This window comes from Amblyomma maculatum, chromosome 4 (assembly GCF_055883805.1).
Source record: "Amblyomma maculatum isolate TAMU_Amacu chromosome 4, ASM5588380v1, whole genome shotgun sequence".
NCBI lineage: Eukaryota > Metazoa > Arthropoda > Arachnida > Ixodida > Ixodidae > Amblyomma > Amblyomma maculatum.
The window spans coordinates 144392914-144681271 of record NC_139347.1 but is presented as its reverse complement, the minus strand read 5'-3'; the positions used below and the strand labels follow the sequence as shown (position 1 = coordinate 144681271).

At 47.2% G+C, this 288358-nt stretch overlaps 1 pseudogene; it reads right to left on the bottom strand.

Moving 5' to 3' along the window:
* Nucleotides 1–275772: 275772 nt before the first annotated feature.
* Nucleotides 275773–282998, bottom strand: LOC146193249 (uncharacterized; annotated as a pseudogene).
* Nucleotides 282999–288358: the final 5360 nt, after the last annotated feature.

Here is a 288358-nt window from a genome sequence, read left to right as displayed (position 1 = left end):
GGTGGCCGAGATGCCCATTGCCATAACAGCCTCATTGGATGCATGAATTGGTAATCCGAGCGCTAGTTTATAAGCTTTCCGAAACTGCGCATCAATTTTTTGTGATTCCGTTCTGGTGACGTTGTGGTACGGGAGGCTATAGGTCCAGCGGGGGACTATCATCGCTGTTACTATTCTGATCGCGTCCTTTTCCTTTAACCCTCCGTTCCTGTTTGCTATTCTTCGAATCATGCCGCAGACCTGACTGGTTGCCCGAGTTAGTAGCTTGATTGTGTGCGTTCTTTCCCCGTGGCTCTGTAGCCACATACCTAGTATCCTCAACGTTTTTACTTCTCTGATTTCTTGGTTTTGAAGTCGGATTTGAAACGGCTCTGCCTGAAGTTTTTCTTATGGATTCTAATGAACTCGGTTTTTTTTTCAGGGGCGCATAGCATGCCGTTTCTTCTTGCAATTTATTCAATGCCATCCAGGGCTCTTTGCAATTTGTCTTCCTTTTCTACCGCTGATCCTGTCGTCGTCCACACCGTAATGTCGTCGGCGTAGAGTGCGTGACGAATTCCAGGTACGCTTTCCAATTTCCTCGCTATTGGCGCCATGGCCAGGTTAAAAAGAAGGGGCGGGATGATAGATCCCTGCGGGGTTCCTTTCCCGGCAGTTTCGCTTTCGTTGGTCCTGATACCGCCGATACTTATCGTTGCTGTCCGGATTCTGAGAAAGTCCCGGACGTAATTGTACGTTCTGCCCCCGCACCCGGTTTCCGATATACTATCGAGAATTGCTTTGTGGCTGATGTTGTCAAAGGCACCTTTTAGGTACACCGCGAGGAGGATACCTTCGTTTTTGGCTGATATTCTGTCCAAGATTGCCTGCTTGATTTGCAGCATTACGTCCTGTATTGACAGATTCTTCCTGAAGCCGAACATCGAGTTTGGCAGTAGTTTTTCGTCTTCCAGGTAGTCTGTGAGTCGGCTATTGATAATTTTTTCGAGCCATTTTCCTATGCAAGAAGGAAGCGAGATAGGGCTTAAGTTGTCCAGGCCTAGCTTGTTCCCAGGTTTGGGAATAGTTATAATTTCTGCATGTTTCAATTCTTTCGATAGATTTCCGCTAAACCAGATTTCATTGAAGAACTTCGTTATTTCCTCCATTTTCTGCTCGCTAAGGTTTCTAATGACTGCGTTGCTAGCTTGGTCTTTGCCGGGTGCAGTGTTTTTGACGAAGGATCTAGCCGCTGCGTATACTTCTACTGTAATGTCCGCGTCCAGCTTTGGGTTGGGTATTCCTGCGTATTTCTGATCGATATTGACTGTTCCGTCTGGCTCTCCGATGTACTACCTATTCCAGATCTGATCCGCGATTTCAGAGTCTGTCGATTGGTTCAGGTGAAGCATCCCCTCTATTTCCTTGCCATTTTCATCCCTGCTTTGACTTGGGTCAATTAGGTGTCTAATTAGTTTCCAGCTCTTAGCATTGCTTACATTTCCGTTGAGGTCATTGCATATTTGGTTCCAGTTGTTGCTGGCCACCGTCTGCGCGTAGCTCTGAATTTTGTCGTTGAGCTTTGCGATCCGAATTTTGAGTTTCCTATAGTTTTTGGTTTTTCCATCGTTTGGTCAGCCCTCTTCTCGCGTCCCATAGGTTGAGTAGGTGTCAGTCTACTTCCTGTACGTGGTCCTGGGCCGATATCGTTTTAGTGTGTCTTTTATGTTTGGCTAGAATATGATCTGTCCATTGGGTTAGGTTTTCTGCACTTTGTTCTTCCAGGTCTTTCCTGAACTCGTGCCAGTCTGTTACTTTGGATTTCCTTAGTGCACTGTGCAGCCTTCCTGCGTTCACCAGTGTCTCGCATATGACGTGGTCCCTCCCGAAGTTGAGGTTCGTGTTGGTTCACTCCACTTCTATTTCTTCGGTTACGTATGCGAGGTCTGGGCACGTATCTCTGTTTACGCTGTTGCCCTGTAGCGTCGGGGTGCCGCATGTCGGTTAGCAACTTCAGGTTGGCCCTTTCCGTTGCTTTTAGTAGGAGAGTTCTTTTCACGGTATTTTGTCGCTATCCCCATGTCTGATGTGGCAACAGTATACGCTACGTCTGAGCGATTTCGCGGAGCCTCGGAGAGCCCCAACTGCGCAAGAACGAGGAGCAATTGATGTCACTCGGAGCACAGCTGGAGAGCCGCATCGGAGCCGCCACCAATAGGAGGGAGCGTTGGGTGTCCCCAATGTACCTCTTTATAATCTTATCCATTAACTCTGCGTCGTTTCCCTTGAACGCGTGCCTGGCTTTGGATAGACTAATCCCCGATTGCGTTTTCAATTTTGTTGGGTCTAACAAATGCCGGAGCATGCCCCACGTCCTGGAGAGATTCATGCCTGCTTCCATTTCGTCTCACCTATTTCCCCAATTATGTTTGCATAGTTTGAATGCGTATTCCTCAATTTCTTCGTTTTTGTTTCACTATCCTTTTCTAAGATTGCGGTTCCATATTTTTACTTCTTTAATCTTCTTTCCATACTCAGCTTGGCCTCCCACATGTGAAGCAGCCGACGTTCGGCTATCTCAGGAGGATTCTCCCTTTCTAAAGTCTTTCTCGCGTTCTTGACGTGTTTATTGAGCGTCCCGGACCACTCCCCTATGTTTTCAGTCCGCCCCAGCTCCGAGGTTCCTCTAAGCGTTCGAAAACGATCATAGCTATTCAATCACAGTCGGCGGACGCGCTTTCCGCTTCCTGATGCCCTCTTTCAGTGCCGAGACGATAACGAAGTGATCGCTACTTAAGTTTTGCTCCGAATTATACCAATCGAGGTATCTCGTGTTTTTGTAAAATGTCAGGACTGGAGATCGCGCAGACGCTGCTCCCTTTCCTCGTCGGCTGATCGGGATCCGTGGGGAGAGTGAGCCCTAGATCGTGTGTGTCTTCCCACAGCTTCCTGTCCTTTGGGCATTGGTGCGAGTACCTTATTCTGTGTGATTTGTATTGAAGTCCCACAATCACTAACGGCTGTTCCTTTGCCAATTTAAGGGCCTTACGTATGAGTGCCCTGAGTCTAACCTTATTTTGTCTGGGTGAGCTGTACACGCTTAGTAGAAATAGACTGGGTTCCTTTTACGTCCCTGCTAAAATTTCTAGAAATACATTCTCAACTTCCCGCGACTCTCGGTCGTGCTCTATGGCCGCAATGTTGCGTAAGCTCGGACCCGGAGCTCGAGCGGAACATCGTCCGCCTGGCGGAGAAGGCTGCCAGGGGCTAAGGCCTGTCAGCCAGCCTTTACCGCGGCGGCTATCGTCCCCAGGCCTACGTGCCTGGGGCGGGGGGGATCGTCTTCTTCTGGTGGAAAATAAAGTTTTTCAACCGCCGCCGACTGCTCCGCTGTGCGGGTGACTCAGAGGTGCCGCCGCCGTCGCACCAGCTGCGCATGCGCTGTTGTTGTTGTGGCTGTAGGAAGAAGGAAAAGAAAATGCACGGGCCTGCTACTGGCTCTGTAGCTGAGCTACCCTATTAACACTCCCTAGCCAAATTTACACTTCAATCTATGTCAAACCATTACCGCGGAACATGCACCCCCACTATGACCAAGGTCGCAGGAAGGCGCGCGCGGCAGCGCTCCACAAATGGTACGGGAATGAGCCCGATGCCGTTTGGGTAGATGCCGCCTGCGATGAGAGCGGAGCCACTGCAGTTGTCCACAACCCCCACATTTCCCCCTTAACTATTGAGCTTCCTTCAGGCACGACCCCTGAAGAAGCCGAGGAGACCGCTATAGCTATTGCTCTGGCATACACCGATGCCAGTTACATACTCAGTGATTCAAAAACTGCCATTCTAAATTATGCCAGGGGCCGGGTTCATCCTCCGGCGCACCGCTTGCTGCACATACCCACCTCCCACCTCCCCCGACGGATTGAGCTCATCTGGGTGCCTGCGCACTCGGGAAATCCCGGCAACGAGGCTGCCGACTCCTTAGCCCGAGGGTCTAGAAACCGGGCACAGGCGGACCTCATGGGGGATTTCTCGAAGGATCGTATGCACTCGTTTGCTGAGTTCACCGCAAACTCCCGCGCTGAGCGCCTCATCTATCCGTCACCCCACCCATCCCTCACTATCAGAGAACAGTCAATCTGGCGTCGTCTGCAGACACGAACTCTACCGACACCAGCTCTACTTTCGAAATTTCAGCCGGTATCCCCCCTATGCACTTTATGCTCCCACCCCAAGGCCACTCTTACCCACATTCTTTTATCCTGCCCGGCGTCTCCTCCCCCCGCCGGGCCGGTGCCTCTCCGAACCTGGGAGGACTGGGAGACCTCACTGCGATCAGCGGACCCGGCTAGGCAGAAGATCGTCGTCAGCCGGGCCGCGTACGTCATGGATAAACATAATATGAACGTTTAGATCGTGAGTGGGGTCGTGCGGAGACCCAGGAGGCCTGCGTGCCTCGAATTCTTCTGCAAATAAAGTTTTTTCCTCCTCCTCCTCCTCCGCTGCCTCGTGCGGACAGAAGAGAGAAAGTAGAGAATAAAATGAAAGATGGCTTAGCTCTGCTATGCCGGGATATACGTTTAAGCAATAACAGCGGGGAGACGCAGAAAAAGGAAGAAAACACCTGCGCTGACTATCAACTGTTGATGTCAGCGCAGATGCTTTCTTTCTTGTCCTTCGTCTCCGCGCTGTTATTCCTTAAACATGTACCAACTAGCTCATCTCTCCGTTTCATTGAACTGGATACACGTAGCGAAAAGCAGTGACTACCTCGGGATCACAAGAAGTTAATTTCTCCAGTCTTAATTCTGCGTCGTAAGCCAGCACCTAAACACTCTTTGTCTTGCATGTTGAGCGCGTCTAGGTTCACCGGCGTTCTGTAATTCGTTTACAGGAAAGGAAAGGCGCCGCATTTGTCTCGGATGGATGGATGGAATATTAGGAGCGTCCTCTAAGAACGGGGTGGTAGCAGTAGCTATCATGCTCATTTTTCTCCCTATATCTTAATTATTGATTTAGATTGGTTAACTAAACCATCATTCTTTTTATTAAATTTTTGTTTCTACATTACTAACATTATGTCACTTCTCTGCTTTTAAGCCACCAATCTTCCAGGTGTTTTTTGCTAGTTTCCACCGCCGGTTTATTTACCAGGCTACAGTTATAGAGGCTAGCCTCTATACTACATTGGGCACTGTAAGCAGGCCACCCGCGGAAGGCAAGAAGCGCCGCCTGGCGGCATTGTAGCGCACTCGTTCCCGCTTGGTCCTCATAGCTGACGGCATATGGGTGATGTCACATTCTTGACATCACCCTAATTGAGTGACCCTACTCTTTTTTGAAGTCTTTCTATATATGCTCTGTGGTGCGGCGTTCAAGGAAGCGCCAAATGAAAGGCGCCGCACACAGCTCCGCCGGTGTGGCGCAGTGGTAAGACGCCCGACTACTGTGCCGGAGTTCCCGGGTTCGAACCCGACCTCGGCGGCTGCGCTTCGATGGAGGCGAAACGAAGTGGCGTCCGTGTGCTGTGCGTTGTCAGCGCACGTTAAAGATACCCGGGTGGTCGAAATTACTCCGTAGCCCTCCACTACGGCTCCCCTTTCTCTCTTTCCATTTTCACTCCCACCTTCCTCCCTTCCCTTACGGTGTGGTTCAGGTGTCCACAGAGCAAGTGTGACAGATACTGCACCTTTTCCTTCCCGTGAACCAACCAACCGCACAGACGCAGGGATCGAACGCCCGGCGGGGTCAGATTGATTGATTTATTGAATAAAATTAATTTCCATCGATTTAGGAGGCCCCCTACTCCCCGCTACTGGCACGCAGGCCTCAGGTACGGGGCCTGGAACCTTCGCGACTAAGGACTGGCGAATATACATTGGTTATTCGCGGCCTCAGCCGCCAGGCGGACAGCTTTTTGCTGGTCAGCGGGGACGTCGCTTCGCAGCAGGGTTACCCAGGCTTCTCTAATTTTATAGTCGCCCCTAGTGCCCGGAGACTTAGGGCATTCCCAAAGTATACGGTCGAGGGTCCCCCTCGCTTCGCAGGCTCTTCATTTATTATTTTTTTCTCTCATCTATCTGGGTGTGAAACAACCAGACAAGGTTTAGGAAATTTCCGGCTTGTAATCGCCGCCAGGCTATGGCCTCTTTATTATTTAAGCTAGGATCCGGTTGCGACATCAGACGTCTTCCTAATCTACAATTTTCGATTATTTCTTTATAGGTTTGCAAACGTTCGTCCATCGCCTGGCAGTCGGGCGGCTCCGCGTTTGCCCGGAAGTAGAGATCCCGAGCTAAATCATGGGTCACCTCGTTGCCGGGGAAGGACGTGTAGTCTGGGACCCAAATTAGGATGATTTTGCGATCGATTTTAGCTACAGCTGTTGGAATTCGGGCGGCTTCTTGCGAGACCCTGCCTTTTCCGATATTCCAGAGAGCAGTTTTACTGTCGCTAAAGATCAATCTAGCCGTCTTTCCGACGCAAGCGAGTGCTATTGCGACCTCTGCAGCCGTGTCTATGTTTCTGCTTCGGATTGTGGCGGAGACGACTTGTGCGCCGCTACCATCGACGCGCGGCGACTGCCGCCCTTGATCGGCCGCTTGTAGCGTCTACGTAGGCAACTTATTTTACTCTGAATTCTTTTGCTCTTTTAACCAGTGCTTCTGCTCGCTTCTCCCGTCTCTCCTTGTGGTATTAAGGGTGTGTTTGGAAGAGAAGACGGACAATGATGTTCTCGCGACATTGTGGCGGCAAGGAGCTTCTCTTGGTGACGTCACCACCAGTCATGACCGGATGTGACGTCATTACCAATTCCGGTTATTATACATGATCAGATGTGACGACATGATGAAGTCACGGCCAATGACGTCTTGTGACGGCTATATCCCAGTCGAAAAAAACTACAGCACCGTGTCAAAAATACGACAAAATATCGTGTAGGTCTGTCGTAACCATCAGATATTTCTGTAGTATATTTCTGTTGTCTGTAGTTCTGTAGCCATTTTCTGCTGTAACTACAGATATTTCTGATGTTACGACAGAATGTTCTGTTGTCACAACAGGTTTCCCGTCAAAAACCGCACAGAAATTCTGTCGTAACATCAGAAAATTTTCTGTAGTTTTTTTCCTTACTGGGGGGCGTCTCGAAACGTCTAACCATTACTATTGATTAATGATAACCATGACTTGCACTTTCTTAGTAATGGTTAATGTCTTATAAGTGTTAGTTCAACACCCGCGGGTGTTGAACTAACACATTAACGCGTTAACTAGTTTGGTTAGTTAGGATGGTTAGTTTGGTTTGGCTTGTGGGGTTTAACGTCACAAAACGACTCAGGCTATGAGAGATGCCATAGTGGAGGACTCCGTAAATTTCGACCACCTGGGGTTATTTAACGTGCACTGACAATGCACAGCACCCGGGCGCCTAGCTTTGCGTCTCCATCGAAAAGCGGCCGCCGAGGCCGGGATTCGATCTCGCATCCTTGTGAACAGTAGTCGAGCGCCGTAACCACTGCGCCACCCCGGCGGGATAAGTGATAGTTTGATGACCTCCAAATGCATGGGTTCCTGTGGGCATCTGCAACGCCGGAGGAGCTTTTACTATTGGTTAGTGATAGTTAACCATGGCTTGCACTTTCTGAGTACTGGTTAATGTCTGATTAGTGTTAGTTAAACATCCCTTAACTAGTAAGTGATGATTAGTGATAGTTACGATGACCTCCAAATGCATGGGTTCCTATAGAAATCTGCAATGCCGGCGGAGCTTGCGAGGGGACTGCGCAGCTGGCCTTGGCTGTGACGTCACTCAGTCGCGGCATACCGCATACGACTAACGGCACACGGCATATGCAAAGCTCGACTCTGACCCTTGTTGTTGTGGCTGTAGAGAGAAAGAAAAGAAAATGCACGGGCGTGCTACTGGCTCTGTAGCTGAGCCACCTTCGCTGCCTCGTGCGGACAGAAGAGAAAAATAGACAAGAAAGAAAAAAGAAGAGGGAGAGAAAGACCCGCGCCGCAGAAACAGCCGTCGTCCACCTCCACCGAAGTGGTGACGGGTGCAATGACGGCCTACAATAGATAAAAAATCAGTGGCTGGCTAGCCCCCGCCGCAAGCGGCATTGACATACTGTCCCAGCACCGTAGGGCCAGGAACTGCCACCCTTCACCACCTCCCCTCTGACCCTCGTAGTGAAGCTTTTCGCTTCAAAAGAAGAGGGAGAGAAAGACGCGCGCCGCAACAGCCGTCGTCCGCCACCTAAGCGGCGGCGGGTGCAATGACGGCCTACAACAGATAAAATTCAGTGTGAGGCTAGCCCCCGCCGCAAGCGGCGTTGAACTACCAGTCCCAGCCGCGTACGGCCCGGAACAGCTACCCTGCGCATGTGCCAGGACAGAGTGATGTCACAAGGTGCACAGCTTGCGCGCCGAGGGCACCGCCGACTCCTCAGACGCATCACGTCTACCTCCCTCCGCATTCTCCAAAGCACCCCTGCTTCGATTAAAGAAATTGAACTAATCAGAGTCCCGGCCCACTCGTCTAAACCGGGGAACGAGGCGGCTCACGCGCAAGCCCGAGCTTTCGTCGAAAGGCAAGGCGCCCGTGTGCTGTGCGATGTCAGTGCACGTTAAAGAACCCCAGGTGGTCGAAATTACCGGAGTCCTCCACTACGGCGTCTCTCATAGCCTGAGTTGCTTTGGGATGTTAAACCCCACAAACCCACCAACCAACCATTTCATGAGAGTCTAATTGATTTATAGGAAGGGAAAGACGCGGTAACTGTCTCACTTGTTTTCTGTGGACACCTCAACCGCGTGGTGAGGGAAGGGAGGAAGGTGGGAGTGAAAGTGGAAAGAGAGAAAGAGGAACCGTAGTGGTGGGCTACAGAGTAATTTCGACCACCTGGGGTTTGCGCTGACATCGCACAGCACACGGACGCCTCTTCGTTTCGCCCAGCCGCCGAGGTCGGGTTCGAACCCGGGTACTCCGGCACAGCAGTCGGGCGTCTTTGCCGGAGTGATATTACACACTACTTCAGGCTAGGAAGGCGCACATATCCGCCTCCCCACACATCCTTAACAAGGTGCCGACTACAAACGCGCTCTCTCCTAAATCCAGCGGTGCTTGCCAGGGGAGCTAAAGTATGGGAAACCGCCCAGACCCTGGGACTTACACTACTCACCGACCCCGACAGACCCACCCGCATAGGTAACAGCATCACACGGGACAGCTGTCGTGACCTCACTTTTGCTCGAAACATCACAGATGCGCGATGGGAAAATCTCGGCATGAACATAGGCAGCGACGACTACTGTTCCCAAAGACGCGGAATCGAATCCCGGCCTCGGTGGCAACTTTTCGATGGAGGCGAAAGGCAAGGCGCCCGTGTGCTGTGCGACGTCAGTGCACGTTAAAGAACCCCAGGTGGTCGAAATTACCGGAGTCCTCCACTACGGCGTCTCTGATAGCCTGAGTTGCTTTGGGACATTAAACCCCACAAACCAATCAACCATTATGTTCTCAGCACGACATTCACAGCCCCACACAGCAAAGCCCCTCGCCGCACAGTCAAGCGCACCAACTGGGACGCGTTCAGATACGTGCGTACTAAACGTGCACCGATCCCCAACGAGGACCTGGACACCTGGACAGCCTCACTACTCCAGGATGCCAAAAATGCCACCTCCACGACTACACAAGAGGAGGATGGCCCCAACCCTCATGCCAAACTCATCCACATGTGGGAAGCACAGCGTAGCTTTCATGCTCGCTGGCTCCGACGCAAACATAACCGCCCTCTCAAACTTCGCCTCGCACGACTTGAGCGAGAAATCGAATCTTACGCCACCAAGCTTAGCCGGAAACAATGGCATCAAACATGCGACTGCCTAAACGGACAGCTAGGCTGTAAAAACTCATGGTATCTGCTTAAACATCTCCTTGATCCGACCCACACTAAGGCCACATCCCGCAAGAACCTCGCCCGAGTAATACACGCTTTTCAGGGCACAAATGAGGAACTGCTCGACACTCTGACAGACAAGTACATTAACACCTCGACCGAAATCCCCATCCCCGCGGCATACACGGGACTTCCAAACACCGACATGGACAGGGACATCACAACAGCCGAAGTTCATGCAGCCCTCAATCACATCAAGACCACTACCGCCGCAGGTAACGATCATATAACTAACAAAATGCTCCGTAACCTCGTTGACCAGTCCATCGAAGCACTCACGGAACTTTTCAACACCCATTGGCACGATGGTCGCCTTCCGGATACCTGGAAGCATGCCAAAGTGATCTTTATACCTAAACCGGGCAAAAAACTTGAGCTGGGCAATCTCCGACCTATTTCCCTTACATCTTGTCTCGGTAAGGTGATGGAACACGTTATCCTTAACAGGCTTAAAAACCACACAGACAAAGAAGATCTCCTTCCGCCCACTATGATTGTGTTCAGAGCCGGACTCTCCACTCAAGACATCATGTGGCAAATACAACATGACATATTCGACCCAGGTCCCATCCGGGCCACACGGACGATTCTCGGCCTCGATATTAGCAAGGCGTTTGACAACGTATCACACGCCTCCATTTTGACAAATCTCGCTCAAATGAATGTAGGCACCCGTACCTACAATTACATCGCAAACTTCCTACACAACCGCACCGCAGAACTCCACATTGGTGAACTCATCAGTGATAAGATTACCTTGGGCACCAGAGGAACCACACAAGGTGCGGTCCTCTCCCCGTTCCTCTTTAATGTCACCATGCGGGGCCTTCCCCCAATTTTAAACGCCATACTTCACGTAAAACACTCCCTATACGCCGACGATATCACCCTCTGGACCTACTCTGGTTCAGACGGAGACATCCAGAGTTCCCTCCAGACAGCCGTTGACACTGTCCACACCTATGTACAGGAGAATGGCCTCACATGCTCCCCAACAAAATCGGAGCTGCTTGTCATCCGCGACAGGAGAGTGCGCAGACCGGCTCCCGCAGCGCTTGAGCTCATCACGCTCCACATCGACACAAACCCTATACCTTCCGTCCAGACCATTCGTGTCCTGGGCAAGCTAATACAGAACAATACACAGAACTCCGAAGCAATACAGCGCCTCCGCACCACAGCTCACCAAATAATCGGCCTTATTCGCCGCATCTCCACACGTCGTAGAGGCATGATGGAGGATGACCTCTGCCGGCTAACACAGGCATTCCTCGTTAGCAGGATAGTATACTCCTATCCCTATTATCACCTTCGCCGAAAAGATGAGGAGGCAGTTAACAGCATCATCCGCTCGGTGTACTAGGCTGCCCTAGAGTTGCCACAATACGTTAGCACACGACACCTCCTCCAACTGGGGATTTACAACTCTTTCCGAACTTATAGAGGCACACAAGACAGCCCAAATTCATCGCCTCTCCAGGACAAATCACGGCCGTCTCATCCTTGATCGGTTAAACGTCAACCCAATAGGCGATCCCCATCCCACAGCCCCCCTTCCGACATGTGTACACAGCCGCCTGGTTGTCAAACCACTACCAAAAAACATGCTCCCTGGCCGACACGACGCGCGCCGTCAACACAAAGCCTGGGCACTCGATGAAACCTACCATACCGATGAACACGCGACATACGTGGACGCGGCAAGACAAGATGCAACAACATATGTAGCCTGTGCTACCACGCCGCTATCTACACTTATCTCTGCCGCCACGGTGCGTGCCTCCTCCCCCACCGCAGCGGAAGAAACAGCTATAGCGCTGGCCATGGCTGACCCGCGTACGCGTACAGTCCTTAGTGACTCAAAAAGAGCAATTCTAAATTTCTCGGTAGGCTACATCTGCCTTCCTGCTTCACGCATCCTGCGCGGCTGCACTTCCGACCACAAAATTAACCTAGTCTGGGTACCCGCCCACGCGGGGAACTCTGGAAACGATGGGGCCGACCAACTTGCCCGAGGATTAACAATCCGGGCGGTCGGTCTCACGCATCTAGACGCACTCGCTGAAGCCCCCCAGACTTTCGCCGGAATTACCAATTTACACAAAGAGACGCGACGCCTTTTCCCGCCTCCCCACCCCGACCTCGACCGAGCACAAGCCACCCTGCTGCGCAGATTACAGACACACTCATTTCTTATTTACTCCAGGCTATCACTAATTACTAACGGGGAATACGACCCCGCACGTCCAAATTGTAACAACGGAGAACCCGCCACTCAGGCGCACATCCTCTGGGGATGCCGCCCCCAAGGGCCCTCCTGCCAGCTCCTGCGGAAAGCTGGCACCAACTCCTTACCAAGCCAGACAGGAACACACAACTTTCACTCATTTCGTGGGCCCAGGATGTCGCCCCCACCTGGGGCCACACAGGACCCATCTGCCCTAATTCACGACATCTGGGGCAAATAAAGTTGTCTCTCGCTCTCTCTGATTTGCCCAGGCTACTACAACCCAAACTGCAATAAATGTGGCGAAAGAGCGACATACGACCACATTCTGTGGAACTGCGCAAATGAGTCGCCACAGGCGAAACTAATACAACTCCCTTCTCCCGAGCAGTGGGAAGCCGTGCTGGTCAGCTCGGACCCGAAGATTCAACCACGGGCCATCGAGCGGGCTGATGAGGTCGCTGCTAGCCATCGGACCCAGCGCCCAACGCAACACTAATCCGGACCTTTCCATCTGCAAAAATGTCTTGGACGCAGCGTGGACGAACACCTGGGTCTTTCTCGGCAGCGACCACTATATCCTGTTGTCACGAAATCGGCGCCCATTTTCATCAAGCCGGTACGGCGCGAGGCCGGCACGGCGTCGCGTGGAAGGCATGGAGAGAAAAGCCCCCTTCCCCGCGCGGGAGAGCGCGTAGCTTTGTACGCGTTGCCGTGACCCTCTTTCCCATTGCCCGGGGAGGACGGTGGTTCATCGGCCTGGAATGTGCCAGGCCTTTCGAGAATGTTCTATGGGGCCTGGCCAATGACGACGCGCGGTTCAACGGGAGGAGAAGAGCGCGCTATAACCAGCGAAGCTAAGTGTGTGTGCGCGCTAGCTTTGGCGCATGTTAACAAACAGACGCGGCGCGCCCTATTTAAAGCGACCGCGCCGCTTGTTGAGTCAGTCAGCCAGTCAGTCAGTTCGTCAAGTGTTTTGCGGCGTGCACGCCTGTGCTTCGGCTGGACTCCCGGGGATCACCTGCTGCTGGCAAGCCCACGGACTTTCAAGGGAGCGGCGCTCGTCTCGTATGGCGGCCACATCGTGACTCTTGAGGCGTCGGACTGCAACAGTGCCCGGTGAACAATTTGGTGTTTGTTTATGTACTCTCTCGTGTTTCATCTGTTGTAAAGCCTCTACGTTATTGGATACCTGTGTAATTGCATGCTTAGCGTTTGTTATTCTGTGAGCCTCTCGTCTGTGCATTACAAGTGATCTTGTGTATTCCTTTGTATCGCCTCTTGCTGTGCATAAATTGTGTTTTGTTTGTTACTTCTGACTCCGATCCTTTCTCTGGTTTGAACCGGCGACCGCTGGGCACCAAACGACCACCCCCTTCTGTCACTACAAGGTAGTTGGATTCCGGCTGAGTTTGCCACGCAGGTCGAGGGCATCTCCTTTGCGACCGAAACAGCTACCCCCACTCACTCTAAGGGTGTCTGGGAGTGTGCGCACCGTTGAGGGCGCATCGTTAATAATACCCCCTTAATTATTAACGGGTGACAATTATTCTGGCGTCCGCGACAGGACGTTTGGTGCATTCAAGCTCAGAGGACGGAGAACGAGTTAGAAGAGTTTACGTAGTGCTCGTAAACTGTGTAGCAGCAGAGCGATAGCGGGAGGTAGTGCCGCGCGGAAGCGTTTAGACGAAGTTCGCTAAGCAGTGTTTAGGCTACATCCAGACGGTTCGCGCTTCAGATATGAATCTGAAAGAGTTGGTGGAGACTGGCACCCAGCTGGGGTTGTCCGGTGCCGAACTGCGCAAATGGGTTAGCCAGAGAGAAAAAGAGGAAAAAGAGAGGGAAAATGAAGAAAGAGAGAGAGCAGAAAAGGAGCGAGAGAGGACTCGAAAGGAAGCCGAGGAGGAACGAGAGAGGGCTCGAAAGGAAGGCGAGAAAGAACGAGAGAGGGCTCGAAAGGAAGCCGAGGAAGAAAGAGAGAAGGCTTGAAAGGAGCGTGAAGAGGAATTTCAGCGAGAAAAGGAATTACTTACTATGAAACTTCAGCTCCAAAACTCAGGGAACAACAACGGTTTAACTGAAGTGCATAGTTCCAGGGAAGGACATAGCAGCTTGCGGATAGACGCAAGTAAATTGATCCCGAAGTACGACGAGAGAAGAGACGATCTCGACGCGTTCCTCTTGCGTTTCGAAAGGATCGCCATAAATGCAAATTGGACAGACAATGAATGTGCTACCATCTTGAGCACTTGCCTTAGCGGAGAAGCATTAAGTGTGTTTGGAAGACTTCCCCCTGAGGATGCAGGCAGCTATAACAAAGTGAAAGCTGCATTACTTAAAAGGTTTAGATTTACGACAGATGGGTTTCGTGAGAAGTTCAGGACTGGAAAACCTATGGACGGTGAAACGGCAACACAGTATGTTGCGCGACTGAGTCATTATTTCGACCGCTGGACTGAACTCTCAAAAATTAAACTAGAGTCTGGCGCACTTCGCAAACTCCTAATTAAGGAACAATTTCTGGGTAGCTGTCACCCTGGTTTGTCGCTTTATTTAAAAGAAAGAAAGGCACATACATTGGATCAAATGATGGAGCTCGCAGACCAGTATTTGGAAGCCCAGGGAGGCGAAAATCTGAGCACAATTGTAAATTTGGAAACCTCTCGAAAGCCCGAATTCCGACAGACACAACCTATTGTAAAGTCACTCCCGAGGTGCTATCTCTGCGGACAACTAGGCCATTATGCACCTAACTGCCGCAAACTGGGACAGAAGGGCCACAAAGCAATGTCGTGTCCCGACGCTGACAAGGCAGCACCGCAGGCGGCATGCGCGAGGACTCCGTCAGAGTCAGAATATCGCCAGGAGGAAGAAGATGCCGATGGCTTTGTTGAGCTTAAGAACGGCAGGAAAGTCCGCGTGGTGCACGGCCAAGAGGAGGAGGAAGCAGAGAGAGTTGTTAATCGGAAGGACAAGAAAATCCGGGTGGTGAACGCCGTAGTACATGCACAACCTGGATCTGCGGTGAATCGGATGCCGGTTTCGAGGGGAAAGATAAAAAGAAAGTCAGTTTCTGTGGTACGAGATACAGGTAGCAGTGCCGTAATCGTTAGACGCAGTTTGATTCATGAGAATGATCTAACTGGCGAGAAATGCCCTGTAAGGCTAATTGACGGCTCAATGCAATTACTCCCTGAGGCAAAATTGGAAGTGCAGACGCCATACTATTCTGGAAAACTGACAGCCCTGTGCATGGAGCGCCCTATTTATGATTTGGTGTTGGGAAATATCAAGGGCGCAACATTTCCCGAGGATCCTGATCAAAGTCCCGCGCCTGTGCGCTGCAAGGAATCGAAAAAGAAAAAGGCAAGGCGAGGAAAGCAAGGCCATGAGAAGCCGGAAGAAAAGCCTCGAGATATGAAGAAACAAAAGGAAGCCTCTCAGGAGGAAACCGAAAAGAAAGGGACGGCTCAGAAAATTAAGTCAGGGATGACTAGGCTGTCGTTGATGCAGGTGGCCCAAGGGTTCGTCCTACTTATGGGGGCGTTACTTGGGATATTTCACCTTCAGCGGAAGGAATACCGGTGCCCAGGAAAGAACACTATTACAGTGATTCTTTTTGTTGGTCTGTGCGCATTGGCACAGGTTCCCGTGTATCCGTCGGCGCTACTGGTTGTAGGGGCAATTATCGGCACACATTGGTTGTGTGATTTGCAAGAGGATAAGTCATGCCTCTGGGAATTTTCAGTAGCCCGATCGGGGAACATAGAAGTGTCTCAAATGCGAGAGCCTAGAGCGAAGGCAGAATCTCTGGCGGACAGAAGCGTGTCACGCACTGATCGCGGGCTGTAATTACGCTCAGAATTTAGGTTCGTGCGCTTCGCATTTGAAAAGCGGTGTGTTGTTGATTCTTATGTGTATCTGACGACAGTGTGGTGCTATGTTTGTGAACATCATGGCATTGATGTGTGAATTTTGTAATGTGCTATGGCAGTTGTGAAATTTGTGCAATGTGTGGACATTTGCCCCATATATTTGTGAGCGCATGCATGTGCGCGCGATGTTCGTGGTTGTTGTGAATATTGTGGGACAATATTCTTTAAGGGAGGGGCAGTGTCACGAAATCGGCGCCCATTTTCATCAAGCCGGTACGGCGCGAGGCCCGCACGGCGTCGCGTGGAAGGCATGGAGAGAAAAGCCCCCTTCCCCGCGCGGGAGAGCGCGTAGCTTTGTACGCGTTGCCGTGACCCTCTTTCCCATTGCCCGGGGAGGACGGTGGTTCATCGGCCTGGAATGTGCCAGGCCTTTCGAGAACGTTCTATGGGGCCTGGCCAATGACGACGCGCGGTTCAACGGGAGGAGAAGAGCGCGCTATAACCAGCGAAGCTAAGTGTGTGTGCGCGCTAGCTTTGGCGCATGTTAACAAACAGACGCGGCGCGCCCTATTTAAAGCGACCGCGCCGCTTGTTGAGTCAGTCAGCCAGTCAGTCAGTTCGTCAAGTGTTTTGCGGCGTGCACGCCTGTGCTTCGGCTGGACTCCCGGGGATCACCCGCTGCTGGCAAGCCCACGGACTTTCAAGGGAGCGGCGCTCGTCTCGTATGGCGGCCACATCGTGACTCTTGAGGCGTCGGACTGCAACAGTGCCCGGTGAACAATTTGGTGTTTGTTTATGTACTCTCTCGTGTTTCAACTGTTGTAAAGCCTCTACGTTATTGGATACCTGTGTAATTGCATGCTTAGCGTTTGTTATTCTGTGAGCCTCTCGTCTGTGCATTACAAGTGATCTTGTGTATTCCTTTGTATCGCCTCTTGCTGTGCATAAATTGTGTTTTGTTTGTTACTTCTGACTCCGATCCTTTCTCTGGTTTGAACCGGCGACCGCTGGGCACCAAACGACCACCCCCTTCTGTCACTACAAGGTAGTTGGATTCCGGCTGAGTTTGCCACGCAGGTCGAGGGCATCTCCTTTGCGACCGGAACAGCTACCCCCACTCACTCTAAGGGTGTCTGGGAGTGTGCGCACCGTTGAGGGCGCATCGTTAATAATACCCCCTTAATTATTAACGGGTGACACCTGTCCATCATTTTCTCTCTTCCTACTCTATCCTCCCGCCAGCATCTGAGCCAGGTAGTTGACTGGGATCGGTTCCGCAACTCACGGCAACATGCCCCCCCCCCCCCCCTCCATCTCAGACCTTTCTCAATGGAGTGCCACCTTGCTCAAAGATGTTTCATCCGCCACCTCTACCATCCCTACCCCTCCTCACTCCTCCATGGCTGACAGCCGCTTCCTTCACCTATGGGAGGCGCATCATTCCCTGCATCGCCGCTGGCTTTCACAAAAACACAACCGCTCACTACGCCTCCACCTTGCCCGCCTGGGTATGGAAATTGAGGAGCACTGCTCATATCTCACCAGGCAGCAGTGGGGCCAGACCTGCGACCGCATGGCCGGTAACCTCGGGTGGTGGTGGTGAACTCTTTTATTGCGCCCCAAAACAGGGGACTAGTCAAAGGACCGGTTGCGCTGACTTAGAGGAGGTCGGCGGGGATCCTTTGGGATGCCGCGGCCTCCACCGCGCGCTCGATAAGCCAGCGTTGGTCTGCTGGCTCAGAAGTACACAGGAGATACTCCCATGTCTCTGGGGTGTTTGAGTTGTCTGTGTTGTAATGTGTACAAGTCCCCACCATGTGTTAGTGTGGCCGCAGTTGAGCAGTATTTACACATGGGGGCTATCTGATCCGGAAAGATTCTGCTGTATAAGAGGGGGTGTGGGAAGCTGCCAGTTTGTAGTTCGCGCCAATGGACGGCCTCGCGTCTTGTTAGATCGCGGTGTGCGGGAGGATATGTGCACCTTTGGAGTCGGTAGTGCTGGAGTGTGTCCGTGTAAGTGGTGAGTAGAGAAGCGCGTGATATATTAGTGTCAGCGGAAGCAGGGTGGCTGATCATACTCTCTGCTCGGCAGCTGAGATCTCGAGCGAGAGTGCGTGCCTGGGCGTTTCCGCTGAGCGACTCATGGGCTGGAGCCCGAAGAAGTATAAGCGAGATGTGGAAGAGGGTGCTGTAGAACGTAGATTGTGTAACGCCTGGCAAGATATATGGCCAGCATCGTAATTGCGAATAGCGTGTTGAGAGTCACTGATGCCGACTTTGGTATTAGGGTCGGCTAGCGCTAGCGCAATGGCAACCTCCTCAGCTGCGGTGACTGCTTCTGCATTGCGAATGCTGCAAGCTGTGTACCAGCTGCGGTGAGGGGCGAGAGCTACCGCCACCATCGCTGGTCTCGATGGATGGTAAGAGGCATCCGTATACATGACGTCCGGACGCGCGCTGAAGCGTTTCTCGAATTGACGAACCCGGTCGGCCCGTCTCTCGGCGTGGTGTTCCGGGTGCATCCGCTTGGGAATGGGAGGAATGTGGAGATTTAGGCGATATTTCGGTGTAAGTTCAGCGTAACTTGGGGCCGATCTCGGTGGGGAGATCCCAACTTGCTGCAGTACCGCTGGGCCAGCGTGTGTGAGTGAGAGCCGCTCATACTGGGCGGTGATGGTTGCCTCGATCAGTTCGCTCGCGGTATTGGAGATTCCCAGAGCCATGAGCTTATGGGTAGCTGTGGACATGGGAAGACCTAGGGCCGTCTTGTATGCTTTTCGAAGTGACACCTCTAGCCGTTCGCTTTCGGAACGAGTGAGACGTAAGTAGGGTCCAGAGTAGGTGATGCGGGAGCAGATGAAAGCTTGAACGAGGCGCAGGAGATTGGACTCTTGCATGCCATGATGCTTGTTGGAGATTCGCTTAAGGAGGCGTTCGATCTGTACAACCGACTGGTCGATGCGTTGGATCGTTATGTTGTTGCTGCCGTTGGCCTGTAGATGCAAGCCTAAGATCCTGATGTTGTCTGTTCGAGGAATCGGGTTTCCTTGCACCTGGAGGTTGATGTCAGGAAGTATCTTTGAAGTGCGTCGTCCCGGGGAAGGGATGATGATATACTCGGACTTCGTCGCCGAGCAAGTGAGGCCAACTGTACAGAGGGCAAAATGCATGTCTAGAACGACCGAACTGCGTGCTCAGGGCCACTCGGAGCTACATGCGTGACACCTAGCGATAACGCCTGGTTAGAGACGGGCAGAGTGTGGGCATGCACGGCCAAGCTGATAGCACTGCCTGTCTTTTCGGGGCTCGCAGGCCGCCGCGGCTTTACCTTCTGCTTCAGTCGTCAGAAGCGCTGATGTGCGCTGCCAGTCTGCGAAAGCGCATACGCGGCGGAGCGCACGCCACTGGCTTCTCTTTTTTTTTACTTTCTTTTTGTGCACTATCAAAGCTCTGGCAGGGAGCATTTCACCGCATCATTCACGTGCCGGTGTACTGCATCGTCACCCTAGCCGCGAGCCTTATATCAGTGATCGACGTTTGGCAGTTTTCGTTCTTCGGCAATTGCAGGAAGGCAAATTAATATTAAAGGTGCCGCGAAGTAAGTGTAAGCGGCGGGTTTGTCTTCATTTAACTGTTCTTCTTTGGTCATTAAAGAAAACAGATTGCTAGCTTCTCATTTCACGTTCTTTTATTTTTTTCCACAAGTTTACTGTTTATTAGGGGATGGAGAGGACAAACTAATAGCGAATAGGGGCTCCCCCAGATTTCTTCAGGATCTCAATCCTCTTCGGCAGTGACTCGCAGAGGGAGTCGACGAGAGCGCGGTCATTGCGGAGGTGTCCCCACTCATTTTCAATGGCTTCCCATAGCCCGTCCGGATTACAATTGGAGAGTCCAGATTTCTTGGATAGGCTTTTCTTCATCAGTCCCCACACGTTTTCTATAATGTTAAGGTCAGGGCTTCTTGCAGGCCATGGAAGGGTCATAACGCCAAGCCTTTCAAAAAGGTCTCGGACAGTCTTGGCTGAGTGCACAGAAGCTCCATCTTGTTGAAAGTGATAGAGCCTATCCGGAAACGGCCCATCAAGCACATAAGGCAAGAGGACCGTTTCTGCCACCTCCGCGTAGACTTCTGCCGTCATACGCCCAGGAATGCGGTACAGGGGTCCTAGTCCATCGTAGCTGCTGGCTCCCCACGCGCTGACTGAAACACCGCCGCTGCTGCGCATTTTATTTGTCGGAGTCGACGAGAGCGCGGTCATTGCGGAGGTGTCCCCACTCATTTTCAATGGCTTCCCATAGCCCGTCCGGATTGCAATTGGAGAGTCCAGATTTCTTGGATAGGCTTTTCTTCATCAGTCCGCACACGTTTTCTATAATGTTAAGGTCAGGGCTTCTTGCAGGCCATGGAAGGGTCATAACGCCAAGCCTTTCAAAAAGGTCTCGGACAGTCTTGGCTGAGTGCACATAAGCTCCATCTTGTTGAAAGTGATAGAGCCTATCCGGAAACGGCCCATCAAGCACATAAGGCAAGAGGACCGTTTCTGCCACCTCCGCGTAGACTTCTGCCGTCATACGGCCAGGAATGCGGTACAGGGGTCCTAGTCCATCGTAGCTGATGGCTCCCCACGCGCTGACTGAAACACCGCCGCTGCTGCGCACACTCCAAATGTATTTTTCTTCGTCCCTGCATGGTGGTAGGGAAATCCGGTTTTATTAGAGGAATCAAATTGTCATCAGAGCTAATGATACCTGATGTGGTAGCAGTGAAGGACTGGAAACGACGAGAGTGCAACGCATCAAAGAGATTGAAGCCCATTATGGTTCAAAATATGGAGCGTCAAAATGTCCGTTCGCGAGCTCGTTAAGCTGGCTTTCCAGCATTGTAGATTTTTAATATGGCGTCGCAGCACACAGTATAATACCCGAAATCAATCACACATCTTTTATATGATAAAATACACACGCTGTTTTAAAATTCGCCACATCTTAGCTTAAGGAAACAATTTTGTGGGTGTGCCATGCAGAAAAGGTAACCTAACGAACATATAAAAGTGTGATTTTGATGTTCTATACTTCAAAAAACATTGCCGATTTCGAAAACGTAAGAACTGAGCTCGCATTATGCATTCACGGCCTTTAATTCTGCGATTTATTGTTTCGCCCTGAAGCCGAAAATAAAATATGCTAATTTAAGTTCTTTATGCGTGTTTCATCTCTATTGCCTACATAATGCCCACCGTGCTATACAGTTTAACAACTCAGACTGCACTCACCTACGTTTCACTGGTTTCAAAATATAAATTTAGCCTAAAAAAAAAACTCCGGGTATATTCTCAGACGTGCGAGCACATTGAAACAGACTACAGTCCTACCGTGCTTTTTCCGGCCGCCACACCCGCTTCTGCTGGTCCCAGCGTGTGCAAAAAGTGGCTTCGTCGCTGAAGACGACTGCTCTCCAATTGTCTGGGGTTCAGTCTTCCACCACAGACGCGAATTCCAGGCGCGTGTCCCGATCCGCTTGTCTCAGTTGTGTTTTCTGCGCAGCTATTCTACTTTTCACACCTGCTACATGAAGCCTGCTCCTGATTATCTGAGTGGATGCGTTCAAAGCGAACATGTCACGAAGCTCCCTGGCGCTGAGGTACGAATCATCTGCTGCTCCTGCGACAACAAGCCTGTCTTCTTCCGTCGTCGCTCTTGGTGGCCGGCCGCGCGCAGCATCCTTAAGTCGGCCTTCTTTGTGGGATGCCTGCAGTACTCTGTTGACTGTGGCTAAAGGGCGCCCAGTAGCTTGAGTTATAGCTCTTTGGGTCATTGTCCGGCCCATCTCTGTGATGGCTTTCCTTTGGTCTACTGTGAGTCGCGGCGCCATCGTCGATGCCTTTACGCATCTCGTCTGTTCACTTGTAGGGATGAAAACTTTATTCAGGTTATCGCATATCTGATCTTGTGTATACGCCACACTTAAGGTCCAAGTATGCTTTCAGTAATGGCATGCCGATTTTGGCATTTGCCGGCAAATGCAGCCTGCCAAACCTCGATCACTGATATAAGGCTCGCGGCTAGGATGACGATGTAGTACACCGGCGCGTGAATGATGCGGTGAAATGCTCCCTGCCAGAGCTTTGATAGTGCACAAAAAGAAAGTAAAAAAAAACGAGAAGCCAGGGGTGTGCGCTCCGCCGCGTATGCGCTTTCGCAGACTGGCAGCGCACATCAGCGGTTCTGACGACTGAAAGCCTGCGAGTCCCGAAAAGACAGGCAGTGCTATCAGCTTGGCCGCGCATGCCGACACTGCGCCCGTCTCGAACAAGGCGTTATCGCTAGATGTCGCGCACGTAGCTCCGAGCGGCCCGGAGCACGCAATTCGGTCGTTCTAGACATGCATTTTGCCCTCTGTACTTAGATAATCTCCAATCCGTTCGATCGCGGTCTGTAAAGTCTCTTCAATCTGGCCGTCACTGCCGCGCGTGATCCAAAGTGTGAGGTCGTCAGCATAAATGCTTTGATGCAGGGGGGGGGATGACGGCCAGTAACCTCGGCAAGCCTATCAGTGCGACGTTAAAAAAGCATCGGCGAAAGTAAGGCGCCTTGCGGCGTGCCACGGTTTTCTGGAGAGATGATGGAAGGATCTCCAGTGCCGGCTTTAAGTTGCACTGTGCGGTCGGTGAGAAAGTTTCGGATGTACGCATACATGCGATGTCCAACACCGAGAGCTTGAAGTTGTTGAAGAATCGCTTCATGGAGGATGTTGTCGAATGCCTTGGCAACATCGAGGCCGACGATGACTTTCGTGTCTAGTGTACGTCTCATGACTACCTGATGATGGAGAAGAAGCATAATGTCCGGGGTCGCTAAATGAGGGTGGAAGCCGAACATTGTGTCTGGTAGAAGATGGTTGTCTTCAAGGTATCATGAGAGTCTGGTCTGGATAACGTGTTCCATCAGCTTCCCAACGCAGGAGGTGAGAGAGATGGGACAGAGGTTGGCCAAGGTTGGTGGTTTGCCCGGCTTGGGGATGAGGACTAGATTGGCGCATTTCCACTCTTGAGGGATGGTACCGCTGGCCCAATATTCTTGAAAATAGTCGGTATGAGCATGAATGGATGCGTCGTCTAGATTCCTAAGCATTTTATTTGAAATGCGGTCAGGGCCGGCCGCCGAAGTCGTCTTGAGGCGATTGAGTTCTGCTCGGACCTCCGCAAAAGTGATTGGAGCGTCTAGACAGAGATTGTCCGCGCCCTGATAGAAGGGGAGGTTGGCTGTTGGTTCAGGGCGGATGTAAATATAACCTCTTGTTTGAGCTCGTCAGACGTGCCAGGATACTGGTGGAAGATTCGCTCGAGCTGTTGGCGTGTCTGGAGCCTGCTTCCTGCTGGGTCGAGTAAATGCCGAAGGAGGTTCCACGTCTTACGAGCGTTTGGAGTCTTGTTCATCTGGTCACATATGTTGTGCCAGCTCTGTCGAGTGAGTTCTATTGCATAGTTCTCGATATTCGTATGTGCGCGCACCAGTCTACGCCGGATATCGCGGTCCCATTTCCGAGTGGCAAGTAGAGCTTCGAGCAACTTCTTGCGCTCCCACAGATGGGCGTAGTAGCTGTAGCAGTGTGGGATACTGTCCTCTAACTCGACGGTTTGAGTGGCGTCGGCCACTTGTTTGACAATTTTGATTGTCCACGCCTTGATATCAGTAATAGCGGGAGGTTTGTCATGCTGTTTCCTGTGCGTCCGGAAGGAGTCCCAGTCAATCACCTGAGCCGGCCGCGTACATTGCCTGGTGGGCTCGTGTATTACGATTTCGAATACGAAGTGATCACTCCCAAAGTTTTCGAGAGTGTGACACCAAGTCGCTTTAACTCCGGAGGTCGTAAAGGCAAGATCCGGCGTTGTATCACGGTGTAGGCCCGTACCGTGTCTAGTGGGGTAGGACACGTCCGTTATAAGGGTCAGCTGGTGCGTATGCCAGTCATTCCAAAGGCGTCGACCTTTAGCAGAGTCATAGTGGTAGCCCCAAGAGCGGTGTTGTGCATTAAAGTCACCGAGAATGAGGAGGGGTTGCCCCTGCGCCAGCTGCTGGGCTTTGAGGAAAAGCGGACCGAAAATATCCTTATGAGCTCGGGGAGGGCCGTAGACATTAATTATAAACAGACTAGTGCAACGTTTACGCGAGGGTCGAGGTAATATTTCTAAGAAGACGTATTCGGGGAAAGTTGGATCTAAATTGTGTTGGAGGACAGTGAGATTACGTTTGACGAGAGTAGCTATTCGAGGTTTTACTCGTCCCGATAGGTATGTACTGTAACCGGCAAGTTTCGCGTTCGTGTCGCATTCCTGGATAGCTATTAGTTCGGGGTGATCACTCGCGGCGAGGAACTGCTGGAGGACCGGACGCTTACGCGCGAACCCACGACAGTTCCACTGCCAGATGGTGGTGTTACCCGAGCTGCTCCCCATGATTAGGCTGGGATAGTTATGGGGTTTGAACGGGTGTCGGCGCAGCGGCCGCGGGGACCACGGCAGCGAGGAGTTTGCCCTGTGCTTCTATAGCTTTGCTCAGCATCTCAAATTGTTGTGTGACTTGTGAGCCGATTGCGTGGAGTGAGCGTTCGATGTGTGCTTCTAAAGCCTTGATGCGAGTTTGAGGTTGCAGCTGTCCTCAACTTTGGCAAAACGCGCCTGCCAACCCTCCGCGGGTGAGTCGGTGTCAGACGTTCCTTTGCGTTTTTGTGCGAATCGGTTGGGAGGAGCGATATCCATAGGTACTGATTCATTAGATCCCTGCGGATACGGGGGAGATGGAGTGAGTTTGGCCGTTGGCTTTTCGAGAGCCTCTACTCTGAGTATAAGTTGTTGGATGACTGCTGTCAGTTCCATAATCGCTTTGTGTGTGTCTAGAGTAGTGGGAGTCCCTTCCTGCGTACTCACCGGTTCTTTACGTTCTCGTAGGTCGGGTAGAGATGGTGGTAGCCCAGGTGGCTGCTGCAAAGGATGAGGAGAGTCCCCTGTCTGCTGGACGACTGCAGACTGCAGGTGGCCCGGGATTGGCCCGGGAGGTCCCCTGAGAACCCATCCGTGGAGCGGGAGACTTGAGCGGTGGAAAAGAGCTCGAGCGGTGTCGGAGCTGCCGCTGCTGGCTATCGGAGTGTTGCCGGTCCCATCGGCTGGTGCGCTGGAGTGTAATCCGCTTGGCGGTCTCTTCGGTCTTGAGTTTCTCTTCCGCAGCATTTCGAATTTTCTCCCACTTCCTGCGCTTGACTTCGTAAGGAATCCTGAAGATTTCCCTGCAGCGACTATCGCCCGTGAGATGTTCTTTGAAGCACAGGCGGCAGATTGGTTTGCACGTGTGGTCGTTGGTAGGATTGGATAGTCCGCAACCTCTGCAATTGGTAGTTGTGCTTGCACAAACATCGGCTCAATGACCGAGCTCGCCACAGCGATAGCACACCTCGTACTTCTTTTTGAATAAGTTGCATCTGTGGCGACTATTGCAAAAGTAGACCCGGGTAGGCACTTGGCACTGAGCGAATGTGATGAGTACTGCGGTAGTGTTCCCGAGCCACCGAAAGTCCACAATGGGTGGGTTACGATGATCTTGTAACTCTGCTTGGATTGTATTTCGATCCAGTCGGAGGTCGATGCCACGAATCACACCACGGCTCGAACTATCATCTGGAGCGCAGTAGACGGATATCTCATGCGCCTTGTTGACAACAGCGATCGCTTTGAGTTGCATCACCCGCTCAGCTCTTTCGACGACTGGGGTGCAGCACGCGAAAGTATTCTGGATCAGGTTAGCTTGTATTAGGTCTTTGTGACGAACAGCGCCCCTGGTGAAGCGAGCAGCAGTGCAAATCGCTTCCAGTAGTTGGTAGGTTGTAATATTGGAAAGTAGCAGTCCAGCCCATGGGCGCACAATAAGCTTGAAAGCGTTGCTGGGTAAGCGAGGCTGGTTCGAGGCTACAGATTTTTTGGCTAGTAAGCGTCCTCGCTGCCGAGGCGTGAGTTCAGCTTCCGTCTTCGCACGTAGCCCATTGTCGATTTGGGACGCTTGGCTCGGTCCCGCTTTGTCTCCAGGGAAATCTGGCACGGCAGGCCCTGATGTTGTTCGCGCTTCCCGGAGCTTGTTTACTTTAGTCAACCAATCACTGGCTGCTAATTCCTCTCGAGAAATTGGGATGTCTTCTACGGTGACCCTCACGGCGAACTACGGCGTGCGGGCACGGCGCAGCCCAGCTGGCGAACGCTGCTGCGACGCAAGCGGCGAACGCCACTGCGACGCAGAGCTCCGTATTCTTCGGCGCGGCGCAGTAGGCCTAGCGAGGCATCTGGCTTGGTCACGGGAAAAAGTTGACCTAAAATGGTAAAAACTCGCACGTACTTCTAGTTGGTGTCCATGGATTCCGCTCGTCTTCAGGAAACCGGTGATATCAACGAAAGTATTGTAGGGTCTCACTGTCTAGGGTAAAAACAGAAAATCAGCGGAGCTCATGTGGAGTTCGTCCGTTGTTCTCTGCCGCTCGCGAGGATCCCCCGGTAACCTCGTGCTGAGGGATACGTGGACGCTCTTACATGTGCTCCTTGATCAGTCGCATACCAAGGCCACGCAACGCAGGGATGTGACGCGCCTCCTGCAATCCTCACCACTATCCGATTCCGATTTCCTTCTTGCACTCCGAGATGCTATCTCTGCACTTCCCCTCCATCCCCCCTCCCTTCCTACATCGGCACCCTTAATTTTGCGCTTGACGCAGATATCACTTTGGGGGAGGATTGTGCGGCGCTGCATAAGTTCCGCGCCACTTCCGCACCAGGAACAGACCAAAATTCTAACAAGGCCCTCTGTAACCTAGACACATCATCCCTAGACGCCATGACGGACCTCTTTAACAAACATTGGCATAAAGGCACTCTGCCTTCTGAGTGGACCTTCGCTAAGGTAACCTTCATCCCCAAGCCCGGCAAACCTATAGACATTCAAAATGTCCGTCCTATTTCCCTCACCTCTTGCTTCGGTAGCTCTTTGAGCACGTCGTTCTAGACCGCTTGCAGAGCTTCCTCGAAGACAACCATCTTTTCCCCGATTCGATGTTCGGCTTTCGCCCATCCCTCTCTACACAGAATGTCATGCTCCAGCTCTCCGAAGAGGCCCTTCACCCTCTTCACGCCAAGCGCACTCGCGCGATCATGGCACTGGGCTTGACAAAAGCATTTGACAATGTCTTCCATACCGCCATCCTAGACGCCCTTTCTACCCTTAACGTGGGTTCCCGGATCCATGGTTACATCAAGGCTTTTCTTGCCCATCGCACGGCTGAGATCTCATTCGGCACCCTCTCATCTCCCGCTTTCCCTCTTGGAATTCGAGGTACCCCTCAAGGTTCTGTTCTTTCTCCCCTTCTCTTCAACATCACCCTTTTCCCTATGGCACGTGATCTAGCTACCATTTCTAACCTCTCCCATGCTTTCTACGCTGATGATACCGCCCTTTGGGTGAATACCGGCAATCTTGGAGAGATTGAAGCCGCTCACCAGGCGGGCGCTAAAACGGTCGCCGATTATGCTCGCACGGTAGGGCTAGCTTGTTCCCCGTCCAAGTCGGAGCTCCTGCTCCTCCTGGCTCGAGGCATAGTTCCAACCACATCCAACCTTAACGTCACTATCGACGGACATCCCATCCCTTCTGTCTATTGCATCCGTATTCTCGGTCTCTTACTCCAATCCAATGACAAACACACTACTGTCCTTTCCCGCCTTGCTACCACCGTCCAGCAGACGGTACGGCTGATCCGGCGGGTCGCTAACCGACACTACGGCATGCGCGAGCACGACATCCGTCATCTTGTTCAGGCCTTTGTGCTAAGCCGCCTTGTATGCTCCCTCCCCTACCTCTTTCTGTCTCGTGCCGCAGAAGACGAGGTCGACTGTCTCATCCGTCAAACCTATAAGGCCTCATTCTCACAGCCGGTGCTCCTCTCCGTCGCGGCGGCATCGGCGGGGTACACCGCACGACGGATGGAGCGGCGCGATGTTCAAACAGAAAGGGCCGCCGGACGCCGTCAAACTTGATTGGGCGGGGCCTCGCCGCTCACACGCGAGCGGTTTTTTTTTCTCCTGCAAGAAAAAAAAATGCGGAGGGCGGCTGCCCTCCCTGCAGCGGCGGTGGAAGCCGTGTGTTCCACGTCTGTACAGAAAAAAAAAAGAAGAAGCGTGCTGTCTCACGTGCTCTAACAGCAGTTTGAAGCTAGAACGCGTTTTCATCTCAGCTTCGGTAACGGTACAAACACCACGCGTACTGCGCCAAAGCAAATGAGTATAATTATAGCAACCATGTATTAAACCGCAGAAAATTATGCTCACTCCAATAACATTATTCTTCACAATCAGCGAAATTATTCTTCTCAATCAGCACAATCACAGAAAGCATAATGAACTATTCTATCAATAAAATAATTGTTCGCGACAGCATGGCAATATGGTATTGATACAAGCATTAAAAATCAAGTTAGAATGGCACCGACTGAAATAATATTTCACGCAAATATGTTGGAAGTCGAGGTTAGCTGTGCTGTCCTGTATATTGCAAAATTAAATAAAATCGGCATTTTTTGTTTGCCTCTTGGGCTTTGGGGCTGGAAGGCATTGCTATCTTAGCTTCAGTAGCTGTACGCAACTCCACAGTTTACTGCAAAGTGCCGCACGAACAGCACGGAAGCAAATGGGTACGAATATAAGCAGCGAGTACTAAAACGTAGTGTAAATGCACACTAGTTATATTACTTTTGATAAGCAGTTTCGTCACAACTTTCATAAAAGGGGTTCTCTGCCTGGCAGGTAGACTGCGGCCTTTTCTTGAATTTTTTTCCCCCATTGGTATGCTTTTTCTTTATTTCTTTCCTTAGACCTCCTCCCATTCATGATGTTTCCTTGCCGCGCCATTCACCCACTGTTTGATTTTTTTTTCTCTTTTCTCTGTTCCGTTTTCTCCTCTGCTCCTTTCCTCACCTCACCCATTACCTCTTTCTTTTCCTTCACCTGTGCTGTGCGGCAGTCATTTTGACCTCTTCGCCTGCCTAGCCAATAGATTTTCCGCCCGTCCGAATCTTTACTGTCCCGAACCTTGTTTGCTACGCCGTACTTGTTTTTGTTTCTGGTTTGTCTATGTAATGGATGTTAGCTCAAATTATGAGCCACATGCCAAGCACTTGTTATGCGTTTGGATCGGCTTAGGTTTGCGAGAAAAACTACCCGCTTAACTGCTTGCAACGAGGTATCGTTTGCGTAGCTCCGGAATGGAAGGGAGTGAAATTCCAAATCTACTACTTGAAAATAGTACTGTTACTTCAAAAAAAAAAAAAAAAAAATCCCCGTCTCTTATATTCCACATTTAGTGTCGCGACTTCTCGCAGCAGTTCGGAGTTGGAACGCCTTCTTATCTTAGCCTCAGTGCAAACACCGCGCGTACTACGAAACAACAAATGGGTACGAATATATATCAAGGCAGTATCCAAGCTCAGCATAAATGCGCACTCCTATAATATTTATAATATTATTCATGGCAGTCAGCGAAATCGAAGAAATCTATAGGTACATATAAATAACTCTGTCATCAATAAAGGAATGGGTCGCCAGAACTTGCAAGATTTCTTTTGATAAACCCATTCAAATATATAACTGAAACATCGTAAAGTTTTGCAGGTCATGTTTAGCTGCGACACCCGATGCATTGAGAAATGAAAAAAAAAAAACGAAACAGCATTTGTTGTCTCTTGTCAGAGCGCGCTTCGCGGGGCACCAGACAGGAGGGCAACCCCCGCTTTTTTTTTCTCTCTCTGTGCTCGCGCACCGCCGTCTGTATGCGAGCCCGCGATGGCCGCGCGGCCGCTCCGCCGGCGCTCGCTTGGTCGCGACACGCAAGCCGTGACGTAGAGTCACGTGAGAGAAGCGAGCGCGCTGACTGGACCGTCTTTCGTGGGGCGGAGTCCGACGTACGCCGGACCGGCGGCGCCTTGGAGCAAAACCCCAGACCACAGAGTTTCTTACCCTTAGGTGTAAGAAACTCTATGGTGGTGACATCTCCTAACAGGGTTGCTTATTTTGGCCCAAAACGGCCGTCAAGCTTGGTGGGCCGCCGTTTTGATCTCCAGCTTACGAGTGACACGCTTTCGATTTGTAGAACTAAGGCGTGGTAAAAGGAAACATTGATCGAATTAACTGGTAAGGAACATTACGTGGATTTGTTGTGGGGATCGCAGCTTTGTAATTAAACCAAAATGGTATTACTTAGTGGAAAATATCGTTCGCCGGTGCATTGTTTCAATGCGTGCATTAGTTGGTCAATGACCGGTGTACCGAATACGCAAAGAAAGTGTCCGCGGTCGCTTTGTAGTTTTTATTTTAACTACAATACCATAAATGGTACATATATGGAAAGCTTATGTCGAGTATAATTGCACTAAAGTTATCGCAGGTACTAACTGTTCAAAACATATTAGTTGATTGTGAATAAAAATGAACTTTACACTCCAAAATGAAGTCATATATTGTTGGATACCCTACGGTGACTAATTGCGCTTCACTATTCGCAATGCTGAATTAGTTGCCATTATGTACTTAACTGTGATTAAAATTTTAGCTTCAGGCTTTAGAATCAAGTCATATAGCTTACAGAGAGTACGACTGCTAGACCAATTGCTGTTTTTAGTTATAACTGTTAACTAGATAATTTCGACTAATGCTTTAAAGTTAGTGTTAAGTGCGCGTTTGCGTCGCCCTGATTGCTGGCAGAAAGAATGCTTGAAAAGACTGCCATATGTGTGTGTATTTTCGCTTGCGTTTGTGTGTTTGTAAGCAAACAGGGCGGCCGTGGCAGACGCGTCCTCCCTCTGAACTGTCCGAACTTGTGAGGCAGCTTGCGGGCTGGCGCTGCACGGACGGCCAGTTGAAGAAGAGCGTCACCCCCGAGAGGACACCTGATCTTTCTTCAACCACCCCCCAGCCGTGCCAGCGAGTGGTTTTCAGGAATTCAATGGGAGCTTGCGGCTGGTAACGCCGGAAAGGCGGCGGAAGAGGAGGACCCGCAGTGGGAGGGAGAAGCTCCAAGGACTCAGCGACGCGGCAAAGGAGGAGACTGGTTTCGGGTGCCGTGACGAAAGGCCGCACCCTGACAGAAGTGAAGTTGTGCTGCAACGTGTATATAGCTGTAAATAAATTATGTATTCTGCAATTAGAGTGAATGGCCCATGTAATCGGGAGAGGAGTGAAATTTGAAGAAAACAAGAAGAAAAGAACCCAATATTTACTGGCGCAGTCGGCAAGAATCTCCCTATTTGAAGCGCACCGGCCATCGGACTCAACGGAATCGAGACAACGAAGGAGCCAGGGCTAAGCCATGAACCTCGGGCGCTGACCTCCGAAGATGGCGGGCCAAGCCATCTTCGGAGTACGACACAGACTGGTGTCTTGTAGGCACCTCTTCCGCGGCGCACTATGACAACTGTGGGGAATACCAATACACTATAGCGCAGCAAAAGACGAGGACACAAGAGCGAGAGACGAACACCACGAGCGCTAACTTCCAACAAATTTTATTCTCCTGAAGCATCATATATAAACGCCAGAAAAACATGAATCACATGTGCCAACAGTATCAATTCCTTAGAAAGACAAGCTCTTTATCTGAGAGGAAAATGGAAGGTGTGCTTACACACGCGCATCCTGAACTATTTATCTTTTCGGCTTCAATGATTTCGCGCGTTACTCTTTCTCTGCTTTTCCTATTACCACACTTTTATCAAAGAAAGGCTTACAGGTTTTTGAGTTGCATTCGAGAATGTGGTCAACTAGCGATCCGCCTTGCCGGCCGTTTTTGACGTTGCGAGCGTGTTCCATTAGGCGCTCGTTCAGACATCTCCCCGTCTGGCCGATATAGTGTTTCCCGCATGACAAGGGAAATTTATATACAACACCTTCATCGCACGAGACGTACGGCTTCTGGTGCTTAATTGCGCATCCGCCCGCTTTTTTGGTGTTGGTTTCTTTCAGCTTGCACAACGTAGAAAGTTTGTTCGGCGCCGAGAACACTACGGTCGCATTTGCTCGTTGACCAATTCTTTTCAAATTGTGAGAAATCTTGTGCAGATATGGTAAAACAACAAGGTTTTTCCGTTCCCGAGGAACCGGATTTGGGTGGCATTGATTTTCTGGTTTCATTTTTTTTAAGAAGTTTTTCGGCAACAGAAACTTGAACATGGGCGGGATATCCAGCATTAGTCAGCCTCCTGGACTGCTCTTGAAAACTATCGCTCATCATGTGTGGACAAGATTTCCGGAGAGCATTTTGAAAACATAAATTGATGATACCTCTTTTCACAAGTTTAGAATGAGCGGAGTGATATGGCAGCATCGGCTTGTCGCTACGCGGCTGATAGGCCCAGCATATGTGATGAGCGTGAAAGGTGAAGTTAATATCTAAAAATCTAATGGAGTTATTAATGGGCTATTCGCATGTTAGAACAAGCGCTTTAAAATGCTCTTTCATGATAGTTACAATGCTTTGAGCCTTTGGCTCAGATGTCTGGGAGAGTCTGGTGAATAGAAGCTCTGAGAACTTGAGGGACCCTTCAACGCTATCGCGTCCTTTGGCTCAAGACAGCCATGGTCACACTTAACAAGAATAAAAAAAAATCATCAACAAATCTAAAGTCTTTGATTACGTCCAAGCTGTCAAGGTGGCTGGAAACAGCCTTGTCAAGTTTGGATAAAAACAGATTGCTCAGAATCGGCGCTATTCACGACCCGATGCATATCCCTTCTTTCTGAAGGTAGGGTTTTTCTTCCCAGTTAATAAACGTTGACTGCAAGTAAATAGCTAAAATTTCTAAAAAACTGCTCGCCGACCCACCCGCCGAGTTCTGGAAAGCAACACATCCGAACTCATCTATGTACTCCTCTACACAGCACAGCACCTTGTCGTTCGTCAGCGAGTAATAAAGATCCTTAACATCCACAGAAAATGCAACAATGCTGTCATCAGAGCGCGACCGAACGAAGTCTAAAATCTCGTCAGATTTCTTAACCATAAAAGGATCGTCAAGCGGCAAAAGGTTAAGTTTGCTTTGTAAGTACATTGAAACAGTTTTTTGCCATGTGCCAGTTTCAAAAATGATCACTCTGAATGGTTTTTCCTGTTTATGGGTTTTTGCACTAAAAATACGTCTAAAAAATCTTTCCGTGCATCGCCTATTTCTTTAGCCAGCTTGGTAAGGTTTAACTTGTTGCATAGCTTCTTCGCTTTAGTTTTAACTTTTGACATGATTATTTCGTTGCGGCAGTTAAATACAGAAGACACGGCTTCGCCCGCCTTGGGCTTGTAAAGTTCACAGGATAGAATCGCAAAACCACCTTCTTTGTCAGCCGGCAGCACGACCAGGTCTTGTTCCTTGATGTAGGACTCGACGCGCTTGAGGGGTAGCTTGGAAGATCCTGGCTTTGAGCATTGCAAAACGTCGACTCCTTCTTAAATGCAGCGGTCGTGTTACAGTTGCTTTGCACGCTGTGATACTCGGCGTACCATCGCAAGTAGTTGTGCAGCTGACGGCTTGGAACGTTCCACAGCAAACTTTGGTCCCAACGATAGAACTCTTGACACGTAATCTGGAAGATCCAGGGCCTCCAGGGTGTGGACTGTGCTCCGGGCTGCCTTCGTCTTGCTCGAAAGGTCGGCCCGTAGTTGTAGCAGGTGTTGAGCCCACAAGCATTCTGTAGCTTGAGCAGTGATACGCTGGTATTTACGAAGAGTTCGCCAGGCTGTCTGACTTCCGCCTATCGAGATAAGTTTAGCCTCGAGGCACTGCCTGTAAAGCCGGGCTATAGTGTATTGCTGCGCTATAGTGCTGCGTTATAGTGTATTGGAATCATGTACCAACAAGCCCAAAAAATCATGCCACTGTGGGGAATAGTTTGCGGGGCTGCAGCGAGGAAAGATGCGACCGGGGTGCAAGGAGATCGGCAGATGGGGCATGGTGGAGGGCGCAAAGGTTGGGGGCGTCAGCGGAGGCTCAGGGTTGTCATTTGCCGACGAGACGGCGTGGTCGAAATTAAAACAAAAAATTTCAGAATTGGAATTGCTAGCAGCGATTTCGCAGTACGAGGAAGCTGTCAGCGTAGCGGCGGCCGGCCAGAAATAAGCGGTGAGTCCAGACAAAGAGACGGGCATCGCGGAGAATTTCGAAGAAGACCAGAGAGCGGAAAGTTTAGACCGCAGACTGGTAGATTCAAAAGGCGCCAATGAGGCCGAGGTTGAGAAGGAGAAGGAGAAGGCAGTTGTTGAGGTGTTTGAGCTACGTTCTGACGCAACAGCGGAAACAGACGTAGACACTGTTGACATTGCGCTTGTCGGTGCTCCGAAGAGCACGCCGGCATCCGAGGGAGATGAGATTGTTGAGAATGTCACATGTCCGGAGCGGGTAGAAGCGACACCCGTAGTGCGCATAGGAATGACGGCACTTAATGAGAATTGTGACAAAGGTGAGGAGGGCGCTGAGGCAGACGCAGCTGTAACGGTAATCACAGCACAGCAGAGCGGTAGCGACGGCGCTGAAAGAGAGAAGCGCCTGCATGAAAGGGCTACAGATTGCAAGGAACTCATGCATGAGCCAACTGTTAGCGATACGTTGAAGGAGGGCTACGCGAGTACGTGCGTTGACTATGAGGCAACCGGAGGAATTTTCCTTGACCAGTGAGACTGAAGCGCAGGTCTTCCGCGTGAGCCGCGGGCACCATGGCAGTCGCGCCGGGAAAAATGGGGCGGGCCTCAAATGAATGCGTGTGAACCGGTCACAAGGGTGACACAGGTTCTTGTCACGGGAAGAAGCGAAAATTCCGCTCTGGAAAGCAACGAATGCGAAAGGAGCTTCGATCAGAGTTTTTGTAAGCGACGCATGAAATCTGGCGTGTGGACAAAAAGCAGGACGCAAAAACAGCAAATTGTCAAAAGGAACGCAACTTTGGAGATTATTCGTACGGGCCACACTGAACCGACTGACCGCCCTCCGCCGCAGGGGGTCAGAGGCATCCCGCGCCTGGTCTGGCGTGCAGTCGACACTTGTGCACCATCTCCACTGCTCAGGGGGAGCGAGGACCCTTTTGTTTCCATTTTTGTGTTTGTTTTTGTTGTCATGGTTAGTTGGAGGGGGATCAAGGACATCAGCCGCGCACTGGTGTTGTGTGAGATGTGACGCGTTCCAAGAAGTCACGCATCACAGTGGCAGTGGAAGTGTTAAGTGCGCGTTTGCGTCGCCCTGATCGCTGACAGAAAGAACACTTGAAAAGACTACCATATGTGCGTATTTTTGCTTGCATTTGTGTGTGTTTGTAAGCAAACGGAGAGGCCATGGCAGACGCCTCCTCCCTCTGAACTGTCCGAACTTGTGAGGCGGCTTGCGGGCTGGCGCCGCACCGACGGCCAGCGGAAGAAGAGCGTCGCTCCCGAGAGGACAACCGATCTTTCCTCAACCACCCCCAGCCGTGCCATCGAGTGGTTTCCAGGAATTCGACGGGAGCTTGCGGCTGGTGACGCCGGAAAGGCGGCGGTAGAGGAAGACCCGGAGGGGGAGGGAGAAGCTCCAAGGACTCTGAGCGACGCGGCAAAGGAGGAGACTGGTTTCGGGTGCCGTGATGAAAGGCCGCACCCTGACAGAAGGGAAGTTGTGCTGCAATGTGTATATAGCTGTAAATAAATTATGTATTCTGCAATTAGAGTGAATTATCGGAGAGGAGTGAAATTTGAAGGAAAAAGAAGAAAAGAACCTGATATTTAACTGTTTAGTTACTTCCGTAAATAACTTTTAATTAGATAATTGTGATTACTTGAACGTCAATTCATACATTAACCGATATGCTATATTTAGTTTGATTGCATTGCACTAATTTCCGGTCTTTATTAATTGCCGCTGATTAAATAAGTGTGATTGACACTTGAACTTTATGCTACAATGTCAAGTCATATCCCAGGATAGCTTATATGTGGTACGATTGCAATACACTTATTGCGGGTATTCTTTCATATCCGTTATTTATGAAACTCGCTGCTACCTCCGCAACGTGATTCATCGCAAGTCTCTCTTTCCATGCTGTCGAAGACAATCAATCCGAACCTCATGCCACACCAACGTCAAGAATTGCTGCAATTGCTTCAAGCCCACCAAGCCATTTTTGATGCCACTTCCCCACCACTGGGACGGACTAGTGTTGCATATCACCGCATCCTTACCGAAGGGAACTCAATTGTACGCCGATGACCTTATCGGGTTTCTCTCTCGGAACGAAAAGTATTTGAAGAAAATGTTAATGTCATGCTCCGTCGCGATATTATTCGTCCATCAACAAGCCCATGGTCCTCCCCAGTAGTATTAGTTAAAAAAAAGGACAGATCGGTACGATTTTGTGTTGATTATCGCGCACTCAACAAAATTACCCGCAAAGACGTCTACCCGATGCCGCGTATTGATCACGCCCTTGACTCTCTCCAAGGTGCCGAATATTTCTCGACCTTGGACCTCCGCTCAGGTTATTGGCAAATACCTATGCATGAGGACGACAAAGAAAATACCGCTTTCGCAACTCCCGACGGACTTCACGAGTTTAATGTTATGCCCTTCGGCCTTTGTAACGCACCCGCAACCTTTGAAAGAATGATCGATACTGTACTTCGTGGCCTCAAATGGAGAACCTGTTTATGTTACTTGGATGACATTGTTATCTTTTCGTCAAGTTTAACCGACCATCTCACGCGCCTGAATGAAGTGCTCACGTGTCTTGCTTCAGCGGGCCTTCTGCTCAACACCAAGAAGTGCCACTTTGCAGAGAAGGAAATTAAAATATTAGGACATCTGGTTGGCCATGACGGCGTTCGTCCAGACCCCGAAAAAATAACTGCGGTCTTGAACTTTCCTCGTCCGCAACGGACTACAGATTTGCGCTGTTTCCTCGGCCTGGCGTGCTATTTCCGGCGATGTATAAGACGTTTTGCAACTATTGCTGCGCCACTTCATGAACTACTTAAAGCGCGCAGCTCTTTCGTGTGGAATGAACAGTGCAACACTGCTTTTAACGACCTAAAGCACGCCCTCACATCAGATCCAGTTCTTGGCCACTTCAGCGACAGCGCTCCTACCATCCTGCACACTGATGCCAGTGGCCACGGTCTTGGCGCTGTACTTCTGCAGCGCGATGCAGCTTCACGTGAGAAAGCGATTGTCTTCGCCAGTCGGACCATGACTCCAGCTGAGAAAAACTACACCATTAGCGAGCAGGAATGTCTCGCCGTCGTCTGGGCTGTTCAAAAGTTTCGCCGGTCGGAATTTCACAGTTGTGACCGATCACCATGCTCTTTGCTGGTTATCTTCACTGAAAAATTTGACAGGTAGACTTGGCCGTTGGATTCTACGCCTGCAAGAATACCATTTCGTAATCGTTTATAAATCGGGCCGCCAACACCAAGACGCCGACGCTCTTTCTCGCTGCCCGGTTTCGAAATCAGCCTGCTGTTATTCTTCACAATGCATTTCCACCTCTGACCACAGCCGATCATCGCTTCCACCGACGCATATCACTGCAGTTTCTTTTGACGACACTGAGAACAAGCACGCTCCCCGCTCACAGCAATTAGCTGATGCCTAGTGTCGGCCCATCATCGACCGCCTTATCGGCGATTCGAGCCCACCCAACGCTAGGCTTCGCCGACAGCTTCGCAATTTCAAGCCTGAAGATGGCATACTACGCCGCTACGTGTATTATACTGATGGGACTCGCTGGCTCCCAGTCGTAACGCGTGTGCTTCGCCCACGTATACTAGCGGCTTTCCACGATGGCGCTACTGCAGGTCACCTTGGTTTTAACAAAACATACGACCGCGTGAAAAGACGATTCTTTTGGCCTGGCCTGTCTACCACCGTAGCTAAATACGTTGGTTCCTGCCACCTGTGCCAACGTCGCAAGCGACCGACTTCTTCCCCTGCTGGTCTCCTACAGCCCCTTCCCTGTCCCGCCACACCATTCGACGTAGTCGGCATCGACTTATATGGTCCCCTACCTCTCTCCAATAGGGGTAACCATTGGATTATAACAGCTGTCGAACACCTTACATGCTATGCTGAGACGGCCCCTGTAGCGACTGGTTCCGCTGAAGAGGTAGTTAATGTCTTTTTGCGGTCAATTGCATTGCGTCATGGCGCTCCTCGGGTGCTTCTAAGTGACCGCGGGACGGCCTTCTTATCGACAGTCGTATCCGAAGTTCTTCGTGCGTCATCCACCCTCCATAAGACAACCTAATGGTCTGACTGAGTGATTTCACCGCACCCTATCGGATATCCTATCCATGTTCACCACACCGGATCATCGAAATTGGGATACTGTTCTACCATTCGTCACATTCGCCTATAATACTGCAGTACAGTGGACTACCGGTTACTCCCCATTTTTCCTCGTTTTCGGCCGCCCTCCCACTACAATCCTCGACACTTACTTCTTCTCTACGCCCGACTACTCCTCATCATTACCAGCCCAGTTCTTATCCCGTGTGGCCAGATGCCGTCATCTTGCCCGCCTCAACACAGAAGCGTGCCAGCAAGACCGCAAGAGTCGCTACGATCCGAAGCATCGCGTGGTCTCTTTTCGTCCTGGTGGCGAAGTACTGCTCTATATACCACTGCGCACCCCTGGCCTTAGTGATAAATTTCAGCACCGCTATCTTGGTCCCTACAAGGTAATCAACCAAACTTCCCCAGTAAACTACCAAGTCACACCTGTTGATCCCCCAGCTGACCGACGCCACCGTGGAACTGAAATTGTTCATGTATCTCGCTTGAAGCCGTTTGTGCGCCGCGGTACATCGGTTGGTTAGGAGCGGCCAGGCTGGCCGCTTCCGACCCCCCGGGCAGATTGTGTGAGCCCTCCACGAATCTTCTTTCATTTGTACATACCATGATCTTCTTCTTCTTCTTGTACATACCATCATCGTCGTCCCGCGGCGCCGGCTCCGGCGCGCGCTTGGGTTTTCTCCATCAGATTAAATGCTGACACGGCATACCTTGCCTTGCCTTTACGACCTTGCCGTCTGGACCTGGCCTTCTTTCACATGATTAAGAATTGAACTTCAGGCTATGAAGTCAGATATCATTGGATAGCTTATACTGTGTACATTTGCGCTACACTAATTGCTGGTTTTAGTTAATATCTGTTAACTAGTTAATTTTGACTAACGCTCGAACTTAAGCTATGTCAAATCATATATCACATGAGAGCTTATATGTGGTAATATTCCAGTACACTAATTGCGGATCTTAGTCAATAGCTGTCAATTTGTTAATTGCGAATAACATTTTAAATTTAGGCTACACCAAGTGATATCACGGGATGCCTTATATCGAGTATGATTGCATATACACTCATGCCGGCTCTTGTCTGTAACCCCAATCAGGTAATTGTAACTAATAAAAATTGTCATAGTTGTGACTATGAGTAATTATTACACATAATATTTCAGATTCCACTCGTTACAGTATGTTACTTTAAGGGCTGAGTAATGCTGTGTTGCATGTGACTGAGTCATGAATCATGATTACGACTATCAGTCATGATTACAGGTAATATATTTGCAGACTCTACACCTTACAGTATGCTTTGTAAAATGCTTAGCCATGATATCTTGCATTATGACTCTGAATCATGAATATAATGTTTATACATGTTTAACACTGCAGCATGCTACACTGTAGTGCTGGTTCATGTTATGTTGCATTATTATGCGGGCCATGTCATGATTATGAATATGAGTCGTGACTAGGTAATGTTTTACAGACTCAACCCTTTACAGAAAGTGCTCTGTCATGCTTTGACAGCTTTGAAACTCATTTATCAATATTTATTTTTAAATTATTTATATTTTCTAATTTTTCAATTACATGCTCTAAATTATTATAATTAGCCTCATCAAGCACTGCATATTTATTTGAAGATTCCCACACCTTTGCCCACCCTTTTTCCAATTTTTCAATAAATTCAATTACTTAAATGATCAGTTAGAAACTCTAAATTTTTATATTTAGCCTCATAATGCATTGGCTTTTTATTCTGAGCATTTTCCCACCTTTGAACCCCTTTTCAGTGATTTTAGTTACCTGAAATAATTGAATACTTACACACTCTAAATTTTCTTATTTAGCATCATCAAGCATTGGCTTTATATATTGAGCATTTCGACACCTTTGAACCCCCTTTTTCTGTTTGCCACTTGCTCTCAATTATTGCAATTGATTAATTGATCAACTCCGCATTTTATATTTTTAATTGGCATAATCAAGCATCGGCTTTACATTATGAGCATTGTGACACTCTTGAAACCCGGCCCCTGATTCAATTTTTCTCATTTTACTGTCTTTTAATTCAATAAATTATTACACTTCTTTAACTCGTCCTCGCCTATCACACACCAGTCAATCATCAGTCGCTACGATCACGAATTATCATGATAAGGTTTTTTACGCAGCCCCCAATTATTTCCAACACGCGGTTCAGACTACTACCACTACTAGTAGTACTACTACGAGAACGGCTTTACTATTGAACGAGCTGTATAAGCATCACTCGCTTATTGCCGCAGTGTGCGAATAATGCCACAGGATTGAAATTTGGGTCAGTTGGTACATGTTCTTGAGGAAACAGTCAAAAGACCAAGGACAACGAAGTCGATGGGGAACTACCTCGATGGAGCTACCTCTCTAGATAAAACTATTAACCAAGGTGTTCCTCAGAGATCTATTTTAGGACCTTTACGGTTCATACTATATATTAACCACCTTCCTACTTCTATTAGTCCAACTCACTGTGTTTTATACGCGGACGATACTACCGTGTCATTATCTAACAGGTTCATTGATGATCTTAATGTTGATTTGAATACCGTTTTGAGTAACATAAAAAAATGGTGTCTTAATAACCACCTGGTTATTAACCCCACTGAAACAGTTTTTAATTACTAAAAAGATTTGCAGCGCTAAAGACGACACAGAGACAAAAAGATGCACAGGACGGCGCTTCGTTTTAGTAACTATGAACCAACAAGCCCAGCTTTAAGTCTTGCTAAAAAGTTTTTAATCTTCAAAAGTAGCCAGAAAATCCTTCCTTGCATTCCTACATTAACCCTCTATTCTTACACTATTCCAGCTTCCGATAACACTAGCTTTCTGGGCGTTATTCTTGATTCTGCACTTAAATTCTCAGCCCACATCACTCATCTAAAAAAAAATATCTGTGTTTGGCACCCGAGCTCTCATTAAAGTACGCCATATTTTCCTTGTTACATTCTCTTAGCTCTGTATTATGCTTTCATTCACAGTCGCCTCACTTACGAGATTGTCGTTTGGGGAAATACAACTGCCATTTATCGTCTGCACAGCATATACAAAATCAGGCCATCCGCATTATCATCTGCAGCACTATTTCCACTAGCGCTCGTCCCTTATTATGTGAACATCATATCTTATCAGTCCACCAGCTCTTTCAGTATCACCTTGTCATCGCGTTCTTTAAAGGGACAGAACACTGACCAAAATATGTCATGAGATTATGGGGGAAATGAAAAGATCTTGCCTCATATAGTACAGATCGAGCACTACAATATCAAAGAAAAGAGGCTTTACAATTTTATTTTGTCATTGAAAATTGCATAAACACAACCGAGGCGCTATCTAGCGGAGAAACTATAGTACTTTCAGTGTAGCCCCCCACGTGACTACAAGTCAGCAACATATCGCTGATTTTCGTAACTGCACATTGTTCTTTTTTTCTTCTAGGAGCGCTTGCCACAATTTATTATATTTTGCGCTCTCTCTAGTGCGTCCTTAATTAAAAACCACCCCTGCTTTCGCACCGAGAGAGATATGATTTCAGGTTCTGCCACTAGATGGCGCCACAGTGTTTGCAATTTCGTGAATGAAGCAATTACAGTGCCCACTAAAACTTTCGTCGACGAGGGCGTGCGTTATTGTGCCGTAACAGCATTGAGTGAGAAACCGAAAATGACGTTACTCTACACAAAAAATGTCTGATTACTGCCTGGCGAGTGAAAGTTATAATTGTTTTTGGTACGTCTTTTTTGTCGACCACCAGTCGTAATCGCAGTCGTTGCTCATGGTTTCCAGCATCAGACTACATAAAAACGGACGCACTCATTGATCGAAAAATTACCGGTAAAATTTTTCTACAGCGTTTCTAACAAAACCGTTATGGAATCGAACATTTTAGACATCAATCTTTTCACTGCGGCGAAAACAAATCGAGACCTAAATTCCAGTGTTATATCCCTTTAAGCCATTGAATGGGAGCTTGCATTTCCAGTTGGTTAATCCGTTACTACTTCCGAACTATAACTCTACAAGATTTGCAGCGAATAAGAATTTACTACTCCCGAAAGTTCGTACTAATTATGGAAAAATGACATTTTTTGCAGCCATTTCATTCTGGAACTCATTGCCTTTAACATTGCAAACTTATATGTCCTTGCCCACATTTAAGAATAACTTGAAGGAATATTTGTTGAATTGCTGATGTTTTTGTATTTTTTATGTCTAATGCCTGTGTTAGTGCCTTTGTTTTTGTGTAAAAATACTGATTCGCCTAATTTTTGTGTTAGTGCCTTTGTTTCTATGTAAAAATACTGATTTGCCATGTTTTGCATATTATAACCGTTCGCCAACTTTGCTGTTATTATTTATTTTGTTGTAGTGATCTATCGAGGGTCCCGGTGCAGTCTTGTGACTATGGGACCCTCGTCTGTATTTCTATGCACTTTGTAAGTATGTTCAATCTAATAAACTTTCACTTTCACTTTCAAAAAAAAAATGAAGTCGATGTGTGTGCTTCGTCTTCTTTGTCCTTCGTTTTTTGACTGGTTTTTTCAAGAAGTGCAAATAATACTTTATGTAGTTAGCAGCGAAGAAAAAAATTACCGACGATTACGTTACTTCCTAATGCGAAATTTGAGCGCAGCAAATAAGCTGTTTCACCTTTTCGATAGATTGAGGCAAAGAAATCGAGCAACACATGTATGCGCTATCACAGCATTTTTTTTTATTTTTCACACGTATTCCTTTAACAAAGAACGGCAGCGGCAATTTCGGCTCGGGCGGTGCACATATACAGATCCGCCGCCACCGATCTGGCTCTCTGATTGCCACCGCACAGGGGTTGCATTGGAGGAGGAGCGAAGAAAGGAATTAAGTTCGAGCCGGCGCTTTGACAACCGGAGACTCGCAGGAAGAGGGGGGAGGGGGGCGGCGTGTACACCCAGCGGCAAACGATGGGGGCAGAAGCGCGCGCAGCAAGCGGACAACGCGATAAAGGGAGGAGGGAAGAGATAGCAGCGACTGACTGATGCTGCTGACGCCGATAGTGAGTCAACCGCAGCTGCGGAGTTGGTTTCAGGGACAACGCCGCCGATGCCGACGCAAACAATATGATACCCTCGCTTCCGCAGCGCCAAGAACCAGGTCTAGCCGCGGGAAGGTGGTCACGTATTCGTCGGCGTGCCGGGGCCTACGTGAAATAACCGGCGCGTCGGCAACTGAAGAGCACCCTATCCGCCACACAGGAACAGGGGGGGGGGGGGGGGGGGACCCTCCCCTCCTCTTTCTGCATGGCGGCGACAGTGTTCTATGCAGTCACGTTATCTTGACTCTCTAGCGGCGTCAGCGGCATCCAGCGGTGTCAGTCGGTCGCTGATAGCGCTGGGGGGATGAAAGGGGGGCGAAGCTGGTTACGAGGCCGACGACGACGCCGACGCGAAACCCAGGAACGGAAGCCAAAGAGCTGCGCTCTAAAAAATGGCAGTGGATTAGCTCGGCTATGACTGGATATACGTAGCGTAAAGCACGCGCAGTAGCGCGTGGCGCAACTGTCGTAAACACGGCTCCGGCCAAAGGTCACGCGTCGGAGAGGAGCGCACGCCGGCGGCGGCGGCTATGGCGAGGAGCGCGCACCGGCTATGGCGAGGAGGGGACGCACCTAGCACGCGCGCACTTAGGCATCCGAAGAGATGGTAGAGTTACTATATAGGCTTTGCCAAAACTTATATAGCAATTCTAGGAGATGGGTATATCTAGCGCTCTCTTGAGGCAACGCCTGATTAGCGCGTCTACCTTACTTTTTTCGTTGGTTCCGTTGTTGAGGAACTGTGTGGCGTAGCATATTCGGCTTATTGCGTACGTCTGCATCAGTCTCAGGAGGCTTCTCTCTTTGAGGCCTATGCATTGTAGTGCTAGCCTCCCAAACATAGATGTTACTTGTGCCACGTATTTACTGAGGACTGCTAAAATAGAAGCCTGGGCGAGTTGGTATGTATACATTCTAAAACAACGCAAAAGAACAGGGACGAGAGAACGAAACGTACAGCGCTCGTGTTGTACGTTTCGTTCTCTCGTTTCTGTTCTTTTGCGCTGTTTTAGAATGAAAATATTTACTGAGGCTCTTATACTTCTGTGGCTATATCCGTCCGCTTGAATTAAAGAGTCCGAAGATTCTGACTTGCTGTATTTTTGGCACGGTCTTGCTATCGACCTTAATTTCGGAGCAAAAATCACGCTTGCACCTTATCGCTTTCGGGTTATATACGAAAAGTTCAGATTTTTGCAGGGAGCACACTGACTCCCTTCAGTTTCCTTCATGGTTCATTACGTTGTCTGCCGCCGCCTGTAGGCGTTCCTCCAAGTTGCCGTCACTGCCATTGTTCATCCAGAGAATAACGTTGTCTGCATACGATGCTGAATTTGAGATATTTTATTACCCTAAGAGCGGCAGGAAGGCCTACCATTGCCATGCTAAAAAGAGGAGGGGACGGAGCCTTGCGGAGCGTTCTTACTTCGCAGTTGGACCGTGACGGGTTCTAGGTCCTGAAAGTTAAATTATGTAATTATGTGCCCTCTCGCCGACTCCTAATTTCTGCAGTCCCACGAGAATCGTCTTGTGTTTTACGTTAATAAATGCTTTTGTTAGGTTCACGCGTGACGTCATCACTTACCTATACGTCGCACTGCACATGCGCGTTGCTCTTTAGCTGCTGCGCCGCAGCGAGGGATACAAGCTGTGGAGCAGCTGCTCGCTTACGAAAGCATATATATACGCTGAGAACTGCAGCGAGTCTATAGTGATATATGCCACAGATGAGGTAACAACGCTTAATGCGAGCTCTCGCCACGCTCTCATACAATCCGAATCTACTCCACTTGCCGACATCGCTCTCTGTGAAGCGGCACGTAGGAAAACAAGCTGATAGAGCTAAACGAGCAATGGAAATTCACAAAGACCGAAATGAGAGACTTGCGAAGCGACGACACAAGGCTGCAAAGAAGTAAGTGCGACAAGAACAACGGAAAACCATTCGATCTCATCCACGAGTACTAATGTTTTCGCTTTGTGTATCCTGGCTTAGCTCGACTAAGCCGCAGCCAATTATTTAACACAGGTTTTACCTCCCATCGATGAAGTAGCTCTGGCTTTCCATCGATGAAGGATGTCCCGTAATAATCTGATAGCTGAAGAATGTGAAAATTGTTGACGCATAACTCACATAAGTAGAGAACAGCGCGCCGAAATCCCTCGCCAGTAGTCGAGACGGACACGGAAAGATAAGAAATGTAGCGGAACAGCTAGGCGCTGTCCTGCGTCGTTTCTGATCGTTGTGTGTTCGTCCTTGTTCTCGCCTTTGTTTACTAGGAAGCTCCACAAGTCATGCAGGCATCGCGAAATCAGTGCGTATATGAGCCGGATGTACAATTACTGATAGACATCTATAGTTGCTGATGACATTGCCTTGCTAAGTAACTCGGGGGATGAACTGCAAATGATGATTGATGATCTAGACAGGAAAAGTAGAAAGGTAGGCTTAAAAATCAATATGCAGAAGATTAAGGTAATGTTCAACAGCCTCGGGAAGGAACAGCAGTTTACGTTAGGTATCGAAGCACTGGAAGTAGTAGGCGAATATGTCTACTTAGGACAAGTAGTAACCGCAGATCCGGACCATGAAAAGGAAATAAGAAGAATAAGATTGGGATGGGGCACATTTGACAAGCACTCGCAGATTATGACTAGCAGCTTACCGGTATCGCTCAAGAGGAAAGTATACAACAGTTGCATCTTACCTGTACTCACGTATGGGGCTGAAACGTGGAGGCTAAGCAAGATAGTTCTACTTAAGTTGAGGACAACTCAGAGGGCTATGGAACGAACAATGGTAGGGGTAACATTAAGAGATATAGGAAACGTGTAAAGTGGGTCACAGAAATAACTCAAGTTACTGGCATTCCAGTGAAAATTAAGAGGAACAAATAGGCATGGACAGGACATGTAGTGCGAAGAGAGGATAACCGATGGTTGCTTAGGGTAACAAACTGGATTTCAAGGGAAGGAAAGCGTAGCAGGGGGCGGCAGTAAGTTAGGTGGGCGGGTGAGGTTAAAAGGTTCGCAGGGGTCAAGTGGATGCAGCTAGCACAGAACAGGGCGAATTGGAGAAATATTTGAGAGGCCTTCGCCCTGCAGTGGGTATAGTCAGGCTGATGATGATGATGATCTATAGTTACCGTACAGCAACTATAATTGTCTATAAAGGAAGTAATAAAATTTGCATAGAGAAGGTGCGTTGTTCCCAGTACTATTCACCGCTTGCTTAGAAGTATTCAGAGAGCTTGATTGGGAACACTTAGAGATAAGGGTTGACTGAGAATAGCTTAGTGGTCTGATATTCATTGATAACATTGTATTGTTGAGTAGCTCAGGTGACAAGTTAGAAAAAATGATTAAGGTTATAGATAGGCAAAGCAGAATGGCAGACATGAAAATTGGTTAGCAGAAAAGTATGATTCAACAGGCTCGCAAAAAAACCGCAGTTTGCGATGGGCTTAAAGGCACTCGAATTGGCTAGGAAATTCGTCTACTTAGGGAAGTTAAACCACAGATCCAGAGCATGGAAGAGAAATAACTAGGAGAATCATATTAGAGTTTAGCGCATTCGAAAAGTACTATCAGATCATCAATGGCTAGGCTACCAATATACTTAAAAAGGAAGGTATATCACGACTCTATCTTCCCGGTAATCGCCTGTGGGACGGAAACGCGGACGCTAACGAAAAATTGGGGAGCACGCATGGAGATAACTATGGAACGAAAAATGATTCGGTTTGGTTGGTGGGTCTAATGTCCTAAAGTGACTCAGGCTATCAGAAACGCCGTAGTTGAGGACTCCGGAAATTTCGACCACCTGAGGTTCTTTACCGTGAGCTGACATCGCACAGCACACGATCATCTTGCTTTTGAGGCCGGGATTCAATCCAGTGTTTTTGGTCACAGTAGTCGAGTGCCCTAACCACTGCGTCACCCTGGCGGGGCGGAACGAAAAATGCTAGGTGCAATGTTTAAGATAAGAAAATTGCCACATGGGCCAGGAACAAACAACACGAGGAAATCGCGTTCTAGTAGAACTGAAGAAGGAATAGGCATGGGAAAGTCATGTAATGAGAAGGAAAGATACCCGGTTGACTCTCAGGGTGACAGGCTATATTCAAAAGGAAGGCAGGTGTACCTGGGGAAGCAGAAGGCTAATTTGACGGATGCAATTATGACGTTCTCGGTAATGAATGAATGCAGCTGGTACACAACCGGGTAATTGGAGGGATATAGAAGAGGCCCTGCCGTGCTGTAGATGTAGTCAGAATATTGATAAAGGCAATGGCGGCATGTACGCAACCTACGCGGTTGACATCATGCTGTCATGCTGAAACGAAGAGGACAACCTCGACGCTGCAGCCTACCTTCAGTGTGGAGAAGATGGCTTTCATGGCTACGTATTTATGACCAGCAGTGCAGCGACGCCCGATGATACAATCTACGATGACGCCGCACACAGTACAAACCATATGACAGCATATATGTGCGGTCACCTAATAATGGTCGAGGATTTAGGTAAAAGCTGCCGCGTCATTATTTTAAAACTTGCAAACTACTTTGACGAATGGATGTAGTCCAAACCAATGGATCCTGCATGTTGCGACTTGCAGGTTTGCGCTAAACCTCACGTATATACGAGCAGTCTCGCACTTGCGCTTAAATTTGGGGGCCCAGAATTTTTGTCCTCATAGCCGCTGGTTCACAGTCTACACCGATAAAACGCTGAGAAAACGGCTTAGATGGCTTCTTGGATATCCCGTTGGGGTAGTGTCAGCCTATTTCTAAACGAAGGGAGCTTGAGTTTGAGTGAACGGAGCACCCACAGCGACTGCTGTCACTTTGTAAATGCTAAGCACACGGCAAAGCTCACACCATGGTTTGCATGAGATGAAAATAGCTTCCTAACAAATATGCTCCCATATATTAAAATCAAATGTTAGCTATATTGGACCCGATCAGAGGCTCGCATGTTTCATATTCATTGTGCATGATTTCCATGAACCAACCTATATGCTCAGTGCCATGACAAATTCGGGACCAGTGCTCCACCAAAGGAACACGCTAGACACAGAAGTTTGGCTTTATCCACTTTATTTAACCAATTGTTTTCATTCTCTACCTTAGAGAAGTATTTGTCTGCACGTAAAACAAGCAGCACATTTTTTTTTGTTCCTGTGACAATGCAATACGCTAGTTGCCTGGAAGATCTTGTCATTGTTCAAAGAAAATTGGTGTTATGCGCCCGAATCGAGAAGTGCTCATCTGTTCCCCGTGTGACGTAAGCAGCGCTGTCACTGAAAGGCTTGATGTCGGAGTGTTCTTGACTATGGCAACTAAGTTTTGTGTCAGATTTGGTCGTCCCGCTCTATGTTCGTTCATGGTACCTGGTTGTCCCCAGTACCACTCGTCCATGCCAGTTGGTCGCTAAGGGTAATTCTCATTCATGACAGCCGGTAGCCCCGGGCCCTCCTCATCCAGGGCGCTTGCTGGTGGCACATACTCCTCACCGAGGTCACTGGCTGGTGCTACCTTGTCCTTATCTAAAACTCTTGCTGGTCCTACCCGTTCCTCGTCCAAGACACCTGCTGGTCCCACCCTTGCCTCGTCCAAGACACTTGCTGGTCCCATCCGTTCCTCGTCGAAAACTTGCCGGTCCCACCCATTCCTCGCCCAAGACTCTTGCCGGTCTCACCTGTTCCTCGTCCAAGATTCTTGCTGGTCCCACACTTGCCTCGCCCAAGCCGCTTGCTGGTCCCACCCATTCCTCGTCCAAGACGACTGCTGGTCCCACCTGCTTCTCCTCTAAGATGCTTGCTGGTCCTACCTCTTCCTCGTCCAAGGCGCTTGATGGTCTCACTCTTTCCTCGTCCAAGACGCTTGTTAGTCCCACCTGTTTTTCGTCCAAGACGCTTGCTCGTACCACTTGTCCCTCGTCCAAGACACTTGCTGGTTTCACCTGTTTGTCATCCATAAATATCGGTGGTTCCATGTTTATATCTTCCAGGAAGCTCGATGAGGCCGCTTCTTCCTCCTCCAGGGCGGCTGGTCTTTCGACATGCTTGCTCTCCATAGCGCTCTGTGCTTTTACATTTTCGTCATGCAGGACTGTGCAAGATTCCTCTTCCCTGACGAGGGTTGTTGGCAATTTGTTTTCCTCATTCTGTATGCTGGGAAATCTCAAATTGTTCTCTACCAGAACGCTATGGAAAATCTCATCATCTTCCCCCGGGACACTAGCCAAAACATCGTCTGTTTCATCCGAGACACTCAGTTCTTCAGTGCTGCCTTCTTCATAGAAAATAGGGTCTTCAACTTTTTCGTCCGAGGTCATCTCTTCGCCATGCTCGTCGCCTGAAGTACTGAACACTACACTGTCTTCATCGTCTGAGGTTAGTAGCTCTCCGTCGGTTTCATCCTCTGAGGTTGGTAGCTCTCCACTGGCTTCATCCTCCGAGGTTAGTAGCTCTCCACTGGCCTCATCCTCCGAGGTTAGCTGCTCTCCACTGGCTTCATCTTCCGAGGTTAGCTGCTCTCCACTGGCTTCATCCTCCGAGGTTAGCTGCTCTCCACTGGCTTCATCCTCCGAGGTTAGCTGCGCTCCACTGGATTCATCCTCCGAGGTTAGCTGCTCTCCACTGGCTTCATCCTCCGAGGTTAGCTGCTCTCCACTGGATTCATCCTCCGATGTTAGCTGCTCTCCACTGGCTTCATCCTCCGAGGTTAGCTGCTCTCCACTGGATTCATCCTCCGAAGTTAGCTGCTCTCCACTGGCTTCGTCGTCAGATGTTGGCAGCTCCCCATTGTCCTCGTCGTCCAGGTCGCTCAAGGCATCTTCCTCGTCCAAGATATCACTAATCTTGAGGAACGAGCGTATATATGCGAGCGGGTAGGTACCAAGTTGATCAAGTTGTATATACCTACTGCCACTACCATCATGATCGTCCGTCGGTAGCTCGTTGCACACCAGTTGATGCTTTACAATTCCCGTAAGTTGCCAGAACTGCGTCAGAATAATGAAAGTTAGCGGAACGTACGTGAACGTGAACGCAATGGCATCGAAATAATGCCGGCGAGAAAGGAGAGCAAAGTTTTCGCGCTGCTAAGGTACGCACGTAACGTACGCAACCGAAGCAACGCGGCAGTTGTAACAGAAGCATGCACTCACAATGAGATTTGCTCAAAAAAGGGTGTCTATCGAATAGCCATCCGCGCGCACAAAAAGAAACATTTATCGCATCTTTTGGCAGCCCACTGAGTAAAGAAGTAAAAATAATCGTGCCGCTCTTCTATAGAGAACTGCCCAAATTAGAACCCGCTTTGGCAAGGAAACGAAAATGCACATTGTAAAAGGTCGCGAGTTAAATAGCCACGTGTTTCTAGTGGGATAAACAAGGATATAATCTACTAAATGTGATTATATTGCTATGTTGGGTTTCATGGCGCATTTGCAACTAAGGCCATCATGTGGCGCATACGAGGTCTAAATGTAAACGTGATTTGGGTATAAATGCCCGATATAACGGTTTTGATGGTTTTGAGCCACTCGGCGAAGTTAATTCATTTTCTTGAGGTCGTTTTTGCTATGTTAGTTTAAGTGAAGCTAAAATACAGCTGAACTTCAAACGCACTGTTATCACGGAGAACAGGAGTTACCCAGTATGTGCAGTTTATAATAGCCAAAGAAACATCAGCATGACCTTTTGTAGTTTGCACGGATAATACAAAACGCTTCCTGCAGATTTGGTGTTTTGCATATATCTAAATACGCTGCTCGAAGAGTGGCTGCACGCAAGTACGCTCTGAAAAGAGTCATCTGCGCATACTGTGCCTGTGACTCCACTCTTAAATCATATAGAGGAACATTGCGCAATAGTAACAAGGACGAGAAAGACGGACGTAAACACAGGCGCTGACAAGCAATTGCATTGTATTACTCTGAATACTAAAAGCTTGTTAGTTCGAACTTTACGGTACCGGGAAACAGGTTCTAAATGCCTCGAAAAAACAAAAATTAAAAACCATTCGCATCATGGCAAAGTTACTGTATCACTAACGTAATGACCCCCCTCCCCCATTTTCGCCGCTCAGAACTTAAAAAAAAAGATGCATTAGTTGTTAGGGCTCCCTGGGTATTGCGCAGTAAGCCACAATATCCAGCCCATTTCTTGGTAGCGCGCGAAGATGCTGCGCAGCGATAACATCGCGGCGTGCTTATCTTTTGAGGATAGCGTTAGAGGGGAAAGGGGGGCGGGGGAGGGTAGGTACCTGCCAGAGCGCCAGCGGTCATGACAGGAGCATAAAAAAAGATTACAGGAGTGCTGGCGCGCCTTGGTCGCATGCTTGCTGGGCCCGTCCCGTTGTGTAAAACCTACGTTTCAGTATCCGTTCGCTTTATGACGTCGTGAATGCGCGCTGAAGCTCACTGCGCACAGATGCTTTAGAAGCTTGACGCGAACGATGCTAAATGCCAGCGTCATGCTCGCGGCTGACCACATACCATAGTTGATGATTGGTGAAAGAATGGACGACTCTACCAAAAAAAAAAAAGAGGATCTGATGAACGCTCCTCTCCCCCTCACAAGCTGACGTCAATTTTTATGAAAGAAACTAGATCCATTACTCCAGCAAAATTGGGCAATGATCGCCTGCGTTTTAGACCAGAAATACGCAAAAATAACTATTTCAATGTTTCATTACGTGCACACTGTCCGGAGCGTCAAAACAGAGATGCTCGAAAATCATAAGCGCCTCGCTAGCAGCCTTCACGGTGCAACGCGGTAGCGGGCAGTAACCATATTTCGAAGTAGTCTGCGTCGGGCGCGAGTCTTCGTTGCATGAAGAGCTGAGTGGCATTTGACGACCGCTCGTTTTGTTAGCAGTGAAAGAACCCCAATGAAAGTGCGTGTACCGCAGTGCGAAAGCCGTGCAGTAGCGGTTGGTTAGATGGCGGATGCGCGGCCACCAACCGCGGTTGCCACGGACGGCGCGAAGCTGACAAACACGAAACCGAAACTAGGTATCTGAGATGAGGCCATTTGTTGGTTGGTCGGTTGGCTTGTTGATTTGTAGGGTTGTAGGACTCTGGAAATTTCGACCACCTGGGAGGCTGTGTTTCGTCAGACTTGCTGTCGCGGGCATGTCAGAGGTGCGCGGTAAACTGCACAAAATCTAGTTTAGGTTTGAAAAGTTCTATTTTGCCAGTCGCTTACAGTGCCATTCAATCGTACCCAGACGCGGCCAAACCGGGCGAGACACGTAGCGCCCGTCAGACGCTACAGCCTCTCACGGATGCGGGCAGGAGCCGCATCGACTAGAAATACTTATTCATATTTCCGAATTAACGGGTACCGAATTAACGAGCATTTAATTGCAAGCCTCGGAGGTCGTTCGGGACAAGTAGCCGCTACTACCATACCTTCTGTAGGCGCCAGCCGCCGCGCCGATCATGGCGACAGTTTTATCTTTGCCCATCATTCCGTGGATTTATCTGGTTTTGTCGTCTGTCTCCGTTTTGAACCTGCGCAGCTTTGTAGCTATATGTCCCCCTTTTCGGGAGGCATTCTTTGGATATATGATGGACGCAAGGTCACCCAGATAAGGCGGTACGTAGTTCAAATCATCAGTAGTGGAACCGACTCACGTTCGAATTTTTTGTACATAGGCCTTGACGGAGCTGGGAAGGATCAAACAGTGTAGTTCAAATTATCCAAAAGTTCAATATGTTGAGGTTCGTATTAACGAGCTTTCACTGTATCATTATCCCACTACGTAATAAACTTAGAAATATTTTGACAAAATCTTTTTCGTAATGCTATGTGATTATTAACGGGCTATGTTAGGATGACACCTATTCATCTCTGCTCGAGCATCATTTTCACATTCCATCACAACAACGATAGTTTCCGCCTATACAACCGCGCAGGTTCATTATTACGTTCTGAAAACTATGTGCACCTTCGAAGAATATGTTTGAATGCTCTTTCATAATCATAACATCGATGTTCGGCATGCTTGAGCGTTGCCTCATTGCAAAATGCCCGCACAAAATCATTCTTCACAAATAGCACTTAGGGAGTTTGTAACGAATAGAGGAAAAGCAGATATAGTTTCCTTGCAGCATTCCGAAAACAATTCTTGATATTTATTACTCTAGCCTCTGTCCTATTCGCGAAATAGAGGTTATTCCAAGGGTAGATTAGCGGTTGAAGTGAATTATGAAAAAATAACCAAGGCTAACCATGTTACCACACGATAATTCGTTATTTGGTACAAGCTAAAGTGCCAATTATTTTAGTCGTAAAGCTTCTGGTATTCAACTTTGGGCAGATAATGTTTTCTCTGCATAAAAAAAAGATGTCTGCGCAAAATTTCAGTTGTCCCTTTATAATGTACTATTAAAAGCCTTTTAGTCACCTGGGACTTGACAATTGATATCTAGAATTGTTGAAAAAACAGTTCAGAAGGCGGCGGAAAAGATGTTATCGAACGACCTTGCGGAATACCAAGAACAATCACGAAGCATTCGGTTTTGAAGCGCACGCAATAGTATGAGCTACGCTCCCGCAACCCAAGATTAACTGCAATGATAATGAAGAGCCATTTGTTCTACAATGATAGTTAAAGCAATGATCAGGATGTTAAAGAGGAGGGCTATTTACCGGTCTGGTTATCCAAAATATTCATGCCGATGCCCCGCTGCCTGTTTTTTTACAGATGATGTGACATAAAAGTGCGTACTTGGCATGAATCACTTATTATATGTTATATGGGATGGGTACAAAGGTGTTTCCTACAGTAATCGTTAATAGAATCGGGTCAGTCTAACAGTTCAGTCACCCAATGGAAACGGCGGGCTTTCGTGAAGGCACTCTACAATAAATCTGAATATCGATCAGGTGACAGAAACATGGTGGTAATATAACCGAGTTTTATGGATACATATACAGCCTAGCCTCCACTGACACAGAGCAACAAGCAAAGCAGAATGACAGCCTATGTCCTTTCTTGAGGAGATTCTCAGTGCTGAGAAAAAATTGAAGAAATTCAACTAACGTGAACTAAGTTTAACGAGCATTATTCACAGAGATGATATATTAGTTCAAACAAGGATATTGCAGAGACCTTTGCACTGCGATAGTCATAGTCATGCTGGTGATTATGATAACTAGATGGAGTGGACGGATTGTGGAAAATGAATAAGAGGCATAGTTTGAAAACGCTGGAAAAACTCCAGGCGGATAGAGTATCCCACTGTTAGGTGTATCAGTACATGTGGAGCATTTGCGAAGTTGTGAAGTGGTTTGCTAAGAACTCCTCGTGTTCTATTCGCTGATGCTCCTTTCCTTTTGTGGTTATTTTTCCCTATTGTGATTTGATGACTGGCATACAATTACACCATGCAGTTTTGAATACCCTCGTTGCCCACGGGCGGGGCATGGCAGTCTAGCTTTAGGCGAAGTAACTGGCCATTTAAAGAAGGTGATAAGAGTGATTCGGAATCTCCCTGATGAAGCAACCCTCACATTGTCCCGAATGAGGAGCAAGGCTTCGGCAATCTTCTTTTCGGCTTCTACTGTGCTCAAGGACCCGATGCGCTTGACTGTCGCCGGAAGCTGCGGATGCCACGAGACCAACTCGAAGGCTGCCGCCATGCGCTTGTTTTCGGCTCCGAGAACGAACCCAGCGGCGCAGTGCACAAGGCTGTAGTTACGGCGAACCTGCAAAGTGTGGCGCGATTAGGAGCATAAGGCGGAGAGCCAAAACAGTTTTTTTATTCTGGAGACTCATTTTCTTCTGATAGTTGAGGCTGCCATACGGTTCGGGTTAGTCGGTGAATGATCACGTTGACGGCGCGTCTCACAATGGAGTGACATAAGAGAACGACGATATGAACTTTCCCCTTCTAGCAAATCATTGGCAGTAGCTGTAATGAATAGTGGTGGAGTTTCAAGCCTCACGAGACCGCTATTCTGTATCGCTGTGGCGCGCCTCGAAATCGATATGGCATCACTTGTCCCCCTCCACCTTTCAAAAAAAAAATTGTTGCCATTTATGGCACCAAGCGATGATAAGTTTTAGCTACACGGAGACATTTCGTAATCTGTAAAGTGAAGAGGTCATAAAAATAACGCATTTTCCTTATCAAACAATGCGGAAAAGTGATATACAAGTCATACGACCTACTGAAAAGCAATATGAGGGATTGCCATAAAAATAACGTGCAGTGCGTATAGTAAATGTGACGCCCCTAAATTTGCAAAAATGCCTTTATATAATTTTTTGTGCCTTATCGCCCGCCTTTGGCAGAGCGTGAGGCTACATCATGACACTGGGAGCATTTTGCATTAAGCAACAAGTATACCATTGTTCCTTCCTTGCTGTGATGATAGTGATTTCAGTTTTTCCGCTTATTACGTAGTTTCTCTCATCTGTATGAACCATGTTTAGTCCATGATGATCAGACCAGCGGTGACTGCCAAATATTCAGTTATTTTTGTTTAATGATGAGAGCACTGGCCGCTCAAATTATGAATAGACTTTTAGCAGGTTATGATATAATACGTAAGGTGAGAATGAAAATGCTATGCCTCCTTGTTTTCGAGCTCTGTATATTTTACAGCCGCACATCTGCCGATCCTGCCGTAAATTTTAATTAAATCTGTTTCGTTTGGCTTTCCGTCATCGATAAACAATGGCAGGCTATTCTTTCTTTGTAGCCTAATTTTTCTTTATGGGGGCTAGCATGGGTGACAATGCCCCTCTTCACAGCATTCCCGAAACAAAAATTGCAAAGGGAATATTTTACTGCAGTGTACTTTCTCACCCTTCTCACTGTTCTGGCTGATTTTCATCTTTCGCACCGACGAGGAAGTCGTGCTCGCCGTGAGGGATAAGTGCTCTCTACTACAGAGAGGGCACGCATGCCCCTGTTCACCATTACAGCAAAGCTGTACAAGTGCCAACCGGTGTTGCATCGAAAGTTGGTATTGATTCCGCAAATAAATTTCGATTAGACAGCGTTAGAGAAACCACAACAGAGGCCTTAATTTTCATACCCTCGTATTAGTTTCAGCCTCATATTAAGTTCTGCCTTGCTTCTCCAACTTGTAAATGTTGACAATATAGCAGAGGGCAAATGCTGACATGAGTGGAACATTGGACCGTGACCTACCAAATATGGCGGACTTCATTGTTTCTTGCTCTGAAGCGTCAACTGGGACCGTTACATGCTATCCAATATAACGTTCGCATCAACGTATCCACGCTGTTTAATGTCTCACATTAGAAATGCAGAACTAGTACGAAGTAAATATGGTCGAATAATGCAGTTTCCGCTTCGTGGCACATATTCCGCTGAATTAGGGACGCACCTACTGCAAAAGTACGAATATGTTTTACAGTTATATGCAGTTGGGTGAGCATAGAGATTTGCGCGTAGAAAAATTATGGGGAACATTTAAGAGCATGATCCGATAGCGTAGGCTGCTAGCTCACACATAAAGACTTGCTTTAGCCAAGCCATATGAACGTGCCTGCGTGGTCTAGGGGTAATGTGAATGCAAGGGGTCCTGGCAGGCTGATTCTGATATCATCCCTCCACGTGACATGAAAGACCCGCGTTGGCCGGTAATGCCAAGCGCGACGTCAGTCAACCCTACGCCCAGACAGTGCGCGGCCATCGCCAACGCCGGCAGCGACACCAGATTTTCGGTGAGCGTGGCCTTTAACGCGACAGCGTTAAATAGGTAGCAATTGCTGGCTCTTTCACGCTATGAGTTCCGTGACAGACATGACCCTGAAAGCACAGGCGTCCGTGACTAGGGCGTGATGAAATACGTGGCTGCAGGATGGCGTGTGGAGGATCGCATAGACCGGAACACATCGTTTGAGTCCACCCGCTGTGAAGGATCGGTCACCAGTACCTCGTCATTTTCATCATCAGCCCGTCTATCTGCCTCCAACTGTTTCCCCGTTGGACTTTCCCAAATTTGTAACAGAGGCGTTCACAATTCATCGCTACCTTCGCTCAACTGATGCCGATATAAAACAAAAAATCCGCGAAACATGTGCCTTTTTCATCACATAAAATGTGTAGAGCTCGAAAGCGTACCCATGAGGTATTTTCGTACAAGTAAATAACTGCGCCACTACCAAGGCCTTAAGGCAGAGGATGGCAGTGTTCATGAAAAGCTGACCAGCGTTTACGTGATAAGATCGGCTAATTGTTGCTAATATTCATGGTAGACGAGCGTGAAACAAGACGAAGACGGCAGGGAAGAAGAAGACAACACGAGACAAGCTTACCAGTGCCAGAAGGGGCAGTTCAAATTCCATCGGGCACGAAGAGTTGGTCTGCTTGAAACGCGTTAACGCGTAAGATGTTTGCAGTGCCAAGGCCAAGTTCTTCATCGCTTCTTGGTGCGCGCCCATTTCCAACCGTATACGGAACTGGTACGTCCGACGGCTACCGGCAACCCAGTTGAAAAGCAGCGTCACGTCTTCCTCTTTCGCCTCAAGATCTGCGAGCAAGTGAAAAGAATGAACCTCGTGCGACAGGCAGGAAATGCTTTCACGACAAATAGGTTTTTGTTGCTAATAACTGATACGTAAGATTTTCCGCAGAGTAGCGGAAAGCTGTGCAAATTTGGATATCACATTAATCAAGTTTACTTAGCGTAATTTCTTCAAGTAATTTCTGGTATGCTGTTGAATTTCTCAGCCAAATAAAAAATTTAGCAATCTAGTTTCAGACGCGAAACCTATGGCCACAAGCACATGCCAACTGCACTTGAAGTCTTTAAATCAGTACTTAATGGAAGGAGAGGTGATGGTTCAGTTACACACTCGGCATTTAATCATTCTCGTATTGTGTCTTGTTTCTTCCTTCTAATTGTAAATTGTTACTCCTTACTAATGGTTAGTCTATTACAATGAGTTGGGTTTTCTTTTCCTTTTTTTTCGTTTTTTTTTTCTTTTGTGCAATACAATTTATTGTGTCCATTTTTTATTGCTAGAGCAATACTACTCTAGGTTTCGAGCCTTCAGCGTGGCACGGCCGCACCCACGTGACACTGACGTCAGACCCCACGAGACACTAGGCTGAGAGCGGGCTACCAACTCAAGCGGTCGGCGTAGCGCGATCGTAGCCATGGCTCAGCGCGTGACGTCCCACCCCACGGGATACAAAAGCGGTCGGCGTGACGCGCTAGAGGCGCAGCTGGTGCTTACGTGATACGTGACGTCAGGCACGTTCATACGGCTTGGTTAAAGCCGGGCTTTATATGTGGACTGGCAGGAGCTGCCAACTTGGGTCTCTCTTTTCACATGGAACGGTTATGTCAGAATCAGCCTGCTAGGACCCTGGCATTCACGTTACCCCTATAGGCCACTAAGGCACGTTCATACGGGTTAATTAAAGCGGGAATTTATACGTGGGCTGAGGAAGAAGAAAAAGAGAAGAAGAACGTTCGGTCACCCGCAGCTAATGCGTTCGCTCAATATTTGGTTCAGCAGCGCTGAACCCTTGTAATTTTTACATTGGTTTAAATCCGTTGTGCTTTTCGTGGTGCAAGCTGGGTAGCGTTATTTTTATCCCAGGAACGGTATTTTTATTTCTTTTTTAATTGTCCACGCTAATTTCATTTGTAACTCAGATTTTTTCAAGCGCGCCATTCTTTCAGTGCACGAAAACCTTTAGCCATGTATGCCCTCAAGAGATTGATTCATTATTACTCTGCGAGAGGAAAGTACGTTCTCATCTTTCTCGCCGCGATGTTTCTGAATAAGGTAAACTAAAATCATGCTGTCATAGACAACATTGCAGGCAGCGGGAAGCACCGTTTAGAACTTGTTCATGTAGCTATGAACAAGTTGCCAAAACCTTGCCGCGGTGGCATCAGGAAGAGGATGTGGAGGTTATGTATATAAGTAAAAGAGATGCAGGTGTTGCGACAAAGAAGTGAGTTTTGAAGACACCTTGAGCGCGCTAACTTCTCAAAAAAATGCGCTCCATAAGGCTGCCATCGAGGCCCGGATAAAAAAAAAATAGTCCCATAGTGATTGGCTGCTCTATAAGCAGCACGATGTGGTCCCCCGTACACATGTACGTGAGCGGTGTTATGATTATGGAAGGAAGTGGAATCGAAGCCCACTTGGACGAAGTAAAATGTACGGTAATTGAGGCCCGTTTCGTCCATTTGCTCTCCAGTGCCATTGTATTCTATTATCTGCTTCTTTGAGTAAACGGAACGTTATATAAAACGAGTGGCAGAGCTAAGCTTCACGGCCAAACGCATGAGCAAACGTGAGATGACTGGCACCTGCTGTCGAAAGGCCGCGCGTTGACTGAACAAAAGAGCACACCTTTTTTCGGAGCAAAACGAGAAAGACTGGGATGTAACGGTACAAAAGCAAAGAATTCGCGCTGTATACTGTCCTTAATGCTATGGTATGTTTTGGAAGCAAAAGCATAATCTCTTCCTAAATAATATTTATTTTATGTAAATAGCAGTGAAAGGAGGGAGTGAACTGCAGCACCATAGGTTAAGATGCTATTGATTTGACGTCACATCATTTAATATAATCGTAATTGTGAGAACTTGGCATGTTTTCAAGCGAGAATTGGCTTTCGTATTTCCAGTGATGAAAATCCGCCGCAGGGCTCTGGCAGCATTCCCTGACTTTATTAGGGAGTGCACAAGATAACAAGCCAGTCCCTTTTTACTCCCCTTATAGGCTTATTCGTGTTTAGAGTGCATTGCTGATAATTACTCAGTATCTAGTAGGTACTGATGGCTGATGGCATCACCAAGGTCAATGATTACGTCGGGTTCATTCACCGATGAGTGATTTAATGGCTTCGCATTAAAAGGCACACACCAAACTTTGCAAATTGATACTGAAATTGCTTTTTGAAAATCGGAAGGGCTTACTTCAGGTTCCAGTGGCGTTCGTGTGTATTGTTTTAATCACTGGTCATGTGAGGGTCCAACAGCAAATGAACCTTTTACACTCTTCTCCTTAGCTGATTGCAAGGGCAGTGTTTAGGCTGTTAATAATTCTAGCTTGTAAAGCGGAACCAATTATTTTGATGACATGGACATTGTTCGCTATACATAAACTTCAAACTGATAATTTGAAATAAAGAGGTCAGGAGAACTTCGGCCAAAGCATGTCATGCAAATGAGGATTAGCAAGCGTCAAAGGCACCCTTTTTTAAGAATTTCGCTTTGAACAAGTTAAGTATGATATGCCAGGATAAAGTTTATGCCGACTGAAATCCCCTAGGGTACTCTGCAGAAATGGGGATCTAGTCCGCACTTTCGGCTTATGGGGAAAAAGGAACCTAAAAACACAGTTTGGGAGCGCGAACAGTCGCTGTATCTTTAAGAAGGCATATAAAGAGAAACATTTGATTGATACCTGTTTCAACCATTGTTCTCATGAGGTAACGCTCCTTTGCCATAAACAGGGAAAATAATGTCGAAAAACTAATGCCATTTAGGCCTACGGCAAACTAACCCAGTGCCTTTGATATATGGCCTTTATAAGTGTTTTCTACGCTCTATTCTCGGCTCGGCTTTAGTGGGCCTACAGATGCACTGAAGGTGTACAATTCTAAAGGTAGGCATATTCGCTATGCCTGGAACTGATCAGGCATAGCGAGAGTCGCTATAAGAGGGCCTTGTTCTGTCGCCGTCATACTTTGGCTTAGATCACATCAAATCCAACAACGGCACTTAGATAAAAGCTGACGTACACTCCAAGCAGAGGACCTCGATGCTGTTGTTGTCAATGATTCCACCGATGATCACCTGCGATGCCGAGGATGGTATAACGAAGTTCAAGCGCAGGTGTCTGAGGCTGCGAGTTGAACGCAGGTAGCCGGCGAGGGCTTCCGCAGACTGTAGGTCCATGGTGCACGTGAAATTATGTATCCTGAGCGAGGTTAGGCGGTCTTCGCCGTTGCCGACAAGATACTCGCACAAACCGCGAATGCTGGCATCACCTATGGCTCTGTAATGCAGATCGTCGTACATGTACAAGTGCTGGTCTGCGGGAAGCAACTCGCTCCACGTGCGGAATGCCAAGGCTTTCATGCTGTCATCATCGGCGCTCCATCTGCAAGAAAAACGCTGCTATCTTGCGCACACCAGTCTGAAGGGAAACTACAAACCCACGACGTAATATGGCCTTGCCCTCCTCGTGGCTCCTTTCCTTCAGGTGTGCAGCTCTCGAACGCAGACAAGTGGGAGGGAGTATTGCTCGGCTCCGACTAGGACACACAGATCCAGGCCATGACAGTAGCCTTAGAGGCCACCGAGCTTCACTGGTTCATGACCACGGGATCGGGATATACACCCGCACGAGTAATGTACCTTTTATTGACGGCATTAAAGTTTATCGTCCCCTTCCTTCTGATGAGAAGACATCTGTAAGGCGCCATGCGCAAGTTCTAAAAGCGTCACAAATTATGCCAATTTTCGGAGCTTCGTGTGTCCGCAAAGCACTCTACCTGCAAGGACGACGACCTGCTGCTACTGCATCTGCCCTATCAGCAGTGGGAGTGGACAACGTTTTTTCTATAGCGTGAATGTCGTTCAAGCATTTCAGGCACAATACTTTTAATATGTATTGGATCTACACCGAAAAAACGGACACCTGGACGTTTACCACTAACTATACCGAAATTAAGCGGTAGCTGGTAAGATATCCTAATTGTCCCAAACACCGACGTTAATAATTTGACAGCGTCATGCATGCATGTGCAGTTAGATATTCATTTTTATATTCCTATGCATAAGAAGCTGCTACTTGGTGCCCTGAAGAAAATAATGAAGACACGTGCACTCCACGTTACAGCATGGAACGAGCCTGTCCTTCGGTCCTCTGCGACGATGCTTCCGCAAAAACAAATGAAACGATGACGCGCAGTTTACATCTCGAAAGCCGCTTCTGAACGGTAAGCGCTGTTATCGTAAAGCGGTCCTCCTCGACGCCGTTTCCGTAGTGAAAAAACATACTGCTAGAGTGCCATCTTTTTGGGAGGTTTCGGATTGCGGAGGTTTCCCTGTGGCCACCGCAAGCTAGCACCATTACTCCATGACAAGCAGTGGGGATATGAAACGTCAACATGCACTTTCTTACTTAACTTTATACTCTTTTAGTAATGAGAACTTCGCTACTTGTGCACGTATTAATCAGCGTGAACTAGTAAGACCCCCTTATAAGTGAAGGTGTCCATGATATACATATATATCGCCGCTTTGTCAAGCCGGAGTTTGTGGCGATAGCCGGTAGCGAGCTTGATTGACAACCGAAAGCTCGTACATTCACTCGAATTTAATAGAAATGTTTATTACGGTAATACCACTTACTTTGACAAGTTAGGCTCTTGGAGAGATTAGCCGATCTTGAATTCAAAGTACAAGCCCACTTTTCAGTTATTTTCACTCGAGAGATATATGCGTACCGTGGGTTTTGCGATACGACGCCGAGAAGACGTGGCTTACGCAACCTTTCCCTGAACGGGCTCTCGTTTAAACTGTCATCGGAGCGCAGAAGGTGGCGGAAGTATAGCCAGGCGTGTAGAGTGCCTTTATTCTCTAGACCAGAGGATGCCAAATGTTTTGCCCGAAGGAACCCCAAGAGACTTCGATATGTGCCAGGTACTACCTGCCCCATACGCGCTCACTAAAAATGAACCGAATATGTGGTCAGGCTGTGTGGGAGTTCGTGGAACTCAGGTTGAGAACCCCTGAAATGAAATAGAGATAGATGGCCGACGGCGGCCGAGGTATCTGGGCGTTGGTGGATGCCGCAGCGGGAAGGTGCCAGGCGCCAAACGGCTGAAGAGCAGGTCTTAAACAGTTTAGCCGTCCTCTCCCGCTTTTTCTGCTTCCACCAAGATCACGTTACAAAGCGCTTATCTCATTGTTTAAAAGTGGCAGACTAAAAGCGACAAATGGAACGTGTTTCGCATGGGTGATGAGCGTCAAACGAACGCGAGACAAACGAGAAATATAGATCTCTAGAGGGCAGATACCCAATGACATCCGGAACTGCGGACACCACACACGTCTTTGTTGTATTGATTGATTGTGCCTTTTATTATGAGCGGAAAGCCCAAGGTCGCGGCGGACGGAAATGAGGAATGAACGAGCTTTAGTCGACCCCCCCTAAACAGCCCTGATGAGGCCGCTTTGGCTATGTATGGCGAACAGGTGCTTTGTATCGACATCCTCGAACAGCAGGTACGCGCCCTGCATGCTGGAGGGACTGTGTGGCCACTCTCCCGGTTTTAAATGCAGCCCATTGGCAGAACGCAGAGGGCTATATGAAACGAAAAACGCTAGGGGTAACGTTGAGATAGGAAGCATGCAGAGTAGGTAAGAGAAATGAGTTAACTCAAGTTACTGACATGAGAGCGGAAATCAAGAAGAAGAAATTGGCATGAGCAGGACATGTAGTGCCAAGAGAGGATAACTGATGGTCTTTTAGGGTAACAAATTGGATTTCAAGGGAACGAAAGCGTTGCAGGGGGAGGCAGAAAGTTAGGTGGGTAGATGAGATTAGGAAGTTCGCAGGTGTCAAGTGGATGCAGCTATAGCAGAGAACCGGGTAATTGGAGGAATATGGGTGAGGCCTACGCCCTTCAGTGGGTATAGTACGGCTGATGATGATTACATTGGCAGAACAAACGAGTAAGATCCGGGAGGTAGTAGAACCCGCAGTTACGGACACTTTACCGCGGGTATATCGGCCCGTTCTCGTTTCGACAGAGGATATGGGCATATGCCGAGCCAGTATGAATCTCACTAATAAAGGCCTCTTGAAACCGTGCCAGTCGGGCCTTGCACGAAGAGAGGACCCGCCGAATAAAGTTCTTTGATGCGGGAACGACTTGAAGTATGCGGATATGCACGGACGAAGTAATCATTATCATCAGAAGCAGCAGGAATAAACGCAATGCCGGTCAAATGCCTGTCCCATATTCTTACAGTTAAACCCGGTCCTTTGTTAGCTGCATCCACTTCATTCCCGGAAACTCCTTAATCTCATCCGCCAACCTAATTTTCTATCGCCCATCTGTTGCGCTTGCCTTCCTTTTGAATCCAATTTGTAACCTTTAGTGACGATCGGTTGTCCCCTCTCATATTACATTTTTCCACGCCCATGTCGTTTTCGTGATTTCTACTAGAATGGCATTAATTCGAGTTTGTTCCTTTGCCCAGTCTGCATGCTTCCTATTTTTTACCGTTATACCTTCTATATTCCGTTCCATAGTTCTACGCGTTGCCAGCAACTTTAAGTTAAGCTCTTCTCGTTAGCCTCCGTGTTTGTGCCCCATATTAGAGCAGGGGCTAAATACTTTCCTGTTGAGGGATATAGGTATGCCGCTAGTCACAACTTCCGATTGCCTACCAAATACGCTCCATCGCAATCTGATTTTCGAGTTATTTCCCCTTCCATGTTCAGAATCTACGACGATCCCCTGTCCTATGTAGACGTATTTTTATACCACTTCCAGAGCCTCAGGGCCTGGAAATTTACGGGTAAAGAGGATGACAGCTACTGAGGAGGTTAGCTCATGCTTAGCTTAGGAGCTCGTACAGGTTTCCCCCGAGCATTCGTCCCACACGAGTACCCTGGTGTGCACATTATTTCGATCTGACTAACTGTCTGTGTATTCCTGCGAATAATGCGCTGGATCCTTATTGTGTGAATAAAAATTCTTCCATTCGGCTCATCCCTCTCGAAGTCTTTCACGCCCAGCCGCCTCCCTTCCCTCGCTGCGCGGTCAAGGCGTTCACCGCAAAGCATTGTCTACTCATGCGGCTGGTTTCAGCAGCGCAGATCTCACCCTGCATGCTTCCTCGCCAAAGCAGCCATCTACTTAATTTTTGGTTTATATGGTTGCTAAAACGGTGCTGCCGATGAGGATAGTTGGCGTCCTGTTTCAGGAAAATATTTAAATGACCGAGGGAGTCATAACATCCATACCGCTTTACCAGCAAACCATTTACACAATGTAGCAAAATTTGAAAATGGGCAAGAAACCCCCGAAATTCCCCATATTTAAGTCGGTTAACCTCAAAATTTTGGTTGGAACATCAAAACATTTGGGGATTGAGACAAATTAGTGAAAATGATTAAGATAGGTTAAAGGGTCGTAATAATATAATCGGTTCAAGTTATTCCAATTGCAGGTACTAGAACGTCCTAACAGGGTAACACATGCCTTGCTAAATGATATAGCGATATTAAAAAAAGGCTGCGGTCGTCCCAAATTTTACTTTTAGTATTTGTTTATTTTTATTGTTTCAATTTTCGGCCGTTTTCTGAATCTCGCGCTGTCCCGCTTTGCCTCCTCAATTGAATTGCTCATTAAATAGTCAACTCATTCTAAAGGTCAGCTCGATTCTTTTTTTCATCATTCATGCTTCAAAACTGAGCGATTAAAACAAGGACAGAGCGAGAAACAAAAGAAAACACAAGAAGCGCAGTGTGTGTGTTCCTGTGTTTCTCGTTCTGCCCTTGTTTTATTCGCGTAGTTTTAAAAATGATTGATTTTCAATAACTAACCCGAAAGAAGTGACTTCTGAATCCTTTTTTATAACGAGTTTCTCTGGCATATGAAAGCCTGTCTTTTGAGGACAGACTTAACAGTGACCGTGCAATGGACTGCTACTCGCTCGATATTAGCATTGAGGCGGAGATCACTTACAGTCCGACTTTGACCTTCTGACCTGCGCCCGTCTTGACCAGGGCCTCGTGGAAAGGCCGCAGCTTGGAGAACTCAAGGCGGGGAAAGTACAGCTCAGAGAGTGGCGCGCTGTCTCGAGCTGCCTCCAGGAGACGGAGAATCTCTCCGGGGACGAAGTTGTACTGGACAGATAGACGACGGAGGGACGTCGCCCTGGCTAGGCCATGGACCAGGTGCTCGACGTGCCATCGGGACCACTGAGGTTCTTCCTGCAAAGTGGGCCGGAGGACTCGAATTCGTACATGGCAACGCTAGCGAGAATAAAGGGGCTGCACTAGACACGCCTCTGGAACATTTTGTTTGGGAAAGTCTCGAACTGAACGCCAATTGCTGTCGGTGCCTGATGATATAACCCACAGCCACAATCGGTAGCCGTAAAGCATGTTCCGGAGATCACCTTTTCTAGTTTAATTCGTAAAATTAATTTTGCTTTGTAGTTTCGCTTCGTGTTCTTGCTCTTTTTATCTGTTCAAATTTTTGTACGTTTCTTCACTTGGCACTCGCGATTATTCCAGTCTTTCTACGGCAACTGTAAAAGCTCGGAATACTGAGGCTTCACGATCTGGCGTTGTTACACAATTAATATGGTGTCGACTTTTAGATTTTATGTTTCGTTAAATGAGTGGAATGATGCTTTTGTTGCTGGAACGTTGTACGACTGAAATTTTGTTTAGAACTAATCCGCGTTTATATGACAAACGCAAAAAAAAAAAACAATCGGTGCGCATTTTATCAAGCTGTTGCCATTGCTTAGCGGGAGATTCTTCAACTGGCTGCGCTCGCACTGTCGTTTTGTTGTCGCTGCAAATACGAAACTAGTGCTCTAAATAATCTGCGTACAAAAGTAAATCCTAAAAAGCAAAGCGCTTCCAATAAAAAATTGCACCAGGGCGGTGCATTGGGAATGTAAGACAGTGTTAAAATAATTGTATATATTCTTCCACCATAATGTCAGCGATGAACTTGATAGCACTACTAAATGGCCATATCAAAGGGCCTCGAACCAACAGCCAATCGACACAAAGAGCTTCGGGCACTGCTACGGAGAGCTGTTTCAAAACAGACTGAGTAAGTAGCCTATTAGATCCACGGTACAGCGCGTAACGCGGTGTTGAGAATTCGAGGAACTGCGAGCAGCGAATCCGCACACAGTCGGCTGTGGAGTATAAGACTAGAACATTATAATGTCTGGCAAACAGGAAGCTTGAAAATATAAAGATGATTTTAATATAAACAAAAAATAGGTCAGTTGGGAAAACGCTGCAGGAAGCATATTAGTGTTGCTGGCAGTGTTACGAACACAGCTTTCCTCAGGAGTGCATGAATGTAACTACAGCTTTCAGAAGACAATGCAGGTTATTTGAATAGTGAATAATCTTGTTTTGGCGAATAAGCATTTTGTAATCTTTCATGTTTATCATCATGGAGCTAAATCGTTTGTAGAAGAATATGCACATCCTAACATACGCATACAATTTCGCTAAATATTGAACATCTTTTCTGCCGTGTTACATATGCTTCTGATGTTTTATACAAAAGCACAGATGGGCATGCATGCCTACAACCGCGGAGACAAGAACAACAATTCAATTACAGCCCTCCTGAGGTGACAAGGAACATGAAAACAAAAAGAAACAGTCGCGAAAAACAGACGAAAAAATGAAAAACAAATTGCCAAGACCAAAATGACAACGACAAACACAGCAAAGACGATAAGAAGGCGGGAAAAAAACTGCATGAAACACAGCGAGTGGTAAAAGAAGACATAAGCTAGGCAATAATTATGATGACAGGAATTCCTGAAGTGCTAAAAAGAGGCATACGGATGAGATACGTGGGCCAACAGATAACAAGAGCCAAAAATCACGAAGCTCTAATATGAGGTCAAAGAATAAACTATGTGATAACAACATATGACGAGGTCAGAAAAGAAAAGCGGGTCACATGACAACTAAAGGAAATTTTGCAAAATAGCTGAATATCGCTTAGAAAGCATAAGAAGGGGAAGCTAGTACAAAAGGAACCTATGCCTGAATTTGACATGAAAAAGTCCTAACGGAGAGACTAAAATGAAATTGACTTCATACTGTTCAACCCCCGCCATTATGCAAGACGTAGAGGTAATCGGGAAAGTGCGATGCAGTGACCACAAGATGGTGCGGTCTCGAATTAGTCTAAATCTGAAGAAGGAACGCAACAGATTAGTAAGAAAGAAATCCGACAACGAATTAGCGATGAGGGGGAGAGCAGAAGAGTTCTGGATTTCGCTACAGAATAGACATTAAGCTCTAACTGAGGATGGCAACATTACATTAGAGGAATTAGACAATAACTTCAGAGATATCATTACTGAGTGCGCTGTACAAGTAGGCGGTCGGATAGTAAAAGAGGATACCGATAAGCTGCCGAAGGAAACGAAAGATTTGATTAAGAATCGCCAGAGTATGGAAGCTTCCAATCCAACAGACCAGATGGAATGGGCAGAGATATCAAAACTAATCATTAAGCGCAAAGTGGCCTATATGAGGAAGCATAACATGGAAAAAATTGAGCATGCTGTAAAGAAGGGGGGAAGCCTTAAAGCAGTGAAGAAGAAATTGGGTATAGGCAAAAATCAGATGTATGCGCTAATGGACAAGGGGGGCTACGCCATCACGAATATGAACAACATAGTTAAAGTAGCTGAGGAGTTCTATACTGATCTCTACAGTAGCCAAAGTAGTCAGGACCGTAATGAGATTGGCGGTAGGGAAAAACAGTCAGACGTTCCATCAGTGAAAAAGGACGAGGTTAATAAAGCGATCGAAACTATAAAAAGGGGGAAAGCAGCTGGAGAGGATCAGATAACTATAGATTTGTTGAAAGACGGGAGGGGGGGAGGGGGGATATCGTGCAAGAAAAACTGGCAACCTTGTATACGCAGTACTTTGTGTCACCTACGGTACCGGAACCACAGAAGAACGCAAACATTATCCTCATTCATAAGAAAGGGGTCGCCAAGGACCTTAAAAATTACAGACCAATCAGCTTACTGTCTGTTACGTATAAGGTATTTACTAAGGTAATCGCTAATAGAATCAGGACAACATTAGACTGCAACCAAGCAAAGGATCAAACAGGTTTTTGGAAACGGTACTATATTATCGATCATATCCATACCATCAACCAGGTGATAGAAAAATGCTCGGAATATAACCAGCCCTTATACATAACATTCATTGATTACGAAAAAGCATTGGACTCAGTTGAAACCTCGGTGGTGATGCAGGCATTGCGAAATCAGGGGGTAGACTAGCCGTACGAGAAAGTGCTGAGAGATAAATATAGTGGCTGCACAGCAACCATAGTTCTGCATAAAGAAAGTAACAAAGTTCCCATAAAGAAAGGTGTTAGGCAAGAAGACACTCCCCAGTAGTATTCACAGCTTGCTTAGAGGAAGTATTCAGAGACTTGGAATGGGAGTAGTTAGGAATAAGGGTAGATGGAGAATACCTCAGCAATCTGCGATTTGCTGATGACATTGCCTTGCCATGTAACTCAGGAGATGAACTGCAAAGAATGATTGGTGACCTAGACAGGAAAAGTAGAAATTTAGGCTTGAAAATCAATCTGCAGAAGACTAAGGTAATGTTCAGCAGCCTCGGGAAGGAACATTAGTTTACGGTAGGTAGCGAAGTACTGGAAGTAGTTGGCGAATATGTCTACTTGGGACAGGTAGTAACCGCAGATCCGGACCACGAAAAGGAAATAACAAGAAGAACAAGACTGGGATAGAGCGCATTTGGCAAGCACTCGGAGATATGACTAGCACCTTACCGGTATCGCTCAAGAGGAAAGTATGCAACATTTGCATCTCACCTGTACTCACCTATGGGGCTAAAACTTGGAGGCTAACAAATAGCGTTCTACTTAAGTTGAGGACAACCCAGAGGGCTGTGGAACGAAAAATGGTAAGGTAACATTAAGAGATAGGAAGAGTGCAGAGTGGGTCAGAGAAATAAGTTACTGACATTATAGTGGACATCAAGAAGAAATGGGCATGGGCAGGACATGTAGTGCGAAGAGAGGATAATCGATGGTCACTTAGGGTAACAAACTGGATTCCAATGGAAATAAAGCGTAGCAGGGGGCGGCAGAAAATAAGGTGGGCGGATGAGGCCAAGAAGTTCGCAGGGGTCAAGTGGATGCAGCTAACACAGAACCGGGTTAATTGAAGAAATATGGGAGAGGCCTTCGCCCTGCAGTGGGTATAGTCAGGCGGATGATGATGATGATGACCAAAACCGAAGCTTGCACGGCAGCATTTCTTCCTGACTAATCACACTGTTCCTATGCGTGCAAGGGTTATGTTTAGGACATTCCGAAAGAGGAGCCTCACACAGCTATTGCAAGTAGGTTTTAAGAACAGGTAGATTCTGTGAATGGGTCTTTTCCTTGCCAATTTCGACCGGAAAACGAGCATGTATGAAGCGTACCAAAACCACAACTTGCACGGCAGCATTTCATCCTGGCTAATCCCACTGCTCCTTTTCGCATTATGTAAGCTATAACTGCACATACTAATATAAGACTCATGAAAATTCTCATGCTTCACAGTTGTTACCTGGAATATCGTTTGGTCAGTGAGAAGCCACGGGCAGGTAGCGCAGCTGATGTCCTCAATGGTAGCGTTGCGTGCAATGAGCTCAGAAAGCATTCGCGCACTCTTCTGTTCCATGGGGAAATACTCCAACCTCAGTTTGGTCACAGTGGTGTTGGAAACCAGCGCCTCTAAGACTAAGCTTCCTTTCAGGTTGTAGCCGTAGTTGTGGCAAAACATGCTAAGCTCAACCGGGCAGGAAGGGTTGACTAGCATCCGCTTCAAGCTTCCGCCGTCTTTGTGAGCCGCAAACGAGGCACCGAGGGCGAGATTGCGGACGCTGGTGTTGCTGGTCAGGCCGCCAAGAGTCGCTTCAATGAAGTCCACAGACATCTCCTTAGAGGTTTCCTGCATATAGTTATGCTTGTCAATGAAGTCTGTTGGCACGAATCCTTGTCTCTCTTAGTCGCCAAAGTTCACATATAGATGCCCCACACAAACGCTGACAGTTAGGTCAGGAAGATGCCACTTCATTTAGTTTAGTCATTCGTACTATTGCCTCCAAAAGTAAACTCAGCGCGCTGTATGAAGAGCAGGCTAGTGCACATGGTGCGGGAGGGGCTATCTATAGCCATAATGTTTTCAATAAAAACAGTGCCAATATTAGCATGAATATAAAGGATGAAAATGGAGAGCCAGCGAAGCGTCTAGGGGTGTTTAAGGTCTGAAATTACAGAAAGGAATCGTGCATTGAAGCCTAGAGGCAAAAGCGTGTTCGAGTCACCAAAAAACGTCAAGCAGAGTCATTAGCGAGACAAGCAAAAATAAATGGATTTAAGAAACTTCGCCCCCGGAAACGCTCGTCCGTGTCCACAGGATGTACCACTCAGAAAACTTTAAAACGCGATTTGGTTCATAGGGTTCAACATTACACAGCGACTTGGGCTATGAGAAATCTCGCAGCAAATGGCTTAGAAATGTTTGAGCACCCAGGGTTCTTAACTTGGCGATGCACTTGCGCTGCAGTGTAGTGATGCAATGGAATGCCCGAGGCCTGCGTGGTCGGCTGAGTGACTTCCGACAGCGGGCACAGAAGTACCGCTTTCCTGTGATTGTGATCTGTGAGCCCAACATGCCGGCTGCTTTCCGCCTTTCTGGATATGTTCTGCTATGGTCTCGAGAAGCAGACGAAACGAAGCATGCTGGTGTTTGTACGTCAAGACATTGCGCACGTCCGCAATGCTCTACAGCCCCGCAACAAGTATCACTACATTTGTTTGACATTAACCCTGAAAGGACGAGTATGTTCTGTAATTGGCGCTTGTATTCCAACGAGGGGTGGCTTAGACAAGTCATACCTTTTTTCATCAATCCAGTGTTGTGCAGCTGCTCGTATTATTGTGTGTGGCTTTCGTGCTCACCACCCTTACTGGGGTAGTACCAAAATGAGCAATCGAGGAAGAGACCCTGCAGACCTTATGCATACGCAAGATCTCGTCAATACAAATGATGGCTCACCGACGTTTCTACGCGGAACAAACTACAGCAGCTGCTTGGACGTGGCGTTTGTTTCCAGAAGCCTCCATCCCTCTGTTTCTTGGTGTAGTGATGTGAAAACACATGAGAGTGATCACATACCAACATACGTATGCATCAAGTGGTTTGCACCTGCCACTTCACCTCGTGTGCAATACACAGACTGGCCCGCCTTTAGGGCATCGGTGGAGACTTCCAGCGTGGACCTCCAGTCACCATCTCAAATAGAGGGCCTCATTACTTCCTCTCTATGTGAGAACACTCGTTATTTTTGTGTGCCGGCGTCAGTGTCCCGCATCGAAATGGAATTCGAGCGACTTCGTGCGATCTGTCGGCGGGCTGAAATGAAGTACAGAAGAACGAAATCCGCGCAAGATCTCGCACTTTCTCGCCGAGCTAAACGACTACTTTTGCGCCACCTATATAGGTTACGACGATAACGTTGGAGACAGTTCTGCTCATCACGATCCCCGCAAGTTCTTGTCACGTATCTAGCATGTTGCGAGAAGCTTGCGCACACCTCGGCAAGAAAGGCACCCTTTGCGTGCCCTAGACTTTTATCAACGCCACAATGAAATTGACGTGGTTGAAGATTTTGTAAAATGGTTGTGAGCATAAATCAGGTACAGTTACCAATTTCAGAGGCTTTCGCGCCACCTTCGACGAATGATCAATACGACGTGCCCTTTATAATAGCTGAATTAGACGCCGCTCTTGCTTCTTGTCGGCATTCATCTGCACCTGGTCCTGACGGGATTACTTATTCAACCTTATTAAACCTAGGAAAGAATGGTAGAACGGCACTAAATTATTTCAGTGATATATGGGCGTCTAGTAGTGTTCCTGAACACTGGAAGGTTAGCCACCTGGTTGCTCTTTTGAAGCCTGGACAGCCCCCTCTCGAACTTTCCTCATACCGGCCAGTTTCCCTAACAAGCTGTGTTGAAAAGTTATGAAGAGAATGGTGCTGGCAAGACTTGAGTGGTTTCTAGAGAGTAATGATCTTTTTCCGAAAATGGTGACTGGAGTTCACCAGGGACGCTCTTCCATCGACAGCGTCATAAACCTTGGGGCGACAGTAGAACACAAAAAGCGCCACCACCGACTAGTAGCTGCTGTTTTTTTATATATGGAGGCTTACGACAATTTTCTCCATGATGCCATTCTTGGTGGACTTGACGTGGGAGTTGATGGCCGACTGTACTTGTGAATTGTGAGCTATCTCAGCGGCCGCTCTGTTTACATGACTACGTGTGAAGGAGATACTACCCGCTATCAGGTCGGTCGTAGAGTCCCACAGGGAGGAGTCCTCAGCTCAACTTAATTTAACGTTGCGGTAATTGGCCTGGTGAGTGAACTGCCAACTAACATTTACATGCTGGCAACATCTGCATCTGCGCTTCTGGTTTGACGTGCCCACATTTACGTGCGAGATTGCAACGAGCTGTGTCATCGACATCGATGTATTTACAGCGTCAAGGTTTACTTTTAGCGGCAGAAAAGTGTAGCGATCGCATTTACGGGAAAATGTGTCAGCCGCTACCCGATTACACTTCATGGAGTCGTAATACTGTACGTCTCCAGGCAGATATTCTTGGGAGTAGTTATTAACCACCGACTATCTTTGTACAAACATATTACTATTGTGAAAAAGAGGATAATTAATTTTTGCATTTTTGCCATGTACTTCGTTTCATAGCTGGCATCAAATGGGGTCCAACTGAGCGCTCCTTAATACGGTTTACGAGACTGTTTGTTGGCTACATCCGGTACAGTAACCCAGTACTCTCTAGTATGAGCATTTCCTGCTTGCGGACTGTAGAGAGCGTGCAAGCGCAGGCACTGGAAATATGCCTTGGACTGCCCAGATGCACCTCTAACAAAGGCACAATTGAAAAGGCACACCTCTAACAAAGGCACAATTGAAGAGGCACATGTTCGCCCAGTATCTATATACTTGTGGCACGAACCACTTCGTGTATATTTATGAGCATTTACAGACACCCTTTTCACCCACTCAGCAAGATTCTGGATGAACGACCGGACTGAAGTTTTACAAGTGTACTCTGCTTTCATCAGTCGCAAGTACTGACAGGATTTGCCCTCCCATATCGTCCCGGCCAACCACCATGGACGATGGATAAACCTTTGATGCACCTTCGTGTTCCCGGAATGCTAAAGAAATAAATGGTGCCACTTAGAGGACTCAAACAACTTACTCTGGCGCACATATGGTCAGAATATCCTAATTATATTCGCGTAAACACCGATGGATCTGTGTCAGCACAGGCATCCGCTGCAGCTGTGGTCATACCAGCTCAGAAAACGACTCTAAATTTCTTTTTGGGACCGCTGCTGAACTTGTAGTCATTCGGGAATCTATTCGCTAGATATGTGGGGAACCACCTCAAAAATGGTGCATATTCACGGACTCAAAGACTGCATTGCAAATTTTAGAAAACTTCTGACGCCATACTGGATACTAGTCCCCGGCACTAAACATTAGTGAGCTCCTCACATTTGCCCAGCTGCAAGGCCACAGGATAATGTTTCAATGGATCCCTGCCCACTGCTGGCTCCATTGGAATGAACAGGCCGATGTTAAAGCAAAAAGCGCACTCAGCAATGGCCTCCAAACAGCAGTGCCTTTTTCAAGAACTGATACGACGTGCCTTTTTACGAGTAGTATGAAGAATCCTACAGCAGCTTACTGGGCTCAGCCAGACGCCCGACACATTCGTTTAAAAAGGCTCGATCGAACATTGAAATTTTATTTTCCGCGTCATTAGCCATGCTTGCTAAATAGACTTCGTTTAAAATTGGCTTTCACGTGAAAGTACTTGCATTTAATTGCACAGGTGGACTCGCCGGAATGTTCAACTTGTGGCATCCCGGAGACTGTGGACCATATATTATTGGTGTGCCCAGTGTATGCGTGTGCATGCGTGCGAAAAACGTGTGCTAGCCACTTCCTTGAAGCGTTTGGAAAAGAGGCCTCTGTCGTAGGAACTACTGCTAGGCGCTTGACAGGACAAGGGAAAGGGTATCCAGGCAGTGCGTGCTGTTTGCCGTTTTTTGTGCGCCAGCGGACTTGATTCGCGCTTGTGAAGCAAGCTACTGTGACTGCATATATATTGTTACGAACCAGAAGGAGATAGAAGCGGGAAGTGGCGAGGGCAGGAGCGCTCGCGTTATGCCCGCAACGTTTCATTAAGCGTCATCTCACTGTCAATGATCATCTCTCAGTTCTCTCTCTCTCCTGTGTTCACCGGCGTGCCGCCACGTAACATTTGGTGGAGGCGCGGGGTACTTCATCATCACCCTCTCATCCTGGTCCGAAGCTTCGGCACCCTGCGTCTTCTTGTATCATCGGCGAAAGGTTGGGAAGCATCGCATGGCTGGTCCCCAGCCTGCCGAACCCAACAAGACCTTGCCGTTCCTCTGCCCCGTCCCCAGCCCCGACAACAAAACACGACGAAGGAGACTGATCCGAAACGCACGACCACAAGACACAGCGTGAGAGAAGATGATAATGTGACCGTACCGACCCGATTTGCCCAACAGACCCAAAACATCGAAGACGCCACCTCACATGAACACATGTCCCCTGCCCATGCCATGCGGTGCATGCCTGGGCCTCAGCCATCGTATCTTGGAGACCAGTGTCCGGAAGCAGATTAGGACAGGCTTCATCAGAGGATCATCACGGCGGCAAGCAGTTTTCTTCCTTCTTCCTCCTCTTCTTCACCCGTCCAATCACGCCCATCATCATGTCATGGAGTCATTACCATCGGCAAACTTCCTTGCCTACGATCGGGACGATCGCTCGGTGGTCCCGGGTAGTGTTACGGACCAGAAGGTAGAAGGGGGCAGTGCCACGGGCAGGAGCACTCGCGCTATGCTCTCAACCGTTTCATTAAACGTCATCTCATTGCCATCGAACATCATCTCTCAGTTCTCTTTTTCCTGTGTTCGCCGAACAGTATTTCATATGCCTTCTCCCACATCATCACCCATCATGATATTCTCTTCTCCAGTGCAGAGAAGCAGGCCAGATTTGAATTATTCCAGGCAACCTATCTGCCTTTCTTTTCAATAAATTCATCTATTTATATCTATGACGAGGTCCAACTTGAGGTCATACATCGCAAAGTTATCAAGCAGGCTCTTGATTTCCCCATTACCACAACCAACCAGCGTTTGCTGGACCTTGGGATGGTCAATACCTATCGGGAACTCCGAGAGGCGCATCTTTTCAAAAAGTCAATACACGCGCCTAATCCAAACGCCATCCGGCCGCCGCATTCTTGACCGACTACACATCCAATGCACCACCACCTTTGAGGAACGGGTACGAGCGCCCAAACCCTGGAGACGCACCCTCAGGGTCAGGCGAATTACCCGCAACATGTCACACTGTGTACATAATCGCCGTCACCAGGCGCGTGCGGCAGCACTGGAGCGGCATTATGGTCGACAACATGTATACTACGTGGACAATACCGATGTCCACGTGTATACTACGTGTTACGTGGACATTGCCGATTCCTACCCTGGGAGGTGGTTCACCGCGGCAGTGGTCCACAACACCAACATAGTGGCAGGACTCACGTTCAACGCCCACAACACAACACACGCTGAGGAAATCGCGATTGCGTTCACCCTCTCCCTCCCCCAAGTGAAACAAATCATTACAGACACCAAGGGGGCCTGTCGAATTATGAGCTGAGTTGGATATCTTGCCAAGCGCATCCTAAAAAATTGCCGTCGGTCCAGCGACTCTCCAAATTGCAATCTCATCTGGGCTCCCGACCATCAGGGATTCCTGGACAACGAGTTAGCCGATCAGATGGCCGGCGCGCTCTCTTCACAGGCACTCAAACTCGGGAAGGCTACTCCGAGCCAACTAAATAACTAATCGCATAAGAAATTACTACACAATATAAGGACACCCACCGTCACTTTCCGGAGCCTTGTAAAGGTCTTCGGAGAGCGGAAGAAAGGCTCCTTCTCAAAAGTTTTACAAACACAAACCTGTGCCATGCAGTCTTGAAGCATTTCAATACAGAATTTGATGGGGGCTGCAGCCTGTGTGGAGCGACCTTCTTGGTCTGGGCCTGTCCATCCAATCCGCACCTTTCCCAATCCTTCATTATCCACCCTTCTATGGAGACCTGGAAGGCGGCGCTGCTCAGCAGCCATGATACAGTCCCAGCGGACCTTGGTCTCCATGGCGCGAGTGACGTTAGACACCATTTGGGACTCCGGAATACGAGTTCCACCTAAATTTGCGAGGGCCTGGACAAATAGGGCCCCGGTCGAAACACCTGATTTGCTTGCATGAAAGAATAAATGTTTGTCACCACCCCCACCACCACCACCACCAGTACCAAGCTAGCTTTCTTATATTCAGCAGAAGAGCAGCTTAACCGCCCAGCCACATCGGAGGGTTCTCGAATTCAGTAATTTTAAACGCACAAAGAGTAACGCGTGCCACGTGTAAACAAATGTGTACCAATTGACAGCGAATTTAAAGTATCTCAAAAGATTATAGTCAATTTTGTTCACTGACAATTCCAGCTGTAACCTAAAATTACCAATTAACTATGATACCACCTTTCGTCATGATGATGTAACCATTTGGTCGATGGAGGCTTGTTTATTGAACATTTAGACGCTTTCTGCAAATGTGAATATTGGTCCAAACGTCGAACCGGGCTAGTTAGAAATTGTTCATACCAAGAACAATTGGCGCAGTAAACACGCACGACAACACACATGTGCGGCACTCCGGATAGTATTGTGTTAAACGAGATTTTCATTTGTATTTCGACAACTTGGGCAGCCTCTGGGGAAAAGGTTCCCGCGAAAATTTTGTATAGTCTTTCGAAATGCATTTAGCTGACAAGGCTTTTTCTCGTGCACAGATCAGGTGCATTTGTGGAATCATTTTCAAGCGGTAAATAAAAGACAAAGACGATACACACGAATACCCGCTAGAATGCAACTAGGTTTTACTCGACACATGAATGAGCAAATAAGGCTTTCACTGAGGTGCGTCGTCATTCACAACAGGTGTATTGGCACCCTCCGTCATCCTGCCTGGCATGCGATTGCGCCTGTAATCAATTTCCCTCGCGTTGACACTGAAAGGATCAGACGGACTACACCCACTTGAGCGGTGACGTTCACTTCAATGATGTTCAGCTTTGTGAGGCTCGTGCTTGTAGCCAGAGCCTCTTTGAAAGCATCCAGCGACGGACATGCCTGGCCGCAAAGCTGCACGCTTTCCAGTGACAACTCGCACAGTTGTGAAGGCAGCATGCGGATGAGGGCAGCCATCATGGCTTTAGTATCGTCAGCGTTCAGTTGAATTTCTCCCAGGCGAAGACAGGTGACTGATGTAGTCGACGTTAGGCTGCCGCACAGAATCAGCTCAAAACCGCGCCGGGGTCTTTCTGATAGAAGAAACTACATGAAAACAAAATATTTCAGACGCGTTTGGTTGTTTGTCAAGACGGAGTAGAAAGAAATGACTAGTCCTATTAGCTCCTAAAGCACAGCACTCTGAAGTATCTGAAAACATTTTGGTTTTGTTAATGGTCATTTGAGGTGCAATGGTCGAACTGCTTTGAAATCACTTGCTAAGTTATCAACAGGGTAGTTCTGTACGCACCCCTTACGTCGTGGAAACTGAATAAAAGTAGTTACATTCTACGCGATTCAGTTGCCTCCAAGCATATTCAGTTCAGTTCAGTCGTTCAGTCGTGTCCGACACTTCTTGACCCCATGGACCATGTCATGCCACGCTTTCCGGTCTCTCACTATCTTCCTAACATCACATAACTTTATCTGCAGTGCCTCGAGGATGCCATCTAACCATCGCGTTCGCTGCCTACCCCTTCTCCGGCTACCCTCAACCTTTCCCAACATCAAATCTTTCTCCAGCGACTCCTCTCTTCTCATCAGATGACCAAAGTAGCTGAGCTTTAACTTTAGAATTTGGCCCTGCAATGAGCAGTCAGGGTTTATGGTCGACAATATCGACTGATTTGATCTTCTGGCAGTCCAAGGAACTCTCAAGCATATAAAAGACTGAAGATAGGTGCTTTTTGTGCATGCTGAAAATGTTGCACTGCGCAACTTCCGTAACCTAATATGAAGATTGCAGTTAGCTGAAAGCGTGAGAGTTGCATCGATTAACAATCAAATTCTGAAAAAATTAATCTCGTTCTTGTGAACCACGATATTGCAATGGTTACAGTCAAGTAATTTCATGAAAGCAGGAACAGCTCTGAATCAGTGAACTTAGAGCTTGGGTGCAGCCCTTTTTAATCGTTCAAGCAGATTGACTCTCGGACTATTCAGTCACCTTAGTGCACTCCCAACACACCGATAAAAAGTATTTTTGAGGCATAAGTTCACGACGGAAGGAAGAATATTGCATCTGTCAAAAAAACGCTCATATAACGACTGCCCCTGCCACCGCGCGCAGTTACCAAATTACAGTTTATTCGGTGAAGTTTAAACGCTTCGTATAATAATGATACTGCAAGGGCAGTACGAAGCACTGAATCAAAATATTTTAAACTTATATACAAAAACTGTTAGCGGAAAGATGGAAATGAAATTGAAATCACAAAATCCCAATCCGCCGCAACGCACCAAACCGGATACGAGGAGCTTGAACTTTTGTTTGATTACAGCCTCTTTTAATATCCAGAGCTTTAGTAATATAAAATATAGAAAAATTTCAGTAACTGATAAACGGCACTAAAACGTTTCCTTTAAAAGTCCACTGAAAGTGGTTTCAGGAAGTCCTCATGAAATGCTTGCACTGTAGAAAATGACAATGTGCGTGCATGCCGCGTAAAAGTTCTTAGAGATGATCCAATAATATGCCGGCATTTTCGATTTGCTATTCCCGCGCCCCTCGGCGAACGTCGGCGGCGATCTTCGCTTCATTTTCACATTTTCACATTTTAAGACATGACGTCCTCGTAATGCCTCCAATGAGGGGCTGTCACCGGATGGCCGAAGACCGCAGCGAATCAGGCGAGGTGCACGCCACGGAGGGGGCTGTGGTGCGTTTATACCAATTTCCCCCAACGATTTTACTGTCTAGCCGTGGAGGGGAAGCGAGCAACTAGCAATATGTGCACAACCGAGCCAGTTTGGCTTGGTGGAGCATTCACGGTCAGAGTGCAGTATCAGTGTGTTTTGTTTGGTTTTTACTTTAAGTCTCACAGCATAATTTGAAAAGGTAAACATTGATGCGGTTTATATTTATTGATTTCTCTAGTCACTGATACGTTACAAGCTCGAAAAAAATTTTCGCTGCAGGGATGACAGGTAATTCGAGCTCTGTCAGAAGCTTTGGCTTTGCTTGCCCTCTCTGGACACCCTTGCAGTGTCCATTTAAATATATACCAAAGACCGTGAGGGCTAATAGCAAGCAGCTACACAAGGCGGGAATTGTTGAAAATGACGTGAATTGAAGCACTTCGAGGTGGCGCGGACGTTACCTGTACTCGGTGGACGCAACGGTGCTGAGCCAGCAGGCAGTACAGGAGGATGGCACGGTTCTCATAGTGGTCTGAACTGCGGACCCGTGGTCCTCCGAAGCCCTTCTGCATGACTACAGCCAATTTTTCAGGTAGATCCTCGACCACCTCGGCCGCCACGTAATGTAGAAAGTCGTTGAGTGCGGCCAAATGCTTGAACAAGTGGCATACTGTGCTCGAGCTGTCTGTGCATTGAAGAGGGAGTTTGAATCTCTTTCTCGAGATAGGCGTTCGCATCCGTAGTAGTCTGGCAGTGAGTGTAGACTCATCCGGCTGGGCACAGTGCAGTAGTCTCACGCGCGAAACGAACTCGAGAAGAGCACTATCGGTGCCCATGGTGGCCATTCCTTCTTGGAAGAGATTGAAGCAAATGAAACAATTAGCTGGAAGGTGACATCGAGGTTCGGCGACTGAAATTAGTTATGCTTCTAAAGTGTCAAAAAAGTACGCTTTGATTTCCTTTTCAGGGTCTTTACGTTCAAGAATGAATCAGGATACATAGGACAACCTAGTGATGGATTTCGGAAGTTTTGAAGAACTGGGGCTCTTTAACGTACTGTGATCATAGCGCACAGCACACCGGCGCCTTGCTTTTCGCGTCCACCGACAGCTGCCGCCACGACCGAGAACTTGAAGCTTGGTCGTTGGCTTCAGCATTCGAACACCGTACCCACTGAGCCATCGCGATGGGGCAGAGAATTTCGGCTTTATAAATGTATGAAGATAGTTTTGAAGGACCCTTTCTTGTATAAATCTGGCGTGCCTCTTGCAGGTGATATTGCGGGAAACTGATTGCTCTGTGGGTGTGTTGGTTGGTTGGTTGTACAACTTTTAATTCCATCGGAAATGGGCTTCCTCTTCCCTGCCCACGGCACGCGTGCCGGGGAAGACGGGGAGTCGTGCGCCCGCGGATTAGAGGCTGGCAGGTAGCCCTTGGCATGTTGCGGCCTCTTCCGCCAGATGGACGGTGCGGTGCAGGATAGCAGGGTCCGCGCTTCGCAGCAGGGTATCTCAGGCCTCTCTACTTTATATATTTTGTCATATGCCTGGGGATTGAGGGCACTCCCAAATTATGTGGTCGAGGGTCCCTCTCGCCCCACTGTGTTTGCACAGATCATTGTCCCTAAGGTCTGGTAGCGCGGGAAACGCCCAGACCGGGTTCATGAATGTATTCATTTGTAGCCGCCTCCACGCGACAGCTTCTATATTATTTAGTCTAACATCTGGCGGGGGTACTAGTCTACGTCCCAATTTATAATGGTCGATGATTTCCCCGTAAATTTGCAGACGCTCGTCGTATGCCCAGTGTTCGGGGAGCTCGACGGCTACCCGGAAGTAGAGAGCTCGGGCTAGCTCGTGAGCCGCCTCGTTACCAGGGACGGCAGCGTGAGCGGGTGTCCAAATTAACTGAATTTTTCTATTCAGCGTTCTTTGGGTGAGAAGTTTTGCTCCTCCGGCGATATCCTCCCCTTCCAAAAATTGTGAATGCCAGTTTTGCTGTCGCTAATTATAAACTTGGCTTCCGTTCCTACTTCCTTACTTCCTTACATCAACATAGACTACCTTTGCTCCCATGTTCTTGAACCGTCGCTCTAGAGCTTCGGCTCGTTTGGCCCTTCTTTCGACATTAAAGTCTGGTTGCATATTTATAGAGGAGGGGGGGGGGGCTACCAAGCATTCCTGATTTCGCTATTAATTGTGACTTCTTTTTGAACTCCCCTGTCTGGGTTGAGGCCTACTTTTGCAAGGATTACCCTGCCCGTTTCGGTCGTGCTTAGTCTTTCTAATTGGGAGACTCGCACTGCCTCCGCCAATTCTTCCCACGTGTTATGCACCCCGAGTTCGAGCAGTCGTTCGCTCGAGGTACCCATGGGCAGTCCTAGCGCCTTCTTAACGCATCTTCGAATCAGGCAGTCTAACTTCTCTTTTTCACCGGCCTTGAATTGAGATGCTTCCCGGGTAAACGTAACCCAATCAAGGGGCTAAATTTTAGCATGTATGTGGACGATATCAACCTCTGGAATGTTGTCACCGGTTGTAGGTGACAAATTCGCGCTCGGACGAATTCGGCCTTGAACTGAATGTGAAGCGACATACACTCTTCAATGTGTTTCAGGAAAATGGCCGACAGCTTTTGCTATTTTCTAAGCGCAAATATAAAAATGGTTCGACTTGTTGGTCACCGACGTGCATAGGGGACTCTTTTTCCCGTGTGCTGGGAGGGCGCTGATAAATATTTGATGTGCGCCCCCGTCGTTTAGAGAACTGGTATTTTGCGCTGATCTCATCAGCCAATCAGCTTTATCAGCTGCGCCACGCCCGGATTGTGAAACGCTCATCATAATTCTTCCTTGTCTACGTAGAGAATGATAGCGGGATTCCACAAGTGATATATATCGCGCTTTTCCTTTCCTGTAAATGAATTATAGAACGCCGGTGAACTTTGATGCCTTCGATCAATTGCTGGTTGTGTTCGACAAGGAGCGCGCGATGTAACGGCCTGACAGGTCAAGCCGTTACCAGGCGATTCACGCATTTACGAAGTTGACCCCGCCGGGCGCCCAATAAAGGCGTCCGTGCGGTGCCTTTCATTGCCGCTTCCTCGAACGGCGCACCACACAGCAAACAGAAGCAGACCCAGATGCCTAGGAGGCGTTAGTACAGCAGGCATCAGCAGCGTTTGAAATTGATTTACAGGATAGAGAAGACGCAGTATCTGTTACAATTCTCCGCGGACACATGTACCACATCGTGGTTGATTTATTTATAGGAAGGATTGTTGTTGTGGCTGTAAGAAGAAGGAAAAAAGAAATGCACGGGCCTGCTACTGGCTCTGTAGCTGAGCCACCTCCGCTGCCTCGTGCAGACAGAAGAAAAAATAGAGAAGAAAGAAAAGGAAGAAAAGAAAAAAAGACGCGCGCCGCAAAAACAGCCATCCACCACCGAAGCGGTGGCGGGTGCAATGACGGCCTACAACCGATAAAAATTCGGTAACAGGCTAGGCCACACCGCAAGCGGCGGTGACCTACCTATCACAGCCCCATCCCATAGGATTCGATTGGATTGGAGAGAAGTGCTCTGGTCCCTCCTCATTAAAGGAAGGGAAAGCCGCGGTACCTGTCTCGCTTGTTTTCTGTGGACACCACCACCGCGCCGTAAGGCAAGGAAGGAAAGTGGAGTGAAAGTTGAAAGAGCGAAAGAGGAGACGCAGTGGAGGGCTTCGGAGTAATTTCGACCACCTGGGATCATTAACGTGCACTGACATCGCACAGCACATGGACGCCTCTCCCCATGTGGGAGCAAAATCTCATCCTCGCAGGCACCCGACAACCGCACGTCGCGGACAAGCTTCTGCGAAATTTGGAAATTGACTCACCAAAGGGTCGGCTCCCAATGTACGGCCAGCCAAAACTAACTGGTGATGTGTGTCGCGGCGTCATCACCGTAGCCAACTACGAGACCAGTGAGTCACTACAAAACAAGATCCAGGGGCGTGCTGGAGAGCTTGCCGATATCCGCAAGCTTGGAAACTCAAACGTCGCGGCGTTCACTTTCGAGGGCAAAGTGGTGCCGCGATTTATTCATTACAATTCTGAAGTGACCCTTGTGCGTGCCTACAAGAGAACTGTCCCGGCCTGCGTGCGGTGCGGCACTGTGGGCCACCGGGCGGACACATGCCCCTGCCCGGACAAAGAAAAGTGTGGCCTGTGTGGCCAAACGGTGCTTGTCGCCGACGGGGTCAAGGCACCTCACGAATGCACTCCGTCCTGTGCAGTCTGTGGGCAAGCCCACCCTACCAACTCCCGCGAGTGCACAGGAAAATTACGCCAGCTCAAGGTTTCCGGCCGCAAGGCCAAACGCCGTGAGCCCCCAGCAAACCAGCACGCTGGTAAACAGCCAAGGCATCTAGCTTCAGGTGGCAATGGCGGAACTCCGCCTGGTGCTCCCGCCACCGACCTCAAAACGCCGCCCGGGAAGAAGAAGGCGCCTCCACCGCCACCGCCCAGCGGCACAGACACCCACCACTTCACAGCCCTCAAGACGGACGGCGCTGCCAGCGCCCGGGCATCAGCGCCCCAACATAGCAAACAACAGGTAAGCAACTGGGCTGGGATCGTCTCCTCTCCTCACCAACCCTTCTCTTCTCCACTCACCGTCTCCGCGCTCGATGCAGAATACAAAAAAAAAAAAACAGATTGACGTCCTCCGGGCACAGAATGAAATTTTGCTCAACAAAATTCAAAATTTAGAATCAAAATTGACGTCCGCCGCTCCGAGCCCGCAGAACTCGGACGCAATGGAGAGCGACGCGGAGCTGTCGCCTGCCCTCGTGACAGCGATCTCCGCGATGAAGGAGCGCTTATCCTCCAAAATGCGATCTATGATCGAGACCGCTATGGACCAGATCCTCATCAAGGTCATAAGTGCCATATCCGCGGTGGTCTCAAAACACATCTCGGACAATCCCCGCCTCCTCCGTCGGTCGGGGCACATTAGGGACGTATCCCGTCCTGCAAAATTTAACCATCGGATCATTGATTCAGACAATGAGGACAGCTGCCCCGCTCCTGTCACCACCCCCGTGGTACCGCAGGTAGCTGGCTCTGGGGCGGCCACTCCCTCATCCTCCTCCCTAAAAATGTTTAATCATGGTGAGACGCCTTAATCAAAGGCGTTATCCCACCTCCAATTCGGCCTTCTCAACTTTAATATCGCAATGGAATTGTAGAGGCTTCAAGGACCGCTCTAAGCGGGCCAATTTCCGCCTCTACCTTGACACATGATGTGGTGCTTTTTTGTGAAGATCGCGAAAGCGTTTCGGAAGCTTTGAAAGTAACCCAAAGGTATTGCAGGCAGACTGGTAGTGCTGGTAATTTAAAGAAAAGTCTCGGAGTCTGGCACTGGGAATGGGAAGAGGAACCGGAAATTTTCTGTGGAGTAAGATGGGCTACAAAGCCCGGAGTTTATTTGGGAGTCCCATTGAACAAATACGGGGAAAATACGAATTACTGGAATGAAAAAGCGGAAGAAATACGGGAAAGGACGAAAGGATGGATGGGACGTAACCTCTCTATTTTCGCCCGTGCGACTGTATGCAATACCTTTTTGGTGGGAATAATAATATTTACTTCAAGTATTGTATAGTGCTCAAAGCAATATACAAAGGTTCCATCGTGTATTTGCAGTCTTCATTTGGTTGTCCAACTGGGAACGAATTAGAAGAGATAATCTCATTCGGCGAGTTAAAGACGGAGGGTTGTCTCTAATGCATCTATATGTGCGGCAGATGGTTTTAAGGTTTTGTTTCCTACGTGACCAAAAAGATGCATTCCTGAGAACCTTTATGCAAATCATGCCATCCAGTGCAATTCCAGAGTTTATAGTCTCTTCATGCTCGGCTCGGGGATACACTGTGTCACGCTTCCAGCGAGAAGTGGTGTGGTCGTTTTTGCGCGTGAGGTACTCTGTAGAGTATTTAGCGACGGTATCACCTAAGCGACTGTACAAGGATCTTTTTTCACAATTGTTTCCAGCTCCATTGTACAGAACCTTATACTGTGAAGGCCCAGGGAAAGATGTGCTCAAACGAGTTAAAAACATGACTGTTGCACCGGGCATAAAAACATTCTTTTTTAAATTGCATACAGGAACCCTCCCAGTCAAAACATGGATGGAAGAAAAGGGCCTTTTTGTACCTTGGGGCTCAAACTGTGTACTATGTAGGAAACCTGAAACAGTTGAGCACATGTTCCTGGATTGTTGGAATGCGGTGTTTTACTGGGATGTGTTACAAAGGACACTTAAAAAAGACCTGCCATTGACGCCACGTGGAATTCGGTACTTGACAACTATTAATGATGATTTTCAGTATGACCTCATCGTGCTATTGCGGCTTCACAGTATTTGGAGGAGTAGGATGGCTTATAGACACTGTGATGTCGATGCACGATCTGTATGTGATTATTTTGTTGAACAAGTGTATAAACTAAAAGAAATTTTGAAGCAGCAAGACGCTGCGGAGGAGGTCTTGAGTCTGATGGGCGAACTGGTGGTAATGAAAGTCCATTAGACACGGTTGTCAGCCAAGGAGCATGGCAACCAAGATCTTTTACTGATGTATTTGTACCAATTCATGCAAAAAAAAAGCAGCGGTGGCGTAGCGGTAGAACACATCCGCCTCGCATGCAAAAGGGCCGGGGTTCAAATCTCGGTGCCGCGCAATTCTCCACCGGATTAAAAAAAAAATCCGCGTGTCGATGGAATTGCATAAACAGGCTTGGGGTGCGACCTGATGCCGGTGAACGCCTCCGGCAACGCACTGCCTATCCAGAACAGGCGTTAGCCACCCTGGTGCAGTAATTGGCCGCAACCTCTCATGATATGCTCCACAAAACCCCGGCCCTCAGTCACCAGTGGCTGCGGGACAACTGACCATGGCGGCGGTCAGACCTGTGACGCAGCAGGGGGTGCTAAGAATGCCTGGCTCCGCTGGACAGGCCGCCATTGGAAACTGACCTTGCCAACGTTTAATGCTAGAACCCTAGCTAGTGAAGCTAGTTTAGCAGTGCTCTTACAAGAACTAGAGGGTATGAAATGAGATGTCATAGGGCTTAGTGAGGTTAGGAGGCCGAATGAGGCATATACAGTACTGAAGGATGGGCATGTACTGTGTTATCGAAGTTTACCAGAGAGGCGACAACTAGGAGTAGGTTTCCTTGTCAATACGTATATAGCGTGGAATATAGATGAATTCTGTAGTATTAATGAGAGGGTGGCAGGCATCGTAATTCGGTCTAATAAGCGGTATAAACTGAAAGTTGTACAGGCCTATGCCCCTACATACAGTTATGACGACCAGGCAGTTGAAGGCTTCTACGAAGATGTAGAATCGGCAATGCGAAAGGTAAAGACGCAGTATACTGTACTAATGGGTGACTTCAATGCCAAGGTAGGGAAAAAGCAGGCAGGAGACAAGGCAGTAGGTGACTATGGCATTGGTTCTAAAAATGGCAGGGGGGAGATACTAGTTGAGTTTGCAGAGCGCAATAACTTAAGAATCATGAATACCTTCTTCAGCAAACGAAAGAACCGGAAATGGACATGGAAAAGTCCGAACGGGGAGACTAAAAATGAAATCGACTTCATAATGTGTTCAACCCCCGTCATTATGCAAGATGTGGAGGAAATTGGAAAAGTGCGATGCAGTGACCACAGGATGGTAAGGTCCCGAATTAGCCTAAATCTGAAGAAGGAACGCAACAGATTAGTAAGAAAGAAACCCATCAATGAACTAGCGGTGAGGGGGAGGGCAGAAGAGTTCAGGATCTGTCTACAGAATAGGTATTCAGCTCTAATCGAGGATGGCGACATTACCCTGGAAGCAACGAACAATAATTTCTGAGATATCATTACTGAGTGCGCGGTAGAAGTAGGCGGTAGGATAGTTAGTGAGGATACCGGTAAGCGGTCTAAGGAGACGAAAGTTTTGGTTAAGAAACGCCAGAGTATGAGAGCTTCCAATCCAACAGACCGGATCGAATTGGCCGAGTTATCAAAGCTAATCAATAAGCGCAAGGTGGCCGGTATAAGGAAGTATAACATGGAGATATTTGAGCATGCTGCAAAAAACGGGGGAGCCTTAAAGCGGTAAAGACGAAATTGGCCATAGGCAAAACCAGATGTATGCGATAAGGGACAAGGCGGGCAACGCCATCACGAATATGGATAAGATAGTCAAAGTAGCCGAGGAGGTCTATACAAATCTCTACAGTAGCCAAAGTAGTCAGGACTGCAATGAGATTGGCGGTGGGGAAAAACAGCCAGACGCTCCCCTAGTGACGAAGGACGAGGTCAAGAAAGCATTAGAAATTATGAAAAGAGAGAAATCAGCTGGAGAGGGTCAGATAACTACAGATTTGCTGAAGGACGGGGGGGGGATATCGTGTTAGAAAAACTGGCCACCCTGTATACGCAGTGCCTGGTGTCATCGACGGTACCGGAACCATGGAAGAATGCAAACATTATCCTCATTCATAGAAAGGGGACTCTAAGGACCTAAAAATTACAGACCAATCAGCTTACGGTCTGTTAAGTATAAGGTATTTACTAAGGTAATCGCTAATAGAATCAGGACAACCTTAGACTTCAATCAAGCAAAGGATCAAGCAGGGTTTCGAAAACGGTACTCTACTATCGATCATATCCATACCATCAATCAGGTGATAGAAAAATGCTCGGAATATAACCAGCCCTTGTACATAGCATTCATTGATTACGAAAAAAGTATTTGACTCAGTTGAAACCTCGGCGGTAATGCAGGCATTGCGAAATCAGGGGGTAGACGAGCCGTACGTGAAATTGCTGAAAGATATATATAGTGGCTGCACAGCAACCATAGTTCTGCATAAAGAAAGTAACAAATTTCCCATAAAGAAGGGTGTTAGGCAAGGAGACACAATCTCCCCAGTACTATTCACAGCTTGCTTAGAGGAAGTATTCAGAGACTTGGAATGGGAGCAGTTAGGGATAAGGGTAGATGGAGAATACCTCATTAATTCGCGATTTGCTGATGACATTGGCTTGCTAAGACACTCGGGGGATGAACTGCAAATAATGATTGATGCCCTAGACAGGAAAATTAGGATGGTAGGCTTGAAAATCAATATGCAGAAGACTAAGGTAATGTTCAACAGCCTCGGGAAGGAACAGCAGTTTACATTAGGTAGCGAAGTACTGGAAGTAGTAGGTGAACATGTCTACTTAGGACAGGTAGCAACCGCAGATCCGGACCATGAAAAGGAAATAACAAGAAGAATAAGATTGTGATGGTGCGCATTTGGCAAGCACTCGCAGATTATGACTAGCAGCTTACCGGTATGGCTCAAGAGGAAAGTATACAACAGTTGCATCTTTCCTCTACTCTCCTATGGGGCTGAAACGTGGAGGCTAATCAAGAGGGTCCTGTTTAAGTTGAGGACAACCCAGAGGGCTATGGAACGAAAAATGGTAGGGGTAACATTAAGAGATAGGAAGCGTGCAGAGTGGGTCAGAGAAATAACTCAAGTTACTGACATTTTAGTGGAAATTAAGAAGAAGAAATGGACATGGGCAGGACATGTAGTGCGAAGAGAGGATAACCGATGGTCGCTTAGGGTGACAAACTGGATTCCAAGGGAAGGAAAGCGTAGCAGTGGGCGGCAGAAAGTTAGGTGGGCTGATGAGATTAAAAAGTTCGCAGGGGTCAAGTGAATGCAGCTAGCACAGAAGCGGGTTAAGTGGAGAAATATGGGAGAGGCCTTCGCCCTGCAGTGGGTATAGTCAGGATGATGATGATGATGACCTTGAAACCTTCGAGTCTTTACCAGCCGTGGTTTCCCTCCAGGAGCCAGGCCTGTGCGCCACACTTTCAAATTTCACGACGTTCCAACAGGATCCCGCGTCTTGTATTCTCGTACCACAAAGCATGCACAGCCAACTTAGTGGATCTCGATCTGCAAATAGATTATTCCTATGTAATGGCGACCATCCTACCACTCCGCCGCAGGGACCCGCCACTGCATGTACTCAACGTATACTGCTCTCCCAAACTCAAGCGAGTGACATTCACGGACCTCTTCTGCCGCGCGCTAAGAGCAGCGGGTCGCGATCCTCTCCTGATCGTGGGGGACTTTAATGCTCCCAGTCAGCTGTGGGGGTATCGCAAGGAGGATTTGCGGGACGTAAGGTGGCGGATCTTGCGTCTACGTTGGGCCTCGCCCTCCAGACCGACCCCCTCCACCAAACACGGTTAGGAAACTCCGTGACACGGGATACGTGTCCGGACGTAACCTTCATCTCGCAACATAAAACACGCAGACTGGCTCAACACCGAGGAAACCCTCGGTAGTGACCACTGCATCCTTAACATTACAATACACACACGCCCACTCAAACGTCCCACAACACAAGCATGTATCCCAGATTGGACAAAATTTAGGCAAAATTTTGACTCACTTGATAACACGCCGATTTCCGAGCAGGACTACTCAGCATGATCCCAACAGCTGCTGACACACCTTAGCTCGCATGAAAAACAGATACAGCTTTCAGAGGCGGTCACGGGCGTGGATAACCACCTTCTACACCTCTGGGAAGCCCGTCGCAGCCTCGTCCGCCGTTGGCGACGCCAGAAACGCAACCGCAAGCTTAAAGCTTGTATTGCCGAGCTCAACCAGAATGCGGCTGAGTACGCGGCCCAACTCGCCGACTCCAACTGGATGGATAGATGTAACACGGCCGCGCGACAAATGTCCAGCCGCAACACATGACGCCTCTTTCGAGCCCTCATCAACCCAACCCAAACACGAACCGAAACATAGAAACATTTGCAGAGAGCCATGCATGCTTTCTCTGGCAACGAGACTCAACTGGCACAGAAACTCAGAGACCAGTATCTGTGTACAGCCCAAGACCCCCGTGGGTTAGCATACTCTTATGCAGGCAGAGAGAACTCAGAGCTGGATTAACGTTTTCAGCTCTATGATCTGCGGGCGGCTCTTGCCAAAATGAAACGGGGCACTGCCGCGGGAAGGGATAAGGTCACCGTCAAGCTATTGGCGAACCTGCCCGGCTCGGCATAGCAGTCCCTCCTCGACTACATTAATGCAATTTGGAGCGGGGACACCCCCCTACCAAGCGACTGGAAAACGGCTTTGGTAACCTTTATTCCTAATCAGGCAAACCAATTGACACAGATAACCTCCGCCCCATCTCTTTCACCTCCTGTGTGGGCAAACTAATGGAGACGATGGTGCGGGACCGGCTATCTGAATATCTTGAAGAAAAACATGTACTCGCGGACACCATGTTCGGATTCCGCCCACACAGATCCGCTCCTGCAACTCAGTCGGGAAGTCCTTGACCCACTCGAATGCCCCCATAATGACCGGGTAGTACTCGCCTTAGATCTCAAAGGGGCATTTGATAACGCAACACACGAGATCATATTCACTAACCTAAGCCAGACCGACTGCCTCAGCACATTCCAATACACAAAGCAATTTCTTACGGATCGTCAATTCTACATTCGAATCCAAGATAATGAGCATGGTCCTTATCCACTCGGCACGCGGGGAACTCCCCAAGGCGCGGTACTTTCCCCGCTGCTCTTCAATTTGGCTATGATGCACCTGCCTGCCCAGCTCGACGGTGTCACTGGTGTGCAGCATGCCCCGAATGCCTATGACATCACCCTGTTGGCTACGCATGACAGCATAGGGGATATTGAAATCAGCCTGCAAACAGCGGCGACGATAGTAGACCGCTACGCCCGCCGCTGTCGTCTTCAGTGTTCCCCACAAAAATTGGAATTTGTGCACCTCCGCCCCTCGCCAAAGTGCACAACTCAAATCACTCTTTCTTTAGACAGTGGTCCCATACACGAAGCTGACGAGATGCGGGTACTCGGACTTTACATTCACAAACAAAGACGGTCAGGCACAACATTGGCCAAACTCCGTAAGGTGGGGGACCAGGTGGGCCGCATGGTCTGCCGGGTTTCAAACAAGCGCGGCGGGTTACGAAGTAAAGATGCCTTGCGGCTGGCAAACGCCTTCGTGACTAGTCGGATTCTCTATTCGACACCTTATCTCCACCTACGGAAACAAGAGGAGGATGCCCTTGAGGTCATCCATCGCAAAATTATTAGCCGTGCCCTAGACCTCCCCATCACTACTTCAAAAAGCGTCTTATGGCCCTTGGGGTGGTGAATACTTTCCGGGAGCTCCGGGAGGCGCACCTTACAAATCAGTACACGCGTTTATCGCAAACGGAGTCGGGTCGCCGCCTTCTTGCTCGACTCCGTATTCGACACACCACTCGACTCGACACACCACGCTCATGAAAGACAAGTTTCGCATCTCAGAACTGTGGAGACGCGCCCTCTGTGTGCGACCTCTTCCAGCCAATATGTCACACGAAGATCATAATGGTCGGCGCCTGGCACGAGTGGAAGCCCTAGCCCGACATTATGGCAACAAAACAGGTGTATACTACGTGGACGCCTCCGGCCCTCACCATGGCGGATGGTACATGGCCGCTGTAGTTCACAACAGCAAAACGGTTAACGGTCTCACCTTCAGAGCCCACAGTACAACACATGCAGAAGAGGTGGCGAGCGCTCTCGCGGCCTCAAACTCAGATTCAAAATACTTAATTACCGACTGGCGAGGAGCCTGTCGGAACGTCCGACAAGGCTGGACTCCCTTACTAGCCTATCAAATCTACTCAAATTGCATACAGGATACGGACCCCGCACTCTGTTACCTTATATGGGCTCCTGCTCCCCAGGGTTCGGCAGGAAATGAGGCAGCAGACGCAGCCGCTCGCGCGCTCTCTCCCCGGGCCGTTTTCTCCTCCCCACCCGATCAGGAACCCGAATTTAATCCAGCCTACACCTTCAAAGATATCACGATGTGCTATCAGAATTGTCATCGCCTTTACCCCAGCCCATGTAAAGGCCTCAAAAAGGCGGATGAGCGGCTCCTTCTCCGCCTTTTCACTAATATATTGCTGTTCCCGGCAGCACTAAAACATTTTGACCCCTACTTTAGCGGCAGCTGCCCACACTGTGGAGCGGTGTCTTCTGACATCTATCACATGGTGTGGGCCTGCCCCTCTAATACGGCTATTCCCCCATCCCCAACCCAACCCGGGAGAACTGGGAGGCGATCATGCTCGGCTGCCACGACTTACAGGCCCAACAAGCCTTAGTCGGGCGCGCCCGGGTGGCGGCAACCGCCACTGCGGTCCCAAACTAGGGACCTCCACCTAGTGCTTGTAAGGACCGGTCCCATATGGGCCGATCCGAACATACCTCCAGGCCCTTGTATAGGTAATAAATGTTCTTACCACCACCACCTCTTCATTTCGCCTCCACACGAAACGAAGAGGCGTCCGTGTGCTGTGCGATTGATTGATTTATAGGAAGGGAAAGGCGCGGTAACTGTCTCACTTGTTTTCCGTGGACACCTCAACCGCGCCGTAAGGGAAGGGAGGAAGGTGGGAGTGAAAGTGGAAAGAAAGAGGAGCCGTAGTGGAAGGTTACGGAGTAATTTCGACCACCTGGGGATCTTTAACGTGCGCTGACATCGCACAGCACATGGACGCCTCTTCGTTTCGCCTCCATCGAAACGCAGCCGGCGAGGTCGGGTTCGAACCCGGGTACTCCGGCACAGTAGTCTGGCGTCTTACTACTGCACCACCCCGGCGGGGCTGCTGTGTGATGTTCGTTTCGCCTCCATCAAGGAAGAGAGGAAGGTGGGAGTGAAAGAAGTGAGGGAAAAAAGAGAGGTGCCATAGTGGAGGGATACGATCGCTCGTGAGCAGTGCGCCGTGTGACGTCACCTGCTTCTCGCGTGTGCGCAGCTTGGCATTTCCAGAGCTCCGCGAGTGAGTAAACTTCATAAATGCTTGAGGATCTTCTATCTTCGCCTCTTCAGTCAAGGCTAACGAGCGGTTGGCGCCCCAAATTCAGAGCACCACTGGCGTATGCTAGCTTGCGAGCTCTTGTGACCAAGTAGAGCCACGGCCGCTCGATGGAAGCTCAATCCAGCGGCCGTGGTAGAGCTGAGCCTTCGGGTCAGAGCTGGCCAGCAAAGCCTCCCACTGCCTTTCATTTGGATTTGGAACTGTTTTGCAGGGTAGGGCTCCTCCCGCACCATAGGCATTCGTCTTTGAATGTAGTGGAATGCATCACGTGTAATATGTTTAAATTAATGAAGGTGCCCGTCTGTAGCCGCCTCACATCTATGGCCGTCTCGTTGCTGAGCTTTTTATGCGGCTCAGGATATACTTTCCGCAAGCCTCTGTAGTGCTTTAGTATTATGGTGTAGTCGGGGTCAAGTGGAATCAGGTCCTCTGCCACAAGACTGTTGGGCGCACGGTAGGTTGTATGTCCTCGGGTTACCCTGTCGGCGTATAAATGCCCCGTGATCTTTGCGCTCCCCGGAACCCACACTAGTATTTGAGTGTATGGTTTTTGTGAAATGGCGCAGCGACTAGCGCAGTGTTGCTTTCGCATCAAAATATGAAAACGTGATTTTGACCTGGTTAGGTGTAGGCGTCCACAATTCCGTGGCGTCCACTCAAAAGTATCAGACTCTGTTTCCCCGAAATCTAATTAAAACAAAGGTTATGAGAAAACGGTTGATTGAAAAGCGGGTGTTAAAGAAGCAATCGCTCCACCACTAGGTTCAAGGTTCAGGACAAGTAATTACCAAACAGTCATGCTATGGATAAGTGTGGTGCAGTGGTAAGACGACCGACTACTGTGCCGGAGCACCTGGGTTCGAACCCGACCTCGGCGGCCGCGTTTCGATGGAGGCGAAACGAAGAGGCGTCCGTGTGCTGTGCAATGTCAGCGCACGTTAAAGATCCCCAGGTGGTCGAAATTGCTCCGTAGCCCTCCACTAGGGCTCCTATTTATCCCTTTCCACTTTCACTCCCACCTCTCTCTCCCTTCCCTTACGGCGCGGTTGAGGTGTCCACAGAAAACAAGGGAGACAGTTACCGCGCCTTTCTCTTCCTATAAATCAATCAGCTTTAATCAGCAACGAGTGTTGTATCATGTGAACTACGTCTTTGTGTCACAAACGCGCGACAAGCAAATGAATAGACGGTGCGAACGGGGCGCGATAACGCTATCGCGTTCCATTCTTAAAGGCGAAGCTTCTAATTTTAATGTAGCGATTTGAACCTTTTATAACGAGGTGTGTTGCTTGTAAACTTTCTCTTGACAAATTGGCCAGTGATTCATTTTGTGCAATGAAGGCAACAGAGAGAGAAAAAAAAGGGGGGGGGTTAAGCATGGCTTGAACCTAGTGGTAGCGCGAAAGTTGTGAGTGCTGGAACGATAGCCTGTGTAACACCCGAATTTAATACGCAAAACCTAGCGTAGTGTAGCAAATAGCTCTACTCGATGGTTAAACCCAAGTTAGCGGGATCACATCCCGGCCACGGCAGCAGCTTTTAGATAGAACCAAAAACCAAGGAGCCTGTGTACTCTGCAATATCAGTGCAGGTTAAGAACTGCAGGTGGTCGAGATTACCGGAGCCTTCCACTACGGCGTCTCGGGTACCTCAAACGTAATGTAGCAGGAACACAACGTGTTGGTTGCCTGATAAGAAGGGCGTTCAAATCCGCAATTGGTTTCCCCGTAAACACCTCCATGGAGCGCTTCAGTGCCCTCGGAGCTCACAACACGGTTAATGAGCTGGTAGAGGCCCACCTCGTCTCTCAATACGAAGGCTAACCCACACGCCGACAGGACGCTTTATCCTTGACGCCATCTCAATTGGTTACCCTATTGCAAGGGAGGACGGTGCCAGTTCCAATGAGCCTGCGAACTCACTCAAAAATACTACCTCTCCCAAAGAGTGTACACCCTGAATTTTATTCAGACAGGCGAGTAGAAAGAGCCAAAGCCCTATACAAGCAATGCCAGTCCAAACAAGACACGGTGTATGTTGAGGTAGCCGAATACGCGAATAATGCCTTCAGGATTACGACTGTAAATTATCAGGGTCAACAGCTCACAGCCGGTTCTGTCATTACCAACGACCCGGAGGAAACAGAGGAGGCTGCGATCGCCCTCGCAATAAGCTCATCCTCAGCCCTTGATCTTATTCACGTGACGTCATTGCAGCTTTACTGGTAACCATGGCACGCACAACGCAACATCGGAGAGGGGGAAAGAAAGATAGCGAGAGGGCCTATGGCGAACCATGACACGGCGTCGGTGATATCCGAGCTCTGGTTGGACGGCGTTCCATCATGGGCGTGGCAAACGGCGTCTCAAGTGTCCGACAAATGAATGGCGCGCAGCAGGGAGGACGCCAGTAGACCGGCGCCGACGCGCCGGAAACATCATTTGTGTGCTCGAACTGCCCAACGTTATGGCGTCTCCACAATACAGGGTTGCCACAAGTGCCGCTCGCTAAACCTGATAGTGAATAGGATCTATAATTAGACTCAAACACAGCAATAACAAATTACAGCAAAGGCAATATATTGCCTGTAGCACTCAAATGACTGCTTTCCTATCAAACGGCTCACCATTCAACACAGCTAATCTGGACAACCGTCCATATTTCGCTTCCGGGTAATGAGGCTGCCCACAATTTTCCCCAAGGACTCGTCAGCCAGGCGACGGGACTACCCCTCATGAGGTCGGAGGCAGACCGTATGGTTTCCCTATCAACAAATCACACTAAACTTCCGTCAAACACGTACCCTCTCTCACAAAGGCACAGGAGGTCATCTGGAGAAAATTACAGACTCATCCTTTTCGAAATCCAGTTATCTATGCCGATGCATAGCCTGCATTATACCCCCATTACTGTAAATTATGCCACCAGAGGGCGAACTCCACCACAAACTATGGGCATGCCAGGAGATCTCTGCGGGATCTGCTGCTCGAGATGCGAGTAGTAGGAGTCTCAGCTCGGACCCGCTAATCCAACTGCGGGCCATCAGCATGCAACCCAGGTTGCCAGAGCTCAAGGACTCCTGGCCACCCTGCGTGGAAGCCTCTGCCTGGCAATTTCCCCATTTAATAGCTGTTATCCTCCTCGTCCCACAGTGCGAGTCGCTTTTGGACGCTAAATTTCATAAAACAAACAACCAACCAACCAACAAAAAAGAGGCGAGAGATACGACGAGACTAGACATTTACTAACTTTTCAGGAATAATTTAGAGCAGACCCGGAACGATGAATTACTGAATAGTTCAAATCTATTTACCCCAGAAAACTTTCGCCCGCATGTTTGACCGAATGCCCTTATGTGGTTCTGTAGTTAATGGTGAAAAGAGAGCTATACTAATACGCAGACAGAACACGAAGGAAACACCATAGGCCCATATGCACTGACTCTGAACTGAAGTTTAATTTATTGAAGAAAACGAGCAAATAAAAAATTTAAGAGCACTGCAGAATCTGCATTGAAGTAATACGAAAGCACGGATGCTGCTGTTGTTTGCTTCTAGGTGCTTCTAGCTGCTTAATTCACTTCTTGTTTACTCATTTTTTTCTTCGGTACTTTAAAATTGCCCGCCATTGCCTTCCTATGCCCTTTTCCGGATCTACTTCTGGTTGCGTGACGTTACATCCTTGACGTCACATTTTTCACTTGTTTTCCCATTTTAGTATCCAGCACTTTCAAATTGCGTGCCTATGCCCTTTTTCGTTTCTATTTCCGGTTGCGTGACGCCACATTTTTGACGTAACCCTAATTGACTGCCTTAATAATAATAATAATTGGTTCACAGGAAGGGAAAGGCGCAGTATCTGTCACACTTGCTATGTGGACACCTGAACCACGCCGTAAGGGAAGGGATGAAGGTAGGAATGAAAGTGGAAAGCTACGGAGTAATTTGTTGTTGTGGCTCTAGGAAGAAGGAAAAGAAAATGCACGGGCCTGCTACTGTCTGCAGCTGTGCCCCCTCCGGTGCCTCGTGCGGACAGAAGAGAAAATAGACAAGAAAGAAGGGGGCGAGAAAGACGCGCGCCGCAACAGCCGTCGTCCACCACCTAAGCGGTGGCGGGTGCAATGACGGCCTACAGCAGATAAAAATGCGATGACTGGCTAGCCCCCGCCGCAAGCGGCGTTGACCTACCGCAGCCACCCTTGACGGAGTAATTTCGACCACCTGGGGATCTTTAGCATGCGCTGACATCGCACAGCACACGGACTCCACTTCGTTTTGCCTTCATCGAAATGCAGCCGCCGCGGTCGGGTTCGAGCCCGGGAACTCCGGACAATAGTCGGGCGTCTTACCACTGTACCACCCCGGCGGCACTTTAGTCGTTGGTACTTTCAAACTGAGCGCGAATTCCTTCCTATGCCCTTTTTCGGCTCTACTTTCGGTTGCGGGACGTCACATCCTTTATGTCACAATTATTCACTTCTTGTTTCCTCTTTTTTCGGACTTCGGTTACCCTAATTGACTGACCTAATTAACTATTTTAGTATTTGATACATTCATATGTGGCGCTAAGCCATTCGCTGATGAGACCATCTCCGCCTTTAGTTTCTCATTTTGTGCCTCTTAATAATTACCTAATTAATATTTTGGCCTAATCTTTTTTCGCATGCAACATTACATTACCCTCTATTGATAGACACAGTCATTAACCTCTACGCCTTCTCAATTACAACTGCTGCGCACACGATTTTGCGTGTTTTGCCTCGAATTAATTACCTAATTATTTATTGGCCTAATTATTTCGGACAGAGCATAACATTACCCTCTAACGATTGACACCAGTTGTTAACCTCTACCACTTTTCAATTACCCGCAGCTGCTGAGGACGTAATTTAGCGGACGCGGCCTGCGGACATGGTCTGCGGACAGAAATCTGAACATAGCGAAGCAACGCTTTCGCGTTAATAAGGTAGCCGCGAGTATACGTCCCATCCACGTGAAAGCAAGCACATACACGGCAGGGATAGCTAATCAGGAGCGGAGTGCACCTGGTCGTCCAACTAACCTTGAACCTTCAAGTTACCCATGTATCAGATCGGTACTTTCATGCAGGCGCAGTGGTTACGGCGCTCGACTACTGTTCCCAAGGACGCGGAATCGAATCCCGGCCTCGGCGGCAGCTTTTCGATGGAGGCGAAAAGCAAGGCGCCCGTGTGCTGTGCGATGTCAGTGCACGTTAAAGAACCCCAGGTGGTCGAAATTTCCGGAGTCCTCCACTACGGCGTCTCTCATAGACTGAGTTGCTTTGGGACGTTAAACCCCACAAACCAACCAACCAGATGACGAGATATTGTGCTGTAAGGCCAATAGAAAGGATGGGAGCGCTGTCGGCTAGACGGCGTTTATCACATAAAATTATATGCTCCCTGCATGCAAGAATGCCGTAGGAAAGCCTAGACATGCTGACTTTCGGATCTTTTGTTGTTAATGCAGACTATGGCTATGTCGAGTTTCCAGTTACAAGAATTTTTCATCACGATTACGCTCCGACAGGAAAAAATGGCAGTCGTGGCCTAGTGGTTAGGGCGTCCGTCTCGGCTGCGGGAGGTGGTTCGTTCGAAACCCGCCGCCGGACACCCACCCGTAAAAATAGGTACAAGCGTCCCCCGGCCTGGCGCCCGGCTCTCACAGGGGTGTGCGCTTGGAAGAAGCTCCGAAAACCCCGCTACACTCCTTCTGGGGCAAAGTAGTTTCAAACACTTTAGCCTGTAAAGGTGGTTCGAGTTACCGTGTTTCACGGGGTTCAAAAAAAAAAAAAAAAGAGCTGCATTTGATAGAGGATGAACAAATCTCGTTGGGGAAAAGCTTCGGTGCATGCGGGCTAACTGCGTAATTCACTGGAGGCAATTAATTCGCTCATTTCGAAATACCCGGGAGGGGTAATGGCGAAGTCCAAACGAGGTCACGTGGTACTCGCCTTCCGGTGACGTAGGCCTAAATTCGAGTGGCGGGAAATTTGAAATATTCGAACGGGAACGAGAGGGAAAGGGCGTGGTTTGCATGCACAAATAGTGGGAACGGTGAGAAAGTGTGCAAAGAGGGGTAGTCAACCAACAGCAGTCTCGAAAATTCCAAGAGCACTGCAGAATCTGCAATGAAGAAGTACAAAAGCCTCGGCGTTGCTGCTGCACACGGTACATCGCGAGCCCCTGTCGAATGCAACCAGCGTTACGTTGAATGCATCAAAGTGCACCGGTGTTATATAATTGGCTTACAGGAAAGGAAAGACACAGTATCTGTTACCCGGAATCCCGCTGACATCTCGAGGGCAAACAGCAACGCTGAGGCTTACGCATTTCTGCAGTGCATATTCTGCGTTGTTCTCCGAAATTTTATTGCTTTTGTTTGTGAGGGGAAGGGCACTAAGCCTGACCACAGAGTAACCTCCATGTAATGTTTTCTTTTTAATAAACGTTTTCACCACCCCCCGCAGGTAGAAAAAGTTAGGAGGACGCTTAAGCTTCGCCTTTAGGAATGGAACGCGAAAGCGTTATCTCGCCCCGTTCGCGTCGTCTACTCTTTTGCCTGTCGCGCTTTTAAGTGATACAAAGACATAGTTAACATGATACAACACTCGTTAACTTGTCCAAAGCATGAATGTTTGGTAATTGCTTGTTCTGAAACGTGATTCTGGGACGTAGAAGCGCGGCCAGTCACCTTGCCGAAACTCACGGGCCTCATGTTGCAGCCGTAGTCCGTCGGCAACATCGTTGCCGATCCGAGCCGGCGCTATGAAGTTCTCGGAGGCGATGCTATCTTATTCCGCGCGCCACACGGATGATGGCGCTACGCGCACGCCAAGCGTAAAGTGGGCTTTAGCCAAGCGAAGAGGAAGTACAGTGGAAAAGTAATTTGTCACTCGCTTGACTGCGCGCTCTGTAATTCTGTAATTTACATGCTCATAATAATAGTTATTATTATTATACGCCAGAATGCACTTATCTAAGGGACATTTCTGAGACAACACCGCAATCAGTAGACGCTCCTTCGTCCATTGCAAACTATTTGGTTCGCGTGGCCGAGTCGTTATCGTGCTTGTCTCGCACCCCGAAGGCCCACGTTCGATTCCCCAGGTCGGCGATTTTTCATACTCGTTTTTATTTATTAATGCTTCTGGGATTTTTCGCTGCCCCGCCGGGGTGGTGCAGTGGTAAGACGCCCGACTACTGTGCCGGAGTTCCCGGGTACGAACCCGACCGCGGCAGCTGCGTTTCGATGGAGGCGAAACGAAGAGGCGTCGTGTGCTGTGCGATGTCAGCGCACGTTAAAGATCCCCATGTGGTCGAAATTACTCCGTAGCCCTCCACTACGGCTCCTCTTTCTCTCGTTCCACTTTCATTCCCACCCTCCTCCCTTCCCCTACGGCGCGGTTCGAGTGTCCACAGAGCAAGTGTGACAGTTACTGCGCCTTTCCCTTCCTGTGAACCAATTTAACTTATTTTATTTGTCGCTCACGGCCAACGCCGGACGACGCGGGATGGCGGCCACTGACGACGACACCGACGTTTCTGCGATACGGGGCCCTTAACGCTACCGCGTTGAAACGAAGTGAACGCACGCTCTCTGCATGCGCACTTATTCTTCAGCGGATCAAACTGAATTTTTATTATCCTCGCCGCGGTGGTGTAGTAGTTAAGATGCCTGATTACTGTGCTGGAATTACCGGGTTCGATTCTGACTGGCGGCGGTCGCGTATCAATGAAGGTGAAACGAAGAGGCGTCCGTGTGCTGTGCGATGTCAGTGCACGTTAAAGATCCCCAGGTGGTCGAAATTACTACTTAGCGCCCTACTACGGCACGTCTTTCGCTCTCACCGTCCTCCATTTTTTTACAGTGCGGTTCAGGTGTCAACAGAACAAATGTGACAAGTACTGCGCCTTTCGTTTCCTGTGAACCAATTTTATATTTTCGCGATTCGACCTCAAACAAGGCGTTGCAGCACAAGCCTCAAAAGATTCTTGCACATATTTTAAGAAATTAGGGCACTGCTGAAGACATTTCACAAGCGATTACTATATTTGATAATGCAAAGTTGGAGCGTAGTTCGCGTGTTACACAGCCGCCATACACTGACCTCCGCAGTCAGTGTGTGGCTCTCTCTCCCAGCGCTCTCTCCCCAGCACGGTGTTAGTACTTCTAACACCGTGGTAGCCAGTGACTTAATCGGTGGTACGATCATAGAGCAAGATGTATAAATATAAATAGGGGACACTCCCATAGGGCCCCAGTGACCGACGTTGTCACTCAGCGCACCTAGCGGAATCAGTGAATCACTCCAACATTATATAAAAGCAACCGACCAGCCAGCTAGCGCGAGGCTACAAATTTAACATGGTTGACGTACGCATACTTCCTCGCTTTATTCATTGAAACGATAAAAAGAAAGCAGGTAGCATGTGAGGCATCCAATTTCGCGCTTCGGCGCGATGTGCTATCCTAGAGTAGCATAACCGTAAGGGGACGCACTCCCATAGGGCTCCAACGCCAAATTTGGCTCTCAGCACACCTAGCGAAGTCGGTGAACGCCAGCCTTCGATGTGTGCGCTTCAAGTCACCAAAATATCGAAGGCTACACGTTTATTTTTTATTTCATTTTTTTTTTCGTACGCATTGCGTAGTTTCTGTGCTTCGCATAGTCGCCGTTTACACCTTGAAAAAAAAAAAATGGCAGTGGCTTAGCTTGTCTATGCCAGGATATACGTAGCGTTTAGCTAAGGTTCAGCTGGGTATTCTTAGCTTTCCCAGCACGTTTGGCCTTCTTATATTCGTTCCTCGTATGCTCAATCGCCAATTGCCAGGCAACTACTTCTGGATCCTTGTATTGTATTGTATTATATTGTATTGTATTGGTTTTTTTTTGGCGCATAAGCAACTGAGGCTATCATGCGCCAAGAGCAAGGTTAAAATCTGTTCTTATTTGAAAAGGGGAAGAAGGCTCGTTAAAGTTCACAGTTTATTCAAAACGTCTGCTTCTTTTAAAAAACTAAGAACACATGTTAGGTTTATTATTGCTCTTTCTCCTAAAAGTAATTTGGGGTGGAAAGGGATGGCACGATTATAAAAAATGTGAAATGCTTTCTCCGTAGTGTCTTTAGTTTTGGGCATGTAATCAGGATGTGGTTGACTGTGAGTACTTCTCCGCATTATCCACACGTAGGCTTATCTTGTTTCATTAGTAAAAAGCATGTGTGAGATGTGTGTGCCCGATACGCAGACGGCATACTGTAACCTCCATGAAGCGCTCCTGATGAGTGCTTGTTTCCTATTCTTCTATTATAGGCTTTACGAGGTGCAATTTATTACTTTCTTGGTTATTCCAAATAGACTGCCATATATCCTTTTGTTTTCGTTTAATTAACTTTATGCAATCCTTATAAGGTACGTTTAAATTCTCTTTTTCTTTCCTGCCTGCTTGAGCAGCACACACGTCCGCTCTCTCGTTTCCTTCAATGCCCATGTGGCTTGGAACCCAACAGAATATTATGTTATGTCCTTGGGTTGATATCTTTATTACATCATGTATTATGTTTTCGAGTAATGGCATGACTGCATTTCTGGAGTTTAGAGCTGTGAGTACACTCAGTGAATCTGTATAGGTAACACTGTTCTCAGTGCCCTCGTACACAATTTTTGCTACAGCTACCAGGACAGCATAACACTCGGCTGCAAATACTGATGCACATTGAGGAAGTCGAATGCTTTTTTCGAAGTTCCGATCCACTACAGCGCAGCCAACATATGAGGCAGTTTTTGATCCATCCGTGTAAAACTCTGTGCATTTTCTGTATTTCTCTTTTAGTGCGCGATATTCTTGTAATATATATTCTGTAGGAGTTTCGCTCTTTTTGAACTGTGTAAGCGTGAGGTCACAGACTGTTGGAAAGTTGTACCATGGTGCCAGGGACCTATTTTCTTGAGCGACATCAGGCAAGGTGTCCAGAATATGGAGCTCACGGCAAATGTCTTCAAATCGCATTATCAATGATCCTGTTGTCTGAGGCTTATTTGAGCGTATTGTTCGGGAGGGGCAAGTTGTGACAATCGGGTAACAGATGTGTTTTTTCAGTGTCCTTATTCTGAGGACATATGCGCATGTAAGTAACTCTCGTCTATCTTTCAGTGAAGGCTCGTTAGCTTCAACATAGAGGCTATGCACAGGAGACGTTCTGTATGCAGCACAAGCAAGGCGGAGGCCTAAATTTTGCACTAGATCTAATTTCTTTTAATATGATTTCCTAGCTGATCCATAAACCATGCTTCCATAGTCCAAGGAGGAACGCACCACAGAGCGATATATATTCAAAAGGCATGCCCTATCAGATCCGCAATGTTTGCATGAAAGGACTTTTAGGATGTCTAGGGATTTGGAGGCTTTCTTCTTTAGTGCTTGTATGTGAGGGAGAAAAGTGAGTTTTTTGTCAAAAGTAATGCCCAAGAATTTATGGTTATTGTTTATGGGCAATTTGATTTCATTTAGGTGTAAGGTAGGATTGGGCTGTATGCCTCGTTTGAGCGAGAATGCCACTGTCTTCTGCGGAGAAAATTTAAACCCATTTTCACTGGCCCATTTTGTTAGCTTATTTATTGTTAATTGGATCTGTCTCTCACATGTGGACATGTTGCATGATGTGTAGGCTATTTGAAGGTCGTCCACATAGAGTGAATACATTATGGAATTTGGTATTACTTTACTAATCATATTCATTTTTACAACGAAAAGTGTGGTGCTTAAAATGCACCCTTGGGGCGCACCATTCTCCTGCAGAAAGGTTCTTGATAAAGTGGTCCGAAGACGTACTTGAAACGACCGATGTGACAAAAAGTCACTTAAAACCTTTAGCATTCTGCCACATATGCCTAAATCTGCTAGGTCACGCAATATCCCATACCTCCAAGTTGTATCATATGCTTTCTCAACGTCAAAGAAAATGGCAAGACAATTCAATAAGTACTTTCTTCTGGGCGAGTTGGTTCATATTAGCAAAAGGTAAACGACTTGCGCAAAAAGTAGATGAAGAAAGAGACGTCTTGTTGTCACGTCTCTTTCTTCATCTACTTTTTGCGCAAGTCGTTTACCTTTTGGCAAGACAATGCTGTCGGTGTATAAAAGCCTCTCTGATAGTGTTTTCAAGACGCACGAGATGGTCAGTTGTTGAGCATCCTTTTTTAAAACCGCACTGATGAATGTTTAAAAGTTGATGAGATTCTTAAACAAAAGTTAGTCTGATGTTTAAAACACTTTCAAAGGATTTTGCTAAACAGCTGGTGAGAGCAATGGGCCTATAACTACCAGGAGATGTCGGCTCCTTTCCGAGTTTTAAAAATGGTATGACAACAGCTTTTTTCCACGCCTCTGGCAATTTTCCTAGGACGCATATGTTGTTAAAAAATTTTATTAGTGCCTCTGTGGCAGGTTCGGATAAGTGGGCGAGCATTTTATAGTGAATTTGGTCAGGACCAGGTGCAGTTTGTTTACCGGCAGCTAGGACATTTTTTATTTCTTGTAGTGTAATTAAGCTATTTTAGGGTTCTTTTGTACCACTACATGTAGGGAGTTTTTGTTTCTCTGCTGTGTTTTTGTGTTTTAGGAATGTTTGAGTGTAGTGTGACGAACTGGAAACATCAGAAAAGTATTCACCTAAAATGTCGGCCTGTTCTTGTATAGTTGTCTGTACTCCGGAGGCTGTTAGAAGGGGAATGGTAAATGGAGAGTAACTGCCATTTAGCTTTCTAACCTGTTCCCACATTTGTTTTGATGTTGTTGAGCTGTTTATAGAAGTTACATAGTTCTGCCACGAGGCTTTTTCGGCGCGGCGGCGGATGTAGCGGGCTTTTGCTCCTGCTTTTTTAAACTTGACGAAATTGTCCTGTGTTGGGTATCTGCGAAAAATTCCCCATGCTTTGTTTTGTTGTTTTTTTGCTTGTTTACATTCTTTTGAATACCAGGTTTTGTGATTTTGTTTCACCACTCCCGAGGACTGAGGAATTGCTATATGTGCTGCAGTAAGGATACAATTTGTGTTCGCATCGTTTAGTTCATCTATGTTATATTTATCTGGAGTAATTTTTTCTAGGCTGGCTTTCTCTCGGAACAGTGCCCAATCGGCTAATTGCAGCTTCCAGCGTCGCGGCTTGGATGGGATGATTTGTGGTGAAGATGTTAAGCTGATTAGTATGGGTAAGTGATCACTTCCGTATGGATTATCTAAAACGTTCCATTTAAAATTTGTAAAAATTGATGGTGAGCTGAGGGATAAATCAATACAGCTCATTTTTCCTGAACTAGATGAACAGTAGGTTGGTTTCCCGGTGTTAAGGAGACAGATATTATTACATAGTATATAATACTCGATGATTTCGCCTCTCGTATCTGTTTTTCTACTGCCCCAAAGGATGGAATGCGCACTAAAATCTCCTACTATTAAAAATGGCTCTGGAATTCGCTGCTTTAAAAGATCTAATTCATAACTACTAAATTTAAGGTGTGGCTCTAAGTATATGCAGCACACAGTTATAGTTTTAAAAGCCTGTAAGGTTACCGCTATAGCTTCAAACTTAGTTTTATGTTTGTGTTCTCGAACTGCTACTCCATTTTTTGCTATGATGGCTGCGCCACCTGAGAGCTTGCTCTCGGTCGCGACGGAAGACTGTATAGTTTTTGAGTATGTTCTTATGTTTGGGACCTAAATTTGTCACTTGCAAACACAAGGCTAGTGGTGAGTGAGTGGCCAATAAGTGTTTTATGTCATTTATATTAGTTAAAAGTCCTCTGCAGTTCCATTGTAAAAAAGCCATTTTGTATTAAATGAGTAGAGAAAGCTAAGTTTTGTTTTCAGGCCCTCTGATTCGGGGCTTTTCTCGCTTTTGTCGATCCAAGGAGCTGCGCCGTCCGTCTGACGTCGACGGCACAGGAGTGCCTTGGCTTGTGTCCATCGCGTCTTCTGACACGCTGGACACCCGTGCGGACCGCACAGGTGCGTTTGTATTTCCCCTCACCGCATGGTGGGAGGCCTTGAGGCCGGCTGACCTGGGGGTCTGCGCAGCCTGTTTTTCTGGTGGTGGCGTAGCGCTGGCCGCAGCCACAAAGGGCACGGATGGCCCTGCTCCCGGTTCACTGTGTGAAACCTGGGCAGGTGCCCGAGTCTGTTGTGGCTCAGTGCCCTGTTGTGCCCGAACAGAATAGGCAGGTTTTTTTGGCAGAACACGATTTCGTGCTTGCCGGAAAGTTATGTTTTCTTTGACCTTGATGGTAATGATTTCCTTTTCCTGTTTCCATATTGGGCATGTGCGTGAATAGGCAGGATGACTACGCCCACAGTTGGCACATAAATGTGTCTGAACCTCACATTTCTGGGAATCGTGTTCATGGGAAGCATATTTTGCACATCTCGGCTCGCCGCGGCAGGTCTGGGAGCCGTGACAATAGCGTTAGCACTTGAAACAGCGGCGAGGATTTGGAATATATTTCCTGAGTTGAAGTTTCACATAGCCTATTTCGACTGATTCGGGGAGGATACTTTGTGCAAATGTCAGGACAAGGTGCTTGGTCGGAATCTCTTTGTCATCACGCCCCATTTTTATTCTGTAAACATCTGTTTCGTTTTGGTCTTTGAGGCCTTCTAGAAGTTCCTCTTCGGTTAGGGATCTGAGGTCGTCATCAGAGATAACTCCGCGGACAGTGTTCAGAGAACGGTGTGGACTGATGGTCACTGGGATTTCTCTAAAAGACTTTAATGTGGACAGTTTTTCATGTTGGTGATTATAGAAGATTTCCAACAGAAGGTCTCCGTTCGGAAGTTTCTTCACGTTGTAACCCTGACCTATTACTTCTGTCAGTGTCTTGGTCACTATGAAAGGTGAGATTTGCCTAGCCGTTTTCTCAGCGTTGTCACTGTGTATTACATGAAATCGTGGGAACCTGTTTGGGTTTTTCAGGAAGAATTTAGAGGTTTCTTCGGTGCGACCCCTTTTTCGGGATCGATCATGTGAGAGTAAAGAAGCCATAAAATAATGTTGATGTTCGGCCAGGGTGGCGGCCGCCCACCACCGAGCCCAACAAGGGGACGGGACAGGAGCTTCCGAGAAAGTCCAGCCCACGCCAGCCTTACACCCTGATAGTTAGTTAGTTATATGGAGTTTTATGGCGCATAAGCAACTCTGGCTATCATGCGCCGACCGCTAGGTTAGACGATCAAGTGGCTACAGTAATGATGCTCAGATTTGGTTTAAAACATTGGCTTCCTTTAAAAATCCGTAAACAAATGAAAAATCAACAAGTGCTTCTTGGCCTAAAAGCAATGCGGGGTGAAATGGGATGTGTTCTTTGTAAAATACAGTAAAATATTTTTTCCTGTGCTCCTCGAGTTGTGAGCATGAGATTAAAATATGATTTACTGTTAGCTCATGTCCACACATTTCACATACAGGTTTGCCTTTTTTCGTTAGTAGGAAGTTATGTGTTATGTGTGTATGGCCTATACGCAGACGACATAAAATTACCTCAATGAAGGACGCGACAGGAGCTTTCGAGAAAGTCCAGCCCACGCCAGCCTTACACCCTGACTATAACCAAATATGGCGTAACACAGGGTGGTTCGCCACACAAGGTTAACCCTTGCCGCCTGGAAAATGAAAAATCCAAGAAAAGAGGAGGAGACAGGACAGTTGTAAGCAAGAGGACAGGAAAGCAAAAGATGGAGGGGAGGACAGGAAAAGGCGACTGCCGATTTCCCACGGTCGGGTCAGGCCGGAGGTGCCGTCTATGGGAAGCGTGGGCCAAAGTGGTGTGTTGCCTCCGCCGAGGGGCCTTAAAGGTCCAAACACTCGGCATTGGCTCAACCACCAGGATCCCCTTTTCCCCAGACACGACGATGCCACGCACGGCTAAGCGTGGGTGCTCGGGGTCCGTGGTGTCGCACAAAACACACAAACACCTGCTTTAACAGGTGCCCCCTGCGGGGACTTCTGGATCCGATGAGTTAAATATTCTCCGCTCTTCTGAGCCGCTGAGCAGCGATTTCGCTCTCCTTCTCTGTGGCTATACTACATTGTTGTAGTTGTTGTGGCTGTAGGAAGAAAGAAAAGAAAATGCATGGGCCTGCTTCCCGGCTCTGTAGCTGAGCCACCTCCGCTGCCTCGTGCGGACAGAAGAGAGAATAGAAAAGAAAAAAGAAGAGGGAGAGAAAGACGCGCGCCGCAACAACAGCCGTTGTCTGCCACCACCGAAGCGGTGGCGGGTGCAGTGACGGCCTACAACAGATAAAAATCAGTTGCTGGCTAGCCCCCGCCGCAAGCGGCGTTGACCTACCGTCCCAGCCCCGTAGGGCCAGGAACTGGCAAAACGGCTTGATATATATATATATATATATATATATATATATATATATATATATATATATATATACACCCACTGATACCTCAGCGCATGCGCGGTGTTATCAAGCATCTCCAGCACAGCGTCAGTCTTGCTACTACCCAACGGAGGCACACAGCTGGGCACGCGCCGGCGACGCCGTGACGCCACGATCGCTTCTCCCTGGACTGAGGGTGCCACACCGAGTCCTACAAAATGTAATCCCCATTATATATAATTTTTTTTTCATTCATTTCTTGATGTATAAATCGGAAGATGGATGAGGCTAAAACCTTGGAATCGGGCGGTAGCCGTGGTGCATGGCACGTAGCAGTGAGTACCAATATAGCGTCCATCTGGCGCAAGAGGCCGAAACAAGCCAAGAGCTACCTGCCAGCCTCTAATCCGCGGGCGTACGACTCCCCGTCTTCCCCGGCACGCGTGCAGGTGGTGGGGAAAAGGACGCCCATTTTCGATGGAATTAAAAGTTGTGCAACCACCCAACCCAACCCAACCCACCAACCCACCCAGCCCACCCACCCAACCCACCCAGCCCACCCACCCAACCAACCAACCAACCAACCAATATATTTTGCGCCTACATTTGCCTTGATTTTGCAACTAAAGCGTTATATGGTTATTTTTTGCACCTACACTTGCCTTGATTACAGCAACTAAATAATCGTTATAATCGTTATTTCTATATGTCAGTGGCCCGTTTTTTCGACAGTAATTAGGCGATGCAGCGTTTGCCGATGAAGCGCCATCTGGCAGAGTCATAAAACGTATGGCAGGACTACAGCGCGCTCTACGAAGTTCAGCGTGCTAATACGCATGAACAGATGGATGGAAGTTCGAAGCATCCCGTTTGAAATAGGGCGGTAACACTGACCCCTATGCCTATTTTTTTTTTAATAGCTGTCAGTGGAGCTTCAGTGGGGGAACTTAATAAAGTTCTTAAGACTGAATACTACGTTTAAATAGCGTTTAAATGGCTCTTAAATGGTGTGACAAGCAGGCGTTTCATTGTACTCTCATCCCTTTTGAAATGGGGCGGTAACACTGGCCACAATGCTTAATTTTTATTTTTATCTATTGCCCCGTCGCGGTGGTGCAGTTACAAGACACCAGAATACTGTGCTGGAGAACTCGGGTTCGATCCCGAGAGGCGGCGGCTGCGTTTCGATGGGTGCGACGTCAGCACACATGAAGGATCCCCAGGTGGTCAAAATTACTCCGTAGCCCTCTACTACCGGCTCCTCTTTCTCTCTTTTCACTTTCACTCCCACCTTCTTTTCCTTACGGTGAGGTTCAGGTGTCTACACAAACAAGTGTGACAGAGAGTGCACCTTTCCTTTCCTGTGAACTAGTTATTAGCTCCACTGAAATGTAAAAAAAAAAGTTACAAGGGTATAACGCTGCTGAACCAAATATTGAGCGAAAGCATCAGCAGCAGGGGACCGAACGTTCTTCTCTTTTTCTTTTCTCCCAGCACATATATAAGCCCCGCTTCAACCGAGTGTTGTTGCGGCGCGTGTCTTACTGTCCCTCTTCCTTTTCTTTCTTGATTGATTGAATGTCCTTTATTGAATTGGAAGGTTCATGGTCATGGATGGGGATAAAGGAGAATAGATGATGATGATGATGATACCGCACAGTGGCAGTGTGGAAACGTATCAGCCACTGTGCGGTAGGTGGTCAGTTATGGTTGCCGGTGGACGGCGCAACGCTCTTGTAGCTTCCTGCTTGTAAAGGGGAATAGACAGAACCTTCATTGTTTAGGTAGTCACTCTAATCACTTTGCTCTAACCAGGCCACTAAGCGAGCCATACATGGCAAATATCATCTGTGTGTTAGCATCAGTTTCTAGAAGGGAACGGTAGTTCAGGCGGTAGGGTTTGATCTCGGAGCATCCAGTGGAAAAAGCAGGGCAATCCCAGAGTAGATGAGATGTGCCGCCGCGAATTAGAGTCGTACAGTGGGGGCACGTAATCATTTTCTCCGTATATTGACGCCAGCGGGCCATAATACTTGGCGTGTAAGCCGCATGGGCGATGAGCTTATTCAAAAAGACTTCTTGACTTCGGGTGAGGTGGTTTTTTCTCGTAAGAGGTGTGTCTGGTTTGGCCACCTGCATGCGATGCTGACTGAGGCTACGAAGACTGGTCCAAATATAATGCATAAGGGCAAGAGAACGGGTGAGTTGCCCGCCCAAGGTCGAGTAAGGATGAAGCAAGGGGGCTGGGGAAGTAAATGTGGACATCCCACCCGCCAAGGCAGCCGCGGCGTGTGCCGCCGCATTGCCCCCTGATTCGTCCGAGTGACCTGGGGTCCAGTGAATAGCGACAGTTCTGGTCGCAAGTTGGTGGCTTTTAAGGATGCGCTGTATTGCCGTAGCTGTTGCATCTTGTAAACCCGGAGTAGCAATTTCCTTGCAAGCTTCATAGGAATCAGTAAGAATACGTATTGAAACGGTTCTGGTGCAAGGCTCTCCTGACAAGGCTCCCCAAATCGCGAGGAGTTCAGCATGAAGAGGGGTACCTTGAGGTAGGTGGCAGGCATAAGCGCCTGAAAGGGAAGGGTTGTCATCGCATACCCAGCCCATAGATGAAAATTCGCTTGTAATCGATGCGTCGGTGTATATTTCAGTCGTATCATGGATTCGCTCTTGTCGGTGATGGGCAGCGAGGAGCTCCCAGGGACTGACAAAATCGCGGTTTATAGGTTGGCGATGGAGGCGTGTGACTACTGGCATCTCCCAAGGGGGAAGAGATGCATATAGGGCTGGTGTTTTGTCGTTGCGCTGTTCATCCCAGGCCAGCAGGCGACGCCCTTGGGACAGTTTTCTCTAGACGTATGCGATGACGCGTCTGTGACTCGGTAACGATGGTAGTGAGCAATGGAAGAGCGGCCAAACGCTCAAGTTCGGCTATAGGAGTGTGCTTAGGTAGACCGGTAATAGTGCATAGTGTTGCGCGATGACGGCGTTCGACCTTAGCGAAGTCAGTCTTCGACAGTTGGAGGACGGGTGTGCCACAGAGTATTTTTCCGACCGCCGCTGCTCGGGCCATCGCAAGGCAGGCATGTTGCCGCGCACCGCCATGCCGGTTGGACAGACGACGAATAGTGTGTAGCAGTGCGGGCCAAAGGCGTTGTAGCTGATGAATCCATTTCTGGGGACTGTTGCAGCTTGAGATGGGCAGGCTAAGAATGCGGATTTGCCCATTTGAGCAGGTGATGGAGTTGCCTCCGATGTGAAGATGGATCTGCATACTGGGGTTGGTTTTATGTTTTCCGTCCATACTAACCAATTCTGTTTTATGTGGTGCCAGTTCGAGGCCAATTTTGGTTAGTGTATCTTCAAGACAAAGAAGGGCCGCCTGAAGTTCACTCTGCATAGAATATTTGTCTACATAAGCCGCTGCCTCAGTCCAGACGGTAATATTATCGGCATATATAGCGAATATTGCGCTTGTGCTCAATTCCAGATTCTCGGCGACGCGTGTCATGGCTAAGTTGAACAATATGGGTCCGAGAATGGAGCCCTGAGGTACACCCCTACCCAAGTAATAGGTTTGGGCACCCATCCCGGTGCTTTGCCATATAGCTGAATGGGTCTAGAAGCAAAAAAATTGCGGATACAGATTTGGGCACGAGTACTTGGAAAGCGTTTGGCGAGTTCCTCCAAGATAACCTCATGGTGAACATCTTCAAAGGCTTTGTGTATATGCACAGCCAGGAGAGTCAGGTAGCGCTTTACGATGAGCGCTATTCAGAACTCTTCGCAAAAGCCAAAGGCAGTCATGCGTTCCGAAGGGATGGGCGGAAGCCGGCTTGAGTTGGATGAAATAATTCAGGACTGACGTATTCAATGCAGTGACTAATTCGGGCATGCAGCAGGCGCTCGATGAGTTTACAGATATGTGAAGTCAGGGCGATTGGACGCAAATTACTAGGAAGACGAGGGGTTTGCCAGGTTTAGGGATATGAAGAATAAGAGAAAGCTTGAGATTATCCGGTACCGTTCTGGTCTCCCAGTAAGAATTAATGATGTCGAGAAGGGCATCCTGGGCTGCCAAGTCGAGATTGCGAAGCTCCTGCCAACTGACTCGGTCATGCCCGGGCGTGGCACGAGCTCGGCCTCTTCCGAGGGCTGCTTGCAGTTCTCCCTTTGAGAATGGGCGATCCAGGTTTGGATCAGGGTTTCTGACTGGGAAAATGGAAACTGCTGGGGGAGGCGCCAGGCTGGCGTGTAGGAAAAAGGTGCGTATAACTTCATCCTCAACATCAGCCGGGTTGCCATTGAGAACGAGATCGGCGAGAGGTGGGGCCCCGCGTGCCTTCCCATCTAGGCCACGAAAGATGCGCCGAAGCTGTGATAGGCTCGGTACTTGTCCAAGACGGTAGCATGTAGAGTGCCAAGCCTCACCTTGAAGGTGAAGCTGGTATGTCCGAATATGCTTGAATTGTCGTCGAAGAAGCACGAAATTGTTGTGATGTCTTTCGCGTGTCCGAAAACGTTGCATGAGGTGATCAGCGCGACGCCAAAGAGGTTAGCCAGGTGAGCATCCATGCCAACTGTGGACTCGACACAGGGGATATATTCGAGAGCTTGAGTGCGGGCATCTCTGAGTACAGACAGGAATGAGTCAATACCCGAGAAGGGGGTCGTAGTATTGGCACGAACCTGTCCCAGTTGAAAAACGAACGTGTTGTCCGAACGCGAAGGCATTTACGATTGAGAGTGAGCAAGATGGGCAAGTGATCACTACCCCAAGAATTAGAAAGGACTTCCCAGCGCCGAAGAAGACGCGGTGATGAGAATGCAACGTCTAGTTCAGTGTCCGCTTAAGAGGGATAGAGACCGATGCGGGTCGGCGCGTTAGATTCGTTGCACTGGGAAAGAAGAGTTTGATCAAGGGCGTCATTCTTTCTTCTCTATTTTCTCTTCTGTCTGCACGAGGCAGCGGAGTAGTAGTAAAAAAATTATTTTAACAGAGGAGTTCAGGACGCGCAGGCCCCTGGGCCCCGCACGGCCCCACTACACTCAAACGTTTATGTTCCTACGGTTCATGACGTCGGAAGCTCGGTCTGTAACGGTCTTTTGCCGGAACGGGTCCTCAGAGCGTAGCAGGGTCTCTCGTTCCTCCCAGATGGTGAAGTGCTCCAGACCCCGCGGGGGAGGGCCCGCCGGGCATTGGAATAGAATATGGGCGAGGATGGCAGTGGGGTGGTTGGAAAGTTGCAAAGGGTGCAGGAGGGGTCGGTGACAGTGGGGTGGTAACTGGACCTAATGTAAGAGTATGGGAGGGTTGGCGTCTCGAGGCGGCGCCATATTTCCTTCTTCCTACAGCCACAACAACATCAGCCGTAAGCTTTAACCTTAGTGGCCTATAGGGGTAACGTGAATGCCAGGGTCCTAGCAGGCTGATTCTGACTCGTATGGCTGACGGCGTGAGCCAGGACCCGATTTATCTAACTGTATGACTTCACTGCGTTTGTAGCGCTCCTCGCGGAAGGAGCGGGAATTATAGCCCGCCGTTGGCGTGCACCACCTCGCACGGCTGACGGCGCGCTTTGGGCCCCTGGTTTTTGCTGCAGATGGCATGACGTCACACCAGGGGTGAAGCTAAAGGTCAATGGTAGGCACCGACTCGCTGCGCTGAAGGCTTGAAAGTGCAAGTAGTGTTGCTTTTGCAATAAAATTAAAACTGTGTCCGATCTCGCCGCGGTAGTGCCGCGGTTGGGCGCTCAACGTCTGTGCCCAATAGGGTGCCTCGATGCCAGCGCCGGCGCGCTACATCGAGGCACCCTGGTGCCCAAGGATGCACGATCGAATCCCGGCCGCAGCGCCACTTTTCCGTTGAGGCGAATAGCAAGACGCCTGTGTGCTGCACTATGTTAGTACATGGTAAAGAACACCACGATGGTCGAAATTTCCGAAGTTCTCTACTGCGGCGTCTCTCATAGACTAAGCCGTTTTGGAACGTTAAACCCCACAAACCAAACCAAACTGCATTACAAAGTAAAAAATGAAAAACAATATACACAGTGGACATATATGCATGATGACGTTTTATTTTAAACCGAAACGAAGTATTACGAACTGTAAGATGTATTGAAAGGTACAGAAGGATTAAGCACTGCTGCGCACGAACTTCGCATTTGATTAACTACGCAAATCACCTTGGAATTGGTTTGCAGTTGCTAAGTTTCCGTCGTTTTCAGGAGGGCCGTTTTTGCCTGAATTACCTCACTCCCCTGATGGGGCTGGGACAAGTAGGTTACCGCCGCTTGCGGCGTGGGCTAGCCTGCCACCGAACTTTTATCTGTTGTAGGCCGTCATTGCACCCGCCACCGCTTCGGTGGTGGACGACGGCTGTTGTTGCGGCGCGCTCCTTTCTCTCCCTCTTCTTTTTCCTTGCTTCTCTATTTTCTCTTCTGTCCGCACGAGGCAGCGGAGGTGGCGCCCCGCCGGGGTGGTGCAGTGGTAAGACGCCCGACTACTGTGCCGGAGTACCCGGGTTCGAGCCCGACCTCGGCGGCTGCGCTTCGATGGAGGCGAAACGAAGAGGCGTCCGTGTGCTGTGCGATATCAGCGCACGTTAAAGATCCCCAGGTGGTCGAAAAAACTCCGCAGCCCTCCACTATGGCTCCTCTTTGTCTCTTTCTACTTTCACTCCCACCTTCCTCCCTTCCCTTACGGCACGGTTGCGGTGTCCACAGAAAACAAGTGAGACAGTTACCGCGCCTTTCCCTTCCTATAAATAAATCAGTTTTTTTTAAATCAGGCAGCGGAGGTGGCCCAGCTACAGAGCCAGTAGCAGGCCCATACATTTTCTTTTCCTTGTTCCTACAGCCACAACAACAACAACAACCTGGAAACGCTGGTAGCGGGTTTCACTCTGACTGCGACCCAGTGTTGGCGTGATGTTAAAGTTAAATTGGTTCACAGGAAGGGAAAGGCGCAGTAACTGTCACACTTGCTCTGTGGACACCCGAACCGCGCCGAAGGGAAGGGAGGAAGGTGGGAATGAAAGTGGAAAGAGAGAAAGAGGAGCCGTAGTGGAGGGCTACGGAGTAATTTCGACCACCTGGGGATCTTTAACGTGCGCTGACATCGCACGGCACACGGGCGTGATGTTGCAGGAGCGAAATGCCCAGCAGCCCGAAACTGCACCATTGATTCTATTGATCTGCCAGGAAATGCATGTCTTCAGGTAGAGACGGTGGCCGCTGCTGCCGTCGAAATAATCAACAGAAAGCTAGCTTGCTCGTACAGCACACAGCCGAAAAGATAGGTGAAGTGCGCCGGCTATTTACACAGAGAATTCTGGCTGCTGTGCTGAAAAAAGCAAGTCGGTATGAGGACGTGCCATTTGCAACGTCGGTAAACGTTTAAAATAGTGTGTTGTTGGGCGAGTCGGTCAATTATGACAATTAGGACGGCACTGCACACGCAGAAGCAATAACGTGAAGGTGACGCATAGACACAACGAGCACATACTCACAGTTATCACATTCTATGTCTAGTCCAGAAAGCTGCATTGCCCCGCCGGGGTGGTGCAGTGGTAAGACGCCCGACTACTGTGCCGGAGTTCCCGGGTTCGAACCCGACCGCGGCGGCTGCGTTTCGATGGAGGCGAAACGAAGTGGCGTCCGTGTGCTGTGCGATGTCAGCGCACGTTAAAGATCCCCAGGTGGTCGAAATTACTCCGTAGCCCTCCACTACGGCTCCTCTTTCTCTCTTTCCACTTTCATTCCCACCTTCCTCCCTTCCCCTACGGCGCGGTTCGGGTGTCCACAAAGCAAGTGTGACAGTTACTGCGCCTTTCCCTTCCTGTGAACCAATTTAAGCTTTGGTCAAGAATGACTCATCTCGCGCGCCACCTGGTCATGGCCCCTCAAAAGTTTAGTCATCATCATCCTTTCCTCCGCCGGACTATACCCGCTGCAGGGCGAAGGCCTCTCCAATAATCCTCCAATTAGCCCAGTCTTGAGCTAGCTGCACCAACTTGACCCCACCAAACGTGTTTACATCAACTGTCCACCTGATTATCCCTTCCATGGCTCTTTCATCATCATCATCATCATCATCATCATCATCATCATCAGCAGCAGCAGCAGCAGCAGCAGCAGCAGCAGCAGCAGCAGCAGCAGCAGCCTGACTATACCCACTGCAGGGCGAAGGCCTCTCCCATATTTCTCCACTTAAGCCGGTTCTGTGCTAGCGGCATCCACTTGACCCCTGCGAACTTAACCTCATCCGCTCACCTAACTTTTTGCTGCCCCCTGCTACGCTTTCCTTCCCTTGGAATCCAGTTTGTTACCCTAAGCGACCATCGGTTATCCTCTCTTCGCACTACATGTCCTGCCCATGCCCATTTCTTCTTACTTTCCACTAGAATGTCGGTAACTTGAGTTATTTCTTTGATCCACTATGCACGCTTCCTATCTCTTAATGTTACCCCTACCAATTTTCGTTCCATAGCCCTCTGGGTTGTCCTCAACTTAAGTAGAACTATTTTGGTTAGCCTCCACGTTTCAGCCCCATAGTTGAGTAGAGGTAAGATGCAGCTGTTGTATGCTTTCCTCATACCTCTTTGAGTGATCCTTAAGAAGAACCCCTTTCGTTAGCCTCCACGTTTCATCCTCATAGGTGAGTACAGGTAAGATTTTACTGCAATATGCTACTGTTACTGCTATTCTTAAGGCATACCTGAAAGCTGCTGGCTATGGTGTAAAAAAAACGGACAAAAAGGGACAAAGTCGTTCCAGATTTTGATCTGAAAAGATAGTGTTCGTGTAAACGATCACTCAAACGTGGGCCCGTCTGACCGATATGTACCTTCCCACAGGTGAGGGGGACTAAAACACAGCACCCGTCCGGCACGTTACGAAAGGAGTGCATGACGCTTCAGGCAGTTCGTCAAGCATTTCCCTTCGAACATGATCCGAGAGGAAATAATGAGGCCAACTTGCGTGGTGCAAATAAAGAACTTGCACAGTGTACCGATTTTACACACTGTTCAGATTATCGGCAGCCATGTGCCTATGGAGTAGAACTGCTCTCCTCATTTCCTTTGAACGGCCGCCATCCCTGCGCGTCTTCATTATTCGTTTGCGCAGAAATTTCTCTGCCATTGCAACAATAATAAAACCTGAATATCTAGTCTTCATTTTAATGACCTGGTTATTGAGGCTCTCGTATACCAGCTGTGTTCAAGACATAGATAGACAAGGCGCACTGCAAGTACTACGTTCCGATGGTCATTATTGGAGCCTTGGAATGCGCTGCCCTGGGCGGCAACAAGGTTTTGTGCGCGTGGCCAGTACACCTAGCATAGGCGATTTGGAGTTAGAGTCATGTTAGTATCTAATAAATTTAGTTGGTCATGGTCCGGTGATTCGCCGGTGAAAGTTAGAACCTTCCTAGTTTATCTAGAAACCGATAAAATCTCTTTCATAGTAACAGTGTTAGTCACATCGGGTTGATACTTTAGAAAATACAAATAATCAACATACCTCAAAACGTTGAGTCTTTAAAAAAAAAAGCGCACCAGTTCACGGTTACTGCTGGTCGAGAAGATATCAGCCAGAAAAAGAAGCTATTCACGCACGACTCAATGTCAATACGTTTACGTTGATCAAGGATGTGACATTTAAGCAATAGAAAGGTTGATCCAAGACAAAATTTAATCAATGTCGCATAGTTGTTCAGCGTCAAACTGCGGATATTCTGAAATCTATGCAACCTCAATCTTCAATACAAAACCTTACGGCGGCAAACAGGGCACTGTGAGGCGCAGAAAACAACTGGGTTTCAATGTCTGTCGAGAGCTGACATAGAAGATATAGTTTCTTACCTACAGGGTGCTCCGTCTGTAAGCCTTGCATTTACAATGTTACCACTGCTTGTGATGCTTCTGGCTATCAGATAATATAATAGTATTTTCCGCGCACAATAAACCACCGAGCCTCTGCTCTGCATTCATTACTCCTTGTCTGCAGCACAGGTTGAAATGTGGTTTGCGTTCTTCGTTATTTTTTGCAGATTATTTATATAAATCATGAACGTCAGCGGGGCTAGCGCATAACTGGCATAATCGGTGTGCACCTGAAGAGTTGTGTTTCCCCATTTATCACTCTCTCGTAATTGTAGTTATCTAGCTATGTGTGCTTTAGTTATTGAATTACCTCTTGGCTAGTACCCTCACATTTGAACGTGTTCCGTAGAAGCTCCCTATTAAAGCGGACGTACGCACCACTTCGTCCGGAATGGCTAGATACAGCTGTGTTTTCTGCCCTGGCCGTTTCTATGCACTGAGAACGAGAAGGCTGTCATACAGGCACCTACCGCTTCTTAACCAGTTCTGTAGTTTTCCAGTATACTGTTATTTTCTATGAATGCCTGCATTCCTAACTGCACTTCCAGAATTGCAAGTCGGTACGTAACCGATATTATCGTGATCGGTCTGAATGATTTTATGTTTGGCCTATCCTCTGTACTTTTATTCTCTAAATTCAGTGCGATGGCAACTGCCAGGAGTTTGCGTCTTTTTATGACTGTTTCCAATGCTTTAACAAGGTTTTTCTTCCCTCTTCAATAATTAGCTTAACTATTTTGCACATACCAATGGTTGTACATATACGATTATTCGACTCCGCTTTTTCTAGTGCCGATTCTTTTGGCACCAACTTGGAAGTAGGGTGTCTCGTTTCCATCGCCTGGCCATCGAGGATCCCTAGTCGGGAACAATGCGAGCCGGCGGCCAACTTAGCGCTGGCCTTCGGTTTCCACTGGTCCCGACTAGGGCTCCTCGATGGCCAGGCGAGGGCAACGAGACACCCTACGTACGATGCGCTCGCTGCTTACCATATTATTTGATGACGTCATTGGAAAACTGATGAACAGCGCGCCACATTCAAGGCAAACCCGCTGTCTTTCTTTGCAATGGTAATTGTGGCAAGTGGGGCTTAACGTCCCAAAGCGACTCGGTTTCTTTTCACGTGTTCGCGTTTCAATTCTATCTCTTAATCTGCCCTTTTGCTATCGCTCTCCTTTCGTTATGCTTCTATTTTATCTGTCGCTGCAACCTTCACATTGTTGTAATTTTTCCCAGTTCGCGTGCTCTTCACTTTCTACAGCTCTTCTAGTTAGGCTAAAAGCCAACAACGGCGACGTTTCCGCGCAACGCATGAGTGAGCACGTAAGATCTGCCCTCTGAACACCTTATACGGTCCCTTATTATAGGTGAGCTGTTCTCAAAGTATTCCGTTACTTCGTTGGCAATAGGCAGTTAGGGCGAAATCCACGCTGGATACGATCATGCCTAACCGACTTCAGTTTGGATAGTTGTACGTACAGCTGGCCCGATTTTCAATAATAGAGCGCGACTGTCAAGCGAACTGCTGGTCAGCGCCTTTAACTGTGACAAGCATGCAACACGGTGAGGGTTCACGCACGAAGGTATAGTCATCTGCAACGCTGTTCCGGCAACGAGGACGCACGCCCTGTCCCTACCACAATAGCTGTTCTAAAAAAAAAAAAACAAAACAAAAAAGGAGCTGGCGGGCAGTATATAGCACACGTGGTTTGCTTGGTGCCTCTTTATCGTCTTCCAACCCACGGGGAAGGGGGGGGGGGGTGTGCTTAAATCAGAGTTCGCATTCCCGGCTCACGAATATGCCCGAGGTTTCGTCGGCCGGGCGGTGAAACCATCGTCTCCCACGGGCACTTGCTCTCGTTCCATGATACAACTCGCCATTTTAGCCTGGGAAGGCGCATTTTTCCTCCTCCACATAATTCATTAAGCAAGGCCACGGAGGTACTTTGGCGCGAGCTATAAACCCGCTCCTTCACCTGCCCCAAAGTATATTCGTATATATGCAAAGAGCAGGTTGACCCCAAATGAAAAGAGTGTGGCGTCGACGCCACTTTAGACCACATTACATGGAGGTACGTGGTCTATACGCCATCCGGTGATTTGCTGCCAGCTCCATCTCTGGAGGTGTGGGAGGCCATTCTGCGCTGCTCGGACCCGGGGATCCGGGCCCGGGTAAGTGAGTGGACCGAAGAGATCGCCGACAGGACGCAAATGGCTGCAATATGGCGTGGCCAACAATCCAATTCGATCCTCCCCTCTAAAAAGCGACGAAAATAAGTTTTTCCGTCCATTCATCCATCGCATTCCAGGTAGTATTTTCCGCATGGCGGTGTATTTCCTTTGTTATTTTTTCTTAACTCTGCGTCGCTAGGGCGGCCTCCCATAAGAGGATAAAAAATTTGTGTGTCTCAGATGTCACTTAAGAGGAGAATGGTGAAAGCCTACTATTCCTCTCCGATCATATGCTCCTCATCGTTCTCCTCTTATCGGCGTTCGTTGCAGTGCTACATATAACTATAATTGGTTTACAGGGAAGAAAAGGCGGTCACACATTCTCCAGCAAGTGGAAGTTTGGACGGTATACTATAGGGAAGAAAAGGCGGTCACACATTCTCCAGCAAGTGGAAGTTTGGACGGTATACTATCGCTCGCCCCGCCGGGGTGGTGCAGTGGTAAGACGCCCGACTACTGTGCCGGAGTTCCCGGGTTCGAACCCGACCACGGCGGCTGCGTTTCGATGGAGGCGAAACGAAGAGGCGTCGTGTGCTGTGCGATGTCAGCGCACGTTAAAGATCCCCAGGTGGTCGAAATTACTCCGTAGCCCTCCACTACGGCTCCTCTTTCTCTCTTTCCACTTTCATTCCCACCTTCCTTCCTTCCCTTACGGCGCGGTTCGGGTGTCCACAGAGCAAGTGTGACAGTTACTGCGCCTTTCCCTTCCTGTGAACCAATTTAATTTAATTTAATTTAATACTATCGCTCCTGTCGCGTGGCGTTCCTTAGCGCGCGTTCAAGTGTGGGATAGAAGATGGTAGGAACGCTAAGAAAGAACACATCTCGCGGAATATGGCAGATCTTGCGCACAAATCTTACGCACGGGATTTAGTTCCATGAGTCATGAACGGCTTTTGCCTTAAAAAAATTGAAATCACGTAAAAGTGGCACCACCAATTTGTGTGCTCTATTGCCCGTCAGTTTTTTGCAAGGCGTGTGTCCTCGTTATCGGAACAGCATAGCAGACGACGCTTTACCTTCGTGCGCATGCGCGAACTCTGGCCGTGTTGCATGCTCATCGCCGTTATAAGGCGCTAGCCAGCAGTTTGGCTGGCGATCACGTTATTAAAGATCAGGAAGGCTGTACTACACCGAGGCACTGGGATTCACTTGTGCTTCAGCTGATGATTACATCTACTTTTAAATCATATAGTGTCTTTTTTGGCAGAGTTAAATATTATTGCTTGACCAACTTTTCATGTCTCGGTTCAGCTGATGTCTTGCAGCACAAAATATATACATAGCAGCTGAAGCGGTTGTAACGCTTCCTATAGGTTGTGCATGTCATATGCACCAAACAAAATGACATGTTTTGTGCATACAGCGCAAAGTGTATACATAGCAGCTGAAGTGGTTGTAGCGCTTCTTATTGTTGTGCATGTCATAAGCACCAAACAAAATGGCATGCTTTGTACAACGCCTGCCACAGAACCTACGTGCTGCTGACACTGGCGTAGATCTACTTCACTGTCACCACTTTACCACCGAGTGCCAGGAAAAACGGCTCTGAGTGCATCCGTTATGCGATTGCACTTATTCAGAAATAGGAGACGTCAGAAGTACTGAAATTTCATTTTCAATCCAAGGAATGAGCAGGGTCCTCGGAACCGTTTCTTGTGAAGAGTAATATATCACGCTGCTAGCTTTGTCATATAAGTAACAAGGGTATCCTATACGCACCAAGAGTATTTTTTCGGAGCACTGCAGACCGCGTTTCCCACCACATGCGCTGTGAACAGCAACACAAATAAACCAAGACCATACTGAGTGAATCTGGTCTTCGGCCTACCTTTTGAAGTGCAGTCTGGCCAGGGCATGCTAGGGAAGCAGGAAGTGGAGCAGGAGCTGTCTTTCACATCGGGCCGTAGCCTGACGTTTTCAAGATCGAATAGTGGAAGCGTCAGGCAGTGCGCCACGACCTCAATGGAAAAAAGAACGGATAGTTGTATCTGGCTGCGATGGTTGCTTACGTCCGTGCATTAAGAGAGTTTCATGCTTTACCGTATTATCTTTTCGCTGCTTCCAGCGATAATTTTGCAAATGTGATACGTCTTTTTAGTTTGCCAGGGCGATTCCAGATTTAAATGACTTGACACTACGTGTTTTAGTGGACGTTGTTATCGCGTACCCATGTCACGCTCGAGCAAGGCCAATATCTAAGAAACGGAAGCTTCAGTGCTTGAGAGCATGATTTTGAAACACGTTCGAGACAGAACTGCTGATGAGTATCATAATCACCAAAGATGCACTATCATTGGAGCGTAAACGTAGAGTCCCAGCTCTAAATGCCACTTGGAGTCTATGTAAAAGCACAGCATAGCTTCTTATTTTGGGGCCCATTCTGGAGGGGAAGATAATGACAACAGCTGATAAAGAGAAAGCGCGTCAGAAGCGCTGAGAGGTAAACTTCAATAGGGCAGCCTCTAATACGCCTTTAGGGGGTACAGTACTCAAAAACAACGACCAGAAAATACTGCCAAAACATTTTGTTTTTATTTTTGTTCAAACCGAGGTGCGCTCGCGCACAAGTGTTTGTAAGCCCTCCCAGTGTTTTAATCTGAACGCACGAGCGTCCGGGACAGAGCCGATAAGCGTCGTGTGGCGGGGCACTAGGGCGAAATCAGCGAGAATACGCGCATGCGCACAATGAGCAGTTCGGTGAAGCTTTCTTTGGCAAGGTTGTTACGGCAACCGGACAGAACCCCACCTGCTTTTTTTCTCTGTCATTACTTTCTCTCCCGCTTTCTGGATGCCGCTGAGAAAAAATAACATAGGAAACTTGGTGCCTCCTTCTTTCCTGTAGTTGAGGGAACTATAAATTGATAAGCGAAATAGTTCGATCAGGCATCGTTGCTACCTGTCATCACTTTGTTCAACGTCTTTCATGTGCTTTCGTAACCGTGGCAACAAATACAATGTTATTGAAGTTTTCTTGCTTTTACTTTCGAGAAGGACAATAAATTTATTAAGACATTGGCGGCCTGTCTGTGCTATTCATTGCAAGTTGGAAGTTTCGAATAACAGATAATTCCAGTGCAAGGTACTTTATGTGCCAGACTCTATATTACATCAGTAGGTCTATATCGCATTTCGTCCAGATCAAGTGTAAGCTTTTGACCCTTTATTTATAAGTTGATGACAATGTTAAACAAATAAGTATGAGGGCGACAACTGTGCTCACAACTAGCTGGAGTAGGGTCCGGTTCGAGGAACAGCCTGGCAGACGGTCGCTGCACCGGCTGTTCATAGCCAACACGCGCGTATTCTCGCACAGTGCGCCGCTGTGCTGCGTCGTACGGCGTTATCGACTTGGCGGTCGACACTCGCACCTTCAGGTATTAGAGATTTAGCTTGCCGGAGTGGTATTACGTTTACCGGAGACGTATAGGCGTAGACGTATCAGACACCTACTGCGCATGCGTGCGAGCGGATGTAGACGTATCCGGCTGACACCGGGCAAAACACGTTTTAGCTGTACGTATCGCCCATACGTCAAACGTATCGGCAGACGTACATGTAGGTGATGATGAAGGCTATCCAATAAAAAAAGATAGAAGCTATTTGTAATAAATACTTCAACTGATGTCACAAAAATGTAACATGCAGATCCCCCGAAGTCATCATGTTCGCGTGTTAGCTGTGTTTTGAATAATTATTAATTTGAGCTCACTTTTAACCACTTTGGTACCTGCAGCAAGCCTGAACAATCCAAGCCTAGTTGCATTAAATCTGTTTGTTTTGGTGCTCGCATCATAGAGTTTCTTACACTAACTAGAGGGAAAGCTGAGGGCGCTGCACTTCAGCCACCATGGTCGTGCAAAGAATCATGGGCCGGTGTGCTACTTGTTGCGGGACAGTCGGTTTTTTTCAGATGCATGGAGTGGCGTTACTATAATGTTTTCTTTTCATCATCATCATCATATCAAGGTGCGTACATATACCGCAAAAGCCATAGTAGCGAAGGCGCAAAAGCAGACGTCGCCAATACAAGGTTTCTGTTTTCCGAAATGCCACTAGAAACTTTCCTAAGTAATTTCGGAACCACAGATATTTCCAAAATATCTTTTCCCTCTTAAAGTGTGCCTATTAAGTGAAACATATTGGTATTTGTGCTGCTCAAAACTAAGCCAATAGGAGAAAAAGCCATCGCTTATATTGGATAAATCTCACACTGATATGCTGTTTCTCTCCCTTTTTGAAATTTATAGTCACAATATTGAATGATAGGACATCATTTACGGTATAACAACGTTTATCTTTGCATTGGTTTTGGCCAAAAGTTGTAGTTCTGCACTCGGCAGCTCTCCGGCTCATGATGCTTTGAGCGCCCATGGTGGCTGAATTAGTCGTCTGGAAACTCCATGTAAACTCCCATAGATGACAGCAGAGCTGTCCCTCTAGGTAAGTGTAAGAAACTCTATGGCTCGCATGGAGGAAGGAAACAACTGCTCGTGTTTGCTGGTGTTCAGTCGAGTGCTAGAGTTTGCTCTAGCTATCGGTGCAACCTGCCCACGTTACGTTACATCATGCCGAAAGCGTTCTTCACCCTTCACGACATGCAGCTTTTAAGCCCCCTATCATGGGATGAAATAGAAGACATGCATAGATTTCAACGGGAGCGTGACATTCCAAAGCCTCGAAGGAGCTTACGTGAGCGTGGTACCCTTCGACATCGGCGCCAACAACAACACAGTGTTCAACAGGATTTTTAGATTCTGGAAAAGAGATTTCGGAGAGCTGCAGTTAGCCCTCCAAATTCCAAATGAGGTCATCAGTGCGCAGCGTGTCAGGGTCTCCGGCTCCGAAGCAGCTAGGCACAGCTCGATTTTTACTTCGGTCATCTACACTACGATATGACAAGTGGCTTGATCTGCAAGCTCTTCAGCGATTCTCCGAGGTTAGTGCATGGTGTGGTGGCTGTGGTGGCTTGACGGTTACAAGCCAAATTATTGATACCAGTAGTTTCTGTGTCAAATAGATATGCCCGCCGAAACATGTAAAGCAAAGCTGAATGGCTGTGGCGTTTCAGTAGACATCTTTGAATGCGAATTAGCTCTAATCCTGTGATTCAGAGCTTATCAAAACAGTCTAACACTTGTGCGACCGCTTATAGCGTTTCCAAATTAAAAAAAAAAAGGCCAGAGCGGATTTAAAGCGATAAATTTCTTGAGAGAAGCGGTGCGGGATGTCGTATCATCCCGCGTGCACACTGCTACGCACTCTCGCGCTATTCATTGCACATCATCCCCATCAGCTTCCATGTGCGCATAAACGCTACCGAGCCTCCTACTCGATATAACTACGTCAAAACCCTACTATTTTGTAGTTGAAAGGCACCGGCGTTCATGCTCCTAGGGATGACGGCATGGGGCCAGTGCTCTCTGGCGCGTAACGGCGTTGTGTCGTTTCTAGCAGGCGAGCAGTTTTGGCTACTGTAGAGCATAATATACATTAAGGATTGCACTTGACTCGTGCCTAGTAATCGACCGTGTGCGGTAATCATTCGAGGCTTTTTTTTTCTTTTTTTTTACGTCAATGAACTTAGGCGCACTTGTGCAAAGGCATATGTACCTCTGCTCTCCAGTTCGGTTGTAGAGCTTTGGAAAGGTGCTCTCTTGTCGACATCAAATTTAGTGAAAATGTTTAACGTCCCTAATGCAACCAGTGCTATGCTGCTTTTCGATCTTGCCTACTAGCACAGCATAAGGTCATCAACATAAACACTAGCACACTTACAAGTCAATTTTTTTTAATGAGAGAAGTCCACGGGAACACAAACTGAGAAATACGCAAAAGGTTGTTATCAGCATAAATTATTTTTAATTTGCTTCATGTATTAGAAATACTCAACAATGAAATTTAATAAAATTTTATGCAATAATTTAAACAATGTAAGCAATTTCGGATTTGGCCTTCATCGATATGAAAATCTATATTTGACCCTACTTTGACTGAATGAAATTTTTTCAGAGTCGTTTCTAATCTTTTTGTGAAAATAACACCTGTAAATGATCATACTGTGAATACAGCTGATGAAGAGTTGTAATATTCATTGTCACACAATCAGCAGCACTGATTTGCTCTAAAGTGAGCAAATAAATGCATAGTGGGCTTCTGCTTCAAGCAAAGATGTGAGGCTATTTTCTATTGGTAGAAATTAGTTGGAATGTGTTTAATGAAGAGCTATTTTAATTCAGTGCACCATTGTATTGCCGGGGAATAGTAGATGCACATAGGACGCAAAGCGACAAGAGAGCGGCATATATTTTGTTTCTTGCCAGTTTCAGCTATTTCTTTATTTTGCTAAATGCAGAAAGCCACTGCCAACAGGCTAAACTAAATGCAGTCTTTTATAAGTTATTTTGCTATCTTTATGCACAAATTGCTTCGTCTGCTGCAGGGCTATGTTCCCAGTGTTTTATCTTCTGGCTTCAGATTTTCCTCTGATGTCTTCGTATCCTAGGCAGCGATAAAGAAGTAGCTATGATTGAATTTACACTCGCAGTAGTCCACCCTATTATGCTAAAGCTGAGAAAGAAAGCTGTCGAGAATAAAATAGATTTCGCTCATTTCCATCTGCACATCAGCAGAATCTGGCTCATTTTTGATTTGACACATGATTTCTGTGCAATTCCTGGTCTTTATTTACATCCTTACTGTCTCAAACTGTTTGCAAAATTGAGATGTATATATGATCTTTGAATTAAAAAAAAATAGAAAATAACCTAGTGTAGGTTTCTGAATTTCGCTTGCTTTGAAAACAAAATCAAGCGTCGATGATAGTGTTGAAAAATTCCGGGAGCACTGTGGAATCTACACCGCAGAAATGTGAAAGTCTAAGCGTTGCTGGTGCACATGGTGCATCACGTTTGCTCTCATCATCATTATAAACTAAATGCACCGTCATTATTATTGCTAATGTCATCGCTACTATCATCCTTACAGTAGATAAGGAGAATTTTGATGTATGTTTCACTATCCCGAGCCTTTCATAGTTGGCTGAAGCGCTCGGATGGGGATGCGAGGGATAGAGGTTCGGCTCCCAGTGGAAACAGGATTTTAATTTTTGCTGATGGCATCATCATGACGTCATTTGATTGACAGGTATAGTGTGACCAAACAAACGAATGCCGGCAGTATGAGCCATTAAAGAATTTCACCTTAAGAATGATGGGCCTGTACGCGGAAACTCTAGTGAACTCTTCCGAGAGCAGTGCAATAAGTATTATGCTACGGCACAGTAAAGAAGGTGCACACTGAAAGATTATTTTCTCGTGACCACTTTATAGGAACTCTATAAGCGATCGTTGCTTGCAGCCGCTTCAATTTTTTCTCCTCAGCCGGTACATGCAAAGGAAAGCCCCTATGCTCAACTGCTGGGGCTTCATCCTGGCACAGCAAGGCAAATTTGTCGACCGTCTGTGGCTCAGAAGGAGAACTTCTGGGCACAAGTGGAGCCTGTGCAGAAATATCAGGCACTAATGTGTGCCAATGCCGTAATCTGCCAACTGGATGGGCCTTTTAAAGGCAGGCGTCGTAAGCCTGTTCAGTCACGTCTTCATTGCAGTAACTGGCTGTAATATGTTCTTCATATTCAGGGGAGTGCATTTCCAAATTAAAGCTTAACATGTCTGCTGTGAAAAGTCCACAAGTGCTTCTATATTTTTTGAGTTGGTTTTTGGGAAAGGGTACTCAAGGACCCACCTCATAAAAAACAGCATTTCATGTGTAAAGAAATGTGGCACTTAAGTATGTGATGCAAGATTGTGTTAGCATGTGGCATTTTATAAATTTGTAGGAAAAATTGTATCTAAAAACTTGCCACTGTAATTACATCTCATTATACAAAGAGAACAGATGCACCTGTGTAGAACCGCTTTGGTTATATTTTTAATTCTTGCTATCTTTTAGGGATCCTCAAGGAGACGGTACACTTTGAGGACCTGCAGATCACCATGGGTCATAAATATATGATCTATAGGGATTCAGCCTACCTCCTGTGGCCTCTACTCTACAAGCTGTTTGGAGGTCCCGTACAACAGCCTCATCATGTTGCCTTCAACAAGGCAATGCGCAGTGTTAGGAAAGCTGTAGAGGGGGGATTGGCAGCGTAGCACGGGAGTTTGCTTTTATTGACTATTTCAAGAACCAAACTTTCAGATGGTAACAGGTAGGGCGCATATATAAAGTTGCCACTTTGCAATGAACTGCCGAACACCTTTGTACAGTTGTCATGTGTCTATCTACTTTGTCTTGTGTCTGCCTCAATTGGTCAGCACCTTGTGCCTTTTCAGACATAAGTGTCGGCCTACGTCCTGCACGTCCTGCTGTCAAAACAAGTGGAACGTTTTTTTTTTGAGGCCGCCTTTCACAGTGAAATATGGGCAAGCATGGCAAGCAGTGACCTTCATAGTTGAGGCATTTGTCAACAGTCGCAGAATTCATCTTTGTATTCCTTACAGCAATAATAGCAGCATACAGTGGTGCATATCTTGTAAATAGGGTAAGTGCACTAGGAAACTTGGACATCAGAACACAAATGGACAGGAGGCTTGCAGACTCACAACTGGATTTTACTAAGTAAAAATGACGCATATAAAGTGCACAAAACCACATGCTCATCGCTATACTTTTGCTTGCAGTGTATATGTCATATTTCGGTTAGTACAATACAGCTGTGAGCCTGTGTACGTCCATGTCAACTTCTGCTTCGGTTGTCTGTGTTTTCTAGAACAGTTACTCCATTTCCAAGATGAGCACCACTGCATGCAACAATGCTACCCAAAGATTTATGCTGTTCATTTGTGGACGCTGTTATGCCGAGATGCAGTTGTATGAATTTTTTTGCGAGATGCAGCAATATTTATCTCGATTGATTGCAGTAGTGCATGACTACTTCCTCGTTCCAATATGTTGTAACTCTCGGCGCTCTATCATTCAACCAACCACTTCAAATACTCTGCAAGCCACAAATGGCACACCTACAAGTAGAGATAACTTGCGGAATCTTACTTGCAAGATAGTTCGGGAAGACATGTGCTAGCTGGCTGCTACTGTTGTTCCAGCAGCCTCAGGTGGCAATGCTTATGGACGTCCATGAAGAAGTCCAGCATGCATTTGCCTACTGGACATTTTTGACTGTAGTGGAAGCTCTAGCCATAACTTATGCCTCTATAGTACAAAGTCTGGGTCGCATATCAGCACTCCATACTCTCTTCGACTTGAATAAGTAGTTGAAGGGATGCCACCCTCCCCTCATACAAGCGATGCCCAAGCCCCAGGAAAGCAGAGCATGGAGGACTTCAAGCCACTGCCTCTTGTGCTTCCATTGAGATGAGGCTAGCCACATTGCCATGCCTCTACAGGCTAATCAGTTCAATTAAGTCGTGTCCAACTCTGCGTGACCTTATAAACCATATCACGCCAAGCTTTACAGTTTCCCACTATCTTTCTGGGAAAGAGTGAGGGACATAGGAGAACAGGTAGGCAGTGAACTCGATGGTTATATGGCATCCTCGTGGCATTGCAGATGAATCTATGTACAAACGAATAGGCATGCTCAATTCTGCTATTGCTGCCCCAAAACCACACACCGGCTAGCGACTGCAGAAAATTGACGACTTGCACAGGGGAGCATGTATCATCAGATGTATGTGTCATCAGGCGATATATTTCATACTCCATCACCGTTTAGCACATAATCTGTGTCACCGGGCCACAGCTACTGTGGCTGTCTGAGGAAGGTTCGCACTCCTTGTAGAGGAAACTATAGAGAGCAAGCTATGGAGACAAGGTTACTTCACAGTGAATAAAGATGTGCTTACGAATGGCGATGGTGCATCTGCTACGGTGGCGTCAACGACGACATTGCGATAGTTAAAGATGACTACGTGCCATTAAGTAGTGTGTAATGACGGCTTGGGTCCAATGTGCTGGTGCTGATAATGAAGACAGCACCACCTGCGTGAGCCGGAATAAACGACTTGCATTTTGGTTAATCAGTTTATGCCAGGGTTATGACGAGCTGCACCGACAACGTGTCATCTTGTAGCAGCCTTCAGGGCAGACCAAGGCTCTTACCAACAGTGATGTTTAGCTGTCTTCGGCAGGTAAGAAGCAGAAGGCGATGATCTGATGATGGTCAGGAGGAGATATGTATTTACAGAAGAAAAATAGTAAACATAGGCAAAGTTACAGCAACAAGTCACACCGACAACTGTAACTTAAAAGAAAATGAAGACCCTCACACAGAGAAGTCACTTTACAGGCCCTTACTTTCCTACCGAGAGTTTCGGTTAAAGCCTACGGGGTGTAAATACGTGCTAAGCACGGAGCCTCAATCTTGACTGTCGAACATGGTCCGAGGACCGCTTTTTGATACCAGACATCAAAAAAGACCCAAGGGCGGTCACCTTAGGTGATCCGCCCCGAAAATGAAGCAGCCAGTCAAATTATTTAAGAACATGCCACAACCCCCGTGGGTTGGGAATAATCTTGGACCCAGGCCCTTAATTACGCCAAATAAAAATACAACATTCAAAACACACACTCTCTCCACTCGCTGGTCCCCAAACCCTCTCACACGGCGCCTGTCTTTGCCTCCCCTCCTTAGCGTGTTTGCGACGCAACCTTGCAGCTGGCGCCTTTGTGAAAGAAACGCCGCGGGGGATCTGGAGACTAGGCCACCCAGCCGTCCCGTTCGAGGAAAAGGGGGGGGGGGCACTGTCCAAGAGCAGTGTACAGTCGCCGTTGCTCGGACCCAATGTCTCGCGACACAGCGGGAGGCCGCTGGGCTGATTGCCTACTTGGGAGGGCCAAGGGTCGCGCCTATTGTCGCCTTCTGGAGGACATTTAGTGAGCGCTTGTGGCAGTGCAAAAAGCTTCAATAACGGCGTCTCCCTGCACCCGTGCTTGACGCCACGGCGGGACATCGCTGGGCGAGCTGGCCGTAAAGTGGTTCGCAGAAGCGTGCTGCTGTTGTTCCCGGCTGATAAGGATGCGTCTGCCGTTCGCTTCTTGGCGACGCTTCGGGGCGAAGGGGCGAAACAAATCAAGCCTCCTGCGCACCCTCGCACCCACGCCCAAGAAAAGGGGAGAAAAGGAGAAAAAAACAACACCACTCGCTTCTTGGCCTCGGCGCGTGGGGGGTTCGACCGCCAGCTCGACTCCATGTGCGAGTCGCTTTTCACCGCGGCCTTACACGTCCCTCCTAAGAGGGTAAATGAGCTTAGAATCCGGTCATTTCAGCCTAATACAACAAAGGCCGCCACAACCCGTGAAGAAAACAAAACACGTAAGACACTTCGCACGTGAATGGAACACCAAATGAGTCTCGCGACACAAGATGGGTATAACACAAAAGAAATCACACATTAACAAAACTTGAAGTTGGGCTAGATGGTGCATTGTAACTTGACTGAAGATAAAGCGTACGGGACACAGCGCGTCTCCTGTGTCTTCTTCTCTTGTGTGTGTCTTCCCGTGCGCTTTATATTCAGTCAAATCACACATTCGCACCGCGGACCGGACAGTGTTCGTGAAAGTCCCGCGCGCGAGCAATTGGATGTCCTCATGCCAAGTTCACGCGCAATCCACCGTTCACATCACACATTGCACCGGGTACGCGGGAACATTCACGCGTCGCCGAAAGGCCATGGCTCAAGCGTGTGCTTGCTCTACGCCCCAAGTCACAATGGGGACATGGGTTAACGCGTCGGCGTTGCCATTGCTTGACCCTTTCCTGTGGGTCACCGTCACATTGTAGCGCTGTAGGGCCAGCGCCCATCGCGCGAGTTTTGCCCCATGAGGCGTACTAGTAGTGAGGTAGGAGAGTGGGTTGTGGTCAGACACCACGTTAATTTCTGCCCAGTAAACGCAATGATCAAATTTATTTAGTGCCCAGATAATGGTGAATGCTTCCCGCTCGATCGTAGACCAGCGGGTCTGCGTTGGCGTGAATCGGTGGCTGGCAAACGCTATCGGCCTTTCCCGTCCCTCTTCTCCCATCTGCGCCAAACAAGCCCCCGCTGGAACGTTGGACGCGTCGGTGAACAGCCAATATGGCCTTTTAATGTCGGGGGTGTTTAGCGATGCAGCTTCGCACAGAGCTGACTTGAGCCTGTCGAGCGCGTTTTGCGCTTCCTGACTCCACGGAATCGTGTTAGGTACACCTCGCCGCGTCAAAGACGTGAGTGGTGCGGCCACCTCGGCGTATCGTTCAACGTAATCGCGGTAGTAACCACATAAGCCTAGCAGACTCCGTAGCTGTCTCTTTGTTGCGGGGGGCACGATCCCACGAATGGCCGATACCTTTTCTGGGTCGGGCCCATGAGTTCCGCCTCCCACTGTTTGTCCTAGGTACTTAATGTGGGCCTGTGCGACCTGACACTTTTCCCGGCTCACTTTAGGCTCGGCGTCGCGCAACAAATCAAAAATTATTTCTAAGTGCCGCAAGTGTTCAGTCCACGAGGAAGACAAAATGGCGATGTCATCGAGGTATGCGGCCGCATAAGCCTGATGTTTCGAGAGGAGGGTGTTCATTATCCGCTGAAAGGTGGCCGCGGCGTTCTTTAGCCCGAACGGCATGACGCGCCAAGCATATTGTCCCTCGTGAGTTACGAAGGCGGTCAGATGTTGGCTCTCCGGGGCTACCGGCACCTGCCAGTATCCGCGTCGCAAGTCGATAACAGCGATATACCTAGCGCGGTCCACCCTCATGATGAGCTCTTTAGGGGGTGACGTTGGAAAGGCATCCGTGCGCGTCGCTGCGTTTAAAGCGCGATAGTCAACACACATGCGCGCCGATCCATCCTTCTTACCCACGCATACAACGGGATGGGCGCACTCGCTTTCCACCGGATACACCAGCCCGAGGTCTAGCAACTCGTTTACCTGGCGGCTCACCTCAGTCCTTAATAACCCCGGCACGCGATATGGGAAAGTGCGTTTGAGCTGGTGGCCTTCGTGCAGCTCTATCTTATGTGCCCCAACTCGTGCGACTCCCGGCGTTTCGCTGAACAAATCAGCGTAAGCGGCAAACACCTCCGAGATCTCGAGGCGGGCCTGAGTAGGTAGGTGTGCGAGTTTCTCCGCATCTATCAGACAACCACCACATCTCTAAGCACAGACCGAGGGGTGTACTCGATTTCACCAAACTCCTCGTCTTCCTCGAAAATTACTCCGACATGGCTGACACGTGCGCAGTAGGGTCGCAGCCTGTTCGCATGCACTATCGCTGTAGCCTTTTTTTCCCTTGTCGATTCTGTACGAGTTCTGCCTCTCTTGCGCGGTTACGACGAATGGACCGAGCCATTTGGGGGCCATTTTACTGCCAGGGTCTGTGTCAAAGAGCAATACCTGGTCTCCGACGACAAACGTCTTGCTACGTGCGCGCCTGTTATACGCCTGCGCCTAACTTCCCTGACGTGCGCTCGACGTCAAACCCGCTACTTCTTTAGCTGCTCGCGTAGCTGTCGCAAATACTTCGCGGGTTCTTCCCTGAGTGTGTTCGGGAGGGGTTGCTGACCTGTCCATGTTCGCTGCAGAATTGCCAGCGGTCCGATATGGTTTCTACCGAATAAGAGCCGGAACGGCGCCACGCCTGTAGTGTCATGGGGGACTTCCGTGTACGCCCAGAGAACGAACGGGACCAGTCTATCCCAGTTCTTGGGATCTTTCTCAATAACATGGAACAACATGTTCTTCAAAACGCGGTTCCACCTTTCCACTGTCCCGTTGCTCTCCGGATGCTCAGGATTCGAAAAACGCGGTGCGCATCCCAGTCTTGCTAACATCTCACACGTCAGCTGCGCCGTGAAGTTCGTTCCCTGATCTGAACAGACTACCTCAGGTATGCCTGTGCGGCTGAAAATCGTAAGCAAGGTGTCGCATGTTGCTCTAGCGGTTAGGGATCGCAGACTTCCTCCGGCCACCGCGCGCACAAGTCAACGAGGCAGAGAGCGTACCTATGACCCCTGCTCGACGGAACATCGAGCGGCCCTATTATATCGACATTTACGACCTGAAACGGATGGTCGGGTCTGGTGAGAGGTGTGATGGGAACCCTATCTTTAATTCGCCTGTCTGAGCGGACTTGACAGCCGTGACATGTCCTGCAGTGTCGCGTTACGTTCCCTTCTAAGCCTGGCCAGAAAAAGCTGTACTTAATTCTGCTCTTTGTCTTCCGTGGCCCCAAATGGCCTCCCCAAAGGGACTCATGCGCAAGGCAGAGTACCTCTTCACGCCTGCTAAGGGGGAGCACAAGCTGCTTCACTTTTCTACCGGAGTTCGAGTCCCAGTGATACAACAAGCCGTCTGAAACAAACATGCCTGCCTTCCCTGCCTTTGCGTCAGCCCACGCTTTCTTTAAGGTTTCGTCTGATACTTGGTCGGATCTGAATACCTGGCGCTGTTTTAGGGCTGCGTCCGCGTCATCCTGGATAGAGATTACATCTTCCTTCTCGCTTTCTTCCAGATCTACTTGAGAGGGCTGTTCCGTCGCCACACCCTGCTCACCACTCATTAGTTTGTCTGCCTCAGGCCCCGCCGCTTGCTCGTCGTGTGATGTAGAGCTCAGCTTTGCGCTCTGCTCCGCCATGGTGACAGACGAGTTAACTGCTTCAGACAGAGGGCAGGCCTTATTCATAACAAGTGCCTCGTAACGACTGTCTATCTCCAAAAGCAGTTTCCAATCCTCCCTGGAGAGCAAACAATCTACTCCCTCCGCCAGCTTATCAGAAAGCGCGCATACAATGTCTACTGCCCCGGGCCCTGCTATGTGCGCGGTGGGCCGCCTGATGCTTACTGCAAGAGTGACCAGTTTTGCGTTAACCGTCTCCCCAAAAGCCGAAACTAGCTTTATCGAGCCGGATGGCTCCCGACATATACTTCGCACGAGGTCTTCCCTAACCACGGTTATCTCGCTACCGGTATCAATTATAGCTGTCGCCGGTATCCCTGCGCAGTCAATCTCCACCTGCTGTAGCTTCGATTTGCGTACCTCGTCGAATGACTGGGGCGTTTTCATCTCTGCTACTAGGGTTGTCTGGGAGGTTACTGACGCCGGTGTTTCGCATGCCTCTACGTTGGCTACAGCTACTTTTTGAGCTCGAGCGCCTTTCTCCTTCTTCTGCACGTTTTGTGAAGCGCGAGGGCATTCCTTGGCTCGGTGGCCAGATGCCCGGCACTCATAAAACTGAATTGGCCGTTTGCTATCATTGTTCGCCGCTTGCGGGGGTCCCTTCGGTTTTTCCGCATACACAACAATTTGTTTCGCTGCGCGCCCCTTGCCCTTAGCCTGTTCGAACTTTTGGAGAACGTCGGATATTTCATCCGGTTTTAGCCACCTCTCCTCCTCACGAAGACGCACATACTCTAAGCCCTCAGGGCTCAAGCTACCCTTTATGCGATCTGCGATGATCAATGATACCAGGTCGTCTTTGGTTTCTACGTCCCGTGACCGAAGGTAGTACTGAAAGTACGTCTTAGTGGGCGAGGTGAACTGCGCCCAAGTTTCATCGCGGCGTTTCGTCGCGCGCTCAAAGCGTACGAGGTATTCTGAGGGGTTAAGCTACAGCTCCTTTAAAACGGCTCTTTTTACCGACTCGTAGCTGCCACACTCATCGTCCCCGAGGTTACGGAGAAGGTACCTGACACGCTCAGCTAGTGCTGGCATGATTAAGTGAAAGCGGCTTTCGTTTGGCACCTTGTACGTCCTGAAAATTCTCTCGACTTCCTCGAACCATAACGGCACGTCCGCGTCACATGGCAGCTTCAGTCCCTTAAGGACTTTAGCGCTTTGGGGGACTGGATCGGGCCCTATTCGACGCTGATCGTCAATGTCTGACCTTACAGACGTCTGCCCGCTTCCCGCTATCGCCATTGCAACCGCTGGATCTAGCCCAAGTTTCTGTAACTCTAGGCGTTCCTGTGAAAGAACTTTCAATTTTTCCAGCTCAAAATATAGTTCCATGCGGCGAATTGCAACCGCATCGGATACCGACATCTCCACTACTTCACGTAGCGCTCCTGCTACAGACTGAGTTTTCGCTTGCTGCGACTGCTCGCTGTCATCTGTTATGTCTCCCCCTGTCTCTCTCTCGCCTACGCTCGCCATCACGCTCCGTGTTAAAACCATACGCCAATTTACACTTGAGCCATAGCCACTTCAACAAAGCGCAAAAAATCCCGCTTACCCGTGCTGGTGTCGCCAGTTGGGGCCTCCGTCCCTTGGTGCCGCAGCCTCGTCGGAGTCCTTCCCCAGAACGCTGTCTCTGGTTTGGGGCCTGGATCACCTTGCTGCTTCTGGCTGGACGTGCGGACGCTTGTTGCCTAGTGGGTTCCCAGGGCCTGGGTGCTCTGGGTGATGCTCGTGGTCGCTGGTTGCCGAACCCTGTCGTGCTGCGCCAGTGATGTTTATCTGTCTTCGGCAGGTAGAGAACTCGACAGGTTCCGCAAGTTGAGAAAGTAGGAGACGATTGATCTGATGGTGGTCAGGAGGAGTTGAGAAAGTAGGAGACGATTGATCTGATGATGGTCAGGAGGAGATATGTATTTACAGAAGCAAAATACTATACATAGGCAAAGTTACAGCAACAATCACACAGACAACTGTAACTTAAAAGAAAATGAAGATTCTCGCACAGAGAAGTCACTTTACAGGCCCTTACTTTCCTACCGAGCGTTTCGGTTAAAGCCTAGGGGGTGTAAATACGTGCTAAGCACGGAGCCTCAGTCTTGACTGTCGAACATGGTCCGAGGACCGCTTTTTGATACCAGACATCAACAAAGACCCAAGGGCGGTCACCTTAGGTGATCCGCCCGAAAATGAAGCAGCCAATCAAATTATTTAAAAACATGCCACAACCGCCGTGGGTTGGGAATAATCTTGGACCCAGGTCCTTAATTACGCCAAATAAATATACAACATTCAAAACACACACTCTTTCCACTCGCTGGTCCCCAAACCCTCTCACACGGCGCCTGTCTTTGCCTCCCCTCCTCAGCGTGTTTGCAACGCGACCTTGCAGCTGGCGCCTTTGTGAAAGAAACGCCGCGGGGGATCTGGAGACTAGGCCACCCAGCCATCCCGTTCGAGGAAAAAGGGGGGGGGGGCACTGTCCCAGAGCAGTGTACAGTCGCCGTTGCTCGGACCCAATGTCTCGCGACACAGCGGGAGGCCGCTGGGCTGATTGCCTACTTTGGAGGGCCAAGGGTCGCGCCTATTGTCGCCTTCTGCAGGACATTTAGTGAGCGCTTGTGGCAGTGCAAAAAGCTTCATTAACGGCGTCTCCCTGCACCCATGCTTGGCGCCACGGCGGGACATCGCTGGACGAGCTGGCCGTAAAGTGGTTCGCAGAAGCGTGCTGCTGTCGTTCCCGGCTGATAAGGATGCGTCTGTCGTTCGCTTCTTGGCGACGCCTCGGGGCGAAGGGGCGAAACAAACCAAGCCTCCCGCGCGCCCGCGCGCCCGCGCCCAAGAAAAGGGGAGAAAAGGAGAAAAAAACGAGAGCGCTCGCTCCTTGGCCTCGGCGCGTGGGGGGCTCGACCACCAGCTCGACCCCACGTGCGAGTCGCTTTTCACTGCGGCCTTACACCAACCATGACTTGATGATGAAGGCCACCCTTTTACTCACAATACACTTAAAGCAGCTTGTCCGTAAAGTCACTTGACAGCTCTTGCTCCTTCCCGAGCCGACCATTAAACATGGCACTGATCCTTAAGCACATGGTCCAGGAGCAAGTGCCTGAGGTCATGCAGTCAATTTTCAACCTATCTCCCGTTGCTGCACTGCTTAAGCACACTAAAGTTGCCTGACAGGCACTGGCAGCAGTTGTCAGTTTGACGTCCCCTCGGGCAACCCCTGTTCCTGCTGCTCTGCCACCTCTTCAATGTTTTAAACCATGGTGGACTCTGGACAATAAGCCTATTTGCTACACCTTCAACATCGCCTGACACGTGATGCATCAATGATATTGCCGTGTCTTGCCTGCTGCTGACAAAGCCGATCATTGAGCATACGCTTTTGACCCTCTTTGTAACTTTACCTGAACCTCACCTCCTGAGCACCTGGACTACAACAGCCGCCGTCTATGTGCCACTGTTCCTTATTTCCGCGTCACCGCTCGGTTTGTTCCATGATCTGTCATCCTATACTACAACAGGAAATCTAGTGATCACAGTTCTGGAGGCAACAATTGCCTTTTCATTGATAAGTTGAGACTTCCCTTTACCGTCAAATATGATGAAGGTTCCTGTGGAGGGCACTGATGCTCTTGCCCCTTTTAGATACTGGTATTGCTATGTCCATCTAGAATGAGAACCTGTGCTGCCAGATTCAAAGTGATTATGCCGTTTTGTGGTTTTTCAATTAGTGCTGCTAATTGACAGCTCAAGTCTTTGGCCTCACGTACTGCTGGAGTCATTATTTGGGGCTTTCTGTACACCACTGAATTTATCATACTTTCATTGAGCTGTCATGGCCTCATCGATTGCTCTCGTACTTAAGTTGAGCCCTTTCCTTTGGCAACACGCTGGTCGATACCTCTACCGCGTGCGCCAAACTAACTGTGCCATATGATGGTGCAATCCTGCTATGTTATGCTATGCGGCTATGATCTTGCTATCTGCGACTCTTTTTAGTGGGCCTATGTGGTGGTCGTGGCACTCGTGCAGCGGTAGGTTTGGTGAACACGACATGGTGTGTGCGTGATGGCGTGTGATAGTGTTCGTGTTCAAATGCAGGGGTTTTTGCCTGAGTGTTGTGGGTCTTCCATGCTCCTTCGACTGCGTGAACGTCTACCGGTGGACACCTGACAGCTGTGCTCCGGACCGACGGCTTCACTTGCTCCCAACGCTGACTTCGAACTGTTAGTGGCACGAGATGCTTGTGACCACAAATATGCACTAGACCACCAGTCTGAACGCTGTACTTGAGTTGTGCCGCGTGGGCCGTCACTAGTGTTTCCCCCGAACGGTTGTGTATGCGTTTGTGTATTGTCTAGATTAGGCAGAGGTGGCATCTAAGTTATAAAAGTGTCTGTATGTGTGAAGTGCCATCTGCTTTGGCGAACGAGGCGGCGAACCACCACAGCCTGTCTTCGTCAGGCCATCTCATGGCTTCAGTGAGAATCTGTGCTACCAGATGCGAAAAGTGATGACGCCATTTTATGGTTTTTCACTTCATGCCGCTAATTCACAGCTCATATATTCTTTGATCCCATGTACTGCTAGAGTCATTATTCAGAGTTTTCCGTACACTGCTGAATTAATTGTACTCTTATTGAGCTGTCATGATGTCATCATGCCCGCGATGCTTTGCATTGTAGCCAGAGCTCGAGTTTTGCCAACGTTGGTATCAAAGAGTGCCGCAGATGCCCTCTCCCTCTGTTTCCGCACTTTATTTTCATAAACTAAAGTCGCCTTTGAATCTCCTAGATTTTAACCCTGCAAAATTGTGTCTAGTCAGGCCAAAGCTATCACGCATATATCTTTTTCTTTTTTTTTGCGGCTGTGGGTTTCTATACCCTGAAAATCACTTCATGAGCCCTTATTAGAGAAACACTAACCTAGGATATGCTTTTAGCAATTACCACTATGTGACTTGACATTTTGAATTCCTTTTGGTGAAGTGGTGACCACAGGCCACTAACAGTGTTTTCAAAGTTGCAGTTGAGGCTCACTTTTTGAGTAAGGTTGTGCACATATTTTTTTTCTAGTCATTGCATAAGTTCACAATTCTAACAATGGAAATATTTCTTAAAATATGCAATTTAAAATTAGTGTAATGCCTTTTGCAGAAAACTTTGGACCTGTATTTGCCAAACTGTAGCCTCAGCTACTTATGCACCATAAAATGCAAGAACTAAAACACACCGACACCATTTGTGTTGAAAAAATGTATTTCGGGATATTTGGCAAAGTGAACATGGTCAAGAGAGGTTTGGAGAAAATAAACTGGTGCTATCTGCAACGTGATATAGTGCCAACATAAATAACTTTCATTCTTTCATCAGTGCAATCAGCATCTTGTCAACTGATTGCCAAGATTTCACCAGCTGATCTTCACATGTCCATCTTCACACGGGGCAGTGTTCGTCACCATGTGCTGCATAAAACATGCATGTTGTATTCTTCTACCTTCCTGGAATGAAAAGACGCTGTGTTCACAGAAATTACTGTAAAATTGAAGCTGTTATGAGAAAGCTGGAGGTTGTTTAATATTGCTCTCCAGCTGGTATTGCAGTGAATAACTACGCACATGATTATTCATGAAATGTCTGGGCATATGGCATAACCCTATATCATGGCACAGAAGTGCAGCAGTCTCCTCTTGTAAATGCACCTATCAGGGGTGCAAGTGCCGCTCATTTCCTCCCAACTGCTTTTCCTGCTCTATCCTGCTCCAAAATGCAATATTGCTCCAAAACTGCTCCAAACTGGCTGTTTTAATGTTCTGCCATCCAATTTAGTGCAACACGGGAACAATGTCTTTGCTCCAGTGGCAAATATATAACGCATCTAGCACTGGGCTTAATACAAACGAAATATTTGTAAGGGAAAGGAGCATGTGGCATAATAAATATTTGTTGGCAAGTAAATTTAATATGAGTCACTCGCTATTGGATATAATTGCGAAAACAAATGCACTATGCATGTGACGTAGTACCTCCTCTCAGCCTTTTGAATCGCCGGTGGAGAGAGAAGCAAGAGTAGCAAGCGCAGCAGATAGGCGCAAACTACAGTGAGCCGTTCGGAAGGAAACTTGTCCGACTGGAAAAACCACATGAGTTATTCTAATGGTTGTGGTCTAAGAACAAGCCGTCACTCATCGAGCCTCTTTTTCAGTAACAAGCTTGTCAGGCCTACGGCAGACAAAACCATACTCGAATCGTTATGGGTTGGTACTCCAATGATGTCCCTCACTAGGAAGCGTCTCAAGTGTGTTGGATAGCCATACAGGGCCTATTGCCAAGATTTAAAAAAATGAGCCCCAGTATTGCTCAAGCAAAGAGTAACAGAACTATTGGAAGGAGGTAGTGAAGTAAAAATGCTGAAGGATGAAAAGGCTACCCTTCAGTGCCATCTACATTTCCTGAAGGCACTACTGACCACTGCTCAGGAATGTATCAGCACAGGCATAGGATCAAAAAGGAATATGCACAAGATAGAGAACAGAAATGTCATGTCCATTAATCTGAGCTCCAAATTAGTGGCATTGCTTGAGTGCATTGAAGTGGTAAACTCGACATTTGAATCTGCCAAGTCAGAATAGGCAAATGCGTTAGGTCACAAGGTCACACTAGGTGCTCAGTTATAAAGCCCACCAGCAAGCGTTTGGTTGCTGCTAGTCTGTTTCAAGTTGTTGGCCGTTGTCTTGTCAGAAATGAGTGCGAAGTTGGAGAAGCATTGAACTTGCATAAAATGGAAGAGCTCATCTATTTCTGTCAGAAAGAGAAAAACAATTACTACAATTATCAGAGGCATTTGACCTTAGGAACCTGCTCTAAAACATAATTGAAATGCTCCGAAACTCTTGTTTCATTGCTCCAAAGTTGCTCCAAAATGGCTTTATTACTGCTTCCAAAGCTGCTCCAAAATGCTTGAGCCTGCTTCCACCCCTGACCTATGTATCAGACCCATTGATGACGACCTTTAGTGGTAATGGCACATACCCACGGTGGGGAATAGGCCATGGTATATAGCAGGTACAAAAGGTTCATGGACAAGCAATTGGGTATTTTGACAATTACGAGTCTTAAACTAGAATTTCATGAAAAAAAAGAAAGGAAAAAAAAGCAGTGAATTCTCATTGTAGCAATCTACCTGGTGTGATTATATTGTTGTGAACAGAATTGCACACAGGTTGCAGGGTATATCCCTTGGCACTTGCCCCGAAGGAGAGGAGAATAAACACAATAACATGCCTGAGTAATCACCACTTGAACGATCTAACAGTCACTAACAGTGTTCCACAAGGAAGCCTGCTTTGGCCACTGTTGTTCAGTGTTCATTACAGATATTGCCCACATAGACATATCCATCAAATTTGTCGCACATATATAGGGCGGATCTGGTACATATATGGGCGTGTCCAGAAATCTAAAAAATAAATCGAGAGACAAAAAATAGTTTTGGGAAACTACTGTCGAGCTCAAACCCTGACACTCTGCTGGGTCTAATCTGACTAGCTGACGTCACCCATGTCCAAGGACTCCAGGCCGTTATCTTTGCGGATAAGTGGACGCCTATCTTGCACCTGTTGGATATTTATTAGTTTTACCACCGCCACATGCAGATAACTGTTCTATTATGACGGGAAAGATGCAGACATGATGACAAAGCAAAGCAAAATCTTCCTGTTAACATTATTGTTGTCGTTACAATCAAACAAACTTAATATAAATTGTTCAAAAACAACGGCAATTTTTTTCCCAGGAAAAAAGAATTTTTTTTTAATCGTGCTGTCAGCAATGAGAGCCGGAACATTAAAATTGTAGGCTCGTAGAGAATACTAGGTGGAATAGATTAGGTGGAAAGGCGGTAGAGCAGCGCCTCCCCGGTTTGATGTATGCAGACGATATTGTGCTGATAGCTGAGAGTCTGGAAGAATTGCAAACTCTAGTTAAGTATTTCGGAGACGAAGGGGACGCTCTAGGCTTCAGTTTCAGCACAGTTAAGTCGGGTCTGATGATTTTCAACGGCTCAATTGATCAGGGTCTTAAAATACAAGGCCTTGAAATACCTAGAGTAGCAGAATATAAATATTTGGGGGTATGGGTAAACGAAGGATTGGCATAAATTGGAAAGCATGAGCAATCACTTAAGGCCAAAGGGCGAAGGAATGCCGGGATAATGAAGCATAAGGCATTGTGAGGATACAATAGGTATGAGGTATTGAGGGGTATTTGGAAAGGAATTATTGTGCCAGGACTTACTTTCGCAAATGCGGTTTTGTGCCTAAAATCAGAGGTACAGTCGACATTAGAAACAAATCAGAGATCCGTTGGACGATTAGCACTAGGTGCCCACGGCAAAACTACAAATGAGGCGGTACAGGGAGATATGGGCTGGGCATCTTTCGAAGTACGGGAAGCTCAGAGTAAAATATTATATGAGGAACGCCTGAGGAAATTGGACAGTAACAGATGGGAAGCTAAAGTATTTAAATGCCTGTACCTAAAAAGCGTTGACTCACAATGGGGGAAAAGAACTAGGAAACTAACTAGTAAGTATGCTAGTAACAAGGGCGGAGAAATAAAGAGCATTAAGCAACAGGTGAAAAACACAGAAGGTAAAAATTGGATAAATTCGATGGAAAAAAAAACAGAGTGTGGAATTATACCGAAAGTGGAAAATGCAGATCAGGAAGGAAGATTTCTTTGATAACTCAAGAGGCAGTGCCCTACTTTTTAAAGCTAGATCAGGGTGCCTTAGAACACGCAGCTGCAAAAAGAAATTTAACAATGAAGATGACGCATGTGCTGTGTGTGGAAACTCCAGTGAAACAATTGACCATATTATACTCGAATGCAATGGTATCCATCCGGAAGTTAATGCAGGCGCAATCACTGTTCCTGAAGCTCTGGGGTTTAGAGATAACAGTGGCCGGGTGAATAAACCGGCGGTGGAAACTAGCAAAAAACGGCTGGAAGATTGGTGGCTTAAAAGCAGGGAATTGACATAATGTTAGTGATGTAGGAACAAAATTTAATAAATAGAATGATGGTTGAGTTAACCATTCTAAATCAATAATTAAGATATATGGAGAAAAATGAGCATGATAGCTACTGCTACCACCCCGTTTCAAAGGGGACGCTCCTATATTCCACCCATTCCATCCATCCATCCACTAAGTGTCACGCTCAGCAGCAATCTATACTGGGTTTTGCCTGTTGCTGGCATATGCAAAAGATTTTCTATGGTGTTTTATGTTATTTCATGTCAGTGAACGTTCCTTCTGATGCACATTGAAAACAAATTGAATCATTTTTTCACGTCAACCAATGCATTAAGACCACAGTGGAGGGTGGAGTAAACAATAATATATATTTTCAATCCTTTTCTTGAGGATAAATAAAATTCACCATATGGGTAATTGTGGTAAAAATGTCTCCATAAAATATTACTTCTGAGCTTTTGTATTGATTATGCATATGCACAGCAGCATGCTGCAATGACCTAAGAGCTGGAAATGCATCGCATGTCCAGGCAATCGTCACACAAAAGTGTGAAGCCACAACAAGAAAAAGCACGTGGGAATTTCCCACGTTTTGCCCGATGATGAATACAACCCTGAGACGGGTGTCTGAGGGCACACCGCTGTTTGGGAGAAGAGACATGGCCATAAAACCATTACACTGATCCATTAGGAGTTCTACAGATGTTGTTTTGATCCGCTGTGTGGGACATCAGACATGCCCTGTGTTTTTCTGGTAGACAGACTCCTTGTTCGACTATTGCTACGCTATCGAAGTAAAAAAGAGAGTTTCTATGTCTCCTCGCCTGTTCCCAAGGTCTGAATGCAGGAACATTGCTTATCAATACTGTTTGATTGACTGGCTGAGTGACCCGAAGAGATGTGCCGTGTTTTATTGGCTAAAGTTCTGTGAGAGGGCTGGATTGATTGTTTAAAGGTTTCTTGTGGAGTAAAAAAAAGAGAATACTGGCCCTGGGCAAGAGGCTCAATAGTCTATCATTGCTATGAACTTGCTTTTGACCTTTTGCTGTTCAGACCTTTGAAGTATGTACATAAGTCTGCAGAAGTGCAATCAAATTTCATTGTTTTTGTTCTCTCATCTTCGAAACGTCATTCTTCTCTCAAAGCAAAGACTCAGTCATGCCACCAAATGGAGTGTAGGTTCAAAACAGTCTGAGACAAGCATAACAATGCAAAAAGCATTGCGATGGTCTCTTGAGTGTGCACCATAAACATGAAACGTCGTGAATAATTTGTTTTCCTACTCATTTACTTCATTTATCGCTGCTTTCATAGATCATTGCATTTTGTATAATGCACTGTTGCTGATGCTGGTCCGTGCATAGTTTTGGTATGAATGCAAAAGCTAACAACTAGGTTCTAGTGCAGTTGTACTAAGCAGTCTTGAGGTTTAAACTTTAAGTTGTCAAGGCATTGAGATAAATAAAACTTTTTACAAATTGGTGCTGCTCAAAATAACGTAATATGTCCTCACCCCTCAGTGGCACTGACTGCAGGCTTTGTGTTGACGGCAGCGGCTCCACATTGTGCAGACTTGTGGCTGCACAATGTTCTGTTCTAAACTTTAAACCATCAATAGTATCTCTGAAGCACACAAACCAACTGGTACCAAAGGTTCACCACCGACACCACGGAATAACACTGCACGGTCACCACTAAACATTACTTTCCTACCTAAACGGTTCTAAAACTCAGACGCATAACAGATACTGTAGCTACAGTGTCCACAAGAGCCATTGTTCTCACATCATCAATAAACACTTCCAATTTGTTCTTTAGCGTAAACACGGGTAGAGGTATTTAAGTTTGCGGGCTTGCCCAGAAACGAAGTGTTCATCGCGGGTACACTGCCGCGGGGGAAATTCCGAAGGGGCGACCGAGGTCAAGGGGCAGCTTGACGCTGGCTGATTTATGACGGTCGCGCAGGCGGCCGCTTTTCGGAAGTGATGCCAGAACACATGGCAGCGGGCGGCGCTGCCGGCTCTGTCGGTTCCGTGCCGCGAGGTAGGCAAAAAGTGCAGTTAGAAAGCACAGCGTAAGCGCAGTGGTTGTGGGTTCGGCGCTAACTGCTATGCTTTCCGGTTAGAGTGGAGAGGGCGCGGAGACCATAAATCCCGAAACGCGGCGGTACACGACCCTGGGAGAATGCGCTGCAGAGGGAGCCGCTATTGACATGTCTTTTTTCGGGAAGACGCCTGGACGTCCCTTTGAATCCGCCGCCCGCGCGCAACCGGCCAAGGACAGCGATCGGAATGTTTGGGCCTGAGGTTTGAGTGTGTGTGTTTTTATGTGTGTGTTTTAAGAACTGTAACTGTCGACGCCATTTGTCTTTACGACTGCTTGGCGCCTCTTGACTGAACTGAGGGAAGAGCTCGGAAGAGATTGTAAATCGCAGATGTGTGTGTTTGCGTGCGCAACCACTCGCCGCTGAGTGCGTGCGTTGTATGTGTTTTACTTGACATGCGTAGGAGAGGGCAATGATGTCAGTTTTATTAATTTGTGCTAAAATCAGCATTAGGTTCCCTTTAGCCTTAAAACCTCTGTAGTTTCATTGTAATACGTTAAGTTCATGTCGGCTGGGGGCCATGCTGCTGTTGAACCTTCTGAAGTACGTGGATTGCCCAAATTTCAATTTCTACTTTGAGTAATTGCAACAACCCCTGGCTCCATCTGGCAAGGCGGCCGGAAGGGTCTTTCAAATTAGCCAGCCAGCAGAGCGCGTGATGGTCGCTTACGACCTTGAATGGTCGGCCGTATAGGTATGGACGAAACTTAGCAGTAGCCCAGATGATCGCAAGGCACTCCTTCTCGGTCGTCGAGTAATTGACTTCGGCTTTTGTGAGAGACTTGCTAGCGTAGGCGATTACTTTTTCCTGTCCGGCAGTCTTTGGGACGAGAATGGCTCCTAGGCCTACACTGCTCGCGTCGGTGTGAATTTCGGTCTCAGCGTTTTCATCAAAGTGGCCAAGTACAGGAGGTCATTGCAGGCGGCACTTAAGTTCGTCGAAGGCTTCTCCTTGCGGCGCTTCCCATTTAAAAGGTACGTCTGTCTTTGTAAGCTGCGTCAACGGTTCGGCGATCCGCGAAAATTTTCTGACAAATCGTCGATAATAAACGCACAGCCCAAGGAATCGGCGCACAGCTTTCTTGTCGGCAGGCGGTGGGAATTGTGCGATTGCAGCTGTTTTCTCCGGGTCTGGGCGAATACCGTCCTTGCTAACGATGTGACCTAGGAATCGGAGTTCTTCGTAGGCGAAGTGACACTTCTCTGCTTTTAGCGTTAGCCCCGATGACTTGATGGCTTTCAGCACTGTCTGTAGTCGTTTTAGGTGGTCTTCAAAGTTTGACGAGAAGACAACAACGTCGTCCAAATATACCAAACAAATTTGCCACTTCAAGCCTGCCAGGACTGTGTCCATTACTCGTTGAAACGTGGCTGGTGCGGAGCAGAGGCCAAATGGCATCACCGTAAATTCATAAAGGCCGTCCGGTGTGATGAATGCGGTCTTCTCGCGATCTCTTTCGTCGACCTCAATTTGCCAATATCCGCTCTTCAGGTCCATCGATGAGAAGTACCTTGCATTGCAGAGCCGGTCGAGAGTGTCATCGATGCGGGAAAGCGGGTAGACATCCTTCTTCGTTATGCTATTCAAGCGGTGGTAATCAACGCAGAAGCGAAGTGTGCTGTCTTTCTTCTTGACCAAAACGACTGGTGCCACAAAGGGGCTGTTCGATGGCTGGATTACGTCATCACGCAGCATTACCTCAACTTGATCGCGAATGGCCTGGCGTTCTCGCGGCGATACACGATAAGGGCTCTGGCGCAGAGGTCGGGCGTGTTCGTCCGTTATTATGCGATGCTTGGCCAGTGGTGTTTGTCGTACCTTCGATGACAATGAGAAGCACTCCCCGTAGCTTCGAAGCAGACTGAGAATCTGGTCTTTCCTGTTGTGGGTCAATGCCGGGTTGATGTCAAATGCGGGCTGACGGAATAGGTCCGGTGCGTCTTCCAGCGTTTGGTCGTGGAGGGTGAATACATCTTTGAGGTCCGCTAATTCGTCGAGAAAGGCGATCGTCGTGCCCTTGTTGAGATGCCGATATTCTTGGGTGAAGTTTGTTACCAGAACCTGAGCTTGACCTCTCCGGAATTTCGTGATGCCTCTTGCGATGCCGACACCTCGTTCTAAGAGCAATTGGATATTTCCTTCGACGATGCCTTCAGCGGTTTCGATGTTGGCGCTACCTACGCAGACTGCGATACTTGATCGGGGCGGGACGTTCAATTCTTCGTCGAGGACGTTTAGAGGGATGTGTTGCATCGACGTCGTCGTAGCAAGAATGGCTTTGTCTGCAGAGAGCTTGATGAGCTTGGATCGCAGGTCGATGATAGCCCTATGTTCATTTAGGAAGTCCATGCCTAAAATCACGTCACGGGAGCACTGCTGCAAGACCACGAAGCTGGTGGGGTAAGTACGCCCATTTACGGTTATTCTTGCAGTGCATCGTCCCGATGGAGTAATCAGGTTGCCACCTGCTGTGCGAATCAGCGGACCATCCCAAGCGGTGGTAACTTTTCTTAGCTGAGAGGCTAACGGTCCACTAATGACTGAACAGTCAGCTCCGGTGTCTACTAGGGCAGTGACTCTGTGACCGTCGACATCAACTTCAAGGTCACTTGTTCGCGTCCTCGCATTGCACGTGGGCCTTAGTGTCCGATCTCGGCTCCGTTGTTTCTTCAGGTCATGGCCGGGGCATACCGTTGTTACTTCGCTGGGCGGCGGTGTCTGCTTGCACTCTGGTCGTGTTGTCGTCGATGTCGTCGTGTGGAGCGGCGATGAAATGGTTGCGTCGTCATTAGTGGTCGTCGGCGGCGGAGGATCTTCGTCTTTTCGCCGTTGAGCAACCTCACCTCCAAAGGTTGCTGCCTTTAGTTTCCCCTACGGGGGCTTGGGGACCTTCCACGCACACTATCATCATAGTTACGTCCTGGCGACGCAAAGCGGGCCCTGTACGGCGATGGAGACCTGAATCGACGGCTTGGTGGCGCAATCTCACCGCTACGCAGATAGTTGTCGATTTCTTGCGGTCGTTCACCTGGGCGTGGTCGTGGAGCGTCGACTGCAAATCCGCGGAGACCGATTCGTCGGTACGGGCAGCGCCGCAGAATGTGGCCGGCCTCACCGCAGTGGAAGCATAATGGCCGGTTGTTCACTGTCCTCCATGCGCCGCACTTCCTGGGGCTTGTTGGTCGTTGGTAGGCTTGGCGGGCGGGAGCCAAGGGGCGGTTTTCAGGAACAGGCCGGTAGCGGCGAGGGCTCGGAAAGTCATCCCGTCGGGGCGGAGGGCGACGTAATGCACCAGCGTAGTTCATCGCTGTTGCCTCTTGTGCTGGAAAAGTCACAGCCGTCTCTTCAGGAACGCCCAGCGCCTGCTGGACTTCTTCACAGACGACGTCCGCGAGCGTCGCCACCTGAGGTTGTTGCGATGATGGCTGCATTCGGCGGAGCTCCTCTCGCACGATCTCCCGGATGAGATCACGAAGGTTCTCTCCACTTGTAGATGCGCTGGGGTAGTGGCTTGAGTAGTCTGGCTGAAGTGGCCGCTCCTAGTGGCGCATCCGGGTGCACAACGTAATCTCGATGGCAGACGCTTCAGTTTCAAATTCCGCCACTGTTTTTGGCGGATTTCGGACAAGATTTCCAAAAAGCGATTCTTTGACGCCTCGCATTAAAAGTTTGACTCTCTCACCTTCAGTCATGTTAGGGTCGGCGCTGCGAAAGAGGCGCTTCATCTCCTCAACGTACGCCAGGACAGACTCGTTAGGAAGTTGCAGTCTTGACTGAAGGAGGGCCTGGGCTCTTTCCTTTCGGACGATGCTTGAAAAGGCAGTCAGAAACGCTTCCTTGAAAGTCTCCCAATCCTTCATAGTTGCCTCATGATTTTCGAACCAAACTCGGGCATGTCCTTGAAGAACAAAGTAGACTTGCCTAAATTTCGCGGCGTCATTCCAGCCGTTGAAATCTGCCACACGGTCGAAAAGGTCCATCCAATCTCCCGCATCTTCATCCGGTAGTCCATGGAAGCAGGGGGGCTCCCGGGGTTGGACGAAAATAACCGGTGTTGTAGGCTGGGCCATTGTCAGCGTCGATGCCTTCCGAGATCGACTGGGGTCAAGCAGCAGACCGTGTTCGGGTTGTAGGCCTTGAAGTCGGCGGCTGGTCCGGTGACCTGTAGGCTGGTCTTCCAGGGCGACAGGAACACGGCTTGGGTCTTCGCTTGAAGGATCAAAGGCAGCACCTCCACCAGATGTCACGTAGTGGTGACGAGGTCGACGACACAATTGAAGGGTCGATGATTGCACTAAAGAAACTGTTTATTTGGGCTGACTTGCGCCCGCAAAAGAACTAAGCAACTCGGCGGTGGCGATAGAAACAAACGTGCTCGTCGATCGTCGAACAAAGAATGCTCGTCACACTCGGCAACGCTCAATTTAAAGGCTGCATAGAACAATCTAGATAACGCCGCAAACAGCTACCAGCACGGGCTGGAACATTGTGGAAAGACACCCAAGTGGCCGGAACCTTCGAGACAGATCTCGGTGCATCTTGCGCTACAACAAAACTGATAAAGGTGTGACTGGCGACATCGAGCATTAACAAACAAAGATTACGGAACTGATACGCGGTCCAGAATCAGAGTGATAAGCCTGTATGCCGGCGGCTGTTAGAAAACAACAAATACTGTTTTGAAGGTTTCGCGGCATTATCAAATTTTGCTTCTAACACTTTCTCTAGTTTTTCTAGGTCAGATTTGTAATAATTTCCTGATTTGTCATTTATCACGGGCTGGTCGTTAGTTTCTGTTTCGGTTTTCTTTTTGGGGGGAGAGAGTGTAGGGGGCTCGATCGCTGATTCAGTTGTATTTTACGTCTCTGGATGGTATCTACTTCCATAGCCTTATCAGTAGGTATTGATTTTCTAAGATTAGGCAGTTTAGGTTTGGGTGGTGCGTTCCTATTTTCTGGCTGTGCCTGGATAGCATCTGTGTAGGAATTTGACGGCGTAGTATGTGTTTTCCCCAGAGTTTGGGAATCTTTAGGTGCAGCAAGTTCTGCTTTAAGGCTCTCATTGGTTTTAAGAAGTTCCCTCACCTGAATCTTGAGGTCTTCGATTTTGCTGTCGTGGTTAAACGAGACTCGCTTGGCTCCTGGGCTCTCGCTGAGTCCTCAGCTGGGAGAGCGGCTGTTGCTTCTAGATGAGGTGTCAGAGGCGCTGTGGGAAGTGTGTGAGGATTCTCTTGCGTTCGCTGTAGAGTTGTACTTGTAACGATATCTCGACTGTCTGTCGCGTGCTTTCCTGTTTTCGTGTGCTTCCCGTAGCTGATATTGGAACCGGAACTTGCAGTTCCTACTTCCGGCGAAATGTTTCCCTCCGCATGTGATACACGATGAGGTACAGGTGTGTTCCCTCCCTCACTAGGTGGTGGGTGATCAGTGCCGCATCGATGGCATAGTCGCTATCTGGTTGCGGGACAAAGGTCTTCACAGTGGCCCACTTTTCTGCAGTATCGAATGAGGCAAGTAGCCCATCTGCCTTTTTCGACTCTTGTACGATCCTCGACCAAGAGGAGACAGCTAAGCCTAACTTACGGGCAAGCCGGCCGAGATGAGCGGCGGTGCCGGCATTGACTACCAATCATCAGAATGTTAAATGCTGCTGAAAGCAAGCTTGTTCCGGAGGCGGAGCTGCAGGGTGACGGATGAATCCTAGCTGAATTCGCTACACAGAAGAAATACAAGAAGAAACGTCAGCATGCTGCAGAGACGCCGATACAAATTGATGGCAAGTCAACCAACGAGAGAAAGGAACGCGAGTTCGCTGTCAAACCGCATCCACCGCCGTATACGAAAAGCAGGAATTTACCAAGGCTATCCGAAAACGACTACACAGTTTTAGTATCACCAAGGACTCCTTTATACCTCAAGCTAACCTCCAAGCTTGAGGTGGCGGAGTCTATAAGCGCCACGCTACAGCTTTCCGCTGTCGAAGCGGTTACCAAAGACCGCTTCAGGGTACACCCTAGCAATAAGATTTTCTTTCTTTCTTTGAGACAATTCGGTGCAAATTGGCTCAGGCGACAATATTGACGATCAGCCCCCCAAATTTGGACCGGGACAAAGCCTACCGGAAACTGAAAATGTTCTAGATGGCAGACCGAGATATCAAGGTTGCTACATTCTCCCCGCAGGCTGAAGACTCTGTTCGAGGAATTGTCATCAACGCTTATACCAGAGAAACGGACCAAGATATTCTGCGAAGACTTCGAGCCCGAAATCCGGACCTCACTATCCTCAATGCCAGAAGAATGGGCGAGACCAAACATTTCTTCATAACGCTTGCCGGGCAGACGCTCCCTAAAACCATTCGAGCAAGGGAGAAAAGTTCCCGCAAGCCTCTTCTTTCCGGGAGCCCGCGTGGATGCGTCCACGCATGCTGAGGTAAAGGTGTGCACGAGCCGAACTTTTAAGCCCGAGCCCCCGCGGTCCCGACGCCACACAGCCATGCCCGGTCCGGCTCGAGTCAAAGGGCCTGAGCGGTGCTCTGACATAAGGCCCGGTACCGGTCCGGCCCCTAATACTACAATTGTAGTTGAAGCGATGATACAACCGAAATAATTCCAGGATGATAAGTTTATCCAAGATCTTGAAATGTTGAGTCCTCACGTTTGAAATGATATATTATTTGTACATATAGAGGCAGAGCACACATGTAGAAAATATTTGCGCAAAAAAAAACAAGCTGTGTATTGAACTGAGGTATTTGCGGCGCTCCTGGATAATGAGCCTAGTATTGCTGAAGTTTCGGTCCTATAACTTGGGGCTGGAATGACTGACATGATGTTTGATAGGAAAGCAAGTTTTCCGTAAGCAGCTTGGTTCCTTCTCCAAACGTGTGCTAGCTCTAAGCCTAAAACAGGGATTGAGTTTCCTTTTCGGTGGCTGTTGGCTAAAGATATTTGCTGCCTCCGGCGAGATCCTGCCTTTTCACAAAATTTTTAATGGCAGTCTTACTGTCGCCTATGATGAATTTTGCTTTTGTTCCTGCGCAATCTCAAGCGATAGCAAATTCGTTCGCGGCCTTTATATGGCGTTCCCGGACAGCTGCAGCTGAAACTGACACTTGTAAGCTGTTGACGACCAAAGCCACCGCCGCCCCGATTTGGCCCTCAGCCACATCAACGTAGGTTGCCTCACTGCCATCCATGATTCCGAATCTTAGCTTTAAGACCTCAGCTCGCTTCTCCCTTCATTCTTTATTAAATCCCGGATACATATTTTAGGGAAGGCGGAGGGGGGACTAACAGGGCATTACTTATCTTCCTCTGTATGTCCACTTTCTCTCTCAATCCTTTCTCCGGGTTTATTCATACATTCACAAGAATTACCGTGCCCGTATTCGTCGCGCTAAGTCTCTCTATTTGAGGTACTAACTCCCTCCACGTATTATGTACTCCCAGAGCGAGCAATCGCTCCGTTGAGGGGCACATAGGTAGCCCTAGTGCTTTCTTTATGCATTTGTGTATATGACGTCTCTCCTGTCCCTCTGTGCTGCATTGATATCCAAGTATGACGTCGCGTGGCTAATTCTGCTAATCACGTACGCTTGTACCAGTTTCTTGAGGTTTCCCTCTTTAAGTCCTCTGCTTTGAACTGATGTGCGTTTAATAAGGACCAGAGTCTGTATCGCGTGATGATCGAGCTTCATGACTTCTCCGTTGTACCCATTGACCTGGAAGATCAATCCTTTTGTTATAATCGGTCCCACTTTCGATAACTAATTATTGTTATAATGTCGTGAGGACGGCCATTCCAATATGCGGGAGTACCATTTTTTTCAAAAGTAACATAAAAGGAGCGCCGGCCATGGAGTCGTGCGATAGCGCTATGACCACTATCACTATCGACCACTGCGAGTGTAAACTATCTGACGTAGGCGAGCCCCATCGCTATCTTTCTTGGGAAGATAAAAAGCAATCAGGTCCCATCCGCGGTGCCCGATTTGGGTACTTCTGAGCTCTGTTCAAATGTGGGAGGCTGCTGCGTCTGCAAAACTCGCTCAACGATTATTTTTGGCTGACGCCGTAAAGCTGCGTTCTTCTTTAGAACAACTCTTGTCAGTACGTCTGCCGTAGCCTCAACGAGCGGCCAAATGCTACCTTTTCTGCTTGTTTGAAGCTTTGTGAAAGATGGAACGGACCTCGGAAACTGTTTCATAGCACAACAAGACGTTGAACAAGAGACAAGCGCTTACTTGCATTCAGCGCTTGTGTTTTGTCCCTCGATCGTGTTCTTGTTGCGCTATGGAGAACATCAAGCGTACCAATAGAACATTTTGAAGGTAGCGCGAAAAACGAGGACCAAGAGTAGGAGGACACAACACTACCACTACCAACACTACCAACAGTACCAATAGAATTTATGCTGTTCGTTTCCATCGTCAAAAGGTTCCTAAACCCTTCCTGTCATGTACTTTGGCATGGAAGAAGGCCAGGAAGCATACTTGGAAGTGATGATGACCGCAGAGCATTTATTTATAATATAACATATATACAGACAGTAAAACTGGAAGCTGAAATGAATTTACGAACGAACAACTTTGCACTACTTTACTCATCGGCCTACTTGTTAGAGCGTAAGTAGAACCGCGTTATATGACTACGCATGGATCCCTAGTTCAGACTGGGCGGGGCTTTATTCATTCCCATCACGTTTTACACACTCAAAACAACAGGGGTGCTCGTTTTCAGCGGCCTGCCCCACACATCGATTGTCAAATGAAGAAATAGTGTGTTGGGTGGGCCCAACCCCGCGGGTAGGCCTCAGCCTGTACCCCACGGGCCCCACTAGCGATACAAATTTACATCAAACAAAGGGTACGGTAACATTCTCCGGCAAGGATATCAAACCCTCTCCTGTCGGGAGAGTCTCTTGCCACTAGCCTCCTGCATATCGCCGCCCTATCCACGCTCACGCTGCTGGTTAAATCCTCTCCACAGATTGCACTGCCACGCGTCACCGAAGCTTGGCTTCTAACAAAGAAAATTAAAAGGGAAAGACCACACAGCCGCTATGCCAAGGACCCGGAGAAGGAAAAAAGAGAGGCTTCTGGCTTCCACGCTCGGAGGACTCTGGCCGAGTTAAATCCTAAATGCCTCCTCGGGGACTCTTTGTCGCATCAGCGGGCAAGATAAGCAGACTCTTTTTCGTGCTGCACAAAGTCACATGTAAAAAAAAATAGGGGGCACTTTGTACAACTAAAGTGCAATGAGGTGAAAGCCTTTATTGTGCTGTGGTCCGAAGCCTTACACTACGGCATCTCTTTCTCTCTCTTTTGACTTCCACTTTCTTTCTTTTCCTTACGGCTCGATAATGGTGGTGGTGGCGGTGGTCGTAGAACTTTAATCTCCAACAGATACAGTGTAGGCGCCAACCTATCCGCCTACACGACCACCTGGAGCCCTTAGATTAGGGCGGCGTGCGCGGCCAGTCGGATTACACGTAGCTGAGTTTCAGGGTGTGAGTTCAACAGTAGTCTCCCAAAATTATTCCGTTTTTATCTGTTCATTTATATTTTTTATTTCTAAATACGCCCATATCATATGTACCAGATCCGCCTTATCCTGACAGAGTTTGCACCTATCTGATAATTGTTCCGAATACCACTGACTTAGGGTAGCTGAGTTCGGAAAAGTCCTTGTTTGTAAGCGCCTTCAAATGCTTTCTTGGATCGTATTTACTGTCCTATCTGTAAGTGGGTATTCTATCCTGTTTAGCCGATAGTGGTCAGTAATCACTTTGTAGCTGACTAGCCTGTGCCTGCTAAGAGTGTACTGAGGATCAGATCCTAACTGGCAGGTGAGACCGCGGCAAAGCTTATGAGCTCCCTCATTTCCCTGAAGCTGGGAGTGGGCTGGCACCCACATTAGCCGGATTATTCTGTCATCCTTACATGTTCTCGGTATCCTTTTTGCCTGTGGAGACACCCTTACCTTGAGAAAATTGCATATGGCCGTTTTCGAATCAAAGCTAGAAGAAATTGAGGGGCTAAACTATAACCACTCGCAGATTATGACTAGCAACTTACCGGTATCGCTCAAGAGGAAAGTATACAACAGTCGTATATTACCTATACTCACCTATGGGGCTGAAACGTGGAAGCTAACAGAGTTAAGTTGAGGACAACGCAGAGGGCTATGGAACGAAAAATGGTAGGGGTAACATTAAGAGATAGGAAGCGTGCAGAGTGGGTCAGAGAAATGACTCAAGTTACTGACATTGTAGTGGGAATTAAGAAGAAATGGGCATGGGCAGGACATGTAGTGAGAAGAAAGGATAACCGATGGTCTCTTAGAGTAACAAACTGGATTTCAAGGGAAGTAGAGCGTAGCAGGGGGCGGCAGAAAGATAGGTGGGCGGATGAGGTTAAGAAGTTCGCAGGAGTGAAGTGGAGGCAGTTAGCACAGAACGGGGTAATTGGAGAAATATGGGAGAGGCCTTCGCCCTGCAGTGGGTAACGTCAGGCTGATCACGATGATGATGAAGAAGAAACCACAGCCTCTACGCAGACGACATTACACTCGACAACGGAAGGTAGTGGTGGACAAATTGAAGACATCCTTCAGGCAGTTGTGAGAACTGTTGAAGAAAACGTAACCCCTAGAGGCCTGAAATATTCTCCCGAAGGTTTCGAAGATGCTCGTGTTCCAGCCACTACGCAGCAGATTGGATAAATAACAACCGAGAATCGAACTAAAGGCAGTCGGAGTTCCCATCCCCAGAGTGGATAAAATTACAATCCTAGGTATGTGGCTGCAGAAAACTGGTCGTCACGGAGAAGCTATAAATAAAATCGAAGGCTACGCTCAATAAAGGATTCGTCTAATTAGACGCATCACAAATGGCAAGTCGGGCATGAGAGAAGCAAACCTCCTAAGACTTGCACATGCGTTTGTCATCAGCAAGATTTCCTACGCAGTTCCGTACTTACACCTTACCAACTGCAAAAAGGCTAAGATTGAAGCAATCATCACGAAGAGCATAAAAACATCTCTTTGTCTCCCCATCAGTACGTCTACAAACCGGCTAATGAATCTGGGGGTGCACAATACTCTGGCAGATATGTAGAGGCCAACCGAATCTTCCAGTACGAAAGACTGGCAAAGACCCGGACAGGAAGAAGCATATTGATAAAACTAGGCATTCGATACGAAAGCCAAGAGGAGCAGAAGACGGATGTCCGAATGAAAGTCAGAAAGCGACTAAAATCCCCCCGCTACACGAACATGCATTCAGAGCATAGCCAGAAAAAAAGGAAGGAAAGTGCGCAAACAGTGCAGAAGATACATCAAAGAAGACAGCACGTGGTCTATGTCAACTCCGCCGAGTATGAGGACAGGCATGTTATTGTTGCGGTAGAATCAGATGAACAAAATATAAGAATAAGCGGCTTGGTTAGGACGAGCTGAGCTCACACGGCAAAAGAGGTGGAGATTGCCCTTGCAATAGCAGGTACAATGGCTACTGGAATTATAAGTGGTGGTGTTGTTTAAAACGTCTTAGTATGAAGGTCAAAAATAACGAATTTATATAGAAGCGTAGCGGGCGGACTTCGGGCTGCCGGTTGTGGCATACAGGGAATGCCTAGCGGCGACTTCCTCCGCCCTCATCAGCCAAAGTTAGGCTTCCGGCTCGGTGTTGGACAAAGCAGTCTCTCACTGCTGTGGACTGGTAAGGTGCCAAGAGGCAGAGGGCAAGTGGGCCGCGCAGGAATATAGGATATGAGAATAATCGGCGCGGGAGCTGTCGCATAAAGGGCAGGCCTGCGTCCCAGGGTGGAGGAGGGCAAGAATTGCTGGAGTAAGAAAGCTGTGGGCCTGAAGGTGGCTCCAAAAGTGTTGGTGGTGCAGGGAAAGAGATTTATGTGGAGGGGGTTAGGTAAGACAAGAAAGTCGGTGGTGCAAGATGATTTCGTGGTACATGCGGAGTGCGCCCCGTGTATCCAATCCCCGCGGCGGCGGGCTTGCTCTGTCAGTCGAATCGCGAGCGATGGAAATGGCCACCTTGTTTCCCGGATGGGCCGCATGTGTGGGCACGCACATGATTCAGATGAAGCGAGAGGGGACGATACTGGAATGCAAGATACCGCTGGCTGTGGGCGCTACCCGTCCAACCGCATAGTTGTAGATCGCAGCTTTTGAATCACTGAAAATGTATTCCGCTGAGGATCACTTAATAGCTAAGGCAACAGCTGCTTCCTCCGCCTTAACTGAGGTTGAAGTATACACTGATGCAGTTAGCGTGGGTCGGAGAGAATTGTCAGTGATTGCAAGGGTGTGGGCTGAGTGGCAACGGTACGGGGCGCCACGCATGACTCGTCACCGTCCGTTACTCCCGCAAGAACGTGAAGGCTCGCGCTTCTGTGGGAGGGGTGGTGTTTAGAATCCATATTTTTAGGCAGGGGATTAACGGTTAGGATGAAGGACACGTGGGAAGGAATGACAAATAAGGTGGGAAGGGGGATAAGAAGAAAGAGCTTCAGTGTGGAGAGATGTGCGCTACTTGGACGTGTGCGGGACAGACGGAGGAGCTGAGCCATGCGATGGGCCTCCGTCAGCTCTTTTCTGGAGTTATGTCCGCCTAAAGATAGCAGCCGAGCTGTGGAGGTTGAGGTGGGAAAGGACAAAGCAGAAATACGTCTGGCGAATGAGGATGTTAAAGTGTCCGCGGAGAATTGGGACAGATACTGCTCGTTTTCTTTCCTGCAGACCAATTTGAAGCACCGCTGATGCCTACTGTACTGCGTCTGCTTCTATATTCATTGTGGTGTGGCGTTAGAGGAAGCAGGAAATGAAAGGCACCGCACGGACGCCTTGATCGGATGCCTAGCGGGGTCAGCTTCGTATATGCGTGAATCGCCTGGTGACGTAATGTTATCTAGTGGCGTTATGATCGGATGTGACGTCATCATGGCATCACTTCCGGTTATTACACATGGCCGGATTGATGATGCCACATCCGGTTCATGACGTCACGACTTGTCATGACATCCCTGGGTGATGAGTCATAGTCAAAGTCATCTCTGCCATTATCATCACTGTCACTATCACTAGCTATCACTATCATTATCGGTCCCTATCTACCCCTAACTAGCGGCGACGTTCTCCATAGCAACCGCGCTGGCATGACACTAGACAAGGAAACTAAGATAGGTTTCGCACGTGCCCGACGTAATGGTCAGGATTATTAACAGCTATAGTGTGACCAAATGACGAAAGTATGAGCCATTAAAGGCTTTCGCCTTGAAAAAGGGCTTGAGTGTCATTTGGGTGCTCGTTATTGGCCACCCCGAACGGTACCTTATGTGGGACCACCTGACAGCGCAGTTAGGATCAAGGATTTCCTCTGTGCATAATGGCCACCCACATGCAGCGAAATTTCTCGGCGAACTTCGTGCGGCGCGGCGGAACGCCTACGCACCGTCGCTGTGCCGTGCCACATGCCGCGAAAAACTGGTGGCTGGCGGCGTCAGCAGCGTCGGCGGCCGAAAGAGAAAATTCACTTGCAGGCCTGCTTCAACAACGCACTTTTCACACTAAATGATATTTCGAGAGCTACACCTAAAATAAGCAGCGACTAAAATGACGCCCGATAGCGCTTGTATACAGCCTTCGAGTGCGTCCGACACCGCAGCAACAGCGTATATACTGCAGGCGCTTCTCTCTGAAGCAAGGTTTAAGCGAGTGTGGTTGAGCGGAACGTAGGAAAGGTCCCGCCTCAGCTGTATTATCAGAGTAGGCAAAATCACAACGCTTACAGCACCTTATAGCGCGACCTTATCAAAGCGGCGCTTGCCGCTAGCGCGACGAAGACGGTGCTCCAGCCGTGCGCTGATCTCCAGTCGTCGCTAAGCTCATTTTGTTTCACATCAATGGTATATGAAACGGCGCTTTGAAATTCCTTCCTGCTATAGTAAATAGTCTACTCATAGGAGTGCCTAACTCTCAACCACATTCTCTAATAATAAAAGCAAAATATAATTATTTCGGCTTCACTTTTTAGCGGAGGTGGCCTGCAAGCGGACCGAATCAGCCCTGCAGCAAAGGCGGCAGCTGGCTGTGAGCAGAAACTTCCTTGCATCGTAGCTGTCGCTTAGATAACAGCCACTCGGAACGGTCAGCGATCCTCAAGAAGGATTCAGTTATGACATTCGGCTTATTATTTACGGGATTAACAAAATTTAGCAAACTTTTCTGAAGTTTTTCTTATCGTCGGCGCGCACGACTCGGCGCAGCAGCGGGTGCGGAGCGGCAACAAGTGCTGGCATCGCACGGTGGTCGCGCGCAGGAGCGGCCGTTCGCCCGGCCGTCGGCGAAAATATCTGGCCCAGCTTGATCGGCGGCGAACGGAAGCCGGGCCGCCGTTCTCAAGGTTTTGCCGAGGGGAAAATCCCTCGACGTAGGTCGGCCTTGGATCCACATACCCGACGACGGCGGTCATATGTCGTGTAGGCCTTCCCCGCACACGGCGCGCGTGTAGAAAGGGGGATCGCGTTAACGACACAGGAAGCAAACAGGCGGGTGGCGGTGGCATGGAAAGACGCACACCTGTAGCACTTGGAAGTCATAAGCCTCGAGCGGCGGACCTATAATACCCACAACCCTCGCCCTTAGCTTGTTATCTCCAAAAGTCGATCCGAGTCTTTCCGAAGTTCCCTTTTTCTCTTGTTGCACTTCATTCAGATGGCAAAAAAAAAAAAAAATGAGGGGAGATTTATAGCGGCTTCGAGTGCGCCTAAAACTAATAAATGCTTTTCCTGTCGCTGGGTAGCACACAAAATTGGAATTATAATGGCTCTTCGCAATTGTAACGCCGAAGCGAAAGAGAAAATTAAGTAAAGAACTGAACTGCTTCAGAATATTTCTCATTAATCTATACGTGATGTAAATGCTTACTAAATTATAACCCCTTACTAAAACGTTCGTTTAACGGGTACCTTAGAAGAAATCGTTTTTAAGGCAAGGCTTACCAGATGTAGACATGAAATTTAGCCGTCGACAATTGTTATCGTTGTTGGTGCCGACCGATGTCCCCTAAAATTGCGACACAGGCGTCACCTTACTAAGCGGCGGTAAGTGCAATATTTAGCTCTCGGCGCGCTTGAAACAGGCGAAAATGGAAAAAAGCGGATCAAGTTCTCCAGATGCTTTCTCCATCTTACTTTGCTCACCCTCCAAACGAACCAAAAAGCAAGTGCTGACCTATTATTCGTTCAAGCGACGAGAGTTGTGTGCTTAAATTAAGCGTGCAAGGTGTGCCAACGAAGAGCACAGCTTCAGGTCACCAGACAGAAATGAGCGTTGGGCGAGTTTTGCTGTGCGAAGCGCTCTTCCTTAGTAGCACAGCTCTCCCAAGGCGCAAAACTGGGTTCCGCACATGGTGCCTGCTTACTTTATATCGCCTTACGAAAGAAGGCGACGTAGCTTGTCTCAGCAGGTTTACACTCGCCGCCGGTACGCAGCGGACTGTCGTGGGCTCCTTAGCAACGCCGCTCGACCACGTGCTCACTCCAATCGCTAGCGCGGATGCTTTTTGCGAATACGGCGAAGATGGTACGAGTGAACGACGCAGCAGCAAAGGTTACGGGGGCGTGCGCGTGGCCTGCTGTGAGCTCACAATTGATGATGCATTTTCTAATTTACATTTCACAAGTGACTTTCAGCTTGATAATTTCATACGGTTGGTAAATAGCGAAGAGTGCGTCTTATGAAAAGAAGCTATTTGGTTGCGGAAAAAGTTATTATGTGCGCTTTTAAGGAAATGCCAGCGCAAGTATTTGCTCCCAGATGTTTATACGACTGATTTGTATGATCCTTTGGCATGGGGAATTAGGTGTGTCAAGGCCTAACACTGAATCTATATATGTGTGTGTCTGATTATGATGTTCCCCAGTTGCGGACAGAATTTGAAGTATATAGTGTGCCGAAGCGAATGCACCGGTCTCGGCTAATTGAAAACAATGAAAATTTCGCTTTGGCTTCTTCTAATCTTGGCCTTTCTTGGAGCAGCTGAGTAAGTGCAATCTTTTTGTCCGCCTTCAAGACTATGACACAATATGAAACCTAGATTTCTTTGCTAGTCTATCTACCTGTCAGAATAAAAACAAAAACATATCGCGAACTAACATGACTGTTTTATCGAGGTGTATTTTCAAAGTTTGAGACCTTGATCTTGAACAATAGGTGGCTGACATTGTTTTGCAGTGAAATACCACCGGTCTTGTCCCGTAGAAACAGTGGAAGAAAGAGAGCAATGGCTGGAAAGGAAAAGCGGGTTCTTTGAATTTCGGCAAGTGCTGACCGAGGCGCCGTATCGCTTGTTGCTAACCTCAACAACAAGGCATATGTGGCTTGCCCTTTTACGGCTATATATGCTATGAAGAAAGACCTAAGTGCGCCGGTTGCATCTTCCCACGTCTTCTCTACCCTTTCCCTCTCGAGTTTCACTTTCTGCAATTCCTCCATCAGCATTTATTTTGACTTCCTTCCTCCAAATAAGCACGAAACGGGATGATTTATATGAACTGCGTAGTGCGACGTTGTTACCACTTGGTGCGCATATACTTTTCCTAGACCTCGCACTACTCATCATCATTAAAATCGATATACATGTCGAGCATTGATAAAACAAAATACATTAACATGATATGACAGCTGCATGTGCCAAGATTTTTGCCTTTATTAATGCGGACCTTTTGAAATTGGAGGGACGCGCTTTGCCGACCTGATAATTCTTTTTTATCTGCATTGGGGCTTCCGTCACCTCACAATGTCTTTCTTGAACGGCAAATCCTTAAATCGCTCATTAGCACTTAATAGAACCTGGAGTTGGGAGTGCATATTGAAGATCGTAACAAAACCATGATTGGTCAAGCAGGACTCAGAGTAAATCACCCCACAGATAAATAAGCAGTGGGCGTTAAATTCGAAAGGGGCGCTCGCGGCCCACGTGACGTCCAAGCGGGGAAACAAGGATACTCGAATTGACAGTAAATTACTGAGGACGTTTTGTATAACTGAAGGGGGGTAGTTAAGTTGAAAAGAAAGTTCGATTAAGTTGATTGGGGGGGGGGGGATCTAACTTTGAAACTACGGATTACAAGACAGGCACCCTGTCCAGTTCCAAAGGAGGTAGTTTGGTCCGAGATGATTGTAGCTTCACCTAGAGAAAACCCAGTTCAATCAGTAATGATAGCCAGTGGCAATGCAAATAAAAAAAAAATACAAATTATGAAAGTACTTAACAGAAAAACTAAGCATAAATACTGATCCACGGTTACTACACTCGGTCGAGCGAAAAATTAAATGGGGACTATACGTTGAATCAACACTAGTAACTGAAATTAGCGTGGGTAATTAAAAAAGAAATAAAAATAACATTGCCCGTCCCGCACCGCCAAACACACACCGGGCTTAAACAAGTATAAAATACAAGATGGTAAAGAAAGAAAATTTCGCATTGAGGAAAAAAAAAAAAAAGAAAGAAAAACAACAACGAAACTGGAGAAAATGACAACGACGGGGGAGGGGGGCTGGAGGGGATGATAGATTTAGTAGAATTGCTATTATTTTATGCAAATGAACTATTACCTTATAGATGGAGAGGCGGTGGTGCAGTTATACACTCAGCCTTTGATAGTTCTTCGGTGGTGTCTTGTTGCTTTCTCTTAATTGTGTGAGAAGGGGCTTTCTATCATCACTCAATGTTATTTTGGGCATTAAAATCACCATTACACAAAAAAATGTGATAAATTGTTGTTATATTTGTTTTGTGGCTTAGATATTGCTACTTTACTGACACACACAAACGAAGAAACATGGCTGCCTCGAAGGTTACGACCCATACTCATCCTCCGTGTAGGCCAAGAGGGTGTTTGGGAACAGCGACCCGAACGGTGTTTGCTCTACCCGAGGGGAGCGAGTTGTTACCAACCTGTGCTTCGATGGCCCGTTTAAAAATCACAATATTTCGTTTATTCGCTCTTAGGAGAAAATCTTGTAGCCCTTAACTTGACGGGAGCGAGTGAAGTCAATAAAGTGACTTTCCTGCTTGCTTTTTTTTTTTCATGCTCAACTCATGGGGATCGAGTGTCATAAAAGGACCTTCCGCAGCAAAGTACTGCAAGGGCACAACGAAATGGGAGCAGATTAATAAGTATTCAACACGTAGGGAGTGTTGGCTCGCATTGCCCATATGAGTAAAATCCAGTGTTGTCCACTTTGTGGGCTTGCGTATGCTATGTTGGCAGCCTGGTATGATCGCCTTCGGTTGATGTTCACAGTTTTCTCTGGTGCCTATCCTTCCCGTCCAGCGACGGAATTCCAGGTCATCAAATTAATAATTAGAAACATTTTTTTTTGCAATTATGGTTCGCACAAATTGTTGAACAATTTTTATATTATTTAGGATTTTTAACCATTTCGAGCTTATGTCTTGACGCAACTCTCTGTATTATATTTTGAAGCGCAAGAACTTCTTCTTGAATACAACTACATTCTTTTACATAATGATCAAATGTTACTGCGGGCTTCGTACAAACGAATTCTTCGCATCCTTGTATGTAAAATGTTTTTATATTTAAAGAAATAACGTCCGTGGCCACTTATTGCTTGTGAAGAGAATTTGTTGGGCAGGATTTAGGTGTGTATGAAACATTTGGAATTAACTGATAACTATATGATTCTGAGCTCTGTTGTCAGACTAGATTCCACTTGCTTATCGATTCTTTATGCCATTCTCTCTAAAAAAGACATTTCGTTATTTGAGTTTGAGCAAATAGGCCTTAACATCTTGCTTTATTGGCTAATTCGTCACACAATTTCATTTCCTATTATTCCTTGATGAGCCGATATAGGTGATTCTGTAAGCAGTGACTTCAATTAACGGTTCGTCTCCAACAGTTTGGATAAAACGGTTGCTGTTATGTGGGTTATGTAATCGCTCTAAGGCTGATTAACTGTCTGTTAAAATTTGATAGTGTTTTGCCTGACCGAGACCCTTAATATAGTTTATTGCTTCTTTGCTATTGTTTCTGCTCTAACATTATTTCTTTTTGAAGCAAGTGTAAATTGTGCTGAATGGATGACATCCTAACGTTTGTCGCAGACTGCAAATGCTGCTCGCACTGGGTTTCTATACTCTGATCCATCTATACGTTTGAAATAGGAGGAGGAAAAAACATTTATTTACGATGATTTGATTTGGGAAGGGAGGTGCGTTTGGTTGTGGAGTTGAGGGGCAGACCCTATTCTGGTACGCTATTGGTCGCCGCCGCGGCCCGAGCTCTCTGGACCAGGACACGCTGGGCCTCCAGGTCCGAGCTGGACAGGGCCGCCTCACAGCCCTGCCTAGTTGGCTGCTTTATAGCTTTTATTTTTGTATTTTGTTGGCAGGCCCACACCATGTGATATAGGTCAGCATACTGCCCGCAGAATTTGCACCTACCCGTGAATGTCGGGTTTATGTGTTTTAGTACGGCGGGATTTAGAAAACACCCGGTTTGGAGCCTTAAGATGGCACTCCTAAGATCTGTCGAGACCTTTGGCGGTTCCCGGAAGTGCCCTCCTGCAGAGGCGTAAATCATTTGTAATGTCCGCATAAGTTATGAGCGGGATTGGTATGATTGCCTTGGTAGAACCGGAGGATTGAGCGGGACCCCGGGGGAGTAACGCTCGGGCAGCCGCGTGATCCGGCTCGTCCCCCCCACCCGCTGGTAACCGGGCACCCATATAACCTGTTTTTTCCTAGTAGCCGAATTTGAATTTTTCATATGTGCGAATAATATTCTGCGGGCGATTGGCGCTATCCTACCCCGCACGTAATTTCGGCCGGCCTGTAGCGAGTCCGATATTATGTAGGCTGTGTCGAGGTGGGTGGCGGCCAATGCAATCGCCGCTTCCTCCAACATTAGTGCATCGTTAGTTTTTACCGTTAGTTTTTACTAAGAGCCCGTTCACCTGCCTTCCTTCGTGCACAGCAGCAATGGTGCAGATGCCATCCTCGGTGGGACCCGCTGCATCACCGTTATATGTGTCTTACTACCATAGTTATTTTGTATAAATTTTGCCCTGGCTTCATGCCTCCCTTGAATATACTCTCAATACATGTTGTTGGGGAGCGGCTTAACCGTCACAGTATTTTTCTACACTTCTGAAATGTCCACTCTGTTTTCTGTGGTGGGGAGAAGCCCTAAAGTGAGGTCTCGGAGGGCTTGCCTGCCGGTGCTAGTCACCAACAGCCTAGGAATTTGGCTTGTTCTGTGGGCCTCACTCAGCTCCCCTATTGTATTATGGTTCCCAAGTTGGAACAGGCGCTCCGTAGATGGTCTGGCCGGGAGTCCTAGAGCCTTTTTTACCGCCATCCGAATCATCGCGTCGAGCGTTCCACGGTCGCTCTTCCTCAGCTTACGAACGCCTGAACCAGGCGAACGGTTTCTTTTTCAAGAAGTCCGCCATTCTTGCCGGATATCTTGCAAATCATGCTACTAATTTGTTCGCAGGTGGACTTTAGTTTTTTCAGGGCTGTGGCATTGTTACCCCGGTTATCAATTTGTAATCCCAATACCCGAAGTGTGTTCACCTCTGGCATCATAATGCCGTTTACGTAAATGTGCATGCATTGTTCTTGGTCTTTATGCTTTGCAATGAGCAAAAGTTCTGATTTATTCGGAGCGCACTCTAGACCCCCTTTCCGAGCGTAGTTTTCTTCTACCGAGGCGGGCTCTTGGAGGGCCTCCTCCATTTGCCCTAGGTTGCCTCTGGACGACCAGATAGTAATGTCGTCCTCACAGATGGCGTGGCGTACGCCGTCCACAGCGTTGAGCCTCTCTGGGAGGCCTATGAGGGCAGCGTAAAAGAGCAGCGGAGAGAGAACAGCTCCTTGAGGCGTTCCTCCGGTTCCCATATCGATGGGCCTGAATTTTTCATTGCCCGATCTGATATAAGATTTCTGATTTTCTAAGAAGTTTTTTATGTAGCTAAATGTTTTCTCGTCGCAATTGGTGGCGATTAAATTTTCCAGAATTCTACTGTGTTTAACGTTGTCAAAGGCCCCCTTCAGATCCAGGGCCAAAATAGCCCTGTCTCCTGAACTCCCGAAAGGGGGACCAATGACTTCCCTATTGATTTGGAGCAGTACATCCTGCGCTGATAAAAGCAGTCGGAAGCCGAACATAGAGGGATGCTGCAGCTCGCTCTGTTCCAACTAATCGGACATCCTTTGCTTCACTACCGTCTCCATGAGCTTACCGGCGCAGGACGTGAGAAAGATTGGTCCTAAATTGTCTGTGGTTATCTTTTTGCCGGGCTTGGGAATGAACGTCACTATGGATGTTTTCCATTCATTCGGTAGCACTCCCGAGTCCCAGTAATCATTAATGTAGGTCGTAAAATTTTGTAGTTTGATCACTGAGGTTGGCCAGAAGTCCTAACGTTATCTGGTCGTCTCCCGGTGTCGTTCCTGGCCTCATACTCATTATTGCGGTTTTAATTTCCGCGATGGTGAGTTCTACATCTAATTTTGAGTTTTTATCTCCTGTGTATGTTCTACAATCCTCATCTTCGGCCACTGTCGTGCATAACTATCTCTTTTTTAGTTTGTCGGCGAGCGGTTTGTTCGTGCCATTGAAGTCATTAAGCGCCCTTTTCAAGTTCCTGCTGCGTTCGCCTTTTGATTTATTAGGTTCAATGAGGCACCGGATAAAGTTTCATGTAGTTTTCGTGCTGAGGGTGCCTCGGAGAGAATCGCATCTGGACGTCCAGTTGGTTTTTGCTAGACTACGCGTGTATTTCCGCCTCCTTGGTTACCTGGGCAATTCTAATTTTAAGCTGACGGTTATGTTTCTGTTTCTTCCATCTCTTTTTAAGAGATCTCCTGGCTTCCCAGAAGTCTAAGAGGTGGTTGTCAACTTCACGGGTGTCTTCGGTGGTCTGTTGTTTGCGCGTGAAACGGTTCTTGGTTTGAATTAGCGATTTGACCCAATCCTCATATTTTGATGCGTTGGCACCAAGTGCCAGGGTTGCCACTTCCATGAACTTTGTCCAATTGATGACGGAAGCTGCTCCCCTCTGTGAATAACCTTCTTGTTATATAAGATACTAGTTTTTTCAGCTCGATGCACAGTCCACCTGTCCATCTCTGTAAAACTTCCGTGTGTTCTAATGTCTCTTCCTTCCCATTTGAAGACGTTATTGTTATGCAAAAGATTTAATAGACTGTTTTATTTTAATTGCTTAGATATAGAGGAGAAATATTGCACAAATACACACAGAGTTAAATTAGATGACGTTTTATATGCTTTACATATTTTCAAAAGAGGAATGCGTTGAATAGCTGTTAATTTTCTTGGCATATGAGAATGAGAGAAAAAAATTGTGAGCTGCTGCGAAGGAGATATCTAAAGTTTCTCACTTTCTTCAGGGAAGTCATGCTTGGTACGCAACAAGCGCAGTCGTAACGAGTGGGTAGTGAGCGCGGGAATGCAAGGACTCGTATGCTAGCGTCCATCAAAGTGGTCACCCATTGCTCGCAGTATGTCAAAGGTGGTCTATGAGAACAAATCTTGCTTTAATGCTTTATAAGTTGTATCTTTTAACGAGCCCTTCAATTTCCCTTCATTTTTTGCCTTAATAGCTTGCGAGCGACTCGGGTCTCGCAGTTTTGAAGCAATATGCGGTATAGGAACATCTGCTATAGGATATATAGCAGATCTCCTAATCTCCCTGTTGATCAATTTCCAGGTGGACAAAGAGTTATCTGACCAAAATATCATTTTTATTCTCTGTGAAGTGGCCCGACAGCTGCGCATTATACTTACTGGAGCGTCCCCTAAGACGGCATCCTTAGCCCTATTTTGTGTAAATTTGCACTCATTGCCCTCCCAGAGAATCTCCCTAACACCGTTTAGGTTTCTATGCACGCCGATGGCATCTGCATTTGGGCTTGCCTTGTTACCCGTCTCCAGGTGCGTGCAACACTTCAACGCGCAGAAACGATAATTTCTTATCTCCAGAAACAAGATATCATCTTTTCATCGAAAAAACGGCGCACTGGTGGCATTTACAAGCCATTGACAGTCACATCATTTCTTACTACCAATCATAGTTTCTTAGGGTTCTCATAGACAGCGATCTATCATGGAGCCTACATTGCACACTACTGAAAAAAAGCTAACATATATTGCTCATTTACTCCAATCTCTTGGCGGAAAATTATGGGGCTCGTCGGTTCTATCTATGGTAGATTTGAACAGAGCACTATTTTTGTGATTCTTGCTGTACAGTACACCAGTACTTTCAAACACGTGCAAGACTAATTTGTGTGCCCTCCTGACAGTTCAGGCTCAAGCTCTTTGCATGTGTCTGGGTCTCCCTTGAAGCGTATCAACGCCGGGAAGCATCGCATTCTCCAAAGAATTCGGTCGTTTCAGCGACGGTGGCGGCGCCGCGCGGCCTCATTTTGAAGCAGCTACCCAGTGATCGCTGATCGCAGCGTGGTCGATCGCATTTGCTTGGAGTGTGAAGATGCGAGTAAAGAACATATATTTTTGCTATTCCATAATGGTGCAAATCAGTTGACTGCGTTGGCGGGGCCAATTGCTAAGCGGTTTCGACCCGACGACCCATGTTGATTCTCAGTGACGCATTTCGTTGAGTCAAAGAGCTGCGCCTTCAGTGCATTCATGCTTACTGATCGCATTGAATTGGGACACAATATCACTACATCGCAGCTGCACGGAAGTGCTGCAGAGTCTAAAGGCCAAGGTAGCAAATATATTGCTGATTTCTTTCCATGGCGACGCGCGTGAAGAGCAGCCCATTATTTAAATTATTCCCGTCTACATATCTCCGCATGTAACCGCTCATTACGGCTGTCATTCTGCTTTAGTTTATTCTGATTCATCACTAAGAGGGGTACTGAAAGGATAAAAACAAAGCAAGATTTGTAACCTTGGTTAACTGGCTATATGACATAGCTATATTAAAAGCGAACATATTACAGATGTATATTCATTTTCCGGGTGAAGAGCACTGACTTGATCAAAGACAATCACTTCTGGACAAATGTGGTTGTCACCTGTTAAAAATTATGTTATTAACGATGTGCACTATTTGTCCGCACACTTCCAGATACCCTTAGAGTTAGGGGGGGGGGGGGGGGGGGCAGCTGATCGAGTTTTAAAGGAGATGCCCTCGACTTGCGTGGCAAGCTCAGCCGGAAGTCAGCTACTATGTAATCACATTAGGGGGTGGCCGTTTGGTGGCCAGCTTTCGCCGGTTCAAGACAAAGTAATGGTAGGAATCAGAATTATCAAACAAACAAACTTTATACACAGCAAGATATGATACAGAAGAATTCACACTGATACTTAAAATACACAGACAACAGGCTCGTAGAGAGGCAATCAAGTCATGCAACTAAAGAGGCTCTCTAAAACACAGAGGCTAATAGAGACCTTGTGCTGACGTTTTGAGTAGAGTGGCGCCGCCTCGTGCGGGCAAAGAAAAACCTGACAGGGTAGTCATGGCCTCCAAGATCACCTCCGTGCGCGCGTGTTTCTAACACGCGCGGGGGTGATCTCGGAGGCCATCGGAACGGCGGCACCGCCTATGCTGTAGCGTATATCTCGCAGGCTTTCTACGTCGAATCGTGCTTCTTTCTGCTCCTTCGTGAACGTGAAAAGAATCGTCATGTATCATGGTCATCATTGTGAACCAGAACTAGCCTAAGAAATAAAAAAAAAAAAAGCTGCGGCTGCATTCCGGCGAAATGGTCAACGCACGCGACATTGATCTTGCCGTTTACCATCCGTCCCGAAATATCGTCACCGCCGCTATTGCTGGTTGCGTCGTTGGGTGTCACGGACAGGTTAACAATTTCATTGTTCAACTTTACTGCTTTCTTTCAAGTCGCAGGAAACGGGGTTACGATGCGATTGGTACGGGTGGTCAGGTACATGCATGCACAGGTTTAAGAGAAACTCCGTTCGCTCTAAGCTGGCCGCTCCGCCGGCTCCGAGCTGAAATATACAGTCAGCTATGTACACGTGTCTATTTGTGTGAAACCGCGTGTGTGAAACCGTTCGTTATGCTACTATTTTCGGCAGCTGTGTAAGTAACAACTGCATGCGTACGTCAAACGACGAAAGGTGAGGACGACCAACTACAGTTTGCTTAATGCGTTTGCTCTGTCAAAGAAAGCAGCCATTCACTTTCAAGACAAAACAGCAATAGACGTCACTTGGCGCTTATATATAATTACTAAGCAGCCGACAATGGTATTTAGGTCATGAATCGTGCGTTCTGATCTGCAAGTGCGCTTCTAATATGCAGTCTCCATTCCCTCAACGGCAAAAGCTCTGGCTCGAGATCTGCAATCACATAAATTGAAGGCGATAAACAGTTGAGCAGTGGAACGAGGTCAGCGTGCCTTCACTGGATGGATGGATGGATGGATGGAATATAGGACCGTCCCCTTTGAAACGGGGTGGTAGCAGTAGCTCTCATGCTCATTTTTCTCCCTATATCTTAATTATTGATTTAGATTGGTTAACTGAACCATCATTCTATTTAATAAATTTTTGTTTCTACATTACTAACATTATGTCACTTTTCTGCTTTTAAGCCACCAATCTTCCAGTCGTTTTTTGCTAGTTTCCACCGCCGGTTTATTCATCCGACTACTGGTATCTCTAAACCCCAGAGCTTCAGGAACAGTGACTGCGCCTGCATCAACTTCCGGATGGATACCATTACATTCGAGTATAATATAGTCTATTGTTTCACTGGAATTAAGGTACAGCACATTCGTCATCTTTATTGTTAAATTTCTTTTTGTAGCTGCGTGTTCTAAGGCACCCTGATCTAGCTTCAAAACATAGGGCACTGCCTCTTGAGTTATCTAAGAAAGCTTCCTTCCTGATCTGCATTTTCCACTTTCGGTATATAAGTCCACACTGTTTCTTTTCAATCGAATTTATCCAATTTTTACCTTCTGTGTTTTTCATCTGTTGCTTAATGCTCTTTATTTCTCCGTGCTTGTGACTAGCATAATTACTAGTTAGTTTCCTAGTTCTTTTCCTCCATTGTGCGTAACGCTTTTTAAGTACAGGTATTTATATACTTTAGCTGCCCATCTGTTACTGTCCAATTTCCTCAGTCGTTCCTCATATGATATTTACTCTGAGCTCCCCGTACTTCGAAAGATGGCCAACCCATATCTCCCTGTAGAGCCTCATTTGTGGTTTTGCCGTGGGCCCCTAGTGCTAATCGTCCAACGGCTCTCTGATTTATTTCTAATGTCGACTGTACCTTTGAGTTTAGGCACAAAACCGCGTTTCCGAAAGCAAGTCCGCACACCATAATTCCTTTCCAAATACCCCTCAAAACCTCATACCTATTGTATCCCCACAATGCCTTATGCTTCATTATCCCGGCATTCCGTCGCCCTTTGGCCTTAAGTGATTGCTCATGCTTTCCTATGTATGCCAGTCCTTCGTTTACCCATACCCCAGATATTTATATTCACCTACTCTAGGTATTTCATGGCCTTGTATTGTAAGACCCTGATCAGTTGAGCCGTTGAAAATCATCAGACCTGACTTAAACTGTGCCAAAACGTAAGCCTGGAGCTTGCCCTTCGTCTCCGCAATACCTAACTAGTTTGCAATTCTTCCAGACTCTCAGCGAGCAGCCCAATATCGTCTGCATACGTCAAACCGGGGAGGCGCTGCTCTACCGCCTTTCCACCTAATCTATATGACAGGTTAAAACCTAGGTTACTGTCTTGTATGCTCCGTTCCAGGTTTATCATATAAAGCATGAACAGCAGCGGTGATAGAGGACACTGATATCTGCACGTAACAACGAACACTGAAGCGCCTGCCGCGGTGTAATTCGAACGTTCCTGCAGTCCCAGCTTCGGCTTTCTTTGCGACTTTCCAGTACTTGGACTCTGTATTTCTAAACATTACGAGCGTGGCTTATTATCAGCTAAACAATGCATAAAAGGCAAAAACCAGCTTAGGAACAACTTACAAGTTCAGGGACATGAATGCTTTGAACACAAACCCCAGCGGCCCACGCACTGCCGGCTCAAGGTGAGACTGTTTGTGCCTCAGAGGGGTAATTTGCGCTGCCTATCCGAGTGGCGGTTTCGTGTATTCACTTGCTTCAGCTCAGTTGCGTGTAAACCTTTCGTAGAGCTCCACGAACTCGCGCGACACTCACCTGGCTATATCGATTGGCAGCGCGCCGAGACTTCGCCTCCGATTGCTGCGTGTCGTGTAATGCCTGACATGGAATATTTATTGCCTTTTTCACGTCATGACAGCCATAAAGTAATTTTGAGCGCCTTAAAATTGTTTTATTTCATACATAATACAAATAAATAGGTGTATTCATACTGACTTCATGCATTCGTATGCAGACGCCGAGGATTTGTGCTACCCAGAAGACGCCTAGGTGGCGTTTTTTAGGGCACCAAATTGTTCACCGGGCACTGTCGCAGACAGTCGTCGGGGGAGTCACGATGTGGTCGTCCTGTAGACGAGCGCTACTCCCTCGCAGATCTCGCACTCCTTCAGGGTGACGCTACAACAGTCAGGCATCCAAACACATTATGACAGGGAAGCTTGCGAGCAGTATACTTAATATACATATTCAATACCTTGAATACTGGCATTAATGAGAGTGCTCGAAAGCTCTCCTGCCTTTCCACGTGCATTCCAACGAATGTGATCATTGTTTCTGGAGGCTGTCTATGTGCTTATGATCTTCATTTTTATACACAGTTATTGTTGCTGTTTTTACCTACTCATTGACGTTAAATACTACATTATTGTGGGGTACCACCCTCTAATGTATGTTTGTACAGTGAGAACTTGTTTTAATCTTGGGCGCTGCCCCACTGAGTGAAATTTTTATTTTAATAAATGTGGTGCTTTCTTTGTATTTTTTTTCGGACACCTTCAATTAATCTATTATGGTGTGTTTTCTTCCACAGAGTTGTACAGACTGCATTTACAGTGATATGTTCGTTTATCCCTACCGCTTTACATTTTTTTCCTTCTTCTCCTTCTCCCTTTTACATCTTGAGTGCCTGTTACCTGCTTTTCCTGCCGTTTGGTACACCTGTGCCTTGTTGTTGCACCCCACCAGGCGAAAGGCGCCGCCAATCCCTGCACTCATTGGAAATATGTACACCCATTGAGACGCCCGGTCTCTCTATTGGGTTCCTGACCTCCCACACTAATCGTGGATTACTCGTCCCCCCCCCCCCCTCCCCCCTCCTTTTTTCTTTTTGTGCGCGCATCCGCTACCTTGCTGTGTTCGCCCCCTTTTTTGTGTTTGCATGGCGGCGAAATGCCCCTACGTTTTCTTGTTTCTTTTTCCGCTCCTCTCGTCAATTTTCCGCGTCATTTCCTCGGTGTCTGCGTTCTAGCGCTGTCATTGTAAAACCTTTAAGAAGGTGCCTGAGCGCACTGTAAAGACATTCTTTAGAAAGGTCCTGCTACGGCCGAAGTGGCGAAATAAATATAAAGTTTTCAATGTGACTATATATATACAATATGTGTGTATAATTATATAGCTGTGGTGCATGTTGTAAAAAGTATCTACTTTTTTTTTCCAGGGGAGCCTTTCGACTCTTAAGACGCCGTCGCATCCAAACGCACAATCAGTGCTTGAGAACGGTAGCGTCATATTACGTTTATAAACAATGGAGTTTTATGGCGTTGGTGTCATAGCGGACTTGAACAACTTTGGCGTAGTTGGCATCAGGCGAGCACATCCATGGGAGGACTCTGGCTGGAACCACCAAGCCATGGCAGGCTTCAATCTCCATCGACATAATGCATGTTGCCCCCATAGCTTTACATCACTAAACGATATAACTTATGCAAGTGAAATTTACGAACGCCCCAAAATGTGGCTCCTTTCAACGATTTATCTAAATAATAAACCGCCGTAATGAAACAAATATCTTAGGACATATCCATTTACACCATTGTCGAATTACAAACTAAATCGGGGTTTGTTGTCATTATATCTACTACAGTGTTTCAGGAATGGGGTTTCGCGGACGGACCGCGAAACAATGTCCAAAGTCGCCCCCCTCCCCTCTACCCCTCTCCCCCAACACAGACATAAATAAATGTCGCAATAGTAGCTTTGGGTGGGCTAAAAGCTTTGCAGGGTTAAAGTTACAGAGGTTCAAAGCCGACCTTAATTTCTTGTAGCTAAAGAAACATGACAGGTATGTGGAAACGCAGAGCTTGGGCGAGAGAGAGAGAGAAAACGTCTACGGCGTTTGATGATGCCGGCATAGGTGAAACTCGAGGCCTGGCTGAACTGCTGGACGGGGCTACAATGCAAGGCGTCTCAGTACTGGGAAGAGTCAAATTTCTTCTAGTGGCATGCATACTGCTCCCTTCGACTGCTCCCGATTTCCTCAGTAGGCAATGGCGCGCTAAATTATCAAGTGCAAGTTTTTAGTGGTCAGGTTAGACTTGACTCAATCGTATTGCCAATACCTGCTCCCGGAACTGCGGCAGCTGTTCGTACAGGATCACCCTACCAGATTCCTTCACCCCTCTTCCCGGTGTCAAGGAGTCCCCCACCAGAGCCACTGGTCCACAAAAGGTCGCTGACACATCCATGGCTGAAACCCATGGATCTAATAGACGAACATTCACTTTGTCTTTAACTGAAGGCCGCAAGAGACGCACGTCATGTTTTGTCATTATTACAGATAAACAAGAGAGTTCTTGATGTTACATTGCAAGCTCTTTCAAAAATGAGTCCCATTTTTCTCTTAGGAAATGACAGAAGGTATACTCTTTTTTTTAATTTAAAGTCTTTTTGAAGTTTAGACTAAGCTCTTTTAAGAATATAGTCACTTGCGCCATTGGAATGAGCTCACCATGGCGGGTACAGGGCCCACTCTAGTGGCTCTAAATTTCTTAGTGATACATAAATATCGTTTCGTCTGATGGGAAACGGTGGCACGTAATGACCACGAATTCATGGTTAAAGCCATTGAGTGCCAAGTTAAATGAAAATAATTGCATACAAATTCGCAACATGTAATATACTGCATGCAGATCAGCATCTTTTCAGTTTTGCGCCGCTAACAATTTGATTCCCGCTAAGTAACTCCGGTTCCAGCCAAATCTTGTAAGCCTTACGCCTAATAAAAGTTTTATAGTTTGGACGCAGCCCTGGGAGCCGTATGAACACCTCATGTAGACAGCGTAATTAGTAAGCCTGATTTTCATCCATGCAGTCTAAATATTATTCTGAGCGTGTAAACCAGAAGAGGTGGTAAAACTTTAATCTCCAACAGATACAAGATAGGCGTCAACCTATCCGCCAAGACGGGGGCCTGGAGTCATTGAACCCCGGTTCCACCAGTCGGAGCACACCTGGCTGAGTTTCAGGGTTTGAGCTCAACAGTAGTTAAAAAATATTCTATTTTCTGTGTATATATATATATATATATATATATATATATATATATCTGACTTTGGACTCCATCTTACTCAATGTTGATTTTTATTTTCGATTTCTGGACATGTCCATATCATATGTACCTGATCCACCTTATCCTGACATATCTGTCTGCGGACGGTTCCGGGTACCATTGGCTAAAGATAAATGGATTCCTGGAAAGCCTCAGGAAGCTTTCTTGGCTCTTATTTAGTGTCTTATTTGCCGGTCGGTATCCTACCCTGTTTAGCCGATAGTTCTCAATCATCTCTTTGTAGCTCACTAGCCTGTCCCTGTTTAGAGTGCACTGAGAGTCAGAGCCTATACGGAAGGCGAGACCACGGGCAAGCTTATGAGCTCCCTCATTTCCCTGAAGCTGGGAATGAGCTGGTACTCACCGGATTAATCTGTCTCTGATATGCCTCTAGTATCTTTTTTGCTTATAACATTGTCCCTGCTATTGCAAAGGCAATGGCCATGCGGCTAGGTCAGGACGAGCTTGGCTGACACGGCATTAGAGATGGCCACAAAAGAGGAAACCTATTATGAATTAATAAAACAACACTACATACTCCTCTATCTTTCTATGTTTCCCTTCAGTAACATCAGCCAGCGGACTAGCATCACTGTCCGATATATACTTCTGCTCAATGCATCGGTTGTTACGCTGACATTAGAATCATGTTCAACTGTTTTCGCATTCTATGTACTTAGTCGCATTTATCATGCTTCTCGCATTGATATTGACCAAATCTGGTGGAGGTGAGGGCTGATGTCCCGTACCCCTCCGCTAAGCAGGAGGGCTATAGTCCTATATTCGAGGAAACGCCTGTTCACCGCACCAGCCGCAGGCAACGAGGCCTACCACCTGAGTTATCCCCATTGGGCATGACCCTACTGAAACAATTGTATGAGGCAATAACCTCACATTTTCTCCTACAATCTCACTCAGTTCGCATAAGAAATCAGATCATCATCATCAACAGCCTGACTATACCCATTGCAGGGCGAAGGCCTCCCCAAATTTCTCCACTTAGCCCGGTTCTGTGCTAGCTGCATCTGCTTGACCACTGCGAACTTCTTAACCTCATCTGCCCACCTAACTTTCTGCCTGTCCCCTGCTACGCTTTCCTTTCCTTGAAATCCAGTTTGTTACCCTAAACGACCATCGGTTATCCTCTCTTCGCACTGCATTATCTGCCCATGCCCATTTCTTCTTCTTAATTTCCACTATAATGTCTTTAACTTGAGTAATTTCTCTGACTCACGCTGCAAGCTTCCTATCTCTTAATGTTACCCCTACCATTTTTCGTTCCATAGCCCTCTGGGTTGTCCTCAACTTAAGTAGAACTCTCTTGGTTAGCCTCCACGTTTCAGCCCCATAGGTGAGTACAGGCAAGATGCAACTGTTTTATACTTTCTTCTTGAGCGATACCGGTAAGCTGCTAGTCATAATCTGCGAGTGCTTGCCAAATGCGCTCCATCCCAATCTTATTCTTCTTGTTACACATACAAATCGCATAAATTGCATAAGGTCTCATAGCTTCTTGTACATTATCATAAATTATGCGAAAGATTTTATGATAATGATGTCCACCGTATGAGAGTCTATGCGATTCGGTGAGATTTTGTGAGATTATTGCCCGGTAGAATTTTTGGTTTTTCAGTAAGGGACTACCGGTAGACACGACGCCGTCGCAATGCCTGGCGCCACCCCTACCTACGTGACGTTTCAGAACCCCTGCGTCCCAAAGAACTTTCACGGGGACACCTATGAAGACGTCGACGACTAGTTGCAGAACTACGAAAGGGTAGCTACGTTCAACCTCTGAGATGACGCTGCCCTGTTTCGAAACGTCTACTTCTGCCTTGAGGACGGCGCTCGCACGTGGTTCGAGAACCATGAAGAGCAGCTGTGTTCTTGGAGTGAGTTCAAACGTCATCTTGCGGCAACCTACGGAAGCTCAGATTGCCGCGAATGAGCCGAACGCGCTCTCCAATCTCAGGTTCAAATGCTTAGCGAAACTATGGCGGCTGGATACTGTCACGGCGTATGTCGAAGACAGGACGCGCCTCTTCAAGCGTGCGGACCCTACGATGTCCGAGGACAAAAATCTGCGCTACCTTATGCGTGACGTCAAAGAGCAGCTTGTTGCTGGCGTGGTCCGCAGCCCTCCGAAGACTGTCACAGAATTCCTTGCGGAAACATCCAGGATAGAGAAAGTCCTTCAGCAGTGAGCTCCGGCACAGGGTCGTATCGTTCACGCGGCCTCCGTTTCTGCCGAGTTACCATCGCATGGCATTCGCACATCTGCGCTATGGGAACTCGTACGTTGGATTGCGCGTCACGAACTCCGACTGCTGTATGACACATCTCAACCAGCTCCTACCTTGATTGCGGTTGTTATCGGCGACGAAATGCAGCAAGCGCTCAGCCTCCGTTTCCATACGGTGAACCTCGCCCTGCTCATCCTCTTACACCACCCGAGTGTCACCGCCCCACATATGAGGTTCTGCAATACTCTCCGCCCCAGTCGCTGACTCTCATTCCTGCTAACGTAGCTGCGCCGACAACACCAGCCCCCGTGATCCAGTACGCAACACATTCCCCGACCTCTAAACGGAAAGCAGACATGTGGCGTACCCTCGAACGACGGCCGTTATACTGTAACTGTGGCGAACTGGGTCATATCTATTGGCGCTGTCCCTACCGTCGACTGCGCCTACAAGGTGTTTCCGCCGATTCTCCATTGCCTCGCTACGGTGAACGGCCCCGAGCCGTTGAAGGTTACGTCAATGACCAGCGCCGTGCTATTCCATTTCGTCTGCGGCAATCTAAAGTCCGCGATTGCCGATCATAATGCCACCTCAACGCCACCACGACGCACCCGCAACGACGAAGAATTGCCGGTAGAACCGACGATGCACCAACGCACCCGCAACGACGACGAATTGCCTGTGGAACAGACAACGCAAAAACTCACCCGCTACGACGAAGAATTTCCTGTGGAACAGATGACTCAACAAACCACCCGCAACGACGAGAAATTGCCGGTGGAACGGACGCGGCAACAACTCACCCGCAACAACAACGAATTGCAGGTGAAGTAGACCACGTACACCGACGCAGAGCAGTCAATGACTCGAAGCCGGACATTCGCGAGCAGCTTTCGTTGAACATACCCGTAATACTGGATGGTCGCCATGTTCGAGCTTTGTTGGTTACTGGCGCTGATTATTCTATTTTCAGCAGCACGTTTACCGCAGTTCTGAAGCAGGCTTTTACTCCGTGGGATGGCACACACGTTCGCACTGCGGGTGGTCATCTGATTACTCCTCTAGGCACGTGCGCGGCCAGAGTTCAAATTCAAGAGTCAACGTTTGTGGTAAGCTGCATTGTTCTGAAAAGCTGTTCGTGTGACCTGATTCTGGGCGTAGATTTTCTTCGTGAATATGGAGCGATTATTGACCTCGGGGATTTTAACGTCTCGTTTTCTACTGAGAGAGCGGTGGCCCTCAGCAGTAAAAAGCGACCACTCAATGTGCTTCGAGTTTATGCGGACAGTGTCACGCTGCCACCCCGAACCAACACCTTCGTTAACGTCAAATGCAATGCACTTCACGATGGTGACGCAATAGCCGAAACTAACGTCTCGTTACTGTTGACACAAGGAGTCTGCGTGGCCCGCAGTTTGATCCATCTTCAATGCGGCTAGTGACAGGTACTTGTCACCAATTTTAGGCACGAGTATAGGCACCTTTTTCGTGACACTTCCGTAGCTTTCGCCAAATGCATCTCTGATGTCTCCGAGTGCTTGTCCTCAGATACCGTGCAATCGCGCACATTCCTCGACAACCTCGATGTCAGCTCAGAGCTACGGTCAGATAGCGTGAACAGCTGTTTTAATTGTTATTCGAATTCAGATAGTGTTTTGAATTGTGGTCAAAAGTGCATCAAACTACCATCGCCAAGCCCCAAATCGGAACGTTCGATGATGTGCTCCTAATCCGCCAGCATCCCTACCGCGTCTCTTCGATCGGGCGCGAAGTTATCAAGTCACAAGTTAGGGAGATGCTCGAATATGACTTTATCTATCCTTCAAATAGCCCGTGGTCCTCTCTGGTTGTTCTAGTTAAAACGAAAGACGGCATGCTACGTTTTTGCGTCGATTACCGCAAGCTAAATGCCATAACTAAGAAGGATGTTTACCCCTAGCCGCGGATTGATCTCTCTCGACCGCCTTCGGTGTGCAAAGTATGTTTCGTCCATCGATCTAAAAAATGCCTACTGACAGATTGAGGTAGATGAGCGAGATCCCGAGAAGACAGCCTTTGTCACAACCGACGGCCTTTACGAATTTATGGTTCTACTTTTAGGAATCTGTTCCGCACCAGCCATATTTCAGCGAATGATGGACGCTGTCCTCACCGGCCTTAAATGGCAGTGTTGCTTAGCTTACCTAGGTGACGTGGTTGCCTTTGCATAATTGTTTGCACAACATCTTAAGCGCCTGCGGTTAGTACTTGAAGCCGTTCGATCCGCTAACCTGACACTTAAGCCACAGAAATGCCGCTTCGGCTACCGAGAGCTCAATTCCTAGGCCATGTCGTCAACGCCGTCGGAGTGAAGCCCGACCCTGATAAGCTTGAGCTGTTGCGAAAGTTTCGATTCCACGTGACAAGAAAGCTTTTCGCCCGGCTTGTGCAATTACTACTGGCGTTTTATCGACAACTTCGCATATCTCGCTGAACCGCTGACTCGGCTCACCCGGGGAGACACCCCTTTGTTTTGGACTTACGAGCAAGAAGCTGCTTTTGCTGAGCTGCATCTCCTTCTCTAATCGCCATCTGTTCTAGCCCATTTCGATGAGCAGGGTGAGACCGAAAGACACACCGACGCCAGCAACATAGGCCATGGAGCGGTTCTCGTGCAGCGTTAAGAGGGTATTGAGCGAATCATTGCTTATGCCAGGCGTACTTTATCGCGCGCCGATGAACAATATTCGACGACTGAAAAGGAATCCCTCGCCAGTATTTGGGCTGCTGCGAAATTTCGCTCCTACCTTTATGGTCGCCAATTTAAAATGATCACTGACCATCATTCCTTGTGCTGGCTGGCCAACCTTCGTGATCCAGCGGCCGCCTGGGGCGATGGAGCCTTCCTACAGGAGTTCGACCTCACTATAGTCTATAAGTCCGAACATAAGCATGAAGACGCTGACACGCTCTCGTGCGCCTGTTGAGCTAGCTTCACCAGAGACGGATGACGGAGGCAGCTTCCTAGGAGCTGTTGATGCTTCCGATATGTCTAACCAGCAGCGTGCCGATGCAGAGTCGCGAGCCCTGAATGATCATTTAGAAAGTCGGCCAGCCACCATACCTAAGTGCTTTTTCAGAGCCTCTCAACTTTCTGCCTGAGAAGGGGTGGGCCGTATAAGCACAACTCTAGATCCGAGTCGAGAACCTACCTCCTCGGGGCACCCACAGCTCTGCGAGAGATGATGATGATGATGATGATGATGATGAAAACATTTATTGACATTGGCTAAGATAAAGGGAAGGCTGGTCGGATCCCTAGTCCGGGACACCGTTGGTAAAAGCCGCTGCCCATGCTCTTTCGACGAGGGTTCGTTGTTCCGCGAGGTCCGTGCTGGACAGGGCCGCTTCCCAGCCTTCCCACGTTGGCTGATTTATTATATCAATACTGGTATTTTGTTGACAAGCCCGTACTATATGCTATAAGTTTGTCTTCTGGTCACAAAATTTGCACTGCGCAGAAAAGGATTCGGGATCATTGGCGTGAAGTGTTGCTGGATTATTAAATGACATAGTTTGTAGCCTTCAAAGGGGGCACTCTTCTGGTTTTGTAAGACTCTTAGCGGGCTTCGGGGATGTCTGCCATTCAAGGCGCAAATGCTGTAATATCTCTGAATATGTTTTTAACGGAGAGGGAGAGCCTAAATCAGCAAGGAAGGACGTAGAAGGATTTCGGGAAAGAAAGGCTCGGGCCGAAGCGCGTGCGCGCTCATTTCCTTCAACTCGCTGGTGACCTGGTACCCATATTAGCTCCTTTTATGCAGCTTAAGTCCTACATTGACTCAGAATTTCTCAGGCTAACGGCGTGATTCTGCCACGCATGTAGTTTTTATAAGCTGCCTGGGAATCTGTAACTATGTATTTCGATGCGGACTGCGTTGCGGCTAGGGCTATCGCCACTTCCTCCATAACCTGCGCATCAACGTTACGAACTGAAAGCCCGTCCACGATCTTCACTTGGTGCACTACTGATATTGTTGATATCTCCGCTAGAGGACCCGCAGCGTCCAGGAAGAAGGCTCCTTCTTCTCTTGAATAAAATTCGTTCATCTTCTTGCTTCTCGCCACTCGCCTAGCATGATGATGCTCCGGGTGCATGTTTTAGGCAGCGGAAGCGTAAGGAATTTGCTCTTCCACTCTTGAGGTATATCTTGCCTCCCAGCCACTTGTGGAAAGCATATGTTGAAATTTTCTAAGACCCTGCGACCAATCTTCGTTGGGGCCAGTAGCATTACCTGGCTTGTAAGATGAGCGCTAATTAGTTCATCAGCCCTATTGTGCACCCCCTATTGTAGCACAAGCTGCATAGATGCTTTCATGGGTAACCCGAACGCCTTCTTATAAGCAGGAAATCCTTTTCGCGTACCACGATGAACCATCTTCTGGTTAGATGGGCTATTCTCGCACACTTGCTAGAATTCGACAGATATTCTACTGGCCCAACCTTGCCACTGTTGTTAAGCGCTATATCCAGAGCTGTTGGCAATGTCAAGGTTGGAAGGTTCCGCAGTCAAAGCCTGCAGGCCTCCTTATGCTCATATACCACCACGCGCACCCTTTGATCAAGACGGCATGGACCTTCTCGGTCCTTTCCCTCGGTCCTCCGGGGGCAACCGTTGGATAATCATCGCCACAGATTATCTGACCCAATATGCTGAGACCAAAGGGCTACCTAGTGGTACAGAATCTGAAGGTGCTAATTTCTTTGTACACCAGATCATGCTGCGGCACGGTGCTCCGACCTGTATTATTACTGACAGAGGGACTGCCTTTACTTCACAATTAATGGCCGAAGTTTTCCGTCTAAGCGGTACAGCTACTGCTTACCATCCGCAGACAAACGGGCTGACGGAATGGCTTAATAAGGCCACGGCGGACATCCTGGCGTTCTGTGTCGACGCCCAGCACAAGACTTGGGAGGCGATCGTATTAAAGCCTGCAAATTCAGAAGGCTATGCGTGTAGCTCTCTGCAGCATTCCTAAGCTTGTGACGCGTTTTAGTGCCCTCATGAAAGCCTAAACGACTCCACGAACTTATTTTGTCAAAAATCATTTGTGTATAGCCGCGACGACCTGGTCGCCACTACTGCTTTTCGATGGAGGCGAAAAAGAAAGAGCCCGTGTGCTGTGTGATGTCAGTGCCCGTTAAAAAACCCAAGGTGGTTGAAATTAAAGCCCCTCAATAAAAGAATCCCAGGTGGTCGAAATTTCCGGAGTCCTCCACTACGGCATCTCTGATAGCCTGAGTCGCTTTGGGACGTTAAAGCCCACAAACCAAACCTTAATAAACTAAACGTAGCAACCACACGTAAAGATTGCCGCCCTCCTGCTCCGGGCGTTATCCTTCGGCGTTTGACCCTCCCATTGGCCGAGCACCTTCACGTCTTTTCGCTCGATTTTTCCTTGCTTGTTATGTTGTTACCTCCTTTCCCGCGGCGCCAAACAACGCGCGCGCGGCCCATATCGTCATGAGTTTTGATATGGCTCGCGACTCTTTCGCGCTGTTTTTTGAAACGTCCTGTGTTCGTAATGCCGTGTTGCGCTTTCGCGTGCAGTACATATGAGCATGACGTCAACCGGTTGTTTAGAATACCGCCTTCGAATCGAGATGAGCCGCATAGGAAGGTTTGGCTGCACCGAATCGGCCGGGCGGATTTTAACGCAACACCACGGTGTTTGCGGTGTTTGAGATTTGTCCTTGGATTCTACTCGTCGCGATCTTTTCAACGATGTGACTTGACACTTTAGATAAAGGTTGAAGGTTTAATAAAAAATAAAGTTGTTAATAATTTACTTATTCCTGAGATTAGTGTGAGCAATATTACCCTCGATATAAGCTACCCAATAACATACGACTTCATGCTGCAGCGTAATTTTAAATGTTTGATCACAATGACCTAACTGAAGATACCGGAGAGTTATAATTAGTACAATGCCAGTTTACTTGACCCAAACTATCCAATAGTATGAGTTGATTCTCTAGCATGAAGTTAATGTTTACCAGAATAGACTAATGGTAATTAAGACATACAACTGAAACAGTGCAATGCACTCAAAATAATCTATCCAACAGTATATGAGCTGGATGTAGTAGCATAATGTTAAATTCTTGATCTGAAATAGCTGATTACAACGCGCAATTAGTCTCTATTAGCTCCGGCATAAGCTAAATAATAATATAAAACTTGTCTTGCACTGACATTTGCATTGAGCAGACCTACTGCACAAACAGTCATGGGTTGGGTAGTGTGTTGCGCTGCACAATTGTATTCAAGAACTAATATTTCATGGGGCTTATCGCTACATTATCGGTTTTTGCATAGGAAGGTCCTTGATTATAGGCTGACTTTATCTTCAGGGGCTCTGTCAGTGACCAGGTAAAGCCACGTCTTTCATGCTTTGTTTTCGCTTGGTGAGCTAGTTCACGATTTCGCACGCCACGCATGTAAGCGCTTAAAGATCTGCAGCAGAAGTCGAAAACACACGGTAGAGAATTCCTGCCACGCCTTTCAGGTTTACGGGTAGCTCACAAGTGCGTCAAAGGTGCAACGAAACCATACACAGATCATTGCTAAATTATTCTTCTCCTCCGACTAGGTATCTTTTTCAAACATATGCTGCGAAATTTGGCACAGGCTGGGTCAGTGTCACACATTGAAAGCTGAAAACGGAGCCATTTTAGCGTAGAGTCTCTTTCAACATTCTTTATTGGTGTTTCAGCAGCCGTAATATTTTAACGTGAACATATTGCGTTAAAATGCAAGCTGAAATGCTTCGTTGAGACCCGGCGGCAGTGCCTTTACAAGCACGTGCTCCGGAGAGCGCCTGTTAGCTGCGCCACGGCCGGTCTAGAGGGAGAGCGCGCTTCTCTTCTCTTACGGCCTCACCAATGGGGTCTGCTTCCACCGCCTGCCGCGCCTCGGTGGGGTCGCCACTGCCCCACTGCTGCGCCTCTGCTACCGCTGTTCACGCGCAAGGGAAACGCGCGCTCGCTCTTCGCTCCGCCCGCCTCAGTTGCAACCGGCAAGTCCTGACATTTCACCCCTTATATTTTATACAAAGACGCCGTAGTCAGCATCTAAGATTTATCGTGTATGAGGAATAAAATATAGTCAACACCGCTCACGCGCGCGCGCGCGCCTTCGTCAGTGCGGCCGAGCACGGTCGAATGAAGAACTTTTGTACAGAAATAAATTTATTAGCTATGCAGTGTTTCTTCGAAAGCTGTAAGCAGGTGTAGCGCGACCTGACGTGAGTGCATGGCAAACTGTTGGCTGGAGATTTCGTTGTCGAATGAAGAACTTTTGTACAGAAATAAATTTATTAGCTATGCAGTGTTTCTTCGAAAGCTGTAAGCAGGTGTAGCGCGACCTGACGCGAGTGCATGGCAAACTGTTGGCTGGAGATTTCGTTAACAGCTTCTGTTTTCGTTTAGAACAAAAGAGGCCCGGCGAAAATTCATGGCGTGTCTCAAATTCAGAGTAAGGAACAAAATTTACGCATACAGTTAAAATTGCAGTTGTCTAGCGGAGTGAGCTGTTGTAGCTTCGTTCAAAACAGATCAGTCGGTTGAAAGACAGATTATGCATATGTAGTCTCACGACTGACGCACGTACATGTATAACAGACGTAATCGGTTTAATACATAGATAAACAACAATTTTTATTCAAAGAAATGGGCATGGACAGTTATGCCTAATTGAAAAGAGCGGTAAACAATAAAAAAATTGTCCTTCAAAGTTGCATATTCATCAATTCATCAAAACGTGACCTGCGGCTAGAAAGTTCAGTCTCAATCTTCCTGGCCGGTTTGTTCATATAGTGAGCTGGACGGTAATTCTTGTCGGTCACATTCTTGGAATAATTGACAAGAAAGATTCTGATAAATTTTTCAGATATCAAAGAAGCGGACCTTATAGGTTGTTGTTAATTTCTTCAGGGCAACTCAGCAATGACGAATTCTCAATTGGCGCTGCTTGAATAAGGATTTGAAGTACTTTGAGAGCATTTGTGTGTGGTAGATGCACGAGTTTTTTTTTTTTTTTAAGAAAACCTTGTTCAATAGGGCAATAAACTCTGGTTTCAGATAATGCAGTCCTCTAGAATTCTGGTCCTCGTAGAAGAGTGCACATGGGGCTGCTTCTTCTCTATTTTCAAGAAAGATAGCGCAGCGTCACACCCGAGGTCCCTGATTAATTTATCAATGTATCCATCGACATAAGCTAAACCGGAATATGTGACAGTAATGGGATGACAGGAGATTCCACCACAATTCCTTCATTTCCTCTGTTACTGATTGTGGCCGAGCAGGAATGATATTTTCGGCATCGACGAAAACTGCCTTGCTTTTGCTCCAAGATGAAACGTGCGTCTTTACAATCTGGTCAAGTGCCGCTGTTACGGCCCTCGCATCTAGCGTGTCGTTCTCTCCGCACATTAGCCTTACTTTCCCTAAGAGAGCCTCAATGGGGTCACTATTGAGTTTCCTGGTGAAGACGGAGCCGACACCTTTCCCCAGGAGAAATTCTGCCACTTGTACAGTAGACTCGTGATGAACAGCATTTGTTAAAATATTTCTTCAGTGAAAGCTTCCTTCTTTAACGCTTTAGAAGTTTCTTGGATGCTTTCGATATAGCAAGTGAACTGGTTTGTCAGGCACTGCAATCGAGTATCACCAGCTGCGTCATTTATTAGCCTCTTTTTACCGCTTCCAGCACAAGTGGTGTCATGAATATCAAACCATTTCTTTATTGATTTCATAATAAGCATAATAATATGTAAAATTTCATTAAAACAGCCTTTATTTGCAAAATAAAGTAATGTTTAAATACAACACATTTCCTAATATATAAATTATAGTAACATTGAAAACTCAATCTTACAGTATTTACTTTGACTGTTATACTAATACTTTATATCATGCAAGCATTATGAAACTTACATTGCATTTTTATGAAATTATTTTCATATTCGGTGCTATACATGGATGGTTTCGCATCTAGTGCTGAAAGCCGGTTCCGCTGTTGCAGACGAGTTGCTGTAATGTTAGCCTTGAAGAAGCTTCGATGTGATCACTGCTCATTCAGTTTTTTTTTTTTTTTGCTATTCTTGTACAGGTTTGGGAAAAATTCAGATTAAAATGGACAAAAGTAGCTACCATGCCGCAATGCATGTCATATACTTATCGAACGTTTGGTGAGCGACAGTGTATTTATATAAAGACTCGGTTGACGTGTGTAGTATGCTGCCGACATGCCGCTGCAGTATCTACCTTCCGTGTTCTTTCATTTCGGGGCTGCACTCCCCACGAAACAAACGAGCGACAGCGCAAAACCATGCAAAAGCCACCCGCCGCAGCTGAAGCAAATGCAGAGTGAACAGTGAGCAGGTCGCGCCCCTTGCGGCGGCGGAGAGCGTAACCCAAGGAGAAAAGTTCCCATTGTTCCCGCGGCGATTGAAAAGGCCGTAAGAAAGAGCGCGCGCTCTTCCTCGAGACCGGCCCTGGCCGCGCACGGTCGAAACGGGAGGGGAGTAGCGGCGGCGCTGGAGGAAGAGAGAGGAGATGGCGCTACATTTAGTTAGTTGAGGGGATTAGTCGAAATAACCGCAGGCCTTCACTACGGCGTCTCTGATTGCCAGAAACCAACCGACCAACTTCCGTTTCGTTTTCCACCTTGTTTCGTCTGACAAAGAATGTCATCATCATTCTTCCGGATTTTGGCAGCGATTTTTGACTAGCCTTGACTGGTAGAAAATTAGAGACTTAAGGCTTGCATAGTTCCCCAGTAGTTTTGTTTTACTCAGGTCATTGTCTATTGTAAGAATTAGAGTAGTCTCAATGAAGGCTGTTTCTTTCGGGTTAATGTATATTATCAGCATAATCAAGTTTCTGTGTCAGCATGTTGTAAAAGATTACGCCGTTCACGGTTTTCATAAAACTTCTGCTGCTTCATTATCGTCTGTCACATACACGTGTCCATCACGACCAAGTTGTTTCTCTGGGAGCGATTTTTTAAAACTAAACAGACTTTTTGCATAGGGAAAATAATGCCAGCTGGTTATGAGCAAAATAGTCTGCAATCTTGGCAAGTCCGCTGTGGGTTTCATGAAGTGCCTGAACCTTGTTTTAGACAGTCATAAGCCTATTCTGAACTTACCGGAGGCAGCTTCCGATGATTCTTGTTCTTCTTGAATTTCTGAAATTTTACACGAAATTCTTCTTTACGGGAAGAACAGTTTTTAAGCCGTTTATCTAAATATAGGGCATGGATACTCGTCTATGCCATCAGACAGCGACACCAAAAGGCTTTCAAAAGCGAACCATTCGCCATTTCTGTTCGGTTTGGTATGCGGAATGGGTAACACGATCAAGCAATTCATCTTTGTGACAGCCATTTCTATTGTCACCATTATGAACGAAGAAGGGTACACTGCACCATACCCTCATCGTCATGTCGCCGAGTCCGCTGAAGACCGTTGAAGAAAGCGTATAACTTATATTCACTGGCTTGGCTTGAGTGTCGGACGAACACGACGCCACGCTGCTCACGCATTATGCACATAGTATATTGTCCAAGAGGCGAGCGGTTTTGATTAGACTGATGTGGGATAGTTGGCCGGTGATTTCGATGCGAAACCCCAGCTGCAAATGTGGCTTGTTGAAAGTAAAGCGTAGATCTTGATTCCATAGATAGTGTTTTGATGCGGCTTCACCGGGAAGGCACCCAGTGAGCACCTACGCGAGTAAAGGGGTGTGGTGACATCGTCACGCGCGGGCCGTCGTGTCTACTTAGAGCTGAGAGCCAGCGAGCTCAGATCTGTACACCGTAGAACATTTGCCTTTTTGTGCTATACCTCTCCTCTGATCTCGCCGGTGTGGTGTTGTCGTTAGGGCGATCGTCTGCTGTGTCTAAGGATGTGGGTTCGATCAATGCCCGGCCGCGGCGGAGACATTTCGATCGAGGCAAAAAGCAAGGAGCCCGTGAGCTATGCGATGTCGGTGTATGTTAAAAAGCTCTAGGTGGTCTAAATTTCCGGAGCCCTCCATTACGGCGTCTCTCACAGCCTGAGTCGTTTTGGGATGTTAAACCCCAGAAACCAAACCGAACAATCTTCTGTAATCTTGCCTCATGTTCATATGAAATATTCAGAGCAATATGTTTCTGTGATTGCTGCTGTGTACTCAAGTACTTCAAAAGTAAAATGAAGCGCATCTTCACTCTTATCGGAGGGATGGAAGCAATTTGCCGTGGTTAACGGGCGTATACATTAGCAAATCGATTATGGACAGATATATGTGGACAAAAGCAAACGGTGTGTGATTATATGTGCATTAGAATTTTGCGCAGTTTTCGAAGCTATCGTGTCAGCTGGATTGGGATTAAGAAAGTAAATTTGAAGCGCACGCAGGAGGAGGTCGTCCCACTTTAAAATATGTGTTTGAAACTAAAGGAGATTAGGAAATGTTTGTTCCCGTAACGAGACTATTTGTTACGCGCCATTAACCGAAATACGTTCACGAAAAAAAACAGTATTTTCTATTTGCCATCCAAAACCTTGACTAGAAGGCAATCAATTGGAGGTATATATAATGTGTTCTGCTCAATTTTTGATCGAAAACGGATACTTGAATGGTTAGAAGTGAAATGGTATGACAGTCCTAAAACGCGCTATGCGAAGAAAGGCTCGTAAGAATTTTTATGCGAAAAAAAAAAGATTACTAGTGGTGGCACTTTCATGTTGGTTATTGGTGATTATGAGCATATGGTAGACATAAAGAGAAGGGAGGGTTGTTCCCGGCTACTGTAGTATACATTATGCATGCCGTCGTCCCACTCGCCATTTTGGGGGCTAGACAACGGAAATTGCAGGGCCAACTTTACGGGTGCCATCGAGCATTGTCAGCGCCGACAGACAGATACTCATGTGACGGGCATAGTAAGGCTATCGACCTAAAAAATGCTGTTCATTTAAAGAAATTTTACTGTTTTTTTACAGGCAGAAAACTTTCGATATAACAAATGAATGAAAAAACTACACACATAATTTTGTTAGCTGCAACACTAAAACTAGTGAAATGACAAAAAGTAAAGAACAGAAAATGTAGAATGACAGGTAATATGTGCCAATTTAGATAGATTGTCTCTTGTAAAGATTGTAAAATTACAGAAAAATGAAAAGCAGAAAACAGAAGAACAGGGAATTTCTGGCAGAACAGCTGTCAGAAAATTGCAGTATTTCCCAAAAAACAATTTTGACTGTGTACTTTTTTTTTAAGGCATACTGTTGCAACGGGTTTCTTCGACAAAGTCACATAAAGTGCATACTAAATCCCTCCCTGAGGTTTACATTTTTTATTTTTGTTGCTTTCAGTGCACGGGAGAAATGCTCGGACAGGAGTGCGACATAGGTTGCTCCTGCTATCGCCACAAGACGCAAGCAATAGCGGTATGCATGGCAGACAACCTGAAGCCTCTTCCAGGATGGGTGCCTTTACTTCCTGGATTTCGAATTCAAGTACTTGGTGAAATCCCATTATAAATAATTGGCCCGTGTTCAGTAAACTCCTCCTGTTCTGTTTAAATTGAGGTCTGCTTTTTTTAACGGTAAAATGCTTTTCTACATTGCTTGCCGAGAAGGTTCAGTATGTTTTCGGTTCACAGCGTCCGAACTTACAGCTCTTTCGGCGACATTCATAGTTCATAGTTGTCTTGCTCGAAACCTCCACTCCAGCAACCTTGGTGGAATAGATTGACTTTGTGCATCTCTCGGATAGCGCTGGTAGGAACAAGGCACCACAACAGAATAATCGAACTAAAAATAAAGCAGTAAAGTATACCGTACTTGTAGGGAAAGCTCCCTAATGGCAATAAATGGTTTGCCTTCAACGCACACTCAAGACGAGAAGTAGAAGAAAAGGCGGAAAAGTTAACCAACAAAGGTTTATTGGCGGCTAATTTTTCAGCATTTTTCTCCTGTATGAAAGTGAGGTACTTAGGACTACAGGGGTGTCAAATAATTTCTAATCCTACATAAATGGAAAGCAGATGTGTCGAACGGCTGATGTATCGTGTTTTAAACGAATCCTTTCAGCTTTTGTAGAGGTGGGAACTTACGTGAAGCCCAACGCGGGCAGCCTGCAACTCAACTTGGGAAGCTACTGTAATATCATACGATCCTGCTTCAGGTATTAATTTTGCCGTCTCTGTTACGAGCGGCGGTTAGGCAGCAGGAGCCATCTGCTTATCGCTACTTCTTGCATGTCTAGCACGTTTGGTTGATGCAGCAAAGCAACCTTGCAAGTTTTGGGAGTAGCCAGATGAAACAAGCTTGCACAAGCTTTTAAAGAGCTTTCGTGGCGAACTTGATAAACACGAAAACAAGTTTTGAATAGACGCTGTGTTAGAAGCGACCTGGCGTCATGTTTTCGCTTATGTTTTCAGGCCTTTACACTTCATTTTTAACCTTATTCACAGCACCATTATCTCTATCAAGAAAGCAAAGTAAAGCTATAAGCACCGCGCCGGCGGCTAAATGATTAGGTCTGTCGAGTACTTGGTCGGGAAACTCAGGTTCGTGCCAGACCGCAAAGTCCATTTAGACTGACGTATAATGTTGGGGTTTTGTGCACTGTGTGATGCCAGTGCACATCAAACAACCGAGGTGGTGAAGCGGATTTCCCCACGGTCCCCAGCTTCTCTCGTCATCCTATGGAATTAAATGTGTCACCTTCAGTAAGTATCGCTTATCATGTCTTCTCATTATGTTGCCTGCGTATGCCCATTTCATGTTCGTGATTAATAGCAGATAGTCGTTAACTGTTCGTAATAACGCCGAACAATCAAGGTACTGATGCTGTGCTCGGCCAGGTATAATGCGTTGACTTGAATAACACATCTGGAGCTGTGGGTTCATCACAAGGCCGCACACCTCAAGCTAGCCAAGGACGAAAAAAAGGAAGACGATATACCTACAGAGAAGTCGTGCTCGGCCTTCCCGTGCTTGTCCTTGTCTTGCTTGCGCTGATTTACATTATATTCAGCTCCTGTTTGACATAGTTGCTGACCCTGGCAAAGTGGCTACGAGTTCTCAAAAGGCCATCGGAATCCATTCTTGGAGCAACCCTCCACAGATGACTCGTCATTTTTACTCGCTTTCTTTGATTCGAGCGAAAAAGAGACATGAGAATGGAAAGGCAGTGAGATCAACTATGCGATTTCCGATAGGGTATACGCTGCAAATTTGGAAATGGGGGGGGGGGGGGGAGTTGTACAAAAGGAGAAAAGGAAAAGGAAGAGCGGTAAGAAATGTGTTTTTTCGTGCCCGTGGACAACTGTGATAAGGGGGCAAAGGGCGCATATGCGACCTTTTCTACTCTCCTGAAACGGCTTCTTGCTGAACAGGCAGAATAATGGCTGAATTCTCTTGGGCTAAACGTTGTTATAACTGCACGTATGTACACTGCTAGTGTGCGAGTCTGCCTAACTCAGCTTCAATAACGCTCGAACCGGTAACTTCCGAATCTTTTCACCTATACGCTGGTTACAAGAACATTCGCCTATGGGTGCATTACTGTGTCAGAATCAGGAACCATTATGTCAATATTGCTCTTTAGCACGCTCCAACATTTCACTCTAAATACCACCTCACAGCGAGGTTGTTTGTTCCTGCTGCGATGTAGACATGAACTTTGCTCGGAGATCCACGGTATTTGACACAAACGAAAGCAGTGACATTGTGCTTACGGTGCAGATCTTCTGATACATTCCAAGTTATTAAATGCGCGTGAAAGCTTTGAGCTTCATTATTTATCTAAAATAGGGCTGCCCTGCTGTCGGTTTAAAAGTTCACAGCTTCAGGTAAAGTTCTGGACCCGTTTGGCAACCAGTGAGCTTTGATACCTCCACTTCCAAATCTGCATCACGTAGCTGTAAGCTTGTGACGTTGTTCTAGCTTAGTCTTCGCAATGAAGAATCTGATTTGGCATATCTGGATACGTCAATCTGAGGAAATTCACAGCAGCGGCAGCCTTGATTTATGCATCTAAGAAGTTTTGCGATTACTTGAAAGGTGCGGTAGGGCATGAGGTTTCAGCGAAGGTGCGAAGTACGTGCTTCTGCCCTAATATATGCAAAAAGTATTTCTGATTTCCCATAAAGCTTTGTTGTTATCAGGTAGCGAATATTCTCTCTCGTATGTCTCGGAACTAGCTTTCAGGGGAAATACTTTTTGTGCTCTCTGACATAAGCAATAAGCCCAAATGGCTCATACAGGTTCTTCACCACTGTTAATACACCGCACGAACAGAATGAGGTCTCTTGGATTGATGTCGTGAAGCTGAAGACATCCTTCCTCAGGTTCCCAGAGGTTTTCAGACAGCGTAGGATTAGCGGTGCGCCACTGCGCAGGTCAAGGATCATCACATGCTCAGCACCGTCTTCGGCAAACGCTTCCAAAGACATGGAGCAGTTACAGATGATTTTGTGCCGCCAAAGGTTTGAGGCGGCCAGCATTTGCTTTGTGTGGCCTTGTTATGTTGATGGCTGCTGGTAGAGAAGCTCCAAGCCATCGTCAGCATAAGAATCCTTCTTCATCGCCGGTGCCGAAGTTTTCGTCTACTTGTCCGATGCTAATAGATTGCTGCTTAATTGCCTTGACTCGATCTTTCACTTCGGAATTTTGGACATCTTTGTTGACAAACTAGAGTAATTTCTGATAGTGGCAAAAGTAATTTTTACCAGGAAGTAGGAGAGTATGTGCTTAATTTCCATGGTTACAGCAATAGGTTCCTTCTAGAATTACCATGTGCTTTCCTAGCAGAAATTTCATCAGGTCTTGTCCAGTAAGCAGCGATATTTTTAGTAACACTTTTAATTGTAGGCTGTAACCGAAAACAATTCGCGTTGCATCATGCTTTAGGCGATGGCAAAGACGTACGATGGCGAGATGCTAAAGCGTTTTTCCTTCTCGAAGCGTTTGGCCTTCCTGTGTATGATTATTATATAACATCTTGCCCACAGAGGTCTTCAAATGTTGTCTTAGTTCCCAAATTTTAACGTCCATTTCAATTTGTTATATGCTCCTGTCGTCCGTGCTTCTAGCAGCGTGTAGGACAGGAGGAGAGCAGTATAACCACTCTGCAATTGTGGCAAGTTTCTCACTGACGAGAAAGTCTTTGTGCGATAGCTCACAAAGAGAAGGACGTCCACTTTCAAGCATATTTGCCTTCAGATTGTCTATACAGTTTTGTTGTGCGACTTCAACACATGCACATATTGTCTGCAATAATTCTTCCCAAGCCGCAGTCGCCAAACCTTGAGTACTCTGAAGATTTCCCGCCCAAGGAAAAGGATAATTTTGACCACTGCTTTGAAAAAAGAAGTGGGTTCTGATTCAGTTCCGAGATGAGTGTACCGCAGTGCTGCTATAGGTGTTATAATCTCGTCCGTGCAGTAAGGCACCTCGTTGCACTCAGTGCATGTTGTTAGGAGATAGATTCAAAACGCCACTCATGTCTAGAGTGAGAACTACAAGTGCCTTTCTTCCTAGCCTTTAGTAGTTTCGATATATGTTGTTAGCGTGTATAAGACTCTCTCATTAAGCCTGACAGTGTCAAAGAATACTTTCCTTCCTACGCAGCTGTTGGCATAGGCACCTAAAATGGACAGTGGGACGGCCTCTGATTAGCGGATTTAACAAAACAGTTATTAGAGCAAGAGTTGCTACCGTCACGCTGAGCGCTCAATTCTCTGCGCTTAGACGACATTTCAAGGAATGAACCCTGGATAGTTTAAGCTAATTCCGATCGCTCTAAGCTTGGGTTCCAATTCCTATTTCTCCTCTATGGTCGTCTATAAGCAAATTAAACGGTGAGATCAGCGGAACATTTTCCATGAATGTAACTCATAGGTTGACACGTATCCATAAAAGGCGTAAGTGATTTCGGTGCGCTTAAATACATTGTGTCATCTTTGCCATCCCCTAATACTCGATGTCGCTCCACAGCTGTGTTCGAGACTGATATTACGGCTGTTGAGATTCGTAAGCGTTCCATACACAACCAAAAATTTAACACAACTCCGGGGACAATGGTAGTAATTTAGTTGCTTGTTGTAAATTGCCATGAGAAAATCGCAAAAAATCCTACGATGTGGAGTTTGTTGTCTTCAGCGTTTAAAATGTACCGCTAATTCAGTGCGCCGCAGAAGCGCCGGCAGTGCAAACTTTCATTGGTTCTTTAACTTTCGTTTATAAAATTTCTGCTACTTGTCACTACATGACGATCTTCAAATGATCTAGCGATTGAAAGACGGGAATCTCGAGTCGGATTTCATATCGTCAGGGCTGTGCTCAACAGACAGGAGGTCCGTAACTGGCACTGCCTCTGCGAAGAGCAATGGCACGTTTTTCGGTAAGACATTTAGCATACCTGAGAACTGTTCAGTAAGTTGCATGCCGGTCTGCAAAAGCTCAGCACCTGTGCCAGATTCCGTGTTCTCTCAGCCGGAATATATGCTCGTGGAGAGGTTTTTCACCAAAAGTAGAACACTTGCGGAGACGGTGAAGCTGCTTGCGGATAAGCAATGGTTTGTTGGATTCTGCAGGTTTGGCGTGGCCAGAGTCGTATGCTGAGTGCTCGCTTCCTCGTCAGTCAGTTAGGCAGAGATAGATGTTCTGAAGCCTTAATTTATATTGCATCTGTCTGCTCGTAGGAGCCTTGAAGCCGTGCTACATGCTGAGCTGCGTTTTATGCTACGTGCTTTCTTCATTTTTTCCTAGATCCTCACAAAACAAGATAAAGAACGGGTAAAATGAACGCAATGATTTTGAACGTAATATGACCCTTTCGAGGCTTGATTTTGTTTAACATCCCAAAGCGACTTAGGCTATGAGAGACGTAGTAATGAAGGGCTCTGGATATTTCGACTACATGTGGTTCCTTAACGTGCGCTAACATCAAGGGCACCCGGGCACCTTTCGATCTCAAATTCTTGAGCTGAGCCGTCGAGTGCCCTAATGACTGAGCCAACGCGGGGACTTTTTTTCTTACCCAGACATCTTGCAAGCAGTGGGCTACATTTTATACCGTCGTATTTAAACCTCTTGCTATGTGAAGGTATATGATCCCAGTCAGGAGAGGGTTATCTTTTTCACCCTTTAACTCAAGAACCAGGTCTTTATTATTTCTCAACTTGTGGATGACTCTGTCGGACAGTATCGGGAAGTATAAAATCTTTCTTAAGATATGCCTTTATTTCTAAACTCCTGCCGGATAAAGTATTTCTGCGGTTTTTGCGAGACAATGTTGAACGCAGCCTTGGGGTTTTAACGTGCACTGAACGCAGCCTCCTTGTGTTGCTTGATGGCATCGTTCCAAGCTACTTAACGAGGCCAAGTTCCTCCCTTGGCTTCACATCGAGAGCCTGAGTCCTTGCCTTAGTTGTAGATCTCTAAGAATGATTCATAAGCATGGTTTTCGTAAGACTGCAATGAATGAGGCACTTTTTCGTGGCGATAAGTTCTGGTGTTTCAGCTTGATGCATTTCTTGACACGCAACGCTTTTCGTATGGCCTTCGTCAGGGATAGGAAGCTCCGGGGAGCTTCTGTGTCAACTTCTTCAGGACACCTGACGACTGAAAGAAACTGATAAGCATTAACTGATATTATTATGACTCCTTGATATTAATGCGAAAGCATTATTTCGCTATGTTTAGAGATTTCTGTCAGCACACCGCGTATACCCAGACTGCGTCCACAGGCCGCGTTAGCAAATCGTGTCTGCAGTAGTTATAATTGAGAAGTGGTAGAGGGTAATGAGTAATGTGAATCGATAGAGGTTGACGTAAGGTTGTATCCGGAAAAATAATTTGGCCAATAAGTTACTTAAGTAAATAATTACAGGCAAAAATGTAAAAGTCCGCAGCAGTATAATTGAGAAGAGGTGGTGGTTATTGAGTGGTGTCAATCGATAGAGGGTGGCGTAATGTTCTGTTAGAAAAACATTAGGCCAATAGGTTAATTAGGTAAATAATTAGAGACAAAAATTCAAACGTAAAGGCGAATATGGTCATATTAGCCAATGGCTTGGCGCCACATTTGAACGTATCAAATACCAAAAAAGTAATGAAATCAGTCTATTAAGGTGACGTCAGCAATGTGACATCACGCAACCTGAAGTCAAGCCAAGAAAGGGCATAAGAAGGGATTGGCGTACAATTTGAAAGTACCAAAATACTAAAATGGGTAAAGAAGTGAATTAATGTGATGTAGAGGACGTGTCATTACGCAACCAGGAGTAGAGTCGAAAAAGGGCACAGGAACGGATTGGCGCGCAGTTGGAAAGTATCAAAGACTAAAATAAGTTAACATTAAGGGAATTAAGCAACTAGAAGCAACCAGCAGCATCGATATGCTGACCATTGAGTCAGCAAGGGCGGCCTACAGAGAGTTTTTGTATTATGTGGCGTTTTGCTCACCTCTCTAAACGACGCTCCAACATAATAGTCGAGTTGATTCAAATCTGGGGAACTTGGAGGCCATGAGTTGTGAGTGGCGGGGTCATGGAAGTTGTCGTTCAGACACTCCTGGGTGACGTAGGCGGTGTGGGCGGGAGCCGAATCTTGCTTAAAGATATAAGGTCTTCCCTTCGAAACGGTATCAGTTCATGGCTTCACAACGGTGGCAAGCACCTCCAGGTACGTGGCAGCATTAACGCGGAGTCCTTCTGCAAAAACTCGTTGCAGCATGACGTCACCATCGTTGCTGACGACTGCTAACACCAGCGCATATGACGGAAAGTTTGTATACATCACTGTAGGTACCTCATTAGCGCTTGCGCAAAGCCACATATCGCTACGGCGATTAGCGTTCTGGTATTGGTCAAAGTTCTTTTCAGACCGTCTCTGACTCCTCAGGTCTCTTCAGCTTACATAGCAGACGCTTGCAACGGAGCCGATGATTCTCACGAGGTGTTGTATCGAATAATTGCACTCTCCTCATGGCATAGGAATGGTACCTCAAGTCCTCATGCATAGCGAGCCTGAAAGTGGACTCCGCGACTTGGAGCTCCTTCGCAATGGCCCGCATTGATTTCCCTGATTCAGACACGATGAATTGCAGCCACTGAAGAAAATCAGGTGTTTTGACGGCATCTGACGGCTGACTGTGCTATTTTATTTTCGCCACAGATTCCACGTCACCACCAGAGCATGATAGTTCCCTCTACACCTTCTTAACGAAATACTTCTCTACATTCAGAAAGTTGGCAATTTCAAAGTCAGTGTGGTGCCCTGCCAGCGCGACGAGGACTGCACGACGTTTCATTTCCTGCATCAACTTGTATGCTTCCATTTTTGTACGAGCTGGGCAATATGAATGATAAGGAATCAACCATAAAAGAAACCACACGCCTAGATAGATATGGTGACTCTGCTGGTTTCTATTGCGATATGGACTAGTGACCTCAAATACCTTGCGCATCCGGTACATTCGTATTCAGGAAAGTGGTGTTAAGATCTTCAGCTATTTTGTTATAGTTACCCTTATGATATAGATGTATAGTTTTGTCAGTGTTCTCTTTTCGAGTAGACGTAAATGAGAATAGAACACGCATAAATCTGTCGTCACTCATTTCTGGGAGGCAATTAATGCACGATAGCTTTTCAGGACAATTGGGTGTATCTGGTCAAGCTGATGTGGCTAAAAGTGTATTTTGTACGAATAATAATATTTCTTTCTAATCTCCTTTTCCATACAAATGCAAAGAATGCCAGTTTATATGATATGGAGATTTAGTAATTTATTTTGTGTGTGTGTCATGAAATACATATTCATTTTTTCTCGTATCGTGAGTGCAGTCTTCCACCTCATTTCATCATATTTATGAACATGGATCTGACACTAGCCTTGGGATATGGATCCGCAAAACAATGTATATATAAAGATTGTAGCGGTAAGTAAGTATGTTTGCTGATCCTCGTGAGATTGGATCTGATTCTGACACTAACTGGTTGAGGTTACAATTTAAGCACATCGTGAGGAACTCGACTATGCTCTTGCGGAGTGTAGGCGTTCGTCTTCACCAGGGCCAGATGGAATAACATACGCTGCGTTGTCGCATCTGAGCAACGACGCGTGAGAAAACCTCCCCAAATATTATGCCCACTCTTGACGGTGTTGTTCCTGAGAAATGGAAATCTAGTCGGCTGATACCCCTACTAAAACCAAAGGAAATCTCTGCTCGACCTTCCATCCCAGGCCAATAGCTTTGGCCAGTTACGTGGGAAAGGTCACAGAAATAATGGTTTTGACGCCGCTTGAATGGTACCTCGAGCACTAAAATAATACCCCAGGGTGGCTTTCAGTGGGGTCGCTCCTCTTTTGACAGCGTCATTGACCTCCTGTTTACGGTACAACAGAAACCAATAAAACGCCTGTCCATGGAAATCTTTCTTGATCTGAAGGGGACTACAATGTGGCCCATGGAGCCATCCTTGATGTGTTGAGAACTCTGGGCATCGGTGGCCGGATATTTGCGTGTATAGAGAGTTATCTGACAAGATCATTTTTTTATTCATGTGAAGGTGGCTCGACTCCGGCTTATTACACCCACCGTGGTGTTCCCCAGTGAGGTGTAGCCCTGCTTTGTTTAGTCTAACACTCATTGCCGTTCCAGAGAACCTCGCTTCCAGCATCCAGATATCAATGTGCGTCGATGACATCTGCATTTGAATGGCTGACTGGTTCACTTACGTCTGTAGAGGTGAGTGGCTCGCTCAGGAGGGACCGGATTTATATATATAAATAAAGCAAAATTATTGGCTCTCACGTAACGTGGCAAGCGGTGGCATTTAGCATCAGTTTATGCCTGCGGATGTGATTGCAGTTGCGGTTTCTGCCTGATGAGCCGACTCAGGAAGGTGCTATGAAAGAACGCGGAACATTCGGCCTCAAAAATACGACAAAATATTTTGTAGTTCTGTCGTAAACGTCAGATTTTTCTGTAGTTCTGTAGTTTTTCTGCAGTATATTTCTGTTGTCTGTAGTTATTGTAGCAATTTTCCGTTATAATTGTACACAATTTTCTGATCTTAGTACAGAACATTATGTTGTCACAACAGGTTTCCGGTCAAAAACCGCACAGACATTCTGTCGTAACAACAGAAAACGTTTTGTAGTTTTTTCCGACTGGGTAGTCTTGGTGGATAAATTTACGGTGGAAGATAGCAATAGCGATTGAAAGATTGATAGCTGGAAAGGAGAAAGACGGCATAAGATTAGAAATACAGTTATAAAAATTTAGTAAAGGTTATCAAAAAAAGTTGACCGATTTACACCAACACGAAAAAAAAAATGTAAAAAAAAAGCCGAGGTTTGCGGTAACCATGACCTCGCTTTCAAAGTGGACGATCCTATATTCCATCCACGCATCGGCAAATGTACATCCGTACGGCATTGCCTAATTTCAATCAAGCTGAAGAAGCTCATCAACTCGGCCCATGGAAGAAGCTAGGAAACATCGTTCAAAGAATGAAAAAGAATCATAACTAGAGCTCGGAGATTTACGCAATAAAGATTCTCGCTTTAGGCGCCCACTATAAGCAGGTAAATGTTTATTTTTGGCACTGAACGGAAAAGTGTACATGACATCACATCTGAACATCGGCGCACAACACATAAAATAAAAGAAAGAGCAGAGATTATTTGGGATTTTAATGAAGGCGCTAACCTCCGCAGCAGTGTTTTTAAGGTTTTACCGCTACGTATCGCACAACTCCCATCCTTCAGCAGAGCAATGGAAGCGGTCGCTTTCTACCGAGACGCATATCTGCAAATATACTAAAACCAATACTTTACAACTTTACAACACTTCTGCCGTCGTGAATGGAGGCGAACAAAAATTGCAGATACAGATGTTGCAAGCATTTAAGGTATTTTATAAAAGGGTGAAATAATTTATACGCTTAGAGCCGAATTTGATCAGTCGTGCTGCAGAAGTAAAAACAGAGAACAGTTTCTTGTGAACACGCATAAAGCTTCAGAAGATTAAAGCATTGTCACTTATGTGAACAGTGTCTTGTATATTTTCGATTCTATAGGTGCCACGTCATCTCTAATCACGCTTTCTGTTAGAAGAGCCTGGACGTCAAAAATACTATATACGATAAAATATAGCCATAGATTGCATGATGCTGAATATTCTGGTAAATATTAAGTACTCCAAAGATATATACGTATAACCCGGAGGTCTATTATAAACAAATCTCCTCCATACAGAAATTTCTGTTCAAACTATGAAATTAATAGAGCCCAAGTACCACCTCCAAGGATATTTTTCTGCTCACTAAAAACAATTATGTAAGCTGAAAAGCACAGTTCTACACGAGGGAAGTTACAAGACGGTGCTTGCACTTAGAAGCATTGGATGGCTCTACACTTTTCGGTTTCATTAAATTTTCACTAGAGTGTACGTATTCTCAAAATGGGCTTGACAATTGACTGAAAACTTCTTGTTTTTTTCCAAGACGGACTGAACTTCGCGCGTGTCTTTTTGGCGACTTTCCTGAGAGCAAGAGCAGCGATTTCTTGTTGGAATCATTTTGTAGCGGTAAAAACACGGACACAAAGAACACGAAACACAAGGGACACGAAACACAAGGGAACACAAGCGGGTGTCCCTTGTGTTTCGTGTTCTTTGTGTCCGTGTTTTTTCCGCTACAAAATGATTCCAACAAGCCCAACTTGAAGTTTTAGCGATTTGTTGCTGTTCATTGTCAAATAGTCCAAAGTTTGCAGGAGTGATGAAAACTCCCCCATTCCAGTTTCCTGACGATGCTCTCTAGAAGAGTGAATTTGAAAAAGAACAGCAAGAGGTCTCTGTGGATGTAGGAATGTAAATGTCAGGAAATTATAAAGTCTGAAAAAACAAACAAACAAACAAACAAGCAAACAAACAAAAGAAACATTTTTGGGGGTAAACATTGAAACAATTTGCAAAATATAAATTCTTTGTATCAATCAACAAATATAGCTACATTAAAATAGCAAACAGTCATTTTTGCGAGCATTTACTGTTCATAAAAATGTTGCGTGGTTTATAGAGGGTTTTAAAAAGACATAAATGACGCCTTTTATGGCTATAAAAGATTGCTGTCATATTGTTGCAGACTCCGCTACTGCATGTCACAAATGGTTAAATTTCGGCTGTTCGCACATCAATATGTGCTGACCTAAGCTCACCGGATATAGAGTACATAACCTTTATTCAATCGTTCTTACAAGAAGCTTAAAATCTAGTTTGATGAACGGCGTCAGAAATGAGAGCAGCAACGATTCGAAATATTACATTTGGACAAAGTTCTGGGTTTGTTTCCGTGCCTCCATTTCTTTAGATTCCAGATCTTTTTCACTTGTGATGTCTTTTCTAGCGAAATCCTACGCGTAGTTACATCCCTATCTTAATTTTTATTTGCAATCAACCATACGGCAATAAAGTCTCACCCCATTTTTTTTTGTTGTGTTCTTCCTGATGCTGTCTAGTCGCATTATATTTACGTTCGAATGCCCTTTTTATGTTCCTGTGAGTTATCCTATATTGTTTGAGATTTATCTAATTTTTGCTCACATCAAACTCGTGAACATATGCACAGGCAAATTTCTGTATGTTCTTCGTATGTTCTTATCTATGCTTACTCTTGCTCAAGCTTTTATTTTTTTCTTGCGGATGGTAAAGTGTCGTTCAATATTTACCACACCCTGCAAATAAGCAACGCGGAAATAAGTATCAGACGTATTTCTGCATTTTAAGTTACACTTTACTTGTTTGACGTCAACGGCTGTTTTGTTTCCTTTGTGTAGTCATAGTAGTTTATTATTTACCATACTTTTATCTGTAGTACAATACGCCATTTGACCAGAAAAAAGATACTGGCCTTTTTGCGTGTGTTCTCAGTTTGTCCTAGTCAGTACAATACACCTGCGTGAGGTGCCACTTGTGTTCAATTTCCTATGATGTTTCTTAGACAGTTCAACGTAAATCAAATTTTTTATTAAATTATTGACATAGCAAGGAGTATATGTTTTTATGTTCGCTTCCTAAAGTTTTCTGTTCTGTTCATGTTGAGTTTCAGTTCTTTTTTCTTGCAGTCTGTTTTGCATGCATTCAAATTTTACCATGTTGGTTTTAAAGGGGTTAAGACAACAAGCTTTGAGTATTATTACGGAATTCCTTTGAGTGGAAATCGGAAAAACAAGACTACATTCCAAAAGCTCCCACCTCCGTACTAAGCGGAAAAGCGGAAAACAAAAAGGTAGCATTTCGGCATGCTAGACTGTTTCAGTACATTAAGCATATATCACGAAGGCTCTCACGTAATCTAAATTGTACAAGAAAAACGAAATATAACCAAATAAATGTTTTTCTCCAACCATCTCAGTGTTCATTCCTAGTTGGAAGCAGCCATCTGTCAATTAGCAAAACGTGTCCTGTTTTTTAAAGGAATCATACTATTTTTTTTTTCTTTTTTCATGGCTCGGCGAAAAAAAACAAGAAAAATATTTTTTTCCAAACTTTTATTTTTATCCTGAGACCTCTCATCTCAACCTGGATGTTGTCCTAAGAGAGCAGTTTTCCTCCTGACTGGAGCGCTCTTGTCACTTGAGGAACTGCGCGTGCAAGGTCGTTAGGCCAAAAACGTGCCAGTCGCAGTGTTTGAACGCATCCAGGGTGCGAGGCATTTCCGGCAGCTGCTTTTTTAGATGAGCCCAGCAGAGAGAGCTTTAAAGAAATCTCACCCTTCACCGAAGCAATAAGCTCGTTGACGTCGTAGAAATTCCCTCTCAATTATTAACTGATACGGTGACGCTCATGTGTCATATGGACCACTCGCGTGTAGAATGCCTTGAGAAAAATTGCGGCTGCCTTGTATGTACAAATAGACTAGCATTCGTAGGTCATCGACGTCATTTGTGTACTATTTCAACAAAAAAACACAAACAAGAACAGTGGAAATTCCAAGCGTGCATGGAATTCCCCAGCGGTTGAAAAAGGTTGGCGCGAGATGCGAGATGGAAGTGGTTTTTACAGGCAAACTCAAGTTAGGTAGGTTGTGTAGTGCAGTACGACAGATCGACAGTCGAATGCAGTGATTCCCACGGCAAGACGTACACAAAAAAAATCTACTCATCTGCTATTACGCTGCAGTAGTATATCCCATATCCCATCTCGCTTTCGTGCGGTATAAGAACCAGATAGGCTGCTGTATAAATTAGCGACTCTTTGAACAACGCAGGTCAGTGAAATCTGAAGTTTCGTCCAACCTTGCTTAGCGCAAAGATTGTTTGTCTCATTTGTACAGCACAAGTATCTTCTTGAGTTCAGGGAGCTACTAAAGGTGGTTTTGACAAGGCAGAAGTTAGGCACTTGCGTTGCTTCGCCTTCTATCAATACGGTGGAAAAATTCGCGTGTTGACCGGGTGAAAATAGGTGTGTTTGTCATGTATGAGAAATGCTGCTTTCGCTTCGTACAGATAATATCTCTAGCTTCCTTCTGCACGCGCCAACGGTTTTCGTTTTTCAGAGCTGTGTTTAGCGCCGATATATTTAACTTTTCTCGAGATGCAACTCAGTTGTTAGTCAGCGCTCGAGCTCTCCTTTGATTCCCCCGCTTTCTCTCGTCTTTAGCGCTTCGTAAAGACGAATCTATACGATCTCGCCCATATTTCAGTTATAGTAACTGCCAAGGTTCGGATAAAAAAAAAAAAGACCAAAGTTTACTCAACTGTTTTTCTCTAAAGGCATAGAGAATCTGCTCAACTACTTCAAGCTGGAATTCCAGCCAGGAAATGACCCAACAAAATTAGCGTTCCTTGACGTCAGGGACTCCGGAGCGTTTTTTGAGGGGAGAGGGGCAAATTTTGTCAGGTCGTAATTATTTTCAGGTAATTTTGATTTTATTGTGATTTTAATTTTATTTTATTGTTATTTTATCATTTTATCCTAATTTTTAATTACATTTAGCCCCAAATATACACTTTGCAAATTTAGTTTTACGCAATTTGAAAGCATGTTTTACCCCTAAAGAAGGATGAGGCCATGAATTGTTCGCAAATACAGCCTTCTAGGCGGGGCGCTGCGAGCGCGCGACGAGAGCAGACGCGTGGGTTTCGGCTCCGCCAATTTGCGGCTGGGGCCGCGTCCCAAATCATCCTACCCCGGCAAAACTGGCATCGATCGATCCGAAAAACCAAGCGGAACAACTGGATACAAAAGTTGTCCAGGTGGGCCGATTTTCTTCACATCTACGGGCATTTTTCGACCGACCATGTTGGCGCCGTCATTAAGCCTAACGGCGTCGCCGACGCCTGGCCTGGCGGAATCGGCCCTCCGAGGAAAAAATGGCGACCTCCGCGGATCAAATACGCGGTTACGACCCTGAGGCAATGTTGTGGACCTCGGTACCCGCCACCGGAGATACAAATTCGACGGTTATCCCGAAAATTCGGAGTCAAGCTTTACTTCAAGCGGCTGCACGCCGCTCCCAAGACAAAGCCCAGATGGCGTCGTTGGCGCCGCCCCGGCCGCCATTTCGTCGGTCGGAAACACGAACGCTCCCGCGACGCGCGCCACGGGAAGCAAGAACAAGGCGTTCTCGAAGTGGAAGCCGCATCCAATACCCAAACCGACTCCCGAAGACTACGTTATAGGCATAAAGCCCGGAGAAAGTGTTTCTCTTCACGAGGCGTTCACGGAAACTGGCTACGGCACTGCCATTTCGGCGTACCTCGGGCTGAAACGGGCCAGTGCCGTCTCCGTTCTACCCTCACGAGAACAAAACATCATCATTGTGCATACCCCGGACATCGAGGCGGCCGACCAGCTTATCGGGGACTTCGCAGTAAACACCGAGAAGGGGTCGATCCCGCTTCGGGGTTACCTGAGACAAGACGGCGGCAACATATGCCACGGCGTGATCGTGGTCCGTAACTCGGACTCCACAAAAACTCTTCAAGACCGAGTGTGCTGGCGCGCCGGCACCATCCTGGAAATCCGGAAATTCGGAACATCCAACAAGGCACGCATCACTTTCGCGGGTAAAGAGAAGCCCCGTTACGTGCACTATGACAACATGGTCGTCTCTGTGCGAAACTATTACAAAACTATTCCTGCCTGCGGCCAGTGTGGGCATCGCGAGGATGTATGTCCAAACTTGCAGTCTAACACCTGTGGACTCTGCGGATTCCAAGCTCTGCTAGTGGAGGGGGTGCGGGCTCTTCACAACTGTGTTCCGCGGTCTTCTGTGTGCGGTGGCTCCCATGTCGCCAACTCTCGCGACTGTGCGGCAAAATTCCACACGCCCAAGATAAAAAAGAAAAAAATGGCGCCCAAGAAGAAACGCCGCCATGTTGGGCCTCCCGGCGATCAGCCTCGCCAGAAAATCACCAACATCGAGAACCCACCTACAGGAGGTGCTGAAAAACGGCCATCGAAGGTGTCGCCACCACATGGCGGACTGGCGAAACGAACGACGGAAACTCGCGGTGATACCAGGGCCTGAGTCAACGCAGTCAAAAACGGACACCAGGTGAGCGGTTCGGGTGGGGCTGCTTCTCTCTCTCCCCTTTCCACTCCCTTCCCAAGGGCTCGTAGCGCCGAGCATGATCAAATAGCAGCACTCAGGGCCCAAAACGAGATGCTGCTTAAGAAAATAACGAATTGAATCCAAAATTACCCAGTCTTCTCCGCCCTCGCCTCCCGCGGCTGAGGTAATGAAGAGTGAGCTCGTGGTGCCAAAGGCGGTAACAAGCTTGGAGGCAGCATTCGAGGCCTGATTCGGGGCCACGGAGGCACGATTCATTTCCATAGAAAATCAAATTTCAGTGATGGTCAACGCCATCTCCAAATTGCAAGAGACAATCCCCGCGATGATTGCCAAACAAATTGCGCATTCCTTACGCTCCTCGCGCAGTCCCGGCAGTCTCTTACTCGGCTGCCCTAACAAAACTTCTAGACGCACCCCTGAGGTAGACGATGACGACAACTGCTCGCTCTTCGGTATGGAGGATGGCCCCCTTCTCGCGATTGTTGGCTCCGTAGCAGCGTCAGTACAACCCCTCCTCAGCCTAAATGACCATGGCGAGCAGCCCTAAGATCAGGCGCTCCCCAAAAACCAATTCGGCCACCCCCGTCCAAATTGTCCAATGGAACTGTCAGGGCTTCCGTTCCCGCGCAAAGAGGGCGGATCTCCGACTTTACCTTTCAACTTTCGACTCTCTTCCCGCGGTGGTTGCCCTCCAGGAGCCAGGGAGTGGCGTCACCCTCACAAATTACATCACCTTTCAGCAGGACCCCTCTTCCTGCGTCAGCGTGCATAAAAATTATACGGCTACTCTACTTGACTTACAACTTGACACTGAATATTCCTACGTGATGGTGACACTTCTTCCGCTCAAGAAACAAGATGCACCACTCCACGTACTCAACATCTACTGCTCCCCCAGACTCAAAAATGTAACGTTCGCAGCACTCTTTAGCCGCGCTCTAAAGGCTGCGGGCAGGGACTCCTTGGTGATTGTGCGTGATTTCAACGCCCACAGTACACTCTGGGGAGACGTGCGTGAAGAGAATCGGGGACGCAAGCTAGCGGAACTCGCGTCCACGCTGGGCCTGACTCTTCACACTGACTCTGCATATCCAACGCGGATGGGTAATTCAGTGACCTGGGATACATGCCCGGATCTGACCTTTACCAAAACCATTGCACACGCAGAATGGATCAACACAGAGGAAACCCTCGGTAGTGACCACTGCCTTATCAATACCACTGTAAGAACTAAACCATTGGCAAGACCCCACGCACAAGCTCGGCTACCCGACTGGAATAAGTTTCGGCAAAGCTACATCAATTCGGCCTCTATCCACGAACAAGGATACCACGCGTGGGCACAAGAATTGGTTACACATCTTCGTTCGGTGGAAACACAAATTCAGCTCTCGGAGGCCACTCCAGAGGTGGACAACCACCTTCTGCACCTTTGGGAAGCGCGGCACAGCCTCGTCCGCAGATGGCGCCGCCAAAAACATAACAGAAAGCTCAAAATTCGTATCGCCGAGCTCACTCAGCGAGCGGCAGAGTACGCGGCCCAACTCGCCGACTCAAACTGGGTAGACCGCTGCAACACGGCGGCCAGACAAATGTCGAGCCGGAGCACGTGGCGCCTTTTCCGTGCCCTAATTGACCCGACTCAAACCCGCGCCGAGACAAAAACATCTCCAACGAGCTATTCATAGCTTCGATGGAAATACATCAAAATTAGCATGCAAACTGCGTGACCAGTATCTTTGCACTAAGCAGGACCCCGGAGGACCCGTGTACTCGTATGCAGCTTCAGAGAACGCGGATCTGGATCAACCGTTCCAGTTGCACGACCTGAAGGCGGCCCTGGCTAAAATGAAACGAGGAACGGCACCGGGCCGGGACAAGATAACTGTGAAACTGCTTGCCAATCTTCCCGACCCCGCCTACGAAACCCTCCTCGCTTTCATCAACTCGATCTGGCTTGGTGAGGCACCTCTACCAATTTAATGGAAGACCGCCCTGGTAACTTGCATTCCGAAAGCCGGCAAAGCCATAAACACCGACAACCTCCGCCCCATCTCCCTCACGTCTTGTGCGGGAAAGCTGATGGAGACCATGGTGCGGGACAGGCTGTCTGGGTTTCTGGAAAATAAAAATACATTCGCAGACACCATGTTCGGTTTCCGCCCGCAAAGGTCCGCTCAGGATGTTCTGCTTCAACTCGACCGAGAAATTCTCAACCCTGTCGAATATCCCTTCAACGATAAAGCAGTACTCGCTCTTGACTTGAAGGGGGCTTTCGACAATGTCACACACGAAATAATACTGCAATATCTCTCCCAGACGAACTGTGGACATAACACATTTCAGGACATCAAGCAATTTCTCTCAGATCGGCAATCTTTCATCCGAATACAAGCCGAAGAACACGGCCCATATAAACTGGGAACGAGAGGCACCCCACAGGGCGCGGTCCTCTCACCATTACTTTTCAATCTAGCCATGATGAAACTCCCGGCTCAGTTGGCGACGGTCGAAGGCATCCAGCACGCGCTGTACGCCGACGACATAACCATCTGGGCCAAACACGGATCGGTTGGAGACATTGAGGCCAACCTGCAGCAAGCGGCGCAGATCGTAGACGCTTACGCCCGCCGCTGCGGCCTTCAGTGCTCACCGTCCAAATCCGAATTTGTGCACATTCGCCCGTCGCCTAAGTGCACCACAAAAATGAAACTATCTCTGTCCAGCGGTCCGATACCCGAACACGATGAGATTAGAGTACTTGGTCTCCTTATCCACAAACATCGACGGGCTGATACAACACTAGCAAAACTGCTCAAGGTGGGGGACCAGGTGGGCCGGATGGTGCGCCGGGTTTCCAACAAACGCAGGGGGTTACGGTGCACAGACGCTTTGCGGCTGGCGCATGCATTCGTGACCAGTCGAGTACTCTACTCGACTCCTTACCTCCACCTGCGCAGGTTTGATGAGAACGCCCTCGAAGTGATTCTCAGAAAGATGTACAAGCGTGCCCTCGATCTCCCGATCAACACATCCAACCAGCGTCTTATGGGCCTGGGGATGTTAAACACATTCGCGGAGCTCCGAGAGGCGCACTTGACTAATCAATACACAAGACTTTCAAAAACGCCGTCGGGACGCCGCCTATTAGCCCGACTACACATCCACCACCCAACATTTACGGAAGAGCGCGTACGCATTCCTGAAATCTGGAGAGACGCCCTGCACGTATGCCCTCTTCCGGCCAACATGGCACGTGGTGACCATAGTGGCAGGCGCCTTGCGCGGGCGGAGGCACTGGCCCGTCACTATGGGAACAAACACGGAATTTTCTACGTGGACGCCTCCGACCCTCACCATCGGGGGTGGTACACAGCCGCAGTCGTCCATCAAAAAATCACGGTGAATGGCCTAACGTTCCGAGCTCAAGACATAACACATGCGGAACAAGTTGCCATCGCGTTAGCCGCCGCAGACAAGGACTCACGAGTCATCATCACCGACTCGAGAGGGGCCTTCAGAAATATTAAACAGGGGTACATTCCTCTCTTTGCGCACCGCATCCTTCAAAACAGTGACTATCTCGGGGCCCCCGCGTCTCGAACGATTGTATGAGCTCCAGCTCACATGGGTCTCGAAGGCAATGAAACGGCCTACTCCACCGCCCGCGCGCTCACTCTCCGGGCAACGCCTTCAGACCCTTATGATACGGATCTCGAACCCAATCCGGCTCTCACTTTTCGAGAAATTATTGAATTATTTCAGTTCGGCCATGCAGTTTATCCTAAGCCTTGTAAGAGCCTTACAAATGTGGAGGAACGCACGCTCCTCCGCCTTTACACCAAAACGCTGCTGTGCCCGGCAGTTTTAAAACACTTTGACCCTGCTTGTACAGGAAAGTGCCCGCAGAGTGCGGAGAAGTCTTCGGACATCTTCCACATGATGTCAGTCAACCCCGAACTTCACCCCCAAACCCAACCCCACCCGGGAGGACTGGGAGGCAGTCCTGCTCGGCTGCTCCGATCTGGCAAGCCAGAAGGCCCTGGTTCACCGAGCCCGAGCCGCAGCGGTCGCCAATGGGCGCCTGTAATGAGGAGCCCCCTAGTGTTTGCGTGAGGTTGCTCCGGCTACCTCAAGCTTCCTCCGAATAAAGGTTTTACACACACACATACAGCCTTCTAAAACACTATCGCACTTCATACTTTCAAAATACTCGTTACTATACTCATTCAAAATTACCAACATGATTCAAGTTCAAGCAATCGAAAAGCTGGTTTAAAAGAATACAAAACTTCAGGGAGCCAACAAAAGTTTTAAGGGTCCCAACAACTTGCCTTCAGATTCTTTGCGAGAAGAAATTGGGTTGTTGGCTCAAGGGTGTCCTATTATTGCAATCTGCCAATTTTAACGCCAGCGAACGAAACTTGGCCAAAGAAATGAAAAAGGGCCTTAATTTGGTATGAAATATATATATATATATATATATATATATATATATATATATATATATATATATATATATATATATATATATATATATTGAATGAAGTCCTGCCGTGTCTTTCTTCAGCGGGCCTTCAGCTCAACACCAAGAAGTGCCGCTTTGCACAGAAGGAAATTAAAATATTGGGACATCTGGTTAGCCATGATGGCATTCGTGCAGACCTTGATAAAATCAGCGGGGTCTTGAACTTTCCTCGCCCACAACGGACTACAGATTTGCACAGTTTCCTCGGCCTGGCGTCATATTTCCGGCGTTTCATAATGCATTTCGCAACTATTGCGGCGCCACTTCATGAACTACTTAAAGCGCGAAGCTCTTTCGTGCGGACTGAACAGTGCAACACTGCTTTTACCGACCTAAAGCACGCCCTCACACCAGATCCCGTTTTTGGCCACTTCAGCGACAGCGCTCCTACCATCCTGCACACTGATGCCAGTGGTCACGGTCTTGGCGCTGTCCTTCTGCAGCGCCATGCAACTTCGCGTGAGAAAGTTATTGCCTTCGCCAGTCGGACCTTGACTCCAGCTGAGAAAAACTACACCATTACCGAGCAGGAATGTCTTGCCGTCGTCTGGGCTGTTCAAAAGTTTCGCCCCTACCTCTATGGTCGGCACTTTACAGTTGTGACCGATCACCATGCTCTTTGCTGGTTGTCTTCACTGAAAAATTTGACAGGCCGACTTGGCCGCTGGATTCTACGCCTGCAAAAATACAGTTTCGACGTCGTTTATAAATCGGGTCGCCAACACCAAGACGCCGACGCTCTTTCTCGCTGCCCACTTACGGAATCAGCCTGCTGTTTTTCTTCGCAACGCATTTATACCTCTGACCACAGCCGACCATCTCTTCCCCCGACGCAAATCACAGCAGTTTCTTTTGACGATTCTGAGCACAAACACGCACTCGCTCGCAGCAATTAGCTGATGCCTACTGCCGGACCGTCATCGACCGGCTTATCGGCGCTTCGAACCCGCCCAATGCTAGGCTTCGCCGACAGCTTCGCAATTTCAAGCTCGAAGATGGCATACTACGCCGCTACGTATATTGCCCTGATGGAACTCGTTGGCTCCCAGTCGTGCCGCATGCGCTTCGCCCACGTATACTGGCGGCTTTCCACGATGATGCCACTGCCGGTCACCTTGGTTTTAACAAAACATATGACCGCGTGAAAAGACGATTCTTTTGGCCTGGCCTATCTTCTACCATAGCTAAATACGTCGCTTCCTGCCATCTGTGCCAACGTCGCAAGCGGCCGACTTCTTCGCCCGCTGGCCTCCTACAGCCTCTTCCATGTCCCGCCACGCCATTCGACGTAGTCGGCATCGACTTATATGGTCCCCTACCTCTCTCCGACGGGGGTAACCATTGGATTATAACAGCTGTCGACCACCTTACACGCTATGCTGAGATGGTCCCTGTACCGACTGGTTCCGCTGAAGAAGTAGCTAATTTCTTTTTGCGGTCAATTGTTTTGCGTCATGGCGCTCCTCGGGTGCTTCTAAGTGACCGCGGGACGGCCTTCTTATCGGCAGTCGTGTCCGAAGTTCTTCGGGCCTCATCCACCCTCCATAAGACAACCTCAAGCTACCATCCCCAGACTAACGGACTGACTGAGCGATTTCATCGCACCCTATCGGACATGATATCCATGTACATCACACCGGATCATCGAAATTGGGATACTGTTCTACCATTCGTCACATTCGCCTATAATACTGCAGTACAGCGGACTACCGGTTACTCCCCATTTTTTCTCGTTTTCGGCCGTCCTCTCACTAGAATCCTCGACACTTCCTTTTTCTCTACGCCCGATTACTCCTCATCATTACCAGCCCAGTTCTTATCCCGTGTGACCCGATCCCGACATCTTGCCCGCCTCAACACAAAAGCGTGCCAGGAAGACCGCAAGAGTCGCTACGATTCGAAGCATCGCGTGGTCTCTTTTCGTCCTGGTGACGAAGTACTGCTCTATACACCACTGCGCACCCCTGGCCTTAGTGATAAAATTCAGCGCCGCTATGTTGGTCCCTACAAGGTCATCAACCAAACGTCCCCAGTAAACTACCCAGTCCCACCTGTTGATCCCCCCGCCGACCGACGCCACCGTGGAGCTGAAATTGTTCATGTATCTCGCTTGAAGCCGTTTGTGCGCCGCGGTACATCGGTTGATTAGGAGCGGCCAGGCTGGCCGCTTCCGACCCCCCGGGCAGATTGTGTGAGCCCTCCACGGATCTTCTTTCATTTGTACATACCACGATCTTCTTCTTCCTTTTGTACATACCATCATCATCGTCCCGCGGCGCTGGCTCCGGCACGCGTTTGGGTTCTGTCCATCGGAATAAAACGCCAGACACGGTATCCGTTGCCTTGCCGTCTCGACCTTGCCGTCTCGACGTGGCCTTCTTCCACAATATATATATAGGTTAAAAACTTAGTTCAAAGACGTATACGCGCGAACAATATCAACTTGAGTTAAGGAAGTTCGCGCACGGCCTGTTTCAATCCCCTGGATCTTGCTCATCAACTGTGGTCAGTCAATCAATACTTGCTTTTTGGTGTGTTTTTTGGAGAGTATTATTTAATTCACGCAAAGAAAAAGTTTTCAAAATGGTGGAAGTCCATGCTAGCTCATTTACAACACAGTCTACATTTTAGCGTCCTAAAATTTGAGCGCTCATAAAAGTGATTTTAGCGTGAGCATGTAGGAAGGCTGGCCGGGGGGGGGGGGGGGGGAGGGGGCGCCGTTTCCGCTGTCGCCCCCACTGCCGCCACGGTTCCGGAGTCCCTGCTTGACGTCCGTTGTTTCTTTTACGGGCAACCCCGAATCGCTAAGTTTATCTCGTATTTCTTTAAGGGTTTCTTCATACAGAGGCGGGAGATAGCCTTTCCCAGCGCCTATTCAAATGGTATACCAATAGCGCAATACTTTTGTAGGAACAATTCGTGTACCGAATGTTCTTTTTTTAGGCATTGAATGCCCGCAGCTTTTAACGCTTCGATTATATCGACGTCAAAAACATTCTTTCTTTGGCCATAAAGGTCAGGGAAAATTGTTTTTAAGATTGAGGTTTTCTGCCGGTAAAGTTTTGTTTTGATTCACTGTTCTCTGTTCTGGTACTCCTTTCTGCAAGAACACTGCGAAAAGAAGTTCCGAGAGCACTGTGGAATCTAGAACGCAAAAATGCGAAAGCCTGAGCGTTGCCGGTGGACACAGGGCATCAGGTTTGCTCTCATTATGATTATCGACTAAATGTGCGTTTATAGGCTAATGCCATCATTACCATTATCACTAACTGTAGCGACATTGTCATCGGAACTGTCATCCTCACTGTAGGCAAGGAGAATTATTATATTCATTTATTTACTGATGTCTCAAGGGCCCCGATGTTGGACTTTACATGGACTTCACGTGATGTCTGTCTCACAATCCCTGGCGTGACGCTGTTGGTCAAAGCGCTCGGCTTGTGATCCAAGGGATGGAGGTTCGATTACCTGTGTAGACTCACAGGAGGCGTACCCAAGGGGATGCTTCGGTGCCAGAGCACCCCTCTATATATTCTAAGCGCGTCCCCCGCCCCTTCGGTCCTTTCGCCCTGCTTTTCTTCCATGCTGTTTGCACACAGCATCGGCATAGTTAAATGTTACAACGGAAATAAGATTGTCTGTCTGCTGACAAAAATGGTTCCTGTTCTCAAAATTAAATGGCGCTTGTCAAGCTCATCGCAACGTTCCACGCAACCGCCATCTTGGCCGACTTGCCGATTGCCAGCGGCGATGTCGACTTTGAGAGCCGACTGTGCGGTGCGTTCTTTCCGTTTGCTTCTCACGGCTGACGCAAATCAATCTTCGACGCAACCTGCGCTGCCGTAAGAAGACTCCAGGTTGCGCGCATCGGTAAAAGCGACCAGCATACCCGGTCCGTAATACGAATCCGGACGTGTAACGCAGCGGCTAGAGCGACGGCAGGCCGGAGGTCAGCTGTGGTATGCAAGACGAGAGGCGGACGCAACAACAGCCGTTCTCCCGGGACCAAGGTCATGCCGCTGGCCCAGGTGCGCATGGCGCCTGCCACGGAGTCGAACGCTATGAGTCGGAAATGTCTGCGTGTACGCGTGGAAGCGGGATTAATGGGGCGCTTCAAGACCAGCCTCTCAGGCGCGAGAAAACTGCTTGAGACGGAGGGAGAGGACGCCCACAAATGATCCTTTTGTTCAATGCCACTTGTCGATATTGCGTGGATATTGAGATGATCATTCGATGAAGATAATCATTTAATGAATATTCTGAAGATATTATTTCGTGGATGTTCCTTCAGCGTATAGAAATCTGGCAAACTGCTTAAATGCTTTGAATGGACGTCTTGTTAACTTTAAGATATAAATACAAACATATTGCGCATGTGTCGTCACATACAGAGGAGAGATGCTTACTTAAATCTTTTCGTCCTCTTTTTATCTGAAGCAATTATTTAGGCTATCGGCTGGCTCATTTCTTGCTTTTTTTTCATGCATGCGAACACGTGCGGAAGGAAACTTTGTAGCTACTCCTTACGTTGTGCTCATAGTCATAAACGCCCCAGTTCCGAAACGAGTACCAACTACAGAGCTCTATCAGCTGGCAATCTGGTAGCCAGGGTCATCGATACCGGCCGCGCGGCTAGCGCCACCGCCTGCATTGCCATGGCACCCGCCTTAGCGGCGTTGATTTGGTGGCTCATTCAATGGTGCTTTTTTTCCCCCATGTTTGTGTTGTCCTCGCAACGAAGGTCTTTTTGTTTTGTGTTTCACGTAGTCACGCGCCCAAATTCGATCTAGTACCAGACGACTGTACGGGAGAACGGCTAAAACTGTAAGTGTTTATATTACTGTTTAGCAAACAAAGTATTACGGTTTGTTTCTTGTATTGTGCAATTCTAGTGACGGTGATTTTACCTGTCAGTTACCATTTCGGTTACTGTATATATCGCCAAAAATACAGAACGTTTTGTCATTGTGGTTCGAGCTAGGATGAATAACTGTCCTTGTGGGCGAGAAACACTCAGTGCCGCTTCTTTGCCTCTAGGAAGCAATCTGCGAGTGTGGGACTTGTTGTTCAATGGAGAGGGCAGCCAAGCTAGAGGCAATTAGATGCGATTTTGGGTGTCTAGAACCACCTGCAATTGAATAAAACACTTTGCAGGGCGGTCACGCCACTGTACCATATACAATACCTCTTACTGACGCAGTTGCGTCTGGTGTACACACGCGCCGACTGCCAGTGTTGCCAGACTGAACAGCACCTGTTGCCAGACCAGGCTCAGTACAGTCCGCTGCTGATCAGTATAGCCAGACAAAGTCTCTTTCTTTCCTCCTCTCTTACTTTTTTCATCTCTCCTTCTTTATATCAGCCGCGTGCACTGCCCACCCCGCCTCTTTCGCCCGCGGAGATACGCGTTGCTCGGAGCGGCTTCGCCTCTTTCTCCCTCTGTTACTTTTAATTTGTCCTTCAAGCGCGCGGTGTGCTCTCGCCAGCGTAGATGTACGCTGCTTAGAGCGACCGTCGCCTTTTAACGCCCCCTACGTGTGTGGAGTGTTCAAATGTTCTAGCAGGGAGCGCTCGCGTGTTTCGTCCCAGCGTGTCCTACCGAAGACACGATTATTTGACCCGACATTTTCTTGCTCAGTTATGTCGGATGAAGCGCTAGTGTGCTCTACTATACCGCTTGCTAGAATAAAAGTTGAGATAGCGTGCTTGTTTCGAGCCAGCGTGGCCTTCTGTTTCCAGAATAAAAGCTGCAGCTATTACGACCGCCACTGGCGGCCCGCTACAGCAAACGCAAGTGTGCAGAATTACGACCGGACACTTTTCTTGCTCACTTATGTCGAATGCAGTGCTTGCGCGCTCGAACATGCAGATCCCTCGTGTTGCACTTCACACGTGCTATAGGCGGTTAGTCTTCTTGCCCCAATGAGGAGCGTGCACTAGATTATTTTAACAAAATGGTTAGATATTCGTCTTTCAAAACGAAAGCCTCATGAGCTGCGCGAGCAGAAAGTGTGAGCACGAAGCGCTACCAAAAATCATGTGATTTCGTATCAGAATTTGGATTTAGCTTTTCATTCTGCAGCCTACAGGGTATACTGTCGTGTTATTGAGGTTCCCATTTAGTATCCCCCTCCTGGTGAAATGGTTAGCTTGTTTGCGATTGCGATATGTGGTGCTTGCTAGATTTTCTTTGGATCAGATTAGCGCTGAAAGTAAGGTCTATTCCAAGTTTAAGGGCTTTAAAATGTGAATTGGTGCTGCAAGATGTAGGTCTTTATTGTGTTAACTGCTCCAGAACTAAGATTTTGCTACTCGAAAAATTGCTACAAATCTTACATCATCTGCTGCACTCCTCAACTTTATTGAGAGAGGAAAATGGAACCGGTCGGATACCAAATGCGGTCTCAGCCAAAGCACAAGTTGGGTGGCCCTGAGAAGGGCCTTTTCCGATGCTGCAGAGTCTATTGGAGGTATTGGCGGGCGATAGCTTCAATTTGTCGAAGGAAGGGGTCCTCGCATCTTATCCTTCCGTTGATTCTGGCCCACCAAAACCAGTCCAAATGTGAGCCCAGTAGGGCGCGGTTTCCGCCGGTACGCACCAGAATACGCTTGGCACAAGCTTGCTTGATGCATTGGGTGCGCAAACTGGGGCTGCGGTTCACATAGTGGTCTTCGTGGAAAACTGTAAGATGCCCCAGGTCCATGTCTCCGGCCGCGTCCAACAGCTTTACCAGCTTGAAGTATCCCCTCCATTTGTCCGGCACCGCCTTTGTATAAGGGACAACATTTTCTGCGGACGATCCAGGGGCGGCGGTCTTGCACATCACCGCAGTTGTTCTGGAAACAGCCAGGAACGTTGTCTCCTGCAAGCAGCCGACCGCGGTTGGCTTTCCTTTTTCCGCGGAAGATTGATTCGTCCACCTGAACTTTCTCCCCGGGGCCACCCATGCGCGGTCTCTCCTTGCCCACAACCTGACGCATGAAGTTTGTCTAATCCGTATGGGCCTCAGGTCCGAGCTTATACCGCCCATTGACCCACTCTGAAGCCAAAGCGGCGTTCATTCCTTTGGCTGTGGCATACACCAGTCCGAGGATTTCCCGCCACGAAAGCTTCATATTGGGCCGATCAGCAGCATCCCGGAAAGTGAAGAAGATGTTCGTAGCCTTACGGTCATGAAGAACAACTTCTCCGTTTTCCTGGCACAGCTCATTCCGACACTTCCCGAAATGAAAGGTTGGGCGAGGTTCTTCTTAACTTTCCGCATCCACGTTACGACAGGGCCCGTGCATTTCGACTTACCGGGATTGAAGCCAAGCATATTCCCCAGAAATGCTGAGAATCCTTGATCCTTCTGCAGTTCTGCTCGTCCGAGGGCGGAGCAGGCCATGCTAGTGACAAACCTCGTCCAAAAGGTGGTCATCATGCAACATGTACGCAAAGGATATGATGTCAGCATCGATCCTAAGGCGGCGGCTGCCATGATGCTCGAGATCCAGGCACACGAACGGCTGACTTAAATATTCGTCCATGACTTCCCTTTCCTAATTCCCGTTGTCGTCCCCCTTTTCATACCGCATTATTCACATAGCAAGGTTTGAGCAAAGTATATCTAAAAACGTTAGTTTGAGCAGCCTGCAGTGCTGTCTTCGTTTGTTGCCCTTAAGATGATCCAGCATTCAGGGTACACGTGCGTGTGCTGGGCTACACTTAAGTGATGCAGAACAATCGATAGTACCATTCATACTATCATTAGTTGGGTCACTATCGATGTTGAAAAAAACTATCGATCGTAATTTTTGTAGTGCTATCGCTGGAATGAAACCAACCGCGTGAATTCATTGCACCGAAACTTGGTTCCCTGAGTGCATGGAATGATGGCCCTGGTAAATATGACATGACTATCCATTATCGCAGTCTACGCATTACTGAGATCTGCAGATGCGCAGTCGAATTGAAAAAAAAAACGTTAGCACTAGTGACGTGTTTTCGGAGCGGCCAACAACAACGCTCGGCACCGCGGTTACGACCGCGCCGATAACAAAATTATCAATTCTGCTCGCAAATTACGGTGCAGTGCCAGCCGCGCCAGCTTGCCGCACGGTGAGATTTTTGCTGCTCTGGTGAATTCGTTTTGATAATCTTTTTTTTTTCAGCACATCTGTGCCCAAAGTATAGTTGCATGATGGCGTTAAGTGTCGCAAAATTCCTAGTTGTGCTGGCAGTAACGACCCGAGACGCACCGTTTGGCGTGTCTGCTTCTGAGCCGAAATCTGTTGAAATTAACAATTCAGTGGGTATACTTGCCGATTATGAAAAACGTTTATTGCCGATATCCGTGCTCTCTGTAGCATAGCTGCTGCTTTGAAAACAGTAGCAACTGCCGGTTGTGCCAGGTAAGCTTGAACAGAACGTTCAGCGTCTGGCCGCAGACTGTCGATTACGGTAGTCTAATAATTGCCAACTCTTAGAAACTCGTAAGAGCAGCATTGTTAAAAGCCGATTATAGTTTCTTAGTCGACATTTTAGCCTGTGTTGTTCTGGTGCGGTTCAAAATTACGAGATTCGTCAAAAATAAGTAGTCGATATTCAGAATGCAGTTCGAGTAATTTTTTCGGTGGATGAGGCTGGCGGCACCCTAAGGTATGCTACTTCGACTCGGGCGAAGTAAGAACAAAAAATGTTTATAGGGAGATTTTGGTATGATCAGTAGTGGTGCGTGAGAGGCCATTTTTTCTTTTTATTTGTTCTTGGAGAATTAGTGCAGTCTAAAGGCATTAAGTCGGTAAATGTCTTAACCGCTGTTCCGCCCAACCAGGGGTGGGCGCGAACTGGTTCGTTCTCCAGGCAAGGGCCCGTTGCACCAGCGGTACTCTTTCGTCAGGGACGGATGTCTTGGGCGAGGCAGAAGGGTCTTGAACGGTGCAGGGCACCGACCTAAGACAGGACTCAACCGAGAACACCCAACGAACCTTCGGCAACTTCCGTTTACACCTCGGCAAGCCATAAGCGGCTTGATTGGGCCAAGAAAATTCACTCTCGCCCCGTGCCCGGTCACCGCTGTCCCCAGCGCTGCTCCCGCACTGAAACAGTACAGGCAGGCGACCCATGGAGCTCCTTTTCTTTTTCTAGTTTAGCGGAAGCTGACCCTCTGAGAACTCGCGAAGATGTTCATTCCCCCGCACCTGGCACGCACCTGCCTGGCAATCCGCCGACGACTCCTGTCTCCTTCGCCTTCATACAGGAGTGATTAAGCTTCCGACACGGGCGTGATTAAGAGACGCTGCCGACGCTTTGGGGCGCATTTCTTCGAGCGAGACACGGAGCGGCTCCCACTTCTCCTTCAGGGAATCGAAGGGGATTAACTAAACAATGCTCCGCCGTCTGAGTGCCAGGCGCCGGCTTACTCCTCAGCCGCGTCGGCTTCTGTCGTCTTCGCTGACCGATACCCGCTACCGCCACGGGAGTGATTAAGGGCCGTTGCCGTCGCTTCGCGGCACCCGTCTCCGAACGGCGACACTGAGGGGCATACACGTCTCGTTCCGGGAACCTAGGGGGGATTAACCCAACAATGCCCCTCTGCTTGGGCGCTAGGCCGCGCGCGAACTGACGATCCCTTACAATGTCCATCGGTACATCGGCATTGCGGGAGAGACCTCTCTCTCTCTGATTATACTTTGTATATACGTAAGAAATGACATGAGAAACAACGCACGTTAAAAGTCACACCGCGGTCGTCTTCCACGAGCTTGATTTTTTGCGCAATCGAGACTGGCAACTTTGTTACAGCTCGCAACAAACTGCTTTTTTTGTTTCTATCGTATATAGTGACATTCTCCGCCGATGTACTAAATGCATGTACATTCGCAACATGAATTCATATCATTGCAATAGTACGTGGAACTTGCACGCCATATGGCATTATAGAACGCAGTCGCATGATGAGGCACGCCTTCTCGGAGGGAACAAAAGTATCACTATTACGTCGCATGGCGTGTCCTATCAGCATCAAGTGCAACCCGAATGGGAGTGTTTTGCTTACGAAAAGTAAGATATCAAATGAAAGAGACTGGAGCGGCAGGAGAAGAGCGCATTTCAGAGAGTAGGAACGGATGGATAAGAAAACGAATGAATTGCACCAAGCCATGTCGAGTTAACTCGCCGGTAAGGAGCCCGCAAGCTTACACGGTAGACCCGATTGGTAAACTGCGCTTCACCTGTTTCATTCCTGGGAGTTGGATTATCGACAAGTGAAATCCGCAACAGAAACCCTCGTATACAACTCGCTCCGTCGTGACTCCAAACTAGACGACGCAGCGACGTAAGCAGGCTTTTATCGAAGCTCTAGCGTGCAATCGATAGTACTATGGACTGCACTATCAATTGCACTATCGATAGTTTATCGATAGTAGCACTACTGATAGCATTTTTACACTATCGATAGATTAAAAAAAAGCTCGATAGTGTCGATAGTCACTTTACCCATAGTTCTGCATCGCTACTACACCTCCTTAAAATAATCATGCGGGATGTTCTGTGGTGCGAAGGTATAGACGGTATTGTAAGTTAAGGTAGAAGCCCTTTGTGAGCAGGCTATACTCGGAAACACTTTTTCTTGGCAATGGAGCCAAATCTATGGAGCCGAAACGCATCATCTTCCTGCGCAGCTGAATATAGTCCCTAGTTATGTGAACAATTTCTGCAAAAAGAAATTGAAATCATAGTGCTAGTTATTTACGGTATATTTTTTATCACGGAACCAATTTTCCGAAATGAAGCTGTCATGCCCAAAACACTTTTCTTGGTCCCACCGGGTTTTCTCGTCTGATGTCTGTCGCGGGTTTTCGAGACTCCCCGACTTTACAAACAAGATGATGACAGCCGCCTGTTCGGATGATTCCGGTTGTTCTGGTCGTCTGCTCCGCAAGGGCTGGATCCGTTTTCACCAGACAAGATTCGAGTCAAGTTCAAGAGACGTTGGTTGTCGAAGCAAACGAAGAAAATGATCGGCAACGTCTATGCAGAGCAAAAGCTGCGAGGTCGAACTACATGGCGGAGTGACACGTTCAAAGATGCCCCGCCTTCCTCCCTACCTTTGCGCCCATTGCCAAGAAAAAGTGTCCCCGAGTATAGTAGGGGTGTGATACAAAGGAAAAGAACCCTGGAGTGCAGCTGGTCAGGTAGTAAAATATCCTTTTGATGGCAGTGGCCAAGAACGCATTCCGAGGCGGGTACCGAGAAACGCTCGACATATGCGGTGAACATAAACATGAATACCCATAAAAGTGTGAACTCTAATTCGGGGATCACAGCAATTAAGCATTTAAGAAGCCGCGCTGTGCATTGAACCTTTTTCCAGTAGCGCACCTCTCTTGCTGCCCCCAGATGTGCGATTGACGAGATGGGTTACGGAGAATTTGTGTAGAAATTAGTTTCTATAGTAGTAGGTCTTATTTTCCAAATAGTAGAACAGCACAAAGCTAGTCTTAACTTGCTTGTGCAGAATCACGTGAGTCATCTGTGAACATCCTCCATCGCCACATCAAACAATGACAATGGCAACAGGAAGCTGGCAAACCTGGCCTTGTCTTCTATGTTAAGGCAAGCCAATGTAACACAAGGTTTATACTTCATCTCACAAGATATCTGCAGCACTGCGAAAGGCAGAGGAACTCTTGCATTGTGCTTCATAGTGCCTCTCGCCCTTGTGCACTATAATTTTGAATTGTGCTCCTACTGTCACCCCCGCCAATTTGGGGGGCAATAGGCGCGTAGGAGCACAATTGCCAATTGTAGTGCTCGGGATCCTGATTGGACCGGGGTGTCTGCCTTTCGCAGTGCTGCAAACCTCTTGCGCTACACTCAATTATCATGCAGGAGTTCGTCGCGCCCATGAAGGGTGGCAATTTGTTTTCTGGAAACCCAGGTGCAGCGAAGTCCTCCTCCTATTTTCGTTTGGCATCCCGAAGAAAATGGCGGGTGAGGAAGCTTCACGCATGCGCCCCGCGAGCGGCAAAGCCCACATGCCATGTGGCCTTTTTTCTACCTCTGACCCAGCTCATATATATTGCAGCAACTCCACGATAGGCAACGATTTTGACTTGCTCAAGTCGTAACTCACCACTGCCAGATATATATATCTATATAGACATGGATGGCTTGTTACTAATGGGCCAGAGATAAATTCAAACAGGATGTCACGCAACTTTCCCGATTATCTATTTTATTCCAATAGTTTCGGACGGTGGACCGTCCTTCTTCGAGGTAGAATTGAATATATATATATATATATATATATATATATATATATATATATATATATATATATATATATATATATATATATATTTTTTTTTTTTTTTTTTTTCTCTTTTTTTTTTTCCTATTTTCGTTTGGCATCCCGAAGAAAATGGCGGGTGAGGAAGCTTCACGCATGCGCCCCGCGAGCGGCAAAGCCCACATGCCATGTGGCCTTTTTTCTACCTCTGACCCAGCTCATATATATTGCAGCAACTCCACGATAGGCAACGATTTTGACTTGCTCAAGTCGTAACTCACCACTGCCAGATATATATATCTATATAGACATGGATGGCTTGTTACTAATGGGCCAGAGATAAATTCAAACAGGATGTCACGCAACTTTCCCGATTATCTATTTTATTCCAATAGTTTCGGACGGTGGACCGTCCTTCTTCGAGGTAGAATTGAATATATATATATATATATATATATATATATATATATATATATATATATATATATATATATATATATATATTTTTTTTTTTTTTTATTTTTCTCACGAGAGACTTCTGCCATAGCAAAGACCACATTACCAGAGCGGCTCGGTTCGTCGTTGGGGTGGAAGTTTTGTGCAGGGCAAAGTACTTCTATATCAAGCGTGATGTTATGCATAAATCCGGTGAGCAGCATTCCTTCAAAGCCGGGAGAGGTGGGGCGGGGGAAGGGAGTAAGAATCGCACCCGTGAGGAACTAGCTTCCCAGAGCCGACAGCAACACAAGGCAGAAAGAGGCCTGCTTGAAATGGAGGCATTCATTCTCAATTGTCACAATAGGCGTCTCTTGCACAGCACCCGATTTCTGCCCCAAAGCTGGCTTCGCCGCTACGTTGAAGGGGTTCTTGCGCTCCGTGAACTACTCTTGTATGCTCCATAAAGTTCAGCACAAGCTCATCTGGCAGCTGCTGATTGCAAGCCCTGCATTAATTTGATGGAACAGGAAACAAACGTTCTTATTTCTTAAAACGTGTATGCCATGAAGGGCTGCCATCACAGATGGTTCGCAACTTAGGTCATTCAGACTTCTCATAGCAAAATTATGCACTGGAAACTGTCCTAGCTTTATTCACAGTGTTTCCAATGCGAATATTGGTTCCGTTCATAGTTTAAAGCGGCAAGAAAGAACGGGAACCATGCATCAACTCAGAAATAAAAAGAGAGCTGCGCAATTTGTACTGTGAATAAAGGGATGTTTCTTTGTCGACCAAGTTTTACCACATTGTACCTGCAATTGTGTGCCTTTAATTGCAGGTGCATGAGTCCACCGAGAAGTGAGACAGATAATGCGAAGAGTATTTTCTATACCCTCAGCAATGAATTGTTTTTACAGAAACCTGAGATGGTTGACGCGCCATGCCTGGGGCGTTTGAGATGGAAAGGTTTCGGAGCAATAAAAGCGCTATAGTTGTTTCGCCAGCTGGTGCGCGTTGAAATCAAAGCAAGTGCGCATGGGCAGGTGTATTTCTGTCTGCTAGTACCCCATTTGTTCCAATTTCAAAATAGTTGCAGCCCAATGTCGTCGTTGGCTTCACATTACGGCAGGCGTACCCACGTATTGCGGTGCTTAATATATGCTACACAGTGCTGTTCATTTCGCTTGATTAGAGGTGGAAGACGCTGGGAAGACGGAGGAACACGTTTATTTCGCGGTCGAATTAGCTGAAGCTTTTAATCTGGGGACAGAACGCCAAGCTGGCTCGAAACAAGCACGCTGTCGCAATTTTTATTCAGGCAAATATCATAGTAGAGTGCACTAGCACTGCATTCGACATAATTGATCAAGGAAATGTCGGCTCAAAATATCTCACGTATTTGCCGTAGGACACGCTGGTACGAAAAACGCGAGAGCTCTCTTCTAGAGAACACTCTACGCGCGTGGAGTGTTCTCTCGAACCTCTATACTCCGTTTCATACATCAAGTGCAACGCTGCCAAAGCTACAACTCTTGCTTGCGCTCTCCGCATCCGCGATGAAACATAGTGCCTGCTCTTGATGAGAGCAAATAATAGTTATTTTGTCTGCAAGCTTAATTAATACATCTTACATTTGTCATCAACTTCATAAAGAGTGCCTATTTTAGGGAGAAAGGATCGGATTCAGTGAATTTGTATGTTTTTATGTCGTTTTCGTTCGTGTCGCGTTTTCGCGTCCCCGCAACCTTGCCAGCTGTGCCACTAGATGGCGCTGGCTGTGCCCTCCGCGCTGCGCATCTCTTTTTGACAAAATGGTTCTTCGTTGCGCATTTTTTTTATATAAGATCAGCACTGCGACGATGTCTAGGCACGTGATGCAAGTTATTGCAAACGTGTATGCTCGGAATAGAGTCCGTTTCCGCAAGAACCACTCGGCCATAAAACGAGCGTGTAGTGATACGCCTCCAATTTTTTCTTGCGGATAACCTGCGTAGCTTTCGCTGCGTTGCACCTGATGTATGAAACGGAGTATAGAAGCAGCGTGCAACTCCGCTGGCGAGAGCACAGCGCGCGCGGGAAGGACAGATGGAAAAAGTAATAGAGGGAGAAAGAGGCGATGATGCTCCGAGCAACGTGTATCTCTGCGGGCGCAAGAGGAGGGGCGGGCAGTGCACGCGGCTGATATAAAGAAGGAGAGATGAAAAAAGTAAGAGAGGAGGAACGAAAGAGACGTCTGGCTACACTGATCAGCAGCGGACTGTACTGAGTCTGGTTGGCAACAGGTGCTGTTTAGGGTAGAACACTGGCAGTCGGAGCGCGGGTACACCAGGCGAAATTGTGCCCCTCTTATGGTAAAGTGGAGAGCTTCCTACCGCTGCTCTAGAAGACAGTTCCGGCCTTATCTTGTGATGGTGAAACAAACTGCCCAGAGCCGCTCATTGATTGCTACTCTCGCACGGCACACATTATGGCAGGCATTAAAGGGCTTGGGGTTCGAGAGCTGTTAAAGTTGGTATGTTTAATTTGCTATGCTTTGGCTCTTGTTTGGGAGTCAGCTAGTTTTCTGAATTCGATTATTTTTAATATTGTCAATTTTTCTGGTGTTCATTCCTTAAAATTTCCTTTCATTTAAGTTGTGTCATACTTAGTGAGATCCTCGTTGTCTCGTTTTTTTTTCACATAAAGCTTTTTAATTTAAGCTGAATGTTGCCCGGGGAACCCTGGAAGATTGCATCAAAATCCTTTCCACTGTTTGCGAGGCCGAATATATGTTTGAATTTTATATATGTGTTGTAAGGTGTTTATTGGAGCACCAAGACCGTAAGCAACGTCCGCAAACCAAAGCGACGGGGGTAGCGTTCGAATCAACAGTGCAGTGCCAACAAGGCTACGGCTCCATTTCGTCTACCTCTTCGGGTTGGCGCGCGAGCTGATGGCGATCGGGATTACTACAATACCCCCCGGCGGAAAAGGAGCCACCCTGGCGACTCATGGTGAGGAAAGGGTAGGGGGATCATAATACGGCTTGATGCGGTCGACATGTACAGTTTCTCGGCCGCGGCGGCGATGATCTGGAGATGGGTTCAAGGGCTCTACTACTTAATTGACGGGAGAAGATTGTTCGAGAATGCGGTAAAGTCCATGATAGCGCGATAGGAGTTTGGATGAGAGGACGGGTGCAGAGGAAGGCACCCAGAGCCAAACGAGGGCACCTGAGGGTTATGAAGGCGCTGGATTAGTAGGGTCCCGGTTATGCTTTTGTTGAGCCTGGTTCTCAGTTGTGAAGAAGCGCGCCAATTGTCGGCATTCTTCGGCAAATATGTGCGCTTCAGACAGTAGAGTGTCTCTGAAGCGTCGGGGTGGTAGGGCAGGATATATCCATGGTGGACGTGGGTTCACGACCATATAAAAGAAAGAAGGGGCAGAACCCAGTCGTAGCCTGCGTAGCCGTATTGTAGGCGTACGTTACGAAAGGCAGCACTTGGTCCCAATTAGAGTGAGCGCTATCAACGTACATGGCTAGCATGTCACTAAGAGTGCGATTAAATCGCTCAGTCATGCCGTTCGTTTCAGGGTGATACGCTGGGGTGCTCCGGTGAATGATCTGGCACTGTTTGAGAAGGGCTTCGACAGTGTCGGAAAGAAACGCACGTCCGCGGTCACTGATCAATTCTTTCGGTGCGCCGTGACGAAGAACGAGGCGATGCAGAATGAACGAAGCAACATCCCGTGCGGTGGCAGACTGCAAGGCCGATGTTTCCACGTAACGGGTTAGGTGGTCAACGGCTACGATGACCCAGCGGTTGTTAGCCGACGTGGTCGGAAGCGGCCGCCATACAGATCGATACCGACATGGTCAAAAGGGCGACTGGGGCAAGGCAATGGCTGCAACGGAGCGGCTGGCTGAGGGGATGGATTCTTGCGACGTTGGTAGGCGGTACAGGATCGGATGTACTGACGAATGAAGCGGTACATGCCGCACCAGTAATATCTCATATGCAGTAGGCAATAGGTTTTCATGACACCTGCATGGCTGCATTGGGGATCGGCGTGGAAAGAGGCGCAGATTTCAGCACGGAGATGTCGCGGAATCACGAGAAGCCACTTTCGCCCTGTAGGATGGTAATTGCGGCGGTATAAAAGTCCATCACGAGTGGCGAAGTGGTGGGCCTGACGACGAAGTGCACGTGACGGAGACAGCTCTGCGGGCGTAGACAGGAATGTTAAGAGGGAGGATATCCATGGATCCTTCTGCTGATCAGATTTCATGTTGGTAATGTTGAGCGGCGACATATCGTAGGCACAAACGAAGCCAGCCGTCGAGTCGTTAGGAAGCGGTGAACGGGAAAGGGCATCAGCGTCGGTGTGCTTGAGTCCAGATCGATAGATGAAGACGTAACGCCCAGCGGGCGAGGCGGCCGGAGGGGTCTTTGAGGCAGGATAGCCAACAGAGCGCGTGGTGGTCGGTAACAACGTAGAATGGGCGACCGTAAATATGAGGACGAAACTTGGTAATGGCCCATATGATGGCCAGACACTCCTTTTCGGTCACAGAATAGTTCGATTCCGCTTTCGTGAGGGTACGACTAGCGTACGCGACGACATACTCGGAATATCCAGGGTTCCGTTGAGCAAGAACAGCACCCAGACCTACGCCGCTTGCATCAGTGTGTATTTCGGTCGAGCAGGCAGGGTCAAAATGGCGGAGTATAGGGGGAGAGACCAGTAGACGGCGTAGTGTACTGAACGCAGCATCACAGGCTGGTGACCAAGTGGAAAGGTTCGGGCCTCCGGCGAGAAGTTGCGTTAAAGGGGCGATGATACTGGCGAAGTTGAGGACAAAACGGCGGAAATCCGAACATAGACTGATAAAACTGCGAAGTTCTTGGTCTTCGGGCTTGGGGAAGTCTGCGACGGCACGAAGTTTGGTAGGATCCGGTAGAACGCCATCCTTGGATATGACGACCAAGTATTGTGAGTTTGGTAGCGGCAAAGTCACATTTCTTCAAGTTGAGCTGTAGGCCGGCTTCAGTAAGGCACGTAAGGACACGCTGAAGGCGCAGAAGGTGGGAAGGGAAATCTTTCGAGAAAACGACAATGTCATCTAGATAACAAAGACACATTTCCCATTTGAGCCCACTGAGAATGTTATCCATCATTCTCTCGAAGGTGGCGGGGGCGTTGCACAGTCCGAATGGCATCACTTTGAATTCATACAAGCCATCGGGAGTGATGAAGGCTTTTTTCGGGCGGTCAGCGGAAGCCATCGGTACTTGCCAATAGCCAGAGCGCAAATCTAGCGACGAAAAGAACCCCGCTCCTTGCAAACAATCTAGCGCGTCGTCAATTCGTGGTAGTGGGTAAACATCTTTGCAGGTTATCTTATTCAGACGCCGGTAGTCCACACAGAAGCGGACCGTGCCATCTGTCTTTGTCACCGACACTACGGGGGAGGCCCAAGGGCTATGAGATGGTCGTATGATGCCCCGTTGAAGCATATCGGCGACATTGTCACGAATGACGCGGCGCTCAGTGGGCGACACGCGATATGGTCGCTGCCGCAGGGGAGCATGAGGACCACTGTCGATTGCCTGAGAAACGGTAAAGGCGTGGCCCAAGGAAGGCTGGGACACGTCAAAAGATGCACTGAAGCGCTGAAGGAGGACGACTATTTCGTCCCGTTGGGCGGACGGAAGGTCGGTCGCGATAGCTAGATGAAGGGCGTCGACAGGAAGCTCATCACTCGTAGCAGCACAAGACGTCAGGGCAGCGACGTGAGGAAAAACTTCAGGTTTGGCGAACATGTAAGTGCGATCAGGGTCCAGCTCTTCAATGTAGCCGAGGCACTCCCCGCGAAGAACAGCCGTTGGGCAGGGAAAAGGGTTGGAAGCATAGATGACGCAGCTGCCATCATAAATTGTTAGAATGGCGAAAGGAAGAAGGAGGCGGTTATGGTGGGCGGAGGCGAGTTTGGGAGTAAAGAGAACAGGACTAGGGAGGGCAGATGTCGAAATAAGGGGAACGAGAACAGAAGAAAAGGGAGGAATGTCAGTGTCTGCAGCTACAAGGAGTTTAGCAGGGCGCACAGGCGGGTCACACAGGGAAACATTACACACAGGGGAAAGCTCAACTTCAGCACGGGCACAATCAATCACAGCACTGTGAGTCGACAGAAAGTCGTAGCCGAGGATGATGTCATGGGAGCAGTCGTAAAGCACCACCATCTCGACGAGATACGTAATATCTTTGATGCAAACTCGTACTGTGCACGCTGCCACAGGGGTGATGCGCTCTGAACTGGCCGTACGAAGCGAAAAGGCAGAAAGCGGCATAGTGACCTTGCGAATTTTGCGGCGAAGGGCATCACTACTTACGGAAACGGCGGCACCTGTATCCACCAGCGCAAGAACGGGAAAACCTTCTACGAACACTTCAATGATGTTGGCGGGAGAAGGCGGAGGACTTAACGAGTTCGTCAAACGCGCAGTTCTTGCCTCTGGAACTGCGGCATTTAGTTTTCCCCTTGCGTAGGGCCCTGTCGCCGGACCATTGGCGAAATGGAACGTCGGCGAGGCGAAGGCGAAGGGCGTGTCGAGTACTGAGCCCGAGGTGGAGACGATCCAGAAGAGACGTTGCTCAAGGGCGGCTCGGGATCGTAGTGGTACTGACGGACTTTGTTCTCAGGATGAAGCGGGCGCTGACGGCAAAGGCGAGCGACGTGACCCGGGAGCCCGAGAGCATAGCAAATTGGGCGATTGTCGGCGGTTCGCCATGGGTTCGTAATGCAGCGTCGCGGTCGAGGGATTGGAGACTGAGGGGCCATGAAACGAGGTGGAGCATAAAATGTAGGGCTGTTCTGGTAAGAAGATGTAGGAAGCGGACCGCGCGTTCCAGCGGTTACTTGAGCTTAAGTGAGTGGAGCTTGCACAGGAGCGATGGGAACACTAGAAGGCAGCGCTTCGGCGACTTTCTCCTCGATAACTTGACGGATAGCCGGCGAGACGGATGGCGCGTTGGCCGGCGCTAATTGCGAAGTGCAGGCGGTCGGCTGAACTGGATGGAGGAGGGATAGCTGGTGTGCAACTTCTTCGCGGATGAAGTCTTGGATATTCTGCATAAATTGAGACTGTTCCGCAGACGGCGTAGCCAGTGCCAAGCCAGCAATGCCGGCAGGTGCGGCAGCCCGCCGCGCAGAAGCGCGTTGCTTTCGTAGCTCGTCAAACCTCTGGCACAGTGTTATAATGTCGGATACGGAAGTAGGGTCCCTGGCCGACATCATATAGTACGCATCATCAGTGAGACCTTTTAAAAAATGTGTGACTCTTTCGGGCTCGGGCATGGACGGATTGACCCGCTTGCAGAGGTCAACCACGTCCTCAATGTAGCTGGTAAACGTTTCCTCGGGAAGTTGAAGCCGTGCATGGCGGCGTTGTTCGGCGCGGGGTTTACGTACCGCAGGACGGCCGAAGGCATCCGCGAAGTTCTTCTTGAAGACAGACCATGTCGGAAGATCGGCTTCGTGGTTTCGAAACCACAGATTCGCCACGTCCGTGAGTTAGAAGAGGACGTTGCTCAGTTTTATGGAATCGTCCCAGCGGTTGTAAGTGCTGACGCGCTCGAAAGAGGCCAGCCAGTCGTCAAAGTCATGGTCGTCGGTACCACTGAAGAAAGGTGGGTCACGGGGGCGTTGTGCCCCGGGACAGAAGATGGTGGCAGGAGTGGCAGGGATGGGCGCCGATGGTTGGCTGGGAGCGCACTGCGTGGTTGTGACCGAAGCCGGTAGCGTGCGGTTCCGAAGTTCCAGAGTGAAATTTGCGAGGAGAACTGGGGCGACGACCGAGACACCTCCACCACGTGTAAGGTGTTTATTGGAGCACCAAGACCGTAAGCAACGTCCGCAAACCAAAGCGACGGGGGTAGCGTTAGAATCAACAGTGCAGTGCAAACAAGGCTCCGGCTCCACTTCGTCTACCTCTTCGGGTTGGCGCGCGAGCTGATGGCGATCGGGATTACTACAGTGTATATTGTTGGTATAATCACACCAATCAACATGTTTCCTTCGCAGGATACCCACCATTTCAATTTTTTTCCATGTTAGTGTTAAAAGGGCTGTCGTTACTAGTCTGTTTGCAATGTGAGGTTTTGCCATGGCGCTTCAAAATAATTTGTGAAGAATGCAGTGCTGTCTCCACAAGTGTGCTTGTTTAGGATATACTACCAGTGCATTACGACTGTTACTGAATTCATTGTTCCAAGCTCAGATTGCATCAGTGAACATGCTTCTTTTGCAGAATACCCACTATTCTACTTTTCTCATGTTTGTGCTAAATGTGCTGCCATTACTATGAGCATATATTTATATATGTGCATTTGTACATTTAAAGGCCATCAATGTTCCCCTCGGATCTGATATCAAAGAGGCAAAATAAGACATAAAAGATCAAATAATCACGACTGTACAACAACAATGATTTTCCTTGATGATTTTCAGCAGTCGCTGTAAAGTATGAAATCAATTAATCTTAGATAGTGCACTCCAAATATATTAAGGGGATATCCCCCAAGGAGAAGTATATTTGCAGGATAGTAGTAGCTTAACAGTAACGCCCACCCAATTGGAGCCGTATGATTGTGCCTGGGTGGACATTATGGAGCAATTACTCACTTATTATAAACTAAGGTACTCCTAATGCACAACTCACAGCGCCTAAAATATATTGATTAATATACACAATGTCATTTAATGTTTCATCAATATTGGGTGTGGACATACTGTGGACATTATATGAGGTCCAGAGGTGTCAAAACGGACCTTCTATGGATGATATGTCAATATAATATCAACTTTTGTAAGCATGATATTGATATCAAATATCTAGTGGTGGATGTTCATTGAATGTGCATTGAATATGAGATGGTTTGCCGGGGGCCCCCAGTGTAAACTTCGCTCCTTATTAGCGCAGCAGGATATTATTTGTTTGACGAGGTTATTTAAAATGTCTGGGGGACATTTGGTGTGGAAAAGAACGAGATGCAATAAACGATCTCGTCAGGAATGCGAGGAATTCTCCAAGGCAATTCGCCGACTCCTGATCAGCATCAAAGCTATATCTGAATATTCGTTCGTCCTTTGTTCGGCATTGCTTTCCGCATAAGACTGAAAGACGGCTCGGTAAAAGCTTGAATCTGTGGTGCAGTGAGATTGCATATTTTGGATATTCTTTCAATCTCATTGTTATTTTATATGCTTGTGTGTCAAGGGTAGGTAATGGTGTATTAGAAATGAGCTCGAAGCAATGACCCCATTTAAACTCAATTTCTTCAACAAAAACGATAATTCGACACCAACTACAACTGCTGACCAGCAACCCCGACACTTGTGGCACAATGGTCTCCACAAGATTAGTGGAACATCCAGATCAAGCAGCCTTGCTTGCATGATTGGCTGACAGCAATGTATACGTCAACGATATCGGACTTGACGCCCGATATGGTCTAAGAAATAAAGAAATTAGGAGTCACAAAACAAGGCGCAGGCTTCTCACTACTTCATGAACGCTTGGCGGTGACTAGGCATTTCCTATCGAAGGCGAATAGCGACTAAAGTTTTAAACCCCGCTGGCAGAAAACGTATTCCTGGCTTCAATACTCTGAATACCGGAAAGGAGCCTTCTGCGGCATCTGTGGGCTTTTCGGAGATGGAAATGCGGGGAAAGGCTGTGATCAGAAGCTCGCACGCCTTCACGAGATAGCATTGCGTACTTGAGATCAATACAGCCACTCGATAATTTTCAGAGTACCGCGAAGGTCCCATCGCGTGCTGGCTATCATTACCGATGCGGCCATGAAGCTTCCAACCGCTCGAGGCACACCTCTGGCGTGGCTATATTCAAATGAAACGCAGAGGATATTTTGAAACCAGCATAGGGATTTGCATGTGCATTGCCTTGAAGAGCCCCGCAGATACTTTAGAAAGAGTAAAATTTCCGAACTATGAACAGTAAGCTTGTACGGAAGGCTGAGCGGCATGCGTACCAGCCCTGCCAAAGAGCTGTATCGATTAATCCGACAACTTGCTATTCTGTTGTAATTTTTGTGGTAATGTAATCATTAACATTTTCTCGCCTTCATCGATTACCACCGTAAATGATCACAGTTAGTGATTCTTTATGGCGATGTCGATGCCAACTAACCGTACGTCATCGTACATGCGCGCACACACTTTCACGGAAGCTCACTCGTGCTTGCCTAATAAACATTGTTTGGTTAGGAGCCTCCGACGCCTAACAGCTTGCCGTTTGCTCGGGTTCCCCCTCCCCCTCCTCTCTATTTGCTTGCTGGCTTTGTTTCCCTCGGTCGTGTGCGTCCGGAGGGACACCTCGCGGTGAACGATTGGCCATCGCCGGAGAGGCTCCGCCGCACCATTTCTGCGCATGCGCGAAACCGAGTGGCGTCATGCATTGTGCAGGTGGCCGCCGTCGCCGCTGACTCCGTCGCTGACCTTTCGCCGCCGCCGCGCGCTACTGCGCATGTACGCCGCCGCTTCTCCTCCTCGATAAGGCGCGCTTGCTCATAGAACAGGCGCAGACACTCGCCATGGAAGGAGGAGAAGAAGCAACAGTCGGACTGCGCAGAAACACCGATACAGAGTTGGTAGCTCACTCCTTCTCCTTCACTCCTTCTTTTAACTTTCTATCTCCTGCATCCCATTCCTCCTTTCTCACCTTATGCCTTGTGGCAAACTTTTTGAAAAAAAAAAAGAAGTGGTAGCTTGGGAGTTGGCTAAAAAGCAGCGAATATACAAAATCGCAAGGCTAGACAAGCGGCTGAAACGCCAGAAGTACGAGAGGAACGCTCTTCGCTTCGAGATATCCAGGCTTAACCTTAGCTACGCCACAGCTATTCTTTTCTGTCGCGGTGTGCGACTCGGACGAAAACAGCTATCTGACCTCGCTGGCACTTCGGGTTAGCAGAATTGAAGTGCTTTATGGCTCTTCGAAGATGCGCCACATGGGGATGCCCCAGAAACGAATTCAAGAAGGGATGAGGACCGCTACTGCCCCTCTAACCGCACGTGTGGCTCCCGCTGCGCGCTGCTATTGTTCATTGAGTGCTTTTTCGTGTCGGTCCGTGGGGCTGTAGCCATACGTTTAGACGCTCGACGGTTTCGAGGAAACGCGAGGTGCGGGAAAGCCAAAAAAGTTTCATTAGCCCCGGCAAACCATTGGCTCGCTCCGAAATCCTCGGATTGGCAACAAGAATATGGACCATGATTGACACATAGGAGGTGACCTAATATCCTGGGAAATTGATTTAAGGAGATATTTTGGCGCGCAATGGTGGAGGGCGCCGGTCTCGGCCGCCTCTGGACTGCCATCGTTTTAACTGGCATTCGTCATCTGCCCTGTATTTGGCCCGTCTTCAGTAAACGGCCTCCTTTATATTCAAGACTTCTGCTGCTCTCCAACTTGCAACGTGTCCCCGGACGTGCAGACGAAGGATCTTGGCGCTCTTCGTTCGACTGTATTTTTTTTTAATTTACATCGTTACAGGCGCAATCAAGAATCATTATCATTATTCCTTATCACTCATCGCTAATCACTGTTACTTGTTTCCATTCAATCACCGTTATCGAGTCGTCGCTTTACATATTGGTCCCTTTGTAGCCATTATCAGCCATGCCCAGTCATTTCAGTCATTACCACTCATAGCTAAGCATTACCACTCATATCCAATCAGTTGAGATCATTTCCAGTCGTCGTTTTACATACTGGCCGTTTCGTAGTCATGATGAGTCATTCCTAGTCATTGTAGTCATTACCACTCATAGTTAAGCATTTTTACTCATTTTATCTGTTTGAAAATACTGCAGGCCATTATTTGGGCCCATGCAGGAGGGGCAATGCAAAACATTCAGTGCTTCACAGATAAAAAAATATACAATAAATAGTCAGTTACAACGAATAGTCAGTAACCAAAAACAACAAAACACAGCACTTGTTTACTCATGAAAATGCTCCTCTAGAGCTTTAATAAAATTGGAAGACTGGGAAATGGCCCCAGGAAGACTGTTCCAATCGGCAATGGTCCGAGAAAAATACGTGTACTTGAAAGTGTCAGTCTTTGCAAAAATGGGTTCGAGCAATTGATTTCGTAGATGATGTGTTCGGCGCGATAGCTCTTTGAGAATTGTAGGTCGGGGTATGTTTAATTTATGTGTCAAAAGGTTATGCATAAATAATAAATGGGACATTTTTCTGTGTAGTTCAAGTAATGGGATATGGTTGGCTTTCATTAGAGTCGAGGGTGAGTCTAATCTACTGTATTTGTTATAAATAAACCTGACAGCTTTCCTTTGCATCATCTCTATTGTGCATACGTCTTTCTTTGTAAATGGATCCCCTAAAACCGAAGCGTACTCTAATTTAGACCTAATAAATGTTGAGTATGCAAAAATTTTAGCTTACTTGGTGCATATTTAAGCCTCCGCCTTAAAGAAATAAAACAGCGCTAGGAATGGGACGATAACACGGAGGAAAAGAAACACGGGCAGGGATGCTGCTTTTCCTCCGTGTTATCGCCCCGTTCCTTGCGCTGTTTTATTTCATTATGCAGTACCAACTAGCCCGGCATCTTGCACTTCTGAACTCCGCCTTAAGTAGCACAGCTTGGAAAATGCCGAGGAAAATATGTCATTTATATGGCCAGTCCATGTTAAATCATGTGTTCGTGTAACTCATGAGTAGTTATAATATGTAACTTCCTGAATTAAGCAGTTTAGCAGGGTGTAAGAGAAAGAACTAAAATGTTTTTTACGCGTGATGCGCTAAAGGACAGATTTTTCTAGGTTCATTTGCATATGCCATTTAACACACCATTCATGAACTGCTAAGAGTGAATTTTGCAAAATGTTGGGGTCATTCTGTTCCTTTAGTTCTTAAAAACTATGCAATCGTCAGCAAAAAGCTTCAAGGGGATATTCTCGGAAATCGAAACCGGCAGATCATTGATATAAATTAGGAAAAGCAGCGGCCCTATGACACTCCCTTGGGGTACACCTTAAGTAACAGGTAGTTCGTTTGATGTGCAGCCATTAACACCTAAATATTGGTTCCTATGTTTAAGGTAAGCAAAAATACAGTAAACAAGGTAAGTAGGGACGCGAATACTTCCTAATTTATGAATGAGTTTATGGTCGGAACACTGTCAAATGCCTTCCGAAAGACTAAAATAAGGACATCAACCTTCCCTGAGTTGTCAAGAACTAGTTGGAATTCATTGTTATTCATTAACTGTCGTAACCAACTGAGTCACAGTGGACTTGCCTTTTCTGAAGCCATGCTGCAAAGAAGATAAAATGTTTTCAGCAAGGAATGAGATAAGATAACCAGAAACTATATGTTCCAATAACTTACAACATGAAGAAGTGATTGAAATTGGTCGGTAATTAGAAATAGCTTATCGCCTTTTTTATGGATCGGTACAACGGGCCATTTTCCAGTCTTCCGGAACATCACCAGAACGTAGGGGAACTTGAAAAATCTTGGTTAAGAACACAGATAACAGTGCAGCAAACCGTTTCAGGAAAGCATTGGAAGGCCTATCAGGAACGGCGCATTTTTTATCAGCGAGCTTTTGCAGCATAGACAGAACATCATTTACAGAAACTGTTGGAACATGACCACGATCTTCACAATGGATTCTAGCTGTGTTTGCTCCCTCCGTCAGAAACACGCTTTGAAAGTACTTGTTAAAACCTTGTGCTATCGTCAGTTACAACCTGGTTATTAATTCGATCTTTGCTCAACTGATCAGTCCTGCGGCCTAGAAAATTCCAAAATATTTTGGGATCATTTCTGATGAATTCGGAAAGCGTCGTTTAAAACAATAAGACTTCACTAACTTTAACTTTGTGGCAAGTGTCTGTTTCAAAACTCGAGTGTTGTAAGGAAGGTATTTTTTTCTTCCTACATCGTTTTACTTTACGTTTCAATTGAACAATTTCACGACTTACACAAGGATTTCAGCGGTTGATTCGTTCCTTTTTAAGTGGACCAAAATATTCGGTACAGTTTCTATTGCAGTCTTAAAGTGATGCCATAAACTATGCACGCCATTGCTCCAAGTGCTATTTAATAGTGATCGCAAGGCATCGATAACAGCATTATCATCAGCACGAGCACAGTCCCTTATCATTTTAACTGAATGCATCCCAGCAGGAGCAGGTGAATCACAACAAACGTATAAAAGACCATGGTCCGATATTCCAGACTCAACCTCAAGCACTCCATCAAAACAATTTTGGCTAACAAAAAATACGTCTAGAACAGATGACTGTCTGGTGTCTTCCCGAAAAATTTGCTTAAGGTTTAGTGAAAACATCAGGTCTAAGATAATATCACTTGAGGCACACAAACCATGCGATGGTTTATCCAAGTTGATGGAAGGCAGATTAAAACCACCGGTAAGAATTAAATGTTGATTTTGGTAATGCAGTAGACGACCGAAGAGACTAGGCATAAAAGTGTCCGCTGCATCAGGTGCACGATACACTGCACAAAGATAAAAACTGAAATCACGCGTTGTTACACGTAAACATAAACTTTCATGCTGATCAATTTGAGCAAGGAGCTCAACGTTGACTTCCTGCTTGAAAACCACGGCGACGCCTTTACCACGTGAGCCGCGATCAGGTTGGCATATGTCGTAGCCTAGTGGCGCTATTTCCTCATTACAAATACCTGTGTGCAACCAAGTCTCGCTTATCACCAGTAGATGCGGGTCGTAGGAGTAAAGCAGTAGCTCAAGGCTATCTATTTTATTCACTATGCTTCTAGCTCTCAACGATATGATACGTAGCTGGCTCGTTTCTTGTGGTGGTTTCGTCTTACTGCCAAAAAATTTTCCGAACGATAACCTCTGCAGGTGATGGTGACTGTTTACTTCGGTGTTCAGTACTAAGTGTGTTAAAAGAACACGGCATTGAGTCTGAAGTGGTGGCTTGATAAGTCGAAGCAGCGTAGGTGCATTTCCTTCGCCGACAACCTGCACGCGTTTCGGGTTGACAGGCTGTTTCTACATTCCTCGGGGCATCGCTTACTTTGTACCTCTGGTTCTTATTTTTGTCCCACGCGTACACCCCTTTGTTGAAGACTAATTTGTCATACTTGAGGTACACTTTACCCTCGCGTTTCTTAACATCTTTACCTGTAGCCCAGAGGAGCTTTCTTATTTCACGAAGCCTAGGCGAAAAGTCTTCTGAAATGTACGTTTGAGTACCTTTCAGTTTTGAAGCATTTCTGAGGACCTCCGTCTTTTCATTGAAATCAGAAAACCTGATAATGACGGGACGGTTTTTAGTTTCAGCTTCTTTCCCCAAGTGGTTCACCCTCTCCAAACTATCTACTTTGATTTGAAGATTGCTTTCAAAGATATCTGTTAGGACATGTTCCTTAAGGTCCTCACCGTTTCGGTTTCTGCCTCTGCAATTCCACAAATTGGCAGGTTGTTTCGGCGGCAGTAGTTTTCGAGATAGTCCACCTTTATTTTTAACGAAACTATTGCTTTATTCAATTCTGCCATGGCTTCTTCGCAAGCTTCCACTTTTTCAGTTGTTTGCGATAGCATTTCCAGTAGTTTGCCTTCAATCGCAGCAAGCCTCTGATTTGTCTTGGATATGTGCAAGTCAAGTTTTGCTCCGATAGACTGCAGTTCACCTGACGAAACTTTTTGATTGTCAATGATCTGCTCGAATTTCTCGGTGATATCTGAGCCCGGATTAAGCTCAACATCTCTTCTAAGCAAAAATGCAAGTAAACAAAATGAGTCAAGACACTCAGCGAAAGTTTGAAGCAAGACGCCTGGGCAAGGCAGCACAACCAAACAAAGGATATCGCTTTTGAATGCATTTGAGTTACGAAATCTACAAACCTGCATGAAAAAGACAAACGGACTTAGGTGCGACCGCATCCCATGGGTGCTGCCTTGCCCACTGGCAAAGAAATCGTCAGGGGCGGTTTCCGAAAGATTTGTTGATGTCGATGTCCCTTGGGATAGCCAGTGCGAATCTCGAAAAAGTTGAAAACCATGGCCTTCGGTGCCGGTGTGAACTTCGGTGCTGGCATGGAAAAGCATCGTAACCGGCACATGCTGATGTCGACCGTTCCAAGAAGCCGCACATGAAACGCCGACGAATTCAAAGGAAACAGAGTCGATGCACGAAGCAAGGACCTGCACGAAAAGGACGAACGACTTAGTTGCGACCGCATCCCACGAGTGCTGCGTTGCCCACTTTTCAATCAGTTGCGGTCATTACAGGTCATCCATCGTTTGTCAAATTGGTCGTTTCGTAGTCATTACAGACATGATGAGTCATGCTTTGTCGTTTTATTTATTTCGAATAAGTTCCGATCATTTCAAGTCGTCCTTTGACATATTTTTATTTCGAAGTCATGATGAGTCTTTCTACTTCCTGTAGTCATTAACACTCATAGTTAGGCATTTTACTCGTATCCAATCAGCTGCGGTCATTACGAATCATCGCTGGACATATTGGCAGCTTTGTAGTAATTAGCAATCATGATTAGTCATGTCTAGTCATTGTAGTCATTGCCACTCATCTCTAAGCATTTTTACTTCTTTCCAATCGCATGCTTTCCAATCAAGCCATTATTAATCACTATTAGTCATTAGCATTAGCGATTACCTCTATCGATGTCTATTTATAACGTTAGTTACTTGTTACCATCAATCGTTCTCATTCTTAATCTTCCCTCTCACACTTCCGCTATTTGTGATACGCACATCAGCGCCCAGACCACATGCACACATTTTCGCTAAACGAGCTAGCCTAGAAAGGCTTTCGCCTTGAAAACCTTTCCGAGCCTATGCAGGTTTCTGTAGCCGAAGGCGCTCTAGCTTGGCATTTTGCCGCTAAGTATTTCTTACAAGAAAAAAAAAACAGAGCAACAAAACTCAGACGCGAAATACAGCAATCTTCGCGCACGCACTGCGGCTAAAGACGTTCACGCTGTGCTTGTTTGGAAGCTTGATGGCGAAAGCGGGCCGCGGCACACCACGTGACCCATGCTGACCAATCGGTGGAGCAGTGGCTCGGTGAAAAGAATCGCGGCACTCTGGAAATTATCGAGTGACCGTAGAGATCAATTCTGACAGTAGAACGGAGTACAAAAAGCTGCAGTACTCTTCGCTAGTAACTTCCCGCAAGCGCTTGGAGGAGAATCGATACGAGAGCAGCTCGACTCTGCCAGTCGACATAAACAAGAAAAAAAAAGAGAAAGAAGCTTCTCTTGATAACTGATGCCGTGCTTAAATGTATGTGGCGGGCGAGAAATTAATATGAGAGGACAGCGCGATGCGGGTCGCTTTGAACACGATGAACCTGTTGAAAACAATTGAAAGATTACTGGCGATGGCGGCGGCAATATGGTGTGCGATGTATAGCATAGCCGCGGGGTGCTCGCGGTGAGTGCAAAAGGGTCTCCTTAAGGCTACGAGCATCACGGCGTTGATGTTTCAGTTCATTTAATGTGTTGAGCTGAGTGTTCTCTTCTAGTGCCACGACAGGTGTGATGCGGGGGAGACAAGTGATGGTTCTCATAGCCTCTCTATTTACTGCTTCTAGACGATCCTATTGAGCTCTTGTAAAGTGCTGCTCCTTTCCTTTCCTTGTAGTAAAGGAAAAATAAAGTATTATTATTATTATTATTATTATTATTATTATTATTATTATTATTATTATTATTATTATTATTATTATTATTATTATTATTATTATTATTATTATTAACTGTGTTTGATAAATCAGGCGTGGGTGCAGAACCGCTATCACCAAATGCCGTGTGACGTGGGAACGGGCGCCACCGGATTTAGGAGCAATACGTCTTATAAGGCCCAAGGTCTGCATCGCCTGCTTTTTAGCCTGGTAAATACACGCGGTTTCCGTTCTCGGCTGATGAATCGACAGTCCCAGAATTTTCAATGTCTCACTTTTGTGAAGGGGAATTCCAGATAATTGCAAACGGATTGGCGTCTGCGCGAGTTTACAGTGACCCCAGCGGTTGGCGACCGACGTGAACATTGTTTTGCTCGTGGAAAGCTCTAGGCCGACACTTTTATATACTCCGGCGACCTCTGGCGCTGCATGGTTATACACAAACACAATACACACGCAAGAGAATTAAACCAAGACGTTCTCACATAGTTGGCAGTAATATCCAAGGCTAACAGTAAGGCTGCCGCTTGAGTAAACAGGTCATGTACTCCGCACCGTAATATCATCAGCATAGAGCAAAAAGTTGACTTCAGGGACATTATGTAAGCGCCATGCAAGGGAAATGAAGGCAATGTTAAACAGCGTTGGAGACAGTACCGAGGCTTGGGGTACACTGCGAATAGGGACAAATGATCCGATGGGATCGTCATTAAGCCGTATTACAAATCTTCTGTTTTCAGGAAGAAAGGAAGGATTGAAGATAAGAATACAATTTCTCTGAGCTATATTTCCTGGAGACAAGGCAATTTGGTTACCTGCGCTGGGAAGCATGTACAGCAGTCAGCCAGCTTAACACGAACGTTCGAGAGTGTGGCCTCGACAGATATAAGAGCCGCTCAACGCTGGTCAATGGCTAAGGAGCGCAGCGATCTTCACCGGCCCAAAACATATTATGTAGCATGAATTCTTGCCTACCGTCTATGTTCTGAGCGATGCAAATATCAGTGCAGGCCACGCGCTCGACCATTCGCCCTACGTGTGCTGATGGCTGTACATGTAGTACCTTTACAATATTACTAAAAATGTAAGAGGAGTAAAGCTATTTTTCACAATTTCTAATCTTAACTTACACTTCTTCTTCAGGCCCAGAACAGACGTCAGTATGTCTGCGCTCTTCAGGACGGCCTCATAAACGACAAGATTTTAGAATCCGTGGAGGTAAATGACCTGAGCCGTTCATAATTACCGTTGGTGCTTCTGGGTGTACTAAACAAAACAGGGAGATAATGCAACATGTCTCCGCGGGCAAGTGTACGACGGGGTCGCGAACATGGCAGGTCTTTCGAATGGCGTTCAGGCAGAGATTCAACGAGACCATCGAGCCGCGTTGTTTACCCACTGTACTCACTACCTGAACATGGCGCTCTTAATTCGTGCACTCACTAAGACAGACGTAAAACGGTTGGGGCATTTTCGGACATTTGTACGTTCTTTCGAAAATCTGCTCATAAGACGACTCTGCTAAAAGATGGTTTGGTTTGTGGGGTTTAATATCCCAATGCGACTCAGGCTATGAGGAACACCGTAGTGGAGAACTCCGGTAATTTTGACCACCTGTGGTTCTTGAGCGTGCACTGACATCGCACAGAACACAGGTGCCTTGCCTTTCGTCTGCATCGAAAAGCTGCCGTCGAGGCCGAGGTTCAATCCCGCACCCTTGGGCACAGTGGTGGAGCGCCCTTAACCACTGCGCCAACCCGGTGGGGCACTCTGCTAAAAGAATCGCCTAAAACACACTCGGGAGACGAAAGAGCGGCTGCACTGATTTTGCGAGACTTAGTAGGTTGTGCGGTACGAAGCCATCCAGACATTTGTCGTGCTTGTTCCTGCGGTTGTAGCTATCTCGAAAACCATCAAGAAAACAGAAACTCAAAAAGCCGCGAAGGCATGCCAACTGTTGATGGGTACCCTTGCGCCATCTTTTGTGAAAATATTCACTGTTTGCGCACAGTTTCTATCCCTAACGCTTCCTAATGCACAGCTTTTGTCTCTAAAATTCAGTGCCTGGAGGTCAACTTTGTTGAGGCGGCGGTCATTCATTTACGGGAAACAGTGTTTCCGACAATACTGAAACAGCGAAGCAATTGTATGGCAAGTTGATATACAGTTTGAGATGTCCCGTTTGATTGCATGTCAAAGGCAGCTCAGGAACATTCCAGTGTCTACAGGCAAAGAGTACTTCAGGTTGTTTGTATTGCTTCTCTTTCTCAACCCCATCCGCACGCAGCTTTCAGAGTGATTTCAAAGCAGAAGGCTAATATTGAACTTCTTCCTGACATGCTACCCCAAAACATCAAATAGCGTAATAAGATCCACACCTAGAAAAAATTGCCACACTCTACGAGAAGTTTATTTCGAGTAACGAGTTATGGGGGGGGGGGGGGGGGGGAGGCGGCAAAGTTCTTGTGTGTAAACGAAAGTGGAAGAACGGCGACGTTCAGATCGCCTTCGTAACGCAGGCAGTTTCCCTTTGACGGATGGCTTTGTATCTAAACATCCACCATTTGCTGCAGATTCTGGCCACTCTGTCTGTCAGTACCGCCGAAGCGTTTGGTTCGTTTTCAGTGCACCGAACTCAAGTCTTATCTCTCGCCTACAACATTGCAAGAGCGGTTTCTTGCAAGCGCACTGCCTAACATTCATGGAGGTATTGTTTGATAGCCCAGCAGCTGTACTTTTGCATCTTTTGCGTCCACCGTCGGAAGCTTCGTCTGGATGTAAAGCCTAGCAGAGAAATGTATTTCCTATTTTTTTTTTGCATAGCGAAATTGAGCGGGTGATTTTATGCAATCTTGATCTGTAGACGACCTCACAGAAAGTTCATGTCTTGTCACGAGTTTGACTCGCGAGCATAGAGGCATGCTAATAGCGCCCTCTTTCCTCCCTCGACAGTCGGGCATTCAAATTCAATCAGCGTTGCAGTTCTTGTTTGTCAGTAATTATTCAGGTATGTCTTGGTACGATAGCGCTTTCTGTTGTTTATTTTCGAATAGTTTGACTTACACTGCCGCGGCGTTAAGATAGGAAGATGAAGTCATTGCCGAAGAGAGTCAGTTTTGTTTTGTGGAATATGAGAGCCGAGATTTTTCGCATAAGTGTTTTCTTTTTATTTTGAGTGTGTGCGGTATGTGTGTGTGTGTGTAAAAAGAAATGCTCTTCACAAAGAAGTCTTTGCAGTAAAGTGTGCATTTGTATTTTGACGTAGATTGCAGTGAACGAAGCAACTAGCCTTTCAAATTTACTAAAGCAATTAAATGACAAAAGATAAGGCTTGAGCGGAGGCACTGTATATATTTTCTTTTAGCTGCGACGCAAAACACTCCCGAAAGATATTTCTGGCTACGCCGTCCTCCCCTTCCCTCATGTTTGGGAGGACAGTTTCGCCATCTGTGAATCAAGCACTTAGTGAATCAGCAGTTGACACCTGAATAAATGATCTGTTTGATGTCTTTCGTTTCGACGTCGCTTGTGAATCCAATAAAGATCCCTAGCCAAGTACGAAAATAATGAACGAGACATGATGCGTAAACTCATGATGTGTCAGTCTCACTTCTGGTGTTTTTATTAGCGATGCTTTTTTTGAGTTGCGTTACGCCATCCAATAGAATGGTCGAGGAAGTATGATACGCTAGTGACGCCAATAGGTTGACAAAATTAAACGGTGTTTTTTTGAACGTTCTAAAGCGTCACTGTGTCAATGCACGACACAGCATTCTTGAACGGCGTGCTTACCTTGCTGCCGCCAAACGTAATATGATGAGAACAACATCCACTTGGGGCGCAACACCATTATAAGAGGGATTATCCATTTGGAAGCTTTGATCTCTTAAGCTGGTTTCAACTCGTGGTGGGAACAATTTTAGCCGGTTTCAGCTGGAATAAAATCAGAATTGGTTTAAAGAACTTTGTATACTTTCCAAAGTATACTTTGTACACTTTCTTCGGCTAGCTGAGTTGGTACTGCGGGCACGGTCGGCATTGGTGCACCGTTAATCACTACCACAATCGGTTGACAAGGTTATATTATATTGCAACGTGGCAAGTTGACTCTAAAATTCAATGGATGTAAAAAGAAATACAATGCTATAGGAAAGGAGAACTGCATATTAGGGCCTTTGCTACAAAGCAATTTTACGCATCCACGTTGGGAACCGGCATAGACACTAAGACTAAAAGCAGGCATTTACAAGCCATATATTAATCAAATTAAATGCTTTGTGAACGCCCAGTTTTTGCGTATATTTGCAAATGGTGCATATAAATTGTTTTAACAAATTGACGGGTGGCTAACATCCTGTGTGTTGTCGTAACAAATAAGCAAAACCAAGGCAAGTGGCGACAGATGAAAATGAACTTAATTTATAGAACGAAAACAGATCGGATGCAATTAACATCATTCAAACCAATTATATCTATTGTGCAGACGCTGGTAATGCGAGTGGTGAAAAAAAAAACAGGTATACGCAGAAATTAACAAGATAGTCGCAGAAGTTCAGAACGGGCTTATAAGTTCTAGGTGCTTATATGATAGCCTTTTTATGCTTACTGACTGTAGTTTCATTAGGACGCTTGCTGCTGCTGAGGATTATTTTGCTGCTGATCCGCTGCTGATCGGTTGCACGTTTCTGCGTATTTCGCAGATCCAGTTTCGATCTTCGCGTCTCGGTTGAAGAAAAAATGCAAGGCATTTCCGTACTGTCTTTTCTAGTGCCCGTTAAAAGAAACCCTTCTGTCGAAATCTTCGACGCCTTCCACAGCGGCGTCCTTTCAAACATGAGTACATCAGTAGCTAAGGGAGGTAACAAAATCAAAATTCGCTAATTGACTTATTCAGAATATTTCAGCGTTGTGTGTAGACATCATGGGCACCGCCGCAATGATGCAGTTGTTGCGGCGTTGGACTGCTAGGCCCAAGGATACGAGATCGAATCCCGGCCGCGGCTGCCACTTCCGGTGGGGGCGAAAAGCAAGGCGCCCGAGTGCTGTGCGATGTCAGTACACGTTAAAGAACCCCAGGTGGTTGACATCTTTTAAACCCTTCACTACAGCGTCTCTCATAGCCTGAATCGCTTTGGGACGCCCAACCCGATAAACTACGCGACAGTCATCTACAATGCGTAGGGCGTAAAAAGGCTAACTGCTGTTTCTCAGAGCTCGAGTTCACTATGTCGACGACAGCATGGCAGCGAAAAACAGCCTTGTGATATTGCCCATGGCAGAATTTGAAGGCGCCTGTATGGCAGAACTTTCAAGGTTTCGAACGATAATCCCTTGGTCTGGTGAAATGTTTATTTATTTACAAAATACCTGTTCCGCCTCGGAGTACATTATTGCTGGGTAGGCACTTTGAATACACTTTGTTATTTTTAACCAGAAAGCAGTCATTAACAATAAACACGGTTAACAAAATAAAACAAAGCAGTAACAGAAAGTTCGAAATCGTAGGGCATTTATTCATTTTCACAAATACATTCGAGAAAAAAAAAACATTTTGATTGTCAGGCATTGAAACACAATCTTCCGGCAATAAGTTTCAGTTTCATGGTATGTGGGAAGGAGTATTTGGCGAAACTGTTGGTGTTGCAGCTGTATTCGCGTACCTTCTGGAGACCTGAAAAATTTCCAAAAGAGTCTTGAAAGATCGTCTGAAGGGAGACCTTAAATATCTGTGTACAGGACGGAGGTTGCGTCTCCAAGGGTCCGACAACACCGTGGTCGACAAGTCGACTGAAGTGCTCCGACACAGACTGCCTGTCTCGAAACCCCATCGACGAACTTCTGCCGAAATAAACCCATGAGGTCTTCCTGCGGTCATATTAGGCTCTACAAGAACTTTGGTTTGGGCTAGTTGGTTCATAGCCATGTTTCATACTGAATGCGATGAGAAAAGGACTGGGACAAGAAAAAACACCGAAACGCCGTTCTTACTGCTTTGTATTCCTCGCTTTCCCCTGCACCCTTCGTTTGATATTGAGTATGAAGCACGGCCATTGTGCGCAAGGGAGCTTTCACGACAGCATCATTAGGACCTAGAGCTTCATCGTCTTGTCAAGGAAGTGTGATGGCTTCTCCACTTATACAACAAGGACAACCATGCAGAGGCATCCTATACTATCATCTGCACTTACGCCCCAAGGAATATAACCCACAGGAGCATATATGAGCGCAAAAAACTGTCACTATAGCGAGAAAAGCAGACAGCGACTCTTTATTCTTTATATGCTTAATTTCAGTACATCCATGAACTGGAGAGAACAACCAGGCTAACTATACCAGTCTGTGTTTTTTTTTCATAAAAAATAGAGGATTTCTACAGGTTTCTCTTGCCAGATAGGAGCTAAGTAGTATGCATGGGAGTGGCATTACTGTCTGGTAGGAAAAGGGTTGACATAAGGGCTAGCAACAAGTGCTAGTTTGTGATTAGGGAGATAAATACAAATTTGAATCGAAGCTATTTGTCTCCTGCTTGGACAGTATGGATTATTGTCTTTCATTACTTGGCGCACTCTCGTAACAGGGATGCGACCACATGATGTGCAATTTCTCCTGAAGGTTTATTGAAAGAAAGCTTGATTCAGACAGCTACTATGTTAATGAGAACTCTGCTCGAAGAAGCAGCAAACAAGGCTTACTCAGTATGAAGTCAACGTCGTTTTGATGGTTGGTTAGTGCGGGCTTTTGATTTCAGACCAGCACTGCTGTACTGAGGCGAGCAAAGATAAACCCATGATATGCAACTCCTGCTTTCTAAGCGTGCTTGAACTGCCTCATAAACTTAAAAACATTAAGCGGAAAAGAAATAACAAGTGATGGCACAAGGTTCTGCCAGAAGAAAAGCATTCGTTTTGTCAGGCTCAGGTCCAGATGATGTCAAGTTGGCTGGTGGAGATGTTTCTTGTCTTTGAAGAAAGCGACAACGTCACGTTGTTATCTTTCAAATTCAGCGAGTCTTTTGTATTGATGAGTACAGGGCTGCCTCCTTTTTTGAGTCGTATGCGCTGCCTCGCCTTACAACTCATGAGAAAACAGGTTCCCACCATAGACAATAAGCAAATAAGAATTATTGTTCTCTTTGTACATTTGAAACTATTACTGGGGCTGTGGCTAAAATGGATGACCACCTCATTTCATGCTATTCAGTGCATGGTTAAAATATAGAGAGTCGAAACCGGCAAATACATTTGCATGGAATGACACAAACTAAAAGGTATGAACAATGTAACAGCATTAGCATATGTCAGAAAAATTATTTCGTTAGGGAAATAATATCCTACTTGTTGATGTGCGGAGGAAGTAAGATAATGAAAGCTAGTGAATGCAAATGCAAGACAAGAACGTATAAACAGATGAGCGAACAATGTAGAACTTACTGCAGAAAACGTTAGTTACGAATACCTGCCACTTGGTTCAGGAAAACAAATGAGTGCCGTTAAAATGATTTAAAGGAGACATTGGAACAAGACATAGACATCCACTTTAATACAGTCTTCTACAGTGAAAAAGTTTATGATCGCAGAAAAGGGAACAAGAGCAGCTTCAAGATTGTTTCAGCTTCATGCTTCTCAAGTAGTTTTTTTTTTAATAGGAACAGCGGTCTCATCATTGTTATGTGATCCTCGAAGGAGAATTTTTCTATTAGGAGCCCTTTGTCCATTTTGACACAATAATTCGCAGGATCAACCTTTCTACTGTGGCCTTCTGTGTCACACGCAAAAAACCTGAGCTGTGTATACACATCGTTGTATGAGCTGTATAACAAAGGCTGGGACTGCATATCCTTCAGTCTGTGAAACAACATCTCTGTTCAGTATAGCCTAGCCTTTACAATCTAGTATTCCTAGAAGATTACCACACTAGTCTTGAAGATTTTTGAAGCCATGATGCAATGAGCACCAATTTGTACCCCCCCCCCCAAAAAAAAAAAAAAAAAGTAATATTGTGATGCAGCTTTATCAGGGTTGTAATACAGAGTCTTCATCTAATATGGAAAAAAGAAAACAAAGTTTTTATTTTTAGTATATTTCTAGCAGTGTAAACATCACACATGTTGCAGAATAGCTGGAAGCATGTAAGTCTAGCCGAGATGATAAGATACTTTTCGCCTCGTTTAGTGGATGTGCTCAGTCGCTGCTTCCGCGCAGAACAAGTGTGTTACTTGGACTCCAATCTCCTTCTTGTTGCCTGAAGCTTGATAAGGATGCCGCAAGCAGATAACCAAAAATTCTGAAAGTCAACAAATTCAGTACATCAATAACGCCTCTGGAAATATTACATTTATCATCATCTTGACTAGGACTAATAATGCATCCGCTTTGGACTCGAACTTTATATTTTAAGCTTCCTGCTCACATGTTGGCAACGTGTGAGGTTTGTGTTTAGGCAAACTTCGCCCAACGGCATGTCCTCTGAAAACATAAATGTCTGCATGAGCTATAAGTTGTTTCTACAGTGATAGTGCAACCTGTAAGCAGCCTAAAAGCAGATGATTACAACGGTCATCCGCAGAGTTTGCTAGCCAAGTAATCTATATTTTTCACCTTTGCTTAGTATAAATTGCAGCATCAGCCCTATTTACTTCCTGAAGGTGTTTCTGACTGGAAGAACACGAGGTTGATACTAGGTGGTACGTAAAGCAGAGTGAAGATATTCTTACCACCGTTCTGAAGTGTACGTAGCTTACCTGGTCTTTGTATTTCAGTAACACATTCAATATTTAGAGTCCGCTGCATTTGCGTAGCTCATTTTTGCATACAAACGTTTACTTTCGGAACCATTTACAGTGCTTTTAGTAATGAATGCAAACGCAGATTTAGCCGAATCATTATAAAATGCCTAAAAGCATGCTCGCCATACTTTTTCAAGAGGAATAATATTCAAAGGAAGGATATGAGCATCATTAGAGACGCCCAAACACACATTAAGCACCTAAAGAGCGCTAGAAAACTATGTATTCGTGTCCTTGAAGACACGTCACCGGTATGCATTAATGAGCACTTAGTTTTACAGCGCAATGTACATCTATTCAGCCATTACACGCCGATTCAGCGCTAAGCGGTGAAACACTGTGCCGCATAAAATAGTCGTAGTAAGTGAAAGCGGTACTAAGACAAAATGCAATACGTATCACTATTATCATGTACGGCAATATGTGCGACATTAGCAGAATCGAGCACGATGTTACTGTGCAGGAACACATTCAAATTACCTTCGTCCTGTCCCCAGTTTCGGCAGTGCCAATCACACGGCTAGCGGTTCTAAATCATTAACAGTTGCTCTGGAACGGACTCTTCCGCTAAGGAGCCAGCTCATTTTCCATTTTGCCAGAAATCATCCGTCAACCACAAGTGAAGGGCGCGTGGAATTCAAGGCGCTCTGCTCTTTAGGCCGCGACTCACCTAACTCTTAAGTACCCATTCCATGCACAAAATCTTGCTTTCTGATGGGTGGATAAAACTCTATTGGGTTTCAAAAAGCTATATAGAGCCATGATGGGTGCACTTCCCTTCATCTCAGTTTCAGCCCTGTTCACCAATAGAGTCGCTCGATAATTTTCAGAGCACCGCGATTCCTTTCCCCGCGCCTCTGCGCTACCGATTGGTCAGCATGGGTCACGTGGTGCACCGCGGCCTGCTTTTGCCATCAAGCTTCCAAACAGCCATAGCGTGGACGCCTTTCCCCACGGTGCGTGCGCGGCGATTGCTGTATTTAGCGTCTGAGTGTTCCTTTTTTTTCTTGTAAGGAATACTAACGGCAGAATGCTACAGCGCCTTCAGCAGCACCAACCTGCATGAGTCCGGAAAGTTTTTTAAGCCTTTCTAGGCTGACTCGGTTAGCGAAATTGTGTGCGCGTGATCTGTGCGTCGCCTGTCTGTGCGCTAAAGGGTGCAGCGGTGGCGTAGCGTTTGAACATCCGCCTCGCATGCAAGAGGACCGGGGCTCAAATCCCGGTGCGGCGCAACTCTTCACTGAATGAAGAAAAAAAAAATACGCGTATCGATGGAATTGCATAAACAGGTTTGGGGTGCCACCTGATGCCAGTGAACACCTCCGGCAACGCACTCCCTCACCAGAAGAGGAGCTGACCGCCCTGGTGCAGTCATTGGCCGCAACCTCTCATGATTAGTTCCATAAAACCCCGGCCCTGAGTCACCAGCGGCTGCGGAATAACTGACCACTGCGGCGGCCAGACCTGTGACGCAGAAGGGGGTGCTAAGAATTCCTGGCTCCGCTAGACAGGCCGCCATTGCAAACTGACCCTGGCAACAATTAACGCTAGAACCCTAGCTAGTGAAGCAAGTTTAGTAGTGCTGTTACAGCAACTAGAGGGTATAAAATGGGATGTCATATGGCTTAGTGAGGTTAGGAGGCCGAATGAGGCATATACTGTACTGAGAGATGGGCATGTACTGTGTTAGCGAGGCTTACCAGAGAGGCGAGGACTATAGAGTAGGTTTCCTTGTCAATACGTACCTAGCGGATAAAATAGATGAATTATCTAGTACTAATGAGAGGGTAGCAGGCATCGCAATTAGGCTTAATAAGCGATATAAACTGAAGGTTGTACAGGCCTATGCACCCACATGTAGTTATGATGACCAGGCAGTTGAAGGCTTCTACGAAGATGTAGAATCGGCAATGCGAAAAGTAAAGGCGCAGTATGCTGTACTAATGGGCGACTTCAGTGCCAAGGTATATACGGAAAAGCAGGCAGCAAACCAGTCAATAGGTGATTATGGCATTGGTTCTAGGAATAGCAGGGGGGAGTTACTAGTTGAGTTTGCACAGCGTAATAAGTTAAGAATCATGCATACCTTCTTCAGCAAACGGAAGAACCGGAAATGGACATAAAAAAGTCCTAACGGTGAGATTAAAAATGAAATTGACTTCACACTGTGTTCAACCCCCGTCATTATACAAGATGTAGAGGTGACCACAGGATGGTGAGATCCCGAATTAGCCTAAATCTGAAGAAGGAACGCGACAGATTAGTAAGAAAGAAGTCCAACAACGAATGAGCAGTGAGGGGGAGGGCAGAAGAGTTCAGGATCTCGCTACAGAATATATATTTCAGCTCTAACCGAAGATGACGACGTTACCCTAGAAGCAATGAACAATAATTTCAGAGATATTATTACTGAGTGCGCTATAGAAGTAGGCGGTAGGATAGTTAGAGAGGATAGCGGTAAGCTGTCTAAAGAGACGAAAGAGTATGAAAGCTTCCAATCCAACAGACCAGATAGAATTGGCCGAGATATCAAAGCTAATCAATAAGCGCAAGGTGGCCGATATAAGGAAGTATAACATGGAGAACATTGAGCATGCTGTAAAGAACGGGGGAAGCCTTAAAGCGGTGGAGAAAAAATTGGGCATAGGCAAAAACCAGATGTATGCGATAAGGGACAAGGCGGGCAACGTCATCACAAATATGGGCAGATTAGTCAAAGTAATCAAGGAGTTCTGTACAAATCTCTACAATAGCCAAAGTAGTCAGGACCGTAATGAGATTGGTGGCAGCGAAAAACAGTCAGACGTTCCACTAGTGATGAAGGACGAGGTCAAGAAAGCATTAAAAACTATGAAAAGGGAGAAATCAGCTGGAGAGGATAAAATAACTACAGATTTGTTGAAGGACGGGGAGGATATCGTACTAGAAAAATTGCCTACCCTGTATACGCAGTGCCTGGTGTGATTGACGGTACCGGAACCATGGAATAATGCAATCATTATCCTCAATCATAAGGAAGAGGACACTAAGGACCTTAAAAATTAAAGACCAATCAGCTTACTGTCTGTTACGTATAAGGTATTTACTAAGGTAATCGCTAATAGAATCAGGACAACCTTAGACGTTAATCAAGCGAAGGATCATGCAGGTTTTCGGAAACGGTACTCTACTATCGATCATATCCATACCATCAACCAGGTGAGAAAAATGCTCGGGATATAACCAGCCCTTATACATAGCATTCATTGATTACGAAAAAGGATTTGATTCAGTTGAAACCTCGGCGGTGATGCAGACTTATGAAATCAGGGTGCAGACGAGCCGTACGGGAAAGTGCTGGAATATATATATATATATATATATATATATATATATATATATATATATATATAGTGGCTGCACAGCAACCATAGTTCTGCATAAAGAAAGTAACAAAATTCCCATAAAGAAAGGTGTTAGGCAAGGAGACACGATCTCCCCAGTACTATTTACAGCTTGCTTAGAGGAAGTATTCAGAGACTTGAAATGGGAGCAGTTAGGGATAAGGGTAGACGGAGAATAACTCAGTAATCTGCAATTTGCTGATGACATTGCCTTGCTATTCAACTTGGGGGATGAACTGCAAATAATGATTGGTGATCTAGACAGGAAAAGTAGAATGAAAATCAATATGCAGAAGACGGAGGTAATGCTGAACAGCCTCGGAAGGGAACAGCAGTTTACGTTAGGTAGCGAAGCACTGGAAGTGGTAGTAGTAGAATATGTCTAATTAGGACAAGTAGTAACCGCAGATCCGGACCATGAAGAGGAAATAACAAGAAGAATAAGACTGGGATGGAGCGCATTTCGCAAGCACTCGTAGATTATGACTAGCAGCTTACCGGTACAGCTCAAGAGGAAAGTATACAACAGTTGCATCTTACCTGTATTCACTTATGGGGCTAAAACGTGGAGGCTAACCAAGAGGGTTCTACTTAAGTTGAGCACAACCCAGAGGGCTATGGAACAAAAAATGGTAGGGGCAACATTAAGAGATAGGAAGCGTGCAGAGTGAGTCAGAGAAATAACTCAAGTTACTGACTTTCTAGTGGAAAACAAGAAGAAAAAATGGGTGTGGGCAGGACATGTAGTGCGAAGAGAGGATAACCGATGGTCGCTTAGGGTAACAAACTGGATTCCAAGGGAAGGGAAACGTAGCAGGGGGCGGCAGAATATTAGGTGGGCGGACGAGATTAGGAAGTTCGCAGGGGTCAAGTGGTTGCAGCTAGCACAGAACCGGGTTAATTTGGGAAATATGGGAGAGGCCTTCGCCCTGCAGTGGGTATAATCAGACTGATGATGATGATATCTCTGCGCTAATGTGTCGCTCGCAAATAGCGGGCGTGTGAGGAGGGAGGTAATGAAAACGATTGACGGTGATAGGTGATGAATAAAAGCTATGAATAGACATTGATATAGTTAATGACAATTGCTAATCACTAATAATGATGATTAAAAATGACTTGTAATGAAAAGTATGTCAAGCTACGACTTATAATGACTGCAACTGACTAGGAATGAGTAAAATGCTTAGCGATGAATGGTAATGACTACCATGACTAAGCATGATGGATCATGACTGCTAATCACTACAAAATGACCAATATGTCAAACGAAGACTTGTAATGTGCACAGCTAATTGAAAATGAGTAAAAATGCTTAGCTATAAGTGGTAATGACAACAATGAGTAGTATGATTCATCAAGACTACGAAATGACCATTATGTAAAACGACGACTTGAAACGACCGCAACTGATTGCAAATGAGTAAAAATGTTTAGCTATGAGTGATAATCACTGCAATGACTAGGCATGACTCCTCATGACTATCAAAGGACAAATATGTCAAACGACGACTTGAATGGCCGCAACTAACTGGAAAAAAGTAAAACTTAGCGATGGGTGATAATGATTACAATGACAATGACTAAGCAGGACTCATCATGACTACAAAAAGACCAGTACGTCAAATGACGACTTAAATGCCTGCAGCTGACTGTAAAAGAGTAATAATGCTTAGCGATGAGTTATAAGGAATAATGATAATTATCTGGATTGCAAGTGTTCGCGCGCTTGTGCGACGACGTTCAGTTAGTTGGCATCTTCATCATCGCCATATAGAATCAATGGGATCATTATGTTGGTAATCGAGGAAGGCATCAAAGTCCGAGTGATTACAATACCGCTAAACTCACAATGGAATATAATCACAAGGTGTCGGAATAATCGATAGAGCCCTTTGGCAGGACTGGAATGATCCGCATGTAGACCGCCGCTCAGCCTTCTATACAAGCTTGCCATTCATATTTCGCAAATTCTACTCCTTTTAAAGTAGCTGCGGTGCTCTTTAAGGCAATTGTGATGCAAATATCCATGCTGATTTCAAAATGTCCTTTTTGTTTGGCTTCAATATAGCTGACGCGCCAGAGGCGCGCCTCGAGCACTTCGAAGCTTCATGGCAGCGCCAGTCATGATTGCCAGCACGCGATGGGACCTTCGGGGTACTCTGAAAATTAATTATCGAGTGACTCTATTCACCAGTAGTTGCTGGTCTAGTGAGTCATCGCTACACACAATGGCCGCCAATTTGTCTCTAGAGGGGTTGAGGGTTGCATCTACCTGGGGTGTTTCCCGGCAGTCTCATATAATGTGGTATATGGCTGCGCTTTGATAGCAGTGCCTACATTGAGGACTGTGTGGCGTGGGGTATACCAAACGGGATAAATGTATCGGTGGGGGGTAGTGTGTTCGTTTGTATGCACCGAAGTATAAATTCCTCAGCTATAAGCGTTTTGTGGAATGGCGGATAGGGTCTTCTAGCCGCTCTCTTTATAGCATTTTGTTCTGAAATGCTTGCTACACAAGCGCAAATGAGAACTTGCCTTTCTACACATTCGCAGCTTCGCTTGCCAAGCTTCCCGCTGCTTCTTACCTATAGGGTAGAAATGATTGCTCACGCCGGGTTTCGTCGGGTACGTCCGGCATTGGTACATCGAGTAGTAGCAAACCATGGATTCACCTTCAGTAAACTACGGCAGTTTTACCGACGATACACGATCATAATGTGCTATATTAGCAATATATATATAATATAATATAATATAATATAATATAATAGGTAACGCAAGTTTTAGCCTTTCAAACGGATTAATTAAATCGAATGCTTGCTCTATAGCTGCTGTAGGAAGGGTCACGTAATCCCATTTGTTCCTCCAAATCGACGCTAGCGCCTCTCTGTCTATTGGTGAAGCTCGCATCCAGTATTCGCAAGCGCACCTGTAAACAACGTCTGAGGTCACCGACAGAACAGTTGCTAAGAAGTAAACAGGCAAGCGAGTTGCTTTTTGAACTAAAACGCGGCGCCGCTTACGTTTTGCATCGATTTCATAAAATGGTCATTAGTCTGCGTGAGAGTGCGGCAGGGAAGGTTATGGGACAGATAAAGGTATACCACGTCGTCGGTCAGCAGGCAAGGGTTATCAAGGGAAGAACCGAAGGGCGCCCCCTTCTTGCAGTTTGTGGTAACCCTGGTGGGGATGAGAAGTGCTCCTTCGCAATGAGCATTGCCTTGAGCCCTCTCTGCTCACTCACGGTAATTGGAAGAGGCGGCCTCAGTCAAGGATCAGTCCTCTGCCTTGCAGCCTTTAACCTCGCCTTCGTGGATTACTGCCTCGACTGAAGTAACGCACGAATTACCAACGTACGATCGGCGCTGATGATATCACTATATGCAAATCAGTTACAGAGTCACTCACGTCATAAAAATCAGCAGTTCCGCCACCACCACGGAACGATAAGTTAGGCGCGGTTGCCTTCGCTGATTACCTTCGCACTCCGCACTATTCGTCTTTACGAAGTCAAGGCCAAGCCAGTCCCGCGCCGCAATCAATAATAGTTACTTTCATGAGACACAATCAATAATGAAATCTACCTGTTTATCAGTCATGAAATCCCCAGTTGGAGGCCGATAAAATTGAAGGATCCACAAACTTGGCAGTTTACAGGGCGCTCAACATCCAATGCCGTGAACTCGTTTCATCTCCTGTGCAGTGTGCGACATCAGTGCCCGTGTACGAACCCCAGGTGACCGAAATTTTCGGAACCATCCACTACGGCGTCGCTTATAGTCCGAGGTTCTTTCGAATGTTGAGCGGTTTAAACGAAATGAAAATAAACTTCCCTACGGCTTTATTGACTCGAAGATAAAGGCTCCCAGTCATGTTCGGTTCGACGAACTGCAATATAACGCCACCACTGGTTTAGACAACCGCTAGCTGTTAACTGCTCACAAAGGAGAAAAATCTGAAAAGGATCAGAAGAGGTCGCGAGTGGCTGGCATGACCCCAGCAACGACTTAATGACCTCACGTAAGGAGAAACGACAAAGGGCGGCGGTTTCCGCCCTCCTATAGTTCCTTGTGCAGCACTGTCATACTAGTGCCATTGATGACGCTACTGGAGATTTTGCTTCTCAAAACTCGGTTTACAGCGCTCCTTTGCTACGGTGCGAGAGGCGGCCGCTCGACATTTTTCTCTATTCGAGGTCAAATCCTGGCGCTGCTGGCCTCACTTCGACAAGGCATGCATAGTGAAGGTAAGTCATGTACTCGTTTGCCCGCTTCCGCAGCCAAAACGCTAGGCTGCAGTGCCTATGTCGGTGGTTGTCATTTCGCTGCTTTCACGGTTTTCTGTTATCGTACCACATCAGCGTATGCCCGCACCACGACGTCGGGGGTAACAACCTCCGCGGCGGCTCGTGAAGGCGCTAGTAAGCGATCGTAGGATAAGCTCCGAAGTTTGGCCGTGAAGAACTTGGCAGCGTATGTTACGTTGTCTGTTATCGGTGGCATGGGAGCCTAGCTTCATATGTGTGTTAGCCAAAATCATTGTATGGTGTCGGCCCTGAGCTCGGCATAAATAAACGAACGGACTGTTTCTTGGCCCAAATATGGTTAATATCGCCGCAATATCTTCAGAATGTGTTTCTTATGTTATCCACACCCGTCCCTCTCCCACCTCCGTTGGCAAGCAGTGGTTCCGTTAGCTTAAAGCTATCATTTACGTAAGGTTACGTGCTATTTTGTACGCGGCAGCTAGTAGGCTCCGGTTTCTCGAAATGTCAAATGAACTAGGAGCTCTATGGATTGCCAAAATCATGACTGTTATTTATTTGTTTTCAATCAGCCCTGCAGGGATTGGTACCTGGGACCATATTTGGTAACATTGTTTTCAAAATATAATATAGTGCTTTCTTGTCATTGGTTCACACGTCATTATTATGCTGAAGCGAGCAAAATTTATTGATTGCTGATTAGCTGCGCTGAAGCACAAAAAACGTCGGCTACCAAAGATGGGAAGGGCGAAATAATAGCCCCCAATAAGAGTGCTGCAGAAAAATTGCGTGTGGCATCCTCCATGTTGATTTTTTTGTAATACCCCATGTATCTAGTTCTAGTTCCTCCCGAAGTGACCCGAACAAGGCAACATGGTCCAAATGTGATGACAATGACATCCAGGCTGTTCATTGCTGGGAGCGCGGTACGATTGATTAAAAACAAAATAATCGAGCGCTGACGTGTAGAATTAGTATGCTTGTCTCCTCTGACTCGGAACCTCTATCCGAAAAGAAAGTATGCACATTATTATCTTTGTTGTCCTGATAATTTCTGCCGTTTAATACCGATCAGGAACCTATTCTCGTGCTTGACAGTGTGCACCCAGGATGCTCCTAAGAAAATAATGCGTTTCGTCGACATGAAACCAGGGCTAATAAGTTAAACTATTTAAGCATCATCTTGATTTTTCATGAAGTAAATGAACATATTGGAGTGCACTGGCGGGTTGTGTGCCGGCTGAACAGCAGTAAAAAGAATTACTGTTGCAGAAAGTAGAAAAACACATTGTATACACACTACGGTACACCGCGGCCTTTCGTGCCATGTTATATGCTGAGTGGAAAATAAAGAAGGATCTGTTTTGAAATATCCATAAATTGAGGGGAGCCCATTGTGCATGGCAAAAGTAGTAAGGTATGTAGATTTTGGATTCGGTTAAGTGAACCATGAATCACTAGGCAGATTGACACAATTTTGCACTAAATAAAAGTGCGGATGGGGCAGTGCCCAACTTATCGTAAAGTATTAATGACGGGAATCAACGACTACCGCCCTCAATCACACACACATTTCCTTAATAATATGCAGCTCAAATTTGCATCTGCTTTCGCCCGCCTTATAATTGAACTAAAACACCCGGAATAATAATCCGTAAACGAATATGTGACGATGTTTCTCATGACTGAAGTACCGCGAACGTCTATTAATTTCGTGGCGCGTATTAGTCTGTAACATCGCCATGGCGCCCCTGCGCACGTATTCTCTGTGGGCTTAGTAACGGTTTAGTCGCGGTTGTGCCAAAAGGCGTGTGGGATTTTATCACATCTCTCCCTTTCGTACCACCTTGAATTGTGTGTCTACTTTCCTGGAGGACGGCACGTGACAAAGTCAAGCAGTGAAGCGGCGTCCTTCACTTACTCGAAGGAGCTTATCCATCCAATTGCAGTCGCCGATATCGTATGATTGCAATCTCCCCACCAAAAACGTGGGATTGTATTGCTTATTGCTCAATTTTCCATTCCGTTTCACTTACAAACCCTGGATATCTCTTTTCTGCAGTGCACTGCCAAGCCTTGCAGGCGTTTAGCCATTGCCGAAGAAGCAAATGCGCCTGATAGTTAGTGGCTTAACCTCGTAGTATGCGTGCTCCAGGATTGTCGATGACGCATAGAGAGCCTGTCCATTTAAAAAAATATTTTGCGACCAGTAATGTAATTCCAAAAGCAGATCGAAAGGAACATGAGCTAGGGATGACATGCGTGGTAAGGCAGCCCATGCTCTGCTACGATCCCAAAAGAAAAGGCGAAAAAGCACGCTTGATTCAACCTGCATTTGTTGTCCTCTCCGAAGCCCCGTCGTTGCAATCGTAACATTTGCGATCCCGTGTGGCTGGCTGTCCATATCTCCATAGGCTCCCTCGTGGAGTTCTGTGGAAAAGAGGGGAGGGTGAGTTAAAGCTACAGCTTACGTACATGAAAATGGTTGTTCTCATAGTTTGCTGATAGCCAGTTATCAGCTGTGAAAAAATGTATTCATTCATCGGTTGTGACGCATGACTGAAACAAGGTGCAAGAAAATAGCATACGGGTGAATTGCAGTTTCAGGACAGTATACGATCTAGAGTAATTATAAAACAGGCATCAAAAGACGTAGCCGACGAAATAATAAAACGATTCTACTTCACGCAGATCATCAGGTGACGAACTATTATTCATAATCGGGATTATAGAATCCAGCGGCCCCGCCGCGGTGGTGAAGTATTTAACGGCTCTCGATTACTGTGTCCAAAGATACGGGATCAAATCCCAACTGCGGTGGCTGCTTTTCATGCAGCAGAAAAAAAAAGTGTTCGTGCGTGCAATCTCAGTATTCATTAAAGAACCCGCGGTGGTATAAAATTCTAGAGCCGTCTACTACGACGTCCCTCATAGTCTGAGCCACTTTGAGACGTCAAATCCCATAAAGCGAACCAAATCAGAATGCAGCGATCGTCAGGGTTCTGTGAAAAGGCAAACGGAGATGAAACAAAATTGGGTTTACGTCAATTTAAAATCGTAAAGGTCACTATCAAGCGTATGTGTGAATATGTCCGACTTTTCCTGGATGAATTCCAGGCGCCGGGGAATGCCCCGCATGCGATCTCATCTCTTAAGTGGTGCTAGTATTTATCACTGGAACGTAATGATTGCGAACGCCAGTTTATTAGATTAGCCTATTTGTAACCTTACTAGCTTCCAAGAAATGGTTTGCGTTGATCGGAAAATAGATTCACTCAAGAGAAAGCACTAGCGATACTCTATACACAAACGTTTAAAGCAGCTTACCTGATTACCACAGAAAGATCGTTGAGGCTCCTGATCTAAACAACAACCAAATTTAGTGGTTCATTGAGGACGGCGAAAGTGCTGAGATGAAAGGGAATAAGTGGAGTGTTGAATGGAGATTCTGTGTTTATCGCATCAACAGTGTACACTCCGAACGCTTATTGAAAGAGGACGGGTTAGAGTGGCGCTTCTCTAGATGGCGAAAATCATTTCGATGTCCGTTTACAATGCATTGATCATGATAAGAACATTGTAGTTATAAAAGGTCCTTAATATTTTTGTATTAATAATTGAGGGTTTTTCTGGCGAACAGTGACGTCCAGCAACTGTTATGTGAACTCGCTTGTTGTAAACTAAATCAAAAATAGCACTACAAAACGAACAAAAAACGCATATGCCGCCGAAGAGCAGGAATGATATGTTCATGTTTCAAGGATTTCAATGGGTGTGCCGAGTTTAACATCATAGTCGTAATAACATGTTTTCACTCAAAAACAGGAACAAACGCACACTTGCTAGTATTGTCATACGGCCTGGGGGCAAGCAAACACAAATCACGCATCCTACAAATAGTTCAATTTTGCGAGTAATATATCTTGAGTGAAAGGTTTTTATTAACTGCCGGAAAAACAAACTCTGCGACGAAGGTTATCTTTACAGTCAGCCTGGCATGTGGGAGTAGGCCGATCTACTAGAAGCTCTGTTTTGAAGATTGCAACCTGGTGTTTCTGGTTGTCTGAGGTGGCGCCTGAAAGAAAATGACGTTGAATTGGGTCCGACTGCTGTCTGGCCAACGCTGTGTGCTCGTAAAGCCTCTCCCTGTCTTTTTCGTGAAGTCTATAGTCCTGTTTTCACTAACAATATACAGTCTGTGGTTTAGAGACTTGGCAGAAGACCACAAAACCATTCGTGTTTTTTTTTTTAATGCAGCAATATAGCGAAGTTATTGCTAAAATTCGCACGTGAAAATAAGCTCTTGTTTATTATTTAGGCTGCCTTGTTTTAACTCATGGCTTCATTGAATCAACCAATATCAGCTGAGATGAGACAATATACATAGAGGCCATATAAAGAGGATGTCAAGGTATTTTCCTTGCAGTCCTAAGAAAGCTATACAAGCAGGAAATGATGATTTGGTTTGGTTTAGTTTACGGGGTGTAACGTCCTGAAGCGACTCAGGCTATGCAGAGGTTGTTGCGGAGAGCTCCGCAAAGTTTGACCAGTATGGGTTGCTTACCGTGCACTGACGTCGCACAGCACAGGGGCGTCTTGATTTTCGTCTCCATCGAAAAGCCGTCGCTGCGATTGAGATGCGATCCCGCATCCTCGGGGACAGCAATAGAGCGCTCCAATCACTGCGCATTTTGACGGGGCAAGGAAACCTATGAGGCTGAGCATTATTATATCGCCAAATTTGCTTACGTGTATTTATTAATTGTTCAAAGCTATATTTGGGTGTTTAATTCGCCGCGATTCTTGTTCATTGTGCACCTTTGTAAACTCTATTTGCCCAACTCATGTCCCCCTTAGGTAGCCCCTGAGCAGCAAAGAAAATAAGGGTGCTTAGAGAAAGTAACAATGAGGAAGTACCGGTTTTAAGTGTCCTGATTTTTTGATGAAACAAAAAGAACACGGGAATGGTGCATCTATTCTTTCCCTCACCATAGATTACGTCGGGGTAATTTTGGCTGAAAGTTTGGTGTGAAATTATCCTTTCGTTGCACATTTCTGCCACTGCTTGTGACGTGCTTTTTGTGTCTGCCTCCACAATATTTTTTTTTTTGGCATCCACGCAAAGGTTGTTAAACGCCTCTATTATTTTTTAAAATTGAAGCTGATTGGTGGGGAAGGTTTTGGAAGGTTTTACGTCTCGAGGAATTGTTTTGGATGCAAAGAATTCCAGTTCAACGTTTTGTTCTTAGCTCACAGTGGATGTGCAGCACGCTGACTGCCGCCACTCGCAGCATTTTAGGAATTACGCCGGCTTGAGGATATCGTACTTCCCATGCAGGTTAATGCCACAGTCGCCGATTACAGTTTATTGTCGCTCACCACGCATCGGGACAGGAATGCTTCGGGGGCAACTTGCGGCTAAAGTATATAAACCACTCGCTGAAATTACAATAGTATACAATGGGCATTTTTTGAGGTAGAAAAAAAAAACGTGCTTGGAAACGCAACGTCATCATTTCATGCTGCCTCATCATTATTGTTCATATGGTCAAATTGCGTAAAAGCCTACTGGCCGGCTTGTTGGTGAAACGCCTCGTGAACAACAGCTCAAACACAGCCAAACATATTAAACCTAAAGAGCGAAGAACACAGCGTTAGGTATCAACTGACTTTTTTTTTTTCTTTTTCTTTTAATGATTATTCTGATTGAACAAAAAGAAAAAGAACCATAAGTTGCTAGTCGGTGCTCTGTTCGTCGCGCTTCTTGCCTAATGTGTTTGGCTGAGTGTTCGTGATTTTTCAAAAAACGGAAGCACTTTAATTGCGGCATATTTGAAGCCAATGCATTTAGGCTAACTTTGGAATGCGAGCGTGCTGCCGTGCATGTTTTCCCAATATAAAGGATTGAGTATGGCTACCTCACTTAAATCATTTGAGTAGCATCGTTTGATGGCGCTTGACAACTGAAGCCTTATTTTAGATGGTAATTGCTTTCGTCGACTAATGGAGGCAGATCTAAAAAATGCCACCTCGTACTTACGTGGTATAAATTCAAAAGTAAGGGGCTTGATTCAGCACGAAAAACGTTTTTTTAATCTACGTCCGTACAGAAACTGCCACCATATACTAATTAGCATATGCATTGAACCGCGGATCCACAGTGCTTGTTCAAGCGAACAATGTAAGATACGCGCTTCTAAAGCACCCACAAATTGTGGAAGACGTAAAGAAGCTTAAAAGGCCTGAAACACGTTATAGGGCTCAAAACTGAAACTAAATATGCTGTATGTTATTATAAAAGGTTGCTGCTGCTGCGATTATTCCCGGTTATAAGGTAGTGGGTATAGTTCGCAATGCTGCATATAGCTGCCTTTCCTCTTCCTCCTCTTCCTTTCTTCCTTGCATATATAGCAAGTCACTTGTGAAGGTAAACGATAAAAGATAGCCTTTATTTATCCTGATGCAAAGCCGCGCGTGAGAAGACCTTCCACTTAGGTGTTAGCGCTGCAAGATATGATTCTGACCTCGAAAACCCTAAGGCCCCAGCTCCGAGGGATCTAACCGAACCGACATTCCACCGACAGTGTGCAGCGTCAAATGGTGCAAAGCCCAATTAAAGCTTAATGCTGGGTTAGTTGGTGCAGTGTTCATAAAAGGAAACATTAACAGCGCAACAAAACGACACTCTCAGATAGCCTCACATAGACACACAATTGCGCCTGTCCTGTGTGCCTACTTGTGAGTGTCTTTTTGTTGCTCTATTAATCTTTTGTTTATGAATGGTGCAAATCCCCAACTACGGCGCACAAAGGTGACCTTGCCCTGGGGAGCGCGTCGGGGCATCTGTGTACAGGAACCTGCCACAGTACCGAGCGCCGGCAGATAAACTGGAGCGAGAGTCGCATAACCGATGGGGCGATTGCTTCGGCCTCGAGAGAGCGCGAAGCGGATAAGCGATAAAGCGATAAGCGAAAGGGTGCGGTGCTAGCGGCTGTCCCGTATTACGCAACCATGAGGTCGGTATAGCTGCGCGCGTCGGTTGAGTGACCTCGCAAGTGTTTGATAAACGCGACAACCTTAAATCTGTCACGCTATTGAAAGACATTCCACTAAAGCAGTGCGATGCCTTTGATCCGCGTCGAGACGCCGATTTTGTACCAAATTAAGTTGTACAGCGGCGCTGTAATGGGGCGCGTTTATAAACGATCAACGCCCGGCGCTCGAGACGCACGTGAGGAGCGCCAGACGAGGAAACGCGTCCTTGGAGTTGGTTTCTTTAGGCGTCCTTGATCAGCCGCTAGCTACCTCGGCAACGCGCTCTGCGGTTGTTATTAAACATGCGCGGTTGATTTGTGCATGCGCTTGCCGTCTTGATATCAAATTTCTCCTTGAGCGCGATTGCGCAATGTTCTCACCCGTAATAGGTTTTATCTTTATGAAAATGTGACGTCTCTGGTGTGATGAGCGTTCCCAATGTAGCTGAGAAGATGGAAGGCGATAAAAGCACGTCTATAATGCAAGCAAGGAACTCGCCTGCGCTTTTATTGCGCTGCCCAATTTTTCGCGACGCAAAGAACAACCAAGCGGTCAACTGTGAGAGCGCACTGAGGGCGTTACGATCTCCGAGTGCAACGCTCATCACTGACCCACAGTCTTGCTTCGTTATGAACAATGTTTTAACGTTAATGAGAGGTACAGCTGTTCTATATCGACAATATATAACTTGTCACAACTTGAATATCGTATTTAACAGGATTAACGAAAAGCGTTGAAGTAACCCTGCTTTCGGCAGAATAGGGTTTTCGAAGAATCGACATATATAAATACTGAGGTTAGAAATTCCGCAGCGCAAGAGCATCATGGAGACCTAGCATTGCCTCGAGCTACCGTACCATATAATCGAAATCAACATTAAATGATCAAATTCTGCCGTCGCAAGTACTGACTCGTGGCTAAAGGAGTGCAGTAGTTAGAATCGTTCAAAAGGGGATATAATTAGAAAAGTAATATTAGTTACAACATTGGCAACAGACCTATTGAGAGCGGAATTTATTACGAAATCAGCCATCATATTGCAAGTAATGCTGCAGTGCACCGGTGCCCACTGAAAATGAGCTTCCTGGAAATGCAAGGGACGAAACAACATTGAGGTTTGTTTTAAAACACATGTCTTCTGGCTTTCCAGTGCTGCTAAGGCTAACATACATTCAGCTTGTATGATTACGTGAGTAACATTGTGACGAAGAAGATTTGAGCGATTGTGCGGAGGGACGATGACGTTAAAGTGTGTGTGTGCGGTTAACAGAGTGCTACTGGGCTATTTGTACCGTGCTGCATTAACCTGCCATATAAAGGCCCTTGGAACATCTTGGTGGAGGTGCGAGAATTTTGTAACAATATTATAGGAATGTCCTGAAGGGACAACCAATTGCAAGCAATTCAACAGTAAACATTGGTGTGTAATCTGGGATCCGTAAAGAAAAACTCTAATCGAGGGCTAGGGAATAAATACCTAGTGCTACGTTCTCATCTCGTTAGAAGGCATCTCTGAAAATGGCTACCTGTCATGCATACTGTAATAAGTAATCTTTCAGGTAACCTTTTATTACAGCAGTTCTCAGGTGCTTTGCGTTAGATGGTAACGACCGGTCAAAGAAGAGTGCAGAAGTAGCTTGAACATTACTAACACAACGTACTCACCTAATCGAAACTGCAATTTTAGACAGGAGTGCATAAACAAAAGTTGCGGTTGCGTATATACTGCGGCTAATGGTTATCCAGAAACACAGCTTGGTGTTCCTGAAAATCGGAGAAGCCACTCCAGACTCAAGTGCTGGATAAGCGTTTCGTACAGTGAGAAATTCAAAACGAAAGTTCAAGTCTCTACATGGGCCTCCAAATAGAGGACTACATTTTCAACCAATTTTGGCGAACCCAGACATAGTCATTAAGCACGCCTGTTGTTATTGAAAAGTAGCAAAGGTCTTAGTTTGTATCTAGGACTGCCAGATAAAAGAACAGAACCGATTCCCAGAGTTCATCTCAAATTTTATAGAGAAACAAAAGAGTGCTTCTGAACATATCGAATTTTTATGGCTAATTCTAATCAGACGGCCAATGGCACGCTTGGGTTACAGGTAATTGCGTTGATTGTGAGGTTGCCAGCCTAATTGGAAGTGGTATATCACACCCAGGTATTTTAAGGATACGACTTGTGGGATCTGTTAACCGAGATAGGCAAGAGAGATATAACGAAAGCCTTTGGGAAAATGGGTACTTAAGGTTTTGTTCACGTTAAGAAATCATTTTACCATACGCAGCAAAATTTCAAGGGCATTCAGGTAGGCTTGCAATACCAGGTAAAACGAATGAAAATCCTTCGCAGATGTGACGAAGGTCATATCATCCGCATACACGTAGACTTTTATATCAGGGTAAACCGGAATATCCCGCATTAATATAATAAAGAGTAATAAATATAGCACCGATCCCTGAGGCACATCTCTAGTTTGATAAGTTTCAGAAGTAAAGAAAGCATCTACTCTGTTCCTTAAGCATTCTTTAAATCATGCAAAAATTTAACGAGGTGACCTTATTTTGTGTATCTTATTGAACAGTAAACGGTGTCTTACACTCTCATATGCTTTGACGATATTCAGAGTGACCAATATCGTGGCCTCTTTCTCCTTCATTGCAACCTAAATTTTGCTCTCCAAGACTATATGAGCTGTCCAAACCGAGCACCCTTGACGAAACCTAATATGTGCATCACTGGATGCATTCGGTCATATTATGGTCTGTTAGGAGCGTGCGAACTACGTGTTCAATAAGTGTTACTAAGTTTTATGTCAGAGAAATCAGCCCAATATTATCCAATTCAAAACGTTTTTTTCGATATTTTTGAGGATTAGCGTAATTTTAGCGACTTTCCAGTCTTCAGGCTGCCGAGAAATCTCCAGATACAAAAGCTTACATTGTTCAACAACTGCGAGTTGCGCTAAGTTTTCAGGATATGGAATGGGACACCGCCACACAGAGGACATGATTTCAGACCAGCTGCTATAAAAAAATGTCACTCCGCTGGCTCACCTGCAATGAAATCCGCACATGGGGTAGGTCGAAGTAACGGAACCGTCCTTTGCGCGAAAGCGGCCTTTCGCAATTTGTTTAAGTCAATCTATTGCTTCACGGGGCGCTAAACCTTCCTCTTTACCTGAAATGCAGATGAACTGTGGTTGCGTTCTATATATCTATAAAATGCCTACCAATTATTTGGATTAGAGAGATAAATGTTCCTATTTGCACCATGCTCTTCCTCACCTTTACTAATAATTGTCTCAAATTAAGCCGGAAAAACTGTAATTTGTCCAATTTTGAGGACAATGGTTATGGGAAAGGCTCTTCCGTGCAACCGTACTACGACTGTGTGCTTTTTCACTATCTTCGTTTTCCCATGGGCATGATATTTTGTTACACAACAGCGACTTTACCGTGAACACTAAATGCTCAGTTGCATATAACGTTGCAAAGAGTGTTTGTTGAGCATGTTCGCAATTATCAGATGATGCTATGGAGGAGAAAGAGGAATTAAAAGCTTTTTAAAGAGTGAGAAAGAGTTGAAGAGCTTAAAGAAGAGTTTTAAAGAGTTTTAAAAAGTTGGCGAATATCCGGTCAGAAGTAATTCCTCTAGGGAAATGGACGCTATACTAAACGTAACTGGCAAATGGAGGCTACACCTACCACAAGTCGCAGTAGTCCATTAAAAGACCTTCAATCTATTCGCTCCTAGCGTTCATTTAATGACTGACCTACAAGGTGCTCGCATGTAGGTAATTCGTGGACTAATAAAGCAAAGCACATCATTTGCAGACATCCAGTTCCAAAGGCGCTGCCCCCATATACCTGAAGGTAACTTCAAAGAACATCATCATCATCATCATCATCATCATCATCATCAGCCGGACTATACCCACTGCAGGGTTAGGGCCTCTCCCAAAGAACATAGTGAGAATTAAAAACGCCGGCGATAATCACTGTTTTGCTTTAATTCAATAAAAACTTCAGCAATATATTGTACGGACACCTTCTAGGAAGCAGACATTTGCAATATTGAAGGAGCACAATGTGGATTGCGATATCAACTGCAAGCACTTCGCAGAATTTTGCGGGACACCTTCTCCCCATGAAATGTTTTTGAAGAAAGTAACGTTAGCAAGCGCCCCACGGCTGCTTGTTCGATCGGAGTTGAAAGTTCGAAAATGTTTTAGGACAAAAAGACCGATTTGGCGAAAGCCTAGCTTACTAAAGTAAAATGTTGTCTGGGTTGAATTTAGAGATAAAATCCTGTAAATTGTGAAACGAAGATGTAAATTAACGGCAATTCTACTTTAGTATATTTAACCCCGCCATGATCACTATAAAGTCAGGGAGGTTGTAACAGCCTCCTTTAAGACGTATGTCTTTGTGCTGAATATTAAAGGAACCCTTTTTGCTTTTAGTGTTAGAATGGGCGGACGTTGTGGGAGAGGAAGACGCATGGGCGCTTCTGGAATGAACACGTCATCTCCACATTCGAAGGGCAAACGGTGGTCAGGCGGGTATGTGGTCTCACCGGACGGTTCCGCTCTAGCCTACCTGTGAGTGCGGAGAGCCTTCTAATGGCGTGCTAAGTATACGCTCGCCGAAACAAACCTAGACTGAGTCTTGAAGCGTTTGTACAGTAGGTCACTCCGGGTAGATTTACTGCACGGTGCTTGACCGCAGATTTGAAATGCTCGGTAGTAATTGCGACACAGGCATTTGTTGGCAATCGTAAAGCCAACACTTCTACACGGATATATATTTGATCCATCTCCTCACCACATGGCCACTTTATCACGGCCTTCTAATTTCTCGCCTTCCCATTGCCCAGCATACAGCAGCAGGTCGGATACTTATCTTTCCGCTGAGCTAAAGGCCTCTCCAATCCACAAACTCATCGATCTATCAGAAACACAGCCAGTTTTTTTCTATGGCTGCCGGAATTCGAGGCTGTTGTTTTCTTGCATAAAGATGGCATCGACGGTTTGAAAAGTGCACCAGGTTTACACATAGCTAGCCTCAAGCAATGTTCTGAATAAAACTATAAATGCAATATACTAACTAGAATTGAATGACTGAGTTTGCAGGTGGGAATAAAATAAACCAGGTTTTGAGGCAAGAATAACAGCCTAATCATCTTGTTATGAATTATAAATTTGGGAACATCACAATACTTCTTTACTATCAGTGACTAAACATTTAAGCTTGTCAGACTGCGCCCCACGAGCAAAAGACCTATGTGTCTGTATTGAGCGGCGTTCAAAAAATGAAGTATGAAGAATAAATTTCAAAGCATAAATGCCAAGACAAAGGCCAAAATTATGCCTTATGGATGACTCAATTCTGCATTGGCGAAAATGTTCCTTAAATTTCATTTTATTGCAGTATTTGCATCACATAATTGGGCAGTCTTTATTGATTATAGTGGCTCCATTTTGTGGTAAACTGTTCGTCTTTAGTACATATATGTTTCTATCAGTAGAGGGCGATTTTGGTACCACGTCAGTGTGTTCTTTTATATTCGCGCAGTGCGCGAGCAAACTGTAAAATAGCGGCTCGAAGGCCATCAGTGGTCATTAGTGTAATCACCGCGGAAATAAAAACTTGGCATCCTCCGAGGCCGCTTAAGGAATATCCTGGAACGCAACAGTACCTAACCTTAGCAACCCAATGACCTTTGCTAGCGGACGAGTCGCGAGTGTACTCGACCTTCGAAGACTGGGTGAGATCGGCCCTGATGCTTTGCATTTGGGTTTGCTTTATTCAGGAAAGATTGATACAGCACTGCCGAAACAAGGTGCGCAGTTGCCTCAGTTGATAAGTGGGTGTTGCCAGCCATCGCCTCATGGCTGAGCGTTAGAGGAGACTTGTTCAGGCCTTCTGTGGTATCAAGGTAAGACAAGCATTTAGACAGGCATTGGTGGCTATCGCGTGCCGCAGCCCGAAGGCACTTCAGCACATTTTCGTGGGTGCTCTACCATTGCCAGAGCTCGTTGTAGTTGTAACAGTTCGTTTTGTCCCCAAAACAGACGCGTGCTTTATTTCCAAAGCTAACCAGGGAGTTGGGACAGCGAAAGATGCAAGGATGTGGTGAAGCTGTTGTGCCATGGCTGCGAACTTTCATGGCGGTGAGGTTAACAATCTAGACCTGAACTTGCACCATTGCTCTATTCTATTGCAAGATGGCGTCTTCTGATATCGAGATGAATGGCTAATTAGGCCTGGTAGCTGTTTCAGAAAGGTGATGCATATCTTTCTCAAAAATGGGCTGGGAGGGCAAGAGCCACATAAGAAGAGCTTTACGTTTCCTAACTCCGTAGCCAACCCTCAGCTGAGCAGGAGTAAAGTTCGCCACGACCCTTTGCAGATGCTAACCTTGCATCTAAGTGGCAGAGGTGCTGGGGGCAACTGTGAACTCCTGTGCTAATGGCAAGAGCTGGGCGAGCAACGCAATTATTCCTAAAGAAACGTTAAAATTTTAAAGAAAGCTCGCAAACTTTCACCGACCGGCTGAATACTTTTTCTCGATGTCGGCTCAGACGAAACACAAACGATATTACTAGTGACAATATTTCGTAAATCGCGGAAGAGCTGGTGAATCTGCATTTGAAAGAAGCGCAAACTTGCTGGCTCGACTGCGTGCCGTTACGGAACGAGAAAGAGCAAGAAAGAAACATTTCATTTTTAAACTCTGGTCACCTGTTTCTATTCTATATTAGCCTGCTTTCAAGGGCTTCGGCACCTTTATCGTTTGAAGCGACACAATTCTGTGAGGACGGCGTCCGTGCGGCCGCTGGAGTGCATAGAACGACCGGGGTTACCTGATACACGCAGGAATCGCACGGCACAAATACCTTGAATTCACCTGTATTCAAATATGGCCGCTACAACAGGCGTGGAACCAGTAAAGAAGAAATCAGCACTCGAACATGAAAGCAACCAACCACGGCGGCAGGCTGCTGTAACCTAAAGGAGAAACCGCCAATTGATTACGGAACACTTCACTATAGGCATCCCTTTCCGCATCTTTCCGCTTTCACGCTCAACTTCCTCCCCCCTCCCGGCGCGGTTGAGGTGTCCACAAAACAGGTGTGACATACATTGCCCCTTTCCTTTTTCTATAAACCAATTAATATCGTTATCGGCTCTAATTAATTACCTTTTTGCACCACATCAACCATTTTGTTTCCTGCACACCTTTCCTTGAGGCTATATCCTATGGTACCATTCGTTTTTGGCTGCGGAGGGTGTTACGAGGGACAATGGCGGCGCCGATGATTAAGTTCCTAGTTACTGCAAAACGCAGCGACAAACGCCAAAGAGCTGCGCACTGAAATTGCGAGAGCACTGTGGAATCTGCACTGCACAAAGTGGGCTTGGCAGCACCGCCCGGAACACGATGCTAAACTTCGCGGTTTACTTCGTCCAGGTTTTGCTGGGACTCCTCGGGAACACCAGTGGCTATCATCCATCAATCGACGCCTATGCCTGCAGGGTGACATCGGCAATGACGCCCCAGCGCATGCCTGATCACCCAACAGTCGCGCTGCATATGACGTATCTACCGCACGTGGAGAGCTGCGCAGTGATGTACACATTGGAACATTCCTTTGGCACTACAGCGACCCCAGCGACATCATCGGAGCCCTATAAAAGTCCGGTCCATCCTTCAACGCCTTTCAGTGGGCTTGGCAGCACCGCTCGGAACACGATGCTAAACTTCGTGGTTTACTTCGTCCAGGTTGGTAAAAAACGACCTTATCCTGATACTTTAAGGAGAAATTGTGTTTATCTAGTGGTGCTGCCGAGCCCTGGCCTTGTTTTTCAATGTGTTAGAGATTTGTTAAAAGTTATTTGTTTGCTGTTAAAGCTCAGTGGCGATGTAGAGGAAAACCCTGGTCCAAATACCGAAAAGATAGAAAAAATTCTTGAAACTGTCACATCTATAAAATCTTCCCAAGCTCTCTTAGAAACCGGTCTGAAAAGTGTACAAACCCGGCTTTTGGAAATTGAAACAAGCCTTGCCTCACACCAGCTGTACAATGAGAAGGTACAAAAATGCCAGGAAGCCTTGAGTGTTATGCACAAGCACTTAGAACAGATGAACAGCAAACTTGATGATTTTGAAAATAGAAGTCGCCGAAACAACATTATCATCTACGGCATTGAAGAAGACGAAGGCGAAAACACTGCGGATCTTGGAAAACTGGTCAAGGATGAAATATTTAAAGGCACACTAGGCATTGAAGTTAGGTCTATCGAGCGTATCCACCGGCTTGGAAAAAGTAATCAAAATCGTGGACGACCGGTCATACTTCGATTATACGACTTCTCGGAAAAAATAAAAATACTTCAAAACTGCTTCAAACTAAAAGGTAGCCAATTTTAAATCGCTGAGGACTATTCTGTACCGGTTCGTGAAATACGCAAGAAGCTATGGCAATCATCTAAGATAAATCGCGACAACGGTGATAAGGTGGCTCTCATATTTAATAAACTGAAGATAAACGACGACATCTGGGATAAAAGCGAAAACAAACGAATGCTACTGAGGCGTGCCGAGCGGGAGTCTGCGAACAGCGCTGCGGGAGGCAGTGACTGACAACAGGCTCCAGTTCCATTTACATTATTATGTTTCAATGCTAGAAGTATTGTGAACAAAACCGAAAAATTTGAAGAATTGCTGTTGCTGTACTCACCAGATTTAGTTGTAATAACTGAAACCTGGCTGCATTCGGATATCTATGACTCAGAAATAGTTCCAAGCTCTTACGCATTGATCCGCTCAGATCGTGATGGGCGAGGAGGTGGTGTAGCCATTGCAATAAAGCAAGACTTTCCTTTCCAAAAAGATAGTGGTATACCAAATCATGAAAGTTTGTGGTGCACTATTAACGTTCAGGGCAACTTGGTACTAGTGGGCGGTATATATAGACCACCGAATGCACCCCTTGATTATCTTCTTGAGATACACGACTTCCTGCATAGCAAAGTTAACGCTCGCAGAAAACTCATCCTAACAGGCGATTTCAATTTACCAGGTATCGAATGGACAAACTTAGCAATTGGAAGGAACGAAATTTCAAACTGTGAAAAGCTCCTGGATATAATGCTTAGTTTTTCGCTATCTCAGGTAGTAAATGAGCCAACGCGCCTCCAAGGACAAGATATTTCCGTATTAGATCTAGCCTTTGTATCTAGTTTTCTCTGTCCTGAAGTTAGCGTAGAAGACAGAATTTCTGACCATAAATTGCTTTTTCTTACTTTTCCTCACCTGCGCCACAACGCTGACCGTAATGACAGCAACTCTTCAATCACTATCAAAGACTACAGCAGGGCAGATGATGTAGGCATCATAGATTACCTCGAAACAATTCTCGATAGTTTTTCTTGTACAGATTCCTGCAGTGTAAACAACCTGTGGCTACAGGTAAAAAGCGCGATAACACAATGCGAAAAAAAATTTGTACCTACGAGAAAAAAAAACGAACAAAAAGAAAAACCCCGTGGATTACACGCACCGCCATTCATCTGAAGCGAAGATTACAGCGAATGCGTAGAAGGAAGGGAAACCGCACTCAGATATGCGAACTGGCGAGTAAACTAAAATTGGAAATTAAAACCGCGCGGAATGCGTTCTTTTCAACAACTTTATCTAATTTTATCACTAGCGACCCAGGAAAGTTCTGGCGATATTTATCGAACCCTGAACCCCGTTTATCACAAATGGAAATAGATGGTGCGGTAGTCACAGACCCCCTCGTTATCGCAAATTCTTTCAATCAATATTTTCAATCTGTCTTTGCTCACGAGCTTGCCACGAGTGCTATCACAAGCGAGCCACAATCACTGATGCCGGATATCGAGATTTCCGAGACTGGTATTGTTAACTTGCTTTTGAAGATTGACGTTAAAAAGACCCCTGGTCCGGATAACATCTCAAATACATTTTTGAAGCGATACGCGGAGCAGTTGGCTCCATTTTTGCACAAAATTTTTACACTCTCTCTTGAAACAGGTGTTCTTCCTTCCGACTGGCTATGTGCAAAGGTTATTCCGGTTCATAAAAGCGGCAGCAGACTGTCTGTAGACATGTATAGGCCCATCTCACTAACTAGCTGCTGCTGTAAGCTAATGGAGCATATCATCAATAAATACATCGCAAAGTATTTGGAAGAAAATAACCTAATTTACACTAGACAACACAGTTTTAGAAAAGGTCTGTCAACGGTTACCCAGCTGCTGGAAATAACTCATGATTTTGCACAAGTGATTGATTCTCAGCTTCAAGCAGATGCTATACTGATTGACTTTAGGAAAGCATTTGATCGTGTCCTACATTCCAAATTAATAGAGAAGCTTCGTGCCATTGGCATTAACCCAAAAGTAGTAACCTGGATAGCCTCTTACCTTACAGGTCGTATGCAGTACGTGGAAGTAAACAGCGCTCAATCAGAACGAATAAGTGTTTCTTCCGGGGTCCCACAAGGATCCGTCTTGGGACCAATCCTATTCTTGATATATATTAATGATATTCATGCTTGCGCCGAACCTGGGGTGACAATAAGGCTCTTCGCTGACTACTGCGTTCTCTACACTGCGGTACGTACACGGGATGACCAATTAAATTTAAATTCTTCTGTAAATAGTATTGCCAAATGGTGTAAATCATGGGGAATGGAAATTAATATCGACAAAATTTCTTCCATCACAATTACACGTAAAAAAGCGCCTCTTGTATATTCTTACAGTTTATCAGGATGTAACATAACGAGGGTTGATACGGTGAAATATTTAGGCATCACATTCACCCATAAACTAAGCTGGGACACTCATATAAATAACACGTGTGCAAAAGCATTCAAACAACTTGGATTTCTTCGTAGAAAACTGTCAGCAGCTCCTTCTCATGTAAAGCTAACAGCCTATAATACCCTCATAAGACCCATTCTTGAGTACGGTAGCATTATTTGGAGCCCTCATCAATCATACCTCAGCCAAAAATTAGAAAAAATTCAAAATAAGGCCCTTCGTTTTATTTTCTCCAGCTACTCACGCCACGATAGTGTATCATCCATGGGAACTAAAGCGGGTATTCCTACCCTTTCTTGTCGGCGACGAGTAGCATCCATGAAATTTTTATACCTTCTTTATAACGGTGGAATCAAAATTGATACAGATCAGTACATCAAGGCATCATATCATCGTTCGAAGAGGCTAAATCATGGGAAGTGCCTCAGACCCATCCCAGCTCGATGCGACGCATACAAATTTTCATTTTTTTCCTTCAGCTATTGAAGAATGGAATAGGCTGCCACATGAATTTATGGGCGATACCTGCCTTGATATTTTTCTTAAAAACGTTGAGTCATATTTTGAGAAGCAAATGGTGTAAACAACAAAAAAATCGTTTCGTTATTCACTGCGAGTGTTCAGTCTAGGATTTTATCTTGTTAGTACCTATTGTCTAACGTGTTCTATTATTGTGTCGCTTCGCGGTTCTTTACAGTGCTTCATATGCGAAAAATTGAATGCCCGTTAGAGTGTTGCAGTGCGTATGTTTTCCATTTTTTGTGTTTCTGATGTTTTTCATTTTGTATAACGGTCCCATCAACTCACCCACTCCTGTAAGAGCCTACCAAGGCTTACAATATGCTTAAATAAAATAAAAAATAATAAAGCCTAAGCGTTGTTGGTGCCCAAAGTGCATCAAGTTTGGTCTCATTATCATTATCACTTAATCCACTGTAATTATCATTGCTAATGTCATCAATGTCTTTAACTCTAATTGCAGTGTCATTGTCGTCACAACTATCATCGTTTTAGCCAATGTATTAGTGTTGTTTTAAGACGTGCTTTAGTTGTGTGAAGTTGTATATTTTGTTCGGCTAGAGGCTAATTACTTTGTAAATAATGTATACAGATATCTTCTCTATGTAAACCGTGCAGTAAATATATTACTGAAAAAAAAAATCCTCGGCGTCGTACAGTTGGTTAAAGCGCTCGGCTGCGGATCCCAGGGATGGAGGCTCGATTGCGGGTAAAAGACAAGATTTACTTCTTTTATTTTATTATTTATTTATTTATGGACCTGGTTATAAGGGACAACGCCGATGGCGACGCCGCAAAACGCAGTTACGGGCGCCAAAGAGCTTCGCTCTAAAACAGAGAGCAAATTTTTTTAGAACTCTATGGACACAAGAAATACAGTTAAAGGAGAGAAGTTTGTTAACAACATTGTGCATAAACAAAGTTCATTGGGAAAACTTAGCATGCACGTTGACACACAAGGTGTTTCGACAGCTAATCCCATTGGTGGGAGCAACCCCGCTGCTTACACTCGGCAGTCCAGAGGGAAATGGGGAAGCGTTTCGAAGAGCGCAAATGTTGACAAGTAGCAGTAATAAAAACATTTATTTTAACAGGAGTTCGGGGCGCGCAGGCCCCTGGGCCCCCGCACGGCCCCACTACACTCAAACGTTCATGTTCCTACTGTTCATGACGTCGGCAGCTCGGTCTGTGGCCCTCTTTTGCCGGACCGAGTCCTTAGAGCGTAGCAGGGTCTCCCATTCCTCCCAGGTGGTGAAGTGCTCCAGACCCCGCGGGGGAGGATCCGCCGGGCATTGGAATAGAATGTGGGCGAGGGTGGCAGTGGGGTGGTTGCAAATGGTGCAGGAGGGGTCGGTAAGAGTGGGGTGGTAACGGGACCTAATGTAAGGGGATGGGAGGGTTCGCGTCTGGAGGCGGCGCCATAGTGTTTGGTGGTGATTGCTGAGGGAGGAGTGAGATGGGGGGTAGATCTGTCTCTCGACCCGGTAGGCCTGAGTCATCTCTGTGCATGCGCTCCCGGGAGAACTCCGACGTGGAGACCGCCCGTGGCCGGCGTATTAAACCTCGGGCTAAGCTGTTGGCGGCCTCGTTGCCAGGGTTCCCCGAGTGCGCAGGCGCCCAGATAAGCTGCACGTGGCGGGGCGGGTTGGCAGTGGGCGAGGTCAGTATGCAAAAAGCAGAAACATGAACTCGCCCACGTGCGAAATTTAGTAGTGCAGTTTTTGAGTCTGTGAGTATATATTTAGCTTCCGTGTGGACAATTGCAAGGGCGATCGCTGCCTCCTCGGCCACTTCTGAGGAGGTAGCAGAGGGGAGGGGGAGAGTTGCAATGGACTGAAGGGTATTGTTCACCACGGCTGCCGCCGCCTCATCGCCCGAGCATGCGGCATCCACCTATACGGCATCCGTCTCGGAGCCGTAATATTTGTGGAGCGCCTTTGCCCGGGCTCGGCGGCGGGGCTCGTGGTGTTGTGGATGGGAGTTACGGGGAAGGGGTTTGACAAGAAAGTTAGAGTGGATAGGGCGTGGGATAGAGAGGAGTGTGGGGTCGTTAGCTGGGATGTGAACATCGAGAGTTCTGAGGATGTGACGTCCGGTGCCAGTCTATGTCAGTCGGATATACTGGGTGTGTCTGTTGGCCTCCACAAGCTCCCCAACAGTATTTTTGGAGACCAGCTGAAGTAACTTCTCTGTTGAAGTATTGAGGGGTAGGTGGAGGGCGGTTTTGAACGCGGTACGAAGCATCGCGTCCAAGGTGGAGATTTCTTCACCCCTAAGTCTGAGGTAAGGGAGCGTGTATAAAAATCGACTGAGGATAAAGGCATGAATCAGATGACATAGATTGTGCTCCCTCATGCCCCTATGTTGGCCCGAAACTCTACGGATGAGGTGCGAGATCGCACCTGTTACCCGCTTGAGTTCCTTTATTGTGAGGCTGTTTCTACCGTTGCTTTGGATATGAAGCCCCAGGACACGGAGAGTGTCAACCTCCGTAATGGGTCGATTATCCAAAGCAACGGTTATGGGGGCGCTGGGAAGGTTACAGGTGGTAGGGCGGAGGATGAGGAGCTCGGACTTCTCTGGGGAGCATGAGAGTCCGATGCTTCGTGCGTGTTCTTGTGTTAATGTGGCGGCGCTTTGTAGTGTGCCTTCTATGTCGCCATCACTGCCGTGGGTGGTCCACAACGTTATATCGTCGGCCTAGCGGGTGTGCCGGAGGTGTGGTATCGTGGTAAGTTTGCGGGCGAGTGAGATCATTGTCGCGTTGAACAAGAAAGGGGAGAGGACAGAGCCCTGGGGAGTACAGACCCCTTTAAGGGAGTAAGGAGGTGATGTGCGTGGGCCGAAGTGGACCTCAGCCGTGCGGTTGTTAAGAAAAGCTCCGATATAGGTGTGCGTACGCACACCCACATCAAGACAGGAGAGGGCTGTCATGATCGCGGTGTGATCAACTCGATCAAATGCCTTAGATAAATCCAAAGCCAGGACGGCCTTTGTATGGCCCGGGATAGCCCGGTCAAAAATGTCGGTGGTGAGCTGCAGCATGGCATCCTGCGCGGACAAACGGGGACGGAAGCCGACCATGCTGTGGGGGTAGAGGTCATTGTCCGTCATGTGCTGAGTGAGTCTCGCCAGCACGACGCGTTCGAAAAGTTTTCCCAGGCCCGAAGGGAGGAAGATGGGTCGGAGGTTTGCTAATGTGAGTGGTTTATTTGGTTTAGGAATAAATATAACTTTGGCATGACGCCAAGACTGGGGGAGGGTACCTTCCGCCCAGCATTTGTTAAAGTAGTCCGCAATCTGGGTGATCGATTGATCATCCAGGTTGCGAAGCATGGAGTTGGAGATTTTGTCAACACCGGGAGCGGAAGAGGTGCGGAGAATCAGGAGGACCGCTCGGACCTCGGCTTCCGTAATCTCAACATCGAGAGTAGAATTTGGTTGGCCTGTATAGGGGGGAAGGAGGTCGGGTGTGCCGGGTGATGTATGTGTTTGTTTTAGGTTGTCCAAAAGGACGTCCGTGTTGTGTATGAGCCGAGTGACGTGATTTTGCGCAGCTGTTTTGGACTGTGTAGAGTCGATGAGACGTCGAAGGAGTTGCCAGGCTCGCTTGGTGGACAGATTGCCGGCCATGCTGTCACAAACTTGTCGCCAGTTGGACCGGCAGAGCTCCTCTGTATGTTGGGTGGTCTGTTACTGCAGTGCAGCCAGCCTCTTTCTCAGCTTGCGGTTAAGTTTGTTCTTTTTCCAGCGCTCTAGGAGACTGTGATAAGCCTCCAAGAGGTGGGCGAGTCTAGAGTCTAATGTAGGAGTGTCCTGTGTTGTTTCGATGTGTTGGGTGTGTGTGGAGACATCGGTCATGAGTGAGCTCACCCATCGGTCGATGTCTGTGAGGGTTGAATCTAGGTAGTCCATTCGCATTTTGCGGATGGCATCCCAGTTTGTTAGCTTGTGTGTAAGGAATTTCTTACGAGGCTGTGTAAACGGTACCGCGAGAAAGATAATGTAGTGGTCGCTGCCTAGTGTATGGTGTGTCCTGTTCCAGGTGATGTCCACGAGGTAGCGGCTGAGTGTCAGATCTGGTCTGGTGTCCATGCAGATGCTATTGCCGATTCGCGTGGGAGTGTGAAAATTATTGTGCACAGTGAGATGGAGCCCACGTACCAAGGACCAGAGGCGTTGCCCTCGGCTCGAGTTGGCCGGATAGCCCCAATCTGTTGTGCACAACTGAAGTCCCCCCCCCAATGATCAATGGATGCTTCCCTGCGAGTCGTTGGAGATCTCGCAGGAGCGTTTCCAGTGAGGACATTTGGCGGGAGGGGGGATGGTATATGTTGGCTATAAAAATAGATGGCATAGTGTGTGTGTGGTGTATAATCTCGGTGATGACGCAATTCACGTCCGATGTTATGTCATGGGTTTGAAATGTGAGCGAGCGGTGTAAGAGGGTAGATGCTCGGAGTGAACTGAAACATGACTAGGGAGCGTGGCGGGCGCATTGGTGTCCTGTAGGAGGAGGATTTGGGGTGCGGGGGTGAAGGTGGGGAGGAGAAGTTGAAGGGATGCGCGCTTGCCCCGGAAGCTACCACAGTTCCATTGCAGGAGAGGTAATATGTTGGAATTAAAGGTCTGCCCCATCATATTGGAGCGTGGTGGGGTTTGAGGATTGGGGGTTGGGGATGTACTAAGCTCATTTCCAGCGTCTGGAGCATTCGGGTGAATAATTTTTCCATCTGCTGCTCAAATCGGTGGGTGAGCTGATTTATGATGGAGCTAAATTTTGCCTCGAAGCGCGCCTCCATTTCTTGGAATTTTGCGTTGAGTTTTTCTTCTAGGTTCCTGTGATCGTCTTGGGTGGTCTGAGAGGATTCTGTATTGCGTTTCTTTTTGGCGGGTGGGGGGTCGGGTTGAGAGGTTGGTTGGCTAGGGACGGGTGATGAGAGGGCTTTTGTGGGATGGGATGAGTGAAGAGTGGTAGGAGGGTGTGGGGGAAGGGGTTGAGGGGATGAGGCAGTTTGTGTTGGAAGGGGTGGGGGAGCAGTGGTATGAGAGTGTGGGGGGAGGGGTTGAGGGGATGAGGCAGTTTGTGTGGGAAGGGGTGGCGGAGCATCGGTTTGGGAAGGTGCTGGGATCAGGGATGAGAGGCGGCTTACCTCCATCCTTAGGGATCGTAGCTCCTCGTCTCTGGGATCCGCATGGGATTCGCTAGACTTCTTGCCTGCAGCTCGGTCGGCCCATGAGAGTTCGGGGGACGCAGTAGATGGCTTTGAGGAGTCCTTTCTCAGATGTGATCGTGATGTTGAGGCACTGGAGCGACCTCTGTCATGGGTTTTCTCGCGTTGCTGTGGAGTGTCCTTGCGGGATGTGTGGGTCGATTGTCCAGCTTGGGTGACTCGGCAACTACGAGCCTTGCACCCAACAGTACCCGTCATGTGGGGCCCCTCACAGAGGATGCATACTGGCGTGCACTGAGGTGTGTTTTCTCAGGGGTGTGGAGTGCCGCATCTGGGGCAGTTGCCCGTGCGGGGTAGTGTGCAGACATCTGTTCGATGTCCTGGCTGTCTACAGTTAGTGCACGCGTTCATATGGCCTCGGTATGGGGTGCACAGGTGCAAGCCTCATCCATATATAATTTTTTGGGGAACTGGCCCTTGTCGAAAGGTGATAAGAATGGAGGTTGCGCTTCCCATTCTTCTGGCATCCACTATAGGGGCCTGCGGGTTTCCTGTGACCAAGTCATCCAGGAGCTCAGTAGGGGACTCTTTCCAGAATTCATTGCTAATTACCCCACATACAGACCCGTCGGGGGGAGCAATGTATGCCGCTACTGCATAGCTAGCGGCTTGGAATTCAAGATTTGTTATGGTGACCATAGCTATGGCATCTTCTTGGATGGGCGTGCTCGCCGTGCACGTGTTGTTAATGGGGTGAATGCGTATTTGTACCTTCTCTGGGGGTGGGACAGGGTGGTGAGTTGGAGGCCTCCTCTGGAGCGGAAAACCACCTTCAAGGCAGTAGGCGGGAGTGAAGTCTGCTGTCGTGACCTTTAGGCCATTAGGTGTGCAGCACGCAGCTTTTCTGGTGTTGGAATCTGGGACGCCACGGGTGGCAATCCAGCTGTCGAGCTAGCGCTCACGGCGGCGTTCGAGCCGGCTGTCGCACCAGCGTTCATGGTGAGAGCTTCTCTTGACGGCGTTGTCTGGCAGGCAGCCCGTCTGGCCGGGACACTGAAAATATGGGTCCAGTCCCGGGGGTCGTAGTTCCGCTGATCCAGGGTTTCACCTGGCACGTGTACCTTCATGTTTACGGCTCCAGGCACAGGCGACGATCGCAGATCAGAAACGGCGGCAGCCGCCGGGCGGAGGAGGCAGCAGGCCCGCCTTCACAGCCACGGCAGCGCGAGGTTCGCCAGACGCAGACGCTTTTCCAGGAAACTGTCGCGCGCGTTGCGCAGGGGCTCGGTGGTGAACGCCGGACGCTAGGCTTAGTGCGTCGGTGGCGTGGCAGAGCACAAAACGTTGTCCAGAAAGTTCAGAGATGAACGGAATTGAGCACCGAAGGTGACCAACGGATCCTCTCACCTTCACGGAGTCATCGGTGGAGATTCGAGTGGAAAGGTTGGGGAGAACCGGTAGAACAGGTCAACAGTCCTGGAGCCCATGCAAAGCACGTCCGTCCAGCTCCGCGTCGGAAAGCGCCCATGTATGAACCAGGCGTCGCCGAGGCAGACACAGTGGCGTTGAGGAATCCTCCTCACAGTGACCGGGGTCGGCGATTCTATCCTCGAGCGCCGTGATTGACAAGCCTTTCCACACACACGCACGCACATAGACATGTGGGGCTGGAACACGTCACCAGTCGCCAGTAGTAAGCTATGGACCCCTCTTGATAGACGATGCCTCGTTTTTGAAGCGATAACTTCCCTATGCTTTGTAAAGGCATATTTCGCCGTATGTTTCCTAGATCGCCGTGTGCATCCGAGGTCCTGAACTACAGTCAAGGTAAAGGTCAAAGTGAGAGTGTAGTCACATTGCTGGGGTGTTGCGTGTCAGACGTGAGGCAGTGCCATGTGACAACTGACGTCACATGAATGGATAAGAGCAGCTGTGCTTTAAAGACGAAGAACGGATTGACACCCGGCGATACAACTTAGTTCTGGCTGCTCACTGCTTTCTCTGACGTAGCCGCGTGAAGCAATCATGACATAGTCGGTTTAACCAAACCTAAATTACAGCCAATATTTGCTGACGCGTTTCTGCTAAGGGATTCTACTCGGCCCTGGACCGCCTGACCTGCGCTACCCTTGTGGCTTGCGAACGTCTTTCAACAACTGTTCGTAGTCGTGCAATGTCTGAAAGCCCGTTTTCAACAACAGGAGGCAGCGGAGGAATTCCCTAGACGTAACCAGTGCAACAATTGGTTGGCAGCTGCTGAATCGGGACGACGGATGCCTTTGAAGAGACGTGGTCAGCAGTATGCTGAACAGCTCAGCGGTCAGACGGCAGCAGTGCACCAAGCCCTCTGTGAGAACTGGTCACGTGCAGCGAAACGCGCGCCTTTGGATTCTTCACTGCGAGGTTTGGTTAGCGCGGCACTTTTTTCCGAGTTTTTCCAGATTTGCTTAGCGTAGAAAATAGAGCTGCTAATTCTGATCGTCGTTGCTGCTGGGCTTGTTTGCTGGAAGACAATACAGTGGGCAACAGATTAAGCAGCACTCCGAATAATTCTTAGGATAAAAGGTGGCGCAAAAGCGCGTCTTTTTGCGCCACCTTTTATTCTAAGAATGTATCACCAATTAGCCAAGCAACAAGTTTTATTGAACTCCGAATAACCATGGATTTGAAGCCTTTGCGCAAATCGAAATTGCGGGGGCTTGCGAAAGAGTTGGATCGTATTCAGAAAATCAGAACTGCTAGTTAAAGGCGATTCATGCGTTGTAAGCTGAAGCGGATGACCTTTCGGAACGCCTTGCGTTCATTCAGAAGAGAAAAATGCAGGAGGAAAAGAGATAACAGTAACTTGAGCTTAAAGCAACAGATACACAGGAATGAGAGCATATGTAACGAATCCTGAAACGAGAATTCTGAAGCGAAAAGAACAACGATAGGAAGATTACCTTTAACGCGCTTTGAAAATGAAGCGGCTCAAGGTAGAGATGGAACGCGCTCGTGTTGCAAATCAGGCAGCCGATGCAAAACGGGAATCGTTCAAAGCTGCTAAGCTGATTCAGCCGTTTAAGCTTCTAGAGGATGGCCGTTATTTCCTGGTTAACATTGAGCGAACGTGCGAGAAGCAAAGGTTCTCTCGGGAAACTTGACGACAGAGCCCGGTTACTTTGTTACTAGTTCAGGCGGCAGGCTTAATTCTTCGCATGAACAAATAGGAGGCAGAGGATTTCAACAACGTGAAATCGAGTATGCTTAAAAAGCACAGGTTGTCAGCACGAGCGCTGCGTCGGGAAATTCGAGAGAGTGAGAAACGCATAAGAGAGTCATATACACAGGCTGCTTACAATCATATGTCAAACATGCATTGTTGAGTGCTGGAACCATTTTAGGTAGATACTGGGTCGTGGATTAGCCAGATACTATTACGATGTATACAGCTGCTGATTTAGCCGAGGAGTTTGTGAGGTGTTGGTCTCGCGGAGCTATGGATGGTCAGACGAGGAAATTCAGCTCCGAGTTTAAGAGGAACAAATGCATATCCGTTATAGCAAGTAAAAACACTCAAGCAGGACGTATTTAGACAGCTGTATCTGAAGGTGAAAGCAGGAGGCTTGAGGCAAAAATCGAGCTCGTGTTATGCTTGTCAGAAGCTGGGACGTTTTTCGGCAGTATTCAGAATTCAAAACATAGATTGTGTTTTTTTATTAGGCAGCATTGAGTAGAACACGAAGCTTCTCGAGCAGTACCAACGAGACCACCTTGCTAATGAGAAAGAGTAACAAGAGCTTCGTTACTCCGGAGCTACAATGAATGTGGTACAAGCTACAATGAACGCCTATCGTAAGTAGAATTGCTTGCATAGAGGAAGTATTCAGAGCCCTGAAATGGGAGCAGTTAGGGATAAGGGTAGATAGAAAATACTTCAGTAATCTGCGATTTGCTGATGACATTGCCTTGCTAAGTAACTCAGGAGATAAACTGCAAATATGATTGGTGACCTAGACAGGAAAAGTAGAAAGGTAGGCTTGAAAATCAATATGCAGAAGACTAAGGTAATGTTCAACAGCCTCGGGAAGGAACACCAGTTTACATTAGGTAGCCAAGCACTGGAAG